General features: G+C 39.4%; 3 protein-coding genes across 5 annotated transcripts; 2 read left to right on the top strand and 1 right to left on the bottom strand.

Annotated features, from left to right (window-relative positions):
* Window positions 1–20,820: 20,820 nt before the first annotated feature.
* On the top strand, window positions 20,821–169,688 carry grin3bb (glutamate receptor, ionotropic, N-methyl-D-aspartate 3Bb). The gene is made up of 9 exons (XM_039655952.2): window positions 20,821–21,454; window positions 120,469–121,097; window positions 129,856–130,948; window positions 133,828–133,973; window positions 136,201–136,316; window positions 159,638–159,789; window positions 165,122–165,286; window positions 166,918–166,985; window positions 168,574–169,688. The coding sequence occupies exons 1-9, from the start codon at window positions 20,996–20,998 to the stop codon at window positions 169,067–169,069; spliced, it is 3,324 nt and encodes a 1,107-aa protein (XP_039511886.1). The 5' UTR covers window positions 20,821–20,995; the 3' UTR covers window positions 169,070–169,688.
* A 4,321-nt stretch (window positions 169,689–174,009) lies between these two features.
* Window positions 174,010–215,734, bottom strand: tmem259 (transmembrane protein 259). 2 transcript variants are annotated; one of them, XM_039655566.2, is made up of 11 exons: window positions 214,723–215,734; window positions 211,446–211,742; window positions 210,475–210,637; window positions 209,616–209,726; window positions 205,703–205,825; window positions 205,515–205,615; window positions 204,713–204,770; window positions 204,520–204,603; window positions 204,206–204,338; window positions 176,611–176,710; window positions 174,010–176,505 (listed from the first exon to the last, which is right to left on the bottom strand). In XM_039655566.2, the coding sequence occupies exons 1-11, from the start codon at window positions 214,942–214,944 to the stop codon at window positions 175,813–175,815; spliced, it is 2,085 nt and encodes a 694-aa protein (XP_039511500.2). In that variant the 5' UTR covers window positions 214,945–215,734; the 3' UTR covers window positions 174,010–175,812. The 2 variants fall into 2 exon arrangements, with proteins under 2 accessions (XP_039511500.2, XP_039511501.2); XM_039655567.2 differs by having other exon boundaries at window positions 210,529–210,637; window positions 214,723–215,733.
* Window positions 215,735–216,684: 950 nt separating this feature from the next.
* On the top strand, window positions 216,685–231,657 carry med16 (mediator complex subunit 16). 2 transcript variants are annotated; one of them, XM_039655596.2, is made up of 14 exons: window positions 216,685–217,172; window positions 217,376–217,483; window positions 218,844–219,013; window positions 219,107–219,538; window positions 220,383–220,488; window positions 222,530–222,685; window positions 222,767–222,984; window positions 223,061–223,267; window positions 223,344–223,554; window positions 223,835–223,968; window positions 224,067–224,259; window positions 224,375–224,588; window positions 224,891–224,974; window positions 231,306–231,657. In XM_039655596.2, the coding sequence occupies exons 1-14, from the start codon at window positions 217,034–217,036 to the stop codon at window positions 231,430–231,432; spliced, it is 2,499 nt and encodes an 832-aa protein (XP_039511530.1). In that variant the 5' UTR covers window positions 216,685–217,033; the 3' UTR covers window positions 231,433–231,657. The 2 variants fall into 2 exon arrangements, with proteins under 2 accessions (XP_039511530.1, XP_039511529.1); XM_039655595.2 differs by having other exon boundaries at window positions 216,685–217,214.
* The last annotated feature ends 1,173 nt before the right edge of the window (window positions 231,658–232,830 follow it).

Below are 232,830 nucleotides of genomic sequence, written 5' to 3'. Positions count from 1 at the left end.
CTACGGAGCCCCTCTAGTCCCACTTTGGTAAAAAAAAATTAATTATAACTATCTTGTGGCCTCAAGATAGTAACTCGTGGCCTCAAGATAGTAATTTGTGGCCACAAGATAGTAACTCGTGGCCACAAGATAGTAACTCGTGACCTCAAGATAGTAACTCGTGGCCACAAGATAGTAACTCGTGGCCACAAGATAGTAACTCGTGGCCTCAAGATACTAACTCGTGGCCACAAGATAGTAACTCGTGACCTCAAGATACTAACTCGTGGCCACAAGATAGTAACTTGTGGCCACAAGATAGTAACTCGTGACCTCAAGATAGTAACTCGTGGCCTCAAGATAGTAACTCGTGGCCACAAGATAGTAACTCGTGGCCTCAAGATACTAACTCGTGGCCACAAGATAGTAACTTGTGGCCACAAGATAGTAACTCGTGACCTCAAGATAGTAACTCGTGGCCTCAAGATAGTAACTCGTGGCCTCAAGATAGTAACTCGTGGCCTCAAGATAGTAACTCGTGGCCACAAGATAGTAACTCGTGGCCTCAAGATAGTAACTCGTGGCCACAAGATAGTAACTCGTGGCCTCAAGATAGTAACTCGTGGCCTCAAGATAGTAACTCGTGGCCTCAAGATAGTAACTCGTGGCCTCAAGATAGTAACTCGTGGCCACAAGATAGTAACTCGTGGCCTCAAGATAGTAACTCGTGGCCACAAGATAGTAACTCGTGGCCTCAAGATTGTAACTCGTGGCCACAAGATAGTAACTCGTGACCTCAAGATAGTAACTCGTGGCCACAAGATAGTAACTCGTGGCCTCAAGATAGTAACTCGTGGCCTCAAGATAGTAACTCGTGGCCACAAGATAGTAACTCGTGACCTCAAGATAGTAACTCGTGGCCTCAAGACTCGTGGCCTCAAGATAGTAACTCGTGGCCTCAAGATAGTAACTCGTGGCCACAAGATAGTAACTCGTGGCCTCAAGATAGTAACTCGTGGCCACAAGATAGTAACTCGTGGCCTCAAGATAGTAACTCGTGGCCTCAAGATAGTAACTCGTGGCCTCAAGATAGTAACTCGTGGCCACAAGATAGTAACTCGTGGCCTCAAGATAGTAACTCGTGGCCACAAGATAGTAACTCGTGGCCTCAAGATAGTAACTCGTGGCCACAAGATAGTAACTCGTGACCTCAAGATAGTAACTCGTAGCCACAAGATAGTAACTCGTGGCCTCAAGATAGTAACTCGTGGCCACAAGATAGTAACTCGTGGCCTCAAGATAGTAACTCGTGGCCACAAGATAGTAACTCGTGACCTCAAGATAGTAACTCGTGGCCTCAAGATAGTAACTCGTGGCCTCAAGATAGTAACTCGTGGCCACAAGATAGTAACTTGTGGCCTCAAGATAGTAACTCGTGGCCACAAGATAGTAACTCGTGGCCTCAAGATAGTAACTCGTGGCCACAAGATAGTAACTCGTGGCCACAAGATAGTAACTCGTGACCTCAAGATAGTAACTCGTGGCCTCAAGACTCGTGGCCTCAAGATAGTAACTCGTGGCCACAAGATAGTAACTTGTGGCCTCAAGATAGTAACTCGTGGCCACAAGATAGTAACTCGTGGCCTCAAGATAGTAACTCGTGGCCACAAGATAGTAACTCGTGGCCTCAAGATAGTAACTCGTGGCCACAATATAGTAACTCGTGACCTCAAGATAGTAACTCGTGGCCTCAAGATAGTAACTCGTGGCCACAAGATAGTAACTCGTGGCCACAAGATAGTAACTCGTGGCCACAAGATAGTAACTCGTGGCCTCAAGATAGTAACTCGTGGCCTCAAGATAGTAACTCGTGGCCTCAAGATAGTAACTCGTGGCCACAAGATAGTAACTCGTGGCCTCAAGATAGTAACTCGTGGCCTCAAGATAGTAACTCATGGCCTTACAAGTTACTATCTTGTGGCCACGAGTTACTATCTTGTGGCCACGAGTTAGTATCTTGTGGCCACGAGTTACTATCTTGAGGCCACGAGTTACTATCTTGAGACCACGAGTTACTATCTTGAGGCCACAAGATAGTTATAATTAATTTTTTTTTTACCAAAGTACCAATTTCCTAATGGTCAATGATGAATTACTGCATGATACCTGGATGTTCAGTCAGGCGAAACTAGGAGGGTTCACATCACAATACAAACGTCCGTGTGCTCGTCTGATTCACAGATTTCGTTCAGGAGAAATTGCCATCGTTGAAATTCTCTGCAGCAGACGGACTTTATCTGTGTCCGTAGTGCACAGCGAGAGCACATGCACCAGCAGTCCGCACAGCTTGAGCCAGTCTGGGCTCCTCGACCGCAACAGGCAGCCGCCTCCGGTTCCCCCATCAGCCTCAGCTGCTCCTCACTATACTGCGGCTCGTAAAGATAGCCACGAACATCGGATTCGAGCAGCAGACTTTCAAAATCCTCTTCTTCCATATCATGTTTAGTTTCTTCCGTCATTATCATAACTTCATATCTCCACAGCGCTTGTTAGCTTAGCTTCCAAACAAGATGGCTAATATTGATTCAGTTTCTGCAAGTGAAGTCCCACCCACTGATCTGTAATAGGCCTGTAGGGTGAGTGGGTCCCACACCCTGAATAATAATGAGCTAATGTTTGTAGTCTCTTTTATTGAAATGTGACTTCCTGCTTATTATGACGCAAAATTACAATTTTTACGTCATAATGCAATTTGAAGCCAAATTTGCAGACATCATTTTTGGCAAAGCTGACATACAAAGAAATGATCACATGCATGAACAAGCAAGAACCAACTAAATATTCAACCCGGTCTCATCCCAAGACGTCATATAACTGACGTTTTGGGACGTCTTTTGACCATACGTCAATATTCGCCTTTTTAGGGCCCCCTTAAACGTCGGTAGATGATGTTATGGGATCCTAACTCTACCCCAGACCTAAACCTAACCCTAAACCTAACCTGTCACCTAACTGACGTTAAAGGTAAAGCGTCAGTTGTATGACGGCCCGGGATCGCCATCTACCGACGTTTAAGGGGGCCCTAAAAAGGCGGATATTGACGTATGGTCAAAATACGTCCCAAAACGTCAGTTATATGACTTTTTGGGATGAGACTGTGTTAAAATATTAATAACTGAATTGCTGTAGTCAATGTATGCTTTTTCCATTGAGCTTTTTTGTTTTTCTGTGTGTTTGTACAAAGTTTAGTGTTTTGCTCTTTCTCATGTTTGAAATATTAAAAAATATTAAATACTGTCCTCATATTTTGATGGTTTAATCAAACTTGTAGGATCTATCTATCTATCTATCTATCTATCTATCTATCTATCTATCTATCTATCTATCTATCCATATATAATTACAAATTTGCCAAAATGTAAAAAATAATTAGCATTTATTTATAAAAACAATTTACAATATTTGCATAATTCACATTATGTCTCATATCAAGCATGCACTTCACTGACCTTGGTGTGTCTTTGGAAATCAAGTACACATGGTGATTTTCAGTAGCGGTATATATCCTATGATACCCCACAATCCTTTGTGTGTGGATTGGCTTCTTGAAAAAAAATTGAAAATTGGCATTTTATAGATCAGTTTAATGCAGCATATTTGATCAAATTCTATAATTTTTGTTCCAGCTAATCAGATGAGATTTTTTTGATAGCTTGAAAGGTGCTCTGAGACAAATTACTTTGGATATTTCCCCCAAAAATGAAGTCTGACATCAATTACTATAACATGCGAGCCATTCTATAAGCACAACTTTTTTATTCTGGAACACAAAAGAAGATATGTTGAAGATATTTAGATTTTGGACCCCATTCACTTAGGTAAAAACAGTTGGTACTGTCTTCATGTCTGTTTTTAGCTTTATACATGAGCCAGTGATTATTGAACTTATTTGAAATTAAAAGAGCAGTATGCAGGGAAAGTCTTGATTACAATATCGCTCAAACATTAAATCTGTGTTGATTTCCCCATGCAGCTGCCATCAGCGCTGCAGAATTTAGCCTACTTAAAAGTCTCCACTGGTTTCCGCACACTGACCAAATCAAATGTTTTCTGAAAGTCCTATGCAAATATAGCCCTCGAATTTCACCACGTTCTCAAGAAGGATGTGAATAATTGAAATGGCCTCTGTTAAACTGCTAATGCTGCAATGAGATGACCCATCTGGGCTGCTGGGAAATTTGTCACAGCAGTGTATGAAGGCTGAAGACTGAAAACAGCCAGCGCTTGTGTTTACCACTGAGAGCTGTTTCCCTTTCAGGCAGAACTCTCATTTCAATGCCAGCGCGTCTTCTTATTTACAACTTTGCTTATTTAATGTCAAGAGATTTAGCGGATTTACTGCCATGTGTTCAGCAGAATTCTGTCTTGTGCTCTTTCTTTGAAACACTAAATGTCATGTAGTCTCAAAATCCACATATCCATTTTTTCTGGGAAACAAATGAGCAAAAAAGGTAATGGATCCGACGTGCTTCTTTTAGTTATTTTACTTTTAAATGTCAGTTGCTTAAGGCTGGGTCCGCATGCAGCAAATAATTACAGGTTATCAATGAATGTCGGCATTTATTCTTTAATTTTCTCGCTAAGTTTCATAGCCTCACATTTTGATACGTCAAATGAAGTTGGGATATTTGAATGTGGGACTACATTAAAAGAAAAAGAAAGAAAGGTAAAAAGAAATGTGGGACTAACTTGCTGCTTTCAGTGTACTTCACTTTACCCGTTTTGCAAGTATTTTTCATTGATTTTCTTCAAAAAGCCTTAAAACGTTAAAGGGTTAGTTCAATCAATTCCTCATGTTGTTCCAAACCTCTATGTGTTTATTTGTTCTGCTGAACACAAAGGAAGATATTTGGAAGAATGTTTTAATCAAACAGATCTCATTCCCCATATAGGAAAAAATACTTACTGGTAGTCAATGGGGAATGAGATCTGTTTGATTGAAACATTCTTCCAAATATCTTCCTTTGTGTTCAGCAGAACAAATAAACACATAGAGGTTTGGAACAACATGAGGGTGAGTAAATACTGACAGAATTTTCATTTTTGGGTGAACTAACCCTTTAAACGCCTTTGAACAGCGTAAAAAGCCTTGAAACAAACCATCAAATCCATACAAAATAACCATAACATTTTAGCATTTGTTTCAAAGCAAAAGGAAAAAATGTAAAGGTATACAAAGATTTAATATTTTTCTAAAGGGAATGAACTATTCCCTTTAAACATATATCAGTGGCAAAATACAATTTCTGTAAGTCAGTGGATTAAAGTAACAGTCTATAGTTTAGGCTTATGAAGGGTGTTTAGTTTGAGAGAGCCTGCTATTGGCCTTGTTTTTCTTTCATTTGCCAATGGTGGTACACATGTTCATCAGTTACGGACAATATTCCTTAGGATGCATAATAAAATACAGTCAGCAGCAGAGGAGCACCCGCATACTGTCCCGTCGGTCTCTGATCTTTTTATTTTTTTTCCTCCAGGCATTTAGGGATATTTCAGGGGAACATTTTATCACAGAATTTCAGATGTCTGTGTCTTATTTCTGACTCTTAAAATTGAAGTAAAGTCTCCCTGTGGTGTTTTTAATATGCTTTAAGACAAACCATGTGCAAATTCACAAGTCAACACCATTGCTGAGTATTTTCTATTTAAAACTGCAGTGAACCAAAGACAGTCTCAAAAATCGAATATCATTTCTGAGTCAGAAACCAGTCCAGAATGGATCTCTGAGCTTGTGTGAATGTGTGGAGGCGGGGCTAATTTGCACATTCATAGAACCTTCAAGGGTGTAGTGTTTCATTCAAGCTATTTTAAGGTAAAAACGCACAAATATGTAATTTTGGTGAACAAAGATGAGTTTTAAGGGATACAATTATTAACAGGGGGACTTAAAACAAACTTACATATTTATAGTGGATAATCCATAGCTGGTGTGGGCCAAACTTCCCACGAGGCTTGGCTAATGGAAAGCTGTAAACTCACAGATACCATCAAATAGCAGATATAAAACTGATGGTCTCTTTTATTAGTCTATAGTCAGGTATTTATTACACACAGGAGTCGGGGCCATGCTTGCACTTCTCAACAATCTCTCCTTGTTGTCAGTGAATATACAACAAAACCAACCTAGAACCTAGGAAAAAAGTTTCCAGAAAAATATTAAAGGGATAGTTCACCCAAAAATGAAAATTCTGTCAGTATTTACTCACCCAACCTCGTAAGACCTTCGTTCATCTTCGGAACACGGATTAAGATATTTTTGATGAAATCTTGAGAGCTGCATCACTCTTCCATACTCGTCCATAGGCTTCTTGAGGAATTGAAACTTGCCGGCCTCGAAAAGTTATTAAAGACATTGTTAAAATAGTCCAAGTGACTACAGTGGCTCAATCTTAACTTTATCAAGCAACGAAAATAATTTTTGTGCGTAAAAATGTTTTTTTTTTTTTTTTGAAGAATAATGATTTTATTTAAACTATTAATTTCCTTCTTTCGATCTGTTGTTGTACGTCACACGCATCACACACATAGCGTTGGCCAATAGTGAACATACGTGTGACGTTTAACTGACTAGAGGCCCAAAGAGAAGGAAATTAATAGTTGAAATAAAGTCGTTATATTTGTTTGTTTTTGTTATAACTAAGATTGAGCCAAATATTTGAACGGTGTACTGTACACACACACACACACACACATATATATATATATATATATATATATATATATATATATATATATATGTGTGTGTGTGTGTGTGTGTGTGTGTGTGAGAGAGAGAGAGAGAGAGAGAGAGAGAGAGAGAGAGAGAGAGAGAGAGAGAGAGAGAGAGAGAGAGCTTTGAATGGACAATAAATTAAAAGAATATAATTGTATGTGGAATGAGCTGTGGTGTTCTCCGTGTGTGTGTACACTGGAGGAATTTCAATGCATGGTAATTTTACTCTGTCATTCAGCTGGTTGGGCAAAGCAGTGGTGTGTGAATATATAATAAAGAGGTTAATCCAGAATTCACAGAGCTCACACAAAAGTAACAAATCCACCTACTTCACTTGGTTCAGTTTCATACAGCGTGGCCTGACCGTGATGAGAATTCTTCAGCCTCGATCCTGACTGTGACATTTAAGAGGCCGGTGAAGAGAGTGAATGTGGTTTCGTTGCTGATCAGATTTATCTCTCTTTTTTATGCATGTCAAAGAAGCACAAGAAGTGGAATTTGACTATAAGAATCTTTTTGTTTATGTAAACGTTTTAGTGTACTTGTAGTGTTTTTTTGTTTTGTTTTTTTTTTCTCATGATATTTCCAAAACACCACAAGTTTGGCTATAAACATTTCTGTAGACAAATATTTTATTCAATGGGTCATGTGACATGTTTTTTTCTGTTCTTAGTTGCTGGAACGGTGCACCCCTGCATGTGTGAAATTACAGAACTACTGCACTTTTCATCAAACCAATGATAGACTCAATCCATATATTTAATATTTTGTTTATGAACTGAAGTCTTTCTTACAAAGCAAAGATTAAACCCAATGAATTAGATAAATGAAAATCAAAAGAGCGTCGCAGTGTTATATAAAAAGGGAGATGAAAGTAGAAAGAGCCTAAAATAAAGCAAGAGAAAATTAGATGCCCACTGTAAAATTTGTATTAGAGGTCTCGAATCGAGTGCTGTCGATCGATTAGTTTTTTTCTGTGATTAATTGCGATTAATCACATTTTTATGTTTTTTTTTATATATTTTAAAATGTAATAATTTCACAGTCAATCTCCAAATGAATGTAGAAACAACATAACAGTATACTAGTGGACAGTATTTCAAATACATTTCAATGGCATCTTTTTATGAATGAAGGCCAGTATCACTGATACTACTACTGATGTCTCGATGAAAATGATTTCCCCCCCCCCCCCCCCCCCCCAATTTTAAACATTTATCAGGCTCACAAAAAAAAAAAAAACTTTAAATTTAAGTGAACTTAAAACAATCCTTTCATAATAAATGTCATACCGGTATTTACCTATGCCCTTTCTTTCTAACAATTAGAAATACCCAGAAATTGAAGTTATCAAACAGTCTGCACTATGTGAATTATAAATTAAATATAGATTAATCCTAATTAAAGCTAATAAAGTTCTTTAGTCAAGAGCAGGTAGTAATTTTCTCTGTTTCCTTTGTTCTTTGATTAACTTTAATGACAAACATCATAAGTGGCTGCTGTCACTTTAAGACCTGCCGCTGCTGAGAGAGACGCGGATCACTTCCTCACAAGTTCTTTACAAGCATTTGCTAGAGCGGGATCATGTGTAATGATACCCAAAGGAGGGCAGGAAAAACGGATTTTGCATTAATTGCATTACATGTCTGGACAAAAAATTATCGCATGCATTAAAGGGATAGTTCACTTTGAAATTAATTTTTGACATGTTTTAGCTCAAGGGCATCCAAGACGTAGGTGTCTTTGTTTCCACGGTATTTTCAATTTTGATATTTTTAAGTCAAACCGTTCTTGTCTGTCAGTCATATAATGCAGATAAATGTGGTCCACCTCAAAGAGCATGCACAGAGAAGTCCAAATTAAACATGATTTAATGACTCGTAAATGTAAGTACACATTGATGGCCTAAGACAAGAAACGAGCAGTTTGTGTGAGAAAACAAACAGTATTTGAGCCCGTTCACATCCCAAAGCGCCATATAGGACGCTTTTGCAAAAGCGTAAATATCCAACGCACATGGCACCCTTTAACGTGAAATGAGACGCAGATATATTTGGGAAGAAGGCGCCCCCTAGTGGTCTAACCCTTACCCTACACCATACCTTAACTTAACCATTAACCGAAGCGTCTCATTAGACGTTAAAGGGTGCCATGTGCGTTGGATATTTACGCTTTTGCAAAAGCGTCCTATATGGCGCTTTGGGATGAGAACGCGTTGAGTATTTATATCGTTTTTAACTCTTGTAACCACGGTTACATCCAAGTGAGCGCAGCTTAGTATTTGTTTACATTTAAGCAATACGCAGCAGTTTCTTTGAAAGATATGGAGAAGGAAGAGAAATGAAAGGGGTTATACATATATCTGTACTGCAATATGTTAATGAAGTATGACTCACATTGACAGGGGAATGTCGGGTTACACTTTTTTTCGATAGTCACCTTAGACGTTCTACTAATTATAAGTAACTTTTCAACTATGTGTCAACTAACTCTCATTAGAGTATTAGTATATTATAGTAGACTGTTAGGTTGGTTAGGTGTTAGGCTTTGGGTTAGGAGAATAAGTTTACTTGTAGTCGCCTAAGTTACTTATAGTCAGTTGAATGTCTGTTGGGGGACCAACAACATAAAGTGTTAGCAGATATTAAGCGGACAGACTACTACTCCAATGGCAGGTAGTTGACATGAAATTGAAAAGTTACTTATAGTTAGCAGAATGTCTAAAGTGGACTATCAAAATAAAGTGTTACCGAATGTCCGATCTGTCCGCTTGAGAAACTGTGCCTTATCCCAAAAATGCAAACAAATATCCAGCTGCTCTCTCTCTCTGTCGCTATTTCCCTCTGTCTCACTGTCGGAGTAACCATGACAATGGATAGCGTATCCTTCCAAGATGGCGACACCTTCCCACAATGCAACGTGGAGTGAAACGCGTGACGTCACATTCTCATTCTCAATATTTTTTGTTCACCCATTACCCAAAAGGTCTCAACCCAGTCACGAGTGTCTAGACCTTTTTGGTCTCATGATTTTTGTCTTGTTAGTCTCCCATGTAATGAGGCAGAAAATTAGGAAGGAAAGAGTTGGCATCAAGTTTGCATTACCGAGATCTGCCTCAAGCACCTCTGGCCCTGATCCAGTTCCATTGAGCACTGAAATCCGATTGTTAGGTGATTGGATGGAAACACAAGAGTGAGAGAGAGGAACTTTATTTTTTAAGGGTAAAGGTTTTGGTGACTAAATGAAGCGTATTCCCAGAGGACGAGAAATATTGTGCCTCACAATTGCTTTTTAATAAATGGCCGAAGGGAGCAGGCACAGTGAACTTATAAATCAGATACTGCATCAACACAAACAAGAAGAGTTTTCTGAAATTACCTCAACTATAAGGAGATATTAGAGTTCTGATCATGGAAAGACACATTCAAGATGGACTGGTTCATAAAATTGGATATGACTACAGTAAACAACTCTGAGGATTGAAATATGTGACATATTCAAGCAGCATCACAAGCAAAAGTGGCGCTGTTTGTAAATATCAGTAAAAATAAAAAATACCAGTATAGTTATGATTGGAACCAGCAGGTAATTGGATGTTTCTTTCTATAACAGTACGATTGATGTTCAATAAACAAAATGTTTATATTGAGTAACGTTTTAGACAATATGAAGGCTGTATAACCTTTTCCCGTCACACTTTTTCTTCCTGAATGATGGAGCAGTTTTGAAAGAATGAAGGAATTAAGGTATCCATGATGATTTACAGTGATTTATTCATGCATATCATTATTAAAAATAAATAAATAAATAAAGTTCCCTCGTTATCTTGAATGAAAATAATTAATAATCAGAATAAGTGAATGATTGAATTATTTCCGAAGGTACTTTCATTGCTAAATGATTCGCCGTTTGAATAAATGTTTCAGTGACTGCACCAACAGGCGTAATGCTGCTGCCTGGAGAAAGTCATCAAAAGATTGTTTAAGTGATTTTTTTTATCAAGTGGTAAACCAAAAACGATTGTATTCCTTGAAAAAAATCACTAAAATAACTGTCTTCGAAATCACACCGATAACTTAGCCAATCAGAAGCAGAGGCAGAGGTGTAAATAGTACCTAAAAACCATACTTGAGTAAAACATTACAGTGAATGAAATTCACTCCATTTCGAGTTACAAATCACCAATGCCAATATGAGACTCTTTAACTCTTTAACCAGTTAAAACAACTTTCACTCTTAAAGGTGGAATACCTAAGATTTAGATGCCGCTAGAGGGCGCTACATTCAAAACAACAACACCGGCTTTGCTTGATGACGACGTGGAGAAACGCTGAATGATGGGAACTGTTGTTTTCAACTCCACCGTGGATAAATCAGTCAGACGGGAATCGAAAATTAGTTGTCATGGATGAGGTAAAGTTCGATTTCTATAAATGTTGCGTTTAATTGTTTTTCATTAAACTGAAATAACCGCAAGAAAAGTCAGGTTTAAAAGTAAATTAGTTATCACAGATGTTACTGTAGGAGTCACTGGACGAAGTGACTTATTTTTGTCTCAAATCGTTGCTAAAAGATCCTGACTTCGCCCTATGCTGCAATATGCATTTAGTTTTGCATTCATTTACAGAAATCAGCTGCTTGAATAACAATAGCTGATGTTTTTAGATTTTTCAGGTGAGATTCAATTCATTCAGTGAACAGATGCTCTGAGGTAAAGTTTTTAGAATGCAGACTCAGCAACGATTGTATTTAATTGTACAGTACAATCATAACATAGAACAGACATTATCTTCATTTCATGTCATTAAACATAACAATATTTCTGGCCATACACTGATGAGAAAGTGCGCGTCCGGTGTTCGATAACGTTACTGTGGAGTTGTCCTAAACGTGGCGCGGCGCTTCTCGTCCGGTGTACGACCCCCTTTACAGCCAACAGTTCACATTCCGAGAATAAATGAAAAGAATAATTGTGCTCCATTCCATAAAAATGCGCGAAACAAGCTGACGTTTGTTGCTTGATAGACGCTAACGCACAACTACAACTTCCGCATTTGTCCAGGACTACACGTATTACGAGCGGAAACCGAGGTAACGTGGATATGACGCAATTGACTGGCGACTCCCAGCTCACCCCTGCTCACACGCCCCGTTTCCTTGGTTAAAATATAAATTTTCTCGCGAATTAAACATTTTTTGAAACATTTGGAATATTGTAAGTTATCATCTTAACTAAATATATAACACTGGCCTTGTGATTTTGGGATATTTTAATGCAAAAATCTTAGGTATTCCACCTTTAAAATATATATTTTTTTTTTTACATTTTTTTATTTTTTTAGAAGGCATGTTTATAAAAGCTACTTAAATGTCCTAATTTAACCAAGGCCTAACCCTGGATTAATTTGAGCCCTGTCTATGAAACCAGGCCTTAGAGTATTTGATTTAAACTAAAGGGGTCATGAACTGGCTTTTTAAATTTTATTATATTGTTGTCTGAGGTCAACTTATGACATTCGCTTGGTTTTTACATTCAAAAACACCAAAATGAATAAGTAATAGGTTATTTTCTACCCGAGTTTTGAGCATACATGTTCGACCCAGATTCCGTGTGTTGCACCATTCCTGTTGGATCCAATATAGACGGCACAGCACCGTTCTTAAATCTTAATCGGTCTCAAATCCAGTCTTGTTTACAAAACAATACAAAGTGAAATGAAGCGAACAGACGGTTTTACTCTCATCAGCTGGAACGTCATTAAAAATAGTTTAACCATGCATTCCTATTGGAATCCAGAGTTAGCATGCAGCAACTGTCTTCTTCCACAACCAGGCACTGAATAATATTTTGTATTGCTCGGTAGCTCGATCCGGTTTGTCATCACGAGGTAGGTATCCGTGTTGAAGTAGGCGTTGATCTTCTTCTGCGGGGGTGGTGTTTTATCCTCTTTTAACGTCATAGTTCCCCACTTTGAAAAACGAGTCGTTTGCTGAGCCTGATGTCAATGAAAGCTTTTATTGGACTAACAAGGACGTTTTCAGTTCTGAAACTTACTGGATATTCTTATAAAATGATGACCTCTTAGATGTCAAAAGCTCAAGGAAAATGTGATTTCCCAGTTCATCACCCCTTTAAGTATTTTACTCAAACTGAATGTAGACTCAACGATGCACTAGTCATCAACATTGTACAAATAACATGTAATCATGCAATCAATAAAAAAAGTCATTGTAGTCTGATCACAATTATTTTGGTATGTAATGTATTCTAATTACAATGAATAATCAGCAATGTTACTAGTACCCAGCACTGTTTGACAACCACAAATTGCCCCTATTTGTTAAATACATCTGTCTTTTTTTTCCAATAACTCAATTTGTTTTGATATTTTGTCTAATACAATCACATTCATGTTTTTTTTTTTAGTTCTCTGAACACATTTCAAGGCATTTTCAGGAGCAAACCATATGCTGATACTGAATAACTCAGATTGTCGGTTATAGAATATTCATGATTGCTTGCCAAATTCTCAAGGCAAATACCTGAGGTAGTTCAACCATCTGACAGCTTGTTTATTAAGGATGGAAGAATCTGACAGATGCACAGTGAATGAAAGTTTTTTTTTTAAACAGAGAGAGAAAGAAACATTCACTGTTATCTGAATCTGAGAGGATAATGAATAGGCTGCGAGCAACACTCACCTGGCATAGGCGGTTCAGCAAAAGCAATGTGTTTTTTTTTCTCACAGAGGTATGACAATATTGACATCCGGTACTGTATTCTCTACATTATAAATGATAAATTGACCTTGACATTTCACAGTTTGATAGGATACCAGTGATAAATCAATGATAAGTGATGAGAAGAGTATTTCTCTCTCAACTTATTTAAAACCATCATCTACATCCCCCCTAAAGAAAGCTTGGGTAATTTTGTTGCATTTGTGGAAAATCCCCATTATTTTCACAAGCTTTGAAGATATGTGATTCTCCATGCTTTAGTCACCTGGCTTGGAGAGTGTACAAAGCACTCTCCTTCATCCCCTGTTACATTTCACGCTCATGTGGAACCACGGACGTCTCAGGAATGTTGAAACAGCACCATGACATTTAAAAAAGCTGACCGCCTTATTGCATTGTAACGATTCTCTGACAGAAAACAGAAGGATAAGACAAGGTTCTTCTTCATCTCAAAAGGGGAACTGATGAAATGGGGTCTTCTTACAAAGGTGACCGACCATCCAACCTTTAGATTCTGGTAATTTATTTCTGTCACCTACAGATGATGATTTTTTTTTTCTTGTAGTACTAAAATTCAAATAAAAATGTGATTTTGGTTGACCCAAAGAACTTGTCAGTTAACAGTTTATTAATGTTTTTTAAAATTTTTTTACTAATCTCAAGAACCTCTTTCTGTTACAGAATCACAGACTCAAAACAGGTGGTTAGTGGAGAAACTTATATTTTTTATCACAGCAATGGGAAATGCAGGTAAGCAAATCCGAATTCTCTTTTATCATCTCTTGTTCGAGATCCAACTATGGGAAGGGCATCCGTACCTGACCGCCCTAGAAGCATCCAATTGCACCAAGTCTAGACAGACAGAAGTGCTAAGCCAATGCCAGGTAGGAGCCACCCCTTACCAAGGGGCAAAGCCTGGAAACGCTACGGGGATCTGAAACAAAAATAAATTCAAAGAATACATTTCTTAGAAACGTCTCGGTTACGTATGTAACCCTCATTCCCTGAGTAGGGAACGGAGACGTTACGTCGGATGACAGAGAATGGGGGTTTCGCCTAGAAAGTCAATCCTCTTCGAGTATTAAAAAACGAGCCAATGGCAAAGAAATGCCATGGGTCTGCGGAATTTGCATAGCGTATCTCCGCCTCACCCCGTGAGTATAAAAGGAGGAAGCGGACGCAACCGCAGTATGTCTTCGCTGAGGAGCCGAGACTGAACTGTGGTACAGCGGAAGTGGCAGGGAGACGTAACGTCTCCGTTCCCTACTCAGGGAACGAGGGTTACATACGTAACCGAGACGTTCCCTTTCGTAGTCACTCCGAGTTACGTCGGATGATGGAGAATGGGGGTCCCCCGTGTAATCACGCCACCTTCACAGCTGTCTTCCAGTGCCCTGCGAAAGTCTGATCCCCTGTTGTGAACTTAGCACGGACGAGGAGTCCTACTTAGCACAGGAATACCAAGGTACACTGGGGAGCATATCTCAAAGGAAATATGCCACAGTATGCCTACCCGTAGGGAGGACTTAAGAATACACACATGGCCCAAGGGGGCTGCATATGGAGGAACACTCGAGTCACCAACCCGTAGGGTGGCTAGAATTTTAACTCCAGGGGTGGCAAGATGGCTTGCCGAGGGAAGACACATGCTCAGAAAGCCTTACAGTGGAAAATAGACATGTGGAGGTTACTAGCAGGAACCATGCACACGGAGGCACCTAGCCGACCTCCAGGCAAAGACACTGGCGCCAGCATCAACAGTGCTGGAGGAACTCAGGGCTTCAATAGAAGGCTCAGCTGAGGAATAATCACACTTATCCAATCCGTGGAGTGGAATGGCGAGCAAGCGAAGACACCGAATGAGTTGGGTGTCGCCCAGCCTGCAGCTCTGCAGATGTCTGCTAGCGAGGCACAATATGCTAGAGCCCTAGCGGAAGCCACACTCAGGGTGGAGTGGGCTGTCACACCAAGGGGGCACGGTCGACCTTGCTGCTGGTAAGCCAAAGCAATGGTGTCCACTATCCAGTGAGACAACCTCTGCTTTGAGAGAGCCCTTCCCTTCTGGCTCCCACCATAACAGACAAAGTGCTGGTCTGAGGTCCTGAAACACCGGGTTCTGTCTACGTAAGCACGTAGGGCGCGTACTGGACAGAGCAGTGCCAAGGCTGGGTTTGCCTCCTCCAGGGGCAGTGCTTGCAGGTTCACCACATGGTCCCGGAAGGGAGTGGTAGGAACCGTGGGCACATATCCAGGCCGGGGTCTCAGGATCACGTAAGAGTAGGCCGGCCCGAATTCCAGGCACGCTTCGTCAACGGAGAATGCGTGCAGGTCCCCTACCCTCCTGATGGAGACCAGTGCAACCAGAAGCGCTGTCTTAAGAGACAGGAACTTAATCTCGACTGATTGCAGAGGCTCAAAAGGAGGCCTCTACAGGGCGCTTAAAACAACTGAGAGGTCCCAAGAGGGTATGAGAGGAGGGCGAGGAGGATTCAATCTCCCAAACCTGCCTCAACCCGTCCAGGAGCCACACATGTAGCCTCCAGAGATCGGGGCGAGGGTGCCACAGGGTGCCCCGTCCCTGAGAAAGGAGGTCCTTCCTCAGAGGAATTGGCCAAGAAGGTGCTGTCGCGAGGAGTATCAGTTCGGAGAACCAGGTCTTGGTGGGCCAGTATGGCTCGACCAAAATGACCTGCTCCTCGTCCTCCTTGATCTTGCACAGAGTATGTCCGAGAAGGCTCACTGGGGGAAATGCAATTTGCGCCATGAGGTCAGAGAAGCCGGAAGAGGCCGCTGAGTGATCGTGAAAAGTCAAAGGAGACTTCCACGATCTCACAGCCTCTTCATGCACATCCGGGAAGAAAGGTTTTGGGTTCGCCACCCCCAAAAACCAATCATTAGCCTTAAAGGAACACTCCGACTTTTTGGGACTTTAGCCTATTCACCTTACCCCCCAGAGTTAGATAAGTCCATACATACCTTTTTCATCTCCGTGCGTGCTATAAGTCTGTTTGACGCACCCACCACTTGCCTAGCTTAGCACAAAGACTGGATGTGAATGGTTGCAGCTTTCATACATAAAAGATGTCTGTGTCTCATATGGCCTTGATATTTGCACACTCTGTGACTATAAAAACCACAACATGTAAATAGGAAAACGTTTGCGTTATTTTGTCACTCATTTGGATTAGTATGAAAGCTGCAACCATTCACATCCAGTCTTTGTGCTAAGCTAGGCTAGCGGTGGGTGCGTCAAACAGACTTATAGCACGCACGGAGATGAAAAAGGTATGTATGAACTTATCTAACTCTGGGGGGTAAGGTGAATAGGCTAAAGTCCCAAAAAGTCGGAGTGTTCCTTTAAGTGCTCGGGACATGGCAGAATTTTCCACACAAATCTGATACTCGTCGCAGCCTTAAAGCATAGCTGTAAACCCTGAATCAAACTCGCTATGCTAGCACATCCGAGGACAGCAGCACAGACGAGCCATCTCCAGAGGACTCCAGCTCACCTTGTGATGCGGCGATAAACATGATTTCATCAGCTGGGCGACCGAATGAGAACGCCAGACCTGACGATTAGTTCCAGACCTGACGTCTTTTGGTCACCCTGGCCACCAGCCGAAGTATTATCTCATGTGGAGAAAAATAGTTCGGGTTGTGGATGAGGGGACTCTCACTCTATTGAGCTCATTGAGTCTCAACTGTTATACATTGCGATGATCACGTTACCACTGAGTGAATGTGACACACCCACGAGCGCTGTCTGAGCGTGATCTAAGCCCAAACACGTCAAACAGCGCCTCGCGCCCATCAGCTGACTCTATCAGAATACCGCACTCAGGAACACACGGGCAGATCGTCTTTAAAAAGACGTGGCACGTCTTTATAAAGACGTGCCGCGTGCAAACTCTTTCAGTGAGAGGAGAAACACACACACTGGCAGACCACTGCTCAGATCGCAGGCAATGTGAAACTCCAACACCATCAGACTCCAACAACACCAGAGAGTTCGCTCATCTCGAAGAGGTGAGTCACAGTACAGTAGTAAGCTCAGATTGTGTGGCTTGTGGAGTGAAGAAGTTCTATTGGCTCCGAAGCGAAACATACTGCGGTTGCATCCGCTTCCAAGGTGGAGATACGCTATGCAAATTCCGCAGACCCATGGCATTTCTTTGCCATTGGCTCGTTTTTTAATACTCGAAGAGGATTGGCTTTCTAGGCGAAACCCCCATTCTCCGTCATCTGACGTAACTCGGAGTGACTACGAAAGGGAATGGAAGCTTTAGCTTTAAGTTCTGCCAGGAAGACTCAGTTGTTGCGTCACTAATTACCGTCTCATCTATCCAGTCGTGTCTAATACTTGCGATATAAAAGACCGGTACTTACACGTTTTTGAGTTTGCAGATGCTGACGCTTCCATTGACCTCCATCCTCCCCACCACCTCCAAGATGGTTCCTTCCCTTCCAACCTCCCCACCACCACCAGGATGGTCCCTACCTATACCTCCCAGGGGGTCGGCTGCGACCCTGCCTTCGTCTTCAGACAGGAAATTCAAAGTCCAGACCCTCGGATTGCAAGCTATGGAAGGGGCCGACGCCAAAGAACATTATTGTGTCAGTATTTATTCTCCTGAGTATTTTTGGTTGAACTTGACGTTTTTTAAAAATGAAGATTTTCCTTTCTATTTTCGAAACTTATTTTTAATCAACCCTATTTACACATTTTATCCGCACTCGTTTCACCTACTGAAAGAGACATTCTTGAGGTTTTCTTTTAGGAATTAACCCCCTCTTGAGACTGCTTGTGTTTTCTGCTTTGTATCAAATGTTTGTGAAATTGACACAGAACAAGGGCACACTACAGCCAGGGAGTTATCTGTTTGGTTCAGACATTACTTAAACAATGACAGAGTCTGCATAATTGCCCTGGCTTTTTTTCATCTTGGAGAGATAAAGTCTTTCATTTAATTGGTGTTGTCCTATGTTGGCTTTTGTGTCACAGTCTCCCTGTTAATCTCATCTCATTTCCTCTGCAGTTGAAAGGACAGTGGACATTCACCTATTATCAGAACACCTTTGGAGACGAGGATACCTCTATGCTTTGTATTACCCAGCTCAGATCAGTTGATCACACACGCTGATCAATATACGGTCTCAAGGAAATTGGCTGGGATAGTTGTAGGGGTTCCTAATGAGTGTTTGTGCAAGCTGGGTGATGTTGCACACCAACCCAATTATATACTTCAGGGAGGACTTATTGAAAAAAAACAAAAAAAAAAAACAAAAAAAAAAACAAGCTGTAATAGCCATGAGTTTGTGCATTATCACTCTTCAGGAGTTTCTCGTTTTCTTGTAGCTCACATTAAGTTTTGTTCAACCAAAACATGCGCCCAGGGGATCGATTGGGGGTTAGGTGTCTTGCTCAAGGGCACGTCAGTCATTTCCTGCTGGTACTGAGAATTGAATTTGCAGGTTACCAGTCTGACTCTAACCATTAGGCCAAGACTGCCCCGGTCAATTTTTCTTTTATTTGTTGGCTCGTAGACCTAATGTTTTATGCTTTCTTGTTAATTAAAGAAGAATATGGATTTTTTTTTTAAATAAAATAAATCAAAAGTGTGTTACTATGAATGTATCTCTTCAGTTATGAGGGTGAGTGTAATTTATGTTTTGTTTCCCGAAAAAATGAATCAGCAGTCTTATTTTAATGTTCTGTGAGAAATGCAATATGCTAATTGTAGCATTCCATAGTGCTGACAAGTATTAACTACATTGCATAGTGATTACATACCTTCAACTACACGGCCTTTACTGTACATCCGACGAGGGAGTGACAACAAATTTGCACCTTCCTCTTCTGATTTAATCCATATTTCATACTTTTTCCTTTCTGTGGGAAAATTAGAGAATCTTAATTGAAGATTTTTTACTTCTTACTGTTGAAGAAAATTATTCCTCTACCAGATGTATTTACCCTGCTATTGTTTACTTCAGCGCATCAAACTCAGAAATATGAAGGGTCCATGCAGCTTTAAACAATTTGGCTTTGCTGACTGTTTTTGTTGTTGTTGTTGTTGTTGTTACTTTAAATCCATAGATTATATTCTGACATTTCATTCACCACACCTAAGGAGTAGGCCTAACCAGCATCAAACTTTAGATGCATGGCTTTTTGTTGTTGTTATTCAATACGGCTTTTAGTGCTGAATATCATAATTAAAGGGAATTCAACATTAGTCTCACATTCCATTCAACATTAGTCTCACATTCCATGCTACTCTAGTCCTAAATAGCGTATAAAAGAGAGTATGATTGGTCGAGGCTTCAGTCCACTTCCATCAGATTCCATTTTACTGCATGACTGGCCCGTATCGAATCTCTGATACATGGGTCCAAAACAGTGACCCACTTACCATCACCTGCCTTCTGTGATCTCTCTCTTCTATTTTTCATGTTAATTCAAGCACTTCTATCCCTTCATCTTGTTTTTTGGGGGTTTTTTTGTTTTCCAATAACTGCAGGTTTGATAATTTGATGTTGTAATATTTGAATGTTGTAATACACTAAATGTTTAATATTTGCAAAATGCATTGAGGGCTTTTACCTATTAGGGTATAAGGAACATTTTGGGAGGAGACATAATTTACCCAATGTTTTGATACTTCATTATTTCTGCTCACCCTCTTTTTGTTCCAGATCATTTCCAAGCATTTTTTCTTTTTTTTGATAAATTTTAACAGATCTAGCCTATGCCCTACTTTCACAGTAAACAGTAACCAGGCTAACCAAAGAATTGACCACAATCTGCCAAGCTCCAAATAAATAAATAAATAAAAGAACAAAACACTCGCAAGTTCTGGACTATTTTCAAGTCTTCTAAATTCTATACGATAATTTGATAGTTTTGTGTGACAAATAAACCAATATGCCAGGCATTAAATTAATACCATTGGTTCTTGTATGGGAAGCCTATTTGATATTTGAGAGCTGCGGAGGAGAAAGCTTTCAGTTTGATGATGAATATTTTTTTAAGTGTGTGTGCAGTTGCTGTGGCCTATCCTTTCGCATCTTATTTTCATAAAAAAAAAAGACTTTTAGTTTAATAATTTCTTGTTTAAAAGCAGTTTTATGCTAGGAAATGTCATGTAACTGCCTCTCCACAACTAAGAGTAAAAAAAAAAAAACATTACTTTGGGCAAAAAGAGGTGTTAAAAACAGAGTCGCGCTCTCCTAAAGATACTAACTTACGCCTCTCCAGCGCTTCTTTTGGGTGTGAACGCAACGACATCCCCGCCTTTCGAGAAACCCCCACCTCTCCTGAGCAGAGTATCACATTCACACAGTAACTCCATAGATCACTCCTCATACACCATCCTGCACACAAAAAAAAAAAAAAAAACCTAAACAAAAAAAAAAAAGGACGTTAAAGAAAAGACCAGACAACAAGGCGAGCAATGCTATCTTCTGACAATGCCTCATCACCACCTCTGAGAGTGAAGCAGGATGAATTTCATCTTCTACATATTTCTGGCATACTTTTATTTGGGATCGCAAATAATCCTTCTCCACACCCTGCTCGTCCAGCCCGCTCATTCTCACCCGCAGCCCTGCCACATCCTAGCGCGGATAGGACACACCGTGCGCCTGGGTGCCCTCCTGCCTCCCCGTCAGTCGGTCCGGGTGCGGGCGGCTCTCCACCGCGCCCTCAGCGGTCTCGCCGAAAGCGGCAACAACTTTCTTCCGTACAACTTAAGCCTGGACGTGGTGGCTCGGGAAGCCCCGAGCGGAGACCCCGAGTCGCTCTTCAGGTGTGTGTGTCAGGATATAGTGGTCCAGGGGGTCTCGGCTGTGCTCGCCTTCCCTCAGACGCAGGAGGAAATAGTACAAATGGAATTTATGTCCTCTTTTTTGGAAATTCCTTTTATAAGCATCATTGAGCACGGAGAACCCATCAAAACTCAGGTAACGCGTTTCATTTAAGCAACAAGCTGCTCCTCTTTTTAACCAAGTGGTGATTTGTTGACTTTTTAACGCGTATTTGCAACTTACATCTGTGATGCGTTTATGCGCAAACCTTACACACACACCACTTTCATTCATCTGTTGACTGGTTTCAATAGCACATGAATCTGTGTGAGTTATGTGGCGTTTGGAGGCAAGGGCTAATTAAGGCTTGAATGTCTCCCAATTAATGTTTGACCCCTACCAAAAATATTCAAATCAAAACACCCCGTGGGTGTATGTGTGTGTTTTCTCTTCTTTTCTTTTTTAACTTAACATATGCACTTCAACAATTATTTCAAACTACGTTTCAGTAATCAAAAAAGTTGTCAGAAGGAGGTAACCATAGCAACAGTTCACAGCTCGAGCACTTTCCATTAAGATTACTATTGGACAGTGCCATGTTCGGGCATTATAACTTTATTGAAGATGTTCAATAAATAAATAAAAAATACGTTAGTGTTTGATTTGTTTTTAAAGTAGTTGTCTAAAGTTGTTACAGCCTAGTTGTTTACAAAACAGTGGCAATTTCATAAATTAAAAAAGAGTAAAATTCTTAACGTACACATGTAAATTTTCCCTCTTTTTCATCACTTTAATGTATATTTTCTTAGGTTTGTTGTCAGTAGGGGACTATCTTAAATAGTGAAGCATGTTACCATGATTTTGTGCAGTAAACAACTGATAAATAAATAAATTACTAAAAAAAGATATAATATTTAATTCATTGTATGCCTAATAAGCACATTCTTGTCATGACCTTGAACAAAAGGCTAGTAATGGCTAAAAATGTGTAATTCATTACCCTGTTACTGTCAAACCTGTTATGTTTTTAAAGGAATAACTTAATCTCATCGTGTGTTAAAATGTTTAAATTTAGCATGAGATGGCACAATGCAGATGATTGACAATGTCCTTGACAATGCAAATGTCACCTTGGATCATACAAAATAATAGTTCAAATATTAATAATACAAATCTAGATGATGGAAGTTAGATAGACAAGACACAAGACACATTTCCAAATATTCCAGTTTTAATAGCTAATCTCCAAATCAAGGTTTATATAAAACAGTTTATATAAGACCAACTAATTAACCACCATGCCCTCAATTTAAGTGCTACCCGAAATGGCTCATACGATTCAGAGTTTTTTCTTTTTCTTTTTTTTTTTCTCACTCTCTTTGATGTCAACGGAGATTCGTTTTTGTGGAGATTTTGGCTTGGCTCTGAGATGGCAGCTTTGCGTGGACTAGCTGATCTTTCCCTCAGGTCACAACAGATCTCTTCAGCTTGTGTGCTAGCTTTGTGTTCGGACTGTTATTATGCACCTGCTCTATATGAGAAAATATTTCTCTGACAGGTGTGTTCTCTCGAGCAGAAATATATGCCACATTGCATTACACTCAGTCAGATATGTCACACGCTGAGACAGTTTCCGAGACATCAGTGTCAAATTAAATGTTCTGCTAAAACGCTGGAGTTAATGATATGGCCTTGAATACATTAGGTGCATAATGACATTTGCATGAAGCAGCAGCACTGTATTAATTTGATTGTATTTCTCTCATTTGTTCATTGTCATGTTTGATTCTTGAGTTCTTGGCGTACATAATGGAATATTGTGAAGTTCCTTTGAGTATATTGAATATTTTGCACCTGTCTGCAGAAGGAAGCTTCATGTGCTGGTGTATTTGGCATGCGTCACTGGCTGAAAAGTGCTTACATCACAAGGTACTTTAAGAAATTAAAAGAGGGCAAAAATACTGTAAATCTTACAGGCAGCTTGGGAAACGCACACATTTGTCTTGTTTAATATCCATCCATTAAAATATCTTCGGGGGCTTCTTAACCCTACAAATATGTGGTCCAATGAAAATCTGCACATCAAATCTTTCCTTTTAAATAGAAAGACTTTGATCTCACCAAGGACACTGTCTTCGATTAGAGCAGGAACTCCAGTCCAGATGATGTTGCTGCATCAACACGGTGCGGTTCACTTTTGACTGATTATTACACGCTTGAGTCATGATGCTGACATCGGACAACCGTCACAGATAGATCAGACAATGACAGAGGCAGTAAACCTCCTATGTCTATGTCCTTCTGGGATCTGCCAATCAGTGTAAAAGCTCACGACGCTCTGCTCTAGTGTGCGACATCGCTCATCGGCTTGTGAACTGGCTCCTGCTGTAATGCTTATGGAACCTTCCGGTCTCCCTGCTTCGCTTGATCTGCTAATCTTGCTGGTTGAGGAGAAACGTGTGTTCTTCAGCAGGCTGGCTTTTGCCGTGTGTTTTGTTCATCAATTGTTAGAGCGAGGCGCGCTGGGCAGTGATGTAGTGCAAGTTTATTTTTCTCTCTCATTGTTTTATTCCTTACAGTTTGATTTGTGAAGGATGTTGCGGTTCTAGTACATCAACTTTAAAACTTTTACTCTCATGTCCTCGTGTTAGAGGTCCTCAAGGCCCCAGGGTCTTTTTAATTGACCCCAAACAGAAACAATGTTACTATAGAGGTGGCTGACAATGGCTTTTCTAAGTGAGTGCATGTCTACTTTGTAATAATACAACAGACCCTTCAAAAAACAAGCTTCAGTTATCTCAGCCTACTGGGTTTCAATTAGTTCAGACTAGTAAGCCTATATATAGGCTATTATTATTTTCAAGAATGTTTAAGAGCATATGTTTTCAAATTATTATTATTTTACAAATTTTATGAATAACAGTTATTCATAAATATCACTAAATAATTGGAAAGTCACACCACATGACTTTCTAGACCCGGAACTAACACTGGCTTGTCATGGAAAGGTCAAATGATGTTTTAAGACACTTATTTATTGATTTCTTGTTGTGCTTCCATCAGCTCACTTTCTGATTAGGTATCGTTTCATTCCACTTGACAATCTACTGAACGCGAATGTGTGAGGATTTCTGATCTTACTGTAAATATCCAACTTGTTGAATATCTATGATTTGAGATTGGTGCGGCCCCGGCTTGTCGGAAAGAGAGAATTGGGCCCAAAATCGACGCAGTTTTCTTGTAGTATGTTGTTGGTGCCTTAAACTAGCTTCAGTCTATTTTTTTACTTATTTTTCTGGTGAAAGTGTCTTGCCTCAGGTTATAATGCAAATTGATTTTTCAAATTTGCAGATTCATCTATGGTAGCTTGATATAGAGCCCGACCGATAAAGGATTTTAAAGGCCGATACCCATTTGGTTTTAAAATCCGATATTCCGATATATCGGCCGATATATACAGTGCCCTCCACAATTATTGGCACCCCTGTTTAAGATGTGGTTGAGGACTTTTAAAAATTCTCCCTTTTTTTTAAACAACATAGAATCCAAATGCAAAAAAAGAGAAAAATCCAACCTTTTATTTAAGTACATTACTTTGGTGGTAAAAAAAAAATTAAAATTTAAAAAAATAAAAACTTCAAATCATGTGTCACACAATTATTGGCACCCCTGATGTTAATACTTTGTACAACCCCCTTTTGCCAACAAGACAGCACTTAATCTCCTCCTATAACATTTCACAAGATTGAAGAACACAGAGAGAGGGATCTTTGACCATTCTTCTTTGCAAAATCTTTCTAGATCATCCAGTATCCTGGGCCCTCTCTTGTGCACTCTCCTCTTTAGCTCACCCCACAGGTTTTCGATTGGATTGAGGTCTGGGGACTGAGATGGCCATGGGAGGACCTTGAGTTTGTGACTGAACCATTTTTGTGTAGATTTTGCCACACGTTTTGGATCATTATCCTGCTGAAAGACCCAATGACGACCCATCTTCAGCTTTCTGGCAGAGGCCATCAGGTTTTTATTTAAAATGTCCTGGTAGTTCAAAGCGTTCATAATGCCATGCACCCTAACAAGGTTCCCAGGGCCTTTGGAAGAGAAACAGGGCCACAGCATCACAGATCCTCCACCATACTTCACGGTGGGCATGAGGTACTTTTTGGCATACACATCTTTTGTTTTACACCAGATCCACTTAGAGTGTTTGTTGCCAAAAAGCTCAATCTTAGTCTCATCCGACCAAAGCACACGATCCCAGATGAAGTCCCAGTGCCGCTTGGCAAACTCCAGACGTTTACGTTTGTCAGTGTTAGTGAGAAAAGGCTTTTTCCTAGCATGCCTCCCAAACATCTTGTTGGCATGTAGAGAGCGTCTGATGGTTGTTTTGGAGATTTTGTGACCCCAAGATGCCACTATTTGATGCAATTCTGTGACAGTGAGCTTAGGACTTTTTTTACTTTTCTTAGCATCCTCCTCACAGTGCGTTGTGGCAAGATAAACTTGGGACCTCTTTCAGCCTTGTTTGTCACTGTTCCTGTTGTTTTAAACTTCTTAATGATTCCTCTAACTTTAGATATGGGCAATATAAGGTTAGTGGCTATTTTCTTGTAGCCATTGCCTGACTTATAAAGGTCATCACACATCTGCCTTACTTGAATGGTGTGTTCTCTTGTCTTTGCCATGTTGACAAATGGGTAAGAGAATTAGGCCTCTGTGTCATGTCATATTTATACCCCAGGGAAATAGGAAGTCATGAATTACTAATTAAAAGTTCCTAGATATCCTGACCAACATTAGCAACTACAGAAAATATATTTTTTTTAAAAATCAATTACATTTTTCAGCGGAATTGTTAGGGGTGCCAATAATTGTGGGACACAGGATTTGAAGTTTTTATTTTTCTAAATTTTTACATTTTTTTTTACCACCAAAGTAATGTACTTAAATAAAAGGTTGGATTTTTCTCTTTTTTTGCATTTGGGTTCTATGTTGTTTAAAAAAAAGGGAGAATTTTTAAAAGTCCTCAACCACATCTTAAACAGGGGTGCCAATAATTGTGGAGGGCACTGTATATATATTTTTTTTTTCAGAAATGCGCAACAAAACATTAACAGATTTCCAGTTATTTGTAGTTATTTATGAGTTTTAACTAAAATAATATGATAATGCATTTTAAAAAGAAACTTGTTTCTTTTTTTGTCACAACAGAACAGACTGATGATAGTGGCATTAGCTACAGTAGCTTTGTGGTTAGCTAGTCTATGATGACCCATAATTTAGCAATGGATACTGCAAATTGTAAGACATACATTTTCAATATAACAGGCTAAGGAGAGATGATACGTCTCATTGCTATGTATCATCTGTCATTACTATCATTACTGTCACGCGCTATTAAAGAAATACTTCAGTCACATTGTCAAAAGTTAAAATGACAGTCAGTCAACTACACTGTAACAAGTTATAACGTAACATAACTATTACAAGCTAATTCCACTTAACTCTCGGCTTATTTAACAGCAGCAAAACTGGACATGATAGTCACAAATTTTGTCATGCTTATTTGAGTTAAGAGAACTGATGGGGATGTTCTTTTAATTGTTATTCAAGCACTATATGGCTTGTGACCAACTTAACAAATGTTGCCAACAGGGACGGTGTAGAGTGCCCACTGGTGGACAAAATATACAGCTCAGACACTCATGACATGGTTCAAGCGTGTTTCGTCCGTTTTTATTTTATTTTTGAAATATTCATTTATCGGCCATTACAACTGCCGATATCGATAGTTTGGAAAATGCCTAATATCGGCTGATAATATCGGCCTACACTCTAAAAAACGATTCGTTGGCTGAACAACCATTACTTATAAAAGTAATTGGATCAAACATAAAAAATTAAGTATTCATAACTTTTCAATGTTTACTTAACATATATAGTGTGTTTAACACAAAAATATAAGTTACTAGGTGCACTTAAATGTATGTATAAATAAAATGAAAAATACATAAGGCATGTCAACTTGCGTCAAAATTAAGTAAATCTAGCATATCATTTTAAGTACTATATGAGCCACGTGATATGCAATTTCCCGTGATGCCTATCCATACAAAAATTAAGCCATTTTATTTCACAGCACATGTGAAGACGTTGAGAAGAGGTAAGCTTATTTTTTGTACTTAGGCCTACACATGATCATTTATTTCATTTTTGGTCAAGAAATTTACTTTTAACTGAATTTCAGAATTGCTACAAATTTTGCATCAACAATTAGAAACGTGTTACTTACGAATGTAAACGTTTGTAGTCTACATGTTCATGAATGAAATAAGTGTTTTGCACGCGAGTATTTGAAGAGTATATTGTGTTTTTTCAAAAGATATGACCATGATGTTGGCTTATGCATTAATGGTGTGTTCACACAGAATGTGAATTTAATTATTTGCGATAGCAGATTACATTCATAGTCAATGCAAAGACGCGAAGACGCATCATTCGCGCCGGGCGTCGCGAATTGGGTGACTCGTTTGCCGCGAACGTCTTCCTCGGTAGAAGAATTTGAACTTGAGCGGGCTGCGGAAGATTCAAGCATCTAACTAGACGCGACGTGTTTGACGCGTTCGGTTACCAATTCGGACGGCGCTTTCTCCCCCACGGATAGCCTAGATTATAGGCCTACTTTATTAGCGAGTTGTTTTTGGATAAAACAAATGTACCTTGCATATTTACAAATTCCCATATTCTCTATCTATACATGGATCGCGGGGAAGGGGGCTTTGGGCGCGGGTTAGCCTACTTTTGGTAACGTTAACATAAATATTACATTCAAAAACACATTACCTACAGCTCCGTGTGCACAATTTATCATTAAATAATGGCAATCTTGATTCTAGCACAATATTATTCCTAAATGACAGCGACAATTCAGTAAATTAAACCTTCAAAATTATTATCAAAATAAGTAAATACCCTTTAAATAAAAGTTTAGCTTCAAATAAAGATTGTAGATCTTTACTGTTTTCCAGTAGAAAATGTTTTTGAAGAGATTCGTTCAAAACCTCTGGACAAAAGTCATTAATTAACTTATATTTTGTTTAAATTAATAGATATTAATAGACTAATTTTTATATTTATAGGCATTTAATAATTGACTAATTTGTTACATTTAATTGTTTTTTATTGATTTTTGAAAAAAAACAAAATATATAGGCCTATATCTTCTGCCCACCAAGACTTCATTTCTTTGATCCAAGAAAAAACTGTAATATTGTGACTATTATTATTATTTTTTAACAACTATTTTCTATTTTAATATATTTTAAGATGCAATTTAAAAGTTTTGGGTAAAAAATAAACAATAAAGTGAAATGCTTTATTGTGTGTGATTTGCATGTTTAATTTATTTTAAGACATGTAAGCTAAATATCTAAAATAAGTTAAAATGGTTGGTTCAACTGATTTAATTGTCTTATTTTTATATATAAATGAGCTTAAATGTTAAGTAAACAGAACTAAGATTTGTTTTGATCTCACATGGCCTGCACTGTGTTGGATTTACTTAAAAGATATATGCACCATTTTTGCGTCATACTTTTTAAGTAATCCGTAATCATTTAATTAAGTAAATTTTTAACTTGGAATAATTTTACATAAAATAAACTTAAATATTTTAGTTCACGTGACATTCTTTACTTAAAAATATATGTAATGTGATGCATACATTTTTAAGTAAAGAATGTTGCGTGAACTCAAATAATTAAGTACATATAACAAAGATTTTCTTGTTAATTTTAAGTAAAATTATTCCAAGTTGGGATTACTTAAAAAGTATGATGCAAAAATGGTGCATATATATTTTAAGTAAATCCAACACATCATTTTTTAGAGTGTACCGATATATCGGTCTGGCTCTAGCTTGATTATAAAGCTAGCTTTATCTAGCTATATTATAATATTGACGACATGGCTATTATCTACAAACAAACATTGAATTGAATTAGCATATCCATTATGTAAAACAGTAGCCAATAGGCTGACGTTACTATAAAGATTCAGGCTTGTAAACGTGAGCTATGCGATCTTTTGATGTTTGAAAAAAATTAAGCCCATGACACTATATTCATAAGACATGCTGAAATATATGCCAATGTACCTGGGATGAAGACATTACACACGCAACACTGGAGTCTGTCCAAGATGTGAGAACTCCTTCCTTCTGCAGAGTTCGGGGTATCACTTGACAACAAATGCATGCGTGGATTCCCTAGTGTTACCATAACCATGACAGATTTTACGACTGTAGTAAAAGAAAATACTGTTTCCCAACTGTAGGGGGACCCGATAGCAAAATTTCAAAATGCTGCTTTAAGATTACGACTAGGATTACGTCAGTAGTTGTACCAGAAAGACTCGGGAGGCAAAATGACGTTAACAAAGCATGAATTTATTAACAGCAAGCAAGTATTGTGTTATAAAGCTCTTTGGCATAGGCCCTGTTCATAGCTTGCAAACCAAGGGTAACGGAATCTGCATTTCCTGTCTGAAGACGAAGGCAGGGGCAGAGCCAACCCCCTGGGAGGTACTAGGGACCATCCTGGTGGTGGTGGGGAGGACGGAGGTGAATGTTGGCATCAGCGAACTCAGACATGTGTAAGTACTAATGCGAAATCGACCGAAATTAATTCACAATCTCGAACTTCGAATTAAAAAATGAAATCGTTGATGCTGTCACGCCCGGTCAGCATGCTAAGCGGAAAAAAAACACGTGTGTTGAAGTGCTGAGAGTCTATGGTCAACGTCCTCTAACTTAGCTACAGCCATTCAAAAGATAGCATGGCAACTGCAGATTTTTAGTATGTGTTTTTTTAGTATGTGTTTTAGTATGTGCACATTTTTAGTATGTGTTTTATGGCCTTATTTCAGAAAATTTCATTTTTAGTTTTTTCAATAACCACGCATAAACAGTATTCTCTCAAAAATACAAACATGTACATACATGTTGCTCACATATTATGGTAGCCTTGTTTGTAGTACTGAATAGAGTGTAATTTCACCTGTGCCACTAATATGTTTATAAGCAACTGAAAAAACACAAATGTCAGGACATGTCAGAACATCTCAAGGACCCCAAATACACCTTTGTCCCCAGAGGGTTAAAGAACTAGTGGCAATGAAAGCTGACTGTGTTGTCGTCTCACATCGGCTGGGTCTCGGCCAAAAAGCTGCACTTGATCAAAGTGCAAAGACTACAGTGCTTGCAGTCTGCGTGTAACGAAACAACTATATCAGCGGCTATCAATAATCTGTATTCGTCATTCAAAAATGGAAACCAAAACCAGGACAGCAGATATAGACGAATCCGGCGAAACTACCGGAAGTAAGCGAGCGCCATTACTGAGCTGTTGCTGGGTAGCGTTGCCCCATTGCCTTCTATTGTTTTAGTTGCAACTTGCGTCCACTGGAATAAACAGCTCGAGATTTACGACTGACACTAACGTTACAACGTTAGCCCTTGTATAATGTCGAGTGGGTAAACAGTTTCTGTTATAAATTGTTTCAATGGTGGCAGTAAAATTTCAATTTTGAAGAGAAAACATTGTGAATACCCCGGGTCCACTGCCCCTGTCTGGTGCCGTACGGTAAACACAGATTTCCTGGGCGAGTACAAGACGCGGACATTCGCGTATAATAACAATTATTTAATGACATAAGTAAAAAAATATAATAAAGTATATAGTGTAAAGTATAAAATATAGTGATCAGCAAAATCTCCTCTCTTGTTATTTTTTCTATTCAATTTACATGCTATGGTCATTAAATGGCTTTCCTGAGCTGAATGTAACGTTATGTGACATAATTGTTCTCCTGCTGTTATATTGACCTCTTTCCATGGTTTAAAAACAGTAGTTGGTCGATATTGTGTATACTTTCTAGCTGTAACGTTACCTTACCCATGCCCGTTGCAATGTAAAAATTAGATAAATAATGGACACAAATGAAAAACATGAATTTGTTTATTTGATTTCATTCATTTATTTATTTATTGTTGCCAAATGGACAGATCTTTTTTTTAGTTTCCTCGGTAGCAAACGTTAGCCTAGCTTGCTTGCCAAGCTATTTTCATAAATAATCTGTAAGATCGTTTGTACCTTCATCTGTGACTGGAGGCCAATGTCTAACATCATCAACCCAACAAGTCTGCCTGGCTGTAGCTGTCATCAAGGGTGCGTTATCACCTTATCTCCGAGGTTTGTTTACATCCCGGTGCATATGTCTATGCCGGTGTAACAGCTCAGTAATGGCGTCGCCACAAGATGGCAGCCTACACAAGAACGCTCGTCGGATTCGTCTATACAAACAGTGCTTGTTTATCATTTTTAAAATCAATCATACTGATTTCTCTCTTCATTCCACATGGCTCATGTTATTATGAAAATGTAAAGTTCACAACATCATTTCGGGAGGAGTGAACCAATCTAACCTTTCAATTAACTGCCAGAGCATATAAGCAGCCACTCACCTTGCTCTTGCATCTGCCGTTTTGGCATCCCTCCACCTCCCCAACTCCACAAACATAATTTAGGCATCTTGCTACCATACACTTATCATCCAAGCATTAGTAGTTCCACTGGGGGGTATTTCTAAGCTCGAGTTGAAGCAGCTTCCTTCAGTACCTTTATTGCGGACAGCAAGCAAAATACACTTAATCTTATTAGCGTAAAGATTATATAAAGGAACTCGTGAAATTCATATAATCTAATTCCCGGGTAAGGTATTATAACAGCCTTTTTTCTGTCCCGTCTTAACTTCTTTGCTCACTTTCGGTTTTATTCTCGCCACTAACTGGGGTGCGTTTCCCAGAGCCACATACTGCCATTACTAACGATTCAACAGAATCTCTGATCATAGTTCAGGCGATTCAACACGCTGATTCATGGTAAACTCCTGCCAACGGAAGCCCAAATAGAGTCAATGTGTGGAACTCTCCGCAAAAAATAACCTCACAGATGCTTTTTTTTAAACAAAAATATAGTAAAAACTGTCATATAGAGTGCTAAAGTTACGACGCCACTCTGTAGGCCAAAACGCGGAAGTGAGTTACACTACGGTTCCCTCGCTCTAAAGCCTATGGGATTTTTGAATGGGTTTTTGCTAAATCGCCTGAAATAAGGTCTGTGGTGAACAAAGCCTCTAAATATTTTCACGTTTTGATCTCTGACATAGAACACACAGTTATAACCTGCTTGTGGTTTTTTTAAACTTTATTGTGTCTGATTGTGTTTTTTTTTTTAAAAATCTTTATATAGAGGGAATGCATTGACATGTGACTTTCCCGCCGGAACAACCCCCCTCAGCCTGACCGAGTGGCAAAAGATCTGCTGCGTGACTGGATTTAATAGGCGAATCTGCGGAAATGCGACTAAATCGAACAATTTTATCAATTGAAACTAAATGTTGGAGTCAATATAGTGTTCCTTACAACTTACTAAAGATCCAGTGATCCATGGATATTGACATGCAGCCAGGAATCGTGTTGCCTGACATTTATGTTTGCCTGATTTCGACACCGGTGAAATAAAACAATATAGACCTAAACATAAAGCAAATTTGCCTGTGAACGCTTTATATAAATATAATAGGTAGGTCTAAATCCGGGTGATCACTTATATCAGTGTTATATATCATATATATATATATATATATCATATCGTCTAGCCCTAAAACCTTATAAGTTTTTTTGGTCAATGTTTATTAAAAAAAAAAATCCAATAATGCAGAATAGACAATGATAAATATTTAATTGATGAGTTGTTAATGTACATAACAATACAAAATATATGGGTATGGTTTTACAGCTAAATTCAGCATATTGACACAAAATGATAACTGCAAGTCCAGTTGTTTCTGTGAATTGCAGCGATCCATTTGCTCCTCTTTCTATAGCAGTCTGTAAAAATATACCTCTGATGTTTTGTCAAATCTAGTTGTAGGCCTACAGTCAATCGCAAGGCTCTTTCCCACTTTATTTGTGTGTGTTGTGTTTGTTTTTCGCGGCATTCACGCTGAACACATATACTATGTAGCCTCGCCCCTTTTCAGCGTTGCGCTCGTTGTCTTTTGACTTCCAGTCTGTATTATATCTTGCATAGGTATGAATGAACTGCTCGTAAAAAAAATTCCAGTTCGACATTTGTTAAGACATCTGCTTTAGAATGCTTATGATAAACATTACAATGCTCATGATAACTTTTGTTAACTCTACAATAAGTAAATCCACTTCACCAGCTAATTACTCCTCGACAGCGATGCCATAGAAATATAAAGAACCGGAAGTTCAAAGACAATATTCTAAAGATGACGGCGCCCACGTTTCTCTGGTGCATAAGGTCTATACAGCCGCTCAGTCTTTTTGCCACTCACTAAGGAACTGCAGGCACTCCGGCCGATGGTGACGTCACGCGCATTCCCTCTATCCACAAGTTTCCTACGCCCCATGAGGCCTTGCGTCAAAAGTGGGCGCGACTTCCGGTTGGAAGTAAACAAAGCACGATTTGACATGCTTGACACTCGTTCATTCAACGGTTGACAGTCATTCAAGTTATAGCGATCCAAACTAGCTAACAATGTGGGAACACAACCTCAACGAAATTAAAAAAGGTGAAATAACAGTACCTTTACCCTCCGCAGTAGTTGATTGGGAGTATTATAATAACATTATTAATAATCAATACTCATCAAGGCATGGTGACAGACAGTTGTGCGAGCTGACAAACAATTAAAATAAAAAATACACACTTAATCATTGTGCTTTGGAGTTTATTCAAAATTATAAATGAATGTGCTACTTGAATACATTAACTGGCACATTTGGTATTCTGTCAACACAGGCTTTGATCCTGAGTTTAGGTGTAACATCAGTAGAGAACAGCCAAACACATGCTGATAAAAGTTTATAGAATATTAAGAATTTAAACAAATGTACACAGGAAGATTCATCGTCTTTTGGGAGGTGATGGAAACTACAGTCGTTGGCAGGAACACTCTGATTTCGTTTTCAGCTTATGTTCAAAACAATCACGTTTAAGCCACTGAACTAGTTTAGTCAGGTTATACATACAACCGCGAACAGCACATGTTGTCCCTGAGCTCCGTAACAACATCTCTCATAAAGATTTGCGTCTTTAAATAGTAAAATAATTCTCCGAAAAACAGCTAGCCTCTTCGCTAACTAACACACAAAATACCATTGGAATGCTACTTCCGCCGCCTCACCGGAAGTTTCACCCACTTTATTTTTTACAGGAGCGCCCCTCGGAAACTTGTGGATAGGCTTCAAAATGTATCAATTTTGGATTAACTTGTAAAGACTATCTTGCTAGACAAAACATGTAAGGGTCACAACTCTTTGTTGAACACAGATCTTATTTTTTTGCGATTTTCCAAAAGTCTATGCATTGGAAAATGCATTGCTTTTCGACCGAGGGAACCCATGCGCCGCTAGCTTCCGAGTTGTCCTACAAAGTGACGTCATCACTTCGGCACTCTATTGTGATATATTATAACAATCTAAATGTAATTTCTATTGCCAGCAGCCACATCACCCTGCAGCCCAAGGCTGGTTGCCCACTGAAGCTAAGCAGGCTTAAGCAAATTTGCCCATTGGCCTCTGTCCATAATCTGATAGATAACCAAATACACACATGTATATATATATATATATATATATATATATATATACTGATTGGCCTGATAACTCTGTCTCCAGTCTTCTTCACCAGTAGGCTGGTGTGTGGTGGGCGTTCTGGTGCAATATGGCTGCCGTTGCATCGTCCAAGTGGATGCTGCACATTCACGGTGGTTGAGGAGATTTTAAACACAGTATGTGAATTAGTATTTAAGATTTTGAAAATAACATATACTGTAACAACCGGTAATTCAATAAGAAAATAGAAAAAAAGGTATGATAGAATAGTCTAAAAAAACTTGTTTGATTCTTTTTGTTGGCATCATTGTGAGTAGTGTGTGTGCATTTCTCATTTACTGTTGCTGTTTTCAAATTTTCAAAACTAATGAAAATTAAAACCAACATTAAATGGAAAAACAGAATGGCAATTTAAAGTTACACCATTGAAGACATTAATAATGTTAGTTATAAACATCAAGTTTATAAAACATTAACATTAGAATTTTTTGGAAATGTTTACACAAATTTTACAACAATGTTACGAGGTTTCTGCTGATATCCTTCAAGACTGATGCATATTGTGATTAAAGCAATTCCTGTGATCTACAGCTCTGAAAGATCTTCAAATTAACTTTGAATATTATCAGTTGATACTATTAAGATTATTATTTGCAAGTTGATGGTTCTACCAACATAAATTAAGTGTCTTATGTTATATTGTGGTTATATTTTCATTGTGACTCAGTACTCATATTATACAATCAATTGTATTGGTTTAAACTAAAAAACATGTGATGTCTATTTCAATGACCTCAGGGTCTGAAGGGGTTAAAGTAAAAAAAAAAAAAAAACGTAATTATTCTAAACTTTTGACTGGTACAGTAGTACACACACAAACACACGCGATTAACAAACTTCCACGGTCCAAGGACATTTTTATTATTTATTATTATTTATTGTACAGATATATTTGTTCTCTGTCCCATCTGGACTAACATCCAAGCTCTGCTTGCATGAACTCGATTAAAACAACAAATGTTCCTTCTTGTCTCTATAATTTGCAGAAAAAAAAAAAAAGACCAGAGGGGATGCTATAAAATGAAAGAGAAACCCAGCACGCAGACACAAAACCCAAAGCTCTTTAGAGCCTACCTTTATAGCTGTAGCACTGTCATGCTGTGGAAGGATTCTATAAAGACTTCCATAAGAGCTTGCACTGACTGTTGCAGAACTCACAAAAGTTTCGCTTTATTTTATCACAGTTTATCACAGCACCATAAATTTAAACACAGTCCTATACGACAATTGTTAAACTGGGCGTTGCTAAATGCCAGTTGTCAATTGTGTTTGATTAGAAACTGTCTCTGCACATCAGCAAAGATTATTAAACTGAAGCCCAATCCTTAATGTCTGTATGAAAGATCCCATGTTTAGTTTGCTTAACATGAAATGTGGGATTTTAAAGGTCACCCTCGGGGAAAACTCAAGACTATTAATTGCTCCATGAATTACTTGCTCCAGTTCATAGAATCCAGGGACTGTACCTTCTTAATCAGCACAAAATCAAAGAAGAAACTGCAAAGTATTCCAAGACATTTAATGCGTAAGAAAAAGTATGTTGTTCAAGGAGTTTTGGTCGCTGAACAGTTAAAGAAACTTACTTGACAGAATCAGCTTCTTTTGAAGACACAAAAGGCCAGTAAGTGCAAAGCTTTGTGCTTTGTCTTTTGCTGATTTTTGGTTAAACGTGAAACAAATCAGCAATTTATACAATCTAGTGGTCATTTATTATTATAAAACAGTTTTCATGTTAACAGCAAAATTGCAAGGTGAACATTACATATACACTTGTGGTGGATACAATGGTACCCTGTCCCAGGAGCTTAAAGTTGCAGGCTCCTGCTGTTTTCACATCTTCTTTCACAAAACAACTCACAATTCACTTTGGCTAAGCCCTGCCCCCCTTAGTTACTGTTGCTACATCCGTCAAACTTCATCTGGGCTCTGGTTTGGTATCAACATGGCTTATGCTGTGACAGCTCTTCCTGCTGAAATGTTATCAAACTTTTATAAAGCAGCAAATAAAGTGTCTGATAGACGTAGTCAAAGGGGGCTGCAATATGCGTTCGAAGGCTATATTTAAGACATACAGGTGAAACGCAAGAAACAACAAGGCATCCAAAATATCCTACTAATCGAGATGGAGGCTGGGACTAACAATTTCAGGTTGCAACACTGTTCATGCAAAGCTGGGTAGGTCTCTATTCACTTCTATAATCGTTATTACAAAGTATAACGTTGTATTTATTAGCAGCGTGTGCTAGCATAACAACAACTGGTTTGAGAACCGAAATCATAACCTAAAACATTATAAAACGGTCTAACTAGTATAACTTCACAGTAAGGTTAGAAGCAAAAAGAAAATGTGCTTGTAGATCTTTGAGAGATTTAGCTGACTGAGGACGTCCATACAGTTTAATCCAAAGACGACACTTGTCAGGATTTGACTTCGGTTTTGGGAAGGGAAAAAACGGACACCCCCCTCCAACCTCTCTGGGAAACGCGGATCTGTGTTACAACAGGCACAACGGTTAACGTCTCGGTTACGTATGTAACCCTCGTTCCCTGAGTAGGGAACGGAGACGTTACGTCAGAAGTGACGGAGATTGGGGGATTTCGCATAGAAAGCCAATCCTCTTCGAGTATTTAAACACGAGCCAATGGCATGCAATGCCTTGGGGCTGCGGAAATTTGCATAGCGTACTCCGCCCTACTCCGTGAGTATAAAAGGAGGAAGTGAACGCAACCGCAGTATGTCTTCGCTGAGGAGCCAAGACTGAACTCGGCGTCTACCCAGCGATACAGCAGAAGTGGCAGGGAGACGTAACGTCTCCGTTCCCTACTCAGGGAACGAGGGTTACATACGTAACCGAGACGTTCCCTTTCGTAGTCACTTCGAGTTACGTCAGAAGTGACGGAGATTGGGGGTCTGTGCCATCACGCCATCTTCAAGCTGTCTTCCAGTGCCCTGCGAAAGTCTGGACCCCCGAGCCTTACCTCTTTTTTTTTTTTTTTTTTTTTTTGGGGATCCGACTTTGACACAGGATTACCAAGGTACACTGGGAAACATATCCCGGAAGGGACATGCTATCAGCTGCCTACCGAAGGGAGGACTTACGAAACACATATGGCCACATAGGAACACATATGGAACACTGGAGTACCAACCGCAGGTGGCTACTAATTTCAACTCCAGGGGTGGCAGATGGCTTGCCAAGGGAAGACACATGCTCAGAGAGGCTTACAGTGGATAATACACATGAGACGGTTACCAAGGGGAACCGTGCGCATGGAGGCACCTAGCCAGCATCCAGAGCAACAGCAGTGGTGCCCGCATCGTCGGTGCTGGAGGACTCAAGACTTCAATGGAAGAACTGAGGAAATATCGCACTTATCCAGTCCGGGGAGTGGAGTGGCGAGCAAGCGAAGACACCTGAGCGGATCCAGAACTGGCCGAAACGAGTACGTGAGAGGATACCGGCTCAATTCGCAGATTATAGAATCTGGCGAAGGTGTTGGGTGTCGCCCAGCCTGCAGCTCTGCAGATGTCTGTTAGCGAGGCGCCGTGCGCTAAAGCCCAAGAGGAGGCTACACTCCGAGTGGAATGGGCCGTCACACCAAGGGGGCACGGAAGGCCTTGCTGCTGGTAAGACAAAGCAATGGCATCCACTATCCAGTGGGACAGCCGTTGCTTTGAGAGAGCCCTTCCCTTCTGGCTCCCCCCATGACAGACAAAGAGCTGGTCTGAGGTCCTGAAACACTGCGTTCTGTCGACATAGGTGCGGAGAGCACGTACCGGACAGAGCAGTGCCAAGGCTGGGTCTGCCTCCTCCAGGGGCAGCGCTTGCAGGTTCACTACCAGGTCCCGGAGGGGAGTGGTAGGAACCTTGGGCATATATCCAGGCCGGGGTCTCAGGAATACGTGAGAGTAAGCCGGCCCGAACTCCAGGCACACTTCGTCAACAGAGAGTGCGTGCAGGTCCCTTACTCTCCTGATGGAGACCAATGCAATCAGGAGTGCTGTCACATAGGACAGGGCAAAACTCTACCGACTGCAAAGGCTCCAGGGAGGCCTCTGCAGAGCACCCAGGTCTACTGAGAGGTCCCCAGAGGGCAGGAGGGGAGGGAGGCGGATTTAGCCCCCTCACTCCCCTCAGGAACCTGATGACCAGGTCATGCTTCCCATAGACTTACCTTTCACTGCATCATGAGACGCGGCAATGGCCGCGACATAAATCCAAAGGGTGGAGGGCGACAGCCTACGCTCCAACCACTCTTGCAGGAAGGAAGCACGACTCCGATCGAACATCTCCGGGGGTCTTCTCAGCGAGAAGAACACCAATTGACGAAGAGGTTCCACTTCAACGCATAAAGGTGTCTCGTGGACGACGCTCTTGCGGAAGTGATGGTTGCCGCCACCGCAGGTGGCAGCGAACTCAAACCTGCCTCGTCCCGTCCTGGAGCCACACGTGCAGCCTCCAAGATCGGGACGAGGGTGCCACAGAGTGCCCGTCTCTGAGAGAGTAGGTCCGGTCTCAGAGGAATAGGCCAAGGAGGTGCTGTCGCGAGGAGCATGAGTTCAGAGAACCACGTCTTGGTGGGCCAGTAGGGGGCTACCAGCAAGACCTGCTCCTCGTCCTCCTTGATCTTGCACAACACCCGTGCAAGGAGGCTCACTGGGGGAACGCACACTTGCGTGGGCCCCGTGGCCAGCTGTGCGCCAGCGCATCCGAGCCGAGAGAGCCGCGGGTCAGAGAATAAACTGGGCGCAGTGGGACGAGTCCCGAGAGGCGAATAGGTCTATCTGTGCCTCCCCGAACTGGTCCCAAATCAGCTGGACCGACTGGGGATGGAGTCGCCATTCGCCGGAGATGGGACGGGCCCGGGACAGCTCGTCGGCTGCCCGGTTCCGGTCTCCAGGAATGTAACTGCACGAAGGGACCTCAGGTGCTTCTGACTCCATATCAAGAGGTGGCGGGCGAGCTGCGACAACCGGCGCGAGCGTAGACCCCCCCTGGTGGTTGATGTACGCTACTGACGTAGTGTTGTCTGAGCGGACAAGCACATGCTGGCCCTAGAGCACGCTCGGAAGCGGTGCCGGGCGAGCCGTACTGCCAACAGCTCGAGGCAATTGATGTGCATGAGGCGCTGGGCTCCTGTCCAGGAACCGGCGGCTGCATGCCCATTGCACATGGCACCCCAACCCGTGGTAGACGCATCCGTGGAGACAACGAGATGCCTGGAAACTCGCTGAATAGGGACCCTGTCCGTAAAAAGCTGAGGTTCGACCACGGGAAGAAGGTTCGGCAGCACGTCGGAGTCACTGGAACTCGGAGCGAGCCGCGATGCCATGCCCACCTCGGGACTCGATCGCGAAGCCACAGCTGAAGCGGTCTCATATGAAGCAAACCGAGCGGCGTACCGCGGATGCCATATGCCCCAGGAGCCTCTGAAATAGTTTCAGTGGAACCGCACTCTTGCTCTCGAACTGTCGAAGACAAGCCAGCAGTGAGTGCGCGCGCTCGTTCGTGAGCTGCGCGGACATGGCGACCGAGTCTATCTCCATGCCGAGAAAAGAGATCCTCTGCACGGGGCAAAGTTTGCTCTTTTCCCGGTTGACCCGAAGGCCCAGACGGGCTAGGTGCCGTAGCACCAGGTCTCTGTGTTCGCAAACCTGAGCTCGAGAGTGTGCTAGTATCAGCCAGTCGTCGAGATAGTTCAGGATGCGAACCCCGTGTTCGCGAAGGGGAACAAGGGCTGCCTCGACGATCTTCGTGAAGACGCGAGGGGACAGAGCTAACCCGAATGGGAGAACGGCGTACTGGTATGCCTGGCCCTCGAAGGCAAACCGAAGAAACGGTCTGTGTCGAGGGAGAATGGAGACATGGAAGTACGCGTCCTTCAGGTCGATCGCTGCAAACCAATCCTGATACCGAACACATTCGAAAATGCGTTTGGCCGTGAGCATTTTGAACGGTAGTCGATGGAGAGAACGGTTCAAAATGCGCAGGTCCAGGATCGGTCGTAACCCACCGGTCTTTCTTGGGGACAATGAAGTAGGGGCTGTACAGCCCGGACCTCACCTCGGCTGGAGGGACCGTCTCGATTGCACCCTTCGCCAGCAGGGTCGCAATCTCCGCTCTCAAGACTGGGGCATTGCCACCAACCATCGTGGAGCGAACTCCCCTGAAGCGGGGAAGAGACCGTGCGAACTGAATCGCGTAGCAGAATCTGATCGTTCTGATGACCCAGCGGGAACCCCGGGAAGCGCTAGCCAGGCTTCCAGGAAGTGAGCCAACGGGGTCATGCGAACCACAGACGTCCCCCCGGAGGGGCAGCGAGGCGGGTCGACCGGCATGCGTGCAGGAGTTACCCCGTCCGGATGCACCGTCGAAACCCGCTCCCCGACAGAAGAGACCAGGGAAGGCAGAGCGTTCCACGGGGGTCTGTTCTGCCGGGGGTCTGGCGACAGAGGGGGAAGGGATTGGCGTAGCCCGGGGACGACACACGCACCCTTCCGCGCCCTCCGAGACAGAGAGGAATGAACGGGGCGACGCACTGGACGTCGTGCGCGCTCATTCCAGTCTGTGTGCTCAATGACAGTGTCAGCTTTCCTCAACCAGCTCAGGGAGCTAGCTAGAACAAAAGATTCTCCACCGGCCCTCCACCGGGGAAGGAGGGGCCCTGCCACCGCCTCCTGAGAAAAACCATGACACTATCACTGAGCGGCCCGCCTCAGGAACATCGCTTCGCCTGGCGTCTAGCGGGGCACGCGGCCTGAGGGGGGGCTCTTTTCTTGGGACGCTTACCTGTGGCCTCCTCCGCGACGCGAACCGGCTGAAGGCTGCTGCTGGGGCCGCGTGGGAGGGAAGGGAGCCGCAGGGGGGCGTCTTCGGCGGCGAGCTGGCGGAGGCGTCCGAGCCGACGGCTAGTTGGAGGCAGCAGCTGGCCGTCGGGGCAGAGAAACCGCCTTCGTCTGCTCCTAGGCGGTCGAGAAGTGCTGGGCAAAGTCCTGGACCGCACCGCCGAACATTATGATGCTCCTGGACCACAGCGGTGGGCATCACCTGACCAAGGGAGCGAGCGACCGCCTCCGTGACCCGTTTAAGGACAAGGTAGGCGGCAGGCTCGCAGCTCGCTTGGTCCGTCACCTCCTCGTGCACATTCCTGAGCAGCTAGCTTTGTAGGTGCTCATCATATGCAAGGCGGAGGCTGCCTGTCCCGCCGCTCTACAGAATCGCGCCGCCATAGACGACGAGAACCCATAGGCTTTGGAGGGGCATCTGAGAGCAACCGCCGGTTAACCGGGGGAGCCCCAGCGTACCCACAGACAGCCGCATCGCCGAGGGGAGGAAGGGCGGGGAACTAAGCACGCCTTTTTTTTTTAATTTTTTTTTTTATTTTTTTTATTTATTTTTTAGTGCGTGTCAGTTCCGCATGCAACTCGGGGAAAAAAGGAAATTGGGGTTGGCCGTGGCCGTAAGGCGGCAGCGTTACCCAAAAACCAATTATTCAGCCGCGAGAGATCGGGATGGGGCGGAGTTCCACCCCCACCCGATGCTCACGGACGCCCGAGATAGCACGGCCATCATCGCGGGATCAGACACGGCGGCGCTGACGCTCCCGAGGGAGGCAACGCGGCCGCATCCTCACTTCCCGAGGAGTCAAGCCCGCCTAGTGATGCTGTGATCGACATCGCATCATCATCTGGAGCGCTGCCCGAAGCAGCCGGTGCCACCGAAGAAGCAACCGACTGAATCGAACTAACGCTCGCTGGCTCTCGCACTGAGGCGGGAGGTGTGGCCCGAGGAATCGTCGGGGCTTTATCCCACACCATCACCGTAAAATCACCAGGTCCCCGGGTCGACGGGCCCCCTATGGAGGAAACCGATCGAGCGGGGGGGACCGGGACTCTCACTCAAGTGAGATCATTGAGTCTCGACCTCAGTGTAGAGATGGTCATGTTCCCACAGAAGGAACATGAGTCATCCACGAACGCTGCTGCTACATGCTGAAATGCCCAGGCATACAAAGCAGCGATCGTGACCATCAGATGACGACAGAAATCAACCACACCCAGAAGAACACGGGCGAACCGTCTTTAAAAAGACGTGCGCGTGCAGCTCTTTCAATGAGAGGAGGAAATTCACTCTTTTAGCGCTGAAGCGACCAGGGAGAAGCGCAAAGTCTGGCAGACCACTGCTCAGATCGCAGGCGATGCAGAATCTCGCTGGGTACCGCCGTCACACCAACACTGAAGAGGACGCTCGTCTCGAAGAGTCTTGAACAGTGCTTTCAGGAGTGAAGAGGTTCTCTTGGCTCCGAAGCGAAAACATACTGCGGTTGCGTTCACTTCCTCCTTTTATACTCACGGAGTAGGGCGGAGTACGCTATGCAAATTTCCGCAGCCCCAAGGCATTGCATGCCATTGGCTCGTGTTTAAATACTCGAAGAGGATTGGCTTTCTATGCGAAATCCCCCAATCTCCGTCACTTCTGACGTAACTCGAAGTGACTACGAAAGGGAACCATATTTTTGATAAAACTATGATGGTAATAGCCTGCCGAGACCAAAAATATGAGACGCCTGTGTTGAAAGTCAATGGAGCGCTGTGTAAAAGTGTCAGACCTCTGTGGGAGCTCGTTCTTGGCTGCGCTGTGATTGGTCGATCTACATTCTAGGGCGTGGCTTAGCCAAAGGCGAATTGTTAGATGTGAAAAATCCCAGTTTCACAGACAAGGCTTAAAGGAGAACTCCGGCGAACAATGAACCTTTGGTCTAATAAAACATCGGTACATAGTCAACCGTTCTCTGAGATTTGTTTTCATGATAATCGAATGTAAAGAGTTTTATCTCTAAAAACTGTTTAGCGTATAATGCTAGTAATGGGGGCATTGAGTAAGTAAAAAAAAAATCGCTAGTTTATACCACTAACAAGGCTCAAAATAGCCCCAAACTCACACAGTAATATAATGAGGCTCCATACATACAAAACGAAGCATTGAGAACTTTGTAAGTGTACAGACCGTTTAATAAGAAGATACTTTATGAAGACAGTTCACTTCGCGTTTACAGACAGGAGCCATCTTAAAAAATAGTCTCGATAAGTCAAACCACGAACGTCGTGCTGAGTGATCTGAACTCTATGAAGTTCAACGAACTTCTGAACTGTATGAACGGCGTTCGGGGATCGACTTATCGAGACTATTTTTTAAGATGGCTCCTGTCTGTATACGCGAAGTGGACTGTCTTCATAAAGTATCTTCTTATTAAACGGTCTGTACACTTACAAAGTTCTCAATGCTTCGTTTTGCATGTATGGAGCCTCATTATGTTACTGTGTGAGTGTGGAGCTATTTTGAGCCTTGTTAGTGGTATAAACTAGCGATTTCTTTTTACTTACTCAATGCCCCCATTACTAGCATTATACGCTAAACGGTTTTTAGAGATAAAACTCTTTACATTCGATTATCATGAAAACAAAACTCAGAGAACGGTTGACTATGTACCGATGTTTTATTAGACCAAAGGTTCATTGTTCGCCGGAGTTCTCCTTTAAGCTACTCCTAGACTTAAATGGACGTTTGAGCGGTCTTAACTTAAAGCAACTGGCACTGACATATCTTTAAGAACATCAGTGCAATTGTTTTGTCTCAAGATTCACACCATATTGTTATTTTTCCAAGGCACGTTTATAAAAACTACATAAATGTCCTATTTAACTAAGACCACTCCTTGCTTAATCCAAGCCCTGTCAGTGAAACCAGGTTTCAAACTATGTTTTTTTTTTCTTTTTCACTGCATTTACTAAACTTCTCCATTCCAAATATTAACCTCCATGGATAGCCTGGTAACATGGTGGATAAAAATCATTGGAAAAATCAATTCCAGGCAGAGGTGAATCCCATGAGCTACCTACAGTAACTACTGTAATTACTGAGATCACAATCTTTCCATTATTGTGACCTTGAACAAAGCACTTAACTTTGTGTTGGTCCAGAGGGACTGACCCATGTGATCGCTGTACTCTGGAGCCTATTAGATAAAAGTAATGTTGCTTATCATTATGTTACGATAATGGGTAATGTTGTTCTTTAATTCTTTAGGGATGTTTGATTCTGTTTTTTACCTCCCATTTCTCAAGACTAAGTTTCTTCTTATGCGTGATATACACTGCCAAGACCAAAAAATAGAGAAAGTGTCTGTTTGGATTTAAATAGGCAAATAAGAGTCTATGATTGGATCATTATTCCAGTGATTATTATGTTTCTAGAATGTGTTTGGCAACGGTACTTCTAACCTTAATTGATGGAGTGTGTAGCTTTATATTTCCTGAACAACCATGCAGGAAAACACATCATGGCCGCAATACAGCATGACAATATCAAGATTCATCAGGCTCAAATTATGAAAGAATGGTTGTGAGGGAGGATGAAGAATCATTTTCACACATGAAGTGGCTCAGACTTTAAATTCAGACCTTAAATTCATTGAAAGTTATTGGGATGTGTTAGAGGAAACTTTACTTGCATTGTCAATATGAGATCTAAAAAATGCATGTGCCTCGTGATGGACATAACACCACAACATATATTTCCATCTAGAGGTGCATACATTTTTAGTTAAGATCTTGTATTGACAATGCAAGGGTCAAGCACTCTATGAAGTCTACTCAGCTGATGATTTAATGTAATTTTACGTTACTTGTTCTGACTTAACACAAGTAGAGTTTTTACTTTGAGACTGTTCATGCTGTTAATTTTTTGTTCATAATGTTTAAATTGTCCAAGTGAGAGCAGAAAAAGTTTGCTCTGTTTGCTCTGAAAGCAAAACATCATCAAACTCGAATGCTTCTGATTTGTAACTGAATTATGTTATTTATGACTTTCCAATTTCAAAATATGTTGCAATAACTTCAGGAGTCATTTGAGTCAGATATCAGAATATCACTAAAATCGATATGAATGTAATGATATGAGGATGATACTGAGTGTGGGATACACACACTCCACGACCTCAGCACTCAGTGTAAAGTGAACAAACCATATGTATCTCAGCACTGCAGTCAGAGAACCAGCAGGAACTACATCAATCCTTCAGAGATCATCTACTGTCAAAGATGTTCATACTCTTTCAAGTATGTTTACGTCCATCCACAGCTTTATTTAAACCTTGACAAGAAATTGATCAAAGGTCTAAAATACCAGGAGAGAGCTATCCGTTAGCATTCTTATTCAGACTTGGGATTAGCCCACCTGATCTACATGCCATGTGACTGATGTGATGGCTGGTTGATGGCACCATGAGAACACACTCTTAAGTTCTTCACTAGCAGTGTATTAGAACTCTTGCTCCAGGCTAATGTGTGAGCTGTGATGTGAAAAGGCAGCAGACAGGGAAAAGTAAAGTATATTTCATGCTTTTAAAACCTTGGAAAATTGTGCACTGGTGAAATATGTGATATAATGAATTTTTGATTTATGTTGTTTTATGTCGTCACAATAATACATGGCTAATGAATGGCTATGGAGAAACAGAGACAGAAGAAGAAAACTTGGAATTTATTACAGTCATAAGGACCAGGGGTTTTCAAACTTTGAAAGTTTTTAAAGATGCACTATGCAGGATTTTTACTAATTGTAAACGCATTATTTAAACTTGGCTCCTCCTTGTGGGCGGAACACTGCTAGAAACATACGCCCTCTCAACCCGGTCTCATCCCAAGACGTCATATAACTGACGTTTTGGGACGTCTTTTGACCATACGTCAATATTCGCCTTTTTAGGGCCCCCTTAAACGTCGGTAGATGAGGTTATGGGATCCTAACTCTACCCCAGACCTAACCCTAAACCTAACCCGTCACCTAACTGACGTTAAAGGTAAAGTGTCAGTTGTATGACGGTCCGGGATCGCCATCTACCGACGTTTAAGGGGGCCCTAAAAAGGCGGATATTGACGTATGGTCAAAAGACATCCCAAGACGTCAGTTATATGACTTTTTGGGATGAGACTGTGTTAGCCCTCTGCCCTGATATGAAAACAGTTGCACACGCAGCCCAACCGACTTCAAGAAACTACTTGCGGGAAGATGAGTGGTGAGCCATTTTGCAAATATTGTGTTTATCATGCATAATTAGCATTTTTTTTATGTATATGAATGAACAGTTACACCAACAACCCTATCTCATGAAATGCGTTTCTATAGCACGCATTGTATTTATTGTGCAATTTATACACAATTTATATAGTTTTTACATGCAGTCTAGTTCGCTAATAAACAATGATTACGTTTCATCATAAAAAAATAATTGCAATGCTGTCGACTTAAAGATAACAGTCAAGGCAATAAGCTGTAAGGGATAGACATACATCTCTTCAGTGGGTGGTACTAAAATTTTATTTGTGATTGTTCTGATGACGAAACACTGCAAAAATAGTAGATGAGTTCACCTGTTCGATATGAGGATGTTTACTGCCCCTGCAAACTCTGTTGTCCCATTTAGGCCCCGTTTACACGAAGGGAAAATGCAGATATTTCCCTGCGGCTTGGCCTCTCATTTACACAAAAACCCTGTTTTTATCCAAGAAAATGATTATTTCTAAAAACTCCGGCCAAAGTGGAGATTTGTGAAAACGCCGGTTATGTGTTGTCTTGTTAACTGGGAGAAACGTCTCAGGTTATGACTGTAACCCTATTTTCCTGAGAAGGGAACGAGATGATGCGTCGATGGCGCGTTGGGAACTCCTTTGCGTGACTGAGTCTGAAGCACTACTGTCAACTAGTCCAATGGAATGAATGAAGGGTCACCGTTGGGTGATGTCATGACCAGTAAGATATAAAAGCCCATCTGGTGCAATGCTCGCGCTAGCTTACAGAGCCGAAACAAAGTCGATCGCAGGAATGCAGCAAGTATGGCAGGGAGACGCATCATCTCGTTCCCTTCTCAGGACATTGTGCCGAACTTTCGCTGGATACCACTGTGTGCCGAAGCACCAAGGGTGGCGGGGTTGGCAGACCGGTCCCATGAGGACCCCGAAGTGGAGCGGGCAAAATATTTTGAGGTGTACACCACTCCATCCCGGTTGGGGCTGTCCTCAATGGTCTGACGTACATAATGTGAGGATCTTTTCTGAGCCGAAGCCTTCTTAGCCATAAGTACGGTCCTCAGGTCCAGCTTAGACTTAGCCGACTTTGGCTGAGAGTGTTGGCTCGGTCCCCAAGATTTATTCGGTACAGTGGCGAATCCACTGTACTTGGACAAATCAACTTATTAAAATATTAAAATAATATCTATTTTGTGTATAATACTCAAGCCTTATTAAACTGTATTTGTTTTAACATTATTTGTCAAATAATGTCCCAAAAGTGCTTTACCTTATAATCGTCAAAGAAAAAAAAAAGAAAAATGAAGAAAATAGTTCAGAAAGATTCAAAGTTTTTCCACCAACAATATGCAATTTTTCGATTTCTTACTATTAAATTCTAATGTTGTAGATGCAATGAACTGAATCAAAAAATCACAATTAAAGTCCTCTGAAATAAATTTTAAACATTGATAATAACAAATTAGTGTATTTAATGTTAACTTTGACAGCCATAAAATATATTTTGTAAAATCATACTTTATCAGTCAGATCATAATTTAAAAATTGGATTGAACATAGGTGCTTTCATGTGGGTATGTGTGTGTTGAAAAAAAACACAAAAAAAACATTGTTTGTAATAATAATAATGAGTAAATGGTGATAGAAATTTAACAATAGCAGACTGAGACAGGCTTCAGTAATTGTACTACAGTAGATGTACAACACTGGCCTTCAAATTACAGCCTGTGCCCTTGACATTCCCACACCGTTGCAGTTGTGTAATTCCCCTCTACCTGATGCTCTGTCTACTGTCTGGATCTGTGGAGACGGCTTGCTGTGTCGGAGCGAGGCAGAGTTGATGAGCAGTGACTTGATAAGTAAAAAATTGAAGGAGTCCCAGAAAAGGAGGCTGTAGAGGCGTAGAGAGATAAGTTATAACAGTGCACAGGTGTGAGACAGTGATAGGCAGCCTTGCCTCCTGGGTACAAGACTTCTCCGGGAGATTTTCACCCCTGACGTTTGGAAGTGACAGTGTGGCCTCTGTGGGAATGTTCTGGCCTGTGCTAATGTTATACTGGCAATGTGAGAGAACCCAAAGGGCCAGTTTAACACAGATTTCCTTTAACTCCCTTAGCACATGTGAAAATTAGCATGAATCTTTGTCAGAACATGTGCTTGTTAAATGTTTGTCTTATCAAAAGAACCATTCCCTCTTGGCTGAACAAAAGCAGATGACTGAGAAATTCAGATTTCATCTTGCACATTTAACCATCAGCAACTTTTATTCCAGGTTTAATTCAAGTTAACGTCGACATGAAATGAAAATTCATCTTATCTATATTGCAAATACATGCTATGTATCTTGTTGTGAACGGATCATCCATGTATGTTTTGGACCTCATAATGTTTAATAAAAATTGTATAAGTCTATCTTCCAGTGAAACAGCAGAGGTGGCATATGCCAACCAATCGTTTAGTCAGGTTTAAGTCGCCCCGTCTTGCCCTGTCCTTGACCTTTCAGCCAGCCGATCACACCGACATGTGATGGTCTCAATTTTTGTAGAAAATATAGCATAAATATAACAAATATATCGAAATATACATTTTAGAAATAATATAAATGTATTATTTCATTTAATTGAATTATTTTATATTTCTATTTATTTATTAGGTAACACTTTATTTTGATAGTCCACTTTAGACATTCAACTTACTATTAGTAACTTTGCCGCTACATGTCAACTAACTATCATTAGAGTATTAGTACACTGTTAGCTTAATATCTGCTAACACTTTATTTTGTTGGTCCCCCAACAGACATTCAACTGACTGTAAGTAACTTAGCAACAACAAGTCAACTTGTTCTCCTAACCTGAACCCTAACACCTAACCCTAACCTAACAGTCTACTGACAGTCTACTACAGCCTATTAATACTCTAATGACACTTAGTTGACATGTAGTTGAAAAGTTACTTATAGTTAGTAGAATGTCTAAAGTGACTATCGAAATAAAGTGTAACCATTTATTATTTTAATATATTAATTTATTACTATATTTACACATTTATTTTAATTAATTATTTTAATTATTATAATGTTCTTTGAGGTTCACAAAAAAAAAAACATGTGAACTCTCCATTACACTTTGCATCACTTACAAAACAATCTGCAGTCAACTTCTACAAACAAACAATGAAAATTAATACCACCCCCTTGCTTCCGATGCTGTGATCCTTCTAAAATCTATACAGAGACAGCAAAAGAGCCGTTTAAACTGGACACGTCAAATTAAACGTTATTTCTCTCTTCTATTTGTCCTCTTGTCGACAGACTCAAGGGCTCAATATGTAGGAAACTGAGCACACATCTGTATCCTGTATCTAGACACCATTTCTGATTAAAAGGGGTACTGTTTGCTTTTGACGTGATGCAATGCTCACATCCAGTGTAAGAAAATGTCAAGTGTTAAGCGACTGAATGCCAGTGGGCAGAGCATTTGGTGCGATGTTTTGCTCTAGAGGCAGTCATGTGCAAATGTACAGGGGTTGGACAAAAAAACTGAAACACCTGGTTTTACTACACAATAATTTGTTAGAATGGTGAGGGCCTCATTTTGCATCCAAATACAGCACCAATTGACAGATAGAAGTCCTTCACAGTGACCAGAGGGATTATGAGCCGTTCCTCTTCCAGAACAGTGTCCAGGTCACTATATGATGCTGGTGGACTCGCTCCTCCAAAACACCTCAATAATATTCAGATCTGGTGACTGTCAGACCATGGGAGATATTCAACGTCACTTTCATCTTCATCAAACACTTCTGTCACAAGTCTTGCTGTGTGTGTTGGTGCATGATCATGCGGTTTGAGCGGTTTGAGCATCAGGTGCTCATGATCCTCCAGAAGGGTTTGGTAGTCCTCGGCAGTGTCGTGTCCATCAAATACAATCAGGATTGTCATGATATTGGAGCTCAAACCATCACTGATCCACCCGTGCTTCACTCTGAAGATTGGTCGCCAGGCATATAGATGTGAAACCTCCAACATTGGCCAGTGTTTCAGTTTCATTGTCCAACCCCTGTATTTGCCTATGTGATCTCACAGATCCTTCAATATCAAAATGATCCATTCTTGCAGCGTGATTAAATAAATGCTTTATTTTGTAATGTGGAGGACGTTTTAAGATATGAAATTTGCAGGATATTTTAATGGGAGTGTAAATGATGACAATTAAGCTAGCCCTGTACTGATTTTGGAATACTTCCTCCATTTTGTTTTGAGAAATGTGTCAATTGGTTACCTGCTCACTGCTGACTTGATATTTCTTGGGATTTTAAGGTACAATATGTAAGAATTTTGTAGTAAAATATCCAAAAAATCACTTCCAATGCACATCCTGCATTGCATGTGGACTCACAATATACCAAAAGTCTCCAAAGATTTTATATTTCAGAGAAATTCCAATTTTAAATAAGTGGACGTCCCGGAAAAAAATGTAGCTTAACATTTTTTCTTTCAAACATAGACCATTCCAAGCAGACTTTGGGATAAACAAGGAGAACTAAAATGAGGATCAATATCAGCTTGGTGTTTTTGAGATGCCGAGAGCTCCACGTCCGCGACTAACTTGAGTTGACAAGAGCTTCACAAGTCATGACTTGATATCTTTATTAGACAGGCGGGAAAATGTACATAAAACAAATCAATGTTATATAACGTTAGCTCAATATATGGTCAGTATAATATTCTAATGTTGATCTAGCTTACTGCTAGTTTCGTATAGCAAATGAACTAACACATACAGTAGTATAACATTATAACTTTCAACACACATTTAAAAAGTCGTTTAAACAGCGCTGCGTTACCTCACAAGTTTAATTCGTCGAATAAACTGACATGTGTGAGTAATCCATTACATGTGGGTAGTTCAGTAGAATCAACACAGTCTAATCCCAAAAAGTCATATAACTGACGTCTTGGGACGTCTTTTGACCATACGTCAATATCCGCCTTTTTAGGGCCCCCTTAAACGTCGGTAGATGGCGATCCCGGGCCGTCATACAACTGACGCTTTACCTTTAACATCAGTTAGGTGACGGGTTAGGTTTAGGTCAGGGGTAGAGTTAGGATCCCATAACCTCATCTACCGACGTTTAAGGGGGCCCTAAAAAGGCGAATATTGACGTATGGTCAAAAGACGTCCCAAAACGTCAGTTATATGACGTCTTGGGATGAGACTGCGCTGGTAGAATTAAATGTCCTTAAATGTCTCTTTAGCAATTGCAAACTGCTTCATACCACTGTAATGTTAAAAAAAACATGAATGTTTGCATTCATCCATAAACATTATTAGATCCATCAGCTCGACAGCAAGTCCCATCATTCAGCTCATCACTGCGTCATCAACCTACGCCTTTGTTATTGTTGGAAACCTGTGGCGAGAAAAACCTACATATTGTGCCTTTAAATTGGTTCCACTTCTGGCATCAAAGTGGCTTGTAATGACCAGGATATATTACCTACGTACTAAATGAGAGAAAAAAAAATTCATTTGGCCGCTTACCCACTGCTGTCTACAAGCTTGATACTTAGTCTTGATAATGTCCTTAAAAGACCCAAGAGCAAGAGAAGCATTTATCCACCACAAAGCTTTTTTTGCTCAGATTAAGCACTAGAATCAATTCGAAGTGTCTTGTCACGAGAGAGAAAATGTTTATCAATGACAGCTGTTCTTTAAGTGAAGCAGTGATTTACAATAGAGGGCATGCATTGACGTCACTTTTTCTGCCAGAACACGCACCCTTAAGCCGGACTGAGTGGCAAATGAGCTGCTGCATATTTAATGGGGGAAAATGTGAGTCAAACAAACGATTATCAGTTTAAACTAAAGGTTGGACTCGATCTAGTGTTCCTTACAGCTTACAAAAGATCCAGTGATCCATGGATATTGACATGCAGCCATGAATTGTGTTTGATGACATTCATATTTGCCTGATTTTGACACTGGGGAAATTCATAAAGAAAATTTTCAAGTGAACGCTATATAAAAATACAATATATGTAGGTCCAAATCTGGGTCTTTACTTATATCAATGTTTTACATATCATCACATCATCCAGCCCTAAAACTGTGTCGTTTTTGTCAGTGTTTATTTAAAAACATCCAATTAATGATGTTTTATTAACAAAGTTCGGGAGGAGCATGTTCAGATAATTAACAAGTGGTTGAATTAACACTCAAAAATCAATGATAAGAGGAGTATATATATTCAGCAATCTCACCTCACTCCATTGATAGTTTAGTTGCACACCGCCACCGCCCCTTCTCCACACTTCTAGTCCTACTTACATGGGGGGTACTCTGGGTTGGGTTCGGGCCAGCATGCCAAATACGCATTAAACTTTACCCCCTCAATTGTATGATTGTGAACTTGTGAATGCGGAGATGGTAAATATAAGATAGTAAATATTTAATTGGCAAGGTGTCAGTACAATATAGAACAAAACAATGTATAGGGTATGATTTTACCCCCCAAAAATCAACATATTTGCACGTTGTTATATTGACATAGGAATCCAGTTGTTTCTGTGAATAGTGATCATTTGCTTCTCTTACATATACTTCAGTTTTTTTGTCAAATCTAGTTGTACAATCAATTTCAAAGCTATTTTCTGTTTTAGAAGTGTATTTATGTGTTTTGCGCAGCATTCATGCTGAAAACCAATGCTGCCACTTTGTCTTTTTGCCACTCAGTGGGCGTAACCGCAGTCAATCCAGCCGACGGTGACGTCACGCGCATACCCTCAATACTTGGATGGGCTAGGAGTTTCTTGAGTTTTAGTAACTGTTTAACAATTATAATAAAAGCAAGTGACCCAACAAATAAATGCTTAATATATTAATATGTTATTATAATTCACCTAAAAATTCACTTTTTTTAGGATCAAACCTGCATAGTAATGCTTTATCTGTAACGGTAATCTAACCCTGCTTTGATTTTTTTTTAATTCCTGTGAGTTTTTTTTTTTTTTTTTTTGTCATTTTCAGTTCCTCTGTTCTGCCTTTTCTTATCCCCCCTATTCATGTACTCTTCTTCTTCTCTGTTCATCCACTCTATTACTCATTGATTCTCTTTCTTATTCATCTACCTTTCTACTCTCTCTATGAATGAGTTCAGCTGAGTAGGCTTTGGCAGGTTGAAGCGTGAGATGATGGGCTCTGCATTTTTGCCCTCCTTTAAAACTAATCCTTTGTTTTTCACTCAGATTGCAAACCATCTTTTGGCAGGCGACAGACTCATTGGATTCCAGCAGGGCAGAGGAGCCTGCCAAAGCCTTGTTTCCCAACACAGCGCTCTAATATTATACAACTCTTTGTCATGTTGTGCTCCTAATGTTTGGGTCGTGACCGCCATTTTCTGTTCTGATGCGTCAAAGTCTGGGTCGCCTGCATGTTTTCGGCAGTTGTCTGCCAGGGGTCTTGACAGAGGCTGTACTAAACTGGGGGAGCTCTGACCCAGTTGCTGTAATAGACTGTCAGGATAAAGGAGATGATGACGGATGCTTATGTGACGAGCATTTCGACAAGCCACATTTCTCTGACCGATGTAACAGCAGGGATGGACTTAACACCAGGCAAAGGTATGCATCTGCCAAGGACCCCCTTAAACAATTTTAACTATAAAATGCCACTGGTTTAGCAAACACTTTAAAATAGAAGTTTAAGTAGCATTGCAGGTTCAATTCAATATACTTATCCCTTGTTTTCTTAAAACAATTATGGTGAGACACTTAAAGAGATACTTCACCTCTGGAAAGATGAATGTGTATTTAAAATGGGTCATTTATGTATAAGAAATGTAAAAATATATTTTTGAATTTGGAGCTTTCTATACTGAGAAAAGCCAGAAAAAAAATGTTTTTAGCGTATGTGGATGAAGGACAACAACTCCCAGAATGCACTTGCTTCGCTGCCCTAGGAGGCCACGCCTACCGGTAAAAGAGCGCAGCAGTTAAACAACAAGTCTAGGCTACAGGGCGAGGCTGGGGCCGTGTTGAGAGCGGTGTGAGGCCGGTGGCGTGATTAATGACAGAGACTATGCATATAGAGACATGCCACTTCCTCAATCCTTAATACAAATGTATAGGGAAACCCGTTATCACCAAAGATGGCGGTTGTATGCACATGTCCCGCCCCTCCCGCTGGAAAGCCAATTGTCTGCTTTTAACATTCAAGCCGGGAAACATTTAAGCCTATTGTCTGGTTCCACCGACGCATGCGCACAGTTGAGGTTTGCGACAGCGGAAAATACATTACTGTTTGAAAAGGCGGCAGATTTGATATGCAGTGTATATGTGCGCTGTGTAAATATCAGAAATCCCAAGTCTCCCAGAAGTTCCGGGTGTCTCCCGCAGATTGCAGCTCGCTGATGCCCGCAAATTAGTTTAAATCTCCTGGAATCTAGAGCGAGCGCACACATACTGTGTTTCAAACTATGCAGCGCGCATGCGTTGTAAAAGTATAACCTGTGGGGAAAAGGCGTTTTAAACCTTATTTGAGGGCAAAGTCATTAAACCTTTTCAGTGATTTTTATCATATTTTACTGCTGTTTCTATACATGCCGTTTTTATGTCCCGGTGACCAGTGAAAGTGCAGTTCTGACTCTCTGCCTATTCATTTAGAAAGGAGCCTGGTCTTGTTAGTCCAAAATAGCTGCCCGGAGGCGTTGCCAAGATGGCGGCCGAATGGCACAACTTGCCTAAAAGGACTTTGTTACTGATGCACGACTCCTGTAAGACGCACCGATCTCGTATCTCTCACGGAGGAGCGGGAATTTTCTTAGCAATGTTAAAACTTGCATCAAACGATCACTTGTTTGGCGTTCATGTACATTCAGATTCACCAATCAGAATCAATTCAGTTAGATTGAAACAAAAGGTGTGCATGTAAACAATGAATGGCGACTGCAGAAAGCAAAAGCTAAATCTCGGACATTGACGGCCGGACATCAAGAGGATGATGAGTCTTCTCCACAGAACAAGAGCCTGCTAGCTTAGCTTCCAAAAAAAAAAAAAAGATGCTGATACTATGTGTACATTGTGTGAGTGAGATCCTACCCTCTATGGGTAGGTTGAAAACATGCGGGACAGCCCCTACGACTGACTGTAGTCTTTCGCCTCTTGCCAAAAAATCCTCCAATGATGCAAAATGAAGATTTTTGCGTCATTGGAGGATTTTATTCAGACAAAAAATACATAAATCTCAGGTGAATAGGCTGGAAAGCATGGTAATTCGAAAATACTACAGGTTTTCTACTAATACAAAGCTTAATGCTAAATCCTAAATCCTTTTTTTTCTGGTTATCAACATTGCACCGTTCATTACACAAGTTCAGCTGTCAATTAAGTTTGATATTGAATCTAGAAAATTCCTATAATGTAAGCCCACCACCTCCAATCTAGATAGTAATGGAATATTGCAAAGTTTTTTTGTGACTTCACAATTGCATTGTGGCAAAGTGTCGCAAACTTAAAATGGAAGTCCTAATTTGAACTTTCAGATGGTCGATTATTTTAATTAAGCCTAAACCTGTTACCTCAAAGAGTCTTAAATTAAATCAGCAGCAAAACAACAACAACAACAAACAAATTCCATGGTGCAAGCTGGGGAGAGAAGGCTCTGGCAAAACCCTGATTATTTTCTTTTGGACTAATAATGCTCACTCATTGCAGTATATGGTTCAATTTACTGTGTGGTGTGTACTGTAAAAGTGATATAAAACTTCTAATTCAGAAGATGGAACCATTCAGTGAGGAGATGTTTATTGAAAGTTGCGCTCTGTGGCAGTGGCACTAGCCTACAACATTTTTTTCTTTATTGCTTTATAACCGTTTATTATAGCTTTTAATGAAAGGTTCATGGCAATGAGTATTTTTTAGCTCTCCTGACCAGACCACAGACTTTCTTCAAAGCATATTTATCTGAGATCTCTTCCTTCTCATTGTCATGCTAATTAGGTAAACGCCTAACTAAAACAAGCAGATTCACCAACATAGTCAGATCCTACAAAAACCAGAAATACATTGGTTAGACTGAGCAATAAGAAAATATTTGGCGATTATTGTTTATCCTCTGATGAACATGCCAGCTTGGATGATTAACAGAAGAATGATTAAACTTGATTAAACAGATCATGTTTTCCGGTTCAAAGATAAATGTAACAGGACTACAACCACCATGAGGCACATGTCCATCTTGCAATATGCAGATCAGTGGTCAATAAATATGGTTTTGTCCGTGATTAATGCACTGAAAATAACAAGATTAGTTTTGTAATGTATCACAGTACAGTACACAGTTCTCTTTCAGTACATATCTGTTATTTGAAGGTCAATATATTACGCAATATTATACCATTATTTTTAAAGTTGTAAAAATGGGTTGAGCAGTTTTTCCTTAAATTGTATCACACACACATGCATTATTCAAAAGTTCAGGGTGTGTACATTTGTTTGTGCAGTTGTTCTTTTTTGAAAGACTTCTTTTATGCTCACCAAGCCTGTGTTCAGTTGATTACAAATACAAAAACAGCAACAAAATGTAATGTTCTGTGATGGACAGCTCATTTTTAAGCAGTCATTTACAGTATGTAGTCTTCAGTGTCACATGATTCTTCAGAAATCATACTAATATGCTATTTTTATCTTATTATTATGAAAACAGTATATTTTTGTGAAAGCCATGATATAATTTTTTAAAGATTCTTCAATGACTATGAACGGCATTTATTAGTGAAATCGATTTTAAATAAATATTTTTTTTAAATAAATGTAGTCTATACTATCACTTTTGATCAATGTGTCATTAAAGTGAGTGTAACAGTATAGTGATGTATATATATATATATATATATATAGCCCTGTTTAAGCTCTTTGCAAAGACCACACTGTACCATGGCCAAATGAGAGGTCGAGGGAAACACAGATACTGCCATGTTGCAGCAGCTCTGGAGCAGACAGGGATTACTCAGAGGCCCAACAGCAATGATAATGAAAGCACATCAGAGCCAGCAGTCCTCTGGTACCACATCTATGTCCTTAGAGCCCACATAATGATGCTGAACAGAGACTCGTCTCATTTAAACAGGGTTTATTATTAACACACAGCGAGACATTAAAGCTGAAGCCAAGAAAATCCAGATCTTCCAACAAATAGCTCCTAATTTGCTCTTTAGTTCTCTTTATTAGACTACTGCGACTGACTTCTCACTGACCCTCCTGCTGCTTACAACCCCTGAAACAGTCATGCACCCAGGGCCGGCCCGAGGCATAAGCGAACTAAGCGGCTGCTTGGGGCCCCCTGGCCACCAGGGGGCCCCCTAATCGAGGTTTTAATTTTTTTTTTTTTTTTAGATGACTTAAACAAGTGACATAAATCAATGAATGAATGAATATGACTGAATGAATAGTTCAAGACAACAAAATTCTGATTTAATGGTCAATATACCTGCCTACAAGTTACAACTGCTGCTCTGTCTGCCAGCGTTTAAGTCATACGCATAATCTTCTAGACACCTCGCGCGTGCATAGACAATTCGTGCGCAACTGCGCCTAGTCACGGTATCGGTTTAAGTTGGAGAAAATAGCCCGCAGGAGAACTTAACCTTCAAGGTGTAAGGGTAGCAGTTTGAATAAATAATAAACATAGCAGTTTGAACTCTTCTCCACTTTATTATACCACACATCAGATCTCCAAACACCCGCGACACTCCAGTAGCCTAGCAAGTGCGCACGACCCATCTACGGCAAGCCCCGAGGGGAAAAATACATTGCATACACACATACAACGAGCGCCAGAACATCATAACCGGTATTATAGTAACAGACTGTGTTGATTATGTCATGTACTATATAACAAAGTCTGTTACAATAATAATAATAATAACAATAATAAAGATTTTGAGGATAGTTACTCTGTATTGAGACAGTTGAGAAATAGGCTAGTAATATTTTTAGTTTTCAACAATAGCCTCCTGAGACCCAGAAAGTTTTTTTTTTTTTTATTTAGTTTTTTTTCCATGTCATCACATTGTTTAGAGCATAATAAACAAATGGTAAAAAAAAAAAAAAAAACCTTTTTGAAAAATTATATTTTATTCATATGTAATACTTTGTCCTCTGTAGTGGACACCAGGACTCAGTTGTTAAAATTAAATGACATACAATGTGTAGGCAAAAACAATGGGATTTTTTTTCCAATCACCAATACATTTTGGGGTTTCAGAATTTTTTTTTACTAAAATTTGTATAAAGATGATTATCAACTATGTTATGAAAGATATAATGGAATTAATTGATACACCAATTTACTTTATGCAATATATGGGTAAAATTGGCATAAATTAATATTCCCATTCAATGCAAAGTATCTGTATCTAATTTGCACATTAATGTGTTCTTGGAGCAACATTTAATGAGGAAAGAAGTGTAAGCATTGGCGTAATAATAAGCAACATTTTAATAATAATATCTAATATGTCATAAGAATATTGACGTATAATTTATTTACATATTCACTTGTTATGTCTCCCAGAATGCCTGATAAACATGATTTATGTCCTGATGTTCTCTACAGTGGACATGAATGAAATCAATGCCCTGTAACGGAAAGTCATTTTTTTCATTTGAAACCCCATAACATTTTCATGAGATGTTGATTGATGAAATACAATTTGAAAAGTAGTTAGATTTAAATTATAATTACAATATATTACCATATTTCAATAAGAGTGCTACATTTGATCACTAAATTAATGTTAGACATTTTTAAAGACCAAGGAGAAGTTGTTTTCATGGTGAAACCTCCAAACATTTGGTATCTCTGTATTGCCCTGAATGTGCTCTTTACAGGACATCCAGAAAAAAAAATGTGACATGCATGGTGTCAGAGAAATACACTAAAATATAATGTCCACTACAGTGGACAAAAGTCTATTCCTGGGTCCCAGGAGGATAGGCCAAAGTATCATTGCTCTTACGTTTAATTTCTCAGTTTTGTCATAATTTTAGCAAATAATTTATTGTATATGTTTTGAGACAGTTTTAAGACTGTTTTCAAACTTTTTTATTTAAGTAGGCATCTATTTTTTTATTAATAGATAACCTCAGTGTATTCATTTATAATGTATCATTTTTGCGTGACATTTATGTAATAATCGTCAAACACAGGTGACTCCGCGTCGTGGGAGGGGCCCCCAAATCAAATTCTGCTTAGGGCCCCCAAAAGGCTCGGGCCGGCACTGCATGCACCCCTGCCTGACTGTTATAGACTTTCTTCATATGAAGGCAGTCTGCGCCAGCCGAACAACTGCCGTGAGATCAGTGTGAAAGCTAATGGATATCTTTCTCCAGATATTATATTCCTATAAAGATGCTGAAACCTTTAGCACAAATTATTAAAATGACCTCTCAAGAGGCATTCAGCTAAGAAGCAATAAATGTGAAAGATGTCAAATCCTTTTTGAACTTGCTTGACCTATATTAAGAAAGTATTCAATGTTTTTTTTTGTGTGTGTGTGTGTGTGTGTTTTAAATACCTTGAAGATAAATTAATTCATAACTTTTTTCAGTAATTTGTTTATTCTGTAGCAGAATCTCTTGTGTCAACAGACTGAATCATCTGACAATGGAAACACTTCTCTGTCTGGTTTACTTTTGTCTTCTGGATGAACAGTGATCTCTCAGTCTTGTATGAGAACTATTAGATAAACTATTATCTAACATATAAAATTAACCTGCATGACAATGACTGAAATTATGGTACGAGACCCTTTATTATTTTATCCTCTGTTGTTTTATTGAATAATTCATGTTTATGTACGTTACTGTTCAAAATTGGGGTGGGTAGTTTTTTTCATTAATGTTTTTATATGCTCGCCAAGGCTGCATTCATTTTATCAGTGTTGTAGTACTCGAGACTCGGACTCGTATCGGACTCGGTCTCGAGACCATATTTTAATGGTCTTGGTCTTGTCATGGACTCGTGTCCATTTGGACTCGGAATTGACTCGTACTCGAACATTTTTTTTTTTAGGACTCGGAATTATTCCCCGAGTCCACTCGAGTTCAATTAAAAATATTTTTCATGATTATTAATGTATGTTAATAAAATATTTCTTTAAATTGATTGACACGCCCAGTGATTGGTGATTTTCTAGTGCGCAACTGCGCATGACAAATTATTAATTTTAACACCACCTACTATGTGGCCTTTTTACCCTAAACTGATCATATTTTTTAAACTCTTAAGTAAATTCAGTAAAAAAAAAAAAAAAAAAGGATTTCTCTAAGTAAATAAAAGTAAATTAGGTAATCAACCCTCACTGGTCTCGGTCTCGACTTGGACTCGACCGTCTCTGGTCTCGGACTCGACTGGGACTCGACTCTCTATGGACTCGGTCTTGACTCGGACTCGACTCTCTCTGTGAAACTCTTCACAGCTTCTTCACAATATTTCATCGTGTGCAATTTTGGATGCATAAATAGTTTGCCCAGCACAATCACTAGCAGTTTTGAACATGGAGGAACGCCACAACTCTAAACAGCAGCACAACATACGTTATGAATACATTTATATCGTAGGAAGATATACAAGAATGCGTGGTGGTGGTAGCGTTAGGGGAAGACATAATAGAGGGTGTAAAAATGAACAAGCAACTGTAAATTTTCAGTTTACGTTATTTATTGTTTAAAGACCTGTTGATGTTTAAAGCTGTTATGTTTGACATTTAAAAGATATTCTGTAATGTTTCGTTCATTCGTTCGTTTATTTATTTATATAGCACCTTACAGACTGCTACCGCAGTTCCAAAGTGCTGTACATTGTCATAAAAAAAGTCACACAAACATGAAGACAAAATAAAATAAAAGAAGCACAAAAACATCCATGTACTAAAATGCCAAAGAATACAGATACGACTTTAAGCGGTCCTTAAAAACATTTAGATCTGCGGAGGATCTAATATCCAAAGGCAGATTATTCCACAGTCTAGGACCGGCGACAGAGAAAGCACGATCACCTTTAGCTCTTTAATTTGTTCTTTAATTGTGCTGAAGAGTACATGCTAAGTTACATTTAGCATGTTCTATTGCTGTGGATTAGATAAGATTAGAGTTTTTTTCTCTGTGGCTTTAGTGTATTTCTCGAATCATCCTCAACATTTTAAAACCAGTAAAATTCTAAAAGGTAAGCATTTATATCAATGAACATGTAAGTCCAATCAAGACAAGACTACATTGTACTGTATACTAAATATGTGTATTTGTGTGATATAATATGCATCTGTATAATGTGTTTTGTACTGTAAAAATGCTACCGTAATATGAAGCATCAAAAACACACTTCTGTTTTGCCTCCACACATCCTTACTCCTCTTCTTCTCCCCGACTCGCTTGTCCATTGAATATGCATGTTATTTCTACGTTGTGACACAAGTCAAGGCCATACCAGTGATGACAGCAAATGTAATATATCTGAGCTTCATGGATTCTGGCAGATTCTTACACTAATCAGTGCATTTTTTATCCTCCACAAGTCAGAATCATCATTCACCTCTTTGAACCGAACTTTGATTAAGACAAACTTTACATCAGATTTTGACATGGTTCTTTCTCATTCCACTGTGGTAGAGGGCTTGCGTCTGTCATGATTGATTCTCCTTTTGTCTAATGAAGCATTGGGCTGCAGGGGTTCATCTTTGGTCTCATCAGTCAGTGTCAGTACTGTGACATGATCTGTGCACAGTCGTCGTGGAGAGTAGAACACCAGCACCAGCATCATCACAGAAATGTCAGGGTGTTTTTAAGGCCTGATTAGTTCAAAACAAAACAGGAAATGACATCATAAAGGGCCTCTGCTGGCCTTCATCAAGGTCAATAATTTACTTTAGTTACATATAAAACAAAAAGTTATATTTTAGTATATTACATTACAAAATTAATTAATTTCAAAGTAAAATATTTCAATAGTAATTTTGGGTAACAGTTGTATTTAAAGTCCCCGTGAAATCAAAATTGAACCTATTTACTTTGTTAGCGCATATTACTAGTCTTGTGGTGAACAATTAATCCGTGCAAGTGAATATATATTAAAAAAATGTTTTACCTTAGTAATCTTTAATCAAAATCTGAAAAGTTTCTTCCGGTCTGGAACAGTTTCTTTTTCTGATGACGTAGGTTTCACAGTTTGGGTGGGGAAACGCTTAACCACTCCCCTCAAACCGTTAGTTTGCTATGAGCGAGAGATGGAGAGGAGGAGCGCTAGAGTAAAAACCTGCCCTCTGTTCAATATTCCGTTTCACTTGGAAATACGTCACAGCACTGGAGAAAAATCGTTTGCAACTTCCGGTTCACGGGGACTTTAATCATAATAAAATATGTAATACATCAATAATAATTTTATGAAAAGAATAACAATTATTACTATTATTTTCATATTACAGGTTTTCTCAATCGATTTGACACATTTCTCCAAATAAATGTGGTTGCTCTCAAAGCAATTAACACAGCAAACTCTCTTATGTTGGCGAAACAGTTCAATATTCACTTGTTTATGCATTTATCTAAAAAAATGTCTTATATTTTCTTCTCTATCTCTTTCCACTAATACCATTGCATTCCACTCTACCATCTCTTCTCCTTTTACTCCTCTTTCTACATTAGTGTCAGCTCTTCTTGCGCCATCTCCTCTAATACCATCCATTTCTTTCCTCTCATCTCTTTCTGCCTCTTCCACTGTTCCTCTCCCTCTCAATATAACCATTCTATCTTCTCCAAAACCATTAACTCTTACACCTCTTCCTTTTCCCATTCTTCTTTTCTTTCCACTTCTATAGCTTTTTTGTAATTGAGATAGCTGGGTAAACAGCAGGACATGTGTATTTCCTGTGTTGTGTATACTGTATTATTTACTCAGCAGATATATATTTGTTGTTTTGTTGTGTTTGTAAAAATGGTGCACAGATGATTGGGATTTTGGTCAAAGAAATAAAAAGAGCTGCAATTGTAAAAAAGTTTTGGTTGGCTGTATGCACTGAACTATTGTGAAAACATTTGATAATTGTGTGCGCAGAGTTTTGAGAAAATTATGAAAATGATGCATATGATTTATAATTTGCATGAACTGAAGGAAAATGTACAACCTATTCAGGACAATTACAAAGTGTTCAGATTACCGTGATAACTGTTTTGAGAACAGTTACCTGAGTTTGGAGAAATGTGTCAAATCGAAAGAAAACCTGTAAAATGTAGTCATATTAAAGGGCACCTATTATGGAAAACTCACTTTTTCATGGTGTTTGAACACAAATGTGTGTTGGCAGTGTGTGAGCAAAACCACCCTAGAATGATAAAAATCCACCCAGTGTTTTTTTCACAATCTCAATAAATCATATGCACTGTCTCAAAACGAGCTGTTCTAAGATTCAGCGCTTTGTGACGTAGAATTGAGAAAGGGGTTTGATTGACAGTGTGGTTGTGGCCTAGACCCCGCCCTCGGTGATCTGTACACCATCCTCCATTGTTTCAACGACAGCCGGTACATAAGTGTTCTGTCGTGGGTTAATCCTGTTGTTGTGGATTAAAAGTTAATCCTCAATTGTGGATTGTCGTCTACTGTTTGCGATCCAACGTCACCTCCAGTAAGTGTATTTTATGATTTTTGAGCAAATAGTCATTTCAGTCAATGTCAGCCAAGTCAACAACAAATGCGTCTAAAGTTGTCGTGGTCGTAGGATGTCCGTGTATAATTTAAACCTTGTTTGTATAGTGTGTAACCACACGTTTATAAATATATATATTTTGTATATATAAGATATTGTATTAAAAACTGCATATATGTTGTTGTTGTAAGTTAGACATCTTCTCACATTTGCCACAGAAGCACCTGTATGACAAGTAAACATGACGCCACAGGTCCCTCGCATAAATGTAATTTCGCTTGTACCTAGCAAACTTTATCACAGTATGTGTATGTAGTTTAAAAAAATTGCGCCAATGTTAGTGTTTGTGTGCGTCTGTGTGTGTGTGTGTGTTGCACATCCATTATTTCTGGTTTTACGATTACAACTCATAAATGTATCAAATAACCATACCGAGACATACCGGCCCATTCTGATTTGTGTTTATTCTGCCGGGGTCTCTTCGTCATCTGGGTCTGATCAGAGACTAGTTATATATTCCGATTCAAACACGTATGGCTGAATGACATTCAAAACAGCGTGTCTCTCACTCTCTCAGCCCTTCTGCTTAGACCGACTGCCATAGGTATCAAGTTACGCCCTCATCCAAAGGCAGGGCGGGGATATGCTGCTCATTTGCATTTAAGGTCGTATACACCAAAACTGGTCATTTTTAAACAGGCCCCAAAAATGACATTTTCAAATGGTTATAATAAATTAACTCTGGGGTATTTTGAGCTGAAACTTCACAAATACATTCTGGGGAGATCCGAGACCAATATTACATCTTATAAAAAGGGGCATAATAGGTGCCCTTTAATACAGTATATAATCACAAAAGTTTTGTGAAATTGCAGACTTACAAACAAGCACAACAAACCTTGAGGTTTTATTTATTTATTTATTTTTATAATAATAATAATAGTCACATCTAATTTTTACTAATAAAAGGCACAATTATTTTTTTCCCCTCCAAATCATGCCACCAGGTGGGTGGCATTGTAAACCCATCCATCCCGGAGAAGCCTAGCTGGAGCCTTGGCAAGATCTTTGATTGCAGCCTCAGGGATGGAACGGCCATCCAAGCCACCATCAGGGAGCTTGAATCTTGGCTCACCACAGTCAAGAAGTCTGGCCTACCAGGATTTAAGGCCTGGATAGAGCAACGTGGCATCTTACCTCGAGTCCTCTGGTCTCTGCTGTTGTAACCTTAACAAGAATGGAGATCATGGAGAAGAGGGTCAGTGGCTACACTACTCTATCAGGACTCCAAGGACTTGAGGGTTGCATCAGCAGGCATCACAGGAAGGAAGTAGAGAGCACAGAAAGGCCTGCAGACAAGCCCGTCGCTATAGGGTGGGCATTGGGGGGAAGAGCCAAGAGACCTACCTCATTATTTATTCACATTCAACAGCCAATGGGAAGTCTCCAGCAGGAGACCTTTCAATTTGTTATTTTTTGTGTTAGTATTTTTATTTCTTCAAATTACAATATGCAGTTTGTGTTTAAGGATAAATACATTTTATAAACCATGCAATTTATTTAGTGAAGCATACTTGTTTATCCGTAATTCCTTTGCGCAGCTGTGCAGTGTATGAGATCCGAGAATCAAATTCTGGCGGTTTTGTAGGCCTACAGCAAAGCTTATGCTAAGAAGTGGTTTAAAGTTTCGTCGCTGACAAAGACGACTTTGACCAACAACAACGTGCGTGGAGACGACTCTGGAGCTAATTAGATGGTAGGAACATAGACAGTATAAGAAGGGTAGGAAATTGAGAATTTGTCTGCTACATTGCTAAATTTGTATTGCAGTATGTTATGCATTGCTTTTATTATTGCTGTATTGTTGGTGGAAACCAGGTGCTTTTGTGACTCATGTTTATGAAGTGTAGAGTCATAAATCAAATTGGTTTTAGCGTAGTTTTACTTTGGACTTTGGACTAATGATATTACGTTGATTGCGTCTTTTACTCAAGAAAGCCACTAGATGGCACTGTGTTGTGTAAGTGACGAACTATGCAGATTAACAAAAAATATAGGCTACTAGGCTAGCAAGCTATATGTGGAAATGTTAAAGGGACTCTGTGTAGATTTTTAGGTATTTTATTATCTGAAATCAATATTTTTATTCATAAATATGTCCTCAATGGATAAAATTGTGATTTTGCTATGTGGATAAGATTGTACAGGGAATTAAAATTAATTTATACGGCTAGACACATAAATTGTGCACATAAGTTAACACATAAGTTGCTGTTTTTTTTTAAGTTACAAACCTGTTCACCCTGAGAAAAACTCGATGAAGTGTTACTACAAGACATCCTGTCATAGCATTTTTGGTACATAACGGCAACCGTAGATGCAATACGCACTTGAAAAAGCGAGGCGCTGGAGAGCAAAATTCGTTTGAATGCAAAATACTATTTAACCACTAGATGGGGGTAATTCCTACACAGAGTCCCTTTAAGAGAAAATAAACAGAGACGTTGAGATCATACATTGAAGTATTTTATTTAAATAAAATGAACAAAACAAGTGTAGTCTATTTTAGTTAAAGCCTAATATGGGTTGTTGTTTTGGTCTCTCTCAGATCATTAAAAAAAGTGTGCCCCCCTATGAAAATTGAATGCCCCCCCCCATTTGGTTTGTTCTGGCGACGGCCCTGCCTGCAGATTGCTGAGACACAGGGCTTTGGTTGGCATGCATACAGGCCGTGCAGAGTCAGGAGCCAACCCATAACCCTGTTATAACGAGGCCCATGATAGGGACTGCAGGTCCTGGAGGAGGTGCAGGCTGGTGCTGAAGAGGAAAGGACCTGCAGGGTGGGTATTCAGCTGCAGAGAGCATGGACGAGGTGGGAGAGCACGGTATAACTACGACATTATTAAAGGGCACCTATTATGCCCCTTTTTACAAGATGTAATATTGGTCTCGGGTGTCCCCAGAATGTATTTGTGAAGTTTCAGCTCAAAATACCCCACAGTTAATTTATTATAACCATTGAAAATGTCATTTTTGGGGCCTGTTTAAAAATGAGCTGTTTTGGTCTATACAACCTTAAATGCAAATGATCTGCATATCCACGCCCTGCCTTTGGATGAGGGCGTAAATTTATAAACGTGTGGTTACACACTATACAAACAAGGTTTAAATTATATACACGGACATCCTACGACGACAACAACTTTAGACGCATTTGTTGTTGAATTGGCTGACATCGACTGAAAAGATTTGCTCAAAAAATCATAAAAACACTTACTGTTACTGGAGGTGACGGTGGATCGCAAACAGTAGACGATGATCCACGCTTGAGGATTAACTTTTAAGCCACAACAACAGGATTAACCCACGACAGAATACTTATGTTTCCAAGAGACATTACCGGCTGTCGTTGAAACAATGGAGGATGCTGTACAGATCACCGATGGCGGGGTCTAGGCCACAACCACACTGTCAATCAAACTCCTTGCTCAATTCTATGCCACAAAGCGCTGAATCTTAGAACAGCTCGTTCTGAGACAGTGCATATGATTTATTGAGATTGTGAAAAAAACACTGGGTGGATTTTTATCATTCTAGGGTGGTTTTGCTCATACACTGCCAACACACATTTATGTTCAAACACCATGTAAAAGTGAATTTTCCATAATAGGTGCCCTTTAACTGTCTTTGGAAACCGAAGCTTGCAATGGTTAAGGTTACATTTCCGACATACACTTGAGGAGTTCGGCCAATCACAAACCACTGGCTCTGCTGGCCAATCAGAGCACACTGTGCTTCTCGGAAGGAGGGATTTTGGAGAAATTGACGCGTTTTAGTAAGACATAGAAGCATAGATGTTCTACAATAATGTACAGTATGTGAAAAAATATTTATTTTTTTAATATTAAAGAATGTTAACATATTCTATTACACCCAAATACACACAAAAAAGCTATTTGAAAATATATCATGACATTTTAAAATATTAGATCATTTTATGTTTTTATGGCAAGGCAAGGTTAGTTCAGGTTGTAATGCGGTGTGACGACACCCCAAAAACGTAATGGTATTTATGAATGAATAATTCATATTCATAGTTTTTTGATATATATATTTTTTAAACACTTGTTTTAAAATAGACATTTTCAAAGATTTTTCCTTTATCGTTATTTTTATTGACTAATTTTTTACGTTTTGTCAGCTGAAAATCAAAACTTTTTGTTGGTAACTGATAAAAAACAAAAAAACAAAACAAAAACATAATAGATCAAATATGCCTCACCAAAGATGTGACTTTGGCATGCTGGGATATTCAAAGTGTATGTTATCCTGTCCAAACTGTCATCTCCTCTGCTACACACTTCAATGATAAAGTTTTGCTAAACTTCTGTGGTCATTAACCTTCACCTTGAATTAGCAGCATCACTGACAGATGCCATTGTAGCAAAAGATCGTTTTTTTGGGAAGTTGGCTCTTGCATGCTCTTTATCTTTCCAGGTCATTGGGTCAAATATTAGTGTGTTGATAATTGGCTCTGACTGCCCTGTAAACCGTGTCTGCTGTTTTCACCTGTTTAAACATTAATGTCAAGAAAGTGGGTTAATTAAATATGCCATTGAGTAGTGTTGAGGTGAACTGTATTTTCATTCCATATATTTGGGGAAAAAAAACAACAATTTGATCTCCTGTCGAGTTAAAGACCCCATGTGGTGAAAATCAAGATTTTAATGTTGTGTACTGTACACTCACCTAAAGGATTATTAGGAATACCGTACTAATACTGTGTTTGAACCCCTTTCACCTTCAGAGCTGCCTTAATTCTACGTGGCATTGATTCAACAAGGTGCTGAAAGCATTCTTTAGAAATGTTGGCCCATTTTGATAGGATAGCATCTTGCAGTTGATGGAGATTTGTGGTTGTGGCATGAAGCTCCCGTTCCACCACATCCCAAAGATGCTCCATTTTAGTACAGTGAACACATTGTCATATTCAAGAAACCAATTTGAAATGATTCGAGCTTTGTGACATGGTGCGTTATGGAAGTAGCCATCAGAGGATGGGTACATGGTGGCCATAAAGGGATGGACATAGTCAGAAACAATGCTGTGGCATTTAAACGATAACCCAATTGACATTAAGGGGCCTAAAGTGTGCCAAGAAAACATCCCCCATTATACCACCACCACCAGCCTGCACAGTGGTAACAAGGCATGATGGATTCGTGTTCTCATTCTGTTTACGCCAAATTCTGACTCTACCATCTGAATGTATCAACAGAAATCAAGACTCATCAGACCAGGCAACATTTTTCCAGTCTTCAACTGTGCAATTTTGGTGAGCTCTTGCAAATTGTAGCCTCTTTCTCCTATTTGTAGTGGAGATGAGTGGTGATCGGTGGGGTCTTCTGCTGTTGTAGCCCATCCGCAGTGTTGGGAAAGTTCACTTTCTACATGAACTATTTTTTTTTTATTGCCACAACCCATATACAACCACAGACAGCAATTATGTTATCAGCAAGCAAAGTATGCACAGAAATGTAAGATTTTTCCCATCCTCACGACCCAAAATTGATCATAAAATGCAACGCCTCCTCGATGCTTTGACGACTGCATGCTGCTTTTTGTTTTGATGACGCATGCGGTGGCCGCGGCGTGACACTGGTGGCTGGTGTTGTTTACATGTGTTTTAGCCGGGTTTTACGTGTGTTAAGCCGCCTTTCTCTGCCTTTACCCAGAGGATACAGCGCTCTTGCTGGGGACGCCACCTCGGTCTCCTAGGAAATGGATGTTTTCTTTGTGGCACTTTGAGGCTGAGGCTTGGGACCTGGATATTGTTCTAGAAGCCAGGTCCCATTGTCTCCATTCAAGCCCCTTGATACGGTCCCAGAAAAGTTTCTGACCTTAAAAACACTATTCCTTCTAGTCATATCTTCTTTAAAGAGAGTAGGAGATCTTCAGGCCCTGTCAGTATCTCCCACGTGCCTTGAGTGCGCACCAGGGATGCCGACCAACGTACCACGGCCTATATTTTTGCAAGCCTTCTGCCCTCCTCCTTTCAAAGATCAGGACCTGGAAAAGCTGAACCTTGTGTGTCCAGTTAGAGCGCTGGATACTTATGTCAACAGAAACGCCTTGTGGAGGAAAACTGATCAGCTGTTTGTCTGTTTTGGATCACCTCAAAAGGGTCTCTCTGCATCCAAACAGACAGTCAGCAAAGTGGATAGTCGAGGCTATTTCTCTTATATCTGGTCAGCCATCACTAGGGGTGTAGCGATTCACTCGTTTTCTCGATGCATCGATTATAAATCCTGGTGATGCATATGCATCAATCCTGAAACATGTATTTTGAATCGTGAATCGTTTATTTACGTGAATAATCGATTTAAAAGGCAAATTAATCGCGATTTTATAGCGATTCAGTGGTTTAAAATATATAAACACAACCTTAAAGTGTTCCTGGTAGGCTACAAGCTGCCTCACGCATTGGCCGTCATTAGACATCCGCATTTGATTGGTTTCACGCGCTTACACACCCCTGATTTCCGGTCGGTCAAATGCCTGAAAGATGAGTTTATCTTTCTACCTGTTGAGCTACTCGTGTCGTGATCAGCCTGTATTACCGCAAATTAGTTAAAATCTACCGGAATCTAGAGCGAGCGTGCATACGAGACAGGGGTTGTGCTCCAAACTGCGTATCGCGCGTGCACACACGGCTGCACGCACTCGGCAGAGAGGGAAAGCGAGCGAGAGACCACCTTGCGTGTACGGAGAGTCTTTCCATGTAATAAATGAATGAAAGCGTTTTATTTCATAGTGCCCACGCAATGGCATGGCAGCTTTATCAATGGCTTGAGCGGTTTGCCTCAAAACTATTGCTTTCTCGACAGAGAGCTGTAGTTACATGAGAGCTATGGGACCGAGCGCGAGCAAAATCCAGTGAAAAGATGGTAACGAGTGCACTGAGAGGACGCAAAATGAAACTAATGAAAACGTCTCCATTAATTTGTGCATGTAGTCATTTACTTTTGCCATTTACGATTACTATTGCATAATGCAATACTTTAAAAGCCTTTTTCAAAATATTGGCTACTTAGGTAGGTTTCTACAAATGCTAATTTGTAGGCCATTGAATTTTTTTATAATAATATATTCATTAAAATTAAAAACAAACATGAACTAACTTTAACAATGGACAAAATCCCCACTATCTGACCCCCGAAGGCCGCTGTGTAGGCTAATTCAAACCCAGACAAAGACCCATTGGGTGAAGCATTGAAATAATACTAAAATGCATATAAAAAATTAAGAATCGAATCGAATTAATCGAATTGCATCGAATTTGGATGTGAATCGCATCGAATTGAATCGTTCTAAATTTGCACAAATCGTTCTTGAATCGAATCGAAAACCTATGAATCATGCATCGATTCGATTCGCTGTCTACCCAAAAATTCACAGCCCTAGCCATCACCTTTGGCTGTAAGAGCTCACTCTACTTGGAGCGGCCTCCAAGGCCTTAATTTCCACTCACATTTGTAAGGTTCTACAACTTGGTCTTGGACACTGCTCCAGGTTCACAGGAGCTCCTGTCTTATTTGTGCTCGCAGTTTCCCATAGACAGGCACTTAAAAGCATGTTGGGCCATTATCATTCCCAAAGCGTCATTGATGCAGGGTGAGTTCTCTCGAAAGGGAACGTCTCAGGTTATGAGTGTAAACACAGTGCCCTGAGAATGAGACTGCATCACCCTGCCATACTTCCTTCAATCCCTGTGATCGACTTGCTTCGACTAATTGAAGCTAATGCTGATCATTTTGGATGTACTTTAATGCTTTCTTGGTCATGACGTCACCCGCCAATGACGTTCTGTCTCACCATTGGACTAGTTTACACACGTGCTTCAGATGTAATTATGCAGAGACGTTCCCCAAGCATCATTGACACAGCGTCTCATTCCCTTCTCAGGTAACTATGGTTACAGTCGTAACCTGAGAGGATTTTCTGTCCCTTGCCACTAGTTTTACCCATTCAAGGGAGGAATAGAGTTGCTACCTCCTTGTGAAACGTTATCTACTGCTGTAATTTCTGGACAGTTTTGATTGGGATAAATGAAAATGTTACACACTATTTGATCTTATTTTATATATATATATATATATATATATATATATATATATATATATATATATATATGAAGAGTTCAGATGCAAAAGCCTCTAAATGCCATTTGAAATTTTCTTCTAAAATGACCATTTTTATCAAGCTTGTATATTTAAGTTCAGTAATTTTACTTAAATGACAATTAATAGGTAATCTTCATTGCCATTTAAGTGAAATTACTGAACTTAAATATACAAGCTTGATAAAAATGATCAATTTAGAAGAAAATTTCAAATGGCACTTAAAGGCTTTTGCATCTGAACTCTTCATATATATATATATATATATATATATATATATATATAATGATATAAGTATTATATTTATATATTGAATATAAGCATTCAATACAGCCTTATAGATTGAACTGTTTTATTAGTTTTGAAGTAATCTCATTTGAATGCATTTTGGAATTGTTTTTACCCCAAACTATGTTAGAAGACAGCATAATATTGTCATCATCATGTTTCATGTCTTAAAATGCTAGGTCTAAATAGGTAGCTCAATAAGTTTGTAAAAGTATATGGAATGATTTTTAGGTTTGTTTTTCAATTGTGCTCTTTTGGTCTTGGTGCTTTTTTAACAACTAAAAATGCTTAAAAAATGTTTCTTCTTCACTTCATGCCGTCCTGACTGAGATATCCAGAACACTTATCATAATCCGTTACAACACACAAACAAACACACACACACACCTCATCTATAATCCAGCAAAACTCTTTATTCTTCTCTGCTGTGTTTGCGGCTTTCTGTGGATCCAGTGTTTGCGTTCAGGGCTTTAAGCCTCTATTTCTTTTTCTCGCCCTTCTCTCCTTGAACCCCTGTGTTCAGCGTCTGTGGGAATATCAAAGGATTAACACTTCAGCATAGTCATTCTTATTAAAAAAAGAAGAAGGAGAAAAAGGTGTGGAATCTCCCATTAAATCTCTTTTATCTCCCAGAATGTCAGTGCTGACATTGAGGGATGAGTGCGCCCAATCGAAAGAAAAGATAAATTTAAGAAAAGAGAGAAAGAAAAAAAGTCATCGTCTCAATCTGTCCATGTCCTGCTCACTCTGCATGATGGAGAGGGTTTTTAAAGACTCCTCAGTCTCAGCTGAGGTGTACTTGAGAAAGGAAGAAAGAGTCTCATCTTAAGTTGTGACGCACTGCAGCCTTTGATTGTTTGATGTGGACAGACGTGTATAAGATCTCAATGAGATTTCAAATAGTTGTGTTTGTTTGCTCATGAGTTTATTAATGCATCTTAGGTCACATCCAAATAGCTTAAAATATAGAGCGCCACATGTTTGGTTGCTGTGTGAAGAGAATGAATTTAAAGTTACAGAAGGAAAATGCAACAAATGAAATACTTTTCAAATATGCCCCATCAATTATTGACTTTATTAATACACTGGATACACTGTATGCTAAATCATTTTGGTAGGAAAATATCTGTTGAGAACTTCAACATAATGTAGAGGGTTGCAGTGGTGCTTAAATTTCCCCATTATTTATTTTTCCCTCAGGTGAAATTATATAGTAAAGAAAAAACTGTATTTTTGGTGACACTTAAGTACGAAGGTTTCATTTGTTAACAATATAGTTACATTATTTAACATGAATTAACTATATAAAATACCCTTTAAATTGGTTAATCTCAACAAATACATTTTTAAAATCTAAATTAACATTGTATAATCTAACATTAACAAAGGTTAATAAATACCTTAAAAACATATTGCTCATTGTTAGTTCATGTTAATCAATGTATTAATGTTATCAAATGAGATTTTATTGTAAGGTTTTGGCATTTTTTCGATCCTCAAGCAAGACAATTATATTGAAACTATTTTGACGATTGGTAGACTAGTATATTTAAAGGTATAGTTCACACAAAAAAAAAAATAATTACTGATTTTTACTGAATTTACTGAAAATTTTACATCATTTACTCACCCTTAAGTTGTTCCAAACTTGAATGAATTTATTTCTTCTGCTGAACACAATAGAAGATATTTTGAAGAAAATGGGTAAACAAACAGTTGATGAACCTCATTGACTTAGTATGACAAAAATAAATACTATGGAAGTCAATGGGGCCCATCAACTGTTTGGTTTTCATACAGGTTTGGAACAACTTAAAGGTGAATCAATGATGACAGAATTTTCATTTTTGGGGTGAATTCCTTTAAGAAATGCCTCCTTCACTTCCTTCACAAAGCAATCTGCAATGCTGCACAGGTGGTTAAGATCAATCTAAATGATCAAAGTTCATGTTTAATTAAACATCACCTTCTCATTCGTAATATTGGGATTCTATGGAAATAACACGTTGTTTAACTTGAACTCTATAGAGCCGGTACTGTATCGTCTGTTCTATTTGTCATTTAGGTTTTACCTTGATTGCTAGTGGTGCAGTACATCACCACAGGTTATTTTTTTTAATGTCATTTAATCTCATAAATAATGAATTGGTAATTTTTCACAGCATGACAGCACATTCTGTGACAAATTACACCATTATGTGATGAAATGTAAGTCTTGGTTCATGTACTATATATTGAGCATTTTCCCTTCATTCTGTTTTACAGAAAATGGACTCTGTCAGGTGCTTGTACTTTTTAATTAAAGTCATATCAATCAAATATCTTTACTGGTATAAGTGCAAAAACAGGTATTTTATGTCATTTTTCACTAGTCTCATTTTCATTAGTTTTGCTACTGTACCTTTAGGATGAATATATGTAACTGACATTCGTTTTAGGGGTTTGTTTCTTCAACACTCAGGAATGTTTAAGTAATATTCATCAAGTATGGGTTTTTCTGTCAAACACACAGTACTGAATGAAAATCTGGTTTTAAAACCAGACGGGTGGAGTCTTCTATGAATTGTTTAAGCCTGAAAAAAGGTGTAATTTTCATTGTCATTATGGTGGCTCTGTGGGCCTGTGACGAATGTTCTCTAAATGATGGTTTCTCAGAGCGGTGGAACAGACACACTAATCTGCAGCTGCAGCAGACAGAGGGCAGATAGCATTCACCACTGATCCGCTTTTCTGACTGGAACGGCAACCGCTAATGAACTTCCCTTTGTTTGGTGGAACAGGGTCTAGACACGGCCGACTTCACCAACAGGTTTATTTTTGAATTTTGGACACTTATAGCAGTTCTTCTCAACTAGGTTTACTTCAGGACCAAATTTTACATTAGCCCCTTTCACAGAGAGATCTCGGAAAATACACGGATAATGTGACTCGGCATTTGATTTGGTTTGTTTGATTTCGGTTCATTCACACTGCCAGTGATTTGCCGGGATCTGTGAGTGCGTTTACACACAACCCGTAAAGATCCCGTACCATTTCTAGGGTTTACAAAGAATGGTGTGAAAATGGAAAAGCATCCAGTATGCGGCAGTCCTGTGGGCGAACATGCCTTGTTGATGCTAGAGGTCAGAGAAGAATGGGCCGACTAATTCAAGCTGATAGAAGAGCAACTTTGACTGAAATAACCACTCGTTACAACCGGGGTATGCAGCAAAGCATTTGTGAAAATGAAAAATGTTGCCTGGTCTGATGATTCTTGATCACTGTTGAGACATTCAGAATTTGGCGTAAACAGAATGAGAGCATGGATCCATCATGCCTTGTTACCACTGTGCAGGCTGGTGGTGTTTTGGTGTGGGGGATTTTTTTCTTTGCACACTTTAGGCCAATTTGGCATCGCTTAAATGCCACGGCCTACCTGAGCATTGTTTCTAACCATGTCCATCCCTTTATGGCCACCATGTACCCATCCTCTGATGGCTACTTCCAGCAAGAAAATGCACCATGTCACAAAGCTCGAATCATTTCAAATTGGTTTCTTGAACATGAGATTTCCCATAAATCTCCATCAACTGCAAGATGCTATCATATCAATATGGGCCTTTTTTCCTAAAGAATGCTTTCAGCACCTTGTTGAATCAATGTCACGTAGAATTAAAGGGTTAGTTCACCCAAAAATGAAAATTAAGTCATTAATTACTCACCCCCATGCTGTACCAACCCCGTAAGACCTTCGTTCGTCTTCGGAACACAAATGAAGATATTTTTGATTAAATTTGAGAGCTGTATAACTACCACATTGGCTGCCTAAGGGACTGCCTCTTGACGGCCCAGAAAGTCAATGAAGAAAATGTTTAAATATCCCAAGTGACTACCGTGGCTCAACTATATGTTTATCAAGCGACGCGAATACTTTTTGTGCGAAAAAACAAACAAAAATAACGAGTTTATTCGACTATTTCTTTTCTTCCTTGTAGGCCAGAAACGAGATTTCCTTAGATTTCCACGACGCATGTGCGAGAATTGCGATCTGAAGTAGTGTAAAGCAGATTGCAATTCTCGCGCATGCGTAGTGGAAATCTAAGGAAATCTCGTTTCTGGCCTACAAGGAAGAAAAGAAATAGTCGAATAAACTCGTTATTTTTGTTTGTTTTTTCGCACAAAAAGTATTCGCGTCGCTTGATAAACATATAGTTGAGCCACGGTAGTCACTTGGGATATTTAAACATTTTCTTCATTGACTTTCTGGGCCGTCAAGAGGCAGTCCCTTAGGAGCCAATGTGGTAGTTATACAGCTCTCAAATTTAATCAAAAATATCTTCATTTGTGTTCCGAAGACGAACGAAGGTCTTACCGGGTTGGTACAGCATGGGGGTGAGTAATTAATGACTTAATTTTCATTTTTGGGTGAACTAACCCTTTAAGGCAGTTTTGAAGGCGAAAGGGGTTCAAACACAGTATCAGTATGGTGTAATCCTTTAGGTGAGTGTATAGAGATTGTTTAAAGCAGCTCTAAAAATGTCAATAGTGTCATTGTTTAGCTGAAGTCATATCAATGTTGATTCAGTTTCGTTCAATAACTGTGTAAAGTTCAACAACTATGATATGAGTTCAATTCAGCTATAAAGCACCTCTGGAGAAAACATCATCCAGCTCAGTTCAGTTCTCATTCAGAAGTATCAATGCAGTCAAATCAATAATATTTCTTAATATACATATCAATCAAACATTGAAATTAATAATAATATCAATACTATAATTTTAATGTTACCATATTGCATAAAGGAACTAAAGCTTTGGCTGGAGGCAAATCATAATTTAACTTCAAACTAAACTGAGGGGATTCTGATTGGTTCTAAATCGGTTGTGTTTAAAAACTATCTGGACAACTGATGGATCTGGATGATGATGCCCTCTAGGACAGTTTGAAATCTTCTCTTTCATTTAATTCTCACATTGGTAGAATGGGAAGGACAGCTTGGTAACACTTCATAATAAGTATACAGTAACAAAGCACTCGTAAATCAATTGAAAATTATTAGTTAATATTTTATTAACAGCAGTTAATAGATTAATGGAATAAATTCAAATTATGAGTTCTTCATTCATTGTTACTGTAATTAACAGGTCAAGTCAATTCATCTTCATTTATATAGCGCTTTTTACAATACAGATTGTTTACAGTTGTTACAGTGATAATAGGAAAATAATACAACAAAGATTGTTTTGGCTGTACAGCAGCTCTGCAAGAAAGTCATTGTCTGAAGTACAGTACTGTAAGCTTAAGTAAGTTTTTGATTTCCATTGTAAAAAATATTAGTTATCAACTTAGGGGCTGCTTACATGACACAATTTTTTCTGAAAAAGTTTAACAGAAAACGTTTAATGAGTTCTGGTCATTCATTTACATGACAAATGCATTTTGGTGGCCTGAGAACGCAAACTTTAAAATAGGTTATCATCTCCATGTAAACTTCAAATATGTGAATCTGTGAAAACAGTGAAGACGTGCGTATTATGTGTTTACATGCGCGTGTTTGAATGCGCATGTGCACGGGCTTGTACAACCCGATCTCACGACCAAGTCGTACGAATTCGCCGAACGATTAAAAAGTGGCTAATTCGTAACAATTCATACGACCTCACTCATGCGAATTAATACGATTTTGATAAAATCGTACATATTTTACGAATTGGCCAATTCGTATGAATTCGTACGAATGACCTACCCCTTACCCCGCCCCTAAACCTAACCATCACGTGGGTTTAGACAAATCGTACGAATTAGTACGAGTGAGGTCGTACGAATTAATACGAATTAGACAGTTTTTAATCATGCGTCGAATTCGTACGAATTGGTCGTGAGATAGTGTTGGCTCGTAGTGTTTCGTAGAGATACAGTCCAGCTCAGATGACTACGGTAAACCTTGGGGTACACAGAGATACTAATATTAGTGTAGATGCCATTATATGATGTAATAAGTAAATCAGGTGTTATAAGAAGTGATTCCGGATCCTAATTTATGTAGCCTAACAATCATTTTACATGATTTGTATTATAGAACTTGATAATGTGTATGTGTATGCCAGGTTAAAGAGATGTGTTTTTAGTGCAATGTTGACAGAACCGGGCTAATATCACCGGTCACACGTCCTGCTTCTAGTAAAAACTCTAACTGCTGAATTTTGGACTAGCTGGATGGAGTTTGCTTTTTAAGCATATAGGCCAACCACCAAGTAGTAGAGCATTATAATTATCTAGCCTTGAGGTCATGAACGCATGAACTAACTGATGCTATGGCTTTCAAATGAAAGATTGGTATCAAAGAGCACACCCAGGTTCCTAACTGACAAAGAAGACTTGAAATTTGTTAAAGTAACGTTTGATCCTTAAATTCAGTTTATTTTATTTCATTCTAAGGAAATAGCCGCAAGTGTTGAATTATACAGGTCACTTTATTTGACAAATTAAAATGAAAATACTATGAAATGTTATAATGTTACATAATATAAAACAATGATTAGTTTTCTGTTGATGAAGGTATCAGTTGCTCTACTGTCTCCTAAAACAACATAATTGTTACGAAGGTGGTTGAAGTAAGGAGGAAGCAGGAGCCACTTGCAGCACACTTTATTCATTAAACTCAAAACATTACAAAGACCAGGAACAGAACAACCAACATTGACAGTAAGAACACAAGAACTCACAAGAACTGAACTGAAACACAGGGCTTAAATACAAGGGGCAAACAAGCTAAACGAGATAACAAAGGGTGTGGTATGAACACAAACGAGGAGTGGGAAAACAGGGAACAAGACTGAACCACAAAGACAGGGGGAACACAGACAGACATCACAACATAGCTGGCGACAGGCGACCAAATGATATGGGCCCTTACACGGATTAAAATTGCCGATTTATCTGGTTTTAAAAATTTGAAAATATTTGGGATATTGTAAGTACATAAGCCAAAAAATTAATAAAAAAACATTGCTATTATAATATTGTAATATTTTTATCCAAATATCTTACGTTTTGTGCCTTTAAGATCTTCTCGATTAGCTCTATGAAATGTTAATAATCAATCATAACTTGTCATAATTGATTGTGAATATTTGGATGAGTTAATCGGGTTAACTAGATGTAGCTACATTAACATTACAACCAATTACTCAGTTTATCCTCTGAGCACTCAATATTGGTTATTAATTCTAAAAAATTTACATTTCCGGGGCATAGGAAAATGTTTTTTCTTGCAGTACAGTACTATTTAGAGTCTGTAGCCAGAAATCTCTGATTAGTGACTCCAGATATTAGCCTTAGACATGGATAACTTTACGTGTGACATGAACAAGATTTTATTAACTAGAGTAGACTAAACACTTGAACTACTCCAACATACACAAAGATACATCCATACAGTTTACCAAGGCAAAGAGACCAGAAGCAAAATACAGGAAAGCAAGAATTTTTAGTATTGTTTAATGTTCATCAGATCAACAGCTTTGAGCAAATCATCAGTTTAGTTCCAACACGCCCGTCTTTAAAAGGGTAAGGATACTTAATGTATCATGTCTCGCCCATTTGAATTAAACTGTCCTGATGCAATTTGTTGAGGTTTGCTGATGTGGTCTTGATGAGAGAGAACCAGTGGAAGTCAGTCAGAGGGTCTGGGGAATGGAAAGACATCGTCAAACTACATAAAATTAAAATCATAAGATGGGAAAATTAGATACATGTTTATACATTTCTCAAGTGTATAGTATATTAATATGAAATATATAACATTGACATGGTTTATTTCTCTTTCTCAAGTCAAGTCAAGTCAAGTCACATTTATTTATATAGCGCTTTTCACAATACAGATTGTATCAAAGCAGCTTCACAGTGATAACATGAAAGTAGTACAACAAAGATCAATAATATTGTTAAATATTAAATATTAACTAACCCAACTAAGCAAGCCAAAAGCAAGGCGACAGTGGCAAGGAACCAAAACTCCATCAGATTGGATGGAGAAAAAACCTTGGGAGAACCCAGGCTCAGTCGGGGGCCAGTTCTCCTCTGGCTTACATTCATATTGTTTATATATAAATATTAAATAAAAATATTGTTTATGTAAAAAACGGCGCCATCTTCTTCTCAGTAAGAATTAACTGAGTGTCACAGCCCTCTGCACATTCCCTTTTGGGGTCGTAAACTTTTATCAGTCTTAAGGTGTCCTGTAACAGAAAAAATGGGTTCTGCCAGTGTTGGCTTCATTTGTGATGTTAGTTTTTGGGGAAGATTCATACACCTTTGTTGGGAGAGTGAGTTTGCTGGATTATTCATTAAATATAATGAATAATTAGTGTGTGTCTCATTGTCCAGACGCTACAACAGTATTGTTAATGACTCCTAATTTTAGTTAGGTCACTGTAAGTGCATCTTTTAATGTTGTGGCTCCCAGGATGGGGAATACACCACCCCAAGACATCTGTCAAGCATCCCCCTTTTTTTTTTTTCCCCAAACCTTTTAAAAACTCATTTATTCTCTGAATATTACTATTCAGCTCTTGGCCTGTGGATTGTGCTTTGTTTTAGATGTTTGTAATTGGTCTGTATTCCTCTAAACTAACTGTGTAAAGCAACCTTGGGCTTTGGAAAGACACAATTAAATATTAAATATAAATTATATTAAATTTATTTTTAAACCATGAACAGTATCTGTAAATTCTGTTTATTGTTATAATATGGAATGATAGAGAATAAATAACTAATAGTAAAAATATTAATTTGTCTATTCTCATAAATGCATTTATCATTATTTTCTTGGTTTAGTATTGTTATATAAGTCATAATTTGGCAGTTTGACAGTTTGGCAGTGCCCATGTTGTGTGTTGGAATTTCTTGCTATGACATATTTCAGAGTGTGTGCAGCTGTTGGGTGTTTGAGCCCATACTGGGACTGTAAAATATGACAGGCTGAATAAAGAGAACAACCTGCAAACCTCCCCTATGCAACAGATAAACACTTTTCTCTCTGCCCTCTCTGCTGGTCTCTCGAACTCTCTTCCTGTTCTCTCTGTCTTTCTATATGCATTTCCTTAAACTGGGATTTAAGTTGCCAGTGCCAGTAATCCACATCCTCTGGGATGGGGCTCTTAGGTTCCTCTAAAATCTCACTCAGCTATTTACCATGTAAAGTCTCACCATCAACACTATGGATTGCATATCCATTGTTCCAGAGCCAATGGTAACTCTGATCCAATAAGAGAAAAGTGGCGCTTTACCCAATATGAAATGAATGCTCTGCACAGTATCTCCTGTACTCAATTTCTATCTTCATTTAAATTTTTTCTTGCAATTTCAAGTTATTTAAATTAAACTAGGAAAAAATTGTTTACTGTAGTCCTGCCCTGTGTATTCATCACAATTTACAAATAAATAAATTATAATAATAACTCAAACAATTCGAAAATAAATATGTTTGCTATTATTTTGATAGTTTACTAGTCACTTTTCAAATATATCATGCAACAAATGACAGAGCAAATGTAGCTGAAGCTCAACGGGTCACTATCAAACACATTATACTTACTGACAGAAAAGTCCAAGTATATTTGGACTGTACATGTACTGCACTCATCTGTTGTATTTGATGAATCCTTGAAATTTGAGAGGCAAATAAATTCAGTAGTGAAATCTTGCTTCTTTCAGTTAAGATTACTATCAAAAGTAAAAACATTCCTCTCTTTTAAAAATTTCGAAAAAGTATTACATGCTTTTATTTTTTCTAGACTAGATTACTGCAACTCTCTTTATGCTGGGACTAGCCACTCAGCAATGTCTCGTCTCCAATTAGTACAAAATGCGGCAGCTAGACTTCTGACAGGTGCTAAAAAACGGAATCATATCACTCCTATTTTACGATCCCTACACTGGTTGCCAGTGCGTTATAGAGTGGAGTATAAACTTTTAATTTTTGTGTATAAATCCATGAATAGTCTGGCTCCACCATATCTGTCTGCTCTATTGACTGAGCATCGTCCGTCCAGATCACTACGGTCATCAAATCAGAGACTCCTATCTATCCCTAAGTCAAAACTAAAGTCCAGGGGGGACCGTGCCTTCTCTGTAGTTGGCCCCAGACTATGGAATGACTTGCCCACTTCCATTAGAATGGCCTCTTCGCTTTCTGTCTTTAAATCCAAGCTAAAAACACTCTTATTGGACAAGGCATTTAACACATGAGAAAACATTATTACACTGTATCTCTTTTTTAAACTGGTGAAGCACTTATCTTGCAGTAGTCTATTTAAATGTAATCCTGAACTTTTGTTGCTGTTTTGCTGTCAGTCTTTTATGATATTTATTAATATTGTAAAGCACATTGGACAATGTAAATTGTATTTAATTGTGCTATTTAAATAAACTACCTACCTACCTATCTGTTGATTAAGTATATATTATCCTAAGTATTCTACTGTAAGTACACTTGGCTTGTAGTTGTGTTTAATCTTTTGATTGATTTTAAATACTATTTACCAATTAATTACTTTAATCACAAAGTTGTCTTATAAACTTACATTGTTTGAAAACATTGATTTACAAATAAAACAGATAAGTTACTAATTCTGAGTATCCAAATATTGTGTAGGCTAGTTCACTGGAAGCGTACAAAGGAATTGACTTCAAATCTACTTTACTCTTTACCTGCCACTGACTGATTTTTTTTTACCACGTTTTTACTGTTATACGGTAAGAGGTGCTATAATTGTATCTTCTGAAAGAGTACACAATTTCCAGATCAAAACACTTAATGCCAGCCTGTGAAGAGACCAGTTCGGGACACGCAGGTCCAAGATTTGCTTGGGACAATGAAGTACAGGCTGTAGAAGAGGGACCGGGTGTGCCGGGCGAACTGAATCGTATAGCCGAGTCTGGTACGGATGAGCTGCCGATGTGGACTGATAAGTGCTAGCCAGGTTCCTAAGCACCGTGCAAGTGGGAATGTCATAACCCGTGGTGGGGCAGCGTGGCGCAATGCAGGGATCGGACTCCGACTCGGGGGCTAGTGGTGGTACAAAAAGAAAAGGAAACAAAAGATTCTCCACCCGGCCCTCCTCCGGGCGCGTTTACGGTCTCCTGAAGAGCAGTCTGATCCACCTCCAGGTTGCCCTGGCGTTTGTAGCACCACTTGCCACTTGGTTTGGCAGCGGCCTGGACGGGCAGGGTCGACTTCCTACGGCTGGCTCCATGCTGAGGCCTGGTTAGTGGCTGCTACTGCAGCTTAGCGGTAGCAGAGGACACCGCAGGAGGTCGACCTCGTCGAAGAACAGATGGAGGGTCAAAATTTGCCCACATACATTTCATTACATTGATGTAGTCCTCTGAGTTTCTCTCCCTAATAATAAGACAAAAGTTGTTCTGCTGTGTCCAAAGTCTATATTGTATAATAGGCAGCTCAAGCCAGTTGAATCCACCCACAGCTGTATTTGCCTCCTGTAATGAATGTTTGTCTTTTACTGCCAACGGAAAGCATCTGCTAAAGTTATTTGAAAGGGATGTCTAATCTATTGACCATGGTAGTAATTCATCAAATGAGGATCAAATGATGAAGAACTGACTATCTTTACGGTTTATGGCAGAGGTCCTCAAATAGCGGATCACCATCCGGGTCTGGACCCTTGTTTGGTTTCTACCGGACCACGAGACGTAATGCCAACATTAGCACCATTTTACCATTTCTACAGTTTAAAGTGAGCATCAAAACAAGCAGTATGCACTACCGAGTGATCAGGGTCGTCTATGGTAAATACTCTGATATTTTTATCTAGAAGCAAACATGCTTCATTCGAGCTATTTCTTCTGTGATAGGAATCCACATCAGATCCAAATTGTATGGTTTTTTTTATTTTTTTTTTATCTTTCTCTGGTGTTTTGAGCACAAAATGTAATAATCACAAATTATAATTTAGATATCAAATAAGACTTAATGAAAGGCTTTTAAAAGCTAATTCATACACCGAACTCCAACACCACAAACAGTCGGATGACTGTCGTTCACACAGAGAGTGTCATCCCCTGCAAAATGCAATAATGTACTCACTGAATCAGCAATAATGAACCTTTTTAAGATTGCACATATATCTTGTACAATCACACACACATACAACTGTGTGTGAAGGTCAATAAGTATCTTTAAATAACAGATGATATGTTTAGTTTGTAAATAGTTAAAAAAAACTCATAATAACTTATAATAAGGTTATTATTATTTCTTCTATATTTTCCTTAATGTTATTGTTGTCCTTAATCTTAATTTACATTCTCTCTTATATTTCAAACTGTTTAGAGGTAAAAACGATTTTGATTTGAATTTAAAAGTGATGTTTCATTTCCCCCCATTTTAGTTTGTTTTTCATATAGTTTCCTTTTTCCTTTGTTCCCAGGTTTCCTACTCATCTTTTTCGTGATTTGTGATTATTGTTTTTGCTTTTTGAATTATCTTTTCATGCTGGATTTTTGTCTTGCTTTTGTATATTAAAGAGCCGCAGTTAGATCCGCCTTGCCTTGCCACATATTTTTGCCTGACCCCGCTGTGACACCATATACAGGGCCTAAAATTAATACTGCGAGTAAAATACGGTGTTGGCGCGTATTTGAAATGGTCAATCAGCAGTTGGCCATTAACGTTTTTATGAATTCTTACGTGAATCCTAAGTGCAATGTTGTGAGAACATGAACATGAACATGAACAAACACGACCAACGCTCTGAACAGACGGGCCAGCGCTGCATCATCACAAAAGTTTGAGCTTTGCCAATTTAAATATTCCAGTGCAATAAGATTCTAAATTGAACTCAATTCTTTACTCACACGCTGTGTGGGAAGTTTAGAGTGCATAGACATCCGAGGCTCAAGCTTTGTTTTTTTCAAAAAGCTTAACGGCTGGTGTAACACAGTCTCATCCCAAATCGTCATACAACTGACGTTTTGGGACGTATTTTGACCATACGTCAATATCCGCCTTTTTAGGGCCCCCTTAAACGTCGGTAGATGGCGATCCCGGGCCGTCATACAACTGACGCTTTACCTTTAACGTCAGTTAGGTGACGGGTTAGGTTTAGGGTTAAGTTTAGGTATGGGGTAGAGTTAGGATCCCATAACCTCATCTACCGACGTTTAAGGGGGCCCTAAAAAGGCGAATATTGACGTATGGTCAAAAGACGTCCCAAAACGTCAGTTATATGACGATTTGGGATGAGACCGGGTTGGCTGGTGAAATATATTTTCACTCGCCATTGGCAGGTGTGGAAAACTTTTAAGGGTTTTAGGCCCTGCCAATATATTATTAATATTATTAACAATATATATTATAATTCTTGATTATAATTTTTCTCTATTTTGAAAATGATGTAAAACCAACATGAATACAATGTTTTAAACTATAGTTTAAACTATATTTAAACTTTATTGTGATCACTTGTATTTGCCATTGACTTATGTCATATTCACAAGTCATTGCAAGACATATTTATTGGCACTTTAACTGTACTGTCTTTAGTCAGCACTAAAACGGCGGTTATTTACACTTCAGGTTTATGCAGTGTTGTGCAAGTTACTTCCAAACTGTAATACATTAGGTATTACTTGTTACTGTTATTTAAAAGTAATTCATTACCTTACAATATTACTGTCTCAGAATTGTAATGCGTTACAATACTCATGTATTACTTTTGAGTTACTTTCACCAAAATAACTAAGTAGAACTTAGCTTTTGGGCTGTAACGATATGGAATATGAAACCGAAATCGCGATTCGCCACATCCACGAACCTACAGAATCGCGACAAACCTCTTCCAACTCCAGCGTTATTCTTCTTGCGTCCAGATCCAATGCTGCCTTATCTTTAAATTAGGCTATTAGTATTATTTGAAGTTAAAAATATTTGAAGTTATAAAATACGTAGACCTACACCACAAAACTAGTTGAGGATAAATTATTTAAAATTGGGGAAGTCCAGCATTATGGACATGATGACATTTGCAGTCAAAACTTGAAATAAAAATTCTCAGAAAATACAGAAACGTATATAGGCTACTTCCTTAAAGGACTGCAGACATTAGACAAATATCAGTCTATATTTTATTTTTAATATTAAGGAAAAGACACACATTCATGCGTGACAAAAAAATAGGAGGCAAAATATATTTTTTGTAATTCTGTTAATTACACTGCGCAAATCGGACGAGGAAGGGTTGGCTCTCCAGTCGCCATAGAACTTAAAATATTCATTTTATTTTAGTTTTCGTGTTCGCATTTATGAGGAAAAAACAGACGCGACCGCTCTGAACTGGCACTAAAAGACTGCTTTAAAACTTTCACATAGTCTGTTGCCTTTAAGAAGTAAAAGCAGACAATACACTGTAATACAACTGTAATACAAGCCTCACTGAACATGTAACGAGTAAAATATTACTGAAAATTGATTAGTAATGCCTTACACTACTGCGTTACAGCAAAAAGTAATATGTTACTGTAATGTATTACTTTTGTAATGCGTTACTCCCAACACTGGGTTTATGATATACTGTTCTGAGTTCTGACTGAAATCACTGGTACTACAAAAAACATTGTCTGACAAACGAACAGCAAAATATTTTAAGCATAAAAAATAGTCATTTAGCCCCCATAATGGTGAGAACGACAAAGCTGAGCTAATGTTCTTATTAAGTGTGAAGAGTTACCTACTCTGATACTTACAGTATAGCATCCAAAGTATGTGCTCTTCTTCAACCTTAAGAGCTTGTCCTTTATGTTAATCATTGGTTTATGTGTCTAGTTAGATTCTTGGATGGAAAGTCAAATTGTGTCCATGACTAAAGAGATTTTCTCCCTCTAATGCATGAGCCAAATATCCATCAGTTTAGTGAAATGCATTATTCTATTTGCCCTTCAAAGTTCTCCTAGATCACATTGACAGGATTGTTTTGCTTTGTTTTGCCAGATAAGATATCATTAGATAAAATGAATCATCTGTAACGCATTTGGCTCCAGTTCTCATTGTTTATGCGCTTGTCAGTGTTTTTTTTTTTTCCAGTTGTTGTAGAAGTCAGATGTGAAGCATCATTCTCAGAGATGCAACAAAAACATTTTATTATTATTAAATACAGTTTTATCACGTGTGTTTTACTATTTTAAATTATACTATTGAGCAAAGAACTGATGCTGAACTGTTCTGTTGGGTGTAATGAATTACAGTAGGCTAATCACATCATCTGTAATGACGTAATAGAGGGGGGTACTCTTTATTTTTTCAGTAATAGTGTAGTAATTACTGTTCTGTCATTTCTGGCATCACATATAAGCCATAATTTTGTTTTCATCTATCCTGTTGTAAAAAGTAATTAATGCAACGGTCTCATTCTCTTTTGGTTTTGTTTTCATTTGTTTCCCTTTGCCTATTTCGCTGGCATTAATTCTAAATTATAGTTAGACCTTCTTTTTAATTACCTCGCCATGTTTTTATATACCCATATAGGCTGAAATCGCATACTCTCTTGAGTATAGGTACTTATTTTGAATAAGTAATTACTTTGTGCCCGCTAAAAAAGTATGTTCTATATAGTATGAATGCTTGTGGTATGAATATAATTCGGACATACTACATTCGCCATATTGTCATCATTATCATGTGACCTACCAGCGTCAGATGTGTCGCTTCACTGCCATTCATAAATCCATCGTATGCACACTTCAGAATCTGGTAGTATAAGGTCATCCAGGTACATTTTGCCTACTTTCATGAGTGCTGTGAAACTTCTCTCGTCATATACTGTTTTTCGCCTACTATATATTAGGGAAGTATGTGATTTCGGATGCAGCCTTAGTTTCTTCACTTCATTGTTCCATGGCTGTCTTTAGTTCCCTATCGTAGTCACTTCGAGTTACGTCAGAAGTGACGGAGATTGGGGGTTTCGCATAGAAAGCCAATCCTCTTCGAGTATTAAAACACGAGCCAATGGCATGCAATGCCTTGGGGCTGCGGAAATTTGCATAGCGTACTCCGCCCTACTCCGAGAGTATAAAAGGAGGAAGTGAACGCAACCGCAGTATGTTTTCGCTTCGGAGCCAAGAGAACCTCTTCACTCCTGAAAGCACTGTTCAAGACTCTTCGAGACGAGCGTCCTCTTCAGTGTTGGTGTGACGGCGGTACCCAGCGAGATTCTGCATTGCCTGCGATCTGAGCAGTGGTCTGCCAGACTTTGCGCTTCTCCCTGGTCGCTTCAGCGCTGAAAGAGTGAATTTCCTCCTCTCATTGAAAGAGCTGCACGCGCACGTCTTTTTAAAGACGGTTCGCCCGTGCTCTTCTGGGTGTGATTGATTTCTGTCGTCATCTGATGGTCACGATCGCTGCTTTGTATGCCTGGGCATTTCAGCATGCAGCAGCAGCGTTCGTGGATGACTCATTTTCCTTCTGTGGGAACATGACCATCTCTACACTGAGGTCGAGACTCAATGATCTCACTTGAGTGAGAGTCCCGGTCCCCCCCGCTCGATCGGTTTCCTCCATAGGGGGCCCGTCGACCCGGGGACCTGGTGATTTACGGTGATGGTGTGGGATAAGCCCCGACGATTCCTCGGGCCACACCTCCCGCCTCAGTGCGAGAGCCAGCGAGCGTTAGTTCGATTCAGTCGGTTGCTTCTTCGGTGGCACCGGCTGCTTCGGGCAGCGCTCCAGATGATGATGCGATGTCGATCACAGCATCACTAGGCGGGCTTGACTCCTCGGGAAGTGAGGATGCGGCCGCGTTGCCTCCCTCGGGAGCGTCAGCGCCGCCGTGTCTGATCCCGCGATGATGGCCGTGCTATCTCGGGCGTCCGTGAGCATCGGGTGGGGGTGGAACTCCGCCCCTCCCCGATCTCTCGCGGCTGAATAATTGGTTTTTGGGTAACGCTGCCGCCTTACGGCCACGGCCAACCCCAATTTCCTTTTTTCCCCGAGTTGCATGCGGAACTGACACGCACTAAAAAATAAATAAATAAATAAAAAAAAAAAAGCGTGCTTAGTTCCCCGCCCTTCCTCCCCTCGGCGATGCGGCTGTCTGTGGGTACGCTGGGGCTCCCCCGGTCAACCGGCGGTTGCTCTCAGATGCCCCTCCAAAGCCTATGGGTTCTCGTCGTCTATGGCGGCGCGATTCTGTAGAGCGGCGGGACAGGCAGCCTCCGCCCTGCATATGATGAGCACCTACAGAGCTAGCTGCTCAGGAATGTGCACGAGGAGGTGACGGACCAAGCGAGCTGCGAGCCTGTCGCCTACCTTGTCCTTAAACGGGTCACGGAGGCGGTCGCTCGCTCCCTTGGTCAGGTGATGCCCACCGCTGTGGTCCAGGAGCATCATAATGTTCGGCGGTGCGGTCCAGGACTTTGCCCAGCACTTCTCGACCGCCTAGGAGCAGACGAAGGCGGTTTCTCTGCCCCGACGGCCAGCTGCTGCCTCCAACCAGCCGTCGGCTCGGACGCCTCCGCCAGCTCGCCGCCGAGGACGCCCCCCTGCGGCTCCCTTCCCTCCCACGCGGCCCCAGCAGCAGCCTTCAGCCGGTTCGCGTCGCGGAGGAGGCCACAGGTAAGCGTCCCAAGAAAAGAGCCCCCCCTCAGGCCGCGTGCCCCGCTAGATGCCAGGCGAAGCGATGTTCCTGAGGCGGGCCGCTCAGTGATAGTGTCATGGTTTTTCTCAGGAGGCGGTGGCAGGGCCCCTCCTTCCCCGGTGGAGGGCCGGTGGAGAATCTTTTGTTCTAGCTAGCTCCCTGAGCTGGTTGAGGAAAAGCTGACACTGTCATTGAGCACACAGACTGGAATGAGCGCGCACGACGTCCAGTGCGTCGCCCCGTTCATTCCTCTCTGTCTCGGAGGGCGCGGAAGGGTGCGTGTGTCGTCCCCGGGCTACGCCAATCCCTTCCCCCTCTGTCGCCAAACCCCCGGCAGAACAGACCCCCGTGGAACGCTCTGCCTTCCCTGGTCTCTTCTGTCGGGGAGCGGGTTTCGACGGTGCATCCGGACGGGGTAACTCCTGCACGCATGCCGGTCGACCCGCCTCGCTGCCCCTCCGGGGGGACGTCTGTGGTTCGCATGACCCCGTTGGCTCACTTCCTGGAAGCCTGGCTAGCGCTTCCCGGGGTTCCCGCTGGGTCATCAGAACGATCGGATTCGGCTACGCGATTCAGTTCGCACGGTCTCTTCCCCGCTTCAGGGGAGTTCGCTCCACGATGGTTGGTGGCAATGCCCCAGTCTTGAGAGCGGAGATTGCGACCCTGCTGGCGAAGGGTGCAATCGAGACGGTCCCTCCAGCCGAGGTGAGGTCCGGGCTTCACAGCCCCTACTTCATTGTCCCCAAGAAAGACCGGTGGGTTACGACCGATCCTGGACCTGCGCATTTTGAACCGTTCTCTCCATCGACTACCGTTCAAAATGCTCACGGCCAAACGCATTTTCGAATGTGTTCGGTATCAGGATTGGTTTGCAGCGATCGACCTGAAGGACGCGTACTTCCATGGCTCCATTCTCCCTCGACACAGACCGTTTCTTCGGTTTGCCTTCGAGGGCCAGGCATACCAGTACGCCGTTCTCCCATTCGGGTTAGCTCTGTCCCCTCGCGTCTTCACGAAGATCGTCGAGGCAGCCCTTGTTCCCCTTCGCGAACACGGGGTTCGCATCCTGAACTATCTCGACGACTGGCTGTTACTAGCACACTCTCGAGCTCAGGTTTGTGAACACAGAGACCTGGTGCTACGGCACCTAGCCCGTCTGGGCCTTCGGGTCAACCGGGAAAAGAGCAAACTTTGCCCCGTGCAGAGGATCTCTTTTCTCGGCATGGAGATAGACTCGGTCGCCATGTCCGCGCAGCTCACGAACGAGCGCGCGCACTCACTGCTGGCTTGTCTTCGACAGTTCGAGGGCAAGAGTGCGGTTCCACTGAAACTATTTCAGAGGCTCCTGGGGCATATGGCATCCGCGGCCGCGGCAACGCCGCTCGGTTTGCTTCATATGAGACCGCTTCAGCTGTGGCTTCGCGATCGAGTCCCGAGGTGGGCATGGCATCGCGGCTCGCTCCGAGTTCCAGTGACTCCGACGTGCCGCCGATCCTTCTTCCCGTGGTCGAACCTCAGCTTTTTACGGACAGGGTCCCTATTCAGCGAGTTTCCAGGCATCTCGTTGTCTCCACGGATGCGTCTACCACGGGTTGGGGTGCCATGTGCAATGGGCATGCAGCCGCCGGTTCCTGGACAGGAGCCCAGCGCCTCATGCACGTCAATTGCCTCGAGCTGTTGGCAGTACGGCTCGCCCGGCACCGCTTCCGAGCGTGCTCTAGGGCCAGCATGTGCTTGTCCGCTCAGACAACACTACGGCAGTAGCGTACATCAACCACCAGGGGGGGTCTACGCTCGCGCCGGTTGTCGCAGCTCGCCCGCCACCTCTTGATATGGAGTCAGAAGCACCTGAGGTCCCTTCGTGCAGTTACATTCCTGGAGACCGGAACCGGGCAGCCGCGAGCTGTCCCGGGCCCGTCCCATCTCCGGCGAATGGCGACTCCATCCCCAGTCGGTCCAGCTGATTTGGGACCAGTTCGGGGAGGCACAGTTAGACCTGTTCGCCTCTCGGGACTCGTCCCACTGCGCCCAGTTATTCTCTGACCCGCGGCTCTCTCGGCTCGGATGCGCTGGCGCACAGCTGGCCACGGGGCCCACGCAAGTGTGCGTTCCCCCAGTGAGCCTCCTTGCACGGGTGTTGTGCAAGATCAAGGAGGACGAGGAGCAGGTCTTGCTGGTAGCCCCCTACTGGCCCACCAAGACGTGGTTCTCCGAACTCTTGCTCCTCGCGACAGCACCTCCTTGGCCTATTCCTCTGAGACCGGACCTACTCTCTCAGAGACGGGGCACTCTGTGGCACCCTCGTCCCGATCTTGGAGGCTGCACGTGTGGCTCCAGGACGGGACGAGGCAGGTTTGAGTTCGCTGCCACCTGCGGTGGCGGCAACCATCACTTCCGCAAGAGCGTCGTCCACGTGACACCTTTATGCGTTGAAGTGAAACCTCTTCGTCAATTGGTGTTCTTCTCGCTGAGAAGACCCCCGGAGATGTTCGATCGGAGTCATGCTTCCTTCCTGCAAGAGGGGTTGGAGCGCAGGCTGTCGCCCTCCACCCTTTGGATTATGTCGCGGCCATTGCCGCGTCTCATGATGCAGTGAAAGGTAAGTCTATGGGAAGCATGACCTGGTCATCAGGTTCCTGAGGGGAGTGAGGGGGCTAAATCCGCCTCCCTCCCCTCCTGCCCTCTGGGGACCTCTCAGTAGACCTGGGTGCTCTGCAGAGGCCTCCCCTGGAGCCTTTGCAGTCGGTAGAGTTTTTGCCCTGTCCTATGTGACAGCACTCCTGATTGCATTGGTATCCATCAGGAGAGTAAGGGACCTGCACGCTCTCTCTGTTGACGAAGTGTGCCTGGAGTTCGGGCCGGCTTACTCTCACGTATTCCTGAGACCCCGGCCTGGATATATGCCCAAGGTTCCTACCACTCCCCTCCGGGACCTGGTGGTGAACCTGCAAGCGCTGCCCCTGGAGGAGGCAGACCCAGCCTTGGCACTGCTCTGTCCGGTACGTGCTCTCCGCACCTATGTCGACAGAACGCAGTGTTTCAGGACCTCAGACCAGCTCTTTGTCTGTCATGGGGGGAGCCAGAAGGGAAGGGCTCTCTCAAAGCAACGGCTGTCCCACTGGATAGTGGATGCCATTGCTTTGTCTTACCAGCAGCAAGGCCTTCCGTGCCCCCTTGGTGTGACGGCCCATTCCACTCGGAGTGTAGCCTCCTCTTGGGCTTTAGCGCACGGCGCCTCGCTAACAGACATCTGCAGAGCTGCAGGCTGGGCGACACCCAACACCTTCGCCAGATTCTATAATCTGCGAATTGAGCCGGTATCCTCTCACGTACTCGTTTCGGCCAGTTCTGGATCCGCTCAGGTGTCTTCGCTTGCTCGCCACTCCACTCCCCGGACTGGATAAGTGCGATATTTCCTCAGTTCTTCCATTGAAGTCTTGAGTCCTCCAGCACCGACGATGCGGGCACCACTGCGTTGCTCTGGATGCTAGCTAGGTGCCTCCATGCGCACGGTTCCCCATGGTAACCGTCTCATGTGTATTATCCACTGTAAGCCTCTCTGAGCATGTGTCTTCCCTTGGCAAGCCATCTGCCACCCCTGGAGTTTAAATCAGTAGCCACCTGCGGTTGGTACTCCAGTGTTCCATATGCGTTCCTATGTGGCCATATGTGTATCCTTAAGTCCTCCCTTCGGTAGGCAGCTGGTAGCATGTCCCCTTCGGGATATGTTTCCCAGTGTACCTTGGTAATCCTGTGTCAAAGTCGGATCCCCAAAAAAAAAAAAAAAAAAAAAAGAGGTAAGGCTCGGGGGTTCAGTCTTTCGCAGGGCACTGGAAGACAGCTTGAAGATGGCGTGATGGCACAGACCCCCAATCTCCGTCACTTCTGACGTAACTCGAAGTGACTACGATAGGGAACGTCTCGGTTACGTATGTAACCCTCGTTCCCTGAGTAGGGAACGGAGACGTTACGTCTCCCTGCCACTTCTGCTGTATCGCTGGGTAGAGGCCGAGTTCAGTCTTGGCTCCTCAGCGAAGACATACTGCGGTTGCGTTCACTTCCTCCTTTTATACTCTCGGAGTAGGGCGGAGTACGCTATGCAAATTTCCGCAGCCCCAAGGCATTGCATGCCATTGGCTCGTGTTTTAATACTCGAAGAGGATTGGCTTTCTATGCGAAACCCCCAATCTCCGTCACTTCTGACGTAACGTCTCCGTTCCCTACTCAGGGAACGAGGGTTACATACGTAACCGAGACGATAAGTGGTTATGTTACTTTGCTCTCCTGCACATTCTCTTTTATCAGATTATTATTAAAAGTCTGTTGATTTAGTATTTCTCGTCCTTTCTGTTTGTTACCAATCTGTTTGCAATCTGATGACATTTTGTTCTTCTGTCTGTGTTTCCATTTTTATACAACTTCCATTCTTCCATATCATTCCATGTTTACTCAACAGATGTCCCTTTAACTTTACTTGTATTCTCCCTCAAGATGAGCATCAATGGCTGAGTCTCATGTTCTTAAAGGGGACATATCATGCAAAATCCACTTTTTTAGCCCTTAAATGCATTTTGTTGTATATTTGGAGTGTTTATAAGTACAGAAAAGATGAAATTATTCTCTTCAGGTGCTTCGTTTATATCTTTATATTCTGTTTTGGACATAATTTTCAACCTGTTCAGATTTTTCTGTTTTCTATGACGTTTTTTGAACTATCACGTCACCGTATTTGCAGCGGAACTGACATTGACTACCGGTCCAACGCTTCGAGCAATCCGCCATTATTATTTCTCGCTCCGATTTTGTAGTCCGAGCTCAATGATGCAGAAGTTACGAGAAGTTACGTTGTTGGATGTACGTTAGTGACCTGAAGCACTTCAAGGATTCCCACTTCAACAGCCTCCACCATTAACGTTATACAGAAGGGTTTGCCGATCGACTTCGTCTGAATGAGAGGTAAATTCCTTCTATCTTTGGAGACGACGAACAGAGCATTTCGATAAGCTGTAATATCGATAAAGTACTTTACTTTCTTAAAACACATGGTGGTCATGGTTTAGCAGTACCTTTGTCTTTCTTTGTTTTTGTTTTGAAGTAACGTTACACGTCTGCAGTATTATTGTTCTTGAGTTTCATCAATGGTCATTTAGCTGCTTTTCTGATGCTTTTCTAAACGTATCATATTATCAATACAGATTGTTTGTGGTAAGATTAGACCGTAGTCATTTATCTTGTCAGTGTGCTTGTTTTAACAAGAGAAATAGTCGACTTTCACTAATAACACAAAACAGTTAACTCACATACCAATATATCCATATGGAGAGGTTGTTCGTCGTCGACTTTATCAACTCGCTCACTCTGGCTCGAATATGTAAGGCTTGATGGACAAGTCTTCTGTTGTTGACATTTTATTAACGTGTGAATTAAAATGTTCTTTGAAGGTATCGTATATAATCGTATATCTCTAATCTAACTACAATAATGGCCGAACGTGGGGAGTTGAACCGACCGTGAACTCATCGACCTGGAGAGCGGGCGGGGTATGACGCATCTCCATTTTATTTAAAGGGGCCCCTTCGAAACGGGTCGCTCAAAGACGCACATCAGAAAAGGGGTAGAAAAGGGGCTTGTGGAGCTATAATAATGAGGAATTCAGACCCAAGCATTGCAGTTATGTTTTATATAGACCACAACGGTATGATTTATATATATTAAAAATACTATAATGTGAGCACAACGGTGGAGTTACTGCAATACTGCAGAGCTTCACCAAAGTAAAACTGACACTTCGGAAATGAATCTCCTATTTAGTCAAGGTGAGGTGTTCTTTATTATACTCTTTGTACTTTTAACATTTTCAGTTGGACATCTGTGCCAATGGCAGGTGGTTGGTCACAAACAATCTGTCAGGGACCAAATAACACTGTGATGCTGGAGATACCGAGGGAGTTATGGGGGGACAGATCCACCGTCTCTGCGGCAGGCTGTCTCATTCTTTTGTGTGACTTTAGATGAGCTCTCTCGGTGTGTGTGTTAACTTTTTTATTTTGTAATTTGCTTCTTTTTACTTAGCATAGAGTAGAGAATGGCAGGTAATTATTGAGGAGAAACAGGGTGAATAAGGAAATGTTGTAAGCCTCTGAAACCAGCTCAGTGTTGCAGAAGCATATGCGACAGGGACATAAGAATGATCTAAAAGTGTGTGTGGGCAGTCAACACAGTCTCATGAAGATGCGTATACCACGAGTGTCATTTCTCGTGGCATTTATACGCCAAAAGTGTTTTTTTTGTGTGTATATGGTACGCACTAAAAAACCCTGGGTTAGGTTTAGGGGGGAGGGGGTGGGGAGTTCGTGCGTATACGCAAAAAAGTGCGTATCATATGTACGCGAAAATCGCGTGCCATATACACGCAAAAACTGTTTTTGGCTATTATATCACTAATAACACAAAACAGTTGTGTGCCAAATGCCACGAGAAATGACATTCGTGCCATAGATACGAACTTTCATGAGATCGGGCTGGGGCAGTAGTGCTGGAGGAAGTTTCAGAGTGGACAGGGGACAAACATTGGTGGTTTATGATGTCAATGCATGGTGAAGCCTGTGGGCATTATGCGAAGATGACATTAATTCGGAATTTAGTAGGTTTAGTAAGCTTGGATCTTCAAAGCAAAAAGATACAAATACCTGTTAGGGTAACCTGTTTTGAATAATATCAGGCGCTAAAATCATTGCATAATTTAGCCTGTGTAAGAAGTGTTTTTAATGTGAGCCAGAAGAGGTGGATATTTCAATAACAGAGTGAGCTAAAAGTGCTGGCACCCTTGGGCGGTGGCGGGGCGTCTGGGCTAGGCACATTATAAATCTTATCAATTTTGCTAATGAATATTAATTAGGTGATGTAACACTGACTTTAAATGAATAACTGGGCTGTATAGCCCAATATAAATACTGCTTTCACATTACTTTAGTCCTATAAAATATTATTGTAATTATTTTTTAATGTGAAATTTAATATTTGTTTTTATTATTTGTTTATATGCATGTATTTATTCAAATAGAAAATAATATATTTTCAATTGCATTATATATTTATAAATTTAGATTATAAAGAATACCGAACTAGAACAGATGCAAAAGCCTCTAAGTGCCATTTGAAATTTTCTGAATGATCATTTTTATCAAGCTTGTATATTTAAGTTCAGTGATTTCACTTAAATTGCAATGATATTTACCTATTAATTGTTATTTAAGTGAAATTACTGAACTTAAATATACAAGTTTGATAAAAATCATCATTAAAGAAGAAAATTTCAAATGGCATTTAGAGGCTTTTGCATCTGAACTCTTTATATTATATATTGTGTTGGGAGGAAGGTAATAGGTTGTAGGTTTTTTTTTTTTTTTTTTTTTTTTTACGTTCACTAAAATCCATGGAGTTTCAGCCTTCGGAGAAGATTGACAAGATGTCTGAGTAAGATTACCTTGACAATTTACAAAGACAGAGTTCAGACACAGAAGACAGGAGGTGATATTTTTCTGTTCTGAAACATCAGAAAACTCTAGGTTCATATTTCTTGCACTTTGATGTAGAAGCGTGCCACATAAAATAAAAGTGATTATTTCTCTTTTTTTTTTCACTCTTTCTTGTGTTTTTACAGCATTGCACTGAACAAAGTAAAGTTGTCAGTCTTGGCCATTTAGTAATTATTTTCTCAAAATGAAATGATTGACTAGCACGAACAGGAACATGAGCATCTCAGTCAGTAGAGAACAGAAAGAGAAGCACACACCTTGATCAATACTTCATTCCTGACTCCAGTAACACTGTCTCACAGATGCACTCAGCTGAGCCTGAACTGAGCAGAGATCAAAGGAATTCAATCAGTGCCGGTCAGGGCCGTGGAACACGCCGGCTCCCGAGTCATCGTAGCAATCATTAGAAGTCTCTGGAGATCAGGTGCCCTCTGCCTCCTGTCACCCTGAATCCTCTCTGCACACTTTATGTATCATGAACTAAGAATGAAATCCACAGGATGCAATGTCTCAACCGTCTGTGAAGCATGGAAGGGCTTTCACTTGCAAACATGTGGGCTGCAGGGAGGAAGGTATACAGACTATCTTGCAAAAACTTTCTGGTTTTGTTAATTTATTAATTTTATTTAGCATTGATTTTATTTTAATTTTTAAAAATTGTCTCTATATAAAAGTGCAACATTTGAATTTGATGCTTGGGAAGTTTAGGCATTTATAAAGATGCTTGCAGACACTCCTTTTAATACATCGAGTCAACAAACTACATGTATAATACGTTGTAAGAGCATAAGCTCTTAAAGGGGTGATGAACTGAGAAATCAAATTTTCCTTGAGCTTTTGACATCTAAGAAGTCATCATATTATAAGAATATCCTGTAAGTTTCAGAACTGAAAACGTCCTTGTTACTCCAATAAAAGCTTTTATTAACACCAGACTCTGCAAACGACTCGTTTTTCAAAGCGGGGAACTATGAGGTCAAAGAGGATAAAACACCACCCCCGCAGAAGAAGATCAATGCCTATTCAACACGGCCGGTTTAGCCCCGCCCACTGATTTGCGCATTACACGCATTGCTAAATACGTGCACTGACGAGTGAGTTGAAACTCATTATAATATGCAAAACTGTTATCCACTCACAGCAGTGGGCGTTTACTTCCAAGTCTTCAATGCGAGACGCCCATAAAAACCGAGCGTTTTTGAGCAGTGCTCAAAGTAGGGTAGAAAATAGCCTATTACTTATTCATTTTGATGTTTTTGAATGCAAAAACCAAGCGAATGTCATAAGTTGACCTCATACAACAATATAATACAATTTAAAAAGCCAGTTCATGACCCCTTTAAAAATAAAGGTTTCAAAAGGAGGCTTTTACAGTGATGAACCACTTCTTGGTGTGAAGAACATTCAATTAATCTAAACCTTTTCCACTGTACATATGAAGAGTTCAGATGCAAAAGCCTCTAAATGCCATTTGAAATTTTCTTCTTTAATGATGATTTTTGTCAAACTTGTATATTTAAGTTCAGTAATTTCACTTAAATAACAATTAATAGGTAATTATCATTGCCATTTAAGTGAAATCACTGAACTTAATTATACAAGCTTGATAAAAATGATCATTCTAGAAGAAAATTTCAAATGGCACTTAGAGGCTTTTGCATCTGAACTCTTCATATGTAAAAATACTAATAATGTAATTACTAATAAATAAATGTCCCATTGTGCATGAATAATTGATTTGGTTTAAATTATTAGATGCCACTGCGTTGGTTCTCAGGACTGTTATCGTTTAGAAAACATTTTTTTTTGTCTTTTACAAACTATTGCTGCCCAGATAGAAATATATATAACTATTTTGCAGCCGGTCTTTTGATTTTCCTGATTTTGCATTCATCTGAATGATAAGGTACAGTAGTCTTCATAAAGCATAACGTATTTATAAATAGGTTGTCAAGTATAACTGCGACTTTCTGGCTGTCCTGGAAAGTTTGTGTTTGTGAGGCTGAACTCAATGGTGATGTTGAGTGGAAGGATAAGAGGCTTTTGTTTTTTCTGCAGTAATTAAATCTAACATAACAATAGCACTTACTAAGCAGTTAAGCTTGAGCTTTTCAATTGTGTTTTACTTGTACTTCATTCAAGAATCTCTTGTTCCAGATATTGTTTTCCAAATAATGTATTTTCATGACATGCTTAATCAGATCAAGACTGAAAATATTTGATCCAAGTGTATGTGCTGATTAAACTTTTCTGGTTGCATTCTTATAATCACGATGATGCATTGAGAAGTCTGAATTGGTTTACATTTACAGTCACATTTATGTTACTGGCAAACACACACACACACACACACACACACAAAAACCTTACTTAATCAAAACTACTTAGTCTTGCATAGCTTTGACTGAATGGCAAAACGTCTGTTTCACACTGCAGCGTATTCTGGCCAAGAACATACTTAGACAGGAATAGTCAATCTGGCTGATATCAAATCTGAAGAAACAAACCACAGTTGATTTAGTATGCATATGTATTGATATTCTGCTCCGTGAAGGAAAACTTCTGCAATATATCATCCTTTTGATAATCAATATACAAAAACATCTTGTTCAATCTTGTGGCTGCTTTCAGCATGTTATGAATTTTAAAACAGAGTTTTATGGAAGTTTAGAGACAATTTATGCTTTCACTTCCTAGGGATACGGGACAAGAAGAAATGTTCTTCTTATAGAGACGCCATTACCCGTAATGCTTCATAAATGTTGATTAACTGCCATTATGATGCCAGTACTTTGCATTGTGATGGCAGCCTGCAGTATTAAAATATTCCTCTTTCTCTGTCCATTACCGTAGTAAGCTCACATTACAAATTGAGGAAGTTTTGTGCTCATGTTCACTGAATAGCAAGCAGGTTTCACTGACGCAGCCACAATCCAGGTATAGAAAAAGTCCTGTAGTTGTTTTTGTTGCCCCCTTTGAGCTGAATTGCATGTGAAATAGTTGTGTAATTTGGCTCTTAAAAGTATCTGTGGACATTAGTGATTTAAAATATTTATAATGGAGAACCTCAGGGAACTGCCCCGGCTCTGGCTGAATATATCACTTTTTATGTGAGAAATGGGAGAGAGCAAATGAGCAGAAAGCAGAATGAGTTTTGATAACCTCAGATGTGTTTTTAGTGTATAATATATCAATGATCATTATTGAGACCAGCACCATATTCATCTCAGAAAACAAATGTCTACCCGAGCAGCTTTGAATTGAAAGTAAACATCTTGTCATCTCTTATGTTTATATGTATCCATCAAAACTCTAATGCTCTGAATTTTTTCCTGTAGCAGTCTATTGTAATTTTTCTCAATGAGAAACATCATCTTACTATACATTACTGCTGAGTTTAGCTAGCCACAACAACAGACGTCTTCAGAATAATGGAGTTGTTTGACATAGGAGAAATTAAAATGGGTGGTTTGTGATGTTACATTCATTTTGGATTCCTGTCTCCTTTAAGACTAATGACTCGCCTCCAATAAACACCTAACTGAAAAGCATCTGCTAAACAGCCATCTCAAAAGTATTCAGTGGTGAATCATTCTTTTAAGTTAAGTGCTGCAAAAGACAAATGATTTTTTGCACTTTGCATGAGTTTAAAGAGGAACTTAAATTAGTGCTTGAATACATTTGGAAATGTTGCTATATTTTTTTTAAGTAGTTTTTAAATATTTCCCCATGTAGCCAGTCTATGAAAGCTTGTTTCAGCCAAAGAATTTAAAAAAAAAAAAAAAAAAGGTAATTGTGACTTTTTTTTATCTCACAATTCTGACTTTTTCTCAGAACTGACATTATAACACGCAATTGGGAGATAAAAATTCAGAATTGCATGATATAAAGTCTCAATTGCATGTAATAAAATCAGAATTGTATATCTGATATCTGAGGGGAAAAAGTCACAATAATCTTTTAAAAAAATATTATATTGTGGCCGAAACAAGCTTCCATAGTATACCTAGCACTCTCTCCTTACCAAGTCAACTCAAACTACATGATTTATAATGGAAGTGTTAGCATGTCCCTCCTCACATGGGTCTGCAAAGCTTTGGATGCGAGATTAATGATGAAATGGTTAAAATTATGTCGTCAGCAGTTAACTAACAGATTTAACAAAATAAATCAAATGTAAACAACCACGAGGCGGACGAGCCATAACACAAGCGAGAGAAAAAAAACATCATGAAGATCAATGCTTATATTTTCAGAAGAGATCAATCAATTCCAACAGTAGTGCATATTTTATTGAGAAAAGCTGCCTCCTGTTCCATTCATGCTGTTAGGCCAGTGCTACATGCTTTATTCATGCAGTACATGGGAGAATCTTCTTGAAACATGCTTTTCAGACGAACATGACTTGGCAGCAGTGAAATGTATTCTGACAGAATAAGACAGATTGCAGTAAAGTTCCTCCCAAGAGAGTATCCTGAAACCTACACTCTTTGAAACAATAATATGCTATAATATTTATAATATAAATATCCAAAAGGGGTGGTTTACTGCTTTTTTTTTTTTTTTTTTTTTTTGCATGATTGTGTTAATTAAGGAAGCTTGTTTCCGCCACTGAATAAAAAAATATAATAAATAATCGTGACTTTTTATCTCACAATTCTGACTTTTTTTCTCACAATTGCGAGTTTATATCTCACAATTCTGACTTTATTTATCAGAATTGCGTGATATAAAGTCGCAAATGCGAGTTATAAAGTCAGAATTGTGTGTTATAAAGTCAGAATTGCGAGATATAAAGTCAGAATTGCGAGATATAAAGTCAGATTTGCGTGATATAAAGTCGCAATTCTGAGAAAAAAAGACAGAAGTGTGACTTTTTTTCTCACAATTGCGAGTTTACATCTCGCAATTCTGACTTTATAACACATAATTGCGAGTTTATATGTCGAAATTCTGACATCTTTTCTCAGAATTGTGAGATATAAACTCGCAATTGCGACTTATTAGGCCAATTCTAAGGGGAAAAAAAGACTAACTTTTTTCCCCCTAGTTTAAATCTCACAATTGTGACTTCATATCATGCATTTCTGACTTTATAACACGCAATTGCGACTTTATATCTAGCAATTCTGACTTCATATCTCGCAATTCTGACTTTATATCTTGCAATTCTGACTTTATAACTCGCAATTCTGACTTCATATCTCGCAATTCTGACTTTATATCTCCCACTTGCGACTTTATATCTCGCAATTGCGACTTTATATCACGCAATTCTGACTTTATATCTCGCAATTCTGACTTTCCATCTTGCAATTCTGAGAAATAATGTCAGAATTGCGAGAAGTAAACTCACAATTGTGAGAAAAAAAGTCAGAATTGTGAGATAAAAAGTCGCAATTACCTTTTACATTTTTCATTCTATGGCGGAAACAAGCTTCCATAGTTAATGGGGTGCAATATAACATGTATTTGTGGTTTTTCTTTTTTTTTAAAAAGTCTTATTTTTCATCAATTTCACCTTTATTGTAAGCTGCCTTCTCCTCTGTCATTTGAATAATGGTTTACATCCTGATTCTATGAAACCACTCCCCCAAACTGTGTTGTGCACGTTGTCCGGAAACTTCAAGCCCATTATGTAAATAATGTAAAAAATGTAAATAATGGTGTCGATGCTGCAGTATGAGTCAGAATCAGACCCAGAAAGCGGCGATGAAGAGAGTAAACCAGAACCTCCCTAAACACGACGGCTCTTACAAAACGTTTCTGAATGGTAATTTGCCTATATATTTTTTTTTAACTCACGTTTGTTTTACACAATAGCATCGAACTGACTGGCTACTACAAACAGCGTTGGCATTGGTTTACGTTCTTGATCAAATCGAAAAATAATGTCATACATGAAAAATACATTTACAAAATTAGTACATAAACAAATTCAGTTCCAAAATGTTTGTTCGCGTTTGTCGTAGACACGAAATAGCATAACTAAGTGTCTATAAAGCCAGCGCTAGCATTTGATAAAACTAAAACATTACGTCTGAAATTATACATGCAAATACATTTAAAATGATTAAGTCTTAGCCTACTTACAGGTTGTGGCCCAACAACTGCTGACTCTGGTTTTAAAGTTGGAACCGCTTCATGTTTTAGTAATAGTTTCTTGTTAAATCCGGCATTGAATTCATGGAGATTCTGGAAGCTGTCTTTCATAAAATGCACAGAGCTAAATTACGATTGTAATTTTCAGGAACATAATCAAACATAAAATGTATCCATTGTTGACGAACTACAACGCCCGAACACAGAAGATCTGACAGCTGGGTGAACATAACACACTTTCGACGAGCCGCAGAAATAATGCCATGCCCTTTTTTGCATATTCCATCCGGAGGGAGGTTTGATGCAAATGTATGGGTTAGTTACGTATAAAACCCGTTGTAGTCCCAATCGAGTCGTTTAAACTTCCTGATTTTTAAAAGACTTTCAGCGCTGCAACTTTGCAGGTAATGTTCATGCACCAACAGCAAATTTACACACTATTTAAAATGAAAAAAGTGAAATCGCAATCAACCACCCCTTTAAGAAACACCCTAGGCAAACTGAGGTTTTGAACAATACCTGCATAAATCGTTAGTATATTATTGTAAACTTAGAATACAGAAAACTTTAAGCCTAACCTGGTTTGCTGGTCTTTTAGCTAGTCCACTGGTCATCTTAGCCTGGCTGGGAGACCATCTTAAACCAGTAAAAACTAGCAAACCATTTATTTTCATCATGGAATTAATAGAGATGTTTATAAAATAGGCTATCAGACTGTTGTTATTTGTCTGTTGTGTAATTCCAGTAATTGGCAATCAATCCATGAAGCTATACATTTATATATTATAGCTTTCTTTCTGCTGAAGAAACAAAAGAAGATATGTTGAAGAATGTTTTAGTCTATACAGTGTAACTCAATGGTGCCCTAAACAACACTGATCCCAATTGACTTGATTGTATGGTCAAAAAATAATAATTTTTCAGCAAACAGATTCTCATCATGACCAGTCAGACATTAAACAACTGTATGGGGTTTCTTCTGCATGTATATATGCACACAATGCACCGGGTGTCATAAGATGTGTGTGCGTGTGTTTCTGAAGATCATAATGCTGATGAATCCCAAGCCCCTGGTGACTACACACAACAGCTGCAGGTACTTGGAGTGAGTTGATTTGGGTCCCATCAATTCGGCTGCACGTGCAGAGACTGCATTAGACACTACAGTGATTTCTCCTCATCATACAGAGACAGGTGCTTTGGTTTCTGTGCTCAAATCATAAAGCAATTGTATATTTACGTTATGTGCATTACATTAAACAGAAGACAGCAACCCAGCACCAGTCAGAGTATGCAACACAGCAAGCTCTACACACTTAAGATCTTTAGATAGCACTACAAAATATCACACCATGTTGTAGTTATAGACCATTTCACAAGATGTAAACAACACTGGTCCAGAAACACTTCCTGTTTCAGTTTGTAACTGTTTAAATGTTCTGTTGGTTGTATTTTATCCCAGCTTTTATGTAGTGTTAAAAAAAACTGAAACAGGAAGTGCTTCTGGACCAGTGTTGTTTACATCTTGTGAAATGGGACACACCTGAAGAGAAAGGGCAAAACATCAGTATAGATCCAGCCAAGGACAAGGATAATGGAGAAAACATAGTTAGGGAGGAGAACCACCGGTATAAATGGCAACAACTGCTACAAAAAAAATGGTACTATGAATGTGGCACATGAGTGACAAAAACTTGCCTATGACCCAACTTACCCTGTCAAATCACATTTTAGCCAAATAATGTTCATGGTTTTACATTGAAAAATACCAGATTAATTTATTTACTTTGCACTGTTCTATACAGTGTGTCGTCATTATGTATGTCTTACATTTTATAGTATTCCTAGTATACCCTCTAAACTCTTCATGAAGATCCTCCTGGCCTTGAATCGGATCTTCGGTTCAATAAATCCGGTTGAAATGCATTGCATCATCTATTGCACTGATTTCACAACCTTGATTTTCTCAAGTTGAATTGAGAAACTTGGAAAGTGGTTCTTCATGACTCTTCATGTAGGCTACAGTAGTCTCTCTCTGATGTCTGGACCATGGAGAGCCGAGCCGCCACATTAACTCGTCAGACAGGTCAAGGAATAAACGTTGGCCTTTTGAGTCAGATTGTCGATCAAGATGAGTCAATCTCGAGCGTGTGCAATGATCTGTGTTTAAGTTGGTGAAGAGCTGTGATCAGTTGTTTCTGTATGGCATTAAAACTGCTGGTGTAGCACTGTCTGTCAAGAGCATGGCAGAGAGAGTAAATTTATCGTGGCCTTTGGTTTTACAGTACAAAATCAATAGAGCAACTAGCAATATTGTGGAAAGACATGAGGAGGAAGGAGCCCTGGGGTAAGAAAATAAAAAAGTGATCTCTTTAACATCTCAAATATTTCTTCTAGACAAAAAATTAGGTTACTTTAACATCAAATGGAGACTTTTGCTTGAGTTTCCTACTTCTCACTCCTGAGACAAAAACACTCTCATGATGATCTCTCCTTTAAAGTTTTAGAAGATATCTTATCATCACACCCTGTGCTAAGATTTTTAGCCTTATCTAGTGACTGCTGGACTCACATTTGTCTCCTCTAAAGATTTAGAAGAGATCCCAACATCACACACGTTTAGATTTTTCTCCTTAGAGACTTTAGATCGCTAACATCACACACTGTGCTCAGATTTATCTCCTTATCTAGTCACTCACATTTGTCTCCTCTAAAGTTTCAGACAAGATCTTAACAGTATCACACACTGTGCTCATACAGTATATTTATCATTAGGTATAGAAACTGGAGCCCTCATATTTGTCTCTTTTAAAGTTTAGAAGAGACCTCAATAATGTCACACAATGTGCTCAGATTTTTAGACTAAAGATGCCGATGGTGTCATTTGTCTCCTCCAAAGTTTTAGACAAGATCTAAACAATTTCATACAGTAGAAGACATCACATGTAGAAGACATCTCAACAACTTTACAAATTGTGCACCAAGTCAAGTACTTCAAAGGCACCTGCAGAGTTTAAGCTGAGTGAGTAATGCAGAAATAAGGATAACGTTATTCTTAATTGCTGACACACTGAATAGAGCTGTACAGTTTATGTGCATAGAGCACATTATTTGTTCTTGGAAATAGTAATGTACCTTATGCCTTTATAAAAACTAAATTGCAGAGGTCTTACTAAAGGAATAGTAACCCTAGAGCTCACATTTCTGAAAGGCACATTAAATGTCTTACGACTCAATTCTTGAGCAATTTGATTATTCATACATATTATATGGTAGCAATCTTGAGTTCATACTGAGACATTTGATTTGTAAAGTTCTTGACATCTCTTCTAAACTTTAGAGGAGACAAATGTAAGAACCATGAGTCTTTAATTTGGGATAAAACTCAGCAGAGTTAAAAATTAAAATATTAAAGGAGACTATTGTCCTATTGAGACAATAATCACTCTCCAGAACATTCTCATTCATGGTTCCATGCTGGTGGAATGATCTGCCCATCATCTTCCAAAATGCAGAATCCCTGACAGCATTCAAAAGACAACTGAAAACTCATCTCTTCCGTGAGCACTTAACATAAAATAAAATAAATCTTTAAATCCTCACTTGCCTGGTTTATGCTACTCTTAGCAATGTTTGAATTTGTATTTTTTGAGCTTCTTGTGTTAACTTATACCCTCTTCACGGTGACTTTTGGTTTGGTTTAGTCCTCAGATGTAAGTCGCTTTGGATAAAAGTGTCTGCTAAATGACTAAATGTAAATGTAAGTGTAAATGTATTGTGAAAGTGTTAGAATTTTTTTTGTATTGTGAAAATGTTAGAATTATATCAAATTGGTCTATAAATGTTTAAATAATCATGTTTCACCAATGTTCTCTGAATTAGTAAGCAGACGGCAAAGTTCTCAGAGGGCAAACACAAGGGCCACTGTCAGAGGTGACTGTCTAGTTCCAAAGTGTAAGACCTCTTTTGGTCAGTCTGCTTTCTCTGTAAAGGGGCCAAAACTCTGGAATGCTTTGCCCACTAATTTAAAACTAGAGACAGATAGAAATGCTTTTAACAGAGGACTGAAACAATGGCTGAAAACTAAACAACAGTGCTCACATGTATAGTCTATTACTAATACTTTCTGATTCTGATACTTGCTGTTTTTATTTTTTATTTACTTATTTTTTCTCTTTTGTAACTGTATTTTATTTTATTTTCAAAAGCCTCCCGTGGACAGGTGTTGAAAATTAGCATGTATCACTAAAAACAAATGCATATGGCTCGTCCAATGTAATTGTATGTCCATGTCAAATAAAGATATAATGGTAACACTTTACAATAAGGTTTGTTAGTTAACATTAGTTAACTACATTAGTTAATATGAAATAATAATGAATAGCACATATACAGCATTTGTTAATCTTTGTTAATTTTATTTTTAACATTTACTAATACTTGATTAAAATCTTGTTAACATTAGTTAATGCACCGTGAACTAACATGAACAAACAATGAACAGCTGTATTTTCATGAACTAACATTAACAAAGATGAACAAATGCAGTAACAAATGTATTGCTCATGGTTAGTGCATGTTAGTAAATACATTAACTAATGTTAACTAATGAACCTTATTGTAAAGTGTTACCGATATAATATAATAAATAATATAATAATATAATATTAGTGGTGGTCTGGGCCTGAAGTTAACTTTTTCGGCCACCTGCCACAGAGACTTTTTACCAGCCAGTTTTTTTTTGCCTCATAAACGTGAAAAAAAAAAAAAAAAAAAAAACGTGAATTTCACAATATTGTTCTTTAACTTGTAAGAATAACGTTACACATTTAAGTGCTGTCAAGTATAATAATAATAAGAACATACATTTTTTAAAAATCTTTTTATTCATTGATTTTGACAGACACACACAGACAACATATATTGTAGTATAGGCTATAATATAGTAAATGGGCTACTCAACAGATAGACCTACCGCAGCTCGTAAACAAATCACACGCGGCTGTGTTGGTGGATTTAGTCACATAGACAGGTCTTTACTCTTAACAGCTTTTAATTACAGCATTCAGGAACCGTTAAATATGAACTAAATGAATACTGTTATTACTGGTAAAATTACCGGGTAGGCTACCGGACATTTTCTCACCGGTTCCCAACTCCCAACATGCACAGTTGCACATGCACTACACATCTGTGCAACTGTCATTGTACTGTAACCTACTGTCAGCGTTACATTATCTCATCCCATCTCACCAACAGTTTAATACTCGCACATCCAAACGTAGTCAGAAAAAGAGCCTCATCTTCTTTCTGATCGCATGAACGTTACGAAACAACAGTCGCTGTCATAAATCAGCCGCTCACGAACCTTGCCATTGCCGCCGATTGTTCACTTTGTATTAAAATGTCTTCTTTACTGTTCCTTTTCTCATCCTCATCTTTTTGTTGGCTGTTTGTTTCAGCTGGCCTCTTTACCCCAGTAATGTGCCGCCACATTTTAGCTAAAGTCCAATGCAATAGCGGACTTTGTTGAAATGTAAAAATCCTAATGAATCACTCACAATTCTCATTGGGTACCTGCCAATGTGGCAGGTAGATTGACAGTGTTACCCGCCAATAGCAAAATTCACCCGCATTTGGCAGGTGTTCGGGTGTTAATTTCAGGCCCTGGGGTGGTAGTATCAATGATAGTATTCACAATGATAACATTCATGACAACAATAGTAACATTGGCTCAAGCAATCTACAACAATGAGAATAGTAATATTACAATAACAATACATTTAGCTCAGTTAATTATTTCACTGTACATTTGCTCTAAACTATAGGTCAGGGTGGTGATCCACAACTGCCAGTGAGTACAACTAACAGACCCCCCAGACACCTCCAAACCAAGCTACCCCAGTCTGTTTGTGACCTGTCTTAGCCAAGTGTTATGGGCGGTTGGCCCTCTTGCCAATTTCTTGCCAAAAATCAATTTTTTTCCACCTTCCATGGCTTGGACCAAGGTGTGCACTGGTTAGCTTCCCAGCCAGAGACACCACATTCAACCCAGGTATCAATTCAATAGAATTTATTTTACATGAGGGAGGTGATTAGCCAGAGGTAGTAATGATTATGCCAACAGGGCGCGCCAGTTGCACCCACCAACAGCACCTAGAGCAGACGCCTGACCCAGACTATTTATTTTATTAATATTAATACGTAATATTTTATGAATTGTTATAGGAAGAGAGAGGAAGGGAAGAGTAATAATTCTATAATAATACTAATATCAATATCATTATCCCTATTACCACCATCTCTAATAAAAATAGCAATAGTAAATAAATATAGCAATAGTAATAATATGCAGATCTTAAATGAAATAAAAGTACAGCTTACCAAACATTATATGTCACAAGGTGACAAATTCAGCAGAACCAATTTCCGCTGGGAGTGTGTTTCCCCCCGGGACAATTTCACTGACACACTGTGCCGGTTCGCTTGTTGCCAGTTGCCATGACAGCGGCAGCTGATTAGCTAAGCGGTACCAGGTGCGGGTGTTCAACGCATTCTCATCCTTTAACGTCATATACAACGCTATATGCAAAAACGGCGCTATACTACGCACATGGCACCTGTTATCGTTAATATAACACGCGCTGTGAGGGCTAAGTTTAGGTGTGGGGTAGGGTGTGCGTGTCATATTCACGCTAAAGGATTTATAACGTCTTGGGTTCGCGTGTTATATTAACGATAAAGGGTGCCATGTGCGTACTATAGCGCCGTTTTTGCATATAGAGTTGTATATGACGTTAAAGGATGAGAACGGGCTGGGGTGTTTGGTGTGGGGATATGTGATTGGGAGACATGGCCTAAAGAAGCAGTTAAAAGGAAAAGGAAGAGGCATTTGAGGGTGGTACTCCCAAGGAGAAATTTATTTCTTTGGCAGTGGCTTGAATTCACTGGGATCTTGGAGTGGGCTAAAATGAGCTGGCTGGATAAAAGGTGCAATGGTGATTTGTGAGAATATAAGCTGGAAATGTGAACTGGATGTGAAGCGAGTGAATTGTGGAGATTGAGTCAAGACTGGAGAACACCATCATTCTAGAGAAGAAGATACGTAATGAAACACCGGATCTGTGTGGACGCATGTCTTGCACTGAATTGAATAAGGAATTGTGAAGTGTATTGACCACAAATATAATTGTCACTTAAGAGTGTGAATTGAGTCATCATTGAAATCCTGATATCTTCTTCTGAGTGTGAAAGAGTATTGAAGATTCTGTTTTCCATGCTGTGAAGTCATCTGCATCTCACCTCCTGAGTGTTGATTCTGCGTAACAGTGGAAGGATTGATCATTGGGTGAGTGCTGGCCTTATTGCACTGAGATTGAGAGTGGATATGCAGTGCCTGAATTGAAGTGTCGCACAGCATTGGACTTGACGTGAAGTTGCAGTGTGTGGATGTGTGTTTATTTAACCGCCAGTATCCCCCAGTTCACATTCTCGCCCAGTGTTTGCTGAACGAAGCCCTCAGTGTTGAATGTGTGTGTCCCGCTCCGGCCACAAGCTCCTTTTGCAACACTACGGATTAAGTGGTCGGATATATAAATGGCTTGAAAGCTATTTAAGTAACAGAAGCCAATATGTTCAATTTAAAGACCATAACGCGGATTGTAGAACTGTTATGCGGAATTCCCCAGGGTTCTGTAATGGGCCCTAAACTTTTTATTTTATTTATTAATGATATACGTATTTGAGGCTTCCAAAGATATGAATTTTTTGTTATTTGATGAAGACACAACGGTGTTTAAGTCCGGGACAGATATAAATGAATTAATGGCTACTATTCACCTTTTTCCTCACTTCTTCGTGGGGGGCGCCATAGCGGGGAGTGACTTCCGGTAAGATGCTCTCAACTTCCGTTAAGTAATTGTCGTCAGCTAAACGCAGTTACGAGTGATGGCAAATAGTGGCGGCTCTGGTAGAATTTGTGCCGTTAAAGGCTGTCACAACAGCTACAGAAAACTAAAAAAACTTTTCTGTTCATGATTTCTTTTGGTCCCTGCATTCCATCTACGCTGTTCATCAGTGCAAGATATCCCTGTCACACCACTGCATTCTGCACCTTTCAAAAATCAGAATATAATATAACTAATATATTTATTTTTACATGTATTATTTTTTATAATTTACATTTATTATAGTTTAAATATTGCTTTGTAAAAATGTACTCATGTTGAACCATGCTGCACAGACTATTTAAATGTAACTTAGTTGCTGTTTGTTAAGCCAGGCTAGCAGTGTACGGTATTTATAAATACCCACCTTCCACAACACAGCAGCAGCATGGCTACAAGACCTACCAGGGCCAGCTACACAGGAGCATCCAGCTGTTTCCACTACTCCGTTAGTTCGTACCATAACCCACGCGATGTGATTGGGTTTATTTATTGTCTGACTGGGCTCTACCTCCGCTTTTAAGAAAGTGAACTGCTGATGATTATGGGACAGAATTCAACCAATTTTATTACTGTGTAAGTAATTGTATGCCTTCGTGCTTTTATCATTTCTAAGCTCCTCGCCGTCGACACCCTCAGACAAAACAAGATAATTAATTATGTCAACATATGTGACTGCTGGCCATTGACTCATATCATCAATCCAGGAGGTGGCGCTTGTTAGCTTCGTAGGATGAGGGACAGACAAAGTTATGTTGTTTACGGTCTTCGTTAAATAGTCTTGCCCGTGCTGCCACCGCGAACTAATGTTACCATTGCTTGTTGCCATTATGGATATTGCATATATATAAAACAGATTACAACCTTCGTTTCAGAGCTGTCCAATAACGCCTAAACTAAACGCGTCAACATGCGAACCGGAAGTTTCGAGCATCCTGCCAACGCGCACGCGCAAAGCAGGACGGGTAGTTTCGCGTCCCGTGAAAAAGGTGAATTGAAAGAGAAATGTCAAAATTAAATGGTTTGATTGTAACAAACTGTCTTTAAACTGGGATAAGACAAATTATATGGTTTTTGGAAATAAGGGGAAAAAAAGAAGATAAAAAATTAGTCTAGGGTTATCCTAGACAGCAAACTTAGTTGGAAGCCTCATATAGAACATATCAAAGGTAAAATTAGTAAGAATATTGGTGTTCTATATAACGTTAAACACATATTAGATGAAGCGTCATTACAGCTTCTATACTGAACCTTAGTAGTTCCATATTTAAGATATTGTACTGAAGTGTGGGGTAGTGCATGCACCAGTTATACAGATAGGTTGTTTTTACTCCAGAAGAAAGCTATAAGAATTGTGACTAACCAAGGTTCACGAGACCACACAAATAAAGTGTTTATAAAACTGCAGACATTGAAATTTAAAGAGTTGGTCAGTTTCAAAATACTACAAATTATGTGGAGAGAAAATAATTTGGTACCAACATGTATTAAAAATAAATTCATGTTAATCACAGACAGTAACAACAGAAGAAAAGTCAATTTTAGTGTACCATATTCATGCACCTCACAAAAAAAAAAAGGGGTTTCTTGTAACTGGGATTAGTTTATGGAACTCTTTGGACAGGGGTCAAATCATGTAACACGATTGTTCAATTCAATAAAATGTATAAAAAATATTTACTTAAAATATATGATGGAGGTGAAGCATAAGAAACAATTTTTTTTTAAATTGGTAATTGTTAATTATTTAGATGTGAAATAATACGGAAGTAATATATATTTAAAAAAAATGGTGAGCCATCTGTTCTGTACTAGCTTAGAATATTGAAAAAAAGGGGCATTCATTTCTAAGACTGTCTTTATGCTCCTATTCAGTAATGAATGTTATTATTTTGATGTTGTGGAGATTGTTGTGTGTCTATAATAACATCATGACTGAATAAAGAAATTTCGGTTGATTGATTGAACATGTTTGCACTTGTATCAAATGCTCTGTCTATTTAAATAGAAGCTTCTTCTGCCACTGCCTTCTTGTGTGCTGCCTGTTCAGAGGAGAGACACACCTCAGCCTCAGCGCTGCCTGTTCAGAGCCACCCGCTCCAGCCGTAAGTCCTTGCTCCACCATAATAGAAGTGAACCTGTAAAATTGTCTCTGTCTTGGATTAGAGGATACCTTTTGCTTTTGGCTGGAGCCGCCAAGGGAGGAAAGACGCACGGAGGACCTCGCATCTGCGACACTACGGGAGAGCACTCTACACGGAGGAGACGTGCGTACCCGGCTACCTACCTGGCTGGCAGCGAGTCCCCCTTCTGGTTCTCATCGCCCCGTGCCGACCACCTACTGAATAGTCGACGCCTGGGAATGTACTGACCTGTCTACCCACTGGTTCTCCAGAAGGCCCCGCCGCCATCCGAGACTCCGCTCACCTGTCCTGTGGAGAGGAAATGGACATGGAAATGGAGATATGAAGTCCACATCGAGATTTTTAATTCTTGCTTTTATTCAATAAAGATTGTTACTTTTAAAGTTCCACTTGTCTGTCTGGTCTCTGGTACGCTCCTCAAGGTGGTCCTGGGTTTGAGGGGTGGGTGCAGTCTATATATACATGCACATACACGTATATGTATACATACAGTAATACTCAGATTATTCATTAGTTTGTAAACATGTGGTTGGGAGAGTGCATTGGTTGGGTTCCAGGTTACTGATTTATATGAAGATGAGTAAGGAATGGTTTCCAGATATCCAGAAATATAGATATAATATTCTTGTTAGTGTATGTTATTTTTTCTAATGATGTATTCTGTTAGTCCAGTGATTGATATGTGTACAGTTTTTGGACTTCCAGTTTTGCAAAGTTACTTTCTTGGCGATAGTTAGGGAAATTAGGAGTGGGTTTTTTTTATTTGTTTGGGAGATTATCAACTTCCATACAGTTATTAAGTAAACAGAGTGATGGAGATGGAGGGATTGCATGACCCATGATAACGGACAGTTTTGTGGTGTGAACTGGTTGACCGGTCCATAGGGCATGAAAATCTGTGCTCTTCAGTCTGAATTGTGAACAAATGTCTGTGTCCCTCAAGCCCATTATAAATGATCCTGTTATCATGTTAAATTAAATTATCCTGTTATAAATTATCCTGCCCATTATCCTGTGAATAATCTTGAACTGTATGAGCTGGAGGTTGGTATTATTAGTCATTGCAAATGTGTTGTTACAGATTTCCTTCCAGAGGTCGGTGTTGGGGGAGAAGGCTAAATGTTTTTTTTTGTTTTTTTTAATTGTTGTATCATTATTTAATATAAGTTTATGTAGTTTTGATATTAGTTTGCTGTTGTTAGTGATTTTCATTATATCTTCCATTGATTGAGAGGGATGAAGTGGGTTATTAATTATGTTGATCTTGGATTCAACTATAGATTTAATTTTTTGATATTGTAAAAACTGTTCCCCCTAAGACCATACCTGTGGACTAATATTTTAAATGATACAAATTGGTTGTTTTCAAAAAAGTGATGGAGATGAGTGATTCCCTTTTGTTGCCAAGATGGAAAATGTATCGGTTTATTGCATAATTGAAAATCAGGGTTGAAGATGAGGGTGTGTCTACATGATCTTAGTGGTGAATTGTTAAAGAGCACCTATTATGGCATTTAAAATGTTCATAATATTGTTCTGGGAGTCCCCAACAACAGTTTTACATGAATGCAACGACAAAAAACACTTTTGTTGTCTTATAATATGCATTTATTTTTATCTGATTTGCTCACCGACTCCCAAATGATTCGTACAACGACTCATTTTTCCAAACCACTCCTTTGCGTGACGCTAATCGGCGGTGATTGGTCAGATGACAGACCCAGTCAGTTATTGTTTGTTAGCATAACACATAAACATATTGATAAAGCACTGCAGTACAAAAAGACACTCTATTCTTTATGACTGACAGCGACAAACATTTCACATATTTAAAAAAAATGACATTGGAGACCTAGAAGCTGCGCTGAGCGTAACTTACACACACACACACACACACACACACACACACACACACACACACACACACACACACACACACATACTTATTACACCTTCCCTCCTCACGCCCCGACTCTACAAAACACATAAAAGCAACAATTATTAATAATACTTAGAGGTTGTGATTCGAGAGTAGGAAGCTGATCCATATACACTGTGGGGGTACTGAGCCCTCCTTCAGGAACAACCGGCTTGCTAATCCACATTTGAATTTATTTATGTTTTTGAATGATTCGTCATTAAAATGATGAGAACACAATCGGGTTATACTGTTGTGGTATCGTTGCAAATATGAACTCTAACCACCGATTCTTCACATGCTCAAGTGGCTGAACTGTCTTTGCATTGTAGAACACAGCGTCTTCTCAACATGACGCTATTCAGCTGAAGTATTTGAATGTGTTCTAGACTTCAAGTTTACACTTCCGTCTGCGCGCGCAGTAACTGGGAGCGGCCAATATGCTCATGTTTCGTATCTACATCACTACGAAACAGCTAATGACTCGTTTGAAAAACAATTCATTTCATAGACTCAGGGTCGACTCTCACTTTTGAAAGACAATAACTTTATATACGGTGCACTTTCAGATATAAATCTTTGCAGGATGTTTTCATTGCCTTAGAGCTATATTCCACACCACATGAACAGTCATTTTCAAAAATCCATGATAGGGGCTCTTTAATGTTGTTTACTTTCCAGCAGGCTGTCAGAGTTGATGCAATTGTATTTTCTGAATTGATTTTGGTTGAAAGGCAAGGTCTGAAACTGAAGTATCTTTGCAATGGTTTTGTTCTAATTCCATCCATTAATTATTTTGATTAGTTTTATGAATCCATTTCTATAAATATTGTAGCTGGTTTGCCAAAAAGTACCATCGAAAATTTGGAGCTTCTAGGTCGCATTGTGATTTTGTCTTTTGTAATTTTTCCAGTGATATTTTAGGTGTTTTATTTTTTCCAATAGAAGTGAGAGTCATGAGTCAATGAATCAAGTGATTTAAACCATTTATCGGTGGGTGTTGTTGGAAGTGTTGAGAAGTTTTCATTTTAACTGTAGCAATGCTACCGACAAGTGATAGTGGTAGGTTAGTCCAGTGTTTTAAATCATCTCCAATTTATTTTATTTTTTTTAAAGTGGAGTATACCCTAGTTAAGATTAATCAACTCTGACAGTCTGGAGGAAATGTTGATACCCAAGTATGTAATGTTGCCAGTGTGGAGTGGAAGAGAAGAATCATGAGCTGTGGAATCCCAGACCCCCTCACAAAGTGGTGATATTGTTGGTTTATTCCAGTTTATTGTATAATCAGAAAGTTTTGAAAAATTAAAATTAAAAATTAATTATTTTAAAGGTTTCTTTCAATGACTTACAAGGGTTTTGTAAACATAACAATAAATCATGTGCAGAAACACAGATCTCATGTTGAGTATTTACGTTTTGTATTCCTTTGATATTATCCTGGCCAAGTACATCCAGGCCAAATTTTCCCAGTGGCCTCTGTCCATCATGGTCTCCTAATCATCCTAATCCTAATCATGCCAATTGGCTTCATCACTATGTCTCCTCTCCACCGGTAAGCTGGTGTGTGGTAGGCGTTCTGGCGCAATATGGCTGCCGTTGCATCATCCAGGTGGATGCTGCACATTGGTGGTGGTTGAGGAGATTTCATGTAAAGCGCTGTAGAGTGCAGAGAAAAGAGCTATATAAATGTAATGGATTATCATTATTATCATAATTTTGTTGTATTGCTGCTGCAAGTAGTTCTATAGGCCTAAATATGGCAAATAAAGAAGGAGAAAGTGGGCATCCTTATCTTGTTCCTGTGTGAAATTTCGTGATGTGATCACATTTGTTGTTATTGTGGCCCTAGGTGAAGTATATAATATTTTAATCCAGTGCATGAGTGACTCTCCAAAGGCAAATCTATGTTAAAAAGAAATGTCCAGTTAACTTTGTCAAATGCTTTTTCTGCGTCAAGTGATACAATAGTTTTGGTATGTTTTTGTTGGGCAAGGCTAATTAGGTTGAATAATCTGCACATTATCTGAAGCATTCCTGTGTTTAATAAAACCTGTTTGATCATGATTAATTAATATTTTGATAACTTTTTCTATTCTAGCTAATGCTTTGGTAATGATTTTTAAATCTAGAAGGGTGCATTGGGTTTTTGCTTGGTTTTAGCAAGAGTGTCATAACTGCTGTTTTCATGTGTGTTGGTATTGTTGAAGTAGTTTTAATTTCTTTAACAACTTTGAGTAATAAAGGAGATAGAATTGGCCAGAAGTGTCCATTCAGCTGGTAGTCCATCAGGTCCAGGTGATTTGACATTTTGTCTAATGCTTTATGGAGTTCAGCATCAGTGAGGGGTCTGTATCCAATGCATTTGGCATTTCTTTTGACATTGATAGTAGCTTTAACTCTTTTAGAATTTAGTTTATTTCTGTTTCATCTGGATTGCGATTCGATTAATGTAATTTTTGGTAAAAAAAAAGTTTGAAATACAATATTTATTTCTTGTGGGTTCTGGGTTATTCTGATTCATTGAATATGGTGGGATAATTGCATTTTCTTGTTTATGCTTTAGTTTATTGCTAAATATTTGCCCATTTTGCAACGCATTCTCACCCCAAGGCGTCACCTTTGACCATGCTTCAATATTTGACGTTTTAGGCGCCCTTTAGCGTCACTTACATGACGCGATCCTACGGCGTCATCTAACTGACGCTAAAGGAAAGTGTCAGTTAGAGGACGCGGTTAGGTTTAGGTGTGGGGTGGGGGTAGGGCACACGCGAGGGCGTCATCTAACTGACGCTAAAGGGCGCCTAAAGCGTCAGATATTGAAGCATGTCCAAATGCTTCCCAAGGCGTCAGTTAAGTGACGCCTTGGGGGTGAGAATGGGCTGCATTTTGTTACAATGTTGGTATTGTTTGCATTTGAGTTGTTGGATAATAAACTGTGTTTTTTGGTTTATGATGCTATCCAATTCAGCTTTTAGACAGTTTAGAATGGTTTTTGTCTCAGAAGAAAAGTGTGAGAAGCGACTCAAACGAAAGTCTCCATTTGGTGTTGATGTTACCTTATTTATATCCAGCAGAAACATCTGAGATGTGAAAGAGATGACTTTTGTTTTATTTTCTTCACGCTGTGTAGCTTCAATCTCATTCATCCACACCTTTTCAGTCAAACACATTACATGCATTATCATATTTGAAGCTGTTTAGTGTAGACATTGTTTTGTTGCACAACGTTTTAATAGAGAAAATCATGACTGGTGTGCATCTTGAGACAAAACAATAGCACTGACATATTTTAAGATATTTCAGTGCAAGTTGCTTTCAGTTAAAGCAGCTCAAACATGCAATTTAGTCTAGGACTATCTTAAGATAGTCTGCTTAAGCCTCGTAGTCGTATGTGAAACCAGGGGTTTGAGTGCAGAGAAAAAAGCTATATAAATGTAACAAATTATAAATAATTATACTTAAAAGTTGCAATTTAAAGACATAACATCACAATTTATGTGAAATAAAGTTACAATTATGAGAAATAAAGAGAGTCTCAACTGCGAGATCTCAAGTTGAAATTATGAGAGATAGACCGGCAATTATTGGAAATAAAGATAAAAAGTCACAACTGCGATATTCACAGTCGTAATTGCAAATAATAAAGACAAACATTCACAATTGTGTGACCTAAAGTTGCAATTGCAAGAAATAAAGACAAAAAGTCACAACTGGGAGACCTAAATTCACAACTATGAGAAATAAAAATAATAAAAACGATTTTGAGATCTAAAGTCACAATTATGAGAAATTAAGTTGCAATTAAGGCACATTAGGAACTAATAATTTGATGACCACATTGTCTTTCTGTGCTTGTTCTGTTTTCAGAATCGTTTCCACTTGCAGATGACAACACGTATGCCCCCTTCTGTGCTGGTGGAGCTGCTTCTAGATGTTCTGCAGCGCAGTGGCTGGGAAGAGAGTATGGCAGTGCTTTGCCAAGGCTGGGAGGACGCTGGTCTTCTGGATCTCCTGGAACTTCAAAGCCGCTCTGGCTGGGGACCCTCACACTGGCAACTTCGATCCGCCCTGAACCTCTCCCACAGCATACCTCACATTGCCAACATTTCTGACTTCCTCTCTGAGCACTTTAATCAGGACCATCCTCCTCCTGCCTCGGTCCTACTTTTTGGGGCCGACCCGGAGTGTGCCTCTTCTGTTCTGCGCAGTGCGCATGACCTGGGGTTGACATTACCCACTGTACATTGGATTATGGGACATCCTTTAAGCCCAGACACCCTTCATTCTATTGGCCTGCCTTTAGGACTGCTGGCTTATGGAGAGGTCGACCGCAAACCACTAGACCTCTACATTCATGATGCCCTGCAGTTGGTCAACCGAGCTGTTAGCGCAGCAACGGTCGTACGGCCTGATCTAGCCCTCATCCAAAATATGGTAAACTGTTTTGACAAACCCAACAAACACGAGCTGCCCTCATCAGGACAGTACATTGCCAGGTAAATCCATATTCTCTCAGTTCAGTCTGTTTAGTATGTAACCTGTTAAAAAGGTGTTTTGTGTGCAGGTCCCCAACAAACTTCTAGTAGTTTGTATATAGCTAGCAGCTAATGCCTAGTTCACACTACATGATTTTAAAATGTCGGGCTGAACTGTGCAGTTCACACTACATGACTTGCTCTCAGTGAAATCATGAGTGTTCAAGTTGTTTAGCTGTTCACACCACACAACACAACGTGATTGATCCACAACAGGAGGTAACTCACTACACGAGTTAACAACGCACTACATAGAGATGCAACCACGATCGGATGATAAGAGCATATCATTTGTGACTCAATGAGAGCTGTTTCAGTACTATAGTACGGTCTAAATCCTGAAAATATCAAAAAAATAATGAGTTGACAACAACACGATTCTATCTGGTCTAGAAACCATGTTTTGTAACGAAAAACCACGCAATAAAACGAACCAGAAATGACGCGAAACTGCAGAGAAGAACATAACACGCGAATATGGACGTCAGACAGAAACTAGTGCTGCACACTGTTTGCTCGACGATCTGCTCTGAGAAAAAAAATGCAAAAAAGAAAAAGTAAGATTTACCTGGTGTCCTCAACCCATGCGTTGCTATGATTGGCTGTACTCATGACATCACTGAGATTGAGTCGCGCGACTGCTCGAGATATCTAGCATGCTAGATATTTTTCTGAGCTCGGTGACCTGTCTGCGAGGTGTCTACGAGCTGTCTTTGATGCGTTGTTGGCTCTTTCACACTAACGGATTGGCGAGCGTTGATCGTCCGCTAATCGCCCGCGATTTGCACGCGATAACACCCTGACTTGTCGGCGACTCAACGATTTGCAAATCGGGCTTAAATCGGGCTTAAAATCACATAGTGTGAACTAGGCTTAACCAGTTTCATCACAGTTGAGTTCCAAATGTTCCAAAAATGTTACAGAAATATCCCATAAAGTAAACTGTCATGCCATAAAGTGTATGATACACTTAACATTTGATGAATTTGTCATTTTCCATTTGAAGGTGATGCACCTGAAATGCTTTTATTAGTGTCACTGTTTAGCCCCTTCCATTAGACAAAGATGTGACTATTGAATTCATAAACTGTATGTATTTTACTCCAAAGTATCCATAAAGTATCCAATTTTGTAGTTTCAGTTGAAGACCTGGTGTAGAATAGTGTGTGAAATGGGATGCACCTTGTGAACAGCATGGCAAGGCTAAAGGGGTTCTATTAGCCTGGCATGCCAGACCTACAACAAGATGTCTGGGAACTCATCATTGACAGGGCTCAAATCGAGGGGCGGGATGAACGGTTGTCTTTCAAATTCTCTCTGCACGCAATTGGATAGCGCTACAACCAATCAGAGCAACAAAGAAGGATACGACCACCACCACCAGTGGAGCAAGTTGATATTATAACTTTTACCGTATCCAGTCGGCAAAACATCTTTGTTCTGTCTTCAAAGAAAATCTTAAGTTCAAATCATCCAGAGTAGGGGTCAAAGCCTGACCAGAGTTTAGTTTTCCAGCTAAATGTCTATGGAGAGTTGCTAGACCACAAAATAATTTTTGCTGCCGCTAGGGTGCATATAGATTTCTAGGCAAGGGTTTTATATATAAAGCATAGGGTTCTTTACTCAACTCCAAAGAGTCTTTTATGCTAAAAAATTCTATAATGACAAGAAAGAACCCTTTTGGCACAAAGGTGTTGTAACTTAATATCACATTTTAATCATGCGGATTTTTGGAGGAGAAAAACTGAAATGGCACTCTTCGTGTGATATTTGTCACGGTGCTGGTGGAGTGTTGGCAGAAGAAGGAGACCGAAGAGGCAAACGCTCCAATTCAAACACTTTACTTAAACTCAAAATAGCAAACAGGTACAGGCAGGAACACACTCACAACACGGAAGGGTAACATTAACATCGACCGACAAAGACTGAATGGAACTGAACTGAACTAAATACACAGAGGAATTAAGCTAAATGGTTGAAAACAGGTGAAACAGATAAACAAAACGAGGAACAGGTGGCTAATGAGGGAGTGAGTTCAGGAGAGGAGACAAGAGGATCCTGGGGAGTGTAGTGCTGATGACAAGACAGACTGGTGCAGACGGAGGACTGTGACAATATTGATTAACTACATAAAATGATATATATATATATATATATATATATATATACACACACATTTTCTAACCCCCATATCTTGAATTTTGTGATCATTCACATGCATTCATAAATAGATTTTAGGGTCTTGATGTTTGTCAATAATATAATCCGGAAAGAACAAAACAAATGATAATGAATGAACCCAAAAGGTTCCATATAGAACCTTTTTCCTGGTTACAAAGAACCCTAAAGGGTTCTTACTATTCTTAAAAAGGGTTTTGTATAAAACATTTTAGGGATCCCAAATACGTAGCCTTTTAAGGTTCTATATGGAACCTTTTCTACCTTTTCTAACTTTTTCTAGTCTACTGTAGACAAGCACCAAAGTAGTACCATATGAGACCACAATATAAATTAATATATTTATTATTAATTCTTGAGAAAAGTTGCCATACATCTTGTAAGTATAATGTTACATGCTTTATGCAAACACAGAATGTTTTTTGAAACATGCTTGTAAAAATGTACATTTTAACTGCCATAGCAAATGTACCCTGGCAGAAAGGACCGCAAGCTTTTCAGTTTCTTCCAACAGAGCACCCTGAACCCCCAAGATAAAAAAAGAATTATATTTTGTGAAATGGTATGTTCCAATAAAGTCTGTTTAGCTTTTGTATTGATTTAGAACCGGGTGTATGTATCAGTGTACAACACAGCAGTATTGCAGGGGGCCTTCTTCTTCTTTTTTTTTTTTTTTACAATTAAATAAGCAACATAAAAGTGGCAAATATAAAAAAACAGTTTTTAATGTAGCACGGAGCGGAAACTAAATAATTACAGAAATAATTAAGACCCTGATATACTTTAAGCTAAATCGAAGAATGAACATTATTTCGAACACAGCTGGGCCGAAACAATGTGTTAAAGTGTTATTTTGTTAAATAACAGATTGGAGATTAAAATAATAGCAGATTTGTCTCATTTTTAGGGGTGCAACAATATACTGTGCCACAATATATTGCAATACAAAAATGCAACAATGCGTCTCATGGATATGTGAGTTTTAGTGTACTACATTAAACTACAATACATATTGTTGATTATAATGTATAATAATGCAATGTGGGAATATTCATGGGTCCTGATAATGCCAAATGTCTGATGGTTACCAGTAAAAAGTGTCCAACATTATTTGAAATATATCTAGTCAGTGAAAGAGTGCAAGCATATTCATCTAAAATAATTCTGTATTTTCAGCTTCAGAATCATGAATACTTTTATCATGGTGTCACCATTCTCCTTGGGTTACAAGCACCATCCAAGTCCAAGTCTATTCATTTAAACCCACAATGTAATATCAACTTCAGCATTTTAATCAACAGTACATTTTTTGTAAACCTTTTACCATATGTCTTGGAGTATCGCAATAATATCGTATCGTGAGTTCAGTATCGCGATAAGTATCGAATCGTGACATGAGGGTATCGTTACACCCCTACTCATTTTATATAAACATTAAAAAACTGAGATAAAAAAAAATAACATCAGGAGGAAATGTACTTTTGCTATGGTTAAATAAATATTCAGTGATATCTTCCAAAGATCTTTGAATTTTGGTGCAATTTTTTCTCTATTTTTGAAATGGCAACTAGTTAAATATACTAAGTTCCCTTTCGTTGTCACTCCGAGTTCTGTCAGATGACGACGAATGGGATTTCGCTTAGAAAGCCTATCGACTTTGAGTATTACAAAACGAGCCAATGGAAATGTTGACGTCCATTGGTTCGTTGACGTCAACTTGACAAGTTATTTGAATAAGAACCGCCCACTTATTGCGCTCGGAGACGCCAGGGAAAACCGGAAAACAATCATGTCGACGAGACGCTGTGTTTTGAAGTGCGACGCAAAAGCGAACTTTTTTCACCTGCCAAGTGAGGAGCATTTGAAGACTAAGTGGCTGCCTGCAGTTCATATATACAAGTATACCACACAAGTAGCCCAAACCTTGTTCTGTGTTCGCGTCATTTTTAAGATGATTGCTTCACAAACCTAAACGCTATAAAGTATGGATTAGCGAGCCGGCTCTAACGAGCTGAGGATCTGAATCAGGTGTGTTAAATAAGGGAGACATACACAATATGCAGAGCAGTGGGTCGCGAGGACTGGAGTTGAGAACCCATTTTAGGTGATAGGCGTTCCGTTTTCGACAATCTCTGCACAGAGAATACCAATCACAACTGACTAGGTCATCTGACCAATCACCGCAGATTAGCGTCACGCAAAGGCGGGTTTTGGAAAAAGGACTCGCTAAACGATTCATATGGGAGTCGGTGAGCAAATCAGGTAAAAATAAATGCATATTATAAGACAACAAAAGTGTTTTTTGTCATTGCATGCTTGTAAAACTGTTGTTGGGGACTCCCAGAACAATATTAGGAACATTTTAAATGCCATAATAGGTACCCTTTAAGTCTCGGGTTAGCAGTACCCAGATAGCAAACTGACATTGAATCAATGTGGAATGACATCGAAACAACGTTGATCTGACATTGTTTTGCTCATCGAATTAACGTTGAACCAACGTCAGACGCGTCATTCTTTCAAAACTAACGGAAAATCAACTTGAAATCAACGCGTTGTTTCAACGTTATGAAAGCAAACCAATTTTCGATTTTCATTTAGCTATGAAGAATGCCGCGTCTGACGTTGGTTCAACGTTAATTCGATGAGCAAAATCAACGTTGTTTCAATGTCATGAGAGACGTCGTTTCCACGTTGATTCAATGTCAGTTTGCTGTCTGGGTAATTGCATATTTCCTCTAAACTATGCGATATGCTCCCTGGTGTACCTTGGTATTCCTGTGCTAAATAGGAGTCCTTTGTCCGTGCCAGTCTCACGACAGGAATCTCAGATTTACGCAGGGCACTGGAAGACAGCTGTGAAGGTGGCGTGATCAGACTGCTAACCTAACACAGTCTCATCCCAAAAAGTCATATAACTGACGTTTTGGGACGTATTTTGACCATACGTCAATATCAGCCTTTTTAGGGCCCCCTTAAACGTCGGTAGATGGCGATCCCGGGCCGTCATACAACTGACGCTTTACCTTTAACGTCAGTTAGGTGACGGGTTAGGTTTAGGGTTAGGTTTAGGTATGGGGTAGAGTTAGGATCCCATAACCTCATCTACCGACGTTTAAGGGGGCCCTAAAAAGGCGAATATTGACGTATGGTCAAAAGACGTCCCAAAACGTCAGTTATATGACGTCTTGGGGTGAGACCGGGTTGGCTAACCCCATTCGTCGTCATCCGACGGAACTTGGAGTGACAACGAAAGGGAACGTCTCAGTTACGAATGTAACCCTCGTTCCCTGAAACATACCTGCATGTTGCGGCATCCTCCTTTTTCAACGCATTCTCATCCTTTAGCGTCATATACAACGCTATATGACAAAACGGCGCTATACTACGCACATGGCATCCGTTATCGTTAATATAACACGCGCTGTGATGGTTAGGTTTAGGTGTGGGGTAGGGTAGGGTAGTCTCATATTACGCTAAAGGATTTATGACGCCTTGGGTTCGCGTGAATATTAACGATAAAGGGTGCCATGTGCGTAGTATAGCGCCGTTTTGTCATATAGCGTTCTATGTGACGCTAAAGGATGAGAACGGGCTGCCTTTTTATACCCACGAGGTAAGGCGGAGATACGCTATGCAAAATCTGCAGACCCATGGCATTTCTTTGCCATTGGCTCGTTTTGTAATACTCGAAGTCGATAGGCTTTCTAAGCGAAACCCCATTTGTTTTCATCCGACGGAACGTTTCCGTTCCCTACTCAGGGAATAAGGGTTACATACGTAACCGAGAGGTTTTGTCATGCTGGCATGTGTGGAAACGTTTGTGCCCCACCCACCACTACAGACACGCGCTAAATTAACGGCTCTTAGAAAAATAGATTGGTATTTCATACATAAATAATTGAATTGAGAAATTTAGGAATGAACCTCAGGAATAATTAAAACTGCCGCATTTGACTCTTAATTAGTGGTGGTGATGACGCAGTGGATAAGACCTTTGGTGTGAGAGACCCGGGTTCGAATAAACTGTGAGACACCAATGTGTCCCTGAGCAAGACACTTAACCCCTAGTTGTTCCAGAGGTGTGAGACCTATGACATACATAGCAATTGCAAGTCGCTTTGGATAAAAGCATCAGCTAAATATTTAAATATTAAAAACATGTAACATCATTTTAGAGAATAAATGGCTTTTATGTTTTGAGTCTGAACACTCATCAGTAGAACATCCTACCATCTGGATGAGATGGTTGCAAAGATGTTCCAAACAGCTAGTGTCATGCTTAAGGACAGGCGCACGGCCATTTTCTCTCGCTGCGGCAAATTACTGGTGTTTGCCCAGACACTCAGCTGGAATGCAGACATGCTTTAGAGCTTTAAGCTTTATTTATGACTTCCCCTCAGTTGCCTTTCCCTGAGGAGGGATCACTCTTATCAAAAGCTCTGGCACACGCCTACCATGCAGGCCCGTCATTTTGTGTGGATCATGCCAGCACTCTGCCACACACCACTATATCTCTCACAACAAACAGAAGTCAAATGTGGCTGTGTAGGAAGCCTGGGTCTCTCATCACAACAGGATAAGGCTGAAAATCTGCCAACCAGACCCAAACATGCTGCATAATACCGGACAATTGCGAGGGCATAGCTGCAGGAGTGTGATACATAGCTCAGCAGCTTGTGCAAGATTTTGGCCACATTGTAATACAATAAAAGTAAATAACTTTTTTTTTTTATCAATATTTTGCATTTGCATGCATTTTTCTTACATTGACGAGTTTAGTGAGTGAGAAGATAGTTATTAGTCAAAGTGTGGCATTATCCCGCATATGCCAGTACCCGAGTCCTGTGGATGACTTTACTGTGAAATAACAATTAGATTCAATGATTGTTATCTTCCTATATTTTGCTAATTGCCATATTGGTCAATACCTATTATATACAAAGCATTGGGTAGTGCTTTGGTTGGATTAAAACTAATATTCATGTGTATTGTTGAAATCTCTTATTAATTCTAGTGAATCAGTTCAGATTGTTCATGTAAATTAACCAATTGAAATATGTCACAGGCTTTGCTTCACATAAGTTCTGTGCTGCATTTTAGGACTTCTTTTTATAGTCAAATATTTATTTAAATGGTGCTGTTTATTAATATGATCATATATATATATATATATATATATATATATATATAATAAAGGCAGGTTACTTGTAGTGAGCAACCTTTTGTTAGTAGCTTATAGTGTAGATATTTTTTCCCAAAAAAGTAGCTTGATTTTAGATTAACTACTTTAAATTGATTCACAAGTTCACACGCACAAATAAACAGATAGAGTAACAGAGTAGGCTTATTTAGTGTGTTGTCCGAGGGGAGGGCTCTGAGCTCAGAATTTGTCTCAAATCCAGAGGGATAGGAAGCAGTGGAGAGTTACGAGTCGGGGTGGCGGAGGGATGCAGAAAATTGTCGAGGAACATAGGTGAGTCAGCTACGTATATGGGCCTCCTCTTGTTCTGAATGGATAGATCATTTTAACATGTTCCTACTGAACTTTGTTAATAAAACATAATTTTGCAGCATTTTCTAAGTAGCTTCACCTACAATGAACGCTTGGATTAATAGAAGTAATATTTCTCTATCAGTTCCAATATCTTTTCCCATCTTACCTCACAATAGCCCCTCTCTTCTCAATATATAAAAGATCAGAAAAGAGCAGAGACAAAGACAGCTTTCAAGTATATAACAACATGTTCTCTTAATTGAGCTGAAAGACACATGCTGTAAATTAGATGTCCTTTAGATACACACTGTCAGTCATTGGCGGGCTAAGATGGGCCATTTGCTTTCTGTGGCAGGTAGAACTATGGATAAATGTTGTGAGCCAAATTATATATTAAGCTTTTCTCCTCAGTTTTTCATTAACCAGCACAGCATTTGTCAAATGTCATATCTATTATTTATGACTCCAGACATTAATCTACAAGCTCAATGTCAAGACATTTCCTTAAGTGACCCGACTTGTGCAACAGAGCAGCAGCTGCCGACTGAGCGGCTGTAATTCTGAAGAGTGGAAGGGGGTTTCACAATTAAATATATTGCTCTTTGAAAGCAACATCTGTAGTTTATGGTGTGACAGATGCCAGACCGTGTCAGTCATCCAGCTAGCCAATCCCTCTCCCAGGTCTTCCCGCTCTGCCGCAGATATTTACTGTCTGCTTTGCTGTTGGAGAGGATAAAGCAAGCTTAACCTGTGTTTGATCCTGTTACCACATCTCTAGTTGTGAACAAGAGTCTTTGTCTGGGATCCCCCTGAGTAATTTTTTCAGGCCTGATTAGCTTGGGCCCATTAGCTTGTGCTGATCATAAGCATTTTTGTTTATTGATGGTCATTCGAACTTACAATTCAGACTCGAAAGATTCCCATGAGCAAAGATGGTAGCTTTCAGGTTACATAATTCCAGAGCCAAGCAACTCGGCATAAATAGGAATGCTAACAAATAGTTAGTGTTCTCATAATTTGACACTTGTATTCTTTTCCCCTCAGGTTCCTCTCTAATACGTCCTTTGTAGGGTTGACTGGCCCCGTCAGCGTTCAACGCAACCTTTCTCGTGTACACACCTCTCAGAGGGTCCACATTTGGAGTCTGCGGCGGGATGCCATCGGTCAGCCCACTTGGGTGACTGTTGGCAGCTGGGAAGGCGGTAGGTTGGATGTAGAGGAGCAGGGATTGTGGCAAGGGTCATCCCCTCGGCAGCGCACAGAGGGCCAGTTGGGCAGGGAAGGTCGTAGATGGCGGGCTGGCTTTCCTGTCTTGGGGAGTCGCGTGCGTGTGGTCACTCTGGTGGAGCACCCGTTCGTGTTCACTCGAGAGGTAGATGAGGATGGGAACTGTCCCGCTGGGCAATACTGTCTGGATGCAGGGACAAACAGCTCGGTAACCCTGGACCACTTGTATTCCGAGCGGGCTCAAGGCAACAGCAGCTTCTTGCCACCGGATTACAGCAAGTGTTGCTATGGATACTGCATTGATCTACTGGAGAAGCTGGCAGAAGACATGAACTTCAAGTTTGACCTGTACATAGTTGGCGACGGAAAATATGGTGCACTCAAGGGTGGGCAGTGGACGGGGCTGGTGGGCGACCTGCTGAGCGGGGTTGCCGATATGGCTGTCACCAGCTTCAGCATCAATTCGGCTCGCAGTAAAGTGATTGACTTTACCAGTCCATTTTTTTCAACAAGTTTGGGAATACTGGTGCGCAGTAAAGACACAGCTGCACCTATTGGAGCATTCATGTGGCCATTGCACTGGTCTATGTGGATGGGCATCTTTGTAGCACTGCATATTACAGCGCTCTTCCTCACCCTCTACGAATGGAAGAGTCCCTTCGGCATGACGCCTCATGGACGTAACCGTGTGAAGGTCTTCTCCTATTCCTCAGCCCTCAACCTCTGCTACGCCATCCTCTTTGGCCGAACAGTCTCTAGTAAGACGCCCAAGTGTTGGACTGGACGTTTTCTGATGAACCTGTGGGCCATATTTTGCTTGCTGGTTTTGTCCAGTTACACAGCAAATCTGGCTGCAGTCATGGTTGGGGAAAAGACCTTTGAAGAGCTCTCTGGAGTACATGATGCCAAGGTAAGATCTTTTGAGACACTTTGGCATATAGTAGAGATGCACGATTCTGGATTTTTTTGAGATTCTTGCTTTATTAGTTTAAACAGATGTAATTTAGCAGAGACAAAATGTTAATTGCTACAGTATATTTAGATAATATAATTGTTTTAGTGGTTTGACCGAATGATTCACTAATATGCAGATAAAGAGTTACTTGTTTAATTGCTGGATGAATCAGGAAATTTAAACAAATCTCATGAATGAACGATTCAATGAAAAAAAATCTATTTTTTAACAGTCATTTGTCGCCACCTTCTGGTGTAATGATGTAATCAATACAATCTTTATTTGAAGATTCAAGTTTGCTACCGTAGACGTCAGTGTTTATATCCAAACTATAAACTTGTATCCCAGTACTTCAATGATAATATGAATTATAGCATATACATTTTTATACTGTGTGGTTGAAACTTTTTGTGAAGCTATTTCATACCTACAAATGATAACTGCTCTCTCTGGGTCAGCGGCAGGGCCAAAGCAGATACGAGCGTACTTAGACACAGCCTAATCGTTGTCATTTAGAAATAAGATTGTGTGGATGTTTGAATCTGGATCACAAACTTTTAACAATTAATCGTGCAGCTCTAGTGCATACTGTATTTATAACCTCCATAGAACAAAGTTGCTATAATTTAGTCTATATTTGAAGAGGTAATGTTATTGTTTTTTTTTTTTTTTAACAACAAGGTCATCTACCTTAAAGGTGCAGTATGTAATATTGACAGCTAGTTGGCGAAATGAGTACTGCAGTCCAAATTCTAAATATTGGAAAGAGTTGTTTCCCCCACCAGAATCAATGGTCATGCTGGTTGGCAGTTTGAGGAAAAGCAAAAGGATCAAGCGCAATTGACAATAGAGGCGAGCAGACTTGTAAGTTTATGAGTTGATTTATTCTCGTTTTTAATATTTTTAGATCTCCATGAATATATTTGACCCTTGGATCTCTGACCCAGTTTGATTGGTCTCCATGGCTGCAATATGCTGTATTTTTGCCAACTGGCAACCCCAAAATACTAGGGCTGGGTATCGATTCACATTTCAATTTCGATTCGATTTCGATTCGCAAGCTCTCAGTTCGATTCGATTCTCGATTCGATTTTCGATTCTCGATTCCTGATTTGATTCTCGATTCAACTATAATGAAGATGTAATAAAAATCCTGTATTTATAATTTATAAAAAAGAACAGTGGGCATAAGTTTACTAGTATACAAGAAAATTAAGAGCCATAAACCTATATATAAAACACTTTTTATTTTAGGTACACTAAATGCATACAAAGACTAGACAGGATTTTGATGCAATATGCAAAAAAAGAGTCGCACAGTCGCACAGAACAGTCGCACAGCTTGATCAAACAGTATCATGTTATTTTATGTTTAAGATAGATAAATATATAAATATTTAGACATTTTTTACATTGATCTTACCTAAATGTTAATGTATTTTTTTTGTTAAGAGTTTATGTATAGAAGCTTGATTTCAATCTTTGAATTAAATTGAAAAAAGTAGCACAAATAAATACAATAGAATAAAGACAAAAATTAAGAGACATTTTGGGGTAGTTTTTTGGGTATGTCAGATATACTACAGAAACTGAATAAAGTAATCCAATGTAAAATAACACTGGATAGTCTTTTTAGTCCAGACTGAATAAAATACAAAGGCTATTAATTCTGATTGCTTACAATTAATACTATATTCTGTTGTTATGACAACAGAATTAATGACTGACACAAATGGCTGCGTTCACTTTAAGAACTAGTGTGCGAATCCATTACTGTTTCATTAACTTTCTGTTTCATTGCCGACTGTCTTTACGAGGTTACTCACCAAGACCAGAGTTTTGACATAATGTTGCGTGTTAAAGCGATGTAATCCAGGGATAAAACTTTTGTTTCTGGCGAGCTGTTTGTGAGGCGGATTTAGGCTGTGCACGCAGTGAAAGAAATCTCTGAGAGTGCGCGAGCACGGGATCGGGATGGTTTAACATTGCTTGAGCAAATAAATGATAAATGTTAGTTACGATCATAGGTCACGATGCAATGCTGGCCCGATTGTGCAAGTGAATATTCCGTCATGTCCCGACTCCTGAACGCGTGTGTGTATCGACAGCTGCAGCGCTTGCCTAGTGCAGAGAGACGAGAAGATGCAGCACCGCGTCCGCGAGCCCTTTATATGGAAAAAAATCGATTCGTGGCCGTTGAGAATCGATTTTGAATCGACCACATTTTAAAAAACGATTAATCGAAAAATCGATTTTTTTGCCCAGCCCTACAAAATACTATTGGGTAATTGGCAATGTGCCGTATCGCACAGAACAAAACAAAAACACACATTCCGACAAGGAATGCACATAACAAAGTAGAATAACTGGCTGTTGCGCTGTTTTTCAGAAAATCCATGTGAACTTAGCGTGTTTCCTAAATATCTGCAAGCATATTATGGTATTTTTACGCTTTAGAACAGTGAAAAAAATTACATACAGCACCTTTAAAGACTTTAGTGTAAACATAACATGTATCCTGAAGTTTAGTCCTACGTGCTTCTGTTACAGTGCCTGGCATGTCAAGTTGATGAAAAACTAACGAGTGTTGACATTTACGGGTGGTCTCAGTTTTAAAATCAGTCGAGCATGGCGCTGACAATGCTAATGTCATGGGTGCTATGCTATTCCTTGGGAATGCATGAACTGATAAAATGGATACTTTGAATGCAATTTAAATCACTGTCTGACAAATTAATTGATTTAATGTAAATAAAGTAAAATTGCATTTATCATGATATCACCCTGTAGAGCAAGCTAAAACAGTGCACTATAATCTAAGACTTGTTTTTCAGCTTCATCACCCATCTCAGGGATTCCGATTTGGCACTGTTCGGGAAAGCAGTGCAGAGGATTACATGAAAAAGAGTTTTCCTGAGATGCACGAGTATATGCGGAAATTCAATGAGCCCACCACACCTGATGGGGTCGCCACTCTCAAGTAAGAGACAAATTCACCCAACAGAATACACTCATCTAGCAGACGGCAGCAAAGCTGTGTCTGAAACCGCTCACTCGTTCACTCATTCACTAATCCCTATATAGTGTATGGCATTTGAGTGCACTATATCTGCAAGGAGCGAACGAGATGAAGTGAGTGAATTCTGACGCTGACGTTTACACTGTGCGTCGGAGAGTTGGAGCTGTCGCAGTAAAGGCTTCGTCACGCGTACTGATAAAACTCCCTTTATCTTACATTACCTACTTTATAAAATAATATTAACAACAATAACAATCATAATGACTTTATTTTGTAATTATATACCTCCATGCCAGCTTTGTAGTTTCATCGACTGAAATTGTAACTCTCACGTTCACAGATGACGTGTCGTCGAGCGCCCTCCGGCGACCGTTATTATATTCAAATGAATATGCTTCTTAACGACGATTAACGGATATTTTTCAAATCCTCAACTGGATGTAATGTAATCTCTGGTTTAAACTTGCTCGCGCCGCACTTTCATGCGCGCTCAGTTCTCTCCGCATTGGATTGTGGGAAATAGGGCTTCAGCAAGTGTACATCGAATGTACACTCGAATTCAGAGAGGATTGTGGGTAAAAGTAGTGAATGAATGTAGGGAATGATGTCGTTCACTCAGAATTCGGACACCACTACAAAATGGCCGACAAGTGCACTATATAGTGGATAGGGAGCGATTTCAGACACAGCTCAAGTTCTCCTGGTGTAGTCATACCGCCAAACACTATTAGTACAAAGAGAAATTTACAACACATGGAGAAAAAAAAAAACTGTGCATAGTTATCAATAATTCAAACAGCAGTTGCACCCTGTTCATTACAATACAAATGCTGAATCTCAAGTCTTTTCTATTTCAGTCCTCCCTTAGTGACTGGTTGACAATACCAGAGGTGTCAATATCTCGGCCAAATAAATTCAATTTTTTGAAAAATGCTGTCATTAAAATGAGGTGTTTGCCTGAAGCATTTTTTTTCTCTCAGCATATTTGAGTCTAAGTTCTGAGATTCCCTCTCACTGCTGCTCGCCAGGCGAGCGGTTTGTTGTTTCCTGCCAGCTGCAGTGACACAGTCTGTCTCACACATACCAAATTCTGTGAGTGTGCTTTTGTTTGTTTATTTATTTAAATATTGATTTATTTTGGGGCTATATGAAAAAAAATAGAGGAGAACTATGATAGAAAAAGAAGGAGGAGAATTAAAAATTCTTATGTGATTTTTATCTAAAGCTTAATTAACAAGTTTGAAAGCAACCACATAAATGGATTTTTTTTTCTAGCCTAGTTTGCACTCGCACTAGAGATGAATTTAGAACAGCAGGAATATTAACATTTTGAGAGTCAGCGCAACTCACTTCCTTCCATAATTCCTTAGTAAAGGTTTGAGTCTGTATGACAGATGGCAGAATTAAGCCTGAAATCATGGCATAGAAGTTGCTTCATTTAATATTTGGATGTATCATTCGGAATGTAATTGGAAGAAAAACTTAAAAGAGACAAACGCCTTCAAAAGAGTCAAAGATCCATGAAGTATTTAAATTGGCTGAAAACACTTTAATCCTTTTTTCATTTTGAGAAGAGGATCAGAGGTATCAGTGACCATATGTATCGCAATGAACCAGCAAAGCAATTCATTTCTGAAATATTTGATTTTCAAATTTATGCCACAGTATGTCTGTATTTGCCCTTTGATGGTGTTTATAAGCAGTATTATTTGTAGGTCTACTCTAGATTTAGAAAAAATAATATTTTAAAAGAATATACTGGTAAAATGTTAAAAGATTTTTGATATTCCAGATTGGGATAACACAGATTGGAATAAAATGTGTGGGAAAAGAAATGTTCTTATCAACCAAAAGTGCTACTAAATATGTTTAATTTCAAATTCCCTGCAAGCTGAATTTTTTTGATAAATGACATCTTTTTCTTAATCATTAAATTAAGTATGGGTGGACCGCTGCCCTTAAGGTGTCACAATCCATTAAAAGTCCTTTTCGGGCTCTATTCAGCTCGCATGTGGTTTAGGGAATAGCTGCTGATTTATGGACGCCACTGCAGTTTATGAACATTTAGCTCAGACAAATGATGTCTATGTTCCATTTGCACCGGAATCATACTGTGCATGTTTAATGAGAGTGTGTGCTTGCCTGTGTGTGTAGTTTTGTAGCCCCCCCCTCTTTTTATGTTGTGAAGGACAGATCCGCCTCAACTTGATGCTTTTATCATGGACAAAGCCCTGCTGGACTATGAGGTATCCATTGATGCCGACTGCAAGCTGCTGACAGTTGGCAAACCCTTTGCTATAGAAGGTAAGCAGAATGTACCGGTCAAACTATTTTACTGGACACATTGGGCAGTTTAGTGTGTAACATTAAAGAGATAACTCACCCTAATCACCTTTATGTTGTTCCAAACCTTTCTTTCTTAGTGTTCTCAGAATCTTAAAGATTCGTTTTAAAGGAGTAGTTCACTTTAAAAAAAAAACATTTGCTGATAACTGATATCGATGTCATTCTTTCTTCAGTCGAAAAGAAATTAAGGTTTTTGATGAAAACATTCCAGGATTTTTCTCCATATAATGGACTTCAATGGGAACCAAACGGTTCAAGGTCCAAAAGACAGTTTCAGTGCAAACTGCAAATTGTTCAAAGGGCTTTAAACGATTTCAGACGATGAATAAGGGTATTATCAAGCAAAACGATTGCTCATTTAAAAAAATAAAAAAATAACCAAGTTTGGTAACACTTTATAATAACTACACACTAATAATCATTAAGCATGAGCAAACAGTTAATTCATCATTCATAAAGCATTAAAGGGATAGTTTACTTTGACATTATAAAGCATTAAAGGGATAGTTCACTTTGAAATTAATTTTTGATATGTTTTAGCTTACCTCAAGGCCATCCAAGATGTAGGTGTCTTTGTTTCCACAGTATTTTCAATTTTGACATTTTTCAGTCAAACCGTTGTTGTCTGTCAGTCATACACTGGAGGCTAAGGGGGTCCACCAAAAAGCATGCACAGAGAAGTCAAAATTAAACATGATTTAATGACTCATAAATGTAAGTACACATTGATGGCCTAAGACACGAAACGAGCGTTTTGTGTGAGAAAACGAACAGTATTTGTATCGTTTTTACCTCTTGTAATCATAGCCATGACAAAATGATCTGACGGCACGGGTGCTTCGGTCTGCGCATGCGCCGGAAGTGATCGCTTGCGCACCTACGTCACTCTTTGTTTATACAGAGATTTCGGAAGTTTTACCTTTCACTAAACATATTTAGATATACGGGAAACCGCAATGGAAGACGATTTCGGTATATCTAAATATGTTTAGTAAAAGGTAAAACTTCCGAAATCTCCGTGTAAATATTGAGTGATGTCACATGCACGCAAGCGATCACTTCCGGCGTAACATTGAACTGATTCAGTTCGGTTCAGTTGGACATTGCACAACTGATTCAGATCACTTGGACGTCACTGTGATTACACGAGGTAAAAACGATATAAATACTGTTCGTTTTCTCACAAAAAACGCTCGTTTCGTGTCTTAGGCCATCAATGTGTACTTACATTTATGAGTCATTAAATCATGTTTAATTTTGACTTCTCTGTGCATGCTTTTTGGTGGACCCCCTTAGCCTCCAGTGTATGACTGATAGACAACAACGGTTTGACTGAAAAATGTCAAAATTGATGCCCTTGAGGTAAGCTAAAACATATCAAAAATTAATTTCAAAGTGAACAATCCCTTTAATAGACATTAATAAGCAGTTTATTAATACAGCTATAAATGCTTTTTTCTCGATTTAAAAGCATATCTATAATTTATTTAATAATTGTATTTTCATCCTTTATTAATGATCATTTTATCATTTCTAAATGAAGAATTGCATTTTTTATAAACCAGTTATTTAAGAGTTGTCAGTGGTTCATAAGATCACTTAGAACGTGTAAGTAAATGATTAATAAACTATTTAAATGTACATTCACACATCTTATTATTCAGACATATAGTGATGGTTACTTAGTGTGTTAATAAATGCTTTATTAGCATGTATTTATATAATTCAGGGTTAATTTGGGTACTTTTAAAGCATATAGTAGTGGTTAGTTAACTATGTTTGTGAGCTCATCTAAAGTGAGGACTATTCATGCCTTATAAAGCATTTATAAAGGAGATTTAAAGGCTGTTAAACATTTTTATGTTCTGGATCACTGTTTTATTAAGTTTGAAGCCATTAAAAGTCTTAAATGGCTTAAATTGAATACGACAAGTTTATATGTATATTATAATTTCAAGAGGTCTTAAATTTGGGACAGAAAAACAGGAAAAGTGAAATGGCCAAATGTGATTGATTTTTAAAGAGTAACTAAACCCTAAACCAACTTTGTTTAGTTAATGATCTGTAAGAATGGATCTTTATTAATACCAGTCATTGATTCGAGTAACTTTTTTGACATTTGTGTGAACTGTGGCTACTGCAGTTGAATTTTCCTATTGGATGTTCCGCACTTCGTGACGTACGCAGGTTTCAGCTCACCACGCTCTTGGTACGAGCGGCAGAATAAAAACCAGCTTGTTTCGTCAAAACCACTGTAGCGAGTCAGGAGTTGGAATTGCGAGTATTGAAAACGATCAGGATAGTGTTTTAGCATCTATATCGTCCCCTCTATCTCCGCTGGGGTCTGCCCACTTTTTCAGCATTTTTCAAATATTGCCAGTGGGTGGAGTCAGGCTCTGACCAGGGGTTTAGTTACCCTTTAAAATTCAGAAGGCTATAATTTAATTAAGGGCACAATGTGTCGGAATTTTGTAATAAAATATCTAAAAATCATTTGCACAGAGTGATATTTCCTGCAGTTTTGTAGTATCCCAAAAGTCTCCAAAGATTTTTCAAAGAAATTCCAATTTTAAATAAGTGGACGTCCCGGAAAAAAATGCCGCCTTTTAATGATACAATATCTGTCGGTTTCCACTGTCCACTTCCTGTCTCTAGCGGCCAGTTGCAAGTCACTTCCATGTTGGATTCAAGTACGAGACTGGAAGGTTGCCGCTTAATTGGGCTGATGTACATAGAACGTCCGGATTGCGTTCATAATACACATATTCATACTATATAGAACGTACCTTTTTTTAGCAGTTGTGAAGTAATTACTTATTCTAAAAGAACCTACTCAAGAGAGTATGAGATAGATGCAGATATTGTCCTTTGTCTGTATCTATTCCTGCGCTTGGAACACTTCTGGGCTGCAACCTTTGGCAAATGTCGTCTGTGCTATTCGCTAATGTTGCTATTGCCTTATTGACAGCTGTCTGTAACTCGACAGATTACTGCATTGCAATTACGTTTAAATGATGACACGTAATTATTGTTTATTATAGTGAGCTAGACTGAAGATGGGTAAACAACTCACTCTCAAATTACAGTCAGTCATCAAATGGTTAGCCTAACTGTTCGTTGAACACAGAAATGCCATTTATGCAAAAATTTGAAAAAAAAAAAATGTTTTTGCAAAACACCTCAACACTTATCTTCCCGCAGGTAGTCTGCTCTGTTAGGCGCATGATTCATGATTCATGTTGGACTTCGTGTATTCTGTCAACTGATATGATGTCAGGAGCAGAGGGGCCAAATATGAATGTTTACAATGTTTACAAAAGTAATGGAAAATCCTATATTATATACACATACACAAACCCAATTCCAGAAAAGTTGGGACACTGTACAAATTGTGAGTAAAAAATCAATGAAATACAAATCTCATAAACTTATATTTTATTCACAATAGAATATAGATTAACATTATCAAATGTTGAAAGTGAGACATTTTGAAATGTCATGCCAAATATTGGCTCATTTTGGATTTCATGAGAGCTACACATTCCCAACAAGTTGGGACAGGTAGCAATATGAGGCCGGAAAAGTTAAATGTACATATAAGGAAAAGCTAGAGGACCAATTTGCAACTTATTAGGTCAATTGGCAACATGATTGGGTATAAAAAGAGCCTCTTAGAGTGGCAGTGTCTCTCAGAAGTCAAGATGGGCAGGATCACCGAACACAAAACGCACTTGGACAGAAGAGTGTACAGCCTGAGCGAACTCAAAACCACGTGCTCACCAAGAAAGAGTGTCAGAGCCCTGTAACCAAACTACGAATAAACAGACCGAAATGACAGAATAATGACATAGACATGACGAAATCTGCCATGTAATGTCATTCACTGAGCAAAATGGGTGTAATTAGAAATCTGGACTGCCATCAGGGAGTAGATACTGTGCTTGAGGGAAATAAAGAGAACAAAGACAAATTGGGCAGAAATATTCAAACTTTACATTTGCATATTTTAACAAATCCCCTACTGACAAGGGAAGAAAAAGTAAGAAGTCAACTTGGCACAGATGTCTCCTGCTGTCATGCATTTTAGTGGAGAAGCCAATTTAAATGCAAACCTGGGTTGTTTTCCTGAGCTGCCTATACAGGAAGCACAGCTCTTTCTAGGAGGAGGCGCTGAAAGGTGTGCTGTAGGAAAGAGAGAACATTGGGTAAAGTTGTGGTCCAGTTTTTAGTTTTTTTATTTCCTCAGATGGGCGTCTGGGCTAATTGAGCTCATGCCCCGCTCGAGTCGTGTTAATTAGCATATGCCTGTTGTCTCAGGTCTTGTGCTTGGTCATTTTCACTCGGCCCGTTTAATACCTCTGTAAACGTGCTGGACAATGTTATGCATGTTTTTAATGGATTAATAATAAGCACGGTCTCATGCATCAGCCATAATTTAACAGAGTGGTCTGGCCCTTCAGTTCTGCCTTTAAATGGTGCAAAATTATTTGTCACAGTCGTGAAATTGCTCAGAATTTATGACTGTAGAGAGACACAGAATATAAATCATTTCCCCCTTGTTTCACAGCGAAGATTTAAGCTATTCCCAGACAAAAATGCATGTTTGAGCTGTTTTAAGTGAAAGTAACTTGCACTGACCAGTACCACTGTTTTGTCACAAGATGCACACCAGTAATGTTTTTTTTTTTGTTTTTTTTCTAGGGCACATTTATAAAAGCTATTTAAAAACCATAAGGCCTAGTCCTGGCTTAGTCTAAGCTCTGTCTGTGAAACCAGGACTTAATCTTATACACTGCAAAAAAAGATTTTCTTAATCAGTATTATTGTCCTGTTCCCTTTCGAAGGGAACTCAACAATACGTCGAATGACGCTATGGGGAACGCCTCAGGCGTGACAGGTGTCTGAAATCAAATATCAACTCACAGTAATCAGGTTGACCGGCGACAGCCCGTGCATCATCAGCTTGAATGATGAGCGCGTCAATCTGGATGTATAAGAAGGGCGCCTTGAAACCGTGACAACATCTTTTCGTCTTCAGGGACTGTTTGTCTGTGTGATAGTATCAACGATTAAACGCGCAGAGACGTGGAGAAACACTTTGCGCGAGTGTGCCGACTTGTGTCCAGATATTTGACACCGGAGGATTCACACGATCTGTGCGTGTTCTGCCTGAGAGAAGAGCATTCGCGGGAAGCTCTCGAGGGAGTTTTTTGCGCGAACTGAGAGTTTTTCCTTTCAGAACTCTCTGCTCTCGTCTGACCCACTTCTCGAGGGAAGTGGGCGCGGCATCTGAACCCCGCGGTTCCGGTTCCCGCTCGGGCTGAGGCTCAGTGGCGGTTGAGCTCGTGGAGCTTTCAGATGGAGCTGGCAGATTATCGGGAGAGGGGCGTTAACCTCGCGGATGATCTACCAGCTGACGAGGGTGAGTTACAGATTAATGTTGAACATCTAAGAAGAGAGCGCTCTCTCTCTTTGGTGAATCTGTAACTGTTCTCTTTGGGCAGGGCAGGAGTTGGCTGTAATATATATATATATATATATATATATATATATATAGAAAAGGATGTCAGTTTGGTTGAGACCGAATCATTTCAGCCCTCCTGCCCAGTGTACGCTGAGCTGGTTGACATTATGGGGCGCGCCTCAGACAGATTGCTGTTGCAGTGGAGGCGCGTCTGGGAGGAACCCGCTCATGGTATTTTGGATGGCTGGTTCCTCCCCACCCATAAGCCACCAGCCCGGATGAGCCTTCCATTCGTTTCCGATCTCCACGCTGGGATCGAGAGGGTATGGAAGAATCCGTTCTCCTCACGTCTCTATCTGCATCAGCGGGCTAGTTTCGCTGCTGTGGAGGGAGCCGTGGAGAACGGATAAGTGTCGAGGCCGCCAGTGGACGAGACGTTGGCTAACTATCTCGTCTCTGGTTGGTCCTCTTCACTAAGAGCTCTGACCCTGTCATCCAAGCTGCTCAAGACATCTTCATGCTTGAATGACAGAGCGTACACGGCAGCAGGTCAGGCAGGTGCGGTTCTGCACGCCCTTGTGGTCCTCAGGCCTACCAGACCGATCTGTTGCGGGACTCCCGGCCACCAAGCAATCTGCTGTTCTGTCGGTGCTATGGTGGCCACGGAGAGACATCTGTGGGAGCTCCCACATACTGTGGTTGCCAGGTTACAGGCCTCACCAGGCCTTCCTGGTTATGAGCTCCCACTGATTGTGGTCACCGGGTTACAGGCCTCACCAGGCCTTCCTGGTTATGAGCTCCCACATGCTGTGGTCGCTGGGTTACAGGCTTCACCAGGCCTTCCTGGTTATGAGCTCCCACATACTGTGGTTGCCAGGTTAAAGGCCTCACCAGGCCTTCCTGGTTATGAGCTCCCACACATTGTGGTCGCCAGGTTACAGGCCTCACCAGGCCTTCCTGGTTATGAGCCCACATACTGTGGTCGCCAGGTTACAGGCCTCACCAGGCCTTCCTGGTTATGAGCTCCCACATACTGTGGTCACCAGGATACGAGCTCTCACGTACTGTGGTCGCCAGGTTAAAGGCCTCACCAGGCCTTCCTGGTTATGAGCTCCCACACATTGTGGTCACCAGGTTACAGGCCTCACCAGGCCTTCCTGGTTATGAGCTCCCACACATTGTGGTTGCTAGGTTACAGGCCTCAAAGGGGCCTTCCTGGTTATGAGTTCCCACTTTCTGTGGTGGTCAGGTTATAGGCCTCACCAGGCCTTCCTGGTGATGAGCTCCCACACATTGTGGTTGCTAGGTTACAGGCCTCAAAGGGGCCTTCCTGGTTATGAGTTCCCATATACTGTGGTAGTCAGTTTACAGGCCTCACCCAGCCTTCCTGAATGTGGGCTCCCACATGATGCGGTAGCCAGACTACAGCCTCACCACCTTCCCTGAGCACTTTGCTCCCACTCTGTGGTCACCAGGCTTCAGGCTTCATTGGCCTTCCTGGTTGTGAGTTGTCACATGTCAGGTTGCAGGCTTCACCAGGCCTTCCTGAATGTGAAACCCCCACTTTTCGTGGTCGCTAAGTTGTAGTGGTGAGTCTTCACATGTCAGGCTGCAGGCCTCAGCGGCCTTCCTGAATGTGAGCTCCCCATGCATTGGGACTATCGGGTGTTAGGCCTTGTCAGGCCTTCCTGATTATGGGTTCCCACTTGTTGTGGCTGCCAGGTTACAGGCCTCAAGTTCGGCCTTTCTGAATTCAGAGTGAAGTACACTAACCCCTACTTCACCTATTATTGTGGTAAATCACATGACGGGATGTCTTGTGTACTTTCTAAAATCCATTTTGTATGGTAAGGGTCACGCGTGGTATGCTTCGGTCCCTTCTTATGTGGCTCAGACCCCGGTCTTCCCTTGGGTCCCACTTTAAGTGGCGTCCTGTCACTGGCTACAGGGACGCCCTTCTCTGGCTAACTTCTGGAAGAAGTAGCTTCCACTTGGTGGAGTAAGCTCCCACAGGTTGTGATCACCAGGCTGGGTCTCACTGACCTTCCTGAGTACGAGCTCCCACCCAATGTGGTCGCCAGGTTACAGGCCTTACCAGGCCTTCCTGGTCATGAGCTCCCACACACTGTGGTCGCCAGGTTACAGGCCTCAACAGGCCTTCCTGGTTATGAGCTCCCACATATTGTGGTTGCTGGGTTACAGGCCTCACCAGGCCTTCCTGAATTCAGAGTGAAGTACACAAACCCATACTTCACCTATTATTGTGGTAAGTCACCCGACGAGATGTCCTGTGCACTTTTTTAAAATCCATTTCTTATGGTGAGGGTCACGCGCAGTATGCTTCGGTCCCTTCTTATGTGGCTCAGACCCCGGTCTTTCCTCGGGTCCCACTTTAAGAGTTCTTAAGAGCTAACTTCTGGAAGTAGCTCCCACTTGGTGTGGTTTTTCAGGTACACCAGGCTGGGTCTCACTGACCTTCCTGAGTACGAGCTCCCACCGGATGTGGTCGCCAGGTTACAGGCCTCACTAGGCCTTCCTGGTTATGAGCTCCCACATACTGTGGTCGCCAGGTTACGAGCTCCCGCATACTGTGGTCGCCAGGTTACAGGCCTTACCAGGCCTTCCTGGCCATGAGCTCCCACACACTGTGGACGCCAGGTTACAGGCCTCAACAGGCCTTCCTGAATTCAGAGTGAAGTACACAAACCCATACTTCACCTATTATTGTGGTAAGTCACCTGACGAGATGTCTTGTGCAGTTTTTAAAATCCATTTCATATGGTGAGGGTCACGCGCGGTATGCTTCGGTCCCTTCTTATGTGGTTCAGACTCCGGTTCTTCACTTTGGGTCCCACTGTAGATGTGTCTTTGTCGCAATACATTACGACAGGCACTTCCCTTGTTCAAGCTATCTCCCACAACTGTGGTTTTAGGTCTGATTAGACCTTTTTCGAGGTAGCCCAACATTGTGGGTCTGTCAGGTTTCTAGCCTCTGGCTTTCCTGAAGGATGAGCTTCCACATGCCGTGGTCGTTGGGTTTCAGGCCGCACAACGTACGGCCTTCCTGACATGAGCCCTCATGTATCGGAGCTCCCCACACATGGGGTCATCAGGTCTTAGGTCTCTTTGACCTTCCTGATTTTTGATCCCTCTCTTACTTCCTCAGTGCTCAAAAGCGAGCACTGGGTGGAAACTCGTGGATTGAGTGTACGATTCCCATTGGTTCGAGGTTGAGTCACACTCTCCGGAGGATCCCGTCTCTGTGATCCGAAACTCGATGGTTTCCGCCAGCTTCGCGGGCCTTCAGTTTTTGGATGCCTTTTCTAGGCAATTTCCAGAGGCTCTGTCTTGGACGGACAGGCTATGGCCAGACTGTGTGTCTTAGTACAGATCACCAGGCCAGCCTGGGGGCATTTCAGGAGGAGTGTTCTCCTGAATAGTGACTGGCTGGGGGTCTCTTTGGCCCCCTAGCCACACTCCCTAGAAGGGACCCCTTCTATTTTGAAGTTGTGGTCCTAAAGCCTTTGAGCTGGCCCTGATTTACTCACGTTATTACGTTCTGGTTTTTCTTGGTTCATTAGCTTGGGCTATGACCGGTAGGGAGTGCTGTCACTGACAGCCCGATGTAACATAGGGTGAGTGGTTTCAGTGTTTCTTGGAATTACTGGTTCTGACAGTTGTCACTGCCTTTCGGCATGCACTCCCCTCAGCATGGCGGAGTGGGTATTTCGTTCCCCATAGCGTCATTCGACGTATTGTTGAGTTCCCTTCGAAAGGGAACGTCTCAGGTTACAACTGTAACCTATGTTCCCTGAGAACAGGGAACGAGACAATACGTCTCGTTGCCATGCCTCGGGGCCTGCCTGCAACAGTCCCTTCAGACGATAGGATGTTGTCACGGTTTCAAGGCGCCCTTCTTATACATCCAGATTGACGCGCTCATCATTCAAGCTGATGATGCACGGGCTGTCGCCGGTCAACCTGATTACTGTGAGTTGATATTTGATTTCAGACACCTGTCACGCCTGAGGCGTTCCCCATAGCGTCATTCGACGTATTGTCTCGTTCCCTGTTCTCAGGGAACATAGGTTACAGTTGTAACCTGAGACGTTTTCTATAGTAAAAATAAATAAACATACTAAAAACAAGACGCATTTATTTCATAGTCACAACTCATTAATATTATAATGAGGTTTTACTTTAAGTTCCGTCATACTTAGAAATTCCTGTAGAGGGCAGTGTAGCGTGCCACATTTTATTTAACAATTACACATGTCTGTCAAGCAAAGGCTTTGGCAAATATATTTTTTGTTCAATAACAGTTCACTATGTGTGATGTGTGATTTTCGGAAATAAATGACTAATTGAATAATTCTCTAGTTTATTGTACATTTTTCACTCATACTTCCTTTATAAACACATTACATGCATTCTTAAGTTAGCTTAGGGTTTTCTGAATCCATAGATACCAAACACATAGTGTTCCATCTCCATTACATATACAGTAGTTTATAAGCCCAAATGTAAAAATAGAGAAAGTGTACCAAAAAGTGCTTCGTCCCCAGAGGGTTAATTAAAGAAAACTATGTTGTATAAGAGCCAGCTGTAAGTCTCTCATGTGTTTTATGTTTATGGTCTCATTCATAATATTCACTGCACTCGGATTGTAGGTGGTGTGTGTGTACCCTGGGGAGTAGTATGAAGCTGCAGACTCGGAGACCTGCATTTACAGTCCCCCTGCACCCAGAGTCCCGCATTCTCAGACCCCTCGTTTTTCGAGACAGCGCCTCCTATCAAATTGTATCGGATAAACATGTGAAGAACTTAAGCCAAAACATGAGTAGTAGATAAATAAAATCTTCAATTTTATTTAGCGATTCGTAGTAGACTACTCGTTTGATTTATTTTGTTAATAAAACTAATTTAGCTCATCGATACAACATATGAATAGTCCATTTAATATTTGTAAAGATAGTTTGAAACAAGATTTGAGCCGTTAATGTATGTTTTTTCGCCTTCTTCTCCCCGAAAATATTTAGATAGCGTATGTTTACGTTAGCCTTTAACCTTGGACTTTTTGTAGAAATGTCTTAAATGCTGCAGTTATTTTCACTGCCCATTTTGTGCCCCCATATATTTCAGACCCACAAAGTTGTCCAAAGTTCAAAAACATCTCAAGGGACACTTCAACAGAGCAGTGCAACATGGTAACTAACATTTGCAAACATTTTTTCTTTTTTTTCTTTCTTTCTTTTTGAAACATCATAAGACATGTGCTATCGGTCCTATCGAGTTGCCCCTGCCGAATCCAGCAACATATCATTTTATGATTATGCAAAGGGACTTATTAATGAGTTTTTTTAATGCAATTGAAGACGAAAAGTAAAGCCAAAACACTGTTTTTTCTTCCTTTTTTCTTTACAGCAAGATGATGTTTAGGTGATCATTAAATAAAGTACAGGATTGTTTATTATTGGTGTTTTGTCTATTCTGATTTGTTTTGCTTCACATTCAAAATATCAAAAAACAGATATTGGGTTTAACTGAAAGAAAAATTGGAATTTGAATAAAAAAATATAATAAAAAAACATTGTAGCAATATAATATAGCCTACTATTTTTCTGAAGATAGTTCAATCTGCTAATTGTATCCCTTCCATCAGTAACAATTAGGTTGTTTTTTTTTTTTGACACATGCATTAAGCAGGGAACACAAATATTTATTGGATAATTTATTTGAAGACCGTAATATTGCATCCTATTGTTTTTAATTGCATTTGGATAATGCGCTGTACTCTGTGTGCGGGTGTTATTCGATCTTTTGAACAGCAGGAGGCGCTGTGTTCGAAAAACGAGGGGTCTGAGAATGCGGGACTCTCGTTGGGGGACTGTAGATGGGGGACTCCGAGTCTGCAGCTTCATAATATTGCCCCTGGGGTTTGGGCGGAAGTGATGGAGGTCTATTTGTTTGCTACACCTGTTCACTTGAGTCACAATGAGGCTTCGACAGAGAGGGAGTGAGCCTGGGAGCGAACACTTTCTGTTGACCGCACTTTCGCACTCACACAGCACTTTTATGACTTGGTAACTGCAGTACCAGTTGTATTTTTAAGTGTGGAAGTAATAAATGAGTGAATTTGGATCATTGAGCGGAAATGAGTTTTTGCGTATTGCAGTGTTTTGCGTATTGCAGTGTTTTCAGTCTCTAAGTGTTTAGTCCCTTGCTGCTGCAAATTTTGTTTTGCATTGTCTACAGCAACTATACTATGTACTTATTCAAATAACCAATTCTGTATTTACCGTAAAAAAGCAGAGTACCGTAAAACTCACATAGTTTTAGCATTAGAGGGAATTAACAACATAATAATTAAAATATATATTATTTCTTCTCATTATAATTGGGCCCCCCCTAGCCCTGGGCCTGTAACCGTTTTATCAATCAGTGAGCCTTCTTGCACCCCCACTCTCTCAGGCTCTTGGGGTATTTTCTTTGGATGACTTTTTGTAGCATTTAGCGAGTGTCTCCAACTGACTGAACTAGCATTGGGAACTGCTGCCATGGGTAGCTAGCCCCTGACAGATCCAGTGGGGTCTCTTCCCTCCTGTCAGCTGTCTCTCCGAGCTGTCACACAGACTTTTCCATGTTTGTCAGCTGCCCTTTCACAGCAGTCAGTGGACTTGTCCAGAAGATCAGGAAAAATAAAAAGAAAAGAAAAAAGAACCCGCTGTATGCAAAATGACTCATATTTGTTTTTTGGACACTGAAAATGTGTACAATTTACACATGGAACTGCATTAAAGTCTCTATATCTCTGTAATTGAACCATATAGGGTCTTTAAAATTAGGAGACCTATGTTTGTCGTCACAATTGTTTAAGAAAATCTAAAATTTAAGTAAAGGAAGTTTTCAAAATTTGGTTGATTTGACATGGAATGACCCAAAGTATAGTTTTAATGTAATTTATATTAGAACTTGTATGTCATGTATAACATGTATTTTTAATTTCACATTTTTACGTTTAAAATATATAAACTTTAATACGGTTCCTTCGTTAATGAATAACTACACAAGAACCAATGAGTAACACAATATTAACAATCTAGTAACTATTACTAACTAACAAGAAACTCTGATTAACGAACTAGTAAGTAATAGCGCACAGATGAAAGTGTTAGTTCACTATTAACTAATCAACAACTACTATTTTTTTAATACTTCCCAGAAAACTACTGAAAACGTTTATAAACAATCTAGTAACTACTATTAACTAAAAAGAAACTCTGATTATGAATTAGTAAGTAATAGTGCACAGATGAAAGTGTTTCTAGATACTTCTGCGGGAATTAGGCTACTAATTATTTGGATTCGTATTATAAAGTGAAAATCATTGGAACTAACTAGTAATGACTCAAGTGTTACTACATGATCTAGTCATGATTTGTGCAACCAAACACTAAAGTCATTTCAAGCGTTTGAGATTTTTAGTGAACTTTAGTATACTTTTAGAAAATTTCTTTAGTAACACTTGAGTCATTACTAGTCAGTTCCCATGGTCTTCACTTTATAATACGGATCCAAATAATTAGTAATTCCCACAGAAGTATGTAGTAACACTTTCATCTGCGCACAATTACTTACTAGTTCATTAATCAGAGTTTTTTTTTTTAGGTAATAGTTACTAGATTGTTAATAAACTTCTTCAGTAGTTCTCTGGGAAGCATTAAAATAAATAGTTATTTATTAGTTAATGGTGAAGTACCACTTTCACCTGTGCGCTATTACTTACTAGTTCGTTAATCAGAGTTTCTTGTTAGTTAATAATAGTTACTAGATTGTTAATATTGCATTACTTATTGGTTCTAGTGTAGTTATTCATTAACGAAGGAACCGATTCTAAAGTGTTACCTAAAATTATAATCAAGTACTTTACATGTGCTTTATTTTGTTAGTCAAAAGTTTAAATAAGTGTACTTCTTTAAAGCATCACACAAAATTAAAACATGATGATTTAAAATGCACTTTAATGTAAAACTGTCTGTCACTGTATATCTGGTAAAATCTGGCCATGATGATAAACCATGTAGTTTCAGGTTTGCCAGATACATGCGTCACACAGAACAGTACATTTTCAGAAATATACCCAGATACAGTAGGCTACTTGGCGTACACAGACATATAAAGGAATGTCATGGACATTCGCAGCTGAAACACTGATGGCTGTCAGGTGTGAAGACCTTTCATATGTTAATGACTGGCTTGCTGTGTTCTCAGATGGAGGGAGGGGGGTGAGCCAGGGAAGTTTCACAAAACAGCCTCAAAATAGTCTAATATAGCATTATCAATTTTAACAGTGTCATTAGAGAACATATCTATGTATGATTTATAATTTGAAGGTATCCTCTCTCCCCAACTTAATTCTTCTATCCATATGGTTAGTTCACCCAAATATGAAAATTGTCATTAATGACCCTCATGTCGTTCCAAGCATCTTCGGAACACAGTTTAAGATATTTTAGATTTAGTCAGAGAGATTTCTATCCCTCCATTGAAAATGTATGTACGGTATACTGTTCTTGTCCAGAAAGGAAATAAAGACATCATCAAAGTAGTCCATGTGACATCAGTGGGTTACTTAGAATGTTTTGAATCATTGAAAATACATTTTGGTCCAAAAATAACAAAAACTATGACTTTATTCAGCGTTGTATTCTCTTTCGGCTCTGTTGTCAATCCGTGTTCACAAGTCCACAGTGACACTGATGATGTACGGGTCGCGTTATGCATGTTGTTTGCAGTGGTGGAATGTAACGAAGTACAAATACTTCATTACTTTACTTAAGTACATTTTTCACGTATCTTTACTTTACTTAAGTACAATAAATAGTGCATACTTTTTACTTTTACTTCGTTACATTTTGCAGCAATTATTATACTTTCTACTCCACTACATTTCTACAACTTCTGTTACATTTTCGTTACATTTTCCCCTGCCAAAACGTCATCTGACCGTCCGTTCGTTGCATGTTTGTCTCACCAGTGACGTTTGGTTGCCATAGATACAGTATATCAACCCGGTCACACTAAATGCGTCTCGCACGCAGTGTGTTTATCATGCAACTCATACGCGAAAATTTGTTTTTACGTGCATAGGAAACACACCGTGTGTAATATATGTTTGGTTTGGTTAGGATTATGGCAAGCCAAGAGGTTCAGAATTACACCATAAATGAATCGCGTTTACTGCCAAACATAGTTATTAACATATAGTAAGGATAAGCATGATATTGCCTAATTGCAAGCTTGTTTCAGTAATGGTGACATTTTTTTCCATCATTATTGAACATCATTATGAGTAGGCTATTAGGTTGAATGAGTTAGAATTAAATGTTTTATTAATCATTAGAAAATAGACATTAAGATAATAAATTGTTATGCAAGTACTTTTACTTTTAATACTTAAAGTACATTTAAAATAAAGTACTTTGTACTTTTTACTTAAGTATGGTTGTCATTGTGTTACTTCTACTTTTACTAAAGTAAATATTTATCTGGGTATTTGTACTTTTACTTAAGTACTGAGATTCAGTACTTCCTCCACCACTGGTTGTTTGTTTGTTTCTATGCTTCTATCTAACATCTTTGCTGTTGGTTTCTTCCTCCGCTTCCACTTCTTCTCCTTACTTGGCAGCCACGGCCAGTGCAGCTGGCATCCAACTTAAAGGTGCATGAGCTGTTTAATTGTGATGGTTGATAAATGGGTATTCATATTCAAATCATGCAATATGCATTTCTTATTTTGTTTATATATTTATTTTGGCTGAAACAATATAACTATATAACACTTAAACATTAAGAACTACTCTGTGTTCATAGGCCAATGGTTAGGACACTGACATAAAGCCTAGTTCACACTACGTGATTTTAAGCCCGATTTAAGCCCGATTTGCAAATCGTTGAGTCGCCGACAAGTCAGGGTGTTATCGCGTGCAAATCGCGGGCGATTAGCGGACGATTAACGCTCGCCAATCCGATAGTGTGAAAGAGCCAACAACGCATCAAAGACAGCTCGCAGACACCTCGCAGACAGGTCACCGAGCTCAGAAAAATATCTAGCATGCTAGATATCTCGAGCAGTCGCGCGACTCAATCTCAGTGATGTCATGAGTACAGCCAATCATAGCAACGCATGGGTTGAGGACACCAGGTAAATCTTACTTTTTCTTTTTTGCATTTTTTTTTTCTCAGAGCAGATCGTCGAGCAAACAGTGTGCAGCACTAGTTTCTGTCTGACGTCCATATTCGCGTGTTGTGTTCTTCTCTGCAGTTTCGCGTCATTTCTGGTTCGTTTTATTGCGTGGTTTTTCGTGACAAAACATGGTTTCTAGACCAGATAGAATCGTGTTGTTGTCAACTCGTTATTTGTTTGATTATTTTCAGGATTTAGACCGTACTATAGTACTGAAACAGCTCTCATTGAGTCACAAATGATATGCTCTTATCATCCGATCGTGGTTGTATCTCTATGTAGTGCGTTGTTAACTCGTGTAGTGAGTCACCTCCTGTTGTGGATCAATCACGTTGTGTTGTGTGGTGTGAACAGCTAAACAACTTGAACACTCATGATTTCACTGAGAGCAAGTCATGTAGTGTAAACTGCACAGTTCAGCCCGACATTTTAAAATCATGTAGTGTGAACTAGGCTTAAGCCGCATTTCCACCACAGGAACTTTCCCCAGGAACTAGGAACTTTGGGGTGGTGCTCAGTGTGTTTACACCACAGGAACCAGGGTCTAAAAAAAGTTCAAAAGTTCCTGGGACAAATAGTTCCTGGTAATTGTGGTGGAAACGCGGCTATATAGTGTAATGGTGCCTCCAGTGACCTGAGTTCAATTCCTACCTCGAGGTCCTTTGCTGATCCCATTCACCTCTCTCACTCGTTGATGGTTGTAGAGCAGACGAGCAACAACCACTCTGTTCCGAAGCGAAAGCTTGAATGTGCGATTACACATGCTCTTCCTTATATACCGCTTCATTTCACTCATTTAGTTTACACTCAAAGGTGATTGGGCTCTCAGACGAGATCCCAATTCCAAGCTAATGTGCAGAGTTTTCTGACTTTTTTTTCTCAGAATTGCAAGATATAAACTTAACTTGCAATTGATTTTTTTTACTAGCAATTGCAAGGTTGTCTTGCAATTCTTACTTTCTTTCTTTTTTTTTTGTTTATATCTCATAATTCTGACTTTTTATGAGAAAAAAGTAGAATTGCGAGTTTACATATGCACAATTCTGAGAATCAAAGTCACAATTCAGAATGTCGCAGTTTAAACCTTTCGCAGTTGTGAGTTCGGGCCTATATCTCTTGTAAAATTTGTCAGAATTGCAAGTTAAATGTGAGCAAATTGCGCAATTACTTTTTACATTTTTTTTTTTCAGTGGTGGACACAAGTTTTCACAGACACATGCAAACTTTATCAAAGTAATTATTACCAAGCATTAATTACACATGACGCAGTGCTCTTTCTGCACCTGCATGGTTTGTATGGTTAAAGACTGATATGCAGCTAAAGCAGCGCAACTATTTAGTGAATTTGCCGCTGTGTTGGTGTGTACGTGTTGCAGCTTGGCAGTATTAAAATGTGTAGGTGTCAACATTTGAATATCTGTGATCTGTCAGCCACTTAGGGACCAGTGGGGCCTGTCGAGTGACAGCCTTACTGCAGAGAGCTTGAGGGAAAACAGTCCACTGACTTGTTCTAGTATATTTGCTCATTTTTGTTGATATTTCCCTATATTTTGTCCTAGCTGTAATTTCTCTATTTCCAGGCCTAACCCTCCCTTAGCCGTCTGAGCTAAAATAGTATGTTCTGTTTATTCAGATCCTTCTGGGCTGTGCAGGACTCCTGACTGTGCTAATTATGCCTGTCGTCCAATATCTTATTTCAATTTGTCTCCCATGTGTGTGCTGATTGAATGAGATTCAGGCCTGTTTTCCACTAGGAACACAGGTCTGTCAATGACATATGCATGATAGTACTCTTAAAGGGATAGTTCACTTTGAAATTATTTTTTGATATGTTTTAGCTTACCTCAAGGGCATCCAAGATGTAGGTGTCTTTGTTTCCACAGCATTTTCAATTTTGACATTTTTTGGTCAAACCGTTGTTGTCTGTCAGTCATACATTGGAGGTTAAGGGGGTCCTCCCTCGGTTCACCTCAAAGAGCATGCACAGAGAACTCAAAATTAAACATGATTTAATGACTCGTGAATGTAAGTACACACTGATGGCCTAAGACACGAAACGAGTGGTTTGTGTGAGAAAACGAACAGTATTTATATAGTTTTTACCTCTTGTTAACAGCCATCGAACTGATCTGAACCGAACTGAACCGTCTCCAGACGTTATCCCAGAAGTGATCTCTCGCGCGTCTACGTCACGCATTGTTTACACAGAGATTTCGGAAGTTTTACCTTTCACTAAACATATTTAAATATATCAAAATCGTCTTCCATTGCGATTTCCTGATTTCCCTATTTTTTTTTTAGTATACACACACCGACAATGCCCAGCTATGACTCTGCAGCTGTTCAAACTCCGGCTGCACCACAATGCACCACTCACATAGTTTTCCATTAAATGGGCTCTATGCACGGCGTTATTTCCGGTGAAGGATTAAGGATGCTCGATAACTTCCGCCGATCATAGAGTCCAATGCAATACCGAGAGTTTATATTGAATTTTATACTCCATGGTTATACTAATGAAACGTTAGTCACAAAAACAGATAAAACAGACACCCCTCGTTGTGTTTATGCTTCTTTTTAAAATTATATTAAATAAACATAACTATATATAAAATTACATCTAAACGTATGTACGTTTCGTTTCAAAGACGGGAGGACAGTAAATATTGAAGACTCTGCCATAATCCCGTTTTCTCCGGTTTTCCTCCGCTTTAATCTACACAACCGGAAATGGACGAGCATCCTTACGTCAAATGCGGAACTTATGCGTGCATATAGCCCATTGTGTAATCTTTGTCTCAAATCATTATTAATGTGCATTATGACTTTACCCTAGGCTGGAATATTGTGCATTGAGCATTTATCAGCAAACCGTTTGTTTTAGCCAACATTTGTTGGCTTTAATATATAGTCTGTATTCTCAACGCGTTCTCATCCCAAAGCGCCATATAGGACGCTTTTGCAAAAGCGTAAATATCCAACGCACATGGCACCCTTTAACGTCTAATGAGACGCTTCGGTTATGGTTAGGTTTAGGTAAGGTGTTGGGTAAGGGTTAGACCACTAGGGGGCGCCTTCTGCCCAAATATATCATGGGTGCCATGTGCGTTGGATATTTACGCTTTTGCAAAAGCGTCCTATATGGCGCTTTGGGATGAGAACGGGCTCGTATTCTTCAGTGAGTATATATTCATTTCATTTAAAAGTACAGAACATTTTCATTGGTTCAGTACTGTCTTTTACATATTTAGTAGTAATGTTTAGCACAATTTTACTTGCAGTGTTTTGGATGTTTTCATTACGTATCCAATTTAAATTTAATTGGTTGATTAATCGGTAACAAACTAAAAAATAGTACCGCCGCAAATAGTACCCGGTCGTCATAGCGACGCCTTTCGTTCCTCGTTGCCCTATCAAGCTCTCACTGGATCCTCTTTACAGCAACCAAACAAAGGAAAGTCTGCACCTCCTCGTTTGACCGCGGCAAATTACTCTGAGTTGCCATAATAATAGTAAGTAATATAGTAGTTTAGTAATAGTAACTATAGTAGTAAATAATAGTAAGTTATGTAACTATATTCTGGATACTCCATCTGGCACGTGCAATGATTACACAGTAAATGGTGATGATACTCTCTGACCAATCAGCAGTCGGCATTGTTTTCACGTCAATTTTAATACCAACGTAGCTCGCTTTAGCTCGCTTAGAACCTCGCCGGAGGTGATACAAAAAAAGTACCCGAAAGCAGGTACAGGTACAACTTTTACACAGTGGAAAACCAAACAAAGGCGAGCCGAGCCGAGCCAAGTCAAGCTGGTACTGTGTAGTGAAAAAGCGCCATAAGCAAGCCAATGTCAACAAAGATGGAAAAAGACGACTGTTGCAAGGAACCAAAACTCCATCAGGGCCGAATGGAGAAAAAAAAAAATTGGAAGCCCCAGAGGCTCAGTCCAGTTCTCCTCTGGCCAATGAACGAATCGTGTATGACTATGATTCAGGCAGCATTAGGTCAAAAGTCAGATTGGTTTGGAACAATCAGAATATTATCTAGTTCCATCTGGTTTAAGATCAGAGTCATCACATTGAGATGGAGACGGGTTTGTTGAGGATCAGTGCTAATGGCTGTCATGTCGATGAGGCCTTTGAGAGTCTAGTTGACACAATCTTTGCTGACACTTCAGGGATGCATTTTGGTTGTGTCTAGACGCGGATACAGCCCGTATCCGGCTGACTACATCATGGGTTGTGGTCGTGTCTAGGCGCAGGTCCTCCATCTGGTCTGGATACGGAATGGATCCAGCTGATTACAGTAAACCTCGGAATAAGCATAAAGACTAAAATAGCCAACGCATTCTCATCCTTTAGCGTCATATAGAACGCTATATGACAAAACGGCGCTATACTACGCACATGGCATCCGTTATCGTTAATATAACACGCGCTGTGATGGTTAGGTTTAGGTGTGGGGTAGGGTAGGGTAGTCTCATGTTACGCTAAAGGATTTATGACGCCTTGGGTTCGTGTGAATATTAACGATAAAGGGTGCCATATGCGTAGTATAGTGCCGTTTTGTCATATAGCGTTCTATGTGACGCTAAAGGATGAGAACGGGCTGAAATAGCGTAGATGCCATTCTTCTTATTTATGTAATGAGTACATCGGGAGTTATAGGAAGTGTCCCCGGTTCCGGCTGACCTAATTTATGCACCCTAATATTCATTTAACTGATTTGAATGTATCATTTTCTATGTGTATGCCTATTAAAGAGATTTTTAGTCTAGATGTAAACTGACAGAGTGTGTCAGCTTCCCAGACAATGTTAGGAAGACTGTTCCAGAGTTTAGGTGTTAAATAGGAAAAGGATTTGCCATCAGCAGTTGGTTTTAATATAGGTATTATCAACTTTTGTTTTGAGATAACAATAGACATGAAGGAATATAATGTGTAAAGAGCTCGCTCAAGTACTGAGGAGCTAAACCATATAGTACTTTGTAGTCATCAGCAATATTTTAAATTGATATGATGTTTAATAGGGAGCCAATGCAGTGTTGACAGAACCGGGCTAATATGGTTCCTGGTTCTAGTAACTCTAGCTGCTGAGTTTTATACCAGATGTAGATTGTTTATTATGAGTGCAGGGCAACCACCCATACAAGCATTACAATAATCTAGCCTTGAGGTCATGAACGCATGAACTAACCTGTTAATTTCTTAAATTGGCAAGTTTCGTCATGGCACGAAGAGATATAGAGCTGAGTATCATCGCCATAACAGTGAAAATAAGGTATGATAGTAAATTAAGATTCAAACCAGAAAGCAACATAGAGCATACAGATGCAAACCAGCAGCAAGGCCGACAGGAGTAATCGATCAACGTGTAAGCAGCGAGTGAGAAAGCCCTTGTGTTCAACCGTCGTAAAGAGGACTCATGGAAATGCCTGGAAGTGTTCTTGATATCGAGGATCCATCGGATGCAGACATGAGAGAATCGAACCGTTAAAAATCCCAGATTTCTTTGTGATGTTATGTTTTGTGGTGGTGATGGGGCAGTGGATAAGACACATGCCTTTGAATCCCGGGTTTGAATCCACTGTGAGACACCAATGTGTCCCTGAGGAAGACACTCAACCCCTAGTTGCTCCAGAGACCTCTGAGATATATAGCAATTGTAAGTCGCTTTGGATAAAATCATCAGCTACTGTATATGAATACATTTAAATGTGAATGTTTTATTTATTGTGCTTTGTCGTTAATCGCTATTTGCTGAGGTAGTCAGTTAAGCAGCAAGGTCACAAGATGCGTTCTGTGTCTTCACGTCCTTACAAGTTTGTTCTTTCAAGATCACCTTGCAAAAGCGGTTTCAACGAGAGTGCAAGACCTTCCTTTGCATTGAGAAACAGTCTTTGAGAGGCTTTTAGTGAAAAAGTGTAGAGTAGCGTGTTGTGCTAATTGTGCTAAGCAATATTCAGGTGTCATTTATTGACTTAAAGGAAAACTCCGGCGAACAATGAACCTTTGGTCTAATAAAACATCTGTACCTAGTCAATCGTTCTCTGGGATTTGTTTTCATGATAATCGAATGTAAAGAGTTTTATCTCTAAAAACTGTTTAGCGTATAATGCTACCCAGACAGCAAACCGACATTGAATCAACGTGGAAACGACGTCTCTCATGACATTGAAACAACGTTGATTGTGCTCATCGAATTAACGTTGAACCAACGTCAGACGCGGCATTCTTCAAAGCTAAATGAAAATCGAAAATTGGTTTGCTTTCATAACGTTGAAACAACGCGTTGATTTCAAGTTGATTTTCCGTTACTTTTGAAAGAATGACGCGTCTGACGTTGGATCAACGTTAATTCGATGAGCAAAACAATGTCAGATCAACGTTGTTTCTATGTCATATTTCCACGTTGATTCAATGTCAGTCTGCTATCTGGGTAGTAATGGGGGCATTGAGTAAGTAAAAAGAAATCGCTAGTTTATACCACTAACAAGGCTCAAAATAGCCCCACACTCACACAGTAACAAAATGAGGCTCCATGCATGCAAAACGAAGCATTGAGAACTTTGTAAGTGTAAAGACCGTTTAATAAGAAGATACTTAATGAAGACAGTTCACTTCGCGTATACAGGGCAGGAGCCATCTTAAAAAATAGTCTCGATAAGTCGATTCCCGAACGCCGTTCATACAGTTCAGAAGTTCGCTGAACTTCATAGAGTTCAGATCACTCAGCACGACGTTCGTGGTTTGACTTATCGAGACTATTTTTTAAGATGGCTCCTGTCTGTATACGCGAAGTGGACTGTCTTAATAAAGTATCTTCTCATTAAACGGTCTGTACACTTACAAAGTTCTCAATGCTTCGTTTTGCATGTATGGAGCCTCATTATTTTACTGTGTTAGTGTGGAGCTATTTTGAGCCTTGTTAGTGGTATAAACTAGCGATTTCTTTTTACTTACTCAATGCCCCCATTACTAGCATTATACGCTAAACAGTTTTTAGAGATAAAACTCTTTACATTCGATTATCATGAAAACAAATCCCAGAGAACGGTTGACTATGTACCGATGTTTTATTAGACCAAAGGTTCATTGTTCGCCGGAGTTCTCCTTTAACTTGTCAAAACACGAAATTTGTGATCATTAAACAGGCAGTTTAATGAACCTTTGTAGCATATTCTGTTTGTTCTGGTCAACACAGTCTCATCCCAAAAAGTCATATAACTGACGTCTTGGGACGTCTTTTGACCATACGTCAATATCCGCCTTTTTAGGGCCCCCTTAAACGTCGGTAGATGGCGATCCCGGGCCGTCATACAACTGACGCTTTACTTTTAACGTCAGTTAGGTGACGGGTTAGGTTTAGGTTTAGGTCTGGGGTAGAGTTAGGATCCCATAATCTCATCTACCGACGTTTAAGGGGGCCCTAAAAAGGCGAATATTGACGTATGGTCAAAAGACGTCCCAAAACGTCAGTTACATGACGTCTTGGGATGAGACTGCGCTGTTCTGGTGGTGTTTTGATGAATTGAATGAGCTAAGTGGTTTTGTTTCTCCTTCAGGTTATGGCATTGGACTGCCCCAGAACTCGCCACTCACCTCCAACATATCTGAATTCATCAGCCGTTACAAGTCAGATGGCTACATGGACATGCTGCATGACAAGTGGTACAAGGTTGTGCCGTGCGGAAAGAGAGTCTTTGCTGTTACAGAGGTGAGCAGGTTTAAGTCTAATTGAAAGTGAAAAGAAAAATGAACCAGGGTGCATGCATAGTGCAAGAAATCTTCAGAGGTGGCCCAAAACAGAACTGGGTCATTTGGTTTTATGATTAACAAATTAATAAATATGTATTTGTATAATTCCTATATCAGTTAAATCCCTTTTACCAGATTAGAAGCATGTAATGAATTCATAGTTGACAGTGTCACTTTCCGATCTCATACATTTGAGCTGTTTGATGGTGTTATCCATGCCATGTAAATGTAAATGTGTTGATTTGATTATGTGGTTGAATGTTACATTTAGTTTTCACCTAGATGTTTTTAGATACAGTTACTGTATATTGTTAGTAATTGGAGATTATTAAGTGATACAGCAAATGAATGAGGCATAATATATTTTTCAGTAATGAAACTGCACATTATCTCACACATGGCTAAATAAGTATCAGACAAATAAATATTTTAAATAAATAATTAAGTTCAGCTGACATACCGAAATGAATTTGAATTCAGCAACTTAAAGGGTTCATAAAATGCTAAATCTAATTGTCCTTGATCTGTTGATATATAGACCATTTCACAAGATGTAAACAACACTGGTCCAGAAGCACTTCCTGTTTCAGTTTGTAACTGTTTTCTTTATTTCACATGTAAAGAAAACATCTTAAAGATGTTTGTTTAACTTTTTGATTCAGTTTTAAATGTTCTGTTGGTTGTATTTTATCCCAGCTTTAATGTAGTGTTAAAAAACTGAAACAGGAAGTGCTTCTGGGCCAGTGTTGTTTACATCTTGTGAAATGGTCTATAAGAGGTCTTTAAAACATCCTGCAAGTTTCATAGATTAAAACATCCACCTCATCATAAAAATGACGTAATCATGCTGTAGAAATAGCTTGTTTGCATATGGATATTGGACAGGATATTGTGCAGTGTTGAATATTGTACAGGCAGGTGGGACATCAGGACATTCAGTCCAAATGCAATGATTGGATGAACCATTTTTGGTCCTGAGACTTCAACAGAAGATATGTTTTAATATTTAGTATTATAATATATGTTTATTAAAAAAAAATGAATATGGCCTTTATCTGAACACTGTCTGTACATGACGGTTTTATATGGATATAGCGGGGGGGTATCAACCATTGATACTTTTCCTATCTTCTTGCACTCATGGGTGTGTCCTAATTCTGTTATTCGCTAGATCTGTAATTCCGCCTGCCTCTGACTAGCAAGTAGGAAATCATGGTTGACTGACTTTGAAATATCCCAGCTTCCTGTTTCAAAAACATAGATGATAAAACAGTGTTCAACGTCATTTCATGAGGTCTTTCTTAAAGCTCAGTCATAAAATATTTGTGCATGCCAATCAATCAAACCTCCTTACCTGCCTGTCATGTGCTGCTACCAAATTACATTTTTCTTTAATTAATTATTGATGATGCATTATCAAATCAAACAAAGCTCCTGAGATCATGGTGATGACACCATCCTGTCATTCTTCATATGAAAGAGCCAATAGAGAGCTCAAATGTTTATCATTTCCACTGAGCCCCTTTAAGTCTGACAGGCTGATGTGAGTAAATGATGTTTGCTTTAGCGATCAGTGGCAGAGGGGCTTCGGTTCTTACATATTGATTTGGCTCAGTACCTTCACTAACTTATCTTGTGTCATTATCTACGGTGCTGACAGAGGTGTGCGTTAGATCCGCTCGAAACCTCAGAAGATTTTAGAGTAAATGACACTTTTGGAGCGTGCTGATCGGCTGACGACTGACATGCAGAGGAAGAAATAAAGGCCGAACTATCCCTCTCTTCAACAACATAGATCTCTCAGTTCTGACGAATACTTTAAGCTTGGAGCAGGGCATCTCTTAATTTCAGGGGGGAGGGGAATTACCATTGCCTGAGCAGAAAAGATTATTCCTCATTTCCATTTCAAACCTCTGTTCTCTTATGGCATCAGAGGCTCACTGAAGGATGAGAACATGAGGACAAAGCATTGTGTGCTGGTTAAAACCTACGCGAGATACATTCGGTTTTGAATCGATCTGACAAGTGAACATGTTTGAGAGAGAGCTAATAGTATGTTAATACCCAGAAAGCTGCTTGATTGGCAGTACGTGGTGGCCTCACAAGATTGAACTGTACTTGTGAATAAGTAAAATACACAGTGAACCTGACTTCACCTGCTTTTTCATTGGTTTTGAGAACACAAGGTAACCATGGGAGCTATAGAGCAGATGCAAAGTTTCTCTGGCAAGACAAAGGCCTCATGCCCTGCGGTCAAAACACAAAGATCAAAGACTTGTAAGTTAATTCATGTAGTTTTCTTTTCTTTTCTGTAGTCTCTGTTTCAGTTGTGCAATATCTGCACCATAAAAAAAACTAGTGACTGTTTTCAAAAAGGTTTCCCAGAATGCTCCTCCCATCTTCCCTTGATTGACAAACATATAGCTTCGCCCCAAACTCCCTCCATTGACTGAGCCAATGTTGCTATGTTGGGCTACTGGAAGCTCAAACAAACAGAGGTTGTTTTGAGTCTTAGGGTGTTTCTCAAATCTCCTACAAATGCTGCATATCGGTGGCCACGTCATCAAATGTTGCTGAACGTCATCTCAATTTGAAGGATCCTTTATTTCCCATCCTGTTTTGAAGGATGCATCGGATGTATCCTTCATGGCTTTAAATCCTTTGAGTCCTTTGCACACATTCCAATTCACGAAAATAAACAGAGTTTAATATGAAACGTAAAAAATATGTTTTCTGACCTGACCGTGTTGGTGTTATCTTTTGTTTTGCTGAAAAATTAATCTCTAACACTAAACTGCCAGTAATGTCAGACACAGAGAGGTCATATAAATATTATATTTTATAACAGAGTATTTTTCCAAAATTAATTTTTAATAGTATTTTCATGTCGTGCGCACAGGGACTAGAAAGTGTGTGACGTAGCACACTTATAAGGTCCATGCTTCGGAGGACACAGCCAACAAGCCTCAAGAGGACTAGAGTGTTTACACATTCAGGGAAAAAAAACCTTTAATAGTTCACTTAAAAGTTGACTCTGCAAAAAAATAAAATAAAAATAAAATAGATCACGTTTCCACAACATTATTAAGCAGAACTGCCTTCAACATTGATAAAAATAATAAATGTTTTTTGATCAAATACATAGAGCCTTGGTGAGCATAAGATACCTCTTTCATAAACATTAAAAAATCTGGTAACACTTTATTTTGATGGTCCCTTTTGAACATTCTGTTGACTATAAGTAACTATATGTCAACTACCTTAGATGACTGTCTGCTTAATATCTGCCAACTCTTTATTGTGATGCTCCTCCAATCAGTGGTGGAATGTAACGAAGTACAAATACTTTGTTACTTTACTTAAGTACATTTTTCACGTGTCTTTACTTTACTTAAGTAGAATAAATAGTGCATACTTTTTACTTTTACTTCGTTACATTTTGCAGCAATTATACTTTCTACTCCACTACATTTCTACAACTTCTGTTACTTTTTCATTACATTTTCTGATCAGTTTTCCCCTGCCAAAACGTCATCTGACCGTCCGTTCGTTTGTCTCACCAGTGACGTTTGGTTGCCATAGATACATCAACCCGGTCACACTAAATGCGTGTCGCACGCAGTGCGTTTATCGTGCAATTTATACGCGAAAATTTGTTTTTACGTGCATAGGAAACGCACCGTGTGTAATATACGTTTGGTTAGGATTATGGCAAGCCAAGAGGTTCAGAATTACACCATAAATTAATCGCGTTTACTGCCAAACATAGTTATTAATATATAGCCTAAGGATAAGCATGATGTGCATTTTGCCTAATTGCAAACTTATTTTAGAAATGGTATCAACAATTTTTTTTCCATTATTATTGAACATCATTATAGGAGTATTAGGTGGAACGAGTTAAATGTTTTATTAATCATTAGAAAAAAAATAGACATTAAGAGAATAAATTGTTATGCAAGTACTTTTACTTTTAATACTTAAAGTACATTTAAAATCAGGTACTTTTTACTTAAGTATGGTTGTCATTGTGTTACTTCTACTTTTACTAAAGTAAATATTTATCTGGATATTTGTACTTTTACTTAAGTACTGAGATTCAGTACTTCCTCCACCACTGCCTCCAATAGAGTCTATAAGTAACTTTGCAACTACATGTCAACTTATTCCATCCCTAACCCTACCAGTCTAATAATACTCTACTGAGTCTAATAACACTCTAGTGAGAGTTAGAAGAGATGTAGTTGCATTGTATTTATTTAATTTTTATTATATAAATCTTGTTTTTGGAAGGCCTACATTCTAGGTTTGTATTTTATTGTTATGTTCTTGAAGTCTACCAGGGGTGGGTTTAGTTCCCGACTTGTATAGGTGCTTTTTGCTTTGTACTCTTGTGTCTCTTGACTTAAAAAAGAGAAAAAACTCAATAAACAGTTGTTAACAAAAAAAGAAGAGATGTAGGTGCAATGTTACTTATAGTCAACTGAATGTGTTAAAGGGATCATCCAAATAAAGTGAAACCAAAAATCTTACCAACCTTCAACTTTTAAAAATGTATATTCTATTCTACTGATAAAGTTTTCTTTATCTTCAAATTTAAAATTTAGTATTTTTTATTTTTTTTTTACAGGAAAATGAATGTATTTTTCTCCAATCAAATCCTCTTTTGAATAAGAATGTCTCGTACCTAATGGTGTCTGCAACCGACTATTCATTTTGACAAAAAAAGAAAAAAGAAAAAGAAAAAAAAAAAAAAAAGAAAACGAGCCCTTTAATATGTCTGACTAAACATTCTGGTGCAAAAATATATCAACAAAGGATAGAAAATGTTTTTTAACCTAAACAAAATGACACGCTCTACTGTACCTTTAAGTTTTAGTATTTCAGTCATCTTAATTTGATGTTATACAGTGTGGAAACTCTTTCTGCAGTTTCAAAAACCTGCAGATTTATGATTAAAAAAATAAATTACTGCTGTTTGATTTGATTGATTTTTGTGTCTAAGGTCTGTGGTTAGCTCTAACAACCTAGAGGTACATACGAATCAGTTCTCCCCGTATAATATTGATGTGGCTCCTGCTTTGGTTTGAGTATGATTTTTAATGTCAATTAGTTCAAGTTGGTATGTATCCTTTTGACTTTTCCATCAAAGGCACTGCGGGAAGGGTATGCTCTTCTCTCAGACTAATGAAATATCAGTCAGAATGATTATACTGCCCCCCTGTGTACAACTACTGCGTCTCACCCATTTGGTGTATCATTTCTTCTATGCTTGTTCTCTCTCTTTCCAGACGCTGCAGATGGGCATTCGGCACTTCTCAGGGTTGTTTCTGTTGCTTTGTGTGGGTGTGACCGGGGCCTTACTCACTCTGGCTGGAGAACATGCCTTCTATCGCCTGGTTCTGCCACATATCCGCCGCAAACAGAAGTTCAAATACTGGCTTCACACCAGTCAGGTGAGCCATTAGGCTCATTTAAAGGGACAGTTCACCCAAAGAAAAACAAAACAAAAAAACACTCCATCATGCTTAACTCACCCCTTCCAAACCAGTTCGACCTTGTTTCTAACGTAGAAAAATGATGTTTCACAGAATGTCCAACCTGCTCTTTTCATAAGTATAAAAAAAGTTAACGGTAACCACATCTGATAGTTCATCTGATAATATCTTTTGTGTTCCATTAAACCCAACATAGGCTACGTTTTGATAGTGAGGGTGAGTAAATGGCCAAATTAGAGAGTGGGGTTGGTTGTCACACTTTTCACACTGAGCACCATACTGTACATCACACTGGTATAAATGTTGTATATTTATATTTTAATTTTCAAATTCAAACCGGAACTGGAAATGTAAACAATCGTGCCTGGATAATCTGGAAAAACAATTATTTCAATCCAAACAATACACATTTAGATCAAAACACATTAAGTGGCAAGACCTTAAAAACTCAAATGTTCCCTGGCTTTCACATAGATCCATGAGAACTGAATGGAATGCTGTAGATAACTTGCTTAACATAAAATGTTTAACATTTTCTGTATCTGACTAAGACTTATCTTCAGTCACAATTCTGGTATACACATAAATTGCCTGGCCTGAGGTGCAAGCATCATGGGCCTAATTGTTGCATTTTACACATTTTACCCAGGTCTCCTTTGGACGACTGTTTGAAAATGGCTCTACACAGATTGGGCAGAAGCACTCTTCATTATCTGATGATGAGTCTTGTTTGATTTTTTTTTTTTTTCTTTTAGCTGCCTTGCAGAAAAAATACGAAAATTGTGCTAACTTCCAGCCTGTTCTCATCCTAAGACGTCATCTAAATGACGATTTTGACCATACTTCAACATCCGACGTTTTAGGGCACCCTTTAACGTCAGTTAGATGACGCTAACTCAACCCTAACCCTACCCCAGACCTAAACCTACCCATGCCATCTAATTGAAGGTTAATTAAAAGGTTAAAGGGTGCCCTAAAATGTCGGATGTTGACGTATGGTCAAAAGCGTCAGTTAGATGATGTCTTGGGATGAGAATGTGTAGTGACCACATGTGAACAGGAAGTGGACTGTAGAAGAAGATTAGATTTTTGAGATAGAGCCTCTTGTGTTGGAGTTATGAACAGTGTGTTCACAACTTACCCTGCTTTCCCCTGCGTTTTGATAGTGAGGGCGAGTAAATTGCCACATTTTTGTCCCCCACATTAATGTCTACAAACTGTCCCTTTAATGCTCATGATGTTTCCTATTGACTGGGTTGTTTTTTGCTAAATTTGATTTAGCTGTTGTCAGTTTATTATTTCTTCAAAATGTTTCCTTTCTTCCCTCTGCTGATAACTAAGACTATGAATGGGACAGCTCTGATATTCATGGGGCAAAGCTTTGGCTCTGTAAATGAGCCTTGCTTGATCTCTCAGGGTTTTATAAGCTACTTTCTCTGAGTGGTGGGGAGGGATTACTGCCAAGCTGAGTCTGTAATTGCCATCTCTGGAATATTGATTTTTAAAATCAAAAGCATGATGTTGATCTCTCTCATTCATCTCATGCTGAGAAAAATCTTTTTTTCTTTCCTTTTCTTTCTTTTTTCCAGAAGATCCACAGAGCACTGAACATGACTTATGAGGATGTGAAACGGCAGCGGGCGAACACAGAGAAAAGGTTTTGTAAATGTTTATATATATATATATATATATATATATATACATATGTATATATATGAAGAGTTCAGATGCAAAAGCCTCTAAGTGCCATTTGAAATTTTCTTCTATGATCATTTTTATCAAGCTTGTATATTTAAGTTCAGTGATTTCACTTAAATGGCAATGATAATTACCTATTAATTGTTATTTAAGTGAAATTACTGAACTTAAATATACAAGTTTGATAAAAATCATCATTAAAGAAGAAAATTTCAAATGGCATTTAGAGGCTTTTGCATCTGAACTCTTCATATATATATATATATATATATCAGTTTTCATTTAAATGTAATTGTAAGTTTTAGTAATTGTGTGTTATTAAGTAGGTGCTACTTATTTGGGTTAGTTGCCAAGGCAATATTTCTATACATTAATATATATATATATATATATATATATATATAGCCCGTTCTCATCCCAAGGCGTCATATACGATGCTTTTGCCAAAGTGTATACATCCAACACATGACGCCTTTTAGCATCAATATGATGAAACGCAGATATATATGGGGCAGAAGGCGCCTCCTAGTGGTCTAACCCTAACCCTACCCCAGACCTAAACCTACCATACTCTGTGCGTGTTATATTGACGGTAAAGGGTGCCATGTGTATTGGATGTCTACGCTTTGGCAAAAGCGTCATATATGATGCCTCGGGATGAGAATGTGTTGATATATATATTAGTATAAGTTAACATCATAAGTGCAACCTGGGCAACCTGGGGATCATATAATGATGGTCAATGGTGTAGCTTTTTTAAAGAGATTGTTCACCCAATAATGAAAAGTCTGTCATATACTTTTTCTCATGTCATTCCACACTCATCCATACTTCCATGACTTTCTCTCTTCCAGAGCCACATATGGTAACTTTTTTAAATCATATTTTGGCTGCTCTTTTCAGTATAATAAAAAGTAGATGGAGACCGGAGCTGTCAAGTTCTAAATGCACCATTAAAGTACCATAAAAGTAGTCTATGTGACTCAAAAAGAGTTGGAATATAGCACACAAGTCATGTAGATAACTTTTATGACACTTTTATGCTGTTTTTCTTTTTTGTTTTGTTGTTGTCATTTTGAAGCTTCAAAGCCCTAGTTCACTTTAAAGGGTTAGTTCACCCAAAAATGAAAATTCTGTCAGTATTTACTCACCCTCATGCTGTTCCAAACCTCTATGAGTTTATTTGTTCTGCTGAACACAAAGGAAGATATTTGGAAGAATGTTTTAATCGAACAGATCTCAATCCCCATTGACTACCATAGTATGTATTTTCCTACTATGGTAGTCAATGGGGATTGAGATCTGTTTGATTACAACATTCTTCCAAAGATCTTCCTTTGTGTTCAGCAGAACAAATAAACACATAGAGGGTTGGAACAACTTGAGGGCGAGTAAATACTGACAGAATTTTCATTTTTGGGTCAACTAACCCTTTAACTTTCATTATAAAAGAGTGAACGTTCAGGGTTATTGCAGACATTCAAGAAATGAAGACTTTCTGGGTGGTCTATTTAACAAAATCACATATCTTGCATCTCTCTTCCCAGTTGTAACATCCAGAAAGCCCAACCGCATCCGCCTCCTCCAGCCGCTCCCCTCGGATCCTTTGCCAAATGGAACAACGAAAGCACCAAGGCAGAAGAGGAGCCCAAAGACAACAAGAGAGTCCATTTCAACCTGGAAACTCTCAACACACGCCGACTCCTCACCCGTGTCATGACGGAAGGGGGTCAGGCCAGCTCTTCATCCGCATTGAGCTCTGGGACTGGGAGTTTATTGGCGAGAGTGTGTGAAAACGGTGGGCCAACCTCCTCGGTGAGATCTTCGAGCCCCTCAAGAGACGGCGAGCTTGAAGAACTCCAGGTGAAGATTGAGGAAATCCGTGGGCATTTGAAAGCCGCTCTGGCTCGTAGGGCGGAGCTTCAGACTACACTGGCTAAAGAACGAGCGGCTGTCGCCACGGCGACCACAGTAGCTCCGCCCACAGTAACGGCCACCATTTGCCCCGCACTCACCAAAGAGCCAGCAGATTTAAAAAGGTGATGCTCACAGTGTTTGAAAAAAAAAAAAAAAAACAGTGGACATGTTTTTCTATCTTTCTCCTCCAAAAATAAATTTCATATACACCAGGACTCTTTTAAAATCATCATACTGAGGGAACATTGATCCTTGGTACCGTTTTGCTAATGATAATGCTATTGGGCCTCATGTGGCTTATTTTCTAAAGTATCACTCCACAACTGCTGTTAAAGCTGGTGCTGCTGGCAGGTTGGGGATTTTTTTCTTTGAGTCATTCAGACTTTTGCAGGTAAAACCTGAAGAAGAAACATTATAAAGTTTAAAGCACCAAGCAAGTCCATGCTTTTTTCTCAGAGCTTTGTTTATTCATATCCCAGGAGGAACTTTCCCTCTGCCCATCTGTGAATAAGAACCAGAATAAACCCACCTGAAGTCTCATCATGGAGTCAGAGGTAGAACAGAATATTGACTTGGCTGCTTTGCCAATTATTTTATAGCTTGGTTGTGGATGATGTCAAAACTGCTATTGTTATTGACCTTTTTCCCCCCTCCATAAAGTCATATGGACATATGAATGGCCAGGTTACCTGTTTGAATTGAGTTTGATGTTAATTAAATAAATGTGATCTTGTCATAAATTTGATATCCTAGCTAGCCTACTTGGATAATTTAAATCTGCAGTCTGCAACTTTTCCTCTTGTCACCATCTCTGTTCGAAATCTGCAATTGCAGTTATTCGCGGAATTATCATCATTACGTGGATTGTAAATCGCCATGAAACAGTGCACATGAACAGTGTTTTGAGGTGAGTGCTGCTGTCAATCACACCATGCTGTGTGGATACTGTCATAAATAATCACAGATTCACTTTTTGAAAGTTTGACCAACATAAGAATTTTCACCAGAAAATGTCTTCTGAACAAGTAAGTAACATCCACTGTTGTTCTGATCAACTAGGGGTGACATAGCATTCGACATGACAAGCTCAGCCCGTTCTCTTGGGAAGCATTTTGACCATGCTTCAATATCTGACGCTTTACGGTAGAGATCCACTTGTCCGACAGGACATTCGCGTGTTGTCGCGACGCCTCCCCACTTATACTTTGATGGGCATTCCTCAAGTTTACCGCTATGAGCGTGTTTTTGAGCCAGCGGCCAGTCTAGAACAGAGGACCTGCGAGAGACTTCCCCCCGTCCCCATATGCACTTCTAATGGATAGTCGCGGCGCGTTCAACGGAATTCATTGGCATTAAGATGGGCATCGCCCAGCTTTTTGACGCGCAGCATTTTTCCAAATGAAGCGCCGCCTTCCCGGGATGCTTTGCGGGCGCGTTAAAGTCGTGTGACATCACCCATAGGAATAAAGTGGAGCGCGGTGCCACAAAAGTGCTGCACGGACAAGTGGATCCACACCGTCAGGCACCCTTTAGCGTCAGTTAAATGACGCCCTAGGATCGCGTCTAAAGGCCAATTTATACTTCTGCGTAGGGTGCGCGCAGTAGGTACGGCGTAGCATACGCACAGACCCAGTCCCATTGCGCGTACCCTTCGCCGTCGCCTGACGCGCACCTCCTCAAAAATGTAACTACACGTCGCGACGACGTGGACCGCAAGATCAGTGATTGGTCGGCTTGGTAGCATCGCATTTCCTCCTACGCATTTCTGCACGTACCTTCTCACGCATTTCCATCACTGTCTTCTGTCTATGATTTCCACACGTACCATCTCCTCCGACGTCTTCTCTCATTTCTGCCTTTCAGTTTTAGTAATTTCACTAAAGTGAACTGTTTTTCCACCTCAATAAGCTCCAACTCCAACATGATCCACTCTCTTTCAATCGCTATTGCTTGTAGTAACCTAGCCGCGAGGAATCTAAACACAGTGGAACATTAAAACTCTCCGCCGCCAACTAGCGTTTCGGAGCAGTACTGCAGAGCAACAAGACCTGAACGCAGAAGTATAAATGCTCATAACGGCGTCGCCTACGTGCGTAGCCAACGCCGCACATTATGGCGTACCCTCGACGCAGAAGTATAAATTGGCCTTAACCCTACCTCTAGGCTACCCCAGACCTAAACCTACCCGCGTCATCTAACTGACGCTTTACCTTTAGCATCAGTTAGATGACGCCCTAGGATCGCGTCATGTAACTGACGCTAAAGGGTGCCTAAAGCGTCAAATATAAGTATTTACAGATACGTTAATGAAGCTAAGTGACATGATGTATAACACAGCTAGAAGCTAACATTGTTTTCTAATGTACGTCTAACATTAGCCTAACGTTACGTTAGAGATTTTTAAAGATAACATTTAAATACGTTGTTGACTCAACTTAGATCAGATGTTGACATCCTTGTTTAATTTATCTGCGTTTAGTTGGTGTTGTGGTCTACCGCTTACTTAATCGTATAACTTAATCCAGAGCAGACACTTATCCTGGTTGAGATGTGGCTTGGGACAGGGTAAAAGAAATACACACCATCGCCCAGACTCTCGGGAACCTAGTGTTGGAGTTACATGTACCCCATGCACACCCTTTGACCATTTTAAACTTAAAATGACAATAAAAACTGACTAACTGCAATGCATTTCAATGGACGTGGAAGCAGAGAACGTCTGAGTGTATTGGGTTAGCTGCGCACTGTGATTGGCTCATCACATTTGAGGGCGTGGTTTAGCCATAGGTCATTTGGCATGCTGACTGCAGGAATATGTCCTTTTGCCTGTGAATTGAATGATCATTTCTCTACCATAAGCCGTCTTTAAAGGCGTTTCAAAGAATTTGGCAGTACATCCAACCGGCCTCACAACCGCAGACCACGTGTAGCCACACCAGTGTTTCACCACACCACACCAGGTTTGCTGATGTCAACGTTGTGGATCGAGTGGGGTTATGGTATGGGCAGGTGTTTGTTATGGACAATGATCACAAGTGCATTTTATTGATGGCATTTTGAATGCACAGAGAAAACGTGACAAGGCCCATTGTTTTGCCATTCATCCACGACCATCACCTCACCTAGCAGCATGATAATGCACGGCCCCATGTTGCAAGGATCTGTACACAATTCCTGAAGGCTGAAAACATCCCAGTTCTTGCATGGCCAGCATATTCACCGGCCTTTTGTGTACATAGAAAAAGTCTTAAATCTTTGAGTTCAGCTCATGAAAAATGGAGGCAAAAACAAGTGTTGCGTTTATCATTTTGTTCAGTGTGTATATAGATATCTGCAGTCAGATGGGTTAAACGCAGAGGACAAATTCTGAGTACAGATTACCATACTTGGTCTTCGTGTCATGTCACTTGACTTCCCTTAATTGTCTACCGCCTGTAAACTGTTAGTGTCCCCCCTAAACTATAACATCTTCTACTCTTTTGGGAAGGCTTTCCATTAGATTTCTGGAGTGTTTCTGTGGGATTGTTTTGCCCATTCATCCAGTAGAGCATTTGTGAGGTCAGAAACTGAAGATCTCATTACAGTTCATCCAAAAAGTTTTTAAAGAGATTTAGGTCAGGGCTCTCTTCGGGTCAGTTAAGTTCTTCCACACCAAACTCATCCAATCATGTCTTATGGACCTTGGGTTGTGCAATGGGGCACAGTCTAACTGGCCTTCTCCAGACTGTTCTCGCAAAGTTCAAAGCCTAGCATTGTCCAAAATGTCTTGATATGACTTCACTGAGCTCCTCAGGACGGCCCATTTTTTTCACAGATGTTTGTAAACGCTGTTTCCATGACTAGAAGATTTTATTTTATACACCCTTGTCAATGGGTCCGATAGAATTCTATAAAAAAGAGGTGTCCTAATACTTTTGTACATTTAGCATATACAGATATCACTTTAAAATGAAGGTAACAGAGTTGCAAATTGCAAAGCCTAAATGAAAAATTTCAATTGAAGTCAAATGTTGGATTGTAAAATTCCCCATTATCTAAAAATGTAGTTTTATTTGTGCTTACAATACCTCTCAAATATATGATACAGAACTGCAACTTTGAAAAATACGTCGCATGACACTTTCTGTGTGAGATTTTAAGCATTATGTTGCAGTTTCTTAAAGGAGAACTCCAACGCAAAATGAACATTTTTGAGATGAGATTTGTTTTTATGATAATCGGATGTAAAGAGTTGTATCTTTAAAAATTGTTTAGCGTATAATGCTAGTATATGGGGCAAATAAGTAAAAAGAAATCGCTAGTTAATACCACTAACAAGGCTCAAAATAGCCCCACACTAACACAGTAACATAATGAGGGTCCATACATGCAAAACGAAGCATTGAGAACTTTGTAAGTGTACAGACCGTTTAATAAGAAGATATTTTATAAAGACAGTCCCCTTCGTGTATATAGGGAGGAGCCATCTTTGGAAAACAGTCTCAAGTCGAACCACGAACGCCGTTCATACAGTTCAGTAGTTCACTGAACTTCATACAGTTCAGCTCACTCGGCACATCGCTAAACAGTTTTTAAAGATCATTTACAACTCTTTACATTCGATTATCATGAAAACAAATCTCAGAGAATGGTTGACTAGGTGCCAATGTGTTATTACACCAAAGGTTCATTTTGCGCTGGAGTTCTCCTTTAAGCAAAGGAGGAAGGTACTTTCCATGAATAGGTTACAATAGTAAAATCAAAAAGCCTTAAATAAAGTCAAATGTTGGTTTGTAGTTACTGATGAAATTTAATCGATGCTAAAATATGTGTAGTATCCTTATTTAAACACTTGTGGACTAAAATGTCACAATGAGGTTGCTGCAATAACAGTAAATATTTCAATATGCAGTAACAATACATATTTGAATAAATATTAATACATATTTGAAATGGTTTGATATTTTCCTGATCCAACAATTAATTTGACCCTGGCAGGTACAGACAATTTGTGTTTAAAACAATTAATATGTACCCTATTCATAGAACATGCCTGAAAGATATAATAAATAACCACAAACAAAAGGTTCAAAATGGAAATTAATTTTGTCTCTTTATGCAGTCTTTTTAAACATTACAGTTAAATACATTTGAATGACATGGAATCGAGTTTATCACAGAACTGAGAATTTTTAATTCCAGATTCTGTCTAGACATCCTAAACGATCTAAACACTACAATCATCCGCTTCCTCTGACAGTGGCAAATAGGCACAGGAAAAAAAAAAAATTATATATATATATATATATATATATATATATAATGACGAGGAACTGATCATAAAACCATAAATCACTCTTTTAGACCTGGAATCCGTTATGGATCTGAGCCTCACTAAATATTGCACAATTTGAATTAAAACAAAAAAAACAAAAAGAAAAATTCCAGAGCCTGGAAGCCTGCCATATTGTTGCATAGCCTTTAAATGACCTTCCCCCATCCACAGTCACAACACAAGATATTTCTTTATTTGTTCTCTTGCTTTTAGTAAAGGTTTTACACATGGTCATGTAGATCAACAAACTTGTCCTGTCATTGGACAGCCACCGATCTTTTCAAGTCAAACACATGGACAAACCACAACAAAAGCAGAATATGAAAAGACTTGGACTTATGGATCAGTGACATTAACTGAAGGGCCGCAAAGCTGTGAATATAACAGTCAACATTCACTGCTTACATCTAATTCTAAATAATATCTGTTAAACGTAACGACAAGTTTACTCCTGCTTCAGTTGTCCTGTTCCATGACTTTTTTTCTCTGCTGGCTTTGAAGCCTCTGGTAAGGCTATCGACACCAATGTACTTCCTAAAGATGGAAATACAAGGTTAATGTTCGGTTTTAGAAGCATAAGGCAATAATCTATACACCCGCTCTCTCAAAGCCAGACTTGACCTGAAGAAAAACCAAAGACTCTGATGAGATCGTGCAAAAGACGAAAAAGTCTGCCTAAACTAATCACAAAAACAAATGTCTCTTGATGGGTATTAGAAAACGCAGAAATGACCCCATGACAGTTTTCAAAGAGGATCATGTTGAAAGAGGACTTCTGCTGAGTATAAGGATTCTGTCGTCACCTGTCCACTTCTTTGACTGGGAGTCCAACCTACCAGTATACATCAACATCAGAGCACTCTGACCATAAATAGCATCAAATTCAGTGGTCAAACTGCTCCATGCATATAATAATAGCATACCTGAACACACCGGCATGAGCTAGATAAGGAACATTTTGGTGGCTTGCTGTAGTGAACGATAGTAGTAGGGACCCGAAACGTCATTCTAAATGAATTTTCACTGCTGTTAAGTACGCAGCGTTAATGTTATCATTAGAGGAATGGAAAGAGAGCCATAATAACCCTCGCACAAGATGTGCAAAGTGTGATGTGTATTTGGATTTAAAGCAAGATTGCCACTCATGCGGCCTGCTGACACCTGTTGCTCCATAATCGGGAGCCACAAAAAGTACCATAATTGAGCGACACATCACATTTCAGAATGAATACTCTCTGTATTAAAAGCTCCAATCATCTAAAAAAAAAAAAAAAAGAATTCAAATGTAAAGTCTCCAAATGATCACACCCTCACAACATGGCATCATTTTGACAATTCACTGCGTATTTTCTCTTAAGAATATGACTAGATGGCGGAAGTCTGCCTCTGCCCTCCTCGCGTTCACATTGGAGGTTTCCGAGATGTTATTAAATAATTAAATAAAGCTCCATCAAAGCTTCTCCTCTTGATGCCTTCTGGATTAATTTACAGAGAGGGGTGGCGACTGCAGAGCGTGGATTCATTTGTTCCGAATGGCGGAGACCGAGTGCGCAACTCAAGCCGGAGCGGAGTGAGGGTCCGAGCTCTCGCTTTTGTTCTTTGCCTTGTCGTCCCAGTCTGTGGCACCCATGCACATTTCTGCAACTCTGCAGTCTGTGTGTGAGGTCATTGTGGAGGAAGTGGGATTCGTTTCAGATTCCATCTGCCCACCTCCACCACCAGGGGGCCCCAGACCCTGAGCGCAACCCCGGCCCTTTATGTCAACCGCAGGAGCATTGGCTGCGCTAATGTTTCCGTCTTGGTTCTCTCCTGCTGTGTTAAGACTGTACAGCTCTGTTACACCTGCCCCGGATGACATTGGCTGCTGGATCCCTCCCGGCTCCAAAAGAGAGTCGCTCAGGTGTGTAACAGACAGAACGTCTGGGCCAATGGCAATCTCAGCCATCCAGTCGAGGTCAGAACTGGATGGGTCGATGGGCAGACCGGGATTGACCACCAATCCGTTGTGGGTTTCAAGCTGAGGTTGATCCTGAGCAGCTTGCCGGTCCTGGCCGTTAATGTTCGCATTAGCGGCTGCGTCACCCTGGCCGGCGGGCGCAGCATTGCTAGTGTTGTTGTTAAGATTGTCCTGCAATGCAGTCTGGTTTCCTTGGCCCACCTGCTGGTTCTGAAGCAGCATCTCCTGGATCCGGATCTGTTGTAGGATGGCTGGCAACTCATAGTGGTGGAAAAAATAGATCATTGAGTGCTGTGGAAGACGAAAACGAAAAAGCCCATGAGCAACAAATAAATTTCCTCCAAATCCACAAATTTCCCAATTACATAAAAAAAAAAAAAATCGGAAATACGATACCTGAATGAAGAGCCAGGAAGTGACCAGAGCCAAGCTGCTGTACTGGCCATTAAAGCGGTAATGATACGCATAGAAGGCAAAGTGATACAGATAAAAAAACCTGCAAAACAGCGCAAGAGATGCTTTAGATGAGGTTTTAAATGTGTGATATGAATAAATAGTGCTCATAAACCTCGTTATGCTTGGACCCGGAAACAATATTCCTTATGTTGTGATTCTAATGTCACCCTCTATCCGCTTGTTAAGTTAACAACATTATATTCCAAGGCATAAACAATTTGGGACTACTGTACAAGGATTTTTTTATACTAATTCTGATGTACATTACATGGGCGTCAGTTTGGTTTGAAATGTGCTGGGGACAGAGACGCATTCGGAAGGGCATTTTCAAAAGTGCTGGGTACAATAACGCATTCATTCTTTTTTTCTCTTTCGAGTAAGTCATGTTTTGAAAGACGATGTCCTGTAGCTTCCTGATGTAAATAATGCATAAATAATGAGCACAATGTCCGAGTATAGTGAGTATATAGAGTATATACGCCCTTGATTGCATATGTACAGTGATTGGACTTGAAGCGCTTTTCCGAGAGAAGACAACACATTTCAGTGCTAGATCGCCTGTTATTTAACAAACAAATGAAACGAATGCTGTTAACTGGAGATGTTTTATTTGTATTGGTACATCTGTGCCGCGAGACGTTTCAAAAGTGGTGAGGACAAAATCGACCCTGTCAAAAAGTGGTGGGGACATGTCCCACCCGTCCCCCCCGTAAATCGTACATTAGTCAACATTTGAAGTGGATTAAAAAAAGACAAGAACAGACTCTGTGAAAGTTTTAAAGCATCTTTTAGTGCCACTTTCAGAGTGCTCACGTACGGAGAACACATCCGGTAACATTGTTTTTTCCTCATAAATGCAAACACGAAAAATAAAATAAAATAAAAGGAACATTTTATGTACTATGGAGGCTGAGAGCCGACCCTAATTCACCCGGTGGGTAGTATTACTTTGGTTTGCGCAGTTTAATTCACATGATCACTAAAAAATATTTTGCCTCAAAGTTTTTTTGTTTTTTTTTAAAGCCCCATGTAAAGGCAATTCTACAAAAAATTTCTAAACACATTATAAATGTTACATATGTAGTGCTAAAACATATTACAAAGACTGTGAACTGTGAAGTACTGAAATGTGCAGTTAGACCGTTAAACAGTTTTTCACCATTGCAATTTTACGGATTGTTTGGTCCTATTTGATGACGCACTGAGTCTGATCTCTCCCCTTACACATAATAACACTCCCCGAGCACATTCGCACTCACCGCTCAATCGCGAGTGACTGTCAGTACAACTACAGCTGAGCCTACAGTTTTCTAGCTAGCGATGCCTTCAACACAGAAATGCATAGGCTACTACCTGAATGCGATCATGTACAAAACAGATCGGTATCTTTATTTAAATTCCCTAAAAACCATCACATCAAGAAGAGGTTTTTAGAGAGCCAACCTTGATGAAGAGCTGATGATCACCGCCAACACCCGCCTCTGTAGTGATCATTTTACACTGGATCATTATAAACTTTCCTCAGAGACAACTGGGATTCACTGATAATCAGCTGTTACTGGTGAACGGGGCCGAAATGACTATCTTCCGCCTCAGCGTTCATTCTCCCGTCCCGAAAGCAGTATCAGCTAATATCACCGTCGACACTAGCTTTCTCGCGAGTGGGCGTGGTTTCCACACAGCCAGCGGACACACCCCCAGTGTTTGAGAACAGAGATAACTGCTCATTTTTTCAAGATTTTGATAGCTTATTTTATGTACTTGCTGGCTTTTTTTTAATCATTCAAATTTGGCTGGGTGGCTAATAACACATTTTTCTGTGGTGTGACAAACTCAGAACACATACTTAATTTTGACTTTACAGGGACTTTAAGCAATCAGAAATCTGAGGGCTACGCCACTGGTACACGGACATGATTTTCTCTTAGCACGTATCCAAATTTGTGTCTCTCAGCAGGGGGACAGATTTTGAGACTTGACTTGGACTTGTGGCAAAGACTTGACTCAAACTTTTCCCTCAATGACTTGAGACTTGACTTGGACGTCCAACAAACTTGTGAACATGTCTGCTATCATATTATCTACTTGTGAATGCAATAATGGACAGCTGTCTTTCCTCATTCGACTGGTGTTTGGATTTCATGGTGATGATATTTATGATAACTCAGTATCACACGACAACGTTTCCACAAGACAGTGTTGAACCATTTGATCAAAAGTAATCATTTTGATCAATGTAATTCCATACTTTGCTGTGCCTAGAGGCAGATGATGACATTCTGTGTTCAAATATAATTAACTTTTTAACAAGCTCCACAGCGCCACCCAGTGTATTCAGTTATAACTGTGAGTTTTAGTTTGCGTACTAAGGATTTCACTGCATTTATGGGAAGCATATGAAGCAAAATTTGATTAATAATTACAGATTACATATCCGTGCAAAACGTTATTCAAAACCCAATGTACATGTTTCTCTTTGTGAGCTTTGGTCAGGGGTGGCTGAAATGCAACTTTATACACAACTGCCAGCCTGCATGGAGAGGTTCTTGGGACTCCAGAGACACCAGTGGCTTCAAATATCCGTTTCCTGCTCAACAATGGGTTTTTAATAGCTGCCCTATTAATACAATTAATTCGTTCGAGAGAAACTTTCCTCAAGTCTTTATCTGACTGAGTTCTGTGCTCTAAATCACAGACAATTGTTTTGACTCTATTCAGTTTTCACAGAATATCAGTTGTTTTCATGCCTTTTACAAGACATTGAAGCATTCAATCTTCAGAAAGATCTTTCTTCCAAGTTGCATGAGAACTGTGACTTGCTTAATGTGGAATAACCTCTTTAAGTAGGATTTCTATTTTCCCAATAAGACCTGGCAAACGACTTAACGAACCTGCCTGAGATTAATTTGTAATATTATTTTAAATAACTGGAATCAAACAAACTGAATGTGTATTTTAGTGAAATCACAGTGATATGTCACTTGCATTATAATTTGGAGCACAATGTATATTGCTATCGTACAGTAGAATGTACCTCTCAAAGTAATGATATAATAATACAATTAATAAAACTTTAAGGAATTATTTTTCTTCCATGTTTTAATTTGAACAGTGAACCACTGTTGTACAGATTTTTGTTTGCCAAAAAAGACACTGTTTAATTTTTCATTTGATTACATTACACGTTTGTATAATCTTTAAAAAAAAAAATAAAAAATATAGCTGCGAGCAGCGATGGCGGGCCCAAGCCGGAGGCACCGCAACCCCGGTTCCTTTAGTTACCTAAAGGCACCCGGTTGCGGTGCCGAAGGCTTTGGCCCTTTCATGATTAAATGTTAAAACGGCTTGCCATACTCTGTCATTTCGACTAGTCACAATTATGTTACAGATATCTTAAATGATAATACAAACTATCCAAAGTGTAACGACTAGACAGAAAGACGTTGTTGATATCTACAATGTTAATTCCGGACAGGCAAACTTAGCTTTTAAATGTTAAAAGGGCTTGCCATACAGGGACGTAGGCTCAGAGAGAGGCTCACCATATTCAGACCAAAATATCTGACTTCCTCTTGGTCCGAGCTAATGACTATGTATTAGAAAGTTGTACGGCTTGAGGAGTACAATGTATATACCGATTTTTGTAACTGTAGATAAAACTAACAACCAATGTAGTAGCACTTCTCTTTTTTTGATTGGCTGATGCGTAGCAGGGTCGACTGCTGAACTCCAGGCGAGACGCGCTTGATTCTCACGTGAGAGCGGCGCGGCCAGAGAAATTGCGTATATTAAATATATTATTAATAGTTTTTCCGCATGAGAAATACAATGTGTGACGGGAGTGTGAGACAAAAGACTGAAACGAGTGACTGTCATGCTCAATGCGTGACACACTATAAAAAAAATATTTCACACTGACTCCACATTTAGGGGGGCCACAAGGGGGTCCAAGCTTGTTGTCGCAGGGGCACTGGCCCCCCCAGGCCCCCGCCTAGAACCGCCACTGCTCACACACACACACACACACACACACACACTTTCTCTCTCTCTCAAGAAGCAAAAACATGACTGCTAAAGGTTGTATCAGCGATGGCGGGGTAACATCACTTAACATCACGAGTGATATTCCCTTAGGCCACGCCCCCTTGTCTCCCCAAAGTATTATAAGCAATCATGCGCATCCCGTGTGCAGAATGATGCACTTGAAGCAACACCAAGTCACAGCATGCAACGCTTCACATTGAAAAGAACATAGCGAAGGGATGGTATCTATAATCTATGCTTAGTAGGGCTGCACGATTTGGGAAAATGTCATATTGCCATTATTGAGCCAATATTGCAATTGCGATTTGCGACTCCGATATAATAAAATGGTTTCATGAGTCTAACTTGCTTGGTTCTAAAGTAAAATGCACACACAGATTAATGTTTATTTCTCAACTCAAACTAAAAACAACAACAACAATAAATGATTGATAACACCTATAATGATCAATAAACCATCAACCAAACCAACATTACAGTGATTCCATCAATTGAAAGCCATCAACTTTTTAAAAAATTATTAGGCTTAAAAAAAATATATAACAGCTTTTAAATTAAGTGAACTTCAAACAATCCCCACATAAACCCATAATAAAAAACATATTTACCTGTGCCCTTCCTGTCTTAACAGGTACAGAAATTGAATAAAGTTATCAAACAGTCTGCGCTGCCTGAATCATAAATTATATATATAATAATCCTTATTAAAGCTACAAAAGTTCTTTACTCAAGATCAGTGAGTAATTTTCTAATTTCCCTTTGTTCTTTTAACTTTACTGAAAGAACGCTTTATTCGCTGCTGGCCCTTTAAGAGCACCCGTTGCCGAGACGCGGATCTCACACGCGCCTCATAGCACAACTCTTTTCATCCATAGACTTTTCTTATGTTATGAAGATACTAGACAAAACCACATTTTGGCATAATTGTGTGTGCTATTGTTCGTTCAAGCTCGAAAGAGAACTGTTTATTCTGGGCTGGCACACGGTCAGTGCATGCGCATTATGCGAGTCTCATCTATTCTAATCTAGGGCACTCACAGGCAGCTTTTCACTTCTTGTCGTGCAAAATGCGAAAAGGCATTTGAAAGAGGGGGATCTTGTAACACTAGTCAAAGGATGACAAAAAAGAAGAGATGCTGCGCTAATAGCCCTACTTTGTTTATTTCATATAAAATCGCGGCATTTTGCGTTATATAATTGCATAGGTTTGAGATCGCTATTACGACTGCGATATAATTAATCGTGCAGCACTAATGCTTAGTGTATTCTAAAGGGCAATAAACTCCACTCCAGCAAGATAGTCATTTTATGCAAATCATAGACCTTTATGCCTTATCTACAAATAAAGTATAATATTGGGAACATTGATCTTGAAGAGAGTGTCGTCGTGTTACTGTCGCAACCGAACGCGACGCGCTAATGCTGATGCATGGAGAATGACTGAGGCGAGATGACTTTCCGTTAACTTTAACTTAGAGACTAAAATATTAATTTTACCACACATTAAGCTATTGAATGACTTTAGAAGTCTTGGAATATAGTGTGAAAACTTGATTGTGCTTTACAGTTTTTATGCCTTTAGTGGGGCTTAACAAAATAACACAATATGCAGAATGTCGGACGTCACTTATAGGCTAAACTGTTTTTATAGATAAAACTATTTACATTCGGCAGTCATGAAAACAAATCTCAGATAACGGTTGACTAGGTAACAATGTGTAATTTTGCGCCGGAGTTCTCCTTTAACTTACATTAGCTAGCTAACTACGAACGAGCTAACCAGATAACATTAACAAATTGACAAGCACTTACTGGGCACAGTGGGCAGAATGGCTCTTCAAATGACGGACGAAATTGGAGGTTGTCATCTGACTGTCCGCGATCTTAACGTTGCATGTCTTGCAAAGCGCTGTTCTTTTGCCATCTTGTTGTAAGAAATTCTTAAATCCGAAAGCGACCCTCGTTATCCCTCCGGCTGACATGTTGATGTGATCTGATGTAAGTGGGCGTGGTGTGCGTAAGGTATGAGAGGGCATGACTGATGATCTCTGATCCAGTCATGACAGCGCTATTCTCAGCCTGCGCTCCAGCTGGATCAACTTTATTTTTTTTACATAATTTATATATTTTATATTCAAACTGAAAACATGATGTGATTAACACTCAAGTCATATTATTACATGCAAGTGTGTTTGATTTATGGACCAAATTTTCAGATCAAGTTTATGGACCAAGTTAATTTAATTAATAAACTAATTATATAAAACTATTAATGCACTACAATTAAACTGGTTATATGCCTTTACTTATAAAAAATAAAAAACTTATTTAAAAAAATACCAGGCTTAAGGCATTTATTTTTTATGCAGGCCATACACACAGGAGTGAAATGGTTAAGACCCCTCCCCCTACAAACACACACACATACACAGACAGGCAAAGACAGCAGGCTCAGATTGAGCAAGACCACATTCAAACAAACATATCTGACTTTCTGTGGGTCCTAGCTAATGAGTGTCAATTAGAAAGTTGTCCGGCTCGAGGAGTACAATATACATACCGATTTTTGTAACTAGATAAAACTAACAACCCCACTTTTGTCAAAAGGTGGCGCTACTGAGCCCTCACCACGCCCGTTTATGAAACTTTGCACGTGTCTACTGGCTAATAAATGTGATGTGTCTGTCGAGTTTCATGCATTTTGAAGCATGCTAAAGGTCTCAAAAGCATCCTAAAAGCATCCTAAAAGAAGGGTAAAGTTTGATGCGTCGCCACGGCAACAGTTTCAAAGATATCAAGAATCCATTCACAGGTCTACATCTGCCGTATGTTTACATTATACATATGAAGTTTGAAGCAAATCGGGTAAAAATAAAAGGGTGATATCAAAGCATTTTTAAAGTGACACACTTCCTGCTGCCAGTTGGTGGCGCTATAACTTTGACTCACAATAGTCACATCCATGTGATCGTCCTCTTACAGCGAACATACTGCTGAAGTTTCATCAAGATCAGTTAATGTATGCTGAAGTTATAACAAACTTCCTGTTTCACGTTTCTCGCTATGATTTCGTTTCCTCGCCACGGCCAAACCGTTCGAGATATCAAAAATCCCCACACAAGCTTTCATCCTCAATGTCTTCACTTTACGCTGACCGAGTATCGTCGAATTTGGATCAAAGCTCTAGGAGGAGTATTTCAAATACCATTGCGAGCGTTTTACAAACAAACCTCAATAGCCGACTTCCTGTTGGGCTGGGGTAAAAAGTAAAAGCGCGAGGTATAGATGAAACGATGAGATCAACATGCGTCCCGAGTTTCATATTATTACATGCAAGCGTGTTTGAGTTATGGACCAAGTGTTCGGACCCCATTCCAGGGGGCGCTGACGAGCCCCCCTGCCACGCCCGGGTACCATCTTCAGCCCGGCTCTGATGGCCGCGGGTTCTGACCCGTGTGCAAAGTTTCAAGAGTTTTCGAGCATGTTAAGGGCCCCAAAAGTGCCCGAATAGTCGTAAGAAAAATAATAATAATAATAAATATAGCTGCGAGCAGCGATTGCGGGCCCAAGCCGGTGGCACTGCAACCCCGATGCCTTTAGTTACCCAAAGGCACCGGGATGGTGGTACCGCCGGCTTTGGCCCTTTATCGCTGCTCACAGCTATATTTATATTTAATTTAAAGCCGGTGGCACCGCCACCTTGGTGCCTTTAGGGTTATTCTGTACGACGTGTAAAAACGTAACCCCCGCTTTGACTATCAAAAAGAAGTGTTTTGTAGAGCTTGCATCAATGCGGACTCGATGCGCTGTGCGCTGTAACTCCATGTGGCTTTAAGCGCATCATTCTCCACTCGGGATGCGCATAAGCGTTTTGTGCCACACTGTACTGAGCCTTTCATATCATAATGCAGTGACGCAATGACAGATTATTAATTGCCTTTCTTGTTCTGTTCCATCTATTATATGTTGATAATAGATAGGACAGAGCACTAAAAACCTCAAACAAAGCACTAAAAACTTAAACTGTTTGCTGTGTAGTCTGAGAATGAGCTGTTTGATTTGCACCCTCTTCCTCTTCACTGTCCTCCATAAAAACCAGCTATCCAGGTCCATGTTGTTCTAGAAAGTTTGTATGTTGCTGCCTCAATTAACATCTCTGCTATACATTTAAAACATGGCTATATCTAAAATAATTTATCTTTTTGATTTTTGTTATCTTGTTTTTCATGAATATTTTACAACAATACAAAGAGCAATGTGTATTTTCCAATAATATAGTTTGTAATGGCTTTTTTTGTCATAGATTATAATCATATATTTTTTTGGATTTGTTATTTATCTTTATAATGAAGTTGTCTGTATTAAGTAGATTGTGTTTAACACACACAAGAGTGATTTATTAGTTCAACACATAGTTATAGAAATTCTCCTTTATCTAAAAAAAACCCTGCACTTTACACACACACACACACACACACACACACACACACACACACACACACACACACACACACACACACACACACACACACACATAAATACATGTAAATAAAAATACCAAAAAAAAAACATCAAATGTGTTTTTAGTCAGAGTATTATTTTATACAGAAACAAATATTTGTAATTCAGATAAGAATGAAGTTAGTGTTTTAAAATCTTAAGGAAAACAAATATATTGAAATATAGCACATGAATTTTAAATTCATTCAACTTCAATTACAAATACAATCTTACTTTTATTTAAAGCAATCTATACATTTAAAAGATGGGGGTTATATGCCTATTTTGTCATTTAAAAATATTGTTATGCAAAATTGTTATGCAAAAAGACAAGGACTTAGAGACAAGGACTTGTAGGAAAAATCGCAGCCAGCCACACACACACACATAAACACAGACAACAGCCCTTCCCTCCCCTCCCCAAACACACACACCCACAGAGAGAGAGAGAGAGAGAGAGAGAGAGAGAGAGAGAGAGAGAGAGAGAGAGAGAGAGAATCGCAGGGGAAATAAATCCATTCAAACTACAATATCTGACTTTCTGTTGCTCAGAGCGAATGACTTTAAATTGGAAAGTTGATCGGCTTGACGAGAACAATATACGTGGTAAGTTTTGTAACTGTAGGTAAATTGAGCAAAGTTATAACACACTTTATGTGTCCTTTTTTAGTCATAAAATTCATTTCCTCGCCACGGCCAGACCGTTCGAGATATCAAAAATCCGTCCGGAATTGAGCATCCTCAATGTCTTGACTTCATGCACACCGAGTTTGGTTGTGATTGGTAAACACATGCATTGTGATTTGATGTATTTCTCCTAAGACAATTATTCAAACAACCCATAATTCATAATTCATAAATAACTTCCATTTGAACTGTCATAAAACTTAGAGCACGAAAGTTGTTTGGCCTGATGTGATCTATAATTGTACCGAGTTTCATATTAATTCATGCAAGTGTGTTTGATTTATGGACAAATGTTCGAATCCCAGTCCAGGGGGCGCTGTCGAGCCGCCCTGCCACGCCCGGTTACCAGCTTCAGCCCGGCCCTGATGGCCATGGGTTCTGACCCGTCTGCAAAGTTTCAAGAGTTTTTGAGGATGTTAAGGCCCCCGAAAATGCCAGAGAAGTCGCACACAGCAAATAAAGGGTTAAAATTAACCTGACAGGCGCCCCTCCTCTCACTCACACAGAGAGACACTGAGACACTGGCAAAATTCTGAGATTTTCTCTACATTCAAACAGACATATCTGACTTTCTGTGGGTCCTAGCTAATGAGTGTCAATTAGAAAGTTGTCCGGCTCGAGGAGTACAATATACATACCGATTTTTGTAACTGTAGATAAAACTAACAACCCCACTTTTGTCAAAAGGTGGCGCTACTGAGCCCTCACCACGCCCGTTTCTGAAACTTTGCACATGTCTACTGGCTAATAAATGTGATGTGTCTGTCGAGTTTCATGCATTTTGAAGCATGCTAAGGGTCCCAAAAGCATCCTAAAAGCATCCTAAAAGAAGGGTAAAGTTTGATGCGTCGCCACGGCAACAGTTTCAAAGATATCAAGAATCCATTCACAGGTCTACATCTGCCGTATGTTTACATTATACAGATGAAGTTTGAAGCAAATCGAGTTAAAATTAGAGGGTGATTTCAAAGCATTTTGAAAATGATACACTTCCTGCTGCCAGTTGGTGGCGCTATAACTTTGACTCACAATAGTCACATCCATGTGATCGTCCTCTTACAGCGAACACACTGCTGAAGTTTCATCAAGATCGGTTGATGTGTGCTGAAGTTATGATACACTTCCTGTTTCACGTTTCTCGCCATAATTTTGTTTCCTCGCCACGGCCAAACCGTTCGAGATATCAAAAATCCCCTCGCAAACTTTCATCCTCAATGTCTTGACTTCACGCTGACCGAGTTTCGTCGAATTTGGATCAAAGCTCTAGGAGGAGTATTAAAAATTCCATTGCGAGTGTTTTACGAACAACCCTAAATAGCCGACTTCCTGTTGGGCTGGGGTAAAAAGTAAAAGCACGAGGTATAGATGAAACGATGAGATCAACATGTTTACCGAGTTTCATATTATTACATGCAAGCGTGTTTGATTTATGGACCAAGTGTTCGGACCCCGTTCCAGGGGGCGCTGTCTAGCCCCCCTGCCACGCCCGGGTACCATCTTCAGCCCGGCCCTGATGGCCACGGGTTCTGACCCGTGTGCACAGTTTCAAGAGTTTTTGAGCATGTTAAGGGCCCCAAAAGTGCCCGAATAGTCGTATAAATAATAATAATAAATATAGCTGCGAGCAGCGATGAAGGGCCCAAGCCGGTGGCACCGCAACCCCGGTTCCTTAGTTACCTAAAAGCACCAGGGTGGCCATGCCACTGGCTTTGGCCCTTCATCGCGGATCACAGCTATATATATATATATATATATATATATATATACTGTATATATATATATATTTATATACTGTATATATACATATATATATGAAGACGGTGGCACCGCCACCCTGGTGCCTTCAGGTTTATTGTGCACGACATGCAAAATGTAACCCTGCTTTGACTGATGCAAGCTCTACAGCACAGTTTATAGTAAGAAAGAATATAGTAAGAAAGAAAAGTAAGCTGTTACTCAGATGGTTTGGGAAACAAACATTCATCATGTCACATTGGTTTTAGTTACTTGTCCTCGAACAGAGCCCTAATCTGTTTATATTTCAGTTACACATTCTACATTGATTAAAAAAGAAAAATCAAATGTGTTTTTAATTCATACAGAAATAAAATATTTATAATTCAGCTGAGAATAAAGTTAGTTCAAATTTTAAGAAAAACAAATATATGATCTGAAATATAGCACATTCATTTTTAAATTCATTCAGGTTCAATTACCAAAAATACATTCTTAATTTAATTTAAAACAAATAATAAATCTAAAATATATGGGTTATATGCATATTTTGTAAAAAAAGAAAAAAAAAAGAAAGAAAGATATATATCCAAAAACACAAGGCCTTAAACTTTAACAAGGGTGCAACTCTTATCACTACAACAAACATAGTCACACACACAAGTCAAGTCACTTACATTTTAGATGCAATATTGACTTTTTAGATGCAATATTGACTTTTTTCTGTTTCAGCAGAGAAAATAGTTAAACAAAGATCACAGCGACCCATCGCGCATCTCAAAGCAATGTGTTTTCTCATTACTGAATGATTCAGCATTTTGAATCCATGACTCGTTCATTAAGACGGTCATCTGGCGACACCTTATGGTGATTTAGGGTTATGTTTAAAAGTATCGTTCTTTACAGCGATTTTTAATTGACTCCTGTTAAACCAATCTCGTAACATTATTGTGTAACCGATTTAATTTGATCAGCCTTACCTAGGGTAACAGCCCTATAGTGTCTTATTATTCTAAATTATTGAATTTATTGATCAAATTTACAAATGAAAAATGAAGCATACATTTATTAAGACTAGGCTGCCCTGCAGATATTAGGCTACAATATGGAGATTTAAATATATCATTTATCAAATAATCTGTTTATTTTTAGGTTACACATTACATTGTTTAAAAAATAAAAATCAAATGTGACCCGCTCTGGCGAAATGAGTCGGAAGTTGCAACCTTCCATTTTAAGATATGGGCCGATTATGTGGAAAAACCATGAAATAACAAAAAAAAATATATACATTTTTTTTTTTGCTAATTTCAAAGAACAGACATTCAAAAATAATCTCACAGGGTTTCGTAGTCGAGATAATTGAGTAAAGGTATTTAAATAACGATTAAAGTTGTCAAAGCTTTAAATTCGCTGAAATAAACATTGCTCTTCTCAACTCCCCTCGTCACCTCTGAGCATTTCCCGGGTATCCCCTGAAACGTTGAACTCACTGGAGGCTTCTAACCTAAACTGCGTGAGTATATTTATCTGCAAGAAGAATATAGCCTATGTAAGGCTGTAACGATCGCGACACTCAGATCCACGAACCTGTGTCGCGGTGTGAGAAGACAGAATCACGACACCGACACGTCCCTTCAACTCCCGAAGTTATCCTTCACGTCCAGACCCAATGCTAGCTACAACATCTTTAAATTACTATTAGTATTATTTGAAGTTAACATTAGCCTATAAAATACGTAGACTTACACCACAAAACTTAAATTATTACTAATTTTTTTTTTTAAATTGGGCAATTTCAGCATCCAATTCCCAGATAATTAAATATTTTAATAAATTGGCCTATGTGAACCACACTGCACAAACCAAAAGTAATACTCACCGGATGAAGAAGGGTTGACTCTCTCCAGAACATAAAATCTTTATTTTATTTTCCGTGTTCGCATTTATGAGGAAAAACAATCCGAACGTGACCGTTCTCTGGAAGCAGCACTAAAACTTTCACATAGCTTAAACATGCAAGCACAAAGCCTTTCTTTAAAGTAAATTTCGTTTTAAAATAATTATCTTAATTTAAATCAATGTTTCATCAACCAATTACTAGGATTTAATAATAAGAAATAAATTGCAGACAATAGGCTAGGCCTAATCACGACGCGGAGACGCGCGGCACGTGAACTGAAGCTTGTCTCATGAACCGAAAGTCAGCGTATAAGGTATCCTCACAGACATATATATTGAAATGTCTACTTTTAAACACAACCATTCAAAATGAAAGAAATCAGACTGCTCTCTGCTTATGTGGGCTAATCCGTATGAAAACTGAATTTCTCTCTGACTCCTCTTTAATCTTTCTGATTTTAGAACATTTTTGTAAAAGTGACTTTTTAATTATTTATTTCAAAAAAATTAAAAATAAGTTGAGTTTCAGCCTCGTTAAATTGCATTTATATGTTAATCTATTTGGTCAAATTAAGCTATATAAAATAAATAGTTTATCCCTTAAAATGCTATGGATTTTGAAAGATATCAAAAAAAAAAAAAAAAAAAAACGGGCAAAAAAACTTTAAAAGCGATTTTCTTAGGTTTTCAATTGGAAAAAAAGGGCAGACGACCAGAATTCAAATCTGTATATCGTTACAACCATTCAAGGTATGACCAAGGTATCATTTGAAAGCTTACAGTGTCCTCTTTCCATTAATATCAAAATCTCAATTTTTAAATTTGGGTCACTGTGACTAATTTTGCTGGATCAGTTCGGTCACAAATGTGTTTTTTATTGTAGTATTATTTTATACAGAAATACATTATAATTATATATAATATACAAAATATAACCGTGGGCGCGATTAAACAGTGTTACAATAAAACTCAACATTGTGTTTTTTAAAAATAAATTCAAATAATACAAATCCCGAAATTGCGCTAATTTTAAAATTAAACTAAAACTCATGGCTGCACAAGCATTCATAACTGTGCGCGCCAACAGCGAGGAACCAGCAGAACAGAGTGAACGTTCATTCTGTTTAGTTCAATCCTACTTAATAGGAATTTATTTAAAATGCTCGCTCTACTCCACAACATTAATGTCTTGTGCGGATATCTGTATTTTGACTTTCGGTTTTAAGTAAGCGATTTAAAAGTTCCCGAGTCCCAGCGGAGTCACACGTTGATTAACCAGTGGGAATATACACAATAGGCCTACCTGATATTGAACACAAGAGGGCAGTATAGCACTACGTATGACTCAGATTATTTTTTCTTCTTCTGAATTTTAAAACCATTATGGCTGTTTTTGAACGTAAACATAATTCTTAAATGAAAAAAGGGAAAAACTTTTAATTATAATATTTGTATAATTTAATTTAGAAACAAATAATGTATAATTACATTTTTAGAAGATATGAGGCTTTTAGTGTTTACTGTTTACTTTTTTGACATTACTTTAATCTTTTGCCAAAGTTGCACATGCCTACTGGCTAATAAATGTGATGTATCTGTCGAGCTATCTGTATCTATCTGTTTCAAGCAATTTCAAGCATGCTATAGAGTCCCAAAAGTATCAAAAAAGAATGTTAAAGTTTGATTTGTTGCCACAGCAACAGTATCAAAGATATCAAGAATCCATTCACAGGTCTACATCTGCTGTATTTTTACATTATACAGATGAAGTTTGAAGCAAATCGGTTAAAAATAAGAGGGTGATATCAAAGCAGTTTGAAAGTGACACACTTCCTGCTGCCAGTTGGTGGCGCTATAACTCTGACTCACAATAGTCACATCCACGTGATCGTCCTCTTACAGCGAACACACTGCTGAAGTTTCATCAAGATCAGTTAATCTATGCTGAAGTTATGACACACTTCCTGTTTCACGTTTCTCGCCATAATTTTGTTTCCTCGCCACGGCCAAACCGTTCGAGATATCAAAAATCCCCTCGCAAACTTTCATCCTCAATGCCTTGACTTCATGCTGACCGAGTTTCGTGCCGTGTGTTTGAATTCTCTAGGAGGAGTATTGCACATTCCATTGCGAGCGTTTTACAAACAAACCTCAATAGCCGACTTCCTGTTTGGCTGGGGTAAAAAGTAAGAGCGTGAGGTATAGATGAAACGATGAGATCAACATGTGTACCGAGTTTCATATTATTACATGCAAGCGTGTTTGATTTATGGACCAAGTGTTCGGACCCCGTTCCAGGGGGCGCTGTCTAGCCCCCCTGCCACACCCAGGTACCATCTTCAGCCCGGCTCTGATGGCTGTGGGATCTGACCTGTGTGCAAAGTTTCAAGAGTTTTCAAACCCGTTAAGGGCCCCAAAAGCCGCTAAGAGTCTCAAAATCATAAAAAAAAGAATTTTAAAGTTTGATGCGTTGCCACGGCAACAGTATCAAAGATATCAAGAATCCATTCACAGGTCTTCTTCTGCTATGTATTTACATTATACAGATTAAGTTTGAAGCACATCGGGAAAAAATAAAAGGGTGAGTTCAAAGCATTTTGAAAGTGACACACTTCCTGCTACCAGTTGGTGGCGCTATAACTCTGACTCACAATAGTCACATCCATGTGATCGTCCTCTTACAGCGAACACACTGCTGAAGTTTCATCAAGATCAGTTAATGTATGCTGAAGTTATAACACACTTCCTGTTTCACGTTTCTCGCCATAATTTCGTTTCCTCGCCATGGCCAAACCGTTCGAGATATCAAAAATCCCCTCGCAAACTTTCATCGTCAATGCCTTGACTTCATGCTGACCGAGTTTCGTGCCGTGTGTTTGAATTCTCTAGGAGTAGTACTTCAAATTCCATTGCGAGTGTTTTATGAACAACCCTAAGTAACCGACTTCCTGTTGGGCTGGGGTAAAAAGTAATAGTATGAGGTATATATGAACGATGAGATCTATATGTGCACCGAGTTTCATATTATTACATGCAAGCGTGTTTGATTTATGGACCAAGTTTTCGGACCCCGTTCCAGGGGGCGCTGTCTAGCCCCCCTGCCACGCCCGGGTACCATCTTCAGCCCGGCCCTGATGGCCGCGGGTTCTGACCCGTGTGCTAAGTTTCAAGAGTTTTTGAGCATGTTAAGGGCCCCAAAAGTGCCCGAATAGTCGTATAAATAATAATAATAATAATAAATATAGCTGCGAGCAGCGATTGCGGGCCCAAGCCGGTAGCACCGCAACCCCGATGCCTTTAGTTACCCAAAGGCACCGGGATGGTGGTACCGCCGGCTTTGGCCCTTTATCGCTGCTCACAGCTATATTTATATTTAATATAAAGCCGGTGGCACCGCCACCTTGGTGCCTTTAGGGTTATTCTGTACGACGTGTAAAAACGTAACCCCCGCTTTGACTATCAAAAAGAAGTGTATTGTAGAGCTTGCATCAATGCGGACTCGATGCGCTGTGCGCTGTAACCCCATGTGGCTTTAAGCGCATCATTCTCCACTCGGGATGCGCATAAGCGTTTTGTGCCACACTGTACTGAGCCTTTCATATCATAATGCAGTGACGCAATGACAGATTATTAATTGCCTTTCTTGTTCTGTTCCATCTATTATATGTTGATAATAGATAGGACAGAGCACTAAAAACCTCAAACAAAGCACTAAAAACTTAAGCTGTTTGCTGTGTAGTCTGAGAATGAGCTGTTTGATTTGCACCCTCTTCCTCTTCACTGTCCTCCATAAAAACCAGCTATCCAGGTCCATGTTGTTCTAGAAAGTTTGTATGTTGCTGTCTCAATTAACATCTCTGCTATACATTTAAAACATGGCTATATCTAAAATAATTGATCTTTTTGATTTTTGTTATCTTGTTTTTCATGAATATTTTACAACAATACAAAGAGCAATGTGTATTTTCCATTAACATAGTTTGTAATGGCTTTTTTTGTCATAGATTATAATCATATATTTTTTGGATTTGTTATTTATCTTTATAATGAAGTTGTCTGTATTAAGTAGATTGTGTTTAACACACACAAGAGTGATTCATTAGTTCAACACATAGTTATAGAAATTCTACTTTATCTAAAAAAACCCTGCACTTTACACACACACACACACACACACACACACACACACACACACACACACACACACACATAAATACATGTAAATAAAAATACCAAAAAAAAAACATCAAATGTGTTTTTAGTCAGAGTATTATTTAATACAGAAACAAATATTTGTAATTCAGATAAGAATGAAGTTAGTGTTTTAAAATCTTAAGGAAAACAAATATATTGAAATATAGCACATGAATTTTAAATTCATTCAACTTCAATTACAAATACAATCTTACTTTTATTTAAAGCAATCTATACATTTAAAAGATGGGGGTTATTTGCCTATTTTGTCATTTAAAAATATTGTTATGCAAAATTGTTATGCAAAAAGACAAGGACTTAGAAACAAGGACTTGTAGGAAAAATCACAGTCAGCCACACACACACACACATAAACACAGACAACAGCCCTCCCCTCCCCACACAGACACACACACCCACACACACACAGAGAGAGAGAGAGAGAGAGAGAGAATCGCAGGGGAAATAAATCCATTCAAACTACAATATCTGACTTTCTGTTGCTCAGAGCGAATGACTTTAAATTGGAAAGTTGATCGGCTTGACGAGAACAATATACGTGGTAAGTTTTGTAACTGTAGGTAAATTGAGCAAAGTTATAACACACTTTATGTGTCCTTTTTTAGTCATAAAATTCATTTCCTCGCCACGGCCAGACCGTTCTAGATATCAAAAATCCGTCCGGAATTGAGCATCCTCAATGTCTTGACTTCATGCACACCGAGTTTGGTTGTGATTGGTAAACACATGCATTGTGATTTGATGTATTTCTCCTAGGACAATTATTCAAACAACCCATAATTCATAATTCATAAATAACTTCCATTTGAACTGTCATAGAACTTAGAGCACGAAAGTTGTTTGGCCTGATGTGATCTATAATTGTACCGAGTTTCATATTAATTCATGCAAGTGTGTTTGATTTATGGACAAATGTTCGAATCCCAGTCCAGGGGGCGCTGTCGAGCCGCCCTGCCACGCCCGGTTACCAGCTTCAGCCCGGCCCTGATGGCCATGGGTTCTGACCCGTGTGCAAAGTTTCAAGAGTTTTCGAGGATGTTAAGGCCCCCGAAAATAACAGAGAAGTCGCACACAGCAAATAAAGGGTTAAAATTAACCTGACAAGCCCCCCTCCTCTCACTCACACAGAGGGACACTGAGAGACTGGCAAAATTCTGAGATTTTCTCTACATTCAAACAAACATATCTGACTTTCTGTGGGTCCTAGCTAATGAGTGTCAATTAGAAAGTTGTCCAGCTCGAGGAGTACAATATACATACCGATTTTTGTAACTGTAGATAAAACTAACAACCCCACTTTTGTCAAAAGGTGGCGCTACTGAGCCCTCACCACGCCCGTTTCTGCAACTTTGCACATGTCTACTGGCTAATAAATGTGATGTGTCTGTCGAGTTTCATGCAATTTAAAGCATGCTAAGGGTCTCAAAAGCATCCTAAAAGCATCCTAAAAGAAGGGTAAAGTTTGATGCGTCGCCACGGCAACAGTTTCAAAGATATCAAGAATCCATTCACAGGTCTACATCTGCCGTATGTTTACATTATACATATGAAGTTTGAAGCAAATCGGGTAAAAATAAAAGGGTGATATCAAAGCATTTTGAAAGTGACACACTTCCTGCTGCCAGTTGGTGGCGCTATAACTTTGACTCACAATAGTCACATCCATGTGATCATCCTCTTACAGCGAACATACTGCTGAAGTTTCATTAAGATCAGTTAATGTATGCTGAAGTTATAACAAACTTCCTGTTTCACGTTTCTCGCCATGATTTCGTTTCCTCGCCACGGCCAAACCGTTCGAGATATCAAAAATCCCCACACAAGCTTTCATCCTCAATGTCTTGACTTCACGCTGACCGAGTATCGTCGAATTTGGATCAAAGCTCTAGGAGGAGTATTTCAAATAGCATTGCGAGCGTTTTACAAACAAACCTCAATAGCCGACTTCCTGTTGGGCTGGGGTAAAAAGTAAAAGCGCGAGGTATAGATGAAACGATGAGATCAACATGCGTACCGAGTTTCATATTATTACATAAAAGCGTGTTTGAGTTATGGACCAAGTGTTCGGACCCCATTCCAGGGGGCGCTGACGAGCCCCCCTGCCACGCCCAGGTACCATCTTCAGCCCGGCTCTGATGGCCGCGGGTTCTGACCCGTGTGCAAAGTTTCAAGAGTTTTCGAGCATGTTAAGGGCCCCAAAAGTGCCCGAATAGTCGTAAGAAAAATAATAATAATAATAATAGAAAAGAATAATCCTAAGGAAAACAATAGGGCCTTCGCCCTTTCAGGGCTTGGGCCCTAATAATAATAATCCTAAGGAAAACAATAGGGCCTTCGCCCTTTCAGGGCTTGGGCCCTAATAATAACGAGCAGCGATTGCGGGCCCAAGCCGGTGGCACCGCAACCCCGATGCCTTTAGTTACCCAAAGGCACCGGGATGGTGGTACCGCCGGCTTTGGCCCTTTATCGCTGCTCACAGCTATATTTATATTTAATAAAAAGCCGGTGGCACCGCCACCTTGGTGCCTTTAGGGTTATTCTGTACGACGTGTAAAAACGTAACCCCCGCTTTGACTATCAAAAAGAAGTGTATTGTAGAGCTTGCATCAATGCGGACTCGATGCGCTGTGCGCTGTAACTCCATGTGGCTTTAAGCACATCATTCTCTACTCGGGATGCGCATAAGCGTTTTGTGCCACACTGTACTGAGCCTTTCATATCATAATGCAGTGACGCAATGACAGATTATTAATTGCCTTTCTTGTTCTGTTCCATCTATTATATGTTGATAATAGATAGGACAGAGCACTAAAAACCTCAAACAAAGCACTAAAAACTTAAGCTGTTTGCTGTGTAGTCTGAGAATGAGCTGTTTGATTTGCACCCTCTTCCTCTTCACTGTCCTCCATAAAAACCAGCTATCCAGGTCCATGTTGTTCTAGAAAGTTTGTATGTTGCTGCCTCAATTAACATCTCTGCTATACATTTAAAACATGGCTATATCTAAAATAATTTATCTTTTTGATTTTTAGGGCCCAAGCCCTGAAAGGGCGAAGGCCCTATTGTTTTCCTTAGGATTATTCTTTTCTATTATTATTATTATTATTTTTCTTACGACTATTCGGGCACTTTTGGGGCCCTTAACATGCTCGAAAACTCTTGAAACTTTGCACACGGGTCAGAACCCGCGGCCATCAGAGCCGGGCTGAAGATGGTACCCGGGCGTGGCAGGGGGGCTCGTCAGCGCCCCCTGGAATGGGGTCCGAACACTTGGTCCATAACTCAAACACGCTTGCATGTAATAATATGAAACTCGGTACGCATGTTGATCTCATCGTTTCATCTATACCTCGCGCTTTTACTTTTTACCCCAGCCCAACAGGAAGTCGGCTATTGAGGTTTGTTTGTAAAACGCTCGCAATGTTATTTGAAATACTCCTCCTAGAGCTTTGATCCAAATTCGACGATACTCGGTCAGCGTAAAGTGAAGACATTGAGGATGAAAGCTTGTGTGGGGATTTTTGATATCTCGAACGGTTTGGCCGTGGCGAGGAAACGAAATCATGGCGAGAAACGTGAAACAGGAAGTTTGTTATAACTTCAGCATACATTAACTGATCTTGATGAAACTTCAGCAGTATGTTCGCTGTAAGAGGACGATCACATGGATGTGACTATTGTGAGTCAAAGTTATAGCGCCACCAACTGGCAGCAGGAAGTGTGTCACTTTCAAAATGCTTTGATATCACCCTTTTATTTTTACCCGATTTGCTTCAAACTTCATATGTATAATGTAAACATACGGCAGATGTAGACCTGTGAATGGATTCTTGATATCTTTGAAACTGTTGCCGTGGCGACGCATCAAACTTTACCCTTCTTTTAGGATGCTTTTAGGATGCTTTTGAGACCCTTAGCATGCTTCAAAATGCATGAAACTCGACAGACACATCACATTTATTAGCCAGTAGACACGTGCAATGTTTCAGAAACGGGCGTGGTGAGGGCTCAGTAGCGCCACCTTTTGACAAAAGTAGGGTTGTTAGTTTTATCTACAGTTACAAAAATCGGTATGTATATTGTACTCCTCGAGCCGGACAACTTTCTAATTGACACTCATTAGCTAGGACCCACAGAAAGTCAGATATGTTTGTTTGAATGTGGTCTTGCTTAATCTGAGCCTACATCTCTGTCTTTGCCTGTCTGTGTATGTGTGTGTGTGTTTGTAGGGGGAGGGGTCTTAACCATTTCACTCCTGTGTGTATGGCCTGCATAAAAAATAAATGCCTTAAGCCTGGTATTTTTTTAAATAAGTTTTTTATTTTTTATAAGTAAAGGCATATAACCAGTTTAATTGTAGTGCATTAATAGTTTTATATAATTAGTTTATTAATTAAATTAACTTGGTCCATAAACTTGATCTGAAAATTTGGTCCATAAATCAAACACACTTGCATGTAATAATATGACTTGAGTGTTAATCACATCATGTTTTCAGTTTGAATATAAAATATATAAATTATGTAAAAAAAAATAAAGTTGATCCAGCTGGAGCGCAGGCTGAGAATAGCGCTGTCATGACTGGATCAGAGATCTTCAGTCATGCCCTCTCATACCTTACGCGCACACCACGCCCACTTACATCAGATCACATCAACATGTCAGCCGGAGGGATAACGAGGGTCGTCGTCGCTTTTGGATTCAAGAATTTCTTACAACAAGATGGCAAAAGAACAGCGCTTTGCAAGACATGCAACGTTAAGATCGCGGACAGTCAGATGACAACCTCCAACCTCCGTCATTTGAAGAGCCATATTCTGCCCAGTAAGTGCTTGTCAATTTGTTAATGTTATCTGGTTAGCTCGTTCGTAGTTAGCTAGCTAATGTAAGTTAAAGGAGAACTCCGGCGCAAAATATCACATTGTTACCTAGTCAACCGTTATCTGAGATTTGTTTTCATGACTGCCGAATGTAAATAGTTTTATCTATAAAAACAGTTTAGCCTATAAGTGACGTCCGACATTCTCCATGCATCAGCATTAGCGCGTCGCGTTCGGTTGCGACAGTAACACGACGACACTCTCTTCAAGATCAATGTTCCCAATATTATACTTTATTTGTAGATAAGGCATAAAGGTCTATGATTTGCATAAAATGACTATCTTGCTGGAGTGGAGTTTATTGCCCTTTAGAATACACTAAGCATTAGTGCTGCACGATTAATTATATCGCAGTCGTAATAGCGATCTCAAACCTATGCAATTATATAACGCAAAATGCCGCGATTTTATATGAAATAAACAAAGTAGGGCTATTAGCGCAGCATCTCTTCTTTTTTGTCATCCTTTGACTAGTGTTACAAGATCCCCCTCTTATTGGTTCAAATGCCTTTTCGCATTTTGCACGACAAGAAGTGAAAAGCTGCCTGTGAGTGCCCTAGATTAGAATAGATGAGACTCGCATAATGCGCATGCACTGACCGTGTGCCAGCCCAGAATAAACAGTTCTCTTTCGAGCTTGAACGAACAATAGCACACACAATTATGCCAAAATGTGATTTTGTCTAGTATCTTCATAACATAAGAAAAGTCTATGGATGAAAAGAGTTGTGCTATGAGGCGCGTGTGAGATCCGCGTCTCGGCAACGGGTGCTCTTAAAGGGCCAGCAGCGAATAAAGCGTTCTTTCAGTAAAGTTAAAAGAACAAAGGGAAATTAGAAAATTACTCACTGATCTTGAGTAAAGAACTTTTGTAGCTTTAATAAGGATTATTATATATATAATTTATGATTCAGGCAGCGCAGACTGTTTGATAACTTTATTCAATTTCTGTACCTGTTAAGACAGGAAGGGCACAGGTAAATATGTTTTTTATTATGGGTTTATGTGGGGATTGTTTGAAGTTCACTTAATTTAAAAGCTGTTATATATTTTTTTTAAGCGTAATAATTTTTTAAAAAGTTGATGGCTTTCAATTGATGGAATCACTGTAATGTTGGTTTGGTTGATGGTTTATTGATCATTATAGGTGTTATCAATCATTTATTGTTGTTGTTGTTTTTAGTTTGAGTTGAGAAATAAACATTAATCTGTGTGTGCATTTTACTTTAGAACCAAGCAAGTTGGACTCATGAAACCATTTTATTATATCGGAGTCGCAAATCGCAATTGCAATATTGGCTCAATAATGGCAATATGACATTTTCCCAAATCGTGCAGCCCTACTAAGCATAGATTATAGATACCATCCCTTCGCTATGTTCTTTTCAATGTGAAGCGTTGCGTGCTGTGACTTGGTGTTGCTTCAAGTGCATCATTCTGCACACGGGATGCGCATGATTGCTTATAATACTTTGGGGAGACAAGGGGGCGTGGCCTAAGGGAATAGCACTCGTGATGTTAAGTGATGTTACCCCGCCATCGCTGATACAACCTTTAGCAGTCATGTTTTTGCTTCTTGAGAGAGAGAGAAAGTGTGTGTGTGTGTGTGTGTGTGAGCAATGGCGGTTCTAGGCGGGGGCCTGGGGGGGCCAGTGCCCCTGCGACAACAAGCTTGGACCCCCTTGTGGCCCCCTAAATGTGGAGTCAGTGTGAAATATTTTTTTGTAGTGTGTCACGCATTGAGCATGACAGTCACTCGTTTCAGTCTTTTGTCTCACACTCCCGTCACACATTGTATTTCTCATGCGGAAAAACTATTAATAATATATTTAATATACGCAATTTCTCTGGCCGCGCCGCTCTCACGTGAGAATCAAGCGCGTCTCGCCTGGAGTTCAGCAGTCGACCCTGCTACGCATCAGCCAATCAAAAAAAGAGAAGTGCTACTACATTGGTTGTTAGTTTTATCTACAGTTACAAAAATCGGTATATACATTGTACTCCTCAAGCCGTACAACTTTCTAATACATAGTCATTAGCTCGGACCAAGAGGAAGTCAGATATTTTGGTCTGAATATGGTGAGCCTCTCTCTGAGCCTACGTCCCTGTATGGCAAGCCCTTTTAACATTTAAAAGCTAAGTTTGCCTGTCCGGAATTAACATTGTAGATATCAACAACGTCTTTCTGTCTAGTCGTTACACTTTGGATAGTTTGTATTATCATTTGAGATATCTGTAACATAATTGTGACTAGTCGAAATGACAGAGTATGGCAAGCCGCTTTAACATTTAATCATGAAAGGGCCAAAGCCTTCGGCACCGCCACCCGGGTGCCTTTAGGTAACTAAAGGAACCGGGGTTGCGGTGCCTCCGGCTTGGGCCCGCCATCGCTGCTCGCAGCTATATTTGTTATCTTGTTTTTCATGAATATTTTACAACAATACAAAGAGCAATGTGTATTTTCCAATAATATAGTTTGTAATGGCTTTTTTTGTCATAGATTATAATCATATATTTTTTGGATTTGTTATTTATCTTTATAATGAAGTTGTCTGTATTAAGTAGATTGTGTTTAACACACACAAGAGTGATTTATTAGTTCAACACATAGTTATAGAAATTCTACTTTATATAAAAAAAACCCTGCACTTTATATACACACACACACACACACTCACACATAAATACATGTAAATAAAAATACCAAAAAAAAACATCAAATGTGTTTTTAGTCAGAGTATTATTTTATACAGAAACAAATATTTGTAATTCAGATAACAATGAAGTTAGTGTTTTAAAATCTTAAGGAAAACAAATATATTGAATGAAATATAGCACATGAATTTTAAATTCATTCAACTTCAATTACAAATACAATCTTACTTTTATTTAAAGCAATCTATACATTTAAAAGATGGGGGTTATATGCCTATTTTGTCATTTAAAAATATTGTTATACAAAATTGTTATGCAAAAAGACAAGGACTTAGAGACAAGGACTTGAAGGAAAAATCACAGCCAGCCACACACACACACATAAACACAGACAACAGCCCTCCCCTCCCCACACACACACACACACCCACACACACACACACACACACATAAACACAGACAACAGCCCTCCCCTCCCCACACACACACACACACCCACACACACACACACACACAGAGAGAGAGAGAGAGAGAGAATCGCAGGGGAAATAAATCCATTCAAACTACAATATCTGACTTTTTGTTGCTCAGAGCGAATGACTTTAAATTGGAAAGTTGATCGGCTTGACGAGAACAATATACGTGGTAAGTTTTGTAACTGTAGGTAAATTGAGCAAAGTTATAACACACTTTATGTGTCCTTTTTTAGTCATAAAATTCATTTCCTCGCCACGGCCAGACCGTTCGAGATATCAAAAATCCGTCCGGAATTGAGCATCCTCAATATCTTGACTTCATGCACACCGAGTTTGGTTGTGATTGGTAAACACATGCATTGTGATTTGATGTATTTCTCCTAGGACAATTATTCAAACAACCCATAATTCATAATTCATAAATAACTTCCATTTGAACTGTCATAAAACTTAGAGCACGAAAGTTGTTTGGCCTGATGTGATCTATAATTGTACCGAGTTTCATATTAATTCATGCAAGTGTGTTTGATTTATGGACAAATGTTCGAATCCCAGTCCAGGGGGCGCTGTCGAGCCGCCCTGCCACGCCCGGTTACCAGCTTCAGCCCGGCCCTGATGGCCATGGGTTCTGACCCGTGTGCAAAGTTTCAAGAGTTTTCGAGGATGTTAAGGCCCCCGAAAATGCCAGAGAATTCGCACACAGCAAATAAAGGGTTAAAATTAACCTGACAGGCGCCCCTCCTCTCACTCACACAGAGGGACACTGAGAGACTGGCAAAATTCTGAGATTTTCTCTACATTCAAACAAACATATCTGACTTTCTGTGGGTCCTAGCTAATGAGTGTCAATTAGAAAGTTGTCCGGCTCGAGGAGTACAATATACATACCGATTTTTGTAACTGTAGATAAAACTAACAACCCCACTTTTGTCAAAAGGTGGCGCTACTGAGCCCTCACCACGCCCGTTTCTGAAACTTTGCACATGTCTACTGGCTAATAAATGTGATGTGTCTGTCGAGTTTCATGTAATTTGAAGCATGCTAAGGGTCTCAAAAGCATCCTATAAGAATGGTAAAGTTTGATGCGTTGCCACGGCAACAGTTTAAAAGATATCAAGAATCCATTCACAGGTCTACATCTATCGTATGTTTACATTATTCAGATGAAGTTTGAAGCAAATCGGGTAAAAATAAAAGGGTGATTTCAAAGCATTTTGAAAGTGACACACTTCCTGCTGCCAGTTGGTGGCACTATAACTTTGACTCACAATAGTCACATCCATGTGATCGTCCTCTTACAGCGAACACACTGCTGAAGTTTCATCAAGATCAGTTAATGTATGCTGAAGTTATAACACACTTCCTGTTTCACGTTTCTCGCCATAGTTTCGTTTCCTCGCCACGGACAAACCGTTCGAGATATCAAAAATCCCCTCGCAAACTTTCATCCTCAATGTCTTGACTTCACGCTGACTGAGTTTCGTCGAACTTGGATCAAAGCTCTAGGAGGAGTATTTAACATTCCATTGCGAGCGTTTTACAAACAAACCTCAATAGCCGACTTCCTGTTGGGCTGGGGTAAAAAGTAAGAGCGTGAGGTATAGATGAAACGATGAGAGCAACATGTGTACCGAGTTTCATATTATTACATACAAGCGTGTTTGAGTTATGGACCAAGTGTTCGGACCCCGTTCCAGGGGGCGCTGACGAGCCGCCCTGCCACGCCCAGGTACCAGCTTCAGCCCGGCTCTGATGGCCGCGGGTTCTGACCCGTGTGCAAAGTTTCAAGAGTTTTCGAGCATGTTAAGGGCCCCAAAAGTGCCCGAATAGTCGTTAGAAAAATAAAAGAAAAAAAAAAAATAATCGGAAGGAAAACAATAGGGCCTTCGCCCTTTCAGGGCTTGGGCCCTAATAATAATAGAAAAGAATAATCCTAAGGAAAACAATAGGGCCTTCGCCCTTTCAGGGCTTGGGCCCTAAAAAAAAAAGTGTTATGCCTTCATTTGATAATCACCGTTTTTGATAAAATTGGTTTTTGGTTACCTTAAAATAAATTGTTGTTAAATTGTTGATTTCAATTAATTAGAGATTATTTTTACTACATTTAATTCAACCATTAAATTGAAAAAAAAAAAAAAAGTAAAGAAAAAACTAAAATTTAAAAAAATAAATCCAAAGTTTATAGGGCCCTACTCAGCACAATTAATCCAAGTCTGTGTGAAACTTATCAAACTGTAAACCTTCTGCAGCTTTCCTTAGCCACAGTCCCTTGCCCAGGGAATGCATGAACTAAATGCATGATAAAATGTATTTCTTCAATGCAATACAAGACGCTTTATACAAACACGTCTGCCACATGCATAAACGTAAATGCAAAATGAATGTAACACATCAGAAGAGTCTGAGCCATTGGCATTTACCCGTGTTGGTGAGGTAACATACCTAAGCCAGTGGCGCTTGCTTGTGTTGGTGTGACAGCAGATGGCATCATATTGGTCCGCCAACCAAACAATGAGGATGATGTAGAAGGCAGTGGTTGTGTCATTGAAAAACTCAGACATGATGGCCTCCATCCCTACAGACGGGATAAAAAAGGCATTTAATTTCAAACAACCTTCATAAAATGTTTTGATGAGAAAATATCATGCGATTATAGTATGAAGTCAATAAATGAACAGATCAGGCATTAAGTTGATAGGAGACAGAAACAGATATTAGAACATCTCTCCAAAACCCCAGCAGTGATCTCTACCTACCCACAAGAGCTAGGATGACAGTGAGAAGAGGGGCAGCAGGGAAGGCAATGGTCATATTCATCTCCAGCATCTGGAGAAGGTCCACTGAGACAGAGGAAATCATTAAAAATGGGCTTTTTATGAACTTCATCTCGGGACATGATCATAGACGCTGATGCAGTGGTAAAGATCTGAGAGGCTGATGGGAGCCTACCTATAAAGACAAAAATCTGGTGGTGTGAGTACCGCAGCAGCATGGAAACGGACAGGGTCTGAAAGAGAAACAAAAAAGACTTGTGGGTGATTGGATTTTGCATTTGATTCAGTGTCGTATCAACATATTGAAGACTCATCTCTCCATGGTCCAAGTGACTCAAAAGAATATTCCACACAAAAATTACAGGACTGTCATCACTTACCCACACATATGACTCGCTCTATTTAATCCTAAAAAAGTCCACTTCTGAAGAATATCCTGATAATTTTTTTTTAGATTATGAAAGTGAATTACAACACTGGACTATCAAGATTCAAAAAAGCATTATGTTAAGCATTAATGTTAAATGTTGTCCATGTGACTTGTGCAACATATGCGGAGTTTTCTGAAGTTACACATTAATTGTGAGTCAGGTAAAAAACTGATCAAAACTGTGGTTATTTACTGTACTGCATGTTTGTGATCGTGAATTAATCATTCTTTCCCCAAACTCACTAATGTTTATGTCACAAGCTTTTAACTTAAAGCAATCATATAACAGAAAATTCAGAATACTGCACGTGGGTCACTTTTTAGGATATTTTAGTGAACATTCATTCTAATTGCGTGAGGGAAAATGTAACTAGAACATTGTTAAAATTTCATCTAATGTTCCACTCACAAAAAGTCATGAGAATGAACAAAATGAGGACTAATTACCTAAATGCAGAAACTGAATGTGATGACATCACACCTACAATCCAATCACTAACAAGCACTCTAGTCTGTAGTGCAGAGGCAGTCAAAGTAAAGTACTCACAAAGATAACCATGATTACAAAGGCTGCTAGGTACGAGGTACGAGCCATCCACATACTGACAAAACGGTAGTGTTCTCCAGAGACCACATTTCTCAAGAACCCTAAAAACAAGCAAATCACATTCTCATCTCATAGTTACACAATCATCATCAAAACAACATTTTTCTGAGAGAGAACTTCTAATGTACCTTTGTTTTCCTCATTCTCCGCTAAAGCCTTCACACTGGACATCAGGATATCGTCATAACCCAGGCATTCGTCTAGGAGGAAGCGACTGAAACCATCTCCAAAGCACTGGTCCTTCATGGGGTCTGCAGACAGACCGAGATTCTGGTTACTACACAACAAACTGACACTATGCATTTCTTTAAAATAAAAAAGTTGAAAACAGGGGTTGGACAATAAAACTGTAGAGGTTTGAAGGTTGAATCACCAGAGCAATAGCACAGATGTACATAAAATATTGTAACCCACACAACATAATGGGAGGCGGAGTTCAAAAGAGGATAAAGTTTTGGTGTGCGTCTTCTTGCTGGCTGATCTGTAACATGGACGGCAAGTCTTTACGGTGTATCGAAAGCTATGATATCCAGGGTAGTGATGGCATACCACCACATAAGACGAACCACATCCAAAATGAGGATCTGTATTGACGCAACAGGAATCTGTCTGAAAGGGATAGAGGTACTAACCCTGATTGTATCCAAAAAAACATAAAACCAAAACTGCCAAACTCGCTGCACAATTAAATGCAGAACTTGACTCTCTAAAGCTTGGAATAAAGCTTCACAGAGACTTTTCATGGTCGAGCTGCTATAGTCAAAACTTTGGTAACTCGTGCCAATGCCAAATGGTAATAATAATTATCATCATTAGCCTATTATAACATTTATTAGGCTATCTTAGCCTAGAAGATGCTTTTATCCAAAAAAGCAACAAAGCAATTCGTCACATCTCATTCATACTACAGGTTGGACAATAATAGGGCTAAGATTATCACCAATAAACACTCAATTTTGACCAATATCCAAGAGTGTGTGCAGAGTTTGGAGCACGCACTGGATGGCAGACAGACGCGGGCGCGCCGTGAACACTTTCATTTTCCCATCAACAGTGGAATCAACTTAAAATACTCTAGCATTTCTGGTTATACAGAAAACAATAATACATTATTTGCAACTACTTTTATTTGCGTAATGTCACAATAACTAGAAAACGTTGTTCTTTTGTAAAATAACATAAAACAATCAGGCGCGCTTTATGATCTTCGCGAGAACTGAAACAATAGCCTTTATAGACTAAAGCTTTAAATGTCCACTTTAAAAAGAACAAATTCGAATCGTAAACTAATACCTTCTGATTATGTAATCCATATGAAAGGTGCAGTTTTCTCTAAAGGTGCATCCGGAGATTATGTTTTTAGCTCGTTATTTTTTCAGACGCATTTATAATAACTCACCTATAGCCTAAAGCACTGCGGGAAAAATATCATAAATAGGCTATCCATGTTCTAATTTGGCCTTAGAACACCAGTAAAATCTACATTTTTCCCCATATTAATTTGTGAATATTTTAAATGTTTTAAAGGGGGCAAAAAGTCATAAACAAATATCTGAAATTTCGTTGAGATGTAGTCTATATAGCGCAGAATTGGTGTGGTCAAACCAAAATGATGGTGTTCAACTTTGCGTTTTAAAAATACAACAACCGTTCATTTTTCGCTTTGCAAGAACCGTTTGGACATAATACGAGATAGAGTTCTTTATTACATTCATTTAAAAAAAGAAACAATAATCACAGGAATAGCCTCTCTAAATCTCAAAGAAATGCCATGAAGACATCGAAGCAGAAATAAGGGAGAAACACCAGGAACTCTGTATGTTTCCCTGCTATTAATGCTTGGATAACACATCACGTCTCCTTTCATTAATAATAATAATAATAATGTCTAGTGCGGTGCATGGCTGTGAAATAAGTTATAAACCTGCCAAAGTCCGTTGATTTTGGGAACGACTTATCGCAAGATAAAAAAAAGGCGTTTTAGTCACATAATATCGGTTAATGGAAACACCGTCATTTCGGAATAGTTTTTTATCGAAATTTGGAAAATATCGCAAAAGTTTTGCACAAATCTGTAACGGAAACGCGCCTAATGTGAAACATGTATTGTTCTCTGATGAGTCCACTTTTACTGTCTTTCCCACATCCGTTAGAGTTACGGTCCAATGATGGCTTGGGCTGCAATGGGCTGAGCAAGTCAGAACACATTTTCCTCCAGCAGCATCAGTGACCTGGCCACTGTTCTGGAAGAGGAATGGCTCAAAATCCCTCTGGCCACTGTGAATGACTTGTATCTGTCATTCCCAAGACGGATTAATGCTGTATTGGTCGCAAAAGGAGGCCCTACACCATACTAATATATTATTGTCATCTAAAACCAGGTGTTTCAGTTTCATTGTCCAACCCCTGTATGTTTGTCTTACCAAAAAATCTAATTGTTATGGTATTTTTACTCACTCTCATATCATATCAAAACTTGTATGACCTTTCCATGAAAAACAAAAGTGACTTTCTGAAGAATATCCTGCAACCCTATTCAATACAATGAAATTGCTGGGGGTGTTAAAAGGGATTGTCCACTAAAAAAGAATAAATAAATAAAAAAAAATTGAGCATCATTTATTGACCCATGTTGTTCCAAACCTGTATGGCTTACTTTCTAAAGTGGAACACAAAATATAATGTTTTGAAGAATGCTCAGTTCCTATGGGCTATATGCACGCATAAATTCCGCATTTGACGCAAGGATGCTCGTCTATTTCCGGTTGTGGAGATTAAAGCGGAGGAAAACCGAGGAAAACGGGATTATGGCAGAGTCTTCAAAATTTACTGTCCTCCAGTCTTTGAAATGAAACGTACATACGTTTAGATGTAATTTTATATATAGTTATATTTATTTAATATAATTTTAAAAAGAAGCATAAACACAACGAGGGATGTCTGTTTTATCTGTTTTTGTGACTAACGTTTCTTTATTATAACCATGGAGTATAAAATTCAATATAAATTCTCGGTATTGCATTGGACTTTACGATCGGCGGAAGTTATCAAGCATCCCTAATGCTTCACCGGAAATACCGCCGTGCATAGAGCCCATAGACCCCTTTTGCGCCGATGTCACAGTTACGTCACGGCGCTAGCTGGAGGCAAAACAAAGTGAAAACTGGAGGCGGCCAATACAAAACAGCACAGATTTGGCAACATAATAAGGAGCTTAAATAATTGTTACTATTATTAAATGTCATCTTGTTGTGTTGTTTGGTGCAAGAATTGATGAAAAATGAATATGCTGTATTTGGAACTTTTATTTCTAGAAAAAATTCACATCATTAAAATCGCACTGTAATGTCACTCTTTACATCGTCGTGGTCTCGGCGCTGGCTCGGCAGAACTGTGGACCGTACACACAAGTCTTGTACAGGACCATATAGGCATCTAAAGATTTATATGCCCTCAGTTGTAGAAGTCAGGCCACTCAACCGAGGTAACGTACGTTAATCCTGTCAGATCGTCCATGCAATGAGTGAGCGTGTAGGTGGCTACAGGTCGGCCAATCTGGTTCCATCCGTTAAAAATAACTTTTGGAAATAACAATCGCGGTCCTGGACACTGAGTGAGCTTACTCATTAAGATAATATTGGATTTTCTCCAGTCATTGTTAAAAAACAAGCTAACAATCCTTGCTAACTAGCGTTAGTGAAGCGGCCAGATGGATCTTTCTGCCTCCACCTAAGCTCCGCCCACATAAAAACGTCACCATGTTTACCAACTGTAAAAGGGTCTATTGACTTCCACTGTAGTTTTCATCCACACAATGTTAGTCAAATGATAATATAAACTTGTTTAGTCGACTAAATCGCTTAAATGAACGACTACTAGTTGACTAGAACATTTTGGTGGACTATCCCTCAACAGCATGAAGGTCAGTAAACAACTACAATTAAAATTTTATGGGTGAACATTACCAAGAATATTCTATGATGTGGGAAAAGAGGATTGTGGGTATGGGCAGGTTTCTCCTGGAAGGTGTGATGTACTCACCCAGGGTCACCACCATAACAGGGATGTTGAGTCGCTGACGTGTGGCCTGGGACAGCCGAAGGAAACCATATTCCAGAGAATATTCCACAATATACTCTTCTTGAGGCCACACTACACAAAAACAAACACTGATCAACGCTGACAACATTTCACTGAATTCAGAAGTTCTACCATTAAAATCTTAAAATCGGTCACTTTACACCAATGGTAGAATGTTATAAAGTTTAAAACCCAAAAAACACTGATTATATTGTCATCAATCTTTTCTAGTTACAGAAATATATTAAATGTGCAAAATAAAAATGTTTCATAAATATCCTTTTAAAGGGATAGTTCACCCTAAAATAAATTCCGTCATCATTTATTCACCCTCAAGTTGTTCCAAACCAGTATGAGTTCCTTTCACTGTTGAACACAAAGATGATATTTTGAACAAAATGGGTAACCAAACAGTTGTGAGGCACTATTGACTCCAGTCAATGGTGCCCACAACTGCTTGGTTACAAAATATTTTACTTGGTTCTTCAAAATATATTCCTTCGTGTTCAACAGAAGAAAGAAATTCAAACAGGTCTGGAACAACTTTGTGTATATTACACAAAATACCTAATTGGTACTGTACTGAATTAGAGACACATATATATTATATCTTACTAAAGTCAATGGTGTGTGACGCAGCACATGGGGCCTTACAAAAGGGTAAGGTCATAAAGGAATGTGGGAATAGAAAGGAAATCTGACCAGGGGAAGCGAGGAAGGCTGCACTGGATGGAGGGAGGAGAGGGAATGAATTCACACAGGAGGAAGAGGAGGAGAAGGACCAGATGGCTACGGAGTGGGTCGTATTTGAGATGTTTACCTGCTCGAGTTAGCATCTCAATCTCGGAGACAGTCTCCCTCAGCGGCTGCATACCTTTAGAGGGGGCCTGGCTGAAGGACAGATCCTGGGATTCATTCAGGCTGGAGCCATGAACACCACTGCTCATCGATGGATTCAGCCGTGGCTCGATGTCCAGCTCAAACTGCATGTGTGTGTGAGCGAGAGAGAGAGAGAGAGAGAGAAATTATATTGTATAATTTACTGACCGTGACCATCATGATATTCCAAGCAATTTTTTACCAAGAAGCTCCCGTAATGCTTTTTCAAGAATATTAGAAAGTAAACGTGAAATGTGTCATTGTTTCCACACACATTCGGAATAAGCACATAAGCATAAATGGTTTGTTTGAGCATAACAGACTGACGCATGCTTACTGTACAACTGCTTTACGTCACTGCAATCGTCTTTACCCTGATTACAATCCTCATCCATTCAAACTTTACAAGCAAAACGCTGGTTTGCTTTATCCAGCTGAGAAATATAGCTTCAAACTTGGTTAAATGTGTTATGTAAATTAAGTAAATGAGGCAATTACACATTGGCATGCGTTAACCTGGACAATCCTAATTATAATAAATAATATTATATTATTTTAACTAATTATTTCAGTTTAAGTCATTGTTATTTGGAGTTAATGTTATATAAAAAATAATAATAAAATTGACACATTATAATATATAATTTAAATTACAACTACTTTAACTTCCAATGATTTAAATTAACATAAATATTGAATTTAATATCTATCTATCTATATCCATCTATATATATATATATATATATATATTCTCTTTTTTTACATTAATTAATTAATTATAATCGTATAGAAAAGAGCTCTTTCGAGTTTCACAGAAAACATGACAAAATATTTTTTGGAAACGGTAAGTCTAGACAAGATTTTTTCCTTTTAATGCTTGGCTCGCAACCCTCGTTTTCCTGTTAAACCCACCCGTACTGTGCTGTTGTCAAACATCTCCATGGTCATCTCTTCCTCCTCTTCAACATCTGCCGGCATCATTGGCTGTCTGGTTTCACTTCTGTCGTCCTCCGATTCCTTCACGAGCCCCTGGATCACCTCCGTCTCGTAGAACTGAAGAAAGATGGGTGCGCGGCTGGAGTTGCGCTGGATCTCCACACGCAGGATGCCATCGCGGGGCCATTTCTCCCGCACGTGCTCCAGGCAGTTGATTGGAGAGCGGGAGAACGCAATGTGGATGTAGGCCAGGATGAAGAGCATAAACAATGCCTGCCAATCAAATGCTACGAAATTAAAGTCAAGAAAAACTCAAATGTGCACACAAACCAGTTTAAGCAACAAAGCATTAACTAAACATAGAACTTCCATAACATGGGTGGCATATATGATGACTTCAATGTAATGTTATATTTCACTTAAACTGAAATTGAAATTGAGATTATGTAAATTATTTCATCATAGTCAGTTCTAATGCTAACATATTTAATTTATTGCAGAAAGTAGGGCAAAATCTGCTCAATTGTCACTGGAATGTTACAGCAAAAGTGGGTTAGCTCAGATCCAGAATCTACCAAGGTGTTGTCAATAGCATTCTTTACTCAAAATTCACTAAAAATATTTGGAAACAGCAAATGTCCATTAATACATTTGTTTCAATAACAATTTTAATATGCCACACATTTTTTTGTATGTTCTTCAAACACGATTGAGTTTTTTTGTCAAATAAGATAATTAAAGGATTAGTTCACTTTTGAAAAAACTTTTGCTGATAATTTACTCACCCCCATGTCATCCAAGATGTCCATGTCTTTCTTTCTTCAGTCGAAAAGAAATTAAGGTTTTTGATGAAAACATTCCAGGATTTTTCTCCTTATAATGGACTTCCATGGGAACCAGGTCCAATCGACAGTTATAACAGTTACAGATGCAGCTTCAAATGTCTTTAAACGACACCAGACGATGAATAAGGGTCTTATCATGCGAAACGATTGGTTATTTCAATGCTTATTCCAAAAATGTAACTTTTCTAAGGACAAATGCTAGCCTTTCTCCATTCTGTGAGGCGCATTTGTAACGTCACGTAATACGTAATTACATTCAAAAGGTCACGGGCGACGTAGCCAGAAGTACAGAGTCAGAGTGTTTACAAGTTGAACGCATAGGTTGAACGTGAAAACTAACTCAAACGCCGTTTACAAAAAAGGAATTAAAAGGTAAAACAACGATGTCGGACGATTTTGATTCTGTACTTCCGGCTACGTCGCCCATGACCTTTTGACCGTAATTACGTATTACGTGACGTTGCAAACGCGCCTCATAATATATTACAAGGCTAGCATTTGTCCTTAGAAAAGTTACATTTTTGGAATAAGCTTTGAAATAACCGATCGTTTCGCATGATAAGACCCTTATTCATCGTTTGGTGTCGTTTAAAGACATTTGAAGCTGCATCTGAAACTGTTATTAACTGTCGTTTGGACCTCGGTTGGACCTGGTTCCCATTGAAGTCCATTATAAGGAGAAAAATCCTGGAATGTTTTCATCAAAAACCTTAATGTCTTTTCGACTGAGGAAAGAAAGACATGGACATCTTGGATGACATGGGGGTTAGTAATTTATCAGCAAAAGTTTTTTCAAAAGTGAACTAATCCTTTAATACATTTATGAATGCAACATAATTTTAATAATTTCATTATTTTGTTGGATAATGTCAAACATTTTTAACATCTTCAGAATACTTTTCCTTGTCAGCCAAAAATATCTCTAACAATTTAGATACAGTAGGCCTAATTGTTTCACAGCTTTTTAATTTAGCAAGATTATGAACTGCAACAAAATGTTGTGGTTAGCTGAGAGTTCCTCACTAACTTAACAGGTAATTCTTGAAGCAGATCTACATGCCAGCAACATTTGAATACCACTATTTCTGTGTGCACCTACAGTGATTGGATAACTATGACAGGCTGAGGCTACTGCAGTTTCCTGTGGGTTTTTTACCCCCCCCCAAGATGTTCAGCTAGACACTTGAATATTAAATGCGCTGTTCTACAGGCTAATTAATCATCCGATATCTGTCGGTTTTAAGATTATTTGCATTGGCTGATAACCATGACACTTGGCCAACTAACCTCGTTGTGGCATCTTGTGTCAGTTCCAAAGTCTGATGACAGCCTTGTCAATGGATATTAAACATTTTGTGAAACTAAAATAATTTGAGAATTGAGTAAATATTTGACACTTATATTTATCTTTACTTACACTTATATTTATCTGCAAGGTTTGGGTTCAGTAATATATATATATATATATATATATATATAGTTTTATTCAGTAAAGACACACTTAAATGTACGTTATAAATTATTATTTCACATATATATATGGATAGAAAGATAAACAAATGTTTATATATATGCATATATATATATATATATATATACACTTCTTCAAAATTGATAAGAAATGTTTCGTGAGAACCATATCAGGATTTTTGAATGATTTCTAAAGGATCACAAAGACAAGGTGATGAATAATCTTCTTTGTGATTATTACCATCACAGTAATAAATTAAAAAATAAAATATATTCAAACAGACATTTTAAATCATAATATTTCACAGTAAAAAATGTAATGAAGTAATATTTTACAATATTACTGTTTGATTAAATGTAGCCTGGCTGAGCTTAAAACGTTCCCAAATAACATTTATCACGTTTTAGTGACCCCAATCTTTTGAACATTAGTGTAATTTGTAACGCATTAAATATACATGAAACATCATTAATACTGCATATTATGGAAGTAAAATTGGTTATTTTCAAATAACACAGGATACAAGAACAAAAAGGTAAATGGCACCGGTCTCTGTGAAGTAATTTCAGAGATTTATACTTACAATAATAATAACGTTCAATGAAAAATGACAAAGTTTGGTCCAAGGATGATTCAGTAACAGGAACAGGCTGTAGCAAAGTAAATACTGTCCATTTTGATTTAATGCCTCGTTCAAAGTACATTGCACATACAGGAATGATATATGTAGTTGCCAGGTAAGACCTAAAGCCATACGTTATAATAGGCAAATGCATGATGCTGATGACCAGCATCCACTCTGATGTTTAGTGAGCTTGGCAGTTGGCACTGCATCCCAACAGTTAAAAACAGATAGACATTCACAAACACATCAGTCTTAGGGTGTTTAGGGAAGTGATCGACAGATTCAACGCACATTAAAAATGTTAAATCTCACCTTTAACAAGACCAAGAACTCGAATATTCGTCTGAAGGATGGTGGGAAGAGCCTGGCATATGTCACTGCCATCTTAAAGAATAAGGCGTGGAAGAGTCTGTCTCTCACGTTGATCAGGGGGTTCTGGTTCATCGCAGGGTTCCGGATCCGGTTCGGCCCACCGTTATTGTTGTTGTTCAGTGGGACGTTGTTGTTGTTCATATTGCCCTGGTTGTCGGACATGGTGGTCGTTGTTCAGTAACTTGATAAGGAAAAATACCAACTAAGGTAGATTGAAACTTGCGCAGATCCAGTTGAGCAGGCCAGCAACACAACATCAGAACACACTGATGATGGTCCTGGTTCACCAAAACTGGACTGACTTTCAGAGATCACCACAAAACACCCCCCAAAATGCTGAATTTTGTAAGGATGTTGGTGGGCAAGGCTGCTTCCACTCCTACCATGTCATAACCTAGCGATCTAACAACCTACTAAAGCTTCAATGTCTTTGACTCCACAGTGGATCGTGTGTGTATATACCGTGAGACCAGAGGAGCATGTCAGATATAAATTGTGTTTTAGGCTCAATTTGTCCTGCAATTGTGACTCAGGCCTCCTGCACCCACTGTCACCAACCAAAATAACTAAACTTGCTAACTCACACCAGCTAAATTAATCATATTTACTCTGGTTTAGAAGCGAAATCTGTCCCAGACTATGTAGCTGAGTGTTTAAAAGCAAAGAAAAGTGGAATATCACACAGCACGTCTGCTAATAGTGGTACGTTAAGCTAACAAATTAGCCGAGCTTCCTCTGAAGAACCCGTATGTTCGGTTTACTTTTTAACAAACACCTCCTCGTATAACGCTGACACTCTTCGGTTAATTAAGGCCTTAGATACGTGATGATATCCCGCCAGAACTATCCGATGGTAGCGGTGTCAACGTCTCTTGCAGACCATCTGTTTACACAACCATTTTCGAGAGCTGAGAGGACTTGGGAGCAGCAGCCAAGAAGCTTTTAATGAGGGAAGCGTTTCCACTCTGGGCTAGCTTCCGCGTTTAGTCACGCGACATCGAGTCACGTGATTTTTGAAAACGCAAAAATCTAAATGAATCCATATACCGGTATTAACTTCATATGTACAATAACTTGAATGACATATTTACATTTTTTCTGTAATTTACAATTTCACTAAATTGCGAAGATATTTTTCAGTTTGTGTCAAGTTAAACAGCGCATGGTTTAGAAGTACAGAATATTTACTTTACTTTGGCAGGAAATAATAACACTTTTCTGCTTTTTTCAAAATTTAGGTAGCTGCCTTGTTGCCTCGCTGCCATATCAGGCAATCAATGACTTTGCAGGCAGTGCCTGCGCACAAATTCAAGGTACCTCACGAAACTGATTTCGAACAAACTTCTGAGGCAGCATAATAGGTTTATGGTCCACAGCAAAATAGAGAGCTTTGGTGGAAACTAAAAGGATGTTTAATGACTACAATAGTAAATTCTCACTATAAATGTCATAGGCATTTCTTTTTTTATTCCATAAAAAATAGGAATTTACTTTTTAACTCAATTAATGGTTTACAATACTCAAAGAAGGGAATAGTGTTATTGGAGAGTGGAAGGGCTAGTCAGCGCACTTTTAACATTAAACCAGCACAGTAGGCTATAGCGCCTCGTTGTGGTGGGATGACTACAGGTAAAAACACAACATAAGATATTTATTTCACAATGGTAGAATAAAGAAAATAAAGATGCTTAGCCGATACATTAAGTCCACTTTAAATAATTTAAGAATAACATTAAAAATAAATGTTAAAAAACTTAATTTAAAAATTAAACGGATATAAAAAGAAAGAAAGAAAGAAAGAAAGAAAGAAAGAAAGAAAGAAAGAAAGAAAGAAAGAAAGAAAGAAAGAAAGAAAGAAAGAAAGAAAGTATACAGTCTTCCAGTCCAATAGGGGGCAGCACGTCTCAGTTGAGTCTCTGAACGCGGAAAAAATACACGAACTTAGACGCTCAGTGATGTGCCCTGTTTAATATGCCGATAAAAGTCTTAGAAATAAAATAGTTTCTGTAATGACAGGGCAATTATACTTTAACACATTTATCTCTTTTCTATCTCAAAAGCAGGAGAATGCAGTTTTATAACTGTTATTTCCATCGGTCTGTTTTGTTTCTTTCTGTGCACTAGCAGGGATGCTAAGTTAACTGTTAAGTTAAGTGTTTGCTTTTTTGACTCACGCAGTGATTGTTTATATATTTAGAGGTCTTCGGTAAAGGTATATGTGCTGTTGACCTTCAGTTTAAGTCATTATATAATGGAGATCGCATATGTTTGCGAGTGGGAGAAGAGACCCAAGAGCAACCACTGTCCCTCAATCCCTCTGGTGTGCGCCTGGTCATGTAGAAACCTCATCGCCTTCACCACTGATCTGAAGAATGAGGAGGATGACAAAGGTCTGGACAATGCCTTTATTACCAATATTATCAGACCCGTTGGTGAGTTATAACTGAGTGATGAGGAAAAGCATACACTGACTTTTTATTGTTTCTGAATTGGAGATGCCCAGAGCATCAGTGTTTTTCGTGAGGTACTGTACTACCAATAACAACAATGAGGGGATAATTCATTTATGAACGGATGTCTTTTTCTGCTGTAGATCTGAGTCATATGATACACATCATTGACACTGATCACCCCTGGGATGTGTTCTCAATCAACTCTGGTCACACTGAGGTCATTTCCTGCCTGGAATGGGACCAGTCAGGTCAGTCATCATTAATAATTAATGGATCATGAAATGTGTGAAAGGTAATATGTCCAGGTAATAATAACAATTAAATTGAGAAACAGAATATATATATATATATATATTCATGTGCCCTTGTAATCTTTAATCAAAGTATCTTCATCTCACTCTTGCATCTTTGATGTGTTCACCGGCGCATTAATTTGAGTTAAATCAGCATAAATTAGAGACAGAACAATAGATGCTATTGTAATGTATTAAATAGTTTCAACATTTAATCATTTAGCGGAAACGTTTATTCAAAGCAACTTACAAATGATGAGAAAAATAACATTTAATTGTTATGATTGAAATCATAATTTTTTATTATTATTATAATTTTTTCATAATTTATCATCTGGGAGGGAAAATGTAAAATGTAGATCCAAAATACTGCAAATCAGGGTTATATCAGTACCTAAAACTGTTACAAACATTTATTTGTATGAGAACTGAACTGTTTTCTCCAGAGCTGCTGCAACGATAAATGAATTAAGGATCTTTACTTGACATTGAGAACGATATATTAAAATTAGAAACCCGTTTTCCTCTGTACGACAACATTGTCCAAATGATTCCCGTTCAACATGGATCAGCAAAAACGACAAAAAATGCTGCATTGTATGCCAGACAAGAAATTTGCAATGTCACTTTGTAAAGAAGGACCTACGTGCGGACACATACATTAATGTTACATTAATTTTCTACTATCACTGTAAAGCTGCTTTCGAAACAATCGATATTGTAAAAAACTCTTTATAAATAAAGGTGACTTGGCTTTACTTGTTAATTGAAACAAATTTAAAACAAAATATTACTAGATTAAAAATATAAATTAGAAAAGTTTCTTTGCCAACTGAAGTAACTGGAAATAATGAACTAAAACTGAACTAAAACTGAAAAAAGAGCAATCAAACCTAAATAGCAAAATTAATTAAAAAACCTTCATAAAAATAACAAGAAAATGGAAATATACAAATAAAAGCTAATTAAATATTAATATTTTATTAATTGATATTTTATTATATGATATATATTAATGGATATTATATTTATATGAAAGTCAGTGATATGTATTAAATTTACCAATTTATAGTGCCATAATTAAATCAATACACAATATGCTGTATTGTCATGTGAATGTCACAATGCAAGAAGTCATCATTATTATTGATATTATGATATTTATTTATTATGATAATAAATAAAATTACAATTTTTATTTTATTTTAAACTTTAAACTAAGCCAGACATGTTCTTGAAAGGTTTCTTGAGATTCACCTACAGATTTAAAAATGTCCATTATCTCCACTTGTTTGTGTGTGTTGTGGTCCGCCAGGCTCGAAGCTGTTGTCTGCTGATGGTGATGGTCATATTAAGTGTTGGGGCATGACAGAGCACCTGGTGAACAGCTGGGAGTGCACACAGAGCAGCTCAGTGGACGGAGACCCGATCGTGTCCCTCTCATGGTTACACAATGGCGTTAAACTCGCCCTGCATGTTGAAAAGGCAAGGAAACCTCATTACCGCCTACTAACTAAGGGTTAAAAGAAAAAAAAAAAAAAAAAAAACTAACACTCTGATGTCTTTGTTGCTCTTCAGTCTGGCTCTACGAACTTTGGAGAAAAGTTTTCCCGGGTTAAGTTCTCCCCCTCCCTCACGTTGTTTGGTGGGAAACCCATGGAGGGTTGGCTTGCAGTGACAGTAAGCGGTCTGGTGACGGTGTCATTGTTAAAGCCGAACGGGACTCTTCTGACGGCCAGCGAGAGCCTGTGCAGGCTGAGGGGTCGCGTGGCCCTGGCTGACATCGCCTTCACGGGCGGTGGGAATATCGTGGTGGCGGCCACCGATGGCAGTAGTTCTTCTCCAGTGCAGTTCTATAAGGTGTGCGTGAGCGTAGTGAATGAGAAGTGCCGCATCGACACTGAGCTACTGCCCTCGCTATTCATGCGCTGCACCACTGACCCGGTGCGGAGGGACAAGTACCCCGCCGTCACACACCTTAAATTCCTGACACGTGAAAACTCAGAACAGGTACGTCAGAAAATTCATCTTTCATTCCTAAAATTACTTATAGCATTCATTAGTTATTCATTTTTATATGTTTAAGATGTAACTATTAAAATGGATAGAAATTATTATTTTCATTTTCAGTATTCATTTCTTTCAAACTTAATATTCTGACCCCAAACTTTTGAATGGTAGTGTACACATAAAAAAAAAAGACAATTTAAAATAACTGTTTCCTATTTTAATTATTTTAAAATGTAATTTATTCCTGTGATCAAAGCTGAATTTTCAGCATCATTACTCCAGTCTTCAGTGTCAAGTGATCAGTCTAATATACTGATTTGATGCTCAAGAAACACTTATCATTATTTATCAATGTTGAAAACAGTTATTTACAATTTTATTTCAGGATTTTTTGATTAATAGAAAGTTCAAAAGAACAGCATTTGTCTGAAATTGAAAGCTTTTAACATTATGCACTACCGTTCAAAAGTTTGGGGTCAGTAAGAACTGTTATTTTATTTTTTTGGGGAAAAGAATGAAAAGAAATAGATCCGGGATTTATTTTGGCCGATATTTGCTTGGTTTTTAACCTCTATTTGAAAGATAAAATGTAAAAGAAATGATATTTAATCCTATAAATGCAGCCTTAATGAGCAGATGAGACTTCTTTTAAAAACATTAGAAATCTTTCTGATTCAAATCTTTTCAACGGCAGTGTATATAATATTATTTCTTAATATAGTGTAGATTTAGTATAATTCTTGGCTCATAATGCTGGTCAGTAATTGAATGTTGATTTCCATGCTGTTTTCAGGTTATCATATCTTAACATGTTTTTTTTTTTTTGTGATTGCTGTTTCTGAAGGTGCTGCTCTGTGCGTCCAGTCAGATGGGCAGCATTGTAGAGTGCTGGTCCTTGCGGAAAGAGGGTCTCCCAGTTAATAATATCTTTCAACATCGATCACCTGTGGGTAAGTTCCATAAATCCAGATTTGGAAAAGAGTTTTGTTACAGTATTACACTGATTTTTTTACCCTTAACATGTAAACGTTACAATAATTCAATATTTTTAAAGGCAGGACAACAAATACTGCTATGCTATATTAACATTTAACTTTTTTTTTACATTATTTAAAGGCACAAGAATTTAGCAAAACTACAATAATTGTACAATAATTGACAACACAATTGTGCGCTTCTGAATGTTTCTAATCGTGATGTGCAAGTTATTGTCTGTATGTGTGTGCGTCACAATGCAGCAGTGCATTAGGTTAGATCGGCGATTAACTTACATGTACAATAAGCTGTTTAAAACGTGTGTTCACCCATTCAATTTTGAGCATCCAGATGGTATAATCAAACATATTTTGCGGAGATATGTTTTTCATTTTTCTCGCTCTCGGATTACGCGTTTATTTGTCATTTCAACTGTTGAATGTGGACTTCTTTCTTATCCTGTTGCGCCCTCTATAGGCCATGATCAGCAACTAGTCGACTACTAGCATTAAAATCGACTAGTCTGTGCAACCCCTAGCAGATAATTCATTAGAATTAAATAGAATCAGGTCCATAGAATGTAACGGTTAAAACTATATTTTTAACCGTTATAACAACCGTTATAACAGCTTCACAGTGATAACATGAAAGATACTACTTTCATGTTATCACTGTGAAGCTGCTTTGATACAATCTGTATTGTGAAAAGCGCTATATAAATAAATGTGACTTGACTTGACTATTTCATTAGCTCATCCATGAACATTATTTGTGAGTTCTGTCGGATTGATTTCCATCGGTTTTGGACTTGAAGACGACAGCTCTCCTTCTCCTCCTCCTTCTACACTCTTTCCAGCGTTATCAACCTGACCTCTAGCAGTGCAAAATACATACTGTGCCCCAAAGTGATTTGGTCAATATTTGCCTGGAGCTGGTGTGCTGCTGATGACAAACAACAAACTCCTGCTTGTATATTTTCTTTTGTATTGTATATTCATGTTTTGCTCTTGTCGTTTATTAGTCATCTTTGCTTAATTGATTTGGGCTGGTTTGGTATCAGTTTGGTGGTTTAAATTGTATAGGCTAATTAAACAGAACTCAAGTGTGCATGTTCTCTATTCAAGCAGTCATCATGTCGTCACTCTACACACACACTCACAGCAGAGTGGGCTAGTGTTGGCTCATGTGTAGCGGGTTTTTAGCGCGATAAGGGACCCTCTCAAAAAATGTACAAAGTCTGTTCATTTTTTGCTGCTGTTTGAAAATATTTTACATGCTTTCATAGTTTATCTCTCTTTGGGTAGAAACATTTCTGCTATTTTTGCTCATTTTCCTTCTGTATTTGCCATGTTATGAGTTATTTTTAAACCTTGGTTGTCATGACAATAGAATTATATCACATTATTTTGGAAGTGAATGTTTTTGTTTTGGGCATGTTTTGGGTTGGACCCAATTGTTGACCCAATCTGGCAATGATGCGAGCAGAGCAATGATGGGAGGGGGTGTGTTTGTGTGGGTTGATTTCAAAGATATACACTCATATATACACAAACACACATATATCACATATATATATATGTGTGTGTGTGTGTGTGTGTGTGTGTGTGTGTGTGTGTGTGTGTGTGTGTGTGTGTGTGTGTGATATATGTGTGTGTGTCTGTGTGTTATATGTATCCATATATCATATATATATATATATATATATATGTGTGTGTGTTTGTTTGTTAGTTTTATTTAGAGTTTGACAAGGCAGGATATTAATTGTACAAAAAACAAGTGGAGTGAAACAGATACACAGAAAAACCTGAAATACATCAGGCTTCATACAACCAAACCTGTACGTTATTATAAAACAATTTAAAAGCATGTGGGATAAAATAAAGTCTTCTTGTTTTACTCCTGGGCACAACAAATTATCTGAGCTGCAGTAGTAGGTGTGAGTGTATGTGTTTATTACATTACTGGCTTGAAACTTAAGTTTCTGATGTCAACCCTTTGTTTTCTCACCATTTTTAGTCGGTGAAAAGCAGCCAATGATTCTGAAGTGGCGTATTCTCTCAGCGACCAACGATCTGGACCGTGTATCTGCTGTCGCTCTGCCCAAACTTCCCATCTCCATCTCAAACACTGATCTCAAAGTCGCCTCGGACACCAAGTTCTTCCCAGGCCTTGGTACAGCCTTTGTATCCTTTCTCTTACTTCAAAGAACGTAGCTTCGATGGCTCAGATTGATTATTTTTTTATTGTCCTCAGGTCTTGCCCTGGCTTTCCATGACGGCAGTATCCAGATTCTCCATCGCCTTTCCCTACACACCATGGGAGTGTTCTACGGTTCCTCTGGTTCCTCCCAGCGTGTTGGAGAAGAACCCGCCATTAAACGCCAGAGGACTGGCGGCCCGACGCTGCACTTCAAAGCCCTTCAGTTCTCCTGGACATCTCTGGCTCTGGTGGGCGTGGATAACCATGGCAAGGTATGACGTCATGACACCTACAGTAGCGATGACAGAAGCACCCTCAGATCTTATGTTTCCCCTCCTATGATTTCAGTTGCACATGCTTCGCGTGTCCCCATCTATGGGTCAAATGTTGGACATGAACACGCTTCTGCGCCACCTACTCTTCCTCCTTGAGTACTGCATGGTGACAGGATATGACTGGTGGGACGTTCTGCTGCACGCGCAGCCCGGCATGGTGCATAACCTTCTGGAGAAACTTCACGAGGAGTACATGAGACAAAACCAAGCACTGCAGCAGGTAGATCAACCTGTTATTATAGAAACTTCCACCTCATGACTTCTCAATTGACTTTCATGTGATTCCTGTCTTTAAGGTTTTGTCCACCCGTATAGTGGCAGTGAAGGCGTCTCTGTGTAAGCTGTCCTCTGCCACTGCAGCAAGAGCCTGTGACTTCCACGCTAAACTGCTCCTTATTGCCATCAGCTCCACGCTGAAGTCTTTACTGAGACCTCATGTGCTCAACACCCCCGACAAGAGCCCTGGAGACAGACTATCTGAGATCTGTGCCAAAAACACTGACATCGGTAATAACCCACCACCCAAAAAATGCTTCAGTGTAGGCCTGCCGTGATTATTGATCAATCGTCTGATTTTGGTTATTTGATCTAGTCTCAATTATTTGAGATAATTGTGCTGTTTAATTTTCAATCACATTTCGAAATCCAAATATGGGAAATTTAAGTGCTTAACGAAGTGCGCAATCTCGATTCTCCTTTTCCGGTTTGGTAGGGAGAAACAGGACTAGGGGGACTAAACATTTTTTTTTATTGTTGTTTTGACGCTCTGATCGGTTAATGTGTTCAGACATTGATAAAGTGATGATCAACCTCAAGACTGAGGAGTTTGTTCTGGATGGACCCCCTCTCCAATCTCTCCAGCAGCTCATTCAGTGGGTCGGAGACTTTGTTCTTTACCTGCTGGCCAACCTGCCCAATCAGGTGGGACTACCTTTACTAAGAGTACTGCCAATTTCTGCCAAATTATCCTGCCAGTTTTGACTTTTAGATGATGCTGTTATGCCTTAATATCTCTCCAGGGCTCCATTGTGCGTCCAGGTTTTGGGTTCCTGCGGGATGGTGCCTCTTTGGGCATGCTCAGAGAAATGCTGGTCATGATCCGTATTTGGGGCCTGCTGAAACCAGGCTGTTTGCCTATCTACACGGCCACGTCTGACAACCAGGACAGCATGTTCCTGCTCTTCCGGCTGCTCACCAAACTCTGGCTCTGCTGTGAGTTAGACCCTCTTAAACCATCACTCATTGGGCCAAAATTTCAGTTCAGTGAAAAACCTGTAAAGTCTTAAAAAAAATGTACTCTGTTTTGCTGTTTTCTTTTGGTTTATAGCTCGAGATGAGAGTCACCCGCAGGACCCCGATGAGACGTTGATTGATGAGTGCTGTCTGTTGCCCAGTCAGCTTCTAGTACCCAGCATGGACTGGCTGCCCATCAACGATGGTGTCATCACTAAGATCCAGAGCAAACACCCGCTCAGACTTCAGTTTGGCAAACCATACACCCTGCCTGGGGTCAACCCCAATGCACAGGTGGAGGTTTTCAGGTGAGTGATTATCGGTTTCTTAAAGGGACAGTTCACCAAAAATGATCATTTATCACAGAACACAAAAGATGCATAATTTGAAGTATATCCTGTCCACTTTTTAAATATAATGAAAGTTAATAAAGAATGGAAAACCAAGCTCCAAAATGAATTAAAAAGCAGCATAAAAGTAGTCCGTATGACTTGCGCGCTGTAGTTCAAGTCTGATTTCTGAGAAACTGAATTGACAGATAATTGTCTAATAAAAAGGGTTAATTGTTGCCAGTGGTTAGTGCATTTAAGTTTGGATGGTTTTGTTTCAGGATTCCAGCATCTCAGAGGATGGACCATCTGAGATGTTTACATTTGGGAATCTCTCCAACAGAGGACAGCAAAGCTTGCACCAGGTATCACTTTAGAAGTATTCCTTAAGTAAAATGTTAATGTTATAAACAAATAAACAAATTCGTTTATAAAACCATTAAAATGTAATTTTGAAAATAAGGGATACATTCTATACACACACACACATGCACACATATATATATATATATGAAGAGTTCAGATGCAAAAGCCTCTAAATGCCATTTGAAATGTTCTTCTTTAATGATGATTTTTATCAAACTTGTATATTCAAGTTCAGTAATTTCACTTAAATAACAATTAATAGGTAATTATCATTGCCATTTAAGTGAAATCACTGAACTTAAATATACAAGCTTGATAAAAATGATCATTCTAGAAGAAAATTCCAAATGGCACTTAGAGGCTTTTGCATCTGAACTCTTCATATATATATATACATATATATATATATATACAGTATGTATGTGTATATATATATATATATATATATATATATATATATATATATATATATGTGTGTGTGTGTGTGTATATATGTGATGTGATCTGGGAAAGCCCCTCGGGTGTCGCGCTGGTACGTTTTTAGTAAAGTCTAAACATAGACTGAATGTCAGTTTTTTGTCAAAATTGGGTTTTTATGAAATTATTATTCTATATCTTGTTTATCATCTCTGAATATATCTTGGGAAAATTCACTAGTTTAGTGCTGAAAAATAGCGATTTATAATGTCCAGCTGAAAAGACTGTGTTTCTCTTTAAGGAAGGGGCAAAAAACAATATCTCCTGTTTAACTCTCCTTCTCTTAACACTACAAAGACAGTTTACCTATCAAAATAAACCACATAACAGAATAAAGTCCAGTCCTGGGTGAACTACAACAGCCCGCAAGATTTGTTTATTTATTTTTATCCAGTGTCATCTTGTGGTGTGATATGGAGCACAAGAGAACAACAGAGTTTAAAGCTGCTTGTTTAAAAGACCTTGCTTGCCTCTCAATCGTCCAATTTCAAAACGGTTTTCAGAGGTTGGATTTTGAGTTCGTAAGCTTTCGAATGATACCTTATCTATGATGATTATTAAAATATTTGATATGAAAAAAGGCAATTAAAAAAGGAGCACAAATTTATCAAAATTCCATTTCTGAAAATCACAACGATCAGCCGACTTTAGATAACCTTAACTTTTGTTAAAAAGTAAAACAGATTTGGAAAGGGCTTGAACCCAGCTTTAATATGGTCTCAAATATGTTCTCACCTGTAATATGTAAAATTTTACAGGTTCTCCCAGATTGCATCACATATATACTGTATATTAGGGTTGTAACGGTTCTTGATAAAAAATGTAACGTACCCTTCGGCACGCATCTAAATGCGTTTATTGAAAATAACAATGCGTAAAATCAGACAAAGTTCTGCTAATGCATGTGTCTGTTGATGGATACACAATAGAAGCAGTCAGGCGCTGCTAATCAAATGTCTTTGATTAGTTGATAATCGGCAAGTGTGATCCCCTCTATAAAAGCAGAATTTTTGGCAGCTTGCTGGTCTGGGGCATTCAGGTGTGTGTTAACATAATCCCAGGAGGAATGACATCAACAATGATCTTGTCTTAAAGCTGCCGTCGGCAACATTTTTTTGATCATATTTCGTGCAATCGACTCTATAATCCGACAGAACAACGTAAATAAAGTGGTTTTAGAAAAAAACAGAGCTTCTAACTCCACCTCCACTGATCCCAGTTCATTGGGTCCAATCAGTGCAGGGGGGTGTGAGATCTTACTGTCAATCACAGGTAGTGCCCACGCCACCCCTCGTGCAAGTTACAATCGGATTGGATTTTGAAAGGTGATTTATGTGATTTAAATAGGTTCAGGCTTGATGCAGAGCTTGCAACATTACTTCTCGACAGGTAATTGGACTTTATCAACCATTTACTTTATGTCCTAGTGTTTGTTAGTAATCCAAGTAGCCTATGTTTGCCCAAATGTATTGGTATGGATAGCTTACGTTAGCATTTGTTGTTTGTACTGAAATCCGTGTGAACGTAAGGTTAGGTGTATAACCATGTCCAGATGAAGGAATAAACTTCGGCTTTTTTGAAGAATGTTGATGGATGCTGATGAGACGGGCGCGTTTACATAGAAGCTGGAGCACACACTCTGACGAGCACGAACTCTGTGGGAGGGTATTCGTTGATAGTGGGGAGGGGCATGAGAGTTGTAAACATTCGAAATTTTGCCTAAGTCCACTTAATCTGCCAGACTTACTGACTGCAGCTTTAAAGCAAGTGTTGCTGCCATCAAATTAAGAAGGGTTACACGGCCATTTCCAAAAGACGGAACGGAGAAAGCTTCTTTTCTCTAAAAAGAACACAGCAGCACTGCTTAGGTTTGCAAAGTTCCATCTGGACAAGCCATAAGCCTTCTGGAACAATGTCCTTTGGACAGATGAGACCAAAGTGGAGATGTTTGGCCATAATGCACAGCGCCAAGTTTGGCAAAAATCTAACTCAGCATATCACGCTGGTGGAGGGGGTGGGGATTTTTGGCTTGTTTTGCAGCAATAGGACCTGTGCACCATGCAGTCATTGAGTCGACCATGAAACTCCTCTGTATACCAAAGTATTCTAGAGTCAAATGTGTGGCCTTCTGTCCAACAGCTAAAGCTTGGTCGATATTGGGTCATTCAACGGGACGAAGATCCCAAGCACATTAGCAAATCTACAACAGACTGGCTGAAAAAGAAAAGAATCAAGGTTGCAATGGCCCAGTCAATGTCCAGACCTCAACCCTAATTGAAATGTGTTGGCGGGACTATAAGAGAGCTGTACATAAACAAACAAACCTCAATGAACTGAAGCAACATTATAAAGAAGAGGGGGCCAAAATCCCTCCAGAACGATGCGTGAGACTGATACTGTCATACAGAAAATGATTCCTTCAACGTATTGCTGCTAAAAGTTTCCATTTTGGCATATTTTATTCTTGTGAAAGTGTAGTCAATAGTTTTCTCCCTTAACTCATCTTTGATCTCCAAAATATGTATTCCTTTATTTTATGGAATATTCTTTGATTTTAGTCAGAATTATTGCGCTCCTTATTTGGCATGCATGCACGCAGCAGCGCTCGTTCAATGTGAAGTTTAGTAGCAAAATGGAAATATTTGCACGACAACATTTACAGATGGAGAATATACGTGAATTGTAAGTTTTTCACTGAAGAGAAAAAAAATGTCTCACGCATTAAACAGCACAAAATATATGCTGTTGATGGTGGATCGATTTGATTTTTATATATATATATATATATATATATATATATATATATATACACACTCACCTAAAGGATTATTAGGATTATTAGAATACTAATTTATTATTAGAATACCATACTAATACTGTGTTTAACCCTCTTGCGCCTTCAGAACTGCCTTAATTCTATGTGGCATTGATTCATCAAGTGGCTGAAAGCTTTCTTTAGAAATGTTGGCCCATATTGATAGGATAGCATCTTGCAGTTGATGGAGATTTGTGGTATACACATCCAGCTTCCATTCCACCACATCCCAAAGATGCTTTATTCGGTTGAGATCTGGTGACGGTGGGGGCCATTTTAGTACAGTGAACTCAGTCATGTTCAAGAAACCAATTTGAAATGATTCCAACTTTGTGACATGGTGCATTATCCTGCTGGAAGTAGCCATCAGAGGATGGGTACATGGTGGACATAAAGGGATGGACATGGTCAGAAACAATGCTCAGGTAGGCTGTGGCATTTAGTCTGGCAAGAAAACATCCCCAACACCATTACAACACCACCACCAGCCTGCAAAGTGGTAACAAGGCATGATTGATCCATGTTTTCACCATCTAAATGTCTCAACAAAAATCGAGACGCATCAGACCAGGCAACATTTTTCCAGTCTTCAACTGTCCAATTTTGCAAATTGTAGCCTATTTTTCCTATTTGTAGTGGAGATGAGTGGTACCAAGTGGGGTCTTCAGCTGTTGTAGCCTATCCACCTCAAGGTTGCGCGTGTTGTGGCTTCACAAATGCTTTGCTGCATACCTCGGTTGTAACGAGTGTTTTTTTTTTTTTTCCCCAATGCGCCTCAAATTTGCTCAATGGTGTTGAGGTCCAGACTTTGACGGGGTCAGTCCATCATTTTCAATGTTCCAGCAAATTCCTTTTGCCGCAGTTCCGGCAATAGTTAGAAGAATGTTTAGGGTTATTGCCCTCTTGAAAAATAACAATTTAACCTCTTAAATATGCCAAGTGTTCTAATAATTTTGGCCACCACTGTATATATAATATTTTATTATGTGAATTAACGTATATATTATTTTGTCTTCTGAAATGAATATATATGAAGAGTTCAGATGCAAAAGCCTCTAAGTGCCATTTGAAATTTTCTTCTTTAATGATGATTTTTATCAAACTTGTATATTTAAGTTCAGTAATTTCACTTAAATAACAATTAATAGGTAATTATCATTGTCATTTAAGTGAAATCACTGAACTTAAATATACAAGCTTGATAAAAATTATCATCTAGAAGAAAATTTCAAATGGCACTTAGAGGCTTTTGCATCTGAACTCTTCATATGCACTAGTTGTTGTTTGATGTTGAAGTTGATGTTTTTAAAAAAGTCTCTTATGCAAGGTAGCATTTATTTGATTAAAAATACTATAATATTGTGAAATTTTATTATAATTTAAATAACAGTTTTATATTTAAAAATGCCATTTGTGCCATATTTTAAAGGGCACCTATTATGGAAAATTCACTTTTACATGGTGTTTGAACATAAATGTGTGTTGGCAGTGTGTGAGCAAAACCACCCTAGAATGATAAAAATCCACCCAGTGTTTTTTTTTTTACAATCTCAATAAATCATAAGCACTGTCTCAGAACGAGCTGTTCTAAGATTCAGCGCTTTGTGACGTAGAATTGAGCAAGGGGTTTGATTGACAGTGTGGTTGTGGCATAGACCCCGCCCTCAGTGATCTGTACACATCATCCTCCGTTGTTTCAACGACAGCCGGTAATGTCTCTTGGAAACATAAGTGTTCTGTCGTGGGTTAATCCTGTTGTTGTGGCTTAAAAGTTAATCCTTAAGTGTGGATTGTCGTCTACTGTTTGCGATCCAACGTCACCTCCAGTAAGTGTATTTTATGATTTTTGAGCAAATAGTCATTTCAGTCAATGTCAGCCAATTCAACAACAAATGCGTCTAAAGTTGTTGTCATCGTCGTCGTAGGATGTCTGTGTATATAATTTAAACCTTGTTTGTATAGTGTGTAACCACATGTTAAAAAAAAAAAATATATATATATATATATATATATATATTTAAAGATATACAAATAATGTAAAGATTACGCAACAGGTCCCTCGCATAAATGTAATTTCGCTTGTACATAGCAAACTTTATCACAGAATGTGTGTCTGTGTGTGTGTGTGTTGCACATCCATCATTTCAAAGGGGATGCGATTACAACTCTATAAGTACATAAATGTATCAAATAACCATACCGAGACGTACTGGTCCATTCTGATTTGTGTTTATTCTGCCGGAGTCTCTTCGTCATCTGGGTCTGATCAGAGACTATTTATATATTCCGATTCAAACGTACGCTGAATGACATTCAAAACTGCGCGTCTTTCACTCTCTCAGCCCTTCTGCTTACAGACTGCCATAGGTATCAAGTGATGCCCTCATCCAAAGGCAGGGCGGGGATATGCAGTTCATTTGCATTTAAGGTTGTATACACCAAAACAGCTCATTTTTAAACAGGCCCCAAAAATGACATTTTCAAATGGTTATAATAAATTAACTGTGGGGTATTTTGAGATGAAACTTCACAAATACATTCTGGGGACACCCGAGACCAATATTACATCTTGTAAAAAGGGATATAATAGGTGCCCTTTAAAATGCCCGAATCACTGCAGTACGCCTATAATAAGTGTTAATATTGACACCATTTTAGTCCAAGCTGGGCGACAACCGCTGTGGAGTAGCACAGTATCTGTGTGACTCGTCATATACAGTACATTAACAGAGAACAGAGAGGAGTAGCTCCGTCAACATTGTTCTGCTAGAGAGACAAACGTTACATAGTGTACCTTTACATTTATGTATAAACTTCTGACTTCTAAAAAGTTTGATGGAGGAATAAAGACAAATTGCATTAAATTACTTTTGATACAAAAATGATAATACTTGTAAACAGACTGTGATGTATTATGCTTTTTATGGGTAGTTTGGCCTGTAAATCTTTAATCTCCACATATGATGATGATTCTTCCTTCACAAACTCTATATTTAGCGCCACTCTTTAATGAGCTCTTATCTTTTCGGTCTGTTTAGGTGTGGCTGTGTCACCATGCTGAGATCCCCAAATAAAACCAACGCCATGAGACAGTGGGAGCAACGCTGGATCAAGAACTGTCTGTGTGGAGGTCTCTGGAGAAGAATCCCCTCCACACTAACATAAAAAACACACCGTCTGGAAATGTGAGGAAATGTTAAAGCTGCATGGATCTCTTATTGTAAACTAACCAACAGATCTGTGCAACGAAGCAATCTTTATTTTCTTGAAAACATGTCCTACAAGAGGTTCTCCCTGCCACAATGTCTGCTAGAGAGAATGAATAATGTCTTTTTTTATGTTGTAAATATGAAACCATGTCATTTTTGTAATGTTGTAGTATGTAATAAACATTTTTGTAATACATAAAATAGTTTTGTCTTCTGATTTGTTTTATTACATTTTAAAACGATAATTCTTCTTTTTAGAAATATCAATTGTGAAATTGTCTATCGTCTGACAACCATAGGGTGGTGCTAAACCTGACAAACACAGTCATGTTAAATATTCATCAATGCTTATTCACATACAAATTAGCATCATGTGTTACATCAGTAGATCCAAAAGATGCCCTACTGATTCTGCCCATAGAATGATCCTTTAAGTGTAGACAGACACTTCAGTAACAGCACTATTTAAACTTAAAAAAAATGTGTGAAATTACAGTATATTCCAGGTTAATAATTGCATTACTTTCACTGTAGGACTTCGTATCTAATGGCAATCTCAAAAAAATACTGTAAACAAACAATATCATATTGTATTTCTACAGTACTATGTACTTCATAGTACTAGGTACTATGAAGGTACCCAGAATGCAGTATGACATGAATTGATTATGCAGTGGAGTTTCTTGATTCCTGGTTTTATCTGTTGCATTTTGGTTCACTTTTAGCAGTTTGTGTAATTGGTTTATTTTGTATCTTAGGGTTTCTTTTATTATTATTATTATTATTATTTGTCACCATTGTCGTGTTTTGTAGTATTGACGTAATGTTCATAGGTGAAACTTGTAAGAAAAAAAAGTATTTTGCTGTCAGGTGACACCTTTCAAAGACAGTTGCTTAACTACTGTGACAGATCAATGCACTTAAGCTATGAATCTGAAATAAGATCTTAATCCTAAAGTGAAGTGTGACTAACTTAAAATCATTCAAATAACCTATTTTATATTCTAGATTTGCATAGTTTAAACAAATGGTTTCATTTGTCACACTTCTGACTTGGCTAGATCACACATTTGGTTAAACAGTAAAACAAGAGCAGTATTTTACTGTGATATCAGCATCAATCTGCTGTTGATGAACAGAAAATTACCCAGCATGTATTAATTTCACTGTAGAATTTTTTCTTGTTGTAAAATAATACTCTTTAATCCTGTTAATTCTTGGCAATTGTTTACAGTGTAGGGACATAATGAGGATTTGACCTTGGGAATAAATGGGAAATCACGAGGAGAACTGAGACAGCCTGTGCTTTGGCTCTGGCTCAAGAGGTCATCCCGGCACGGGACGCTCAGCAAAG

This window comes from Pimephales promelas, chromosome 21 (assembly GCF_988280905.1).
Source record: "Pimephales promelas chromosome 21, fPimPro1.hap1.1, whole genome shotgun sequence".
Classification (NCBI taxonomy): Eukaryota; Metazoa; Chordata; class Actinopteri; order Cypriniformes; family Leuciscidae; genus Pimephales; species Pimephales promelas.
This window is presented reverse-complemented; position numbering and strand designations above follow the sequence as displayed.

Coding starts and splice junctions, on each gene's coding strand:
- grin3bb (XM_039655952.2), top strand. CDS start 20,996: ATGAATTTCATCTTCTACATATTTCTGGCATACTTTTATTTGGGATCG. Junction 130,949..133,827: donor CTGGAGTACATGATGCCAAG/GTAAGATCTTTT, acceptor CTTGTTTTTCAG/CTTCATCACCCATCTCAGGG. Junction 133,974..136,200: donor GATGGGGTCGCCACTCTCAA/GTAAGAGACAAA, acceptor TATGTTGTGAAG/GACAGATCCGCCTCAACTTG.
- tmem259 (XM_039655566.2), bottom strand. CDS start 214,944: ATGTCCGACAACCAGGGCAATATGAACAACAACAACGTCCCACTGAAC. Junction 209,727..210,474: donor TGAGATGCTAACTCGAGCAG/GTAAACATCTCA, acceptor GTTTTTGTGTAG/TGTGGCCTCAAGAAGAGTAT. Junction 176,711..204,205: donor AGCAAGCGCCACTGGCTTAG/GTATGTTACCTC, acceptor GCTGTTTTGCAG/GTTTTTTTATCTGTATCACT.
- med16 (XM_039655595.2), top strand. CDS start 217,034: ATGGAGATCGCATATGTTTGCGAGTGGGAGAAGAGACCCAAGAGCAAC. Junction 219,539..220,382: donor CACGTGAAAACTCAGAACAG/GTACGTCAGAAA, acceptor CTGTTTCTGAAG/GTGCTGCTCTGTGCGTCCAG. Junction 223,268..223,343: donor AAAACCAAGCACTGCAGCAG/GTAGATCAACCT, acceptor CCTGTCTTTAAG/GTTTTGTCCACCCGTATAGT.